The following is a 246,746-nucleotide window of genomic DNA, read 5'->3' on the forward strand; positions in this document are numbered from 1 at the left end:
AAAACTATGTTTATCGAGCGATAAACAGAGTTTTTCGAGGTGATAAACAGAGTTTTTCGATAAACACTGTTTATCAAGTGATAAACATTGTTTATCGAAAAAACAGTGTTTATCGGTCGATAAACACAGTTTTACGACGACGCCAGATGCCCAATAATTCGATAAACAGTGTTTATCGGTTGATAAACACTGTTTATCGAGAAAAACTGTGTTTATCAACTGATAAACACAGTTTCACGCCGACGCCAGATGCCCAATAATTCGATAAATAGTGTTTATCAAGTGATAAACACTGTTTATCGAAAAACTATGTCTATCGACTGATAAACATAGTTTTACGCCGACGCCAGATGCCCAATAATTTGATAAACAGTGTTTATCAAGTGATAAACACAGTTTGGGCGATAAACATAGTTTGGGCGATAAACATAGTTTCACGCCGACGCCAGATGCCCAATAATTTGATAAACAGTGTTTATCAAGTGATAAACACTGTTTATCGAAAAACTATGTTTATCGACTGATAAACACAGTTTTACGCCGACGCCAGATGCCCAACAATTCGATAAACAGTGTTTATCAAGTGATAAACACAGTTTGGGCGATAAACACAGTTTGGGCGATAAACATAGTTTGGGCGATAAACATAGTTTCACGCCGACACCAGATGCCCAATAATTCGATAAACAGTGTTTATCAAGTGATAAACACTGTTTATCGAAAAACTCTGTTTATCAACTGATAAACACTGTTTATCGAAAAACTATGTTTATCGCCCAAACTATGTTTATCGCCCAAACTGTGTTTATCAAGTGATAAACATAGTTTATCGAAAAACTCTTCATCAAGTGATAAACAGAGTTTTAACTGGCGATTTTAACTGCGGACTCTGCTTTTCCATTGGACTTGAAATGATAAGGACTTGAGGTAGTGTGTTGGAAGTCCCACTCATTTGTGAACTGGGTGAACTCACGTGACGCATAGTTTGGTCCATTGTCTGTGAGCAATGTGTGAGGAATGCCATGAGCAGCGAACACAGGTTTTAGTTAATTGATTAGCGATGTGGAAGTCATATTGGCCAGGGTGCGCACGTCGATGTAGTCTGAGTAGAGGTCTACTAGTACGCAGTAGTTTTGTCCATTTACCTCAAAACAGTCACTCGCGACTAACTGCCAAGGTGTCTTGGGTATTGGGTGTGTCATGAGGGGCTCCTTGGGGAGAGCTGGTTGTGACTCCTGAGAGATTGTGCAGCGTTGTACGGCTTCCACAAGTTCTGTATGCATATGTGGCCAATACATAATGTCCCGTGCAGTGTTGGTTGTGTACTGCACGCCCATGTGAGATGCATGTGCTCTTGTTATCATTTCTGTACGAAGAGCTGTTGGGATAACAATACGGCTTTCACGAAAGATGAGACCGTTTTGTGTTGAAAGTTCATCTCTGTATGGCCAGTACTTTCTGATGCACAAGGGAACTTGAGCTTTGTCTCCTGGCCATCCTATTTGGATGATCTGCATCAGTGTTTGCAGGGTTTGGTCAGCGAGCGTTACCTTTTTTTATTGTGAGTAGATGCTCATCTGTGACAAAGATGGTTGGGTCGATATTCTCCAACTCAATGTTAAGCTTTTGCTCCTGGGTGATGGAGAAGATCAGATAGTCTGGTGTCTGATCTTTGACTTGACGCATTGGTAAGGCTGCTTGACAGTGTATCACTCAAGTACATCCGCGAACCCTGCTTGTACTCTACGTGTAGAGAGCACTTCTCTAGGTGCTGCAAGTTGCACCAGAGTCTAACTGAAAGCTGATAGTCTCGGTCCGATCCCTTGTTAGTGTCTCCACTAATAGCTCTACGAAGTATTGCTGTTTGGGCTTGGAATGTACTGTATAAATGCTTTCGTCGCTACCACTTTCGTCTCCTTCCATTACATGGAGCTTCTGTGTATATTTCTGTGGTTGACGTTTGGTACTATCTTTACCCGACGACTGACAAGCTATAGTGGTTACGCTTTTGGCATTTGGAGCAGGTTTCTCTATAGGCTGGACACTTGCCCTTGCTGTGTGATTTGCCACAGTACTTGCAATTATTATTTGGAGGCCTGTTTGGTTTTCCCGATTCAGACTGGACAAAAGTAAAACAACTAAAAATTCACAAAGATCTGGACAATGTGATTAGCTTCAAGACTTCACACACACAAAAAGAGTTTAAAACTCTTACACTGGGAAATTTGCGCAAACTTCGTTCTGCTAATAAGAATACTCCCTGTCTTAAACCAGAACTTCCCAAATCCTTGTACTCCAATAGACCTAAATTGTCAGCAGGGAAGTACAGAGATCTACATGTACTTAGTCTTTGCAAATGGTCCTGCCCAGAAGTTGCCCAACAAGATCTTGTCGACTTCTACAAAAACTTACCCCATGAGGAATTATCAAAATGGTAGACCAATGTATCTCTGACTGAGGTGTCATTCAACCTTTCTCTTGTGGTAACCCAAATGATTTCCTAAACAGGTCATCTCGAAGACTAGCAGTCTGTTTCCATCACTTGTCTTCCCTGTTCGAGTCTTTGATCCATACGTGGCTATTGATATCATGAGTACCCTGTCTATTTTCAGTTTGGTTAATGTTGCTATTTGATAAGAATTCCAAACCGTATTCAGTTTTTGTATCGCTCCCATAGCCAGTCCAACCGATTTTTGATGTCATTTTATTCCTACCAGAAACTGAGATGACTCCCCTAATAAATTGTTGACCTGATCCAGTTGTTTTCCCTTTATGGATACAGAAACTTTTGTTTTTACCTTGATTGTGATTAGGACCTCACAGTTTTGCTGATGTTGATTGTTAGCCCAAACTTTCTACTCTCTCCATCAACTTTTACAACCAAGCACTGAAGATCATTTTCTGAATCATGTTTGTTTTTTTCATTATAAAATAACTGTTTTCTTTGTTTTACTGTCAGGGGATTCCCATGTCCATTCCCGACTCTCTTTGCTCTCCTTAAATAGAGTCAGTTCAGTTGGTCTCAAAGATTCCCATTGCTTCCCAGTCAAAGTCTTCTTGATGGAGTGGATGAGGAAAATGAGATTGATTGTCTGTCTGATGGAGAGTCCGAACATTCCAGGTTCCAATTGCTAAGCTAAATTTAAGTATTATCTAAATATTGTCATTATAATTTATATTGTGACATCACACCTTGCTTAGCGTTTAAAGGGTCTGTATACGTTTAGTAATAACTCTGAAATTTAATGGCAATACAAAATTACTTGGTAAAAAGTACAGATGAAAGTATTATAATGCATTTTGAGAAACTTTTCACTCAAGGTACTACGGTTATGGAAAACCATATCACTTTTTATCCTCAAACATTTAAATCTGATAAGCATTATGGTCTTAATGCTTCTCAGACTGTGTATTCCCTCGTGAAAAATTCCCTTCTGAAGTAGAAGTATTCACTCTTGTTTGTCGGTGATATTTCAAAAAGCAACTACCTTTTTATTGTATAGGATTAACACAATAAACAAGCTCCAATTACCAAACGTACACTGTATACACGGCACCTGTAAGAATTAAAGTTACATGCACACAAGTTGGAAGAGATTTTGTTTAGACAGTATTATTCTAAAAATACGTTTAAAAAAAACCATTAACTCATTCTTATGAATTTTGGGTTACACATAATCGAATGCATCAGGAGGTCAGGAACTAAATTAAATCTTAGCATTGTTGCCTAAAGAATGTTCAAACAAAAATCTCAGCTGTTGGATGATAACACCTGAAATGAATGTCTACTTTGGTGTTCAGGTATTACATGTATGTTTCAATGACTTTTTATTTAATGTTAATGATATTGTTTTAAAATTTATTGCATGAACAGAATAAGTGTTAACGCTTGTTTACAAAATAAAATAAACTGAATCTTGGTTGCAAGTCAAGAATAATTGAAAATGCTTTATATAAACTGCTCACAAAAAGTAAGGAAACTTTTTTCAATCCAGTATATTTGTTATTATTTATTACTCTCTTTGAATATGGTATATATCAATGCAAGGCTGAACTGTTCCTCTTTAAAATGATACCACAGTTGCAATGATTACATGTTGCTGAACTTGGCTACACGAATAACAATGAGGCAAAGTCACAAATCAAATGTGCCAAAATTACCGTTGTCTGTGAATGGTCAATAGGTAATGCTCAATAATCAAACCGATCAAGCTTTTCAGAACTATTATTGGTTTACACAAAGATTTGCACCAGTGAGCTCATCAGACACAATTAACCCTCATCTCTTGAGAATCATCTTGTTTGATGGGTATTTGAAAGACGATATTCTACAGCCGATTGCCGTCCCATACTTGCAGACTCTTGGACCAAAATGCCATCTTTCGAGATGACAACGCTCGCCCCTATCGAGCCCGACTGGTGACTTACTACCTGAACAATGTTGGGGTGAACCGGATGGATTGGCCCGCTAACAGTCCAGACCTGAATCCCATGGAACATCTATGGGACCAGCTTGCCCTCGCTGTCGGCGCCAGAACCACCAACACATCAACTGTGGCTGACCTAACCAGGTTCCTTAATGAAGAATGGAACGTCATCCCTCATCATCAGCGCATCACAAGACTTTTGTGCAGCCAGCATGAGAAGAAGGTGCCAAATGCTTTTATGAACCGAAAAAGTTAATTACTTTTAATTATCTCAATTTAAACTAAAGTACTGATCAAATATTCACATGTACTGCTAAAGGTAAACCCTCTGCAACTGTCCTGGAAATTTTTCCAAGAAATTGTGAGTACTAACCTCTAAAATTTATCGTTTCAATACTCCCGATTCGTAAAACCCGATTTTCTCGTAATCCATTTTGCATCTGAAGTGGCTATTTGTCGGTTCGTAAAAACAGCAACGAAATGAGCATCCTTGACCCAAGTTTTTTAGTTTCAATGTTGATGCTAGTGTTTTTTTTATATTTTTTTTTTTACTGTACAGTGCTTTGAAACAGTGTTAAGGTGCTTTACTAATGCAATTAAGTTAAGTTAAGTTAAATTAAAGGCAGTGGACACTATCGGTAATTACTCAAATAATAATTCGCCTAAAACCTTACTTGGTGAGTAATGAGGAGAGGTTGATAGTATAAAACATTGTGAGAATAGACTCCCTCTGAAGTGACATAGTTTTCGAGAAAGAAGTAATTTTCCACAAATTTGATTTTGAGACCGCAGATTTAGAATTTGAGGTCTCGAAATCAGCCATCTAACTTTTTTTTCATTATTATCCCGCAACTTCGCAACCAAATTTTCACAGGTTTGTTATTTTATGCATATGTTGAGATACACCAAGTGAGAAGACTGGTCTTTAACAATTACCAATAGTGTCCACTGCCTACAAATTATTAAATACAACATTTTAAACTATTTTTCTGTATAAATAGAAAATTAGATTTCAGAAAAAATGTTGTGTTGAGATATTTTTTGTCATTTTCGATTTGTGCAAGACCAGGTTAATCTATATTTAATGAAAGTTCAACCATTTTCACAACACACATAAGGGCAATTAAACTGTACAAGAAAATTTGCATTGTTTAAAATGCAAATACCTCAAAACATTCTGATAACGGTTTTGAATATGCCCAGTCCCCTCATGTAAACAATAATGAATTGCGGTATATTATTCTTTCAGTTTATTGTATAAACTGTTTGACAGGGTCCAAACTGCCCCTCTACCTTTGGCCTTTAACTCAACTTCAAAACCTGGTGTTTAAAGGAAGTGGACACTATTGGTAATTACTCAAAATAATTATTAGCATAAAACCTTTCTTGGTGACAAGTAATGGGGAGAGGTTGATGGTATAAAACATTGTGAGAATAGACTCCCTCTGAAGTGCCATAGTTTTCGAGAAAGAAGTAATTTTCCACAAATTTGATTTCAAGACCTCAGATTTAGAACTTGAGGTCTCGAAACCAACCATCTAAACGCACACAACTTCGTGTGACAAGGGTGTTTTTTTCTTTCCTTATTATCTCGCAACTTCGATGACCGATTGAGCAAAAATTTTCACAGGTTAGTTATTTTATGCATATGTTGAGATACACCAACTGTGAAGGCTAGTCTTTGACAATTACCAATAGTGTCCACTGCCTTCAACACTCCATACCATCCCCTGTTTCCCCTTATTGTATATCCTACATCAGTCTCACAATCTAACAGTTTAATGTGACAACGGATGCTGACACAATCTGGCACTCTTCTCAAAGCCATTCCAACAGGAAGTCATACTGTAAGGGAACATCTAGATTTCCAATGCTGAGATTCTGAAAATGAAAATCAATTAACTTTTATTAGGGGCGAGTAAATGAAACCGTAAACCAATATACACAAGAGAGTGTTTTATGTTCATAGGTTTTTATACAAGAAAAATTATATGGTTATTAGGTGTTCGGGCCAACAGCCCAGAACACCTCTTATTAGGTGTTCGAGCCACAGTACTGAACACCTCTTATTAGGTGTTCGGGCCAACAGCCCAGAACACCTCTTATTAGGTGTTCGAGCCAAAGTCCTGAACACCTCTTATTAGGTGTTCGGGCCAACAGCCCAGAACACCTCTTATTAGGTGTTCGGGCCAACAGCCCAGAACACCTCTTATTAGGTGTTCGAGCCACAGTACTGAACACCTCTTATTAGGTGTCGGGGTGTTCGGTGCTCTTATTAGGTGTTCGGGCCAACAGCCCAGAACACCTCTTATTATAGGTGTTTGAGCCACAGTCCTGAACACCTCTTATTAGGTGTTCGGGCCAACTGCCCAGAACACCTCTTATTAGGTGTTCGGGCCACAGTCCTGAACACCTTTTATTTTTGTTCGTTTAAAAAAAAGTTCATTGACACTTTTCTTCTTCTTCTCTACGTCCCTTGTCTGCTAACAGAAGCATCTTTCAAAAGATTGTATGAACTTGAAACTTCACACATAGTTAGATGTTCAAAAGGAGAGGAAAAATGGTAGTTGCGTTATGATGACGTCATCCATCTTGAGTTATGAAAGCTCAAAGTTTATTATTTTGGTTGAGGAAATATGAACTTATGAAGTATTTCCGACTGAAGAGAAGACTAACTTACAGAATGGGAAATGTATGTTGAACGCCTCGAAACTACACCACGTGCTTTATGGGGCGCTCAAAATGTATTATTTTAAAAAATCATAACTTTTGAGAGATTGTTACAATCAATACATCATCAGAAATCACCATTTTGACCTTGTCTTAGAAGTTGAAAACTTTAACATGCCTAAAGAACTATGTAAATTCCCCACTGGTCGTGCAAAAAACATTTAACATGTACACCACATGTAGTGTAAGCGGTGCAGAGTCACACTCCAGTGCTCATCCCTAGAGTGTGATAAAGCTTTATGTACAATAGTCTTCGTACAAGGCGTTGCAAAATACATTTTCTTTCGATTTAGTTTTAGTCTCTCTTATACAGTCGTCAATATTTCATAAGTTCATATTTCCTCAACCATACATGTACATGTATAAGCTATTTTGACAATCTATACATCATAATATGAAAGGGCTTTACATACTTCACAAAAATAGATACATTGGTGAACTTTGCTTGACCTTTTGACCTGTCTATACCGGCAGTGACTGTTAAATACTTTGAAAAGGTGTTATTGAGTTGCTTTTATGTTGATAGTACACCTTATTGATGCTTTACAAAAAACAAATCTTGCAAAGGTCAGGAAAAGGTCTGGTATAAAAAAAAAATTCCGTTGACATCACCAAATTGCTATCCCACTGTCTTTGGTCAACGCTGGTATTGAGTACTCAGACCTGCAATTGCCCTCGGTTATGAGTGGAGTCCTCCCAAAGTACTTTCTTTCTACTTTTGCAGCCCCTGACCCACATATAGCCGCTACTTTTTGCACTTTGGTTCGTCTTCGGTTAGTTGTATTAATGTTGTATTAACTCATCCAAAAATATCATCCAATTCGTAATCTCCGCTCTAAATCCAGGTCTCTCTTAGGTTGTTCCTCGACTTTTACTAAATTTTATGGGGCCAGAGCTTTTGCAGCAGCAGCAGCAGAATTATGGAATAGTCTTCCGGACACCATAAAACAAGCTCAAACAGTAAATTTATTTAAAGATGTACTATAACGGATTATTGATATAGCCTATATTACTATTTTTGTTCAAGAAATGTAAAATAAGGACTGATATTTTCGTAGTATTCAATAAAACCTTTTCCTTCATGCAAAAAAACAACAAATTTGCGCGGCGTACTCCGACCCAGAAAACTCAGTTTCGGCAAAAGCCGGTGACACACGAACCATTCATACACAGTGTGCGACGTCACACCATGTACCGAAGCTCTGTACACAGTGTGTCAGGTCGATCGTGTGCGTGCATTTTTATATATACTGTACATGTACATTGAATGCGGAATAACATCGGACACTATAGGCTGCATTTTTTCGACACAAAACAACAGCGAAAATGTCCGATGGCAGCGAGTCTTGGGAAAACCACAGTATAGATGAGGAAAAGGCATTTCAGGGAGGCACTTCAGAGGAAAGTGAGGGCTCTAGCGATGAGGGGAGCTCACCGGACGAGAGAGAAGCCGAAGACGTGTTACGAGTACATGTAGTTAACCAGCCCGGGGACGATGATCGTCAGGCCGAAGACGATGAGCCAAACCCTGATGATCGACGGCCAAAGACAGACTGGTAAGGCCACAAAACGTTTCATGAATTATACTGAATGATGCTTCGTTTGATCAGTTTATTTCTGCTGCCAAAAATAGTTGAAGGATATCCTTGACTAAATTAAAACATGAACGAACATGGTGGACAAGGTTTATTGTTTACCTCCATTCACGTTATAATACATGTATGTGAACAACACATGCACTAGTCAGTAGAAATGTGGGGGAGGGGTAATTTTGTCTTGCGTTTTATAACTTATTGCCAAAATTCATACATTATCAAATTAAACTGATATTGTAGATAAGCTATGTTGTTGTTTATCTCCACCAAGTAACTGCGTGGTGGTTGACACATGTGCATCTACACAAATATCTCACAGCATTCATTACATACATGTACATGTACATGTATGTAACTGTTACTTTGGATTATGATTGCCTTCTGGCATGGATATAGTTTTAAAGCATTTCAGGTACACACATACAATATCGACACTTCACCATGCAAACCACAAATCTGTTGTTAATAATTTTGTATGAATTCTTTTGTTAATAATTTTGTATGAATTCTTTTGTTTTGTTTTACAGAAAACACTGCAATGATGATTATCAGCAAGTGGTGAGCTTAGGACTATCTTGTCCGTTCAACCGCTGCCACTGACATCATGTTTGATGGCAGCAACACGAAGGACGTTTCCAAACCCTCGTGTACAGTACAGTGGAAGGATTTTCGTATCCACCAACGGATTAGGCAGCTTTGCTTTGGTTTATTTGTCTTCAGTCGTAACAATTTTCCTAGTTATAATGATCCGGAGGGAGTGACAAATAATTTTATAAGCCATAATAATTTACGCATACATGTACATGTATATTATTTCATTTTGTGTCTTTCAGAGGGGTGGGTGGTTCAAATTGATTAATTTAATTTGAACCACCCACCCCTCTGAAAGACAAACAAATGTAACTTACTATGGCTTATAAAATTAGGTGTGTGGTTCAAATTGATTAATTTAGCACTTATGTGTATTAAACTTGTCCCCTGTTGTCAACAATGATTAACATGGTAACAACATTCAACTTGGTGAGCAGAAATATAAAAACAAAACAAAAAAACTGAAGCCTACAAGTACACTTCCATAATAATGACAACACAAAAAATGTATGTATTTTCAAGCAACAATAGTTTATTTTAAATTCAATATGAAGAAAAAACAATTCAAAATGCATTTTTCTGTTTTGGGAAAAAAAGTATATATTTGAGACAGTACTGTTACATCAGGATACACTTGCCCAAGTTTTTCTTACCAGAAATAAAAATACAAATTTTGCCCCTAATCAAAACCGAAAGGAAAATATTCTGAGACCCCTGAAAAAAATGAAATTTTGAGGGCAAAAAATATGGTAAAAATGTTGATTTTGCAAGTTCGAAAAACATACTCTAATGCACGTTCATCCTAGTTTGATTATTTTTTCCATTCACTATCTTACTAATTCATATTTGGTATATATGTCTCTGAGAACGATCAACAAAAAACATTGTCAAACATTACCTGCTGAATTATTTATCACGTTAAATAAACCAACTCTGTTATTGTTTGCAACAGTACAATTGAAAGGAACTCCACCATGGGTGGGGGAACTGCTTACAGGAGGCTACGACAGGTGAATGGCAATTTAGATACTTTGGAGACAGTATTTGCGCACTTTTAGCGCCTCTTTGTTCTGATGGGGATGAAAATGTTTAGTTTGGTAGCAGGCAGGGGACCAGTTAGACTGTTATAAGGCCATGTATAGACAACTTGTAAAGAATGCTCATCGCACTACTTCTCTTCTTGCAATGTGAATCATACCTGGACAACGGTAAAGTAGTCATGACAAAACAAGAACTCTCAGTGGCAAAGCATGGTTGTGGCTTAAAAATAAAAATGTTGTACTTGTTACTTTAAAGAGCATGGAAACAGTGTTTAACGATCATGCTCGTTTTTGTGTTTTATCAATTCAAACTAAGGGTTATCTTCAAAATGCATTTTTTTTGTTTTAAGAAAAAATTACCATGTTTGATGCAGAAGTGTCACAACAGTTACAATAAACCAAAGTGTTTCGGCCCAGCAGACATGATAACCACAATGATAGCCCAATCACAACCAAATGGGAAATATTCTGAGAACCAATAAAAATTAAGACAGCACAAACTTTCTTGATGTGCAAGGGGAATTAAAAAATGTGACTTTCAAAAAAGAGGCGCTGTTCACAAAACTTTGTTTTATGCAATGTCAAGAAGTATGAGTGGGGCGGGGCCAATGTGGGGTACATTCTAAGATTTCGGTCAACAACAAGTCCTGATCAATGTTGGGTAATGCACTAAGCCTACAGAGTGCTTATATGAAAAGCTGCCAGATTGATGGAATTATTACTTCTTTCTGTTACATGTATAAATTCAAAATGAAACAAATATTTCAAAATGCATTTCTCCATGTTTTGGGGGAAAAGGGTCTACTTTTGAGACAACACTGTTACATCAGGATACAATTGCCCAAGTTTTTTTTGTTTTTTTTTGGGCCCTAATCAAACCGAAAGGAAAATATTCTGAGACCCCTGAAAAAAATGAAATTTTGAGGGCAAAAAATATGGTAAAAATGTTGATTTTGCAAGTTCGAAAAACATACTCTAATGCACGTTCTAAGCATAGCACAAGGGTGACTGTTATAGCAATAATTTTTGGACTTTATGATACTTTGTAGTGATGTAAAAGGTTTTATGAAATATTTGTTTTTTTTGGTGGGGTGGAGTTGTAAATATTAACTAAAAAAAAGTTTTTCAGACCCCCAAATCGGCTTAAAGTGGCCTAAACACAAATGAACTGTTACCATGGCAATTTATTATATAGTGATTTGAAATGTAAATTTTGTTTATTTGGACCCCAGGTCCCTACCATCCACAAAGTATAAGAAAAAATATTCCTTTTTTTTCACCGTGGACACATATGTCAATATTATTTAAAAAGACCCTTAAAAAGCTTTTTTTTTCACGTTTTTGGGAAGAAAGTCTAGTTTTGAGGCAGAACTGTCACAAAGGATACAATTGCCCAAGTTTTTCTCACCAGATATGAGAATACCAATGTTGGCCCTAACCACAGCCGAAAGGAACATTTTCTGAGACCCCTGGCAAGTTGACATTTTGGGGTCCAAAAATAGGGTAAAAATGGCGATTTTGCAAGTTCGAAAAACATACTCTAATGCACGTTCATCCTAGTTTGATTATTTTTTCCATTCACTATCTTACTAATTCATATTTGGTATATATGTCTCTGAGAACGATCAACAAAAAACATTGTCAAACATTACCTGCTGAATTATTTATCACGTTAAATAAACCAACTCTGTTATTGTTTGCAACAGTACAATTGAAAGGAACTCCACCATGGGTGGGGGAACTGCTTACAGGAGGCTACGACAGGTGAATGGCAATTTAGATACTTTGGAGACAGTATTTGCGCACTTTTAGCGCCTCTTTGTTCTGATGGGGATGAAAATGTTTAGTTTGGTAGCAGGCAGGGGACCAGTTAGACTGTTATAAGGCCATGTATAGACAACTTGTAAAGAATGCTCATCGCACTACTTCTCTTCTTGCAATGTGAATCATACCTGGACAACGGTAAAGTAGTCATGACAAAACAAGAACTCTCAGTGGCAAAGCATGGTTGTGGCTTAAAAATAAAAATGTTGTACTTGTTACTTTAAAGAGCATGGAAACAGTGTTTAACGATCATGCTCGTTTTTGTGTTTTATCAATTCAAACTAAGGGTTATCTTCAAAATGCATTTTTTTTGTTTTAAGAAAAAATTACCATGTTTGATGCAGAAGTGTCACAACAGTTACAATAAACCAAAGTGTTTCGGCCCAGCAGACATGATAACCACAATGATAGCCCAATCACAACCAAATGGGAAATATTCTGAGAACCAATAAAAATTAAGACAGCACAAACTTTCTTGATGTGCAAGGGGAATTAAAAAATGTGACTTTCAAAAAAGAGGCGCTGTTCACAAAACTTTGTTTTATGCAATGTCAAGAAGTATGAGTGGGGCGGGGCCAATGTGGGGTACATTCTAAGATTTCGGTCAACAACAAGTCCTGATCAATGTTGGGTAATGCACTAAGCCTACAGAGTGCTTATATGAAAAGCTGCCAGATTGATGGAATTATTACTTCTTTCTGTTACATGTATAAATTCAAAATGAAACAAATATTTCAAAATGCATTTCTCCATGTTTTGGGGGAAAAGGGTCTACTTTTGAGACAACACTGTTACATCAGGATACAATTGCCCAAGTTTTTTTTGTTTTTTTTTGGGCCCTAATCAAAACCGAAAGGAAAATATTCTGAGACCCCTGAAAAAAATGAAATTTTGAGGGCAAAAAATATGGTAAAAATGTTGATTTTGCAAGTTCGAAAAACATACTCTAATGCACGTTCTAAGCATAGCACAAGGGTGACTGTTATAGCAATAATTTTTGGACTTTATGATACTTTGTAGTGATGTAAAAGGTTTTATGAAATATTTGTTTTTTTTGGTGGGGTGGAGTTGTAAATATTAACTAAAAAAAAGTTTTTCAGACCCCCAAATCGGCTTAAAGTGGCCTAAACACAAATGAACTGTTACCATGGCAATTTATTATATAGTGATTTGAAATGTAAATTTTGTTTATTTGGACCCCAGGTCCCTACCATCCACAAAGTATAAGAAAAAATATTCCTTTTTTTTCACCGTGGACACATATGTCAATATTATTTAAAAAGACCCTTAAAAAGCTTTTTTTTTCACGTTTTTGGGAAGAAAGTCTAGTTTTGAGGCAGAACTGTCACAAAGGATACAATTGCCCAAGTTTTTCTCACCAGATATGAGAATACCAATGTTGGCCCTAACCACAGCCGAAAGGAACATTTTCTGAGACCCCTGGCAAGTTGACATTTTGGGGTCCAAAAATAGGGTAAAAATGGCGATTTTGCAAGTTCTAAAAACATACTATAATAAACGATGCAAAAATGGCACAAGGGTGATATTTGGAGCAATAATTTTTTGTTCTCAAGGAAGGCCAAGGATGATCCTTTGTAGTGATATACTAGGTTTTTTGAAATAATTTAGCATTTTGGTGGGGTGGAGTTGTAAAATGAGCTAAAAACCGGTTTTTCAGACCCCAAAATCAGCCCAAAATGGGCAAAAAACAAAATGAGCCGTAACCATGGCAACGGGCTGTATACGGAATTGAAAATGCAATTTTGTTTACTTGCACCCCAAGGCCCTTCCACCCAGAAAGTATTAAACAAATTAATTTTTTGACCGTGAGCAAGTATGTCAATTATTTACCTGAACTGACTCTTAAGATCCTTATTGACTTATCAGAAACATATTGTGGCGAAACAGTTGCATGGGGGCACAACCGACATAGTTTTTGCCAGCGGCGCCGGGCACATGATCGGTGTGTGCACAACGCGTGATCCCCGCGTGGGGATCACATGGACAGCATGTGGCTGACCACACGCCAGGGCAGTAGGCTTTTTTAGGCTGCGTTTTTAGAAGTAATTTGGCGAGGTGGAGGAAGGAGCAGATCCAAAGAACAGGTCAGTACTTTGATTATTGTAAAACAAAAAGAAGGAATAAAATAGAATCATAAAAAGGAGTTAATCGACAAGAGAGAATAAGGAATCAGAATAAATCATTATTTATATCGGAGACTGATTGCTTTAAGGTATTTATTTCTTTATTGTGTCGGTTATTATTATACACATATTGACTGGCAATGAGAAAACTAGTGTACATCTATTCCCCCCGAGAGACTAAGAGTGACCAGAAGAATGACCTATTTCCCAAGGCCGAAGGAAATAGGCCCTTCTTCTGATCACTCACAGGCCTGAGGGGGAATAGACGTACACTTGTTACCGAATTATGCAAGTCAATATGTGTTTTATAACACACCTCTGTCTTAAATGTGAAATAAGAACAGAAATCTGGAAAAGAAAGGAAGTTTTGTAGCATGCTGTTCACGGTTCAAGTCAAGAGAGAGGGTGCTGTAACCGGGCACTATTTTTAAAGACCAGTTCCCGCTCCGAACTATAGTTCCCAAAAAACACGCGCGCGCAATTAGTTCATCCCATGTAACCGTGTCTCAGCCAACCAGAATACAGAACAAGCAAGAGGTGTGTTATAATACTCATTAGCTGCAGCGAGGACTTTAGGCCGCTCGAGTGGACATTACAATGCAAGATGTTTAAAAAAAAAAGTATACATTTACAAAAATGTATCCAAAATGGATTTTTTTTTAAGTTTACAAAAATCTGGCACTAAGTATTGGTGGACCAAGGTCCTAACTTTTAATTTCTACCAAATCAATCCTTAGCTGTCCCACATGAGTGAACACTAGCTAATTACTATTATTCGATTTTAATTGGCCTGCGCACAAAAGTGAAAGGGCAATTTATTGTTAACGTGCCATTTTTTTCACCATTGCTTGTGGATCCCCAATAATATACGACTAGCAGGGTGCCGCGCGCCCGCTAGATGAGGCGGATTCTAGTATATACAAATATTGTGAAAGGTAATGTGATGGGGTAAGGGAGGTATTCTTACAGGAAATAATCGTTTTGTAGGATTGGATTAGAAATTGTATTTATGATCGGTATGCAATATTTGTCATTTGTTATTGTTGACTTTCGATAATGTTGAGCGTGCACAACATAGTTGTGAAACATCGCCCCCCCCCCCTTCACCTTCTCTCTTGTGTTCTCCAACTAAATGAATTGGTGTTTGTTTCTGGAACTGAGCTTTAATATTTGGGATGGGTATACTTGGCAATGATGGTACTTTGGCATGATATATAGGTTTTTTCGTGATATTTTAGTGTTGGTCGAGCGGGCCTACGCATTATCGTTGATTTTTCGCCTCTTTTACTGCTTTTGTCATTGTATTAATTTTATTCACTGCACTAAGTATTTCCCCGCTTAAGATGACAGTAAGGATAATTACTTAGTCGACTAAAACATGTAGCACGTACACTGTGCTATAATGACACACTTATTTTATTGTGTTGAGCACATTGGGTATAGTTCAAATACACGCGGATAATAGTCAAGTGTCGTCACATTGCCGACAAGTCAGGCGGTCTTTGTCAAAGAGCCAATCAGACAATTAACACGATGAATTTGGAATCAGCGGTGGTATTTGGTTCCCTACACAACAAATCCATAGTCACCGATAGCCGCGGATTTACTCGACTGAAGGCTCGCAAGACGGTCTCTGGTCTCCCCCTCAACAATAATCACCGTAGATAATGGGCTACGTGAGGAACAGGCAGGTTTCAGACCGAAACGCTCCTGTGCAGAGCAAATCTTTACTCTCCGTCCCATCATCGAGAAGAGCCAGGAGTTTCAGGTGCCTCTTGCAGTCAGTTTTATTGACTTCAGTAAGGCCTTTGACAGTATTCACAGGCCTTCCTTGTGGGGAATACTCCTTTCATATGGCATTCCGGAGAGGATAGTTAAAGCGATCGGAAACATCTATGACAACTCCCGCTGCCGTGTTCGGACCGAAGACGGTCTCAGTGACTGGTTCCAGGTACTAACTGGTGTGCGCCAAGGCTGTATCCTGTCTCCTATTCTATTCGCTGTGGCCATTGATTGGGTTCTGAAGAAAGCTACGAAGGACCATGGAATCGTTTGGACTAGAGGAGCCAAACTGTCCGACCTTGATTTTGCTGATGATATCGCAGCATTGTCCGACAGTACCCAGGGTCTCCAGACTGTAATGGACTCCATCAGTAATGCCTCAGCTAGACTGGGTCTTATGATCAGCAGAAAGAAAACGAAAATCATGCTTTCAGGTGATCACCAGACAACACCTGACATTCTCGTTGGGGAAGATAAAGTTGATGTAGTGGATGACTTTACCTACCTTGGAAGTTTCATCAACAGCCAGGGATCAATGGATCATGAAATCAGCTGCAGAATAGGTAAAGCCTCCGCAGCCTTCAACCAGCTTAATAAGATCTGGACAAGCAAGAAGTTCTCTCTTCAAACTAAGCTTCGCTTCTACAATTCCAACGTGCTATCTACTTTACTCTATGGCTGCGAAACTTGGTACTTAAAATCAAGTCAAGAGAAGGAACTTGATGCATTCGACTCAAGATGCCTAAGGAAGATCTTGGGCATTAAGTGGAGTGACTTTGTCCGCAATGAGGAGGTCAGAGATCGATCACAACAAACTCCAGTGTCCAATACAATCTGTGGGCGGCGCATGAACTGGCTGGGCCATGTTTCGCGGCTCCCCCCTTCGAGACTTGCCAATCAAGTCCTGTGGTGGAACCCGCCGGGAAGGAGGAGGAGAGGCCGACCTAAAATGAACTGGCACCAGACCATCCAGCAGGACCTTCATAGGGTCAATAGAGGCTGGAGCGACGTCAGGTCACTGACTGCAGACCGATCTGCCTGGAGAGCGTTGACTGCCTCATGCGTCGGACGACGCAGGAGCCCCTAAGTCTAAGTAATAGCAGAGGAGATGTCCGACTAAGGCTTGTATGAAAGTGGTACCCTCCTTTAAAACAAACTCATAGTCACAGCAACTAATTAATAGCCACGGAGTTTATGTGACTGAAAAGAAAGAAGTTCTGGTAAACAGATAAAAAATTGAACGCGCCAGTTTGTAGGGCGGCTCAGTACACTTTAACAAAGTCAATTTTCTGCAAAATTTTATTGAAAATAAATACATTTAATTATTGGTTGCAATAATAGGTTGAATGATTTGTTGCTTTGTTTCCAACATCGTTGACACAATTTTAGAATCTAAGGCCTCATTCATCGTGATTTATTGAGCGTACGTCCAACGACGCATACAAAGTTGTCAGAGCACCAAATAAAGCGAATTTTTTGGAATATGCTGTGCAACAGATATCTAATCTACTGTTTTTACCACTGCTTTTGGGGAGTAACTGAGCGTCGGCCTCATTAATTTTTAGTTTATTCTCATTTCAATTAATTGTCATGTAAACTTTCTGGTCAACATCTGCCCAGCGTGACGAAGTTCCCTGATAAAACATCCAATTTTATATGTTATCATATATCTTGAACTCCATACAAACTAAATAGAAACGGTAATTTTAGTGGTCTTTAATAACTACTCCTACATCCTCTCACTTATTTCACTTTTAGAAAACATTTGCCTTGTTATTTTGAGGGGTTGTACGTCCAATTTGGTTAATTTTGTAAGGAAAAATTCCTAAAAATGAACCCGATTCAGCCGCACGTGAGGGCTCTTTTGTTGACGGCCGATTGCTTTATAGTACAAACAGATTTGGCAAATGTACATCCTGAGTCGACCAAACTGCTTTAAGTTCTAACAATTGTGTTGCTTCAGAACTTTCACCAATGGAATGTTCGTTTACAGCAAAACAGCCGTTGATGTTTCACAAAGTTCGCAACTCTGAAAACATACTATTCTTAAATGGTAATTTCATGTGCTCTTTTAAAGGCTTAACTGGCAAAATTATATTTAAAGAATCAGTAATGTATTCACTTTCTTCTTGTGAACAATTTGTTCTAAGATAGTGTCACATAGTTTACAAAATTAGCAAGATACGTTTTGCATCATTGTTGAAAATGTTGCAATTTCTGCGTGTATACATCACGTTCTGCAGTGTGTGTGGGATGACATGTACATGTACATGTACTGTACCACCAATGGTACAGGGTTAAATGGAACAAACAACGTTATTAGCAACAGTGGGTTGATGTTTGATGCGTTTAAAAATTGTTGGAAAGTATAGGTAGGCCTACATGTACATGAGTGGCTTATTTTTTAATAAACACATCTGTCAGAGACGCATGTATTTTTATTTCTCATAAAGCCTTATTAATAATATTGTTTTTTGATTTGGGTACTTTTTATAACAAGGTCGAACACAATGTCCACAGATTTACATTAAATTTACACCGTTTGAAGATAATAATAGTTGAAAGCTTCCTTTGAAATATTAGTTGCTGAGGTGCTGTAGTTTTCGAGAAATGAGTAAAACAATGTAATAAAAATACGTTTTTACATGCTAAAATAATTTTCATTACATTTTTTTTTCCAAGCACTACCGTACCTCAGGCTCAGCAAGTAATATTTTCCGGGAAGCTTTCTACTATCATTATCTTCAAACTGTGTAAGTTTAATGTAAATCTGTGGACATTGTGTTTTTTTAATGTAATAAGTTTGTGGACATTGTGTTTTTTTAATGTAATAAGTTTGTGGACATTGTGTTTCTTGTCCTACAAAAAGTACCGTTTAGACCCTTTAAAGGCACCTGGAAATAGGATTTTTTTTCTTTTAAACATAAGAGTATATGTTTATTAACAATAAAACAATTTTTTGAGTCATTGTTTGTCACGATTTATATTTTAAAAAAATTAATTAAGTGACTGGGGGGTTGACTCCACCTACCCCTTTTGTGACATAGGAAAAGGAAGACTTTGCCTCGATCAAACATAGACCCCCCTCGATGCGTAGATAAACACACGTGCAAAAGTACATGTAATTCTAAGACGTGACTGAGTTTGTACGCTGCGAAAAAGGTTTTTTTTTCTGGCATTTTTCCGGCAATGCCGACCAGGTGTATTGCTGCTGGATGCAGCAAAACAACTAAAGATGGGGTCAGTCTTCATCTTTTTCCTGCAGATCCCAAGTATAGGCGGTTGTGGGCTGCGAAAGTCAGATTAACTAGAGCAAAGTGGTCCGGTCCGACGTCTTTTTCAGCGCTGCAGCGAACACTTAGAGCCGTCGTCGTGCTTCGAATCCTGGATACACAACTCATTTGACATGACGAGAAGAGCCATTCTTAAACACGACGCCGCCCCAACAATTTTTCTAGCTAGTGGGAAGTCGAAGAAGGTATCTGAAAGACGTGACGAACTCAGAGGAGCATTTGCTAAACGTGAAAAAGTTTGGGTAAGTTTTAACTTTGAGGGTATGCTTTTAGCTTTTGCCAAGTGACACGATTTTTTGTTGGTACCGCATGCGATTCACCGTGCGTGCAGGTCCTATGTGACCGTCCGCCCATTATACAGCAGCCATAGTGCGTGCGTGCAGTCTGCTCCGTGGCCGTATTTCTATAATAATACGTAGGCAGACCCACATCTTACAACCCATTTGGTCACTAAAAAGTCGCATAGTTAAATAAAAATAGCAGCAATACATGTAGCTTTTGTAAAAACCACTAGGCGTTCAACATGTTCAAGTTTCAATGTACGTATGTGTGTAAAATCGTGTCTAAATTTGTTTTGATGTGCCATGTTCCCAGACGTAATGTACGGGGGCCCGACTACAAATTTTCTCTCCAAATATCGCGCCTTGAAATACGTCACGAACAGCGCCCTCTCGGGTTGGGGCCTACTCGTAAATTTGTAAATACAATCAAAACTAAGATTTTTTACCTTAGTTAATTTTGTATTCACATTCCTCTCATAAAAACACATATTTTAGTGACAAAAGCTTTATTTAAAAAAAATACCACTTCCAGGTGACTTTAACACGCGAAATTAAACCCCTGTACAAAATGGTATATATACACCATCTTATAGAGTAAGGACAGATGACCATCTGTACCATTTCGAGGTGCATGCACCCTGCCAATCATCAATGAGTCACTCTCTGGAATGTGAATGGAAATCCGAGGTCGCCACCCCCACTTAAATCCAAAAGAGATGGCTGTGTGTGCAGCCTAAACGGCCTTCCCATTCGACCAACAGGTGGCCCATATCAAAACCAGACAACCACACATGTAAGGAGATATCGCTCATGACCAGCCAATCAGACGACTCATAAGAGGGAGTCCGGGTCAGGGTTTTGTAGACTTGCAACCCCATGTCTGAAACGACACAGTCGTGTTGAATTCCACAAGGATGCCATACCACTGGACCTTCTTATTTCAATCCAAGATGGCGCGAGTTACGGCTTTAATAGTATAATTACATTGTCTGATTAGAGAAGAGGGATTAGAGAAATTCCAAATGTATACACGAAAAAACCTACCCCCTGAATTTTACATCAAATTCACACTAAACTCAAACACACAAATTTGAAAGGAAAAAAAAAAAGAATTCTGGTTTAAACTGAATCATTCTCATGCCTGCAAACTTTCATGCCAATCAGGCCCACTGGATGTTCGATCTTGCGGTGTATGATCGCCCTTTACATTCCCACTAGACATTGATAGCCCTTTCAGGATCAGATCCTGCTTTAATTCTACTACCGAGGAGGTTCAAAATGCGGGGTCTGATCCTGATCGCCCTCGCGTTTCACTGACGCTCGACTGCCTTTTCTCAAAATTGCAGGGTCTGATTGCCCTTTTACTCAAATTGCGAGGTCCTGTGGAAACGGGGTCATAGACATCACTTACTTCAGGATTAACCCTGGGAATGCCCCAGGTCTAACCTCATCAAATCAACAGACCCCAGTACCTATTTACAGATTGACACTAAATATAAGCACTCATTGACATCACATTTACACGAAGAGCCCATATGGTAAACACACTGTTTACAGCAGATACATGTACCGGTATTGTGATGATTTTTGTGAGCACACTTATTAATAATAACCGTATTTATAGAGCGCCTTTTCCAAAGGATACAAAGAGCTAGTGATAATGCAACCAAAAACCCAAAAGAGAAAGAAGGAATAGTAAGCAAAAATACAAAAAGTGACAGAATCAAAACTACATTAGATGGAGCAATTAAACAGATGTGTTTTTAAAAGTCCTTTTGTACAGAACAAGCGTTCTGGATAATTGTTGTGAGTGAGTTCCAGTTGTGGGGACCAGCATTGGAGAATGCACGGTCTCCAAACTTCTTTGAGGATCGAGGTACCACCAGATTGGATTGAGATCAAAGACTTTCACGTTCAGTGCCGTCTTGAATTGATCCGCTGGTCGACTGGAAGCCAATGGAGATCCGTGAGCAAAGGTGTGGCATGGGAATACTTTGGCTTCTTATGGATCAGTCGAGCGGCCTTGTTTTTGAGTTTTTGTAAGCGGCTGAAATCATGTTGCTTCAATCCAGTGAGAAGGGAGTTGCAGTAGTCGAGGCGTGAGAGTACCCTGTGCACAACCAACAGAATGACAGGTGTCGTAGTCCAGGTGTTTGCTGATCATTGTGATGTTGCGTTTGTGATACATGTAGTTAATGGACCTGCACAAACCAGTGACATGTTGACTCATTGACATTGAGATGTCAAAAGTTACTCCCAGGTTTTGAACAGATGAGACAGGATTTATGGTTGCGTTTCCTATGGTTAGTAGCTCAAGACGTTTGTAGTGATATGGGGACGATGCTATGAAAAACTCTGTTTTGTTTTCATTCAGCATCAGTTTGTTTGCAAGCATCCAGGTTTGGACATCCTGGACACAGTTAGATAGCCTGAACAAGCAGCACTCAGCATCACACGGGATGGCAGGATCAAAATCTAGGTAGCTTTGAATGTCATCAGCATACATGTGGTAGTTGACTCCATGCCGATGAAGGCGGCCCCTGTAGGAGTAACGTACATGGTGAATGCACAGGGACCGATAACAGATCCTCGAGGGACACCGAATTCAAGGTGATGGACATCAGAGTTGGCACCTGCAGCATGGACCCAATGTGTTCTTCTTGTGAAGTAGGACGAGAACCACTGATGAGCATATTTTGTGTATTGACTTGCTCTGTGCAGATTATACATGTACATGTATATCTTTGGCTGATATTCATAATAGGTCTACATATAATGCAATGACCACAAAAAAAGTATTTCAATCTAAATATATTTTTGAGTATCAGTTCAGTTCGGAGTATTTCTAACATTTAAGCTTGGTCCTTCCAACCCAGTCATAACCACACACTAACACCAACAAATTTGTCCTAACTCATGTCTTGAGCACAATATAACAAGTACACATATATGAAATTAATTGAATTAAAACTGTTTAAACAGTTTTAAATCAACAGTTTGTATGTAAAATACCATTTAAATTTATTTCAAATTGTTATTAAATGATTTGTATGTCAATGGGACAAATAAAATGCAATATAATAGTTACCTGTATGTTTGTATCATAATGGAACATCACAGAAGTGTCATTAAGTTTGACGCTTGATGGTTTGTTGAGAACACCCATGAGCAGAATACTACCAATGTTCATCTCATTTGATCCTGGATAATTGTTGTGCAGTATTTTGGAGTTCAATGAGCACTTGGATGATGTAAACACAACAGATAAATACTTTTCACTCTCATAAGTTTCTGTGGCAAAATGCATAGGAATATCAAAAAGAACACTCAACTTTATTCCATTAGCAATTGCTCTGTTAGTGGGCGATTGTGTCTTTGAACAGCAAAAAAAAAACAATGGACAGAAAAACTCATCGTGATTGTGGTTAAGAATTTGCCAACGTGAGTGCAGCTGCTACAGCACCTATCGATGATAAATAGGTGTTTGCCTGAAACTAATTGTTATTGTACCAGAATTGTTTTCCTGCCTGTTTTTTTCTTTCCTCCTGCGTCCCCTCCTACCAACGAACCTTGCAAATACCCAAGTTTGTACAGACTTTAAGCTTATCATGTACAGTACTTCTGTGTATAGATGAAACCGCAATTTTGTTTATGACTATTGATGACATCATAACATCAGGACGTCATAACATAATATGTGAAATACATGTAAATGCGGCATGAGGCTGTTCGATCTTGGCTGTGCTCCGTGGTCATAATGGGTTGATGTGGCTGGCAGCCAAAGGCGCCCTTGCATGCCTGCTTCTCAAACACGCTGTAGCCGCATCCTTTCCAATTCAGCTCTTAGCTGCAAGTAAGGATGATTAGCCCCCCAAATTGATTATCCAACAAGAATGTAATCGAAAGACTAAAATTGGGGTCTTCCAAAGCAAAGTATATTACACAATGGCTAGCAACACAATGCAACAATTATATTTTCTGACAGTGAATTGTATCAAGTTTCTTGGTAATCCTGAAAGCTTAAAGGCAGTGGACACTATTAGTAATTACTCAAAATAATTATCAGCATAAAACCTAACTTGGTAACAAGTAATGGGGAGAGGTTGTAAATAGATAGTATAAAACATTGTGTGAGAAATGGCTCCCTCTGAAGTGATGTAGTTTTCGAGAAAGAAGTAATTTTCCACGAATTTGATTTCGGGACCTCAAGTTTAGAATTTGAGGTCTCTAAATCAAGCATGTCAAGCATCTGAAAGCACACAACTTCATGAAACAAGGGTGTTATTTTCTTTCATAGTTATCTTGCAACTCCAACGACCAATCGAGCTCGAGATACACCAAAGTGAGAAGACTAGTCTTTGACAATTACCAATAGTGTCCGGCGTCTTTATTTGAGACAACTTTTACAACCCCTTTGATTGAAATACTGAGGGGTGTCATGGCCGAGCAGATAAGAGCATCCGACTCAAGTTCTGGTGATTAAGTCATTGGGATGTGGGTTCGAATCCTGGTCATGACACTGTGTCCTTGAGCAAGACACTTTACCATAAGCTTCTCTCCACCCGGGGGAAAAATGGGTACCTGTGAGGGCAGAGATAGTTTATGTGAATGATTAGCTTGGAGCGTGGTAACTCCCAGTACCGGCTGGGTACTCCCCAGGGAGCTGAGATGGTTTAAGGAATGACAAATATGGCCAAGTGACCAGGGGTAGTAATGTCAGAAGCGCCTAAAGCACTATATAAAAATTGATATTATTATTATTATTATTATTGTGAATAACTTATCCGGCACATCATCAGAAAGTTCACTACAAAAATTAAACATATATGTGTGTTCAAATAATGTAATGCCACATACCCAGAGAATCACCATCATCCCAGTAAAGCTCGCCTTTACCATTGCCATCATCACTGACTCCAACAACAATTGTAAAGAGTGACTGGCGAAAAGCTGTAGTAGTTGTTTCTGTGCTGTTATACTGCATGGCTAGGATGAATCCCTCACGTAAGTGAACATTAATCTCACTAGGATCTGCCTTCAGTTCAACTATCTCAGTGTTGTTTACCCTAAAATAATTGCCCTGTTAAAAAATTAAAAAATTGTGAAGTGACTACTTTTTCACAATGGATACATAAATTCCTGCTTCTGGTCAGTAACTACACATAACCTCTTTAGAGATGAGTGTCTTTTACAACTCTTGTAATTCAGTCAGAGTTTATTAGCCGTTTGGTAGCGCAGCGCAGCGAAGAAGCTTTGTTGTTTTCAGCTGTTTTGTAGCGCAGCGCAGCGAAAAAGCTATTGTTTTTGTTAAAGTTTTTCTTCTTCTATTATTATTTATTTCTATAGGTGTTTTCTAAACCGGAAATTCCCCGATAATTCAAAAGTGGCCAAAGTTATGAAGTTGGTTTCAAGGATGTAAGTGTCTAGCAAGGGTTGGCAGTTAAAAAAGAACATTGATGACGTCACAAAACGCAACAGCGCCCTCTAGCTGCAGGTTGAAAACTCTTTAAAATGTACTTTTGAAGATGCGTGTGGTGAAGTTTTGTGTAATCACTTCAAATTTACCTACGTTTACTGTCAGGCGGGCATTATGTGTGAAGTTTCACATCAATAACGTCATGGGGGGTCACGTTATGACCTGTCACGTGACGTCATCTTAAAGGTAATTAACTGTAAATATTTGAAAATCTATATCAAATCACCCACAAGAGACCTTAGGTTTCTGTTTGTGGGATTGGGTAGGGATAATGACCTCACATGACCTCTATTTCCGGTCGAAACAGGAAGTGTCCTCTTATTCAAAAGTGGCAAAAAGTATGAAGTTGGTTTCAAGGATGTTAGTGCCTGGAGTGGGAAGTTAAAAAAAAATATCGCTGACGTCACAAAACGCAACAGCGCCCTCTAGCAGCAGGTTGAAAACTCTTTAAAATGGACTTTTTGAAAATGTGTGTGGTGGAAATTTTGTGTAATCACCTAAAAATATACACACATGTTGATCGTCAGGCAGCCATTATATGTGTGTGATCAATGTTTCATATCAATGACGTCATGGGGGGTCCCGTGACGCGGCTTTAGAGGTGAAGTTATAACGCGATCATGGTAGATTGTTCATCTGCATTTTTTCCCCAGCCATTTTTCAGCTTTCTACTTCTGTCTCGAATTGAGACAGGTTTCTTTGTTTCAATTTGTCTTATGCATTCTCTAACCTGTATAGCCTGTATAACCCGATGATCAATTTGGCCGTGTACGAGGATGTAGGTGATAGGGGGTACTATCAATTGGCTACAATAGAATTAGTATACCAGGATTTGCGGGACACGATAAATAATTTAAGCTCATCAGTCACCCATTTATTTTAAAGCTTAAATTTCATGATAGTTTACCTTAAATGGGAAAAAGAGCTATCTACACGAAAATCATAAGTACTTTCACGTCTCCATTTGATGAAAATTTTGTCAGATTGTGATGGTCCAAGTATCGTTAATTTGGCTGCACCATGATAAAGGTCTGATGGACACTGGCTGAAGTACACCTTGCAAATGGCCAACCTGTTGTTAAAGGGTCTATGTAACTTTTGTAGGACAAAAAACACAATAACCACAGATTTACAGTAAACTTATATATTTTGCGTGCTGAGGTGCTGTAGTTTTGGGGAAACGAGTAAAATAATGTCATGAAAATAATTTTCGTCTCATGAGATGAAAATTATTTTAATCATTTACAAATGTATTTCCATGACATTATTACTAATTTCTCAAAAACTACAGCACTCAGTAGGTAATACTTGCAGGGAAGCTTTCTACTAATATTATCTTCAAACCCTGTAAGTTTAATGTAAATCTATGGACATTTTGAAAAGTACCCAAATCCTTTAGGCAATTGTAAGCGTGCAGAAAACAATGTTTTTTTTGCTGGGCAAATTTGTTTTCCATGATCCATTTGTTATCCAGTAAAAGTGCATCTTACAGGTACGGTCATACATTGGTAAATGATGATAATAATGATGACACGAAAAAAAGTGTATTACTAAAACTTTCTATCCAAAATTATTATTGTTGTTTGATAAAATATTTAAAGACACTGGACACTATTGGTAAATGTCAAAGACTAGTCTTCACATCTCAACATATGCATAAAATAAGCAGTTGTCTGTAAGCTGGAACCAGGTGTACCATATTGTGGTCCGAGTCACCAAGAGGAGCTTGCTTTAACGATTTATAAGGGCCTTTCATTTTTGTGTAACAATTGTCTACAGTTCTATCTTGACGAGTTTTACAGTCCACGTGCTGGTAGTACTTTGGTAACCCCTTCTTTAGGTTTTGATTGAAATCCCTGATACAATGAAAACAGCATCTGAGTTCTCGTTATCATGCTTCGTAAAATTGGTGGAAAGTTGGTCAATAGCTGCAGATGCTTTTGCCTCGGGTGGTATGTACACTGCAGCCACTATTGAGGAATTCTCTCGGCAAATAAAATGGCCGACATTTCACGATAAGAGTATCCAATTCCTGTGTACATGAGTGTGAAATAATCCTGGCATCCGTGTACCACAATCTGATCAGTTAGAAACATGAACTACCTCCAGAAGATTTACCCACTTCAGTAAAATTATGATCTAATTGAAAAAGGGTGAATCCCGAGGGTGTAACTGCCGAGTCAGGGACAGTTGAATCCAACCAGGTTTCAGTGAAACAAAACACTGAACAGTCTTTCCGATTATGAATAGTGCAGAAAAGTTTACATTGACGCAATCTGGTTAAGAGTCCACCACTCTTACCCTGCTTTCGTCCACTACCAGATTGTGTATGAGTTGTGCTATACATTCGGGCGAAATTTATTATTGATTTTCGCGAAAAATCTGCAGCTATTGCTTCCATGGTCATTAATGGTTCTGAAATGGAAGTAGTGAAATGTTTTTAATTTCTTGGTGTACATTTACCATCTGATTTGAAATGGGGATGTAATGCAGATTCCATTGTTTAAGAAAGGTCAGCAAAGATTATTTTTCTTGAGACGACTGAGAAGCTTCCATGTCAGTCAGCCACTTCTGTTGAAGTTCTACCGAGCGGTGATTGAGAGTGTCTTGACACAGTCAATGATCATTTGGTGGGGCAATGCAACAGCCGATGACCGGAAGCGTATCAGCCGGATTGTTCGCAACACTAGTAAAATCTTAGGTTGCCAACTTCCATCACTTGATGAACTGTATCTCTCTCAAGTTAAAAAACCAGCCCTCTCTAAGTAGATGACAAGTTTCATCCAGCACATGATTGCTTTCAGCCCATGCGGTCAAAGAATCAAAGAATTCAATCTGGATCTACTCGTACTTTGCAGAGTTTTTACCCCCAGGTGTTTGTGTTCTAAATGACAGATTTTAATCAGTTAATGTCTATTTCTGACTTTAATTCAATTGTGCTGATTTTATCTTTCGTATTTCGCCTGTAATACTTTTCATCAATGTTTAGAATATATATTCGATGTATTTTTGTGTAAATGGTCAATTTTTAGTGTGTATTTTTACATTTCATATATTGTTTTCTCTTTGTATTCTTAAAATAAACACCCATATATATGCAAGGATTTTTTTAGTGGAAGGTCTACAACAGGGACTTAAACTAAGAAGATCTTGCAGTGCACACAGCTTATATCAATCACTGCCAATGGCAAAACAATTTTTTTTAAGCAGTAAAGCCCTGCTTGCATTTGTGTGAGTCCACCTGTTCACTAACCAAACTGAATTGTAAATAAGAAAAACAATAGCCAGGAACTTTAACGGAAAAGTAACAAAGCAACCCAAAGTGTGTAAAACTGTAAATATACAGAAGGAAATAAATGACATTGCATGTGTAATTAACTTCTTTATCCAATACAGAACAAAAAATTTCATGGCAATAAGTTTGGTTGAAGGACGAAGCTTTGTAGCACATCATCTCACAGCGAATGCTAGAGATAAAGAGGAGATTGACTTATGTTCACTACTATAAATGTAGGTTGGGCAATGGACCCGTTGTGGAAATCAGAATCTAGTATGGAAGCATAGGGCTTAAAGAAATAGAGATTTACATGTAACTGCAAAGAAAGTGCATGACTGCCACATTTGTTAACAGAAAGAAAGTTTTGTTTAAGAATAAACCAACTTACTTGGACAATATTGTACCATCTTCCTTTGGGAAATGTTCCATTCACTGCAGTGGCTCCTTCTTCTAAGACAGGAGTGATAACAACAGCTGGGCCTAGCATGAATTGTCTGTCCACATCATACAGCTTTGAATCATCAGGGAATCTAACAGTGCACATACAAAATGAAACAAAATATGCCGACTTAATTGTAAGAAATTCTTTTCTCAGTGATATTTGTACATCTGTGTACACTTACAAAAACTCAATGCTTTTATGAATTTTCTAGAACTGTTTGCTGACCATATTAAGTGCACTATACCTCTTATTATATAACACCCAAGCCGATCCTTGCCATTTGATTGGAGGATTGTCCGTCACGTGATGGCAAAAAAAAGTACCATTGCACGCTGAGTCACTCACCGTGTTTTTTCGTTCCATCCGAAAAGTACCATTGCACGCTGGCAGCGTGCAATGGTATTTTTCGGATGGAACAAAAAAGCTGAGTAAAAACATCACTGCGTCCGCGTGTCTTTGGTAACGCAGCAGTGTTACTGCAAGGCATATTATGTAAAATTACTAGCATTCGGCTTCTACAACTAAAAATTGTAGGCCTACGCTTTGTTTGTTTTGAAAGTTGTATCTTTCAATCAAAATGACAAAGATCTACTTGGATGTTATATAAAACAAATAATGAATGTTTTTCATTCGTGCAATGGTGCGAATATGTTCATTCGTTGAAAGCTGTAATGTTCCATTCAACTCGGCTCTGCCTCGTTGAATAGAACATTCCATCTTTCAACTCATGAAAATATTGGCACCATTGCACTCATAAACATTCATTATGTGTATACTACTGCTATGACATCAAGAACTATTTTTACACCTTGGTTGTGTTTTAAAACTGAATTCATAAATTCCTCTGACAGATTCGCTATTCCTATTGGTGGAGAGTGCGTCACGTTGGGGTGTTTAAACCTTTGATTATGACCAGTGTTTATAACCGGTTGTGAGGGGATACTCCGCACAAGTCTTAATGCAAGACGCTTCTTGTTACGGGCGATGCCGACGCTGTTGGTGAGTTGGTCGCGCTGTGTGTGAAAGGAAAATGAGAACGTGTTGCACCAAGACTATAAGCGCACGAACGGAACCGGAAACTGTCGGAATTAGGCGCCTCAGTCATAAAAATGCACGCACGGACATTGTACATGTACACACAGAACTCAAGCACATCGGAAACAGATAAGTTATACAGACTTTCTTACTTTATTACGCATTTTTACAAAAAAAAGCACTTATGAATGGGAATAAAAGAGTAGTGACTCGTTCTTTAACGGCCGCTTAAAACCTTGCAGGGCCTGCTGTGTGATAAAGGCCCTCGCCTTCGGCTCAGGCCTTTATCACACGGCAAAACCCTGCCTGTTTTAATCAGCCGTGAAAGAACTTGTCGCTACCCTTTTATTCTCAAACAGAACCAATAACTGACAGACAAACAAATAATTTGATCAACTGATGGTCAAAGGGGTAGGGACATTGACAAGTACGAATTAGTGGGCATTTACGGTTTCATCGGTTTAACTAATTCAACCAGTGGAACCAGTGATAAATTCTTTGAATATTATCTTTTTATATTATCCACATGTAAGCAGCCATATTTGATTCAAATTTCAAGTCAGTACATCATTGCAATAAGGAGTTATGACTTTTAAGGTTTTAATTATTTTAGCTCATTCAACTGGAACCAGTGAAATGAAAACAAAACTTTACGATTTTAGTTCCAGAGGTCAATGTTGGAGCCTGAAAAAAATACTTTGTTTGTATTCCAAAACTTTAACATTATTGGAAAACAAAGTTGAAAATTACAAATATGTATGCCAATAACATATAACAATCTCACCTGGGCTTGTACATACCAAAAACAACTCAACTCAAACACTGATACTAAAAACAAAAACATTAACATTTCGGCTGGACGGACAGCAGACAGACACCGGACGGAAATTGGTACTTCATAGGCTCACACTGCTCTGCAGCTCGTCAAACACAAAACAAATCCTAATGAGCTTTGTGCGGATTCAGAATTGGATCTAGAACCGACACTTTTCCATGCTTTATAAAACTGAACTAAAGAAACTTAAATGTCTTTTTTATTTATTTGAGGAGCCCTACTTGTGCATTCTTAACTAAGTGTCTTTTTAATAAGGTTTAATTCCCCAGTGGGATATTTTCCATGTTATTATTAATGTTTCTCACCTTGTTGTTTGAACTGATGACTGTTTTTGCTGTAGCATAATATTGTCTCTTTACATGTAGTGCATCATATTGATGTAGTCACTAACCAAATATTGATGAGTGGGAGCGCTCTTTGTTTTGCTCACTCTTGTGTGAACTCCTGACCTTTTGACCTACTGGTGCCAAGGTCACCACTCCTGCAAAATCTTTGTCAGGTAAACTCCAACCAATTTTTAGTAGGATTTTAATCCCTAAGTATCATTAAAGGAACACGTTGCCTTGGATTGGTTGAGTTGGTCTTTGAAAAGCCTTGTAACTGTTTGTTATAAAATGCATATGGGTAGAAAGATGTTATAAAAGTAGAATATAATGATCCACACAAATTGCCTCAAAATTGCACGGTTGTCCTTTTACCGCGTCGACTAACACAGTCGGCCATTTATGGGAGTCAAATTTTTTACTCCCATAACTGGCCGACCGTGTTGCACCAGGGGTTAGGTATCTCCTAATCTTGGCTATGTTACAATGGAAGATTGTAGCCCGGGAGACTGAGTGATGTATTCCTCCATGGTCATGTGATTGCCAAAATGTACCCCAAGATTGCGGACTTTGGAAGACGGAATGACTAGTGTATCGCCAATACACAGATTCTCAATCTCGACCTTCCGCAGCTGCTGGGCAGATCCAAAAATATTCACCTCAGTCTTTTCATCATTTCATCGAAAATTTGAACACATCCAGACTCTGATCTCAGCAATACAGGATTCAATACAGGTAAGAGGTAGATTTGCAAGTCGTCAGCGTAGGAGTGATGACTCAGCCCATGATTGCGAATGATGTTGGAAACTGGAGCCGTGTAGATGGAGAATAGTTGCGGCCCCAGTACACAGCCCTGTGGAACACCATGAGCCAGAAGACTCTCACCGATGAGCCCTCCTGGATATGGACAGATTGAGATCTAGCATGACAAGGATGACAAGTTGTTGGTTATCCATCGAGAGCAGTATGTCATTCTGAACCTGCACAAATACTGTCTCAACGAATCCCGTCTCAACACTGTGATGGGCTTTGTATGCAGACTGATGGTAAGTGTTTTGAAGGCTATGACTTGACATGTGCTCTGCAATTGCCGCAACAACCCGCTCCATGAGCTTGGATAAGTATGACAAGTTCGACACTTGTAGTTTTTTAATACCTACGTGTCAAGGCCTTGCTTCTTCAATAGAGGTCGAACATGTGCTCTCTTCAGCTGAAATGGTACCGCTGCAGCATTGTGCAGAGTCGAGAGAGAGATTGACTATTTTCTGCCAACACTGGAGACAACTTCACTGGAGATGATCTAATAAGCCTGTTAATCTCATCATCTGTAGCATGCTAAAATGTTGCTAATTGACAATCAACAGGTACTCTCAGCGTGTGGGTGCGGCTATGTGTAACTTGTTCGCCCAAACTCAAGCGGATCCTTTGAATTTTGTCACCAAAAAAGTCAGAGAAACAAGTAGCTAGGTCTGAAATGTAGCCACTTGAGGGTAACGATGCGTTTGTGCCTCTAAACAACAATTTATTGACTATTTTGAACAATTTCTTTTGATCACCCGATGCATCTCTTATTTTAGATGAGTGATAATCAAGTTTAGTATTATGAACAGCCGAAGGCAAAGCTGACGTTGTTGCCGGTATGCTCGCCTGTCAGTTTCCAACCTAGTTTTTTGCCATCTCCGCTCGAATTGTCTCCTCCTGCATTTCAAGGCGCGCATCCCATCACTGTACCAAGGAGTCAAAGGTCGAATGGTCACAACGCGTGTATTGACCGGAGCAAGTCTATCCAGAATGTTCTGCAGTGCAGTGTTGTACATATTGATGGCATCATCTACATCAGCTGGAAGTGATGAAGCAATATCTAACAAAATGAAGCTCATCGCATACCACAGATGAGTTTATTTTCTTGAGGTTTCAACTAGAAACAGTTTTTCGAGTTGGTGGTGGTTTCAGAAGCTGTAGTTTAAAATGAATCACTGAATGATCAGATATAAGAGGAATGTCAACATGGAGCTGGTAATAACTAAATCAAGGATATGTCCAGCCTCGTGTGTTGGCTCTTGCACATGTTGAAGAAGGTCGGCGGCCCTTAGGAGATTTGAGAAACGCTTGACTTCTGGGTTTTCAGGTACGTCCATGTGAAAATTAAAATCAACAACAATGAGCAGATTTGAAGAGTTGAGCAGGGGATGGTGTTAATCATGCTACTAAAATTCCAGGAAAAAATTGGAGGTGGTGAATTGGTGTCTCCAAGGACTCCTGACCATGACAGCAACGGCAACCCGCTCTGTCAACAAGAACTCAGGAATCGGATTTCCAAGGTAATATCCAATGATCCTTCCTTCCTTCAATCAATCATCGATCCTATTGCTTCTCTTTAATCTGACAAGATCATCAATACCAGCTGCAGTCAGATAATTGACAAGTTGGCAGAAAGTCCGTTGAAAAATAAGGCTTTCATAGCATCCGTTGCAGATTCAGTCAAGGGTGCTATGTGTATGAGGCCACTGCCATAGACACAGTCAAGCACAGTGAACAACTGTCCCTATTCTCAGATAAATAAAAGGAAACAGTAACGTCACGGACAATCTTGGCGATCTAACATGAAACCACCCAACATGAAACCACGCTCGGTCATCATTAAGTTACCGTTCCAGATCCGAAGTCTTCAAGAACAATTGCCTCCTCAAAGGTTCAGGGCTAGTCATCACAGATAACCTAACCCGCCAGCGAAATAAACTCCTAAAAGCTGCAAAGGGAAGTCCATCTGTTGAGGCAGGCATGGTCCATGGATAGCAGGAAAATCTTCTCCGAAACCACAAGAAAATCACCATCTCTTCTGTCAAGGAATCTGAAAAGTATTCATCTAAGGGCAGCCTCAGTTTATCTTGTTCATGGTACCGTGATTCTGAATTTGTTCTTAATATATTTTGTTTACTGCAATTTGTTGTTCTCTCATTACGTTTATTCTGGTATGATGTACTCTTGTAGTCCACATTATTATTACTATTGTAGCGGAAATGCTTGTGACGGATTTGTGACTGTCTATTTTTAGTCCATGTATCTATGCAGGTGTTTTCGATGCAAGTGGGCTGAGCGCTTGCAGTGACCCAGACTGGCAGGGTGCGCGTGCGCAGTTAGTGTACTAGGACCGCATGTGTAGAGGCATGGCACCGGGGGCTAGGATGTAGCGTATAGCGGGTCAGTGTGTAGCGGGAGATCTCCGAAGGAAGTGCTGTGTAAATAGTTTGTGGAGCAGGTGAGATCTTAAATTAAGTTCTCTGTACAAAGTGTACATGTATATAATAGTTTGTTCATCCTTGCATATTGTGTGATAGGCCAGGGGTCTACACAAGTTTATCCTTGCATTTTATTGTGATAGGCCAGGGTTCTGCAAACTTTTCTGTGCATAAGTTGATGAATATATCTGGGTATATTTTAGCCTTGATCAAGGCGCTACAGCCAGCCGCAATCTGCAAAATCCCAGTCCCCATCACTGAATTCCGCCAGCGCACCCCCATACATAACACAGTGCATATAATATGTGTACAGCGTACATGTATGTGTACACATACGTACTATACATGTACATGTACCATCTGTATACGGAACTTAAGTAGCGCCTTGATGGTTTTGTATCTGCCAAAATTTAGGGTGGAGCTCATTATGCTAATGTTTACTAACAACCCATTCTCATTGGTTGTTGGTTGACCTATAAACTCTTGCTGCGATGTCAATCACACACAAGCGTTGACGTAATTGTAAACAAGCTTAGGCTGTAGTTGCAATGGCGACGGGCGGGGGAGAAATCCCTACAGTAAAACAAAGTTGTTTTCCAGCGACTTACAGTTAACGTTAAAACTGTAAGTTGCTGGAAATCAGTGGTGTATAATTCGCAACACAACTACAGAAGCTTTCAACAAAATCATGGGTTTAGAAATAGAAGGAAGAAAATTAGATCATACATGTACATGTACAGTTCAGTGTGTGAAATGTGTTTAAAGGAACATAACAGAATTGGTTTTGCTAACAAAACAGTTGCTGGCAGTGTAAGCACTTTATGTAATCCATCATAAACATAAACTGACAAACCTGTGGAGGTTTGAGATGGATTGGCCATCTGGGTCTCGAGAGAATAATGTAAAACCTATTACAAATTTTGCATTGCATTGCAAAACAAAAATGAATAAAACGTTCACTGAGCGATAAACTCCAAACGCGAAATTAGATTATTTATTTCGCATCAAATATGACATTTCAGACAGAAATATTTCAAGGGATGTTTTCACTTATCATCATCATTAGACTGTGTAAGTTTTATGTAAATCTGTGATCTTCACGATTTGGCTCTCTTACCAATTCTGTAACGTTGCTTTAAGAAAGGTTAAACAAGTATCCGGGTGTTATGGGTTTCCGGCAAGATGGCTACTTGGTTAGAATTCTAAGGTGTTGGGCATTAATTTTTATGACAGTACAACCATAGAGCAAAACGAACCCATCCCCTTGAAGCACAAACACAGACCATATGAGATAAGAAACCCAGCTGTTTATTTTGTCTTAATGTAGACATACTATTCATTACGTTTCTAGCGGTAAATCAAAGTTGGGGATCGAAAATATGTTTTGGTCGAAAACATACCAGACAGTATGGCTGAACGACTACTACAACTTACATGTAAAGATCAATTTCATAAACTAACTCTTGCTAAACTACACTACAGTGTTTTTATAGTACATCAGCTTCCAATTCAGGGACAAATCTACCAGCTACATTGTACGATGCTAGTCCTCGTGTTATAATGAAACGCAAGACAACGGCCTAAGGAACCCACCTCTCTTCGAAGTTGTTCAACACCGTACTGACTGAGTGAGGCTTACCGTTCGACACCGTAGACATCATGTCTACCAAACTGAGCAAGAGCTACAAGATCCCCAAGTCAAGCCCGCCTCCGATCAAGCAACAACCCGAGTCTCTGTCACCGACGTCTTCAGACTGTTCAGATATCCCCTGCGGCCAAGTACCCCTCATCGACCGTCTAGTGGATTCGCTTCTGACACCCCTCGAGAACCGGGAGAACAAACCAACCGAGCAAATCACCCTGAGGGAAACTGACTTTAATCTGGTAAAATCTCTAGCAGAACCGGTTACCAAACTGACATCTGCACAGAGACATATTGCCAAACAGCTGTCGGTTTTCCAAAAGGCTATCTCGTCAAAATCTCCCCTACCATACCTCACGACTGCAGTAAAGCTGCCATACCCACACCGGGGCCTATCCTACCAGCAATCCTTCAAGGATTCCTGGGAAAGATTGGGTAAGACGGCTTCACTAGCTTTCGCTCAATTAGCTCACGAGGAGTACAAGACCTTAGAACAAGACAAGGCGGCAAGACTCGAAACAGCAAAGAGGGAGGCAAGACAGCGGATCCAAGAGCATTTCGAAGAACCAGAGTTAAGGACAGCGAACCACCTTTTTGGCTTCTTCACCCGTCCTAAACAATACCCGACCAAGGGGACGAAGAGAAAGCTTGAACAACGCAACTGAGCTCCAACCGGTCCTTTTCAGGACCAACACACCTTCCTAAGAGAGATTTACAATACTTGTGTTTAATAATATAGTAAAGGCATTCCCTTATACTTAGACCCATCTCCCTTAAAATGCGATTGCCCTACCATGTATTTTCTCCCGAAGGTACATAAAACACCACCCCCGGGCACACCATTTGTTGGAAGACCAATTATTAGCGGGTGTTCTAGCCCAACTGCCAAAATCTCAGAATTTGTGGACTACTTCCTTCTCCAAATAGTGACAGCGCAACCAACCTACGTCCGTGACACAATGGACATATTGCGCAAACTAGACGGAATAACTTGCCCGCCACAAGTTCTGATAACAAGCATTGATGTTGTCTCCATGTATACAAACGTTCGCCAAACAGAGGCAATCGACAGCGTTTGTAATGCCTTAAACCGAAACCAAACCCCGTACTCAATCACAAAACCACCCTCCGATTATATCCGTAGACTCTTGGACCTGATTATAGGAAGAAACTGCCTCCAATTTGGTAATAATTACTACCTACAAAAAATCGGCTGTGCCATGGGCTCAACTGCCAGCCCAGAAATTTGTGATATCACACTACACGATCTGGAAAAACAAATCCTTGAAAAAGCTGACCACATCCTCACTTGGTGGCGCTATAGAGATGACATACTTGTCCTCTACGATAGCACTCTTGAAAACATCAAGAGCCTTATTGAATCAAATACACCCAACCCTCAAATTTACATTTGAGGCATCCGATACTTCCATCAACTATCTTGACTTAACAATCTTCAAAGGTACGAGATTCAATGAAACTGGTGTTTTAGACACAGAGGTCTATACCAAACCCACTGAAACCTACTAATACCTACACAAAACATCATCACACCCCCACATGTGTTCAAAGCATTCGTATACGGAGAAACACTTTGTTATGCTCGAAACACAAACAACAAAGATGATTTCTTACTCAAAGTCAACCATTTTTCCGAAAAATTAACCACAAGAGGATACAAAGCTTCGGAAATCGCCACAATTACTGGGAAAGTATCACACAATGAACGGTCAAACCTGATTCATAAACGACCAAATAAACAAAAAAGCAAAACCCCACTTGTCCTAAGTACGACATACAACCCACACATCAACCATGGTGATCTAAACCAAGCCATAAAAAAACACTGGTCTATGATACAACGCAACAAAACACTCTTTCCGGATCCCCCCTTCATTGCATTTAGAAAAGACCAAAACATACGAGAAAAATTGATCAGAGCTAAACTAAACCAGAGTCCAACCGACTCAACTTCCCAACAGCTCAATCATACTTCACATGATTCAGGATTTATTGACGATCCCGATGACACGCTTGACATCCTAGTTTCTCTACTAGAGGAACAATTCACCATTGATCAGGAATTCACTCCCACAATCTCACAACCTTCACCCTGAACCTAACGGCAAACACAACCCACAACCCTCTCTTGAGAATGGAGACCTATAGATTCAATTTGAATCACCCACACTGCAACTGAAGAGTGCACAAAATTGAGGCACGAAAACATGTTATTGCTATAAAGGGGATCTGAAAAAATATCCCCGCGATCTCACCCCAATGCACACAAACCAATGACGCAACCATCAGAACGGCTTCCTCGGTTACCCCAAATATATCCACCCACCACACACTCTACGGTCAACCCAACTGACGGAGATATATTTAAACTGACATGGGCCCCACCCATACACCTTGCAAACATTTATGGTTTGCAAACCTACACATGTATGGTATCAAGTCAACAGTCTCAAAACGTCACTGAATTGGACAGGGCCATCATTTATTTAGCATTACTTATGCTCTCTTGACCACCGCAATACTTATGCTCTCTTGACCACCGCAATACTTATGCTCTCTTGACCACCGCATTACTTATGCTCTCTTGACCACCGCATTACTTATGCTCTCTTGACCACCGCATTACTTATGCTCTCTTGACCACCGCAATACTTATGCTCTCTTGACCACCGCATTACTTATGCTCTCTTGACCACTGCATTACTTATGCTTTCTTGACCACCGCATTACTTATGCTCTCTTGACCACCGCATTACTTATGCTCTCTTGACCACCGCAATACTTATGCTCTCTTGACCACCGCAATACTTATGCTCGCTTGACCACTGCATTACTTATGCTCTCTTGACCACCGCATTACTTATTTCATGCACTTCTGACAACTTATTGCCCTGTCACAGTCAGATACTTCTTTAGAACACACCATGCATTCAGTGGTTTGTGCACTAGATGCACCTTTTGATGCCTGCCGCCGTGTTGTTTACAGCTGTGGGCTGGACGCCGCCATCTTTGGATTTTCCGCGGGTCCCATGTAATTTTTGTACACTCTCATTTTCAGATACAGACTTCTGTTTGGTATTTGTCTTCATAGTGAATGATAGGTATGGGGTCAAATACAAGCAAGGCCTTAATTACTCCCAACAAACTGTAATAGTTCCTCTTCTTTCAGCAATTTTCAACCAGCAAAATCGGCAGCTCAGAAAAACAACACCACCATCTTGAACAGCGCCCTCAATGACCACCGCATTACTTATGCTCTCTTGACCACCGCTTCTTGGTTTAACGCTTTACTGAGACATGGTTCAAAGGCACCACTCCTCCATACATCCACATGGAAAACTATAAACTGGTTCATTCTTCCGTTCCAACAAAATTGGCGGGACGGCAATGTTCATCCACGATACTCTGAAGTTTCGCACTAGCTCTGATCTTTGATTATAAGTGTATCTTCATTGAGATTGACGTAGCCATGCATGTAATGTTTTTGTTGGTAGTGTCTACAGGGCTCATGGGACTTCCTTGGAAACTCTCTCAGCTCTTTGACAGCTGCCTCGTTTTAATAACGGAAGAAACTAAGCTATGTAACATGATGGATGATTTCAACTTTAAACTGCTTGATTCTTCCAATCATCAGCCCATAGAGGATTTTGTTAGTATTGTTTATGCTCATTAATAACAATAATGAACCATTTGTGTAGAGCGCATATCACAATTACAGAGAAGTCCCCATGCCCTTTGAGATGAAAACAAAAGAGAAGTAAAAGCTAATAGAGATGTGAAGTAAATACAAAAGCAAAATTAGTTGATACAGAAAGAAGTACTGAAGGCTATTGCAAAAATAAATTTGTTTTTACTTTTGTCTTAAATAAATTCACTGTTTGAACTTGTTTAATGGTGTCCGGAAGACTATTCCACAATTCTGCTGCTGCTGCTGCTGCAAAAGCTCTTGCCCCATAAAATTTTGTAAAAGTCGAGGGACAAACTAAGAGAGACCTGGATTTAGAGCAGAGATTACGAACTGGATGGTATTTTTGTATGAGTTCCTGGGCCTAAACCTTGCAAACATAAGAAAGTTAGTGAAAGTATCTTATACTGAATACAGTGTTTTATCAGAAGCCAATAAATCATGCAAAATAGGAGAAATGTGTTCACGCTTTTGAGTACCTGTCACCAATTTAGCAGCGGAGTTTTGGACTCTCTGAAGCTTGTTAATATGAACATCAGGAAGACCATACAAAATGCTATTACAAAAATCAATGCGAAACGTTACATGTGCATGGACGACTCTTTCTGTTGATTTCTTGTTTAAGAATGACCGTATTGTACCAATTTTATGAAGTGCAAATGAAGAAGCTCTACAGGTATCATTTACATAAGCATGCATTGTAAGATGGTTATCAAGTTTGACGCCAAGACTTCTGGCAGAATCTGCCACTGTATTGACAGCCGTGTCATCAAGGATGAAAAACTTAAGTTGATGACTCTGTCTGAATTTACTGGTAAAGTGAAGAAACTCAGTTTTATCTACATTAAGTTTGAGATCATACTGAACAGACCAATATTTTATATCGAAAACACAAGCCTGTACTTTTTGAACCGCACCACATTGTTTCTTCTCTTGTCAAAAAAATTCAGCCTGCTAACTTAGCCTGCTAATTCTCATTTCTCTGACTAAAATTTACACAATCTTGATAATCCTACTATCTTCTTGAAACCTACACATTTCTTAGAGATTTACCTGGTAGGTAAGCAACTTAAAACTAGCTAAAGCAGCGATTTTGATGGAATCTGAAGGTAAAAAGCCCATTTCACACAAGAGCTTTCTGTCCATCATATTTTGCGAATTTTCGCAACCAGGAAAAAAGTACATGCAGCAAGGGGCCAGCCCTGTGAAAACTATCCTAGTTATGAAATAGCAAACAATCCTGACTAAATACACGATCGCAGCCTATTTCAAATATCGCAACTGTGTTATAATCGCACCGATCGGACGCATGAAACTACTCAACCAAGGACCATAGTTATATTTTGTGGTTATAAACCATTCCCTCCATCTTATATTCCTTTCCTTCAGTCCCCATGACATCGATCAACTGATCATTTTTGACGATTGTATCATGGTAAATCGAAGTCACTTTTTTGGGACATTTTCCATGGTTTTCTAATTCGTTCTGGGGTTGCGATTAAACGGGCAGTGTGTTCGTCAAAATACTGGCAGAAAAATTCATGGTTAGTCAAAAACTATTTCAATTATGTACTCGCCAAAAAACAAAAGAAAACTACAGGTCCTAATCATGACTATCAAAGAGTGTCACAACACCAAAGCCGTAGCTACACGCAGATGCCTACTCCGTCAACTTCCACATACGTATCTTGTGGGGTATTTTCGTCGCTTCATCACCATTGATGCCTGCCATCATGGCGTTAGATGACTCGTCCTATCCCGCCTGGACTATGCAAATTACTCCCTTCTTAATGGGGCGCGCGAGGCCAATCTTACTCGTCTGCAACGCCTGCAGAAAAAAGCAGCGCGGTTAGTTTTTAGGGCTTGTGGACGGGACGTGCCCTCTATCGACTTACTAAGGGAATTTCATTGGCTCCCTGTCAGACAAAGAATTGCTTTTAAACTCATGCTGTATGTCTACAAGGCTATCAACAAACCTTGCCCCTAGTTATCTTTCTGCCATGACTCAACTCTAGAACACTGGTTCCGCTGAACACAGACCAAGACTGCGCTCCTCCACTGATCGGACCCAGCTTGTTGTCCAAAGATCGTACAAGAAAGCTGGTGACATGACTTTCACATCTACCGTGGCTCATCTTTGGAATGAACTTCCGATCTGTTTTCGTGAAGCGCCGTCTTTGTCTGTTTTCAAGCGGAAATTGAAAACTCATTTGTTTCCGTGATTCACTGTTTTTCTTTGTTCCTCTTCTTTGTTAAGCGCTCCGTTCTTCGTGGGGCGCTATAGAAATGCATGTTTATTATTGTTATCTATATTATAAAAGCACTTAAATCGCATGGGTGCCGCCATGTTGTTTTCATGTTAAGTGGTGCCCGAACCCTGCTAAAATGGTGCATCCTGGGGTCGATTTTAGGGGGTACCCGTGGGTTGAGGATACGTGTTGTTTGTGACGCCACAGTCAAAGCACAAGCGTTTATAACTTTGTAATTGAGTGCAGGCGTCCTTTGTGATGTCACAATCACAGCGCGACCGTCAGTAACTTTGCGCGTGTACAGTAAAGAACAATGCATGGGGGGAGCTAGGCACGACGACAGGACGAAGGCTGGTGTGGGGGTTATTATATTAGAGCACGTTGTGGGATGGGACAGGGAGAAGGAAGGGGCACGCAGTGTGGTACGTCTGTTGGAAGGGGGGGTAACGGCAAAAAATGAAGGGAACATAGTAAAAGGGCTGGGAAAATAATATGGAAAGGGGAAAAAGAAAAAGGGACACATGATGACATTGGACAGGGAAAAATACACGAAACGGAGAACCACCTGACTGGCGGGACCCGTGCGGAACGGGGAAAGTTATGGGCCGGAATGTAGGGAGGGAAGTACTGGTTAGATTTAAGATGTGGACAGGAGGAAGAAACACAAAGTGGCATGTCTGTGTAATGGGGGACGGGCGGGAAACGGCAAAAATAAAATGACGGGGAAAATGAATAGGGCTGGGGTAGGGATTGAAAAAATGAAAAGGGACTATCATGATATGGGACATGGAACAGGAATATATTAAGCTGAATGGGGGGATCAAGCCCATGAAACGGGAAAGAACCACAAACGAGACCCGCGCAAAACTGGAAAATATGAGTTATGGGCAAACAGTGGCAAGCAAAAAACTATGCCAATGCACGGGATCCCGGGGACGGCAGGGGCGGAGGCGTGGGTTAGATATGGGACGGGACAGGGAAGGGGCACACGATGGGACAGGGAGTTGGGGAAAAATGGGGCTGGTGAGGGGAAAAAAGAAAGGGGATTTGAAAACGATACAGGACAGAAAAATAATTAACTGAACGGGAACAAAATAAACGAAACCGGATATAAACCGGACTGGGAAAGAACCAGTATCGGGACCCGCTGGAAACTGGAAAACACTGGATGAGATTGACTAATAATGCCGAAACAGAAAGAAGACCGACAAGGGTTAGTGTACGATTTCCCAAAGCACTAAGATTCGCCTTAACTTTGGATGGGTGGCTTGCAACAGTGATTTGTATTGTGACCCTGCCCAGCCGCTTTAACCCTCCCCTGTACACAACACTACACTTGCAGCATTTTATACAAAGAGCTTTCTAGCGGGGTTGCCACGCGAAGCGCGGCATCCCGCTAGTTATTATAATTACTTGTTGTGCGAGCTAAGAGATTCACGCAGCTTAACAGTGAAGTTACACATAACCTGTAACCAAATTAAACTAAATACATTCTTTTCACTAGATCCACTCAATATCAAAATGTCAACGGCTCTCCTGTCCTCCTTTGAGGACAACCCGACAGTTTTTAGAAGACATCTCATGCCTCATTGAATCAACTAACTCGCTTCAGGTTAGCTGACTATATCCTGGAATGTCAACATCCACATGGATAACTTTGACTGTCAACAAACAAAAACAATGAATGATTTATTGTTTTCAGTGTGTTTAAAACAACATATTCTCGAGCCTCTGCACAAACATGGTCATTAATTGGTTCCACTTGCTGATCATGTGAGTTCCAGGATCCCGTTTCCAACATATCCGTTGCGCCTGATCTTTCATTATATCACTTTGCTATCATGTGTGAGGTCGAGTTGTCTTGCCCTCGTCCTACCAAGCATGTTATTAATTAATTCTGCAAGCTTGGCTCCATCGATCCTGAAGCCTTTCGCAAGGACATTGAAAACTCTCTTACCATGCTTCCAGTAGGCACTGGCTCCGCTTGTGAGATGGTTGATTCATTTAATACCTCTCTCACTACTCTCCTGGATCATCAAGCACCACTTAAGACTCGGTACAAATGATCAGGGCAGAGAAACAGAAAAGGCGCCTACAGCAAAGTGCTTAAAATCTAAGCTCACTGTGGATGAACAGGCCTTCAGTGATCAATGTCGACTGATTACGGAAGAACTTGACCACGCAAAGACCGAGTATCACTGCGCTGAAATGTCTGCTTGTAACACTCAGCAGATGTATAAGCTTGTCAACAAACTGATTGTGTATAAACCTGCTCAGGCACTTCCTGCACATAGCTCAAAGAAAGATATGGCTAATTGCTTCAGCAAATTCTTCGACCAGAAGATTAAAAACATTCGTAATACATTGAACGATGTCTGTTAAATGCAATCCCATGACAGATATTAACACGGATAATGTGTGTCAGACTACCTTGGATCACTTTGAACCTATCAAGAAATCGCCTGTAAAATCCTGGTCCTTTGATCCCTTGCCAGCTTGTATGATCAAGGAGTACTTACCTCAACTGCTTCCAGCAATTGTTGAGAATGTCAATGCATCTCTACAATCAGGATTATTTCCGAACTGTCTAAAAAAAAGCTCTTGTAACGCCAATGCATCAAAAGGCCAATCTTGATGTCGAGGACAAAAAGAGCTTTCGCCCAACATCTAACCGTCCATGCCTTGGAAAGGTTATTAAACGAACTGTACAATAAATGTAAATTTGCCTATCGCAAGCTCCACAGTATTGAGACTACATGTACATTGCTTCGGGGAAACTAATGATCTGTTATGTGCCATGGATAATCAATATGAAGCCATCCTTGTTCTATTAGACTTATCCGCGGCATTCACTACGACGGATCATGACGTTTTGCTCGACAGACTTTGGTTAAGATACAGCGTCTCAGGCTTGGCTCATGACAGGTTTGTCATCATATTTGAAGAACAGAGTGCAGTCCATTATTGTTAACAGTGATTGTGGTATTCCACAGGGTTCCGTTGTTGGCCTTAAAATGTTTATGCTTTACTCTGCGCTGATCAAAGACATCATCAGAAAGCATGGCCTATTACATGTTTCTGACGCAGACGACGCGCAGACGACACACAGCTTTACATGTATGTCGTTATTACGCCATCAAATCCAAGACCAAAGTTGAGAAATGTATCGATGATATTCGCAATTGGATGGCTTGTAACAGACTCAAGTTAAATGACTCAAAAACTGAGTTACTTCTCACGATTTGCCAAAAATGTAACCGATTTTAACATCAACATTGGCAATACCATCATCACTTTATCAAAAAAAGTTTCAACCTCTGTGTCCTCCTGGATAAGCATCTTACCTTGAGCATCCAAGTCAATACTGTAATAATATTAATAATAAACAGCATTTATAAGGCGCATTATGAATCAAAGATTCATCAATGCGATTAACAATAAAACTACAAATGCAAAAAACAAGACCAATTAAAATAGTATAGGCTAAATACCATTTAACCGAAAACTACATTGTAACCGACATAAAAACAACAACAATGCAGACAAAAGTAGATACAAATAAAAAAATTACAAACAACAGACCAACAAGATAGAGGGCCTCAACCCATAAAATGGAAATATTAAAAATACAAGAAATACTGTATGTAGGATTGCATCTTTTTCTATCAGGAGAATTGGCAAACTTGGCTGCTATCTGGATAAAGCAAATACTGAAAAGCTTGTCCATGCTTTTGTTTCATCCTGTTTGGATAATTGGAACAGCCTGCTCTATGGACTTCCTGACAAAGAGCTCAATAAGCTTCAACGCATTCACAATATGGACACAAGGCCATTCACTTTAAGCAGGAAACGAGATCACATCACCCCAATTATACTCAAGCTTCACTGGTTACCAGTCCGTCACAGAATCGCCTACAAACTCCTTTCGACTTTCAAGGCTCTTACTGGTCAAGCTCCTGCATACATCTCATAACTCATTTCATTGTATCAACCATGCCGTCCACTTCAGTCCCCTTCTCCAAGAACAGTCTTCCAACATGGTCCCCTACCACGGTAGTTGAAGTTTCTCAACGGTTTCACCACAGCTCTGGAACTCTCTGCCACTTCAACTCCGCACTCTACACACCACAACTCAATTCATGTTCATGTTTGAAGACTTATCTTTTTCGAACCGCTTATAAACTGTTATTATTTATTCCCATTTCTGCGTGTCACTCATCGTTTTGGTTCTTTTGAAATTTTACTGTTCATCCATTGTTGTTTACATTTTAATGTGAGCTTGTAATAATTTTAAATTGTCTAGCATTGCTAAAGATGGGTATGTGCAGGGGATTGTTTGCAATGTTTGTACGTAAGGTTTGTGGAAAAAAGAAACAATCTCAGAAACGTCTCAAAAAAGAATGTGGTGATCGATAAATGGATCAGGGGTCGATTTCACAAATAGTTAGGACTAGTCCTAACTTAGGACTAGTCCTAGGAGATATACAAATTGCATTGATAGTCCTAAGTTAAGACGAGTAACTGGTCCTAACTCGAGAGAAGACTAGTCCTAACTCTTTGTGAAATCCACCCCAGAGTTAATAACAGCCTTGGGTGCGGAGTTACCTGGATAAAAACATTATCAATATTGCTCGAACTAGCCATATAGAGGCCACAGAACAGCAATGACAGACAGAGACAGCGCGTCACCGTAAAGTACTGTAAACATCCAGTAACTATAAGAGAACTAAAAAGTATGGAGATGCCACGCCTCTACGTGCACCGCTGAGTTGAAAGCTGGAATGTTCCATTCAACTTGGCTCCGCCTCGTTGAATAGAACATTCCATCTTTCAACTCGTGAACATATTCTCACCATTGCACTCATAAACATTCATTATGTGTATAATATGCACACATAAATACAGCTATGCTTCCTATACAAGATTTAATAACACCAGGTTTCTTATTAAAGTGCCCCTGTTCAAGTTCCTTTTTAGTCATGGCGAGATATTATCGGGTCTTTTTTCCTTCTTACTTTACTTCTCACAGTTAAATAGTAAAGAACAATTAAACCCATCCCCCCCCCCCTACAGAAGTGTGGATTGGGTCGAATACTTACCGGTAGAGTCATATTACTAATTTGCATATTCCCTATGCTGCGAGGCAATAATGCTAAGACTTTCACAAGTACACAATAGCGCCCTCCACCGTCCTACCCACAACGCCACGATGAGCCCTACCAAATATAAGCACCCAATACAAAAGTGGCTCTTTGCCTAACGAATTTAATGATCTTTTTACACTGTGTTCATCAATCCATACTTATTCAACTCATGCAGTTTCAAAAGGCAATTTGTGTACAAGATTCAACCGAACCACGTTTTCCAAACACAACATTGTATCTTGTGGCACCCTATTCTGGAACAACCTTAACTTTGATGTTAAAAAGTCTCGTTCACTTAATTCATTCTCAAAGAAATTGAAACAGCACCTCTTAAATATGTATTTGTAACTGTAGTATATATATACTAATTGTACAAAGACTGTGGTGTCGATAATTATTTTACTGATTAGTGTAGTCGGTGTCACTGTTTGTTTTTTGTTTCTCTGTTCTGTTTTTGGTTGCTTTTGTTTTTTTGTCCTTGTCGTCCTAGTCCTTGTCCGTCTCAGGGAAGTATACAATTGCATTATGCTTAAACTTTTTCCCTGCATGTTGACTATTATGTTAATTTTTGTAGTTATTATCTTCAAATTCTATACATTGCATCCGTCCTTTATTATTATATTCATTGATATTTGTTTTCTAGTGTATGCTTAAATTGTTATTGTTATTGTCGACATGAAAATAAATGTTCATTGAATTGGACCGAGTATGTGGGGAAGGAGGGAGGGATACTCTACTGGTAAGTATTCGTTTGTAGACCCCAACCACGGTTCTGTGGGGGAGTCTTCTTCACTCTACTTGCGGGCAGAGTCAAATTACTAATTTGCAAAGACTCACACCGAGGAAAGGCGTCGGGTATACGCATTGCTACTGCATGTCCTAAGGGGGCGTAAGACCCTGGCACGCTCAAAGTTCAGAGAACGCTTCGCGGCCGCTAGGCCCGATAGTGGTCCATGCCCAAACGGGCAGGGGGTGTCGTCCCCACGGGTGAACAAAACATTGCCTGTGATATTTTTCACAGGACTCGGGAAAGTACTGAGTATACAGTGCTAACACACATCGGTGTATGGGTAAAAACCAAAACTAATATTCTTTATCCCCGATGCAAATTTAACATCTATTATATCGTTGCGGTACCCGCTGCCAAAACATAGGATTCGGACTGCCTCTAGCTGCCGGGCAACCTCGGTAGTCTAGTTGGTAAGACACTGCTCTAGAATTGCAAGGGTCGTGGGTTCGAATCCCACCCGAGTAACATGCCTGTGATATTTTTCACAGGACTCGGGAAAGTACTGAGTATACAGTGCTAACACACATCAGTGTATGGGTAAAAACCAAAAATTAATATTAATAAGTATTGTTAGCACGGACTGTAATACCGTGGAAATATCACATAAACACGTGACTGGCTAGGTGGAGCTTGTTCTGGCTTCGCAGCTTCCCTGGCCGCCTGTAACACCGCTCTACCCGCTTTCCCATCCACCTGCAGAATGTCCTTCAGGTAGCAGTCGGAAAACGTGGAAGGGATCGTCCAGGAGGCCGCCCTTGTTATATCACTCATGGAGACACCTTTAAAGAAAGCCTATGAGGCCGACACTCCCGGTACTTCGTGGGCATGACTCAGACCGCCCGATACCGAGCAGATGGCCATAACTATCCACTGTGCAATCGTATCGCGGGCACTGGTCAGAATGGCGGAACCGTGGACAGGAACAGCTGTTCGTGGCCGGTTCGGATTGACTTTGTGCGGTTGATGTACCACTTTAATGCCAATACCGGGCACCACAGTTTGTTGGCCACGACCGCCAAAAAGGCTTTAAGGTCAGGAACAAAGATGTCTGGGGGTTCGAAAGAACTGAATTGGTTGTTGGCCAGAAACCCCGCCGTAGGAATCAGGCGGACTCCTCTTGGTTCCCACTGGATGTGTCCTGCTGCCACTTTAAGAGAGTGGATTTCACTACATTGGCGAGACGTAGTGACCGCCACCAAAAAAGCCATATTGATCGTTAAGTGCAGCAATGTGGCTCCACTCAGCGGTTCGAAAAGGGGTTTGGTTAGCGCTGACAGTACGCTAAAGAGGTCCCAGGATGGGACCAGTTAGCGCACAGGGGGACTGGTGACAAATATCCCCTTAGTCAGCTGCCCGATCACCTGGTCATCCGGAACTGTCGAACCGTCGACAAATCCGACAAGAGCCGCACCGAGAAAGGTACAATTTCTCAGTGTTTACCAGGAACCCCAGGCTGGACGTGAGGCGCCAAGTAATCATCAGCGCCACGTCTGCTGCCTCCTGCAATCAGCCCACGTTAAGCTAATCGTTGAGGTTTTGGAAAATCAGCAGTCCTCGCTTTCGAAGTGCTGCCCCGATCGCCCGCACTACGCGGGTGAAAACCCATGGGGAGGTGGACAGACCAAAGGGGAGCACCACAAACATTCCATTGTAGAGGGAGCGCAGAAATTTGCGGTGTTCGGCCCTGATGGGAACATGTGGGTAAGCGTCCCGAAGGTCAAAGCTCTCCCACCATGCAGGTGTATTGACTGACTCGAGGATTGCCCGCGGTGTTTCTAAACGGAAGCGGTTTTCTTGGCTTTGCCTGGGCGTTTGACCTTCGATTGGGTTGACCCACGCACGCTGATCAAAGAGGGGGAGCGGGCAGCATCCCCTCTTTGATCCGTGGGTCCATCGGCCGACGCAGCCGACTGACAGGGGCCGGTTGAAGGGGTGCGAGCCAGGCGACGGAGTGTCTCCGGCGCAGCCCTCCGAGAGCTCCGACTGTCCCGGGGGAACGGACGTAACCCAAGTATTGACAGTCTAAGCCCTCTCCATTTTCCTAACACTATAATTTAATTCAAAGAAATCAAACTATTTTATTTGTCAAACTCTCTAAACCAACAACTATAACTCTACAACTTCTAGTCTTTATAAAAAGCTCTCAGCAAAGGATAAGGCATTTTTATTTTATCACAAAAAAAAAAAACTGATGGACACAGGTTTATCACGTCCTTACCCATTCGCGGCTAAGAGAAAAGAGGTCGACTCCGTGGCAGGCATGTCTCGGGGCATTGTGGGTAGGACGATGGAGTGCACTATTGTGTGTGTGAAAGTCTTAGCATTATTGCCTCGCGGCATAGGAAATATGCAAATAATTGTAATTCGACTCTACAGGTAAGTAGAGTGAAGTAGACCCTTATATATTTTGGTCATCAAATTTTAACCCCAATTCATGGCAATCATATGAATTACCAGTTTTTATACAAAAAAACTTTGGAATTACTTGATTGTAATGTCTATTTTTTTACATTATGAATATGTAATGAGGCCATGAAGTTCATGAATGTTCATCACTGTTCTTCATTTTACAAAAGTGTTTATGAACCTGTGGCGTTCAAGATCATTGTCTCTTGCTACGGGCAATGCAGGTGCTGTCAGTGAGTTAGCCGCGCTGTGTGTGAAAGGAAAACCAGCCAATATGCACCAAGACTAGACGCGCATGTGTACGAACGGAACCGCAAAACATGCGCGTACGGACACCAGACATGTACACACTGAACATACCATGATTGTGGAAACAGAGCTCAAGCACTCGGAAACGGATATGTTTTACAGAGTTTCTTACTTTGTTACACCTTTCAACCAAAAAGGGCATTTATGAATGGGAATCAAAGTGTGTTGAATCAGTTTTCAACTAGTGGTTTAAACCTGCCGAGGCCTGGTTCTTGATAATTTACCTCGACTTCGTCTCGGTAAAACTATCAAGAACCAGGCCTCGTTGGGAATAAACCACTAGTCATGCTAGTTGAAAACCACACATTGATTCCCTTCTTAATTTGAATGGGTAAACAGTTCATGAGCTTGGTTCAAAAACTCCAGTGATGAACATTTTATGAACTGTTGGTGAATAATCATGGACTGATCATGAAGTTCATAAAAGGTTCATTAATTTAATGGTGAACCGTTCATGAACTTTCTGCTGTTATGACCATTTTTTGAACTGTTGATGAATGTTCCTGAACTGATCATGAAGGTTCTTGAAAGTTCATAAAGTCATGAAGTTCATCTCGCCTGGGGTGTCTCAGACAGACGACGCACACCAGGGAGTTTGGGTGGCCGTGCACTGACTCTGGCACCATGGCATATCAAAGGACTCCATATAGCTGAGAACGCTTGTAAGGTAACAGACAAAAACAAAAATTGTGGACGTTCAAATTCTAATCAAAGATGGTGCAGGCTTCGGCTTTAGGGAGCGTCTCAAAAGTCGGAACGGTAGGAACGTTCTTTTGGATCGCAAGAGTATCCCCGCCGCTTTAGTCCGTTCCACAGGACCGGTCTTTTGGAACGCTCTGCGTATACTTTGTCATGATGTTGCGATCCTGCGGGCATATGCCGCGATCCATTGGATCGCGGGCATATGCCCGCAGGAACGTTCTTTTGCGCTAGGAACGTGCCCGACTTTTGAGACGCTCCCTTAATAGTATAGATGATGATGATGAAATACACATTTCCCTAAAAAGACTAATACTTACTCAAAAAACAAAGGCCTTGCAACTGTGCTCCCCTTAACATGTGCAAAATGGAACAATGTGTAGATGTAAGGTAGAAGAGCATATCTTAAGTTTAATGCTTTTCTTGTAGATGACTGCATATCATCACTAAATGCTGTAGGGTCCTGATCCTGTAAGTGATCATACAAGTTCAGTTTTAGTGATACATTTACAAAATAAATAATTTTCATTCATGCATGTAAATACCTAAGACAGTTTCGCTATTCCTATTGGTGGAGAGTGCGTCGTGGGGGTGTTTAAACCTTTGATAATGACCAGTGATATACCTGTAATCAGTTGTAAGCGGATACTCCGACAGACAGTTTCGCTATTCCTATTGGTGGAGAGCGCATCGTGGGGGTGTTTAAACATTTGATAACGACCAGTGTTTATAATCGGTTGTGTACGGATACTCTGCGCTAGTCTTGATGCAAGACTAATCTTGTAACGGGCGTAAAGGCGCTGTCAGTGAGTTGGCCACGTTTTGTGTGAAAGAAAACCCAGGACGTGTTGCACCAAGACTGTACGCGCATGCACACGGACGAAACCAAAAACTGTCGGAAATAGGCATGCAACACACGGATGTCGAACATGTACTGAACATGTACATGTAACACGTACATACCATAGAGGACAGAGCACGTCGGAAACCATGCGGAAACAAATAAGTTTTACAGAGTTTCTTACTTTATTACGCCTTTTAACCAAAAGGGTATATGAATGGGAATAAAAGGGTAGCTGCTCTTTCACGGTCGTTTAAAAACTTGCCAGATCGAATTGCCCTGTGATAAAGGCCCTCGCCTTTCGACTCGGGCCTCTATCACGCGGCAATTCGACCCTGCTGGTTTTTAAATGGCTGTGAAGGAACTAGTAACTACCCTATTATTCCATGATTCAAAAAATATCACATTGAGGTGTATGAAACATACTTAGGCAGTAAAAATGTGGCAACGAGGTCTTAAATAAGGGAACCAATGTGTGGTGAAGAGGTTTTCAACTAGTGGTTTAATCCCAACGAGGCCTGGTTCTTGATAATTTTACCGAGACAAAGTCGAGGTAAATTATAAAGAACCAGGCCTAGACGGGTTTAAACTAGTCGAAAACCGATTCAACACACTTTGATTCCCATTCATAAATACCTTTTCGGTCAAAAACATCATCACTTTTTAGTCAAATTAAAGTAAAGTAAATGCAAAAATTATAATTGTTAAATGAATTCTTTAAACACAACACCCCTCCAGCTATGAAATGGTAAAGAACGAGTGCAAAGTCGCGTGTCACGCCAATGAATTAACACTTTTACTGGTCATAAACAAAGGTTTTGGGCCTTTATCACATGACAACGACCCTGCCTGTTTTAAACGGCCGTTTAAAACTGAACTCATCGCTACCCTTTTATTCCCCTATTTCAGACCGACTCACTACTTGCTTTTTCACATTTAAATAAATCTGTTTACCTTTTCTTTTTATAAATTTTCAAGGTTCCATTTAGCGAAGAAACAGGTTTGACATTGAGTTTATAGTGACATAATAGACTGTGTTATGCAGAAATAAGCGACTTTGTTTTAAACAGCCGTTAAAGAACGGCCGTAAAAAGCTTGTGCACCAACAAACACATGTTTATCTCTATGTCTCCACACCCGTGATCTCCTCTCAATCCATCAGGATAGACAAAGACCGCGTTTTACAATTTATCCACAGTTGCGAGATTTGATTGGGAACGGAAGTGGATCAGAAGTTCAACAATGAAAGGTAATTTAAGTGTGCAGCTCGCATGTGCAACGTACCCATGGCCACCTTATCACAGCCGGCTCCAGCTCTGCATGTGCAACGTACCCATGGCCACCTTACCACAGCCGGCTCCAGCTCTGCATGTGCAACGTACCCATGGCCACCTTACCACAGCCGGCTCCAGCTCTGCATGTGCAACGTACCCATGGCCACCTTACCACAGCCGGCTCCAGCTCTGCATGATGCTAGCTCTGTTGGTAGCCACCATTTTGTTGTCTGTCGATGTCAGGTTTTCTTATAGTATAATAATTTCTTTGTTATATCATCGCCAAAATTTCGGAAAATACTTCATTTCAAAGTTTTTCTTGCATGTAAAGTAAGGTAAGGATAATTTTATTAGCAACCCTAATTGGGTTGGATTCGTTATAACTACATGAAACTACATCAATAGTTACAAGATGAAGCAAAAACCCAGTGCCTAATATACCAAAGACTGACAGTATAATAGGTTGCTTAAACAACAATTTTAATAATAATAAAACAAATTTATATAGCGCCAAATCTATTTTTAAAAATGCTCCAAGGCACTTCATGTACATTTCACAAGTCCATTTAGTTTTTTTCTACTGCAACACACCGTGATGCTATGTTCCCCATGGCGGTCACTAAAACCCCGGTCACACATATACGCCGCTTCTACTGCGATTGGTCTCGGCCAATCGCGGACCAATCATGGGCCAAACGTACGAGGATCATCATGAGCGGGAAGGGATCTCCTAGGTCGGGAGGCTGCAAGCTCTCCCAAAGCTTATTTTGAACAAGTTCACACATAGACGTCGGTTCTACTACAATGGAAAAGTGGCTGAGAGCATGACAGATCACGGACCAATCATGGGTCAAACGTCGGAGGATCTCTCTGACCATGGTTTGGTCGGGAAGCTACAAGCTCTCCCCACGCTTATTTTGAACATTTTGAACATGTTCAAAATAAGCGTAGCCGGTTCGTGGCCAACAATAAGTGGAGCGTAGTGGAAACGCAATTATCATACAAGCAGCATGGTATCATCACGGTAAGATCTCTGTGGTTGTAATTAAAACGCAGCACTGCCGGCAACCATTTTGAAGTAGAAAACAGCTTGGTCGGCATTGGTCTTGGTGTTTTCGTCAGTAATCGTAGTGGCAGCGTGTCAGAACACTTTTGCCGTTAACACAGTAAGTTGGGCGAAGTCTGACATTTTCCAAATTGTTCGATTTTGACGACGATCATACCCCGACTTGATAATTTTTTTGAGATCGGGTGATTGGCATGATCTTCTCAAGGTCATAGTGCTGTGCGAATGGGGTAATAGACATCGCCACAAGTCTAGAGGCGTACTAGAAGCTTAATATGGTCAGCACCAGTGTAGTGGTATCCTCTTACAGTCTTCTAGGTTTGAGTAACAGCATAGTATGATCCCGTACGTCGCAGCGGCAACGAAGTAGAAAGTACTACTTGGTCAGCATTGGTCTAAGTGTAACCGTAGTGGCATCGAGTCAGCAGCGCTTTTGACACAGACGCATCGCAGTGCAGTCATGATTTAGTCTGTAATTTTCAAAACTGATGGATTTTGACGGTGATTGTGCCCCGATTTGATACTTTTTTCAGATCGGGGTGATCGGCACGATCTTCATAAGGTCGTAGTGTTGTGGGAAGGGGTATAAAAGACCATCACCAACAAGTCAAACAATCGCGCGAGTGTCAACCTTTCATGCCATTGTGGCCTAAACCGGATGTTCTCCCTCAAATACGTGGTTTGATCACTCTTTGCGTTCCCACTTGACGTTGATTGCCCTCAGATCCTGCTTTAATCCTACTCTCGAAGAGGATCACAGTTATAAGGTCTGATCCTGATAGTACTCGCATTCCAACTTTCATTTGATTACCTTTTCCCGTAATTGTTGGGTTTGATCCCCCCTTTCTCGAATTGCAAGATCAATGCAAGATCAATGCAAGATCAATGCGGGGCCCAGTGGTTTAAAGAGTCTGGGGCATTTATGCACATTAATAGCCAACACATTAACACAGCATGTGAATCATTACATAACAGTGTTGTCACCAAGTCATCTTCGCCCAAGTCCAGTCAAGTCACAAGTAAAATTTTTGCAAGTCAAGTCAAGTCACAAGTCACATAATGTCCCAAAATAAGTTCACTCTCATAAACGTGTGACAAACTTAAGTAAAATCTACCTTTGTGTCACCCCCCCCCCCCCCTCATCAGTCAAGTCCAGTCACAAGTCATTTTTGTCCAAGTCAAGTCAAGTCAAGTCGCAAGTCTTTTTTGTCCAAGTCAAGTGCGAGGACCCAGTCTTCACCGCATGGTAATGACTGGGTTGGGTTGGGTTGGTGGCTGGCACTGTTAACGGACCGAGCCGGAGGCAAGGTCCATTAACAGTGCCAGCCACCAACAAAGGTCATTATCACGCGGTGAAGACCGAGTCCGAACACCGTTATTCCCATTAATAAATACCTTCTTAATAAAATAAACAACTAAAAAATTTCCAAATTTAGTGACTTTTCTCTCGAGGATACTTCCAGACATGTTCAGGGGCTATTTTTAAGCGTTTCATGGTTCCCATCTCTTTCGTGCATAAATCACATAACTGATACTTTGAGACCAGTGACTCTTTAAAAGAATCGTTTGTTAAGCGCCTTCACTGGGGTCAAAGGAGGCAAATGAGATTGGACGATCTGTTCTTTGTGTGTTAAAACGCACGCATGAGCTCAGAGTCCATGTACAGTTGTAGCATGTAGCTGTAAACAAGACCATGGACAAATGAGTTTGTACGCTCGACTGTTACATAAAAATTGATATGTTTTCAGCGCCTCAGGCATGTGTGCGAAGTTGCATGAAAATATAAGATAAATAAGCATGTTATACAGTGCAAAGCGCAAACTAGTTGTACAAAATGTATGCTGGTTAAAAAGGGGCCCTTTTTTTGCTATTTTCCAAAGCCGGTCCTTTATCATCCGGTAATACATCCCAAAGTGATCGGGTTTTGACCAATCAGAGACTGGAAACTGTCCAATATCAGCTTGATCAAGAAGGTTGCAATTATTTACTACATATACACAAACATACCTTAGAACCCAAAGTATTATGGTTGCGTGAAAAGGGGTAAAAAGCCCCAAGTTGCATCCACCGTTGACACAACTCCTCTGATGTGTTGAGATTAAAGCCACAAATATCAGCTCCAACAAGAGGTATACCAAACAAACTGAATGACATAATACCTAGCAGGAAACAAATTGTTGTATCATCAATTGCTAATATTGACTGTAAAAAAGTGAAATCGTAAAAGCTCATGGAACATCACTTTCATAGAAACTTTATTCAATTATTTTTACTTTTTTAATAAAAAGGCTATTTCTTATCCAGACATTGAGATAAGTATGTGCAAAATTTAAATCTTGAACATGTTGAACTTGCTACAGGTTTTCAACAAAAGGGTTCATTTTAAACTTGTCATGACAGAGCGCTCTGTTGAAGACTGTAACATCTCCAGCCGCCAACAGATGGCAGTAGTTCTTGCTTGATAGTCAGTTGAACCACGGAGGAAGGAAGAGAAGGAGCTCAAACGACCCACAAAACTGCAGAGTAACAAAAGAATACCCTGACGATGCCACTGTCTGACCAGTGGAAAAAGATAGGAGACCTCCAGCTGGACGGCCGATTAACGAGCGGGATTAGATCTCTTTGTACAGAACCCGTGGTACCGCCACTCAGCACCGTTGCCTTCGTGTAAAGTTTAATCATTGGAGACAAGAATTGTGAATACACACAATTTCATTGACCGTTTGTGGTGTTTACATGGAAATATCATCGCTTATATTTACATTTTTTGCAACTTTCCGGTCACTAGCAGTGGATCAAAATTTGGGTATAAGCACACGAGGGTGGTTGGTATTCAATTGTGTTCATCCGTAAGGTGTCTGGTAGCGTCCAAAATTGTTATCGTGTCTCAAAAAAAGTAGTTTTTCCTTTATTATATCCATACGACATACGACGCCATAGTTTGGTGAAGAACCAAGTGCGCAAGCGCAAACTCACACACGACAGGTCGTACATTGTTTGTGTAAGGTATGTGGGTGATAATGTGTCGTTAACCGACAGCGGTACCACGCGTGTTCGTCTTTTGAAGTCCCTTCGTTCAAACTCCTTCTCTTCCTTCCTCCATGGTTGAACTTAGATTCAAGCATGTGTCAAGTATCCTCATACAATCTCAATCCTTTATTAAAGACCGTGAACACTATTGGTAATTGTCAAAAACCAGTCTTCTCACTTGGTGTATCTCAACATATGCATAAAATAACAAAACTGTAAAAACTTGAGCTCAATTGGTCGTTGAAGTTGCAAGATAATAATGACAGAAAAAAACACCCTTGTCACACGAAGTTGTGTGCTTTCAGATGCTTGATTTCGAGGCCTCAAACCTAATTCTGAGGTCTCAAAATCAAATTCGTGGAAAATTACTTCTTTCTCGAAAAACTACGTCACTTCAGAGGGAGCTGTTTCTCACAATGTTTTATACCATCAACCTCTCCCCATTACTCAATACCAAGTAAGGTGTTATGCTCAAAATTATTTTGAGTAATTACCAATAGTGTTCACTGCCTTTAAGGCCACATGCCAAAAAAGACGGTTAAAGAAATGGGATTTAGTTTAAATTAAACTTCAACCCTCCGGAAGTTAAGGTTCAATGAATATGAGGTAATAACCCCTTTTCAAAGATGTAGAACTGAACAGGGTTTCAGATATATTGTATTATTTATATACCACAAAGTTTTTAAATCCAGTGGACACTATTGGTAATTACTCAAAACAATCATTAGCATAAAACCTTACTTGGTAACAAGTAATGTGGAGAGGTTGATAGTATTAAACATTGTAAGAAACGTCTCCCTTCGAAGTACTGTAGTTTTTGAGAAAGAAGCGATTTTCCACGAATTTGATTTCAAGACCTCAGACTTAGAATTTGAGGTCTCAAAATCAAACATCAGAAGCACACAACTTCGTGTGACAAGGATGTTTTTTTTGTCGTTATTATCTTGCAACTTTTACACCCAATTAAGTTTAAATTTTCACAGGTTTGTTATTTTATGCATGTTGAGATACACCAAGTGAGAAGACCGGTCTTTGACAATTACCAATAGTGTCCACTGCCTTTAAATATGAAAATTGACATAGAAATATGTAGAAATATGTACATAGAAGTACATGTATGTAGCTAATATTGTTGTCACAATATCATTACAATAATTACACCCTCTTGTGGTCACTAGGCAGTTGCAAAGGTGGCAGCCATATTAAGACTGGGTTGCTGTAAAAATCAAAGATATTTTTGAAATGTTGGCAGACTTCAAAAAATGGACTTTGGCAAAACTCCATGTACGAGTAGGTATGGGTACACAAAACACAAAAATCGAAACAAAAGTTATATCAGACATTGGTTGCCATGGTTACGGCCAAAATAAGATTTTCAGCAAATTTTCCAAGTTTTTACCTTTTTTAAGTGTTGAAATATAGGTGAATTGAAAGTACTGGTACGTCTTAAGGGGAAAACATTGAAGTTTTTCTTTCACACATATTGCACAACCATGTTTACAAAATTAACTGTGCGATCAACTTTGGATCGAACCACTATTTCAAATAGGGGTGTTTTTGTCATATTTTCTAATAGCGAAAAATAGGGGTATTGAATAGGGCCATAAGTCCGAAAGTGGCACTTTGTGGATTATGACACTTTTATAGTTGGAAGATAAGGTACCGACCTACATACAAATGCAATAAAATGTTTTGGTATTTTAAGTGCGCGAACACAGTTTTGCTGGAAAGTTAGAACTTTTGCAGGGGGAAAAACGCAATAAATGACCAAAAATTATACATTATTGATAGGAAAATATCAGGTATTTTTTTTCTATTTTTTTTTTTAAATACCTTTTGGGTGGGCGGGCTTTGAGGTGCATTAAAAAAAAAACTTTTGAAATCACCACATAGCCCGTTGCCATGGTAACAGCTCATTTTGCGTTTTGGCAATTTTTGCCGATTTTTTGTCTGAAAAACTGTATTTTAGCATATTGTAGCTCTACCCAGCCAATGCGCATTTTTTTTAAAATTTTTATAAAACCTTTCACATCAATACAACAAGTCGTCCTTTGTTTTACTTGAGACAAACAATAATTGCTTTAACTTTTACCCTTATGCTATTTTTAGAACAGCATTAGCCCATGTCTTTAGAAAATTGCAAAATGACAATTTGCCAGGAGTCTCAAAATGTTGTCCTGTGGGCCAACATTGGTCCTTCCATTTTGAGAACAAATTTTGAGAAATACAATTGTATCCTGTTGTAACAGTACAGCCTCGAAAAAAAAAAGCATTTTGAAGTTGTTTCTTCAGATTGAAATAATAACATTAATAAATTAATACTTTTATTTTTTAAGTTTTCCATCAATCCGGTACCTTTCATTAGCACCCTGTAGCCTTGAAGACTACCCAACATTGACCAAGAATATTTTGAATGACCTAAGTTTTGGATTTTACAGAGCATTATTTTTTCGTATGATTATGAATTTTTCAAAATACATTTTTTTTTTAAAGCATGAAGTTTCTGGCAACACTGCTCCACAGTTCAAAAAATACAAAAACTTTCTTTTTTAATTCTGTGATGCATGTTTATACAACTGAGAGTTAGGTTAGGTTGTCATAAAATGCTTTATTATATTTTGTCAGTCTTCAATCATTGTTAAGCATGTAGAAAGTCATACAAAGAGCACTATTTTATAACTTTAAATCTATACAATTGCCAAAAAGCATGAAGCTCTGGCAACACTGCTCCCCAGTACAACAAATACCAAAACATTTTTTTGAAATTCCTACAGACCAGTATATTATCTTTCAAGCCTGGTAGCAAAACTTTCCTAAATATGCTACTCTCGGACGTCTGACAAACTTAGCAACTCCCTCTATTTCCCAAATTGACCTTTGTTCAAAACACCCCTTTTTGAAATAATGGATTGTTCCATTCACAATTACTGTACCTGTGTCAGATGCATTTTTGGAAAGACCAAGGATGTACATATTTACCATATTCAGTTGAGAGGCAGGTCATTTAATTTGGTATTTACACATTGTAGCTCTCAACTTTGAGTAGTTTTTACTTATGAAAATAGCTATATTAGGTGAAATATGGCAATTTTCTTATTTTTAACCGTTGCCATGGCAACCAAAGTGCGGATGCAAAAACTATGCTTTCTTTTTACACTTTGGTTGAAAGAATTAACATGTGAAAAGAGTAAACAAGATCCTTAAAAAAAAAATCCATATTTTTTTGTTATACAATTTGAAAATAAACACCTTTTTCCCCAAAAAGCACGAAGTTGGAGGCAGCACTGCTTCCCAGTACAACAAATACCAAAACTTTTTTTTGAAATTCTTACAGACCAGTATCTTATCTTTCACGCCTAGAAGCAAAATTTTCCGTAATGTGCTACTTTAGGACTTCTGACAATTTTAGCAACCCCCTATATTTCCCAAGTTGACTTTTCCTCAAAACACCCCTTTTTGAAATAATGGAATCTTCCATTCACAATTAACTGTACTTTTGTAAAATGCATTTTTGGAAAGATTAAGGATCTATAGTTACCATATCCAGCTGAGAGGTAGGTCCACTATTTGGTTTTCACACAGTGAAGCCCTCAACTTTCGGTAATTTTTACTCATGAAAAGTGCTGAATTAGGTGAAAAATGGTAATTTTCTACTTTTGACCGTTGCCATGGCAACGAAGGTGTAAAAGCAAAAATTATGCTTTATTCTTACATTTTGGTTGATGGCCTTCACTTGTGCAAAGTATAAACAAATCCGTTTTTGAAAGTCTGCCACCACTTCTTTGATTTTTACAGCAACCCAGTCTTAAAGTGCTCATAAACTGAAAGCTTTGAACATGATCGATGATCAAAAGCAACTAAGAAGTTTGCTTTACATTATCTCCATTTTAAAACTATAAATAACATGTTGTCAGAAGTAGAGGTTTTCGCCTGATCAACTGGGATCGACTCACAAGCAAAACCAAGTAGGAGATTTTCAGAGACACATTTGTGTTTTCACAGGATTGGGTCACTTGCCAGGAAGAGTGCATCTGCAAATAAAACCATACACACAACTTCTTGCAATACCTCTGCAAGGTGTAAGGAAGAACTTGAAAGACTTGAACAATAAGCGGTCATAAAAGTTGAAGGACCAACAGACTGGGTTTCAAGCTTGGTAAATGTTGTCAAACCAAGTGAAGTACTACAAGTATGTATCAACCCACAACATCTGGCCGCCTGGTAGTACAGGAGTCAAACTCAGTGGTAGGCTGATCTATCAACAGGTGTAAAATGTCTTGGACAAGCATGGAATGGTGGTCCGTGCAGCCACTTTCAGTTGCATTCCTGAGGCCATCATCAGGGTGACATTGTTACGGCAAAGTGTTCACTTGGGTTCATTCGGTTCCCTTGATTGTTTTGGCAGGTCTAAAAACTTAAGACTACACATGTAGCTGAGACTCTTTTTCTACAATAAGTTAACATGAACACACAAACAATGACTAAAGAAACCTACCTGCTTGCATTAATCCACCTGCCTGTGGGCAGCATTCAAAGCCTTTTGGTATTGCCTTTTGCAATATTAGGGGCAGCATTCAAAGCCAATATTAGGGGCTTTTGTTCTCAACAACTCTCCGGAAACTCGTTATACTTACAGTAAAATTAATTGTGAAAGTTTTAGTCACTGACAACAAATTTTAGTGAGTGCACAAATTGAATCTATGTTTATTACTAAGTTGTTAAAAGTTAGTTTGTCTTTTGTGAAAGGAAGGAGTGTTACAATAATTATGACACCGTCTCTTGTGTTGGTCACTAGGCAGTTGCCAAGTCGACAGCCAATGTGCTCTCAACTGGAAGCTTTAAACATGACCGATGATTACAAACAACCAAGAAGTTTGTTTTATCCTCATTTATTAACTATGACACTAGGTCTATAATAAGTACATTAAGAGTCAGTTCAGGTAAATAGTTGACATAGTTGCTCACGGTCAAAAAATGAATTTTTTTTATACTTTGTGGGTGGAAGGGCCTTGGGGTGCAAGTAAACAAAATTGCATTTTCAATTCTATATATAGCCCGTTGCCATGGTTACGGCTCATTTTGTTTTTTGGCCATTTTAGGCCGATTTTGGGGTTTAAAAAACTGGTTTTTAGCTCATATTTACAACTCCACCCAACCCAAATGCAACATTATTTCAAAAAACCTTTTATATCACTACAAAGTATCATCCTTGGCCTTCCTTGAGAAAAAAAATTATTGCTTTAAATAACACCCTTGTGCTATTTTTGCATCATGCATTACAGTATGTTTTTAGAACTTGCAAAATCGACATTTTTACCCTATTTTTGGACCCCAAAATGTCAATTTGCCAGGGGTCTCAGAAAATTTTCCTTTCGTCTGTGATTAGGGCCAACAGTGGTCTTTCCATATCTGGTGTCACAAACTTGGGCAATTGTATCCTGTTGTGACAGTACTGCCTCAAAACTAGACTTTTTTTCCCCAAAACATGAAAAATGCCGTTTTAAGGGTCTTTTCACATAATATCGAAATACGTGTCCACGGTAAACAAAAAAAGGAATATTTTTCTTATACTTTGTGGACGGTAGGATGGTAGGGACTTGGGGTCCAAATAAATAACATTTACATTTCAAATCATAATATAACACGTTGCCATGGTAACAGTTCATGTGTGTTTAGGCCACTTTAGGCCGATCTTGGGGTATGAAAAACTGTTTTTTTTTAGTTAATATTTACAACTCCACCCCACCAAAAAACAAAAATATTTCATAAAACCTTTTACATAACTACAAAGTATCATCCTTGGCTTTACTTGAGACAAAAAAATATTGCTATAAATTTCACCCTTGTGCTATTTTAAGAACGTGCATTAGAGTATGTTTTTAGAACTTGCAAAATCAACATTTTTACCAGATTTGTTGCCCTCAAAATTTCATTTTTTTTCAGGGGTCTCAGAATATTTTCCTTTCGGTTTTGATCAGGGCCAAAATTTGTCTTTTTTATTTCTGGTAAGAAAAACTTGGCAAGTGTATCCTTATGTTAACAGTACTGTCTCAAAAATAGACTTTTTTCCTCAAACAGAAAAATGCATTTTGAATTGTTTTTTTCTTTATACTGAATTTCTAACATTAAAAAGTAATAATTCTATCAATCTCGCAGCTTTTCCTTAGCACTAGTGGATTACCCAACATTTATCAGGAACTGTTGATGACCCTAATTTTAGAATTTGCCCGGCCCAGCCCCAATCATATTTCTTGACATTGCATAAAACAATGTTTTGTGAATAGCGCCTCTTCTTTTGAAAGTGTTCCCATTCGGTTGTTATTGGTGTTTTCATGTCTTCTGGGTAGAAACACTGTGTTTATTGTATCCTGTTGTCACTGATCATGCCTTAAGTATAGTAATTTTTCCAAAAACAATGCATGCTTGTTAAAAATCTGGCACTGTTTCCATGCCCTTTGAGTAAGAATACAAAGTTTTTATTTAAACATAATGGTATCCAACCAAACCATAACCAATGCTTTGCCACTGAGAGTTCTTGATTTGGCTACTTTACCTATTATACAGGTATGATTCTCATTGCAAGTAGAGTGCGATGAGCATTCTTTACAAGTTGTCTTTAATACAGGGCCTACTCTCCTTGGTCCCTGCCTGCTACCAAATGTAAAACTTTTCTTAGAGATAGAGATCATAAACAATGTAGTTTCTGTGCTTGCGGCAGATGGTTTGGAGCATCCAATCATGTCCAACACAAATGTGGGAAATTAAAAAGCCCGCTTAAAAGTGTTGGAAAAGTTTGCCAAGATCTTATTAAAAACAATGATACTAACGATTTGCAAGATGAGCGTAAGAGATTATTTAAAAGGAACACGTTGCCTGGGATCGGTTAAGTTGGTCTTTGAAATGCGTTTGCAACGGTTTGTTTTAAAATGCATGGTTTTTGAGTGATACTTGTGTGGATCATTATATTCTACTTATAAAATGTCTTTCTAATCATAATGCATTTTTTAATAAACGTTTACAAACGCTTTTCAAATACCAACTCGACCGATCCAAGGCAACGTGTTCCTTTAATGAAACAACATTGAAAGAAGTTGTAAAAACTTGCACCTGCTGAACATAAATAAGTAAGATGCATTTGCAGTAACAAAAGTCTATTCAGGCTAGTTTGATTATTTCCATTCAATATCTTACTAATTCAAAATTATTATATATGTCTCTGAGAACGATCAACTAAAAACATTGTCAAACATTACCTGCTGAATTGTTTATCACGTTAAATAAACCAACTCTTTTATTGTTTCCAACAGTACAATTGAAAGGAACCCCACCATAGATGGGGGAACTGCTTACAGAAGGCCAAAGCAGGTGAATAGCCATTTAGATACTTTGGATACAGTACTTGCTCACTTTTAGAGCCTCTTTGTTCTGATTGGGATGAAAATGTTTAGTTTGGTAGCGGGCAGGGGACCAAGAAGACTATTATAAGGCCATGTAAAGACAAGAACAGTAAAGATTGCTCATCGCACTACTTCTCTTCTTGCAATGTGAACCATACCTGTACAACTAGGTAAAGTAGTTATGACAAAACAAGAACTCAGTGGCTTAAAGAGCATGGAAACAGTGCCATATTTTTTTAACAAGCAAGCTCGTTTTTGTTTTTCATCAATTCAAACTAAGGGATAACTTCAAAATGCATTTTTATTGTTTTTGGAAAAATTACCATTTTTGAGGCAGAAGTGTCACAACAGGATACAAAAAAACCCAAAGTGTTTCTCCCCAGTAGACATGCAAACCATAATGATAGCCCAATCAAAACAAAAAGGGAAATATTCTGAGAACCAATAAAACATTAAAATGTGACTTTCAAAAACGAGGCGCTGTTCACAAAACTGTTATTTTATTTTATGCAATGTCAAGAAATATGATTGGGCCAGGGCCGGGGTGGGGCAAATTATAAGATTTAGGTCATCAACAAGTCCTGATCAATGTTTGGTAATGCACTAAACCTACAAAGTGCTTATAAAAAGCTGCCAGAACTTCTTCATGTTATACATTAAAAATGAAGCAAATATTTCAAAATGCATTTCTCTATGTTTTCGGGGAAAAGGGTCTATTTTTGAGACAGTTCTGTTACATCAGGATACAATTGCCTGAGTTTTTCTTACCAGAAATAAAAAGACAAATTATGGCCCTGATCAAAACCGAAAGGAAAATATTCTGAGACCCCTGAAAAAATGGAATTTTGAGGGCAAAAAATATGGTAAAAATGTTGATTTTGCAAGCTCTAAAAACATACTGTAATGCACGTTCTTAAAATAGCACAAGGGTGAAATTTATAGCAATATTGTTTTGTCTCAAGTAAAGCCAAGGATGATACTTTGTAGTGATGTAAAAGGTTTTATGAAATATTTTTGTTTTTTGGTGGGGTGGAGTTGTAAATATTAACTTAAAAAAACAGTTTTTCATACCCCAAAATCGGCCCAAAAGTGGCCTAAACACAAATGAACAGTTACCATGGCAACGTGTTATATTATGATTTGAAATGTTAATGTTGTTTATTGCACCCCAAGTCCCTACCATCCACAAAGTATAAGAAATATATTCCTTTTCTTTTACCATGGACACGTATGTCGATATTATGTGAAAAGACCCTTAAAACGGCATTTTTCATGTTTTGGGGAAAAAAGTCTAGTTTTGAGGCAGTACTGGCCCAACAGGATACAATTGCCCAAGTTTTTGACACCAGATATGGAAAGACCAATGTTGGCCCTAATCACAGACGAAAGGAAAATTTTCTGAGACCCCTGGCAAGTTGACATTTTGGGGTCCAAAAATAGGGTAAAAATGTCGATTTTGCAAGTTCTAAAAACATACTGTAATGCATGATGCAAAAATAGCACAAGGTTGATATTTAAAGCAATAATTTTTTTTCTCAAGGAAGGCCAAGGATGATACTTTGTAGTGATATAAAAGGTTTTTTGAAATAATATTGCATTTTGGTGGGGTGGAGTTGTAAATATGAGCTAAAAACCAGTTTTTCAGACCCCCAAATCGGCCTAAAATGGCCAAAAAACCAAATGAGCCGTAAGCATGGCAACGGGCTATATATAGAATTGAAAATGCAATTTTGTTTACTTGCACCCCAAGGCCCTTCCACCCACAAAGTATAAAAAAAATTCATTTTTTGACCGTGAGCAGCTATGTCAACTATTTACCTGAACTGACTCTTAAGTTTCAACGTATTTTACCTTCACTTTTTGAAGGTTCATCAATGAAAAAAAAAATCATGGAAAAAAACACACACAAAAAACGAATGAAAGAAAGAAAGAAACAATCAAACAAACAAACATAAAAATAGAACAATACACAGAGGCTTTCGGCTGTTGGGCGCAAACCTTTTTGCTGTTTCTGGAATTCAACAACATCACATTTGTTAGATAATGTATGATGGCAGGATACAAACTTACATATTTTAAACCAAACTAATTGTTCAGGCAAAAAGAGGCACAATAAACAATCTTCACCAGTTTGTGTTGTGACAAAGTGGCAGGTGAGGGCACTACAACTGGTGGAAGAAAAAAAAACTAGTTTGAAACGAAAAAATTTGGAAGGTTGTTTAATTCTTATAAACTTTTACAAAATTGTAGGGCAGACAACTTCAATTTATGACAAAATAATAACAAGACATAAAACAAACAAACATAAAGAGTCAAATGAGGTTTAGTGCTTTACCTGCAATAGAGTAAGCCATATCTGGCCACAGGCTGTAGTTATCTCCAAGCCAATGGCCAGCATATTTGCCACTTCCAGGGTACGTTGATCGGGAGATGACAAAACTTCTTTTTTCTCGTACTTTCACCAATGCACTGAAAAAAAGTCAGACCTGATGATTTAATCTGAATAAACTATTTTAAAGAAAGTGTTTGGTGAAGCCTTAATTTGTGTTAGAGTCTGAAGGTAAATTTGTTATATATGTATACGACGACCCCCCCCCCCAAAAAAAAAAAAAAAAAATGGCATGGCACAGGGAGCAGGAACCCAACAAACATACAAACTCTACTCACAACCTTAAGATGGGGATCGAACAAACCGTCGATTTCACCCAACTCTTCTGAACTTTGGATTAATCTTAGGACTTAGGACGAGTCCCATCTGTTTGAACGGTGATATAACACCAGTAAAAAGTGTTGAAACATGGGCGTGACACGCGAGCTTGCACCTGTGCTTATAAGACAGTTTCTTCATTCCAATTGGTCGAGAGCAACGGCTGGAACAGTTGTGCCACATCACGCGACACGCACAGCAATCTCCTCATAAGGAGTTGTTTACTCGGGGGCCTTACCATTTCATAGCTGGAGGGGTGTTGTGTTGAAAGAAATCATTGAACAATATTAAATTTTGCATTTTTGTCAAAAGCACCGATAATTGGACAATGAAAAATAAAGCACCCGCACATTCCCATGCTTTATTAAACCTGAAGAAACTTAAAATGTCTGTTGTCTTAAAAGTGTGTTTTATTTTTCGTTGTCCAATACACTGAAAGTGTTTTTCATGCGTATGAGCGTAGAAAAGTACATGAAACCTAACTGTTTTACAGGAACACCAATGAGCTTACTAGCAAATCTAGTGATTCTGTGGATTTTACTATCGATTACTCACAGACAGACCATTGGCCCATGCAATGCAAGAGAACGCAATGACAGACTGAAATACACTTAGATAAAACAACATGAAAGCATCTCGGTCAATGTTAAAAATCTTTAAAGTCTTAAAAATCTTCAGCGCAAGGGATTGGCAAAAGGAACATAAAATACCTTAAACTTATTATGGTAACAATGCACCCTTAAAGGAACACGTTGCCTTGGATCGGTCAAGTTGGTCTTTGAAAAGCATTTGTTACCATTTTTTATAAAATGCATATGGGTAGAAAGATGTTGTAAAAGTAGAATACAATGATCCACACAAACATGCCTCGAAATTGCGTGGTTTTCCTTTTACCTCGACGACTAACACAACGGCCATTTATGGGGGTCAAAATTTTGACTCCCATAAATGGCTGACCGTGTTAGTTCGCACAGTAGAAGAAAAACCACGCAATTTCGAGGCAAACTTGTGTGGATCATTGTATTCTACTTTTAAAACATCTTTCCAACCATATGCATTATATAAAAAACGGTTACAAACGCTTTTGTTTTGACCAACTCGTCCGATCCAAGGCAACGTGTTCCTTTAATGGTAATTTTACAAATTAAAATTTAAACACTTTTAATATTTTATGATATTCTCATTCAATGTAATTTTAAACAACTGGTGTATTGAAAATCCAAATGATAAAATTTGCAAAAGAAGAAGTGTATACCCAGCCCCATCTATCGATAGACAACACCAGCTTTCCAGAAGGAATATCCCAAGTCAGAGTCCCCTTGTAGGTCACACAGTCATAGTTATATTTACTTTTTCAAAGTGAGGGACGGACATTCAGCAAAAACAGATAACACAAATCTTGTAGTCTATCTTGTTGCCTTCATCCAATTATTTTCATGAAATAATTAAAATGATTAAGGACGAATTTACTTTCGTCCTCGGATGGGACGTAAAGCCACAGGGTCCCTCACCTATACATCTCAAATAAACCTCTTACCGCATTACTTTTGAAGAGTTTGCTCCCTTTCCTCGAGTGAAACAAGGTGGAGTTTTTGACAATTCATGAACTGTTGCTGTTCATTGTTAATAATTTAATTTACATGAGAATAGTTAATCCAAATTTCAATAAAATATTTGAAAATGTGTAGTGGTTGTCTAAGCCTGTCCCTCACGTATCAGAATGACCCAGCTCAAAGTCTGATTTTTTTCTAAATAATACATTGCTGAGATTGTGTTTTTGGTATCTAGGTCTAGATTTTATGCACACTATAAGCCTGTTGTCTGTAGTAAAATCGTGATACTGAATTAACAAAACAAAATGAATGTATTCACTCAAAATAATAAATAATGGAATCCAGTTGTGTGTATGTGTATAATACGTGCATGTACATGTATGCGGTATGTGCAGTAATAACAGCGTATCAAAACCAGTACATTAATCTGCCAGGTGTGTAATACCAAAGATTATAGAGCGCCGCAAGGCGCAAGATGCGGAACTCGGGCTGAAATGTGAAATCCCACTGGATGCCATTTCGGCCAGTAACTCTTTTGCTACAACAATAGATCAGTGCAGTTCAGTGCAGACAATGACCATTCCTATCAATGGGAAACAAAACATTCACTTGCTGAAATGGCGCCCATGCGTATTTCACGTTCCAACAATAGATAAAGCTTCAGTTCCGCATCTTGCGCCTTGCGGCGCTCTATAATCTTTGGTAAGTGGTTAAGAGCATCAAATTAAAGTTCTGGTGCAGTCACCGGAGTGTGGAATAGAATCCCAGTTGTGACACCTGTGTCCTTGAGCAAGATACTTTACTAAAATTGCTTCTGTTCACCCAGGGGTATATTCTTATTATTATTATTTATTCGGCCATTTCATTTAGAACAATAACCATACATGTAATTGCAAATAAGATTATGGTAAAAGGAAAACAAAAATTAAAAAATATGTTGAACAGAACTATATAGGCATACATGCTAAATAATGACAACTAGAGCACTGGTCCTGAATAATGATGACTGACATAAGGTTTGGATACAACAAGAAACATGTGAAGAATAGATGAGAGTAGGGTAGATTGGGAAAGGACAGGAAAACAGGGTGGGGGAGGGAAGAGCAGGGAACTAGGGACAAAGACAACCTATTTCAAGCTGGCCAGGATTAACAAAAGGTTTAAAAACCCTGTGACCCAAAAGTCTGTCAATCCAAACTTAAGATGGGAACCGGCGAGGGTAGAGGTTGATATTGTGTATGAAAAGCCACAAGCGCCTTACATGTATAGGCAGGTCAGGGCTGTAGGCCTATACTCCCAAGGGAGCTAAGAAACATTAAATGGATGTTATTGGCCCTATGACCAGGGCACTAACGTAAAGCGCATTGTTATGGTTATTGTGAAATGCGCGGCATTTGTATGTAAGATTTTATTTTAATCAGAATGCCAGCGAGTGAACTCTGGGCCCAATTTCATCAAGAAACTACTGCTTGACAAATTTCTTTGCTAAGCAATAATTTAGTGGGCACCAGTCACAACAATGTCAACTATGCAATTTAATTCTGGCTGGTTAATTTTTCTGTGAAGCAGTACTTTTCTGTGCTTAGCAGGCAACATGATAGATATGATTATAGGCTTTATAGGCCCAATTTAATTGCTGTAAGCAGAAAATATTACTTAGCAAATGTATTTACTAAGCAATACAATACAATACAATACAATACAATGGGTTTTTATATAGCGCCATTTCATTTAGACCACAGCGCTTTAAACGAACAATAGCAATGCAGATAATACAACAAATGAACAATAAAGCAATAAACAGACACTAAGGAAAAAGATGTTTTTTAAGTGCTTTCTTGAAAATAGGCAGTGAAATTGAGGTGCGTATTGTGATGGGAAGATGGTTCCACAGTCCTGGAGCGGCTAAGGAAAATGATTTAGATGCAGCGGATTGAAGAGATTTGCTGCTCGGTTTATTTTCAGCAAGACGGGTTTTATCTGATGCTGAGCGAAGCCCAGCCCTAGTTTGAATGTGAAAAGAAAAACAAGATGAAAGATATGCTGGTGCAAGTCCATTTAAGCATTTATACACATGCACCAATATTTTGAATTGAATGCGACCTTTCACCGGGAGCCATGTAGCTTTTTGAGAAAAGGAGTTGCATGATCATGTTTAGAAGCACAAAATATTAGTTTGGCAGCCCAATTCTGAAGATGTTGAAGTCTATTAATTTGAGTTGTGTTCGCTCCAAGTAAAAGTTCGTTGCCATAGTCCAATCGTGAAAGAACAAGAGACCTTGTAACACTGCTACATGTGTCAACGTCTAGAAACCTTCTTATACGTGTAATGTTACGCAGATGGTATGACACAGACCTAGACAATGATGTTATTTGTGAAGACATAGACATAAGATTGTCAAAGACAATGCCAAGGTTCCAAACAGTTTTAGTGGGTTTTGTTGGCATGTGGCCTAAATAAGGATTGAGGAACGAGGAGACTTCTGAGCTGTTACAACTGTTTAATCAGCCATGTTGAATAACATCGCCCTCTGTTGGCGGGTGGATATGTGACATCCCCCTTTTAAACAAAAAATTTGAATCCAAGAACAGTGTAAAATCACAGATTTAAAATACAACAAGTTATAATGTTGAACACAGGTTTTTGTGCTCTTTGATCAAATTAATGATGAATCAACTGCATTCATCTGTAGAAAAATGGTTGGTTAATGATCCTGTATTTTAGGATTCCACTGGAGGTTTTTTCCAGTCTATCACATGAGGTTTAGAAATAAAATAAAAAGTTTTCTGTGAATGAACTCAAAAGTTTGAAGCATTGTGGTCTTTGGTTGCTAGAGGAGTCTGGTGTGGTTTAAATAAAAGAAACTTTGGTTTTGTCAAAAAGAAGAATTTTTTGTAAGAAACTGAGTATCAGTTTTTGCAAGAAAACAATTTTTAGTAAAAGTTTGAGTATATCATGTGTGGCATCATGATGGAGTCATCATCATGTTCAATGTTCAATGTTCACAATGAGAGTTTCTCAGGTTTCCGCACAAGTCTTCCAGAGCAAGTTTTGTACTCTGGATGTTGAACCGTTGGTTGATGGAGAGGTGGTGGGGTTGGTGTGTTGACACGTGGGGGAGTGGTGACTGGAGGTTGGGGCGATGACTGTGAGGGTGTTTGAGGGTCAATGTCAAAGGTCACTCGCTTCTTGACTGGTTCCAAGTCACGAATGTGTCTGCGGTTGCGACGGAGGATACGTCCATTGGGGATGCGGACTATGTATGACCTCGGTTCATGACATTTCTCTGCTACAGTGGCTGGTGTCCAACGGCCACTGTTGGGGTCAAGAATGGAGATGGTTTGACCGGACCGTAGGGGAGGGAGATCTCTGGCTTGTCTGTCATGGTATTGTTTCTGGGTACTCTGACGCTCATACAAACGCTCTTGGATCTTGTCACGAGCTGCGAGGGAGTTGCGGATTTTCGCAGGTAAGTTGCCTCTGAGTTTTCTGTTGTAGAGGATTTGAGCTGGGCTGGGAATAGTATGGTCAACTGGGGTCGTTCGAAGACAGAGGAGTGCCATATTTACATCACTGTCACTGGATCGAGCCTTTCGTATGGTTTTCTTGACTGTTTGAATTGTGCGCTCGATGAAACCGTTGGATCTGGGGTAGTGGGGTGAAGAAGTGATATGGTCAAAACACCATGAGACGGAGAAATCTTTGTACTGTTTTGAGTCGTAGTGTCTGGCATTGTCACTGACAACTCTTTCAGGGATACCTTGTTCGGCGAAGCTTTGTTTGGTGGCGTTTACAACTGCTTGGCTTGTGCATGGCACTGGTAGCGTCCGGATGAATGGAAACTTTGAGTAGTAGTCGGCCACGATGAGAAAATTATCACCTTCGAAGAAGAACAGGTCAGTACCGACAACTTGCCATGGGCGAGTGGGGACAGTGTGTTGAAGAAGAGTTTCTCGTGGTTGTGCTGTCTGGAACCGCTGGCAAGTTGGGCAATTTTTCACAAGTGTGTCGATGTCTTTGGTTATGCCTACCCAAAAAACACACTCTTTGGCTCTCAGCTTGGTTTTTTCGCTACCCTGGTGGCCTTCATGGAGCTGGAGGAGGACATGTTGTTGCTGTGAAGCGGGGATGATAATGCACTCACCCTTAACAATAAGTCCATCTTCGACTGCAAGCTCGTCACGAAAGGACCAGTACTGATGGAGAGCTTTGGGGACGTCATGACGTCGCTCTGGCCATCCTTTGATGATTACATCTTTGAGTGTCATGAGGGTGGTATCCAAGGCTGTTTCATGTTGGAGAGAGCGAATGCGCGGTTGTGTGAACTGGACAAAGGTCACATGCAGGTCAAGGTCTATGTGATTGGCGTCTGGTACAGCGAGACGAGATAAGCCATCAGGCAGGAGCATTTCATTCCCTGGTCTGTAGGTTACTGTGACATCGTAGGGTTGGAGACGGAGAAGCATTCGCTGCAGTCTCGGAGGAGCGGCTTTTAGTGATTTGCGCTGAATCATCTCCAGGGGCTTGTGGTCACTTTCTACAGTGAAATGATCGCCATATATGTATGTGTGAAAACGTTCACATCCAAAGACAACTGCAAGGAGTTCACGCTCTATGTTGGCATACCGTTGTTCTGCCGGACTGAGGGATTTTGAAGCAAAGGCGACCGGTTTGCCGTCTTGGGTTAGAGCTGCACCCAGGCCTTTCATGGAGGCATCTACTTGGATGGTCGTCTTTTTGGAGGGGTCAAAGTAAGTGAGGATCGTCTCAGCACAGATGAGGTCTTTGACTTTCTCGAAAGCCCTCTGATGTGAAGGAGACCAGATGAAGTCAATGTCTTTCTTTAGGAGGGCCCTTAGGTCAGATGTATGGTCGGACAGGTTCGGGATGAAGGGACTGAGATAGGTCACCATGCCAAGGAATTCTTGGAGTCCTGTCTTATCCTGGGGTGGATTGATCTGTTTGATGGCTGTAACCTTCGCTGGGTCGGGGTGTACACCATGCTTATCGTAGATCATACCAAAGAACTTTATCTGTGGGGTTTTGATCGCACACTTTGAGCTATTGAACATCATTCCGTACTGGTTGGCGGCTTTCATCAGATGATGAAGATTTTTGTCATGTTCTGCCTCAGTCGCGCCAAAAACTACAATGTCATCTGCAATGCCAACTGCACCAGGACAGCTCTCGAGAAATTGGTCCATGCGTAGCTGGAACACGTCTTGGCTCATCACTAGGCCAAAGGGTAGTCTCAAGTAGCAATAGCGACCGAAGGGGCTGTTGGAATGTTGTGAGTAGAGCGCTTTCGTCATCCAGTTTCACCGACCAGTAGCCATTCTTGGCATCTAGCTTGCTGAAGAATTTGGCACCTGAGAACTTATGGGTGATTTCTTCTATGGTCGGAGTTTTGTGGTGACATCTTTTGATTGCGTTGTTAAGATCTTTCGGATCGAGGCAGACACGCAGTTTCCCATTCTCTCGTCTGGAGACTGTCAAACTGCTTACCCAATCAGTCGGCTCAGTGACGCGTCTGATCACTCCTTGTTGCTCCATGTTCTCAAGCTCAGACTTCAATTCATCTTTGATCTTTATGGGGCATTTGCGGGGAGCACTGATTGTAGGGTGGGCATTTTCATCCAGGACGATGTGGTATTTGCCAGGGAAGTTACCAATCCTGTCAAACTGGTCAGGGTATTGGCGTTGTAGATCCTGAGTGCAGCTGATAGAGGGGCACTGTGGTGTCGTTATTGCACAGTGCAGAGTCACAAGCTGCAGTTTGCGAGAAGTGAGCAAACCAAGGATTGCTGGGCCGTCAGAGTCCACGACGAAGAAATCTGCTGTCACCCAGGCACTTCCATCATACCGGCAGGGAAGGGAAGTAGAACCATAGTGCTTTATTCTTGTGTTGTTGTAAGCAGTCAGTATGGCTTTATGGTTGGATGTAGTGTCAGAACTTGGAAATCCACCAGAGTCAAGTCTGTCTGGGAACATGCGGCGGTACATTCTCAGGGGTATTGTGTTGCCCTGGGCTCCTGTATCGACTTTGACGCGGAGCTTCACCTCGATGAAAGTGAAAACCTCATCTCGTGTGTCAGGGCTGTCGTGCTGCTCAGCATTGTGTATGGCACTGATGTTTGAGACAAGGATTGGGCTTATGACCATCTCATTAAAGTCATCTTCAAACTCACTCTTGTAATCTTGCTCAGAGATGTAGTGTACTTTTGGATGAGGCCTCTTGCGCCCTCTAGAGGGAGTACGGGGCTTACGACGAGAGAGTGGTCTATCACGTGTTCTGGGCTGCTTATCATTGGAACCAGTGGAACGGCAGACGTTTTGCCAGTGGTTCTTCTTGCCACACTTATGGCAAGTTGAGTTGTATGCTGGGCAGCAGTCTCTCGGGCGGAAGGGGTGTGTGCCTCCACAGTTACGGCATGTTCGCTTGGAGCGGATGGCATCAACTGTTGCAGCATCAGGTGGTGCTGTCGGCTGGACTTGGGCAAGCTGACGCATGTGTTCGTCCTAGGTCAAGGGTTTGCTGTATTGTAAGCGTTTTGTCCTTGCCGAGGAGATCTTTCTGGACTTCAGTGTACTTCACACCCGCTATGAACTGTTCAATGACCCGGTCCTGGAACTCAGCATCATCCTTGAACTCACACTTTTGGGCATGAAGTTTGAGTCGAGAGAGAAAATCATCTATTGTTTCACTATCACGTTGAGCAAACTTCTGTAGGTACAGCCTAGCCACACGAAAATTCTCTTTGGGCTGTATTTGTGCCATGAATTTGGACCACACAACTGTAGGGTCTTTTTTCTTGGGCTCTGTGAGGCTCCATGAGTTGTAGATCTTTATGCCTGTGGCTCCCATGAACAATAGAATGTGATCAACTTGCTTGTCAACAGGTATATCTTTGACAGAAAAATATAAGGCACACTGCTGCTGAAATAACTGTATTGAGTTGGCTTGGTCAGCATCTTCCCAGTTCATTCTGGGGCTTAATCCTGCGTTCTCTGACATGGCGGTACTTTAGTTGAGACACTGTGGTTAAAATATGAAGGAGATTGCACGGCTTACCAAGTTGGCAGGAGCTCGGGATCGGGTTGAGGTCGCCACTGAACGGGTGATGCACGTTGTCTGTGACTGTGTGTGTACGTGTAATGATGTACACAAAACGCTGTGTTGGCTCCGTATGATTTGGTGCACAAAAACGATGTCAAACTTCATTTTCCTGACAGAGAATTTCGCCAGAAAGTGTCTAAAAGTACTGTCTTTACTATGTATTTTCATGTATAGTAGTTTACCACTGCCACCTTGTTGGCATGTGACCTAAATAAGGATTGAGGAATGAGGAGACTTCTGAGCTGTTACAACTGTTTAATCAGCCATGTTGAATAACACCGCCCTCTGTTGGCGGGTGGATATGTGACAGGTGTGATAATTTCATCTCCAATTTGCAGTTGAACACTGGGCATGAGGCGATTGAAATGAGGTGAGGTTGCAGCAAAGAACTCGGTTTTATTGTTGTTCAGTTTCAACATATTTTCAGTCATCCAGGATTTTAATTCTACAATGCACTTTGTGAGCGCCTGTAAGGCAGACTGAATAGACCGAAGGTGTGAAACTGGTATAGATCTGAATATCATCAGCATAGATGTGATAGAGTAGATTGTTCCCCTTGATGATTCTACCAATGGGAATGGTGTAAATGGTAAAGGATTTCGGTCCAACAATTGATCCTTGTGGCAATCCATAAAGCATATCGTGTGAGGCTGAATAAGTATTGTCTATCAAAACCTGTGTTGTTCTACCACTGAAGTAAGACTTAAACCACTCAAGAGCTGTCCCTGTAATGCCAATCTCACATTCTAATCTGTTGAAAAGGACATTGTGATTAACAGTGTCGAATGCGGCACTTATAGGTCTAAAAGCACCAGGAACACGCCCTTCTGATTGTGGATCATGCCCATGATATCACTTTTGACTTTCAGTAGTGCGGTTTCAGTACTATGAGACACACAATAAGCTGACTGAAATTCCTCACCCAAACCGTTTTTAACAATGTGATCATTGATGTTGTTGACCACATGTTTCTCTATCAGCTTAGATAAGAACTTGATGTTAGCGATAGGACGATAGTTCTTGAGTTCGTCTGGATTCAGTGACCGCATCTTAATGAGAGGGTTGAGTACAGTATGCTTTAGAATACTTGGGAAAATGCCTGTAGTGAGAGACTTATTTATGATGCGTGTTAAAACCGGTAGAAATATGGAAACATTATCTTTAAGAAACCAAGTGGGTACAGGATCCAATATACAACTTTTTGTGGCAGCTTTGTTAACAAGCTTAATAACATCTTCTTCAGACACTTGACTGAATTCAGGTAGTTTACATGCTACACAAACATTGTGGGAATTACCACCAGTTACACTTAATTGAACATGTTTCATACTAGAATAAATGTTAGGAACCTTCTCTTGGAAATACACTGCTAAGTCATTACTTAAATCTTGTGCACACTCATATGCGGGTAACACTTTACTTGTATTATTCAAGAGCCCATTAACAATTTTAAACACAGTCTTTGTATCAGAAGCAGATTGCAGCTTTTCCAAAATATGCTGCTGTTTAGCTTCCTCTATCCTGCAATTGACTGTTCTGTTTTGTTCAATATAAAGCTGGTGATGAACTTCTAGACGAGTCTTGCGCCACTTCTTTTCACACTTTCGTCGAATTCTGCGAGCTTCGTGTATGTTTGAGTTATACCAGGGTTGTCTAATTCTTGTTTTACGAGTTTTCATAGAGACAGGGGCAAAATGGTCCAAGGAATTGATTGTGCACTCTTCAAATGCCTCCGTCAGACAATCGATATTATCAACTCCAGCTATAATGTTGTTAAACTTCAATTTCAACTCTTTCTGAAAGTTGGCTGTATCAATTGTGCGAAAGTTCCGATTAGTAGTAACTTGTTTTGGGTTTTCTGCTTTGTCCAGCATGAGCTGAAAATCAACAACATGGTGATCTGGAAACCTAACACCAACTGTACAGTCCATGATGAGATTGTCTTCAGGTTGAGACAGGACCTAGCCCTGGCGGCCTTACACTTTCGTTTTGTACTACAGTGACGTCCTGGACATCAGGGTAAATTTCTGGGGCGGAAAAATTTTCACAGCTTCATAACTCAAATCTTACCTCCAAGAAAGCACCAATTTCAACAGATTCACATTCCATGGCAGCATATGTTTTTCTGCGGTGGGTTTTGATCGTCATATATTCTTCACAAATCCGTCATTTTCATGAAATAATGCAGCTCCCAACGTTAAGGAATTCCCATTTTTGTCCGTACTCTCACAGTCTGCCGTGTGTACGCAAGACGCGCGACGCGCACATTTTGAATTGTGTTGTTAACGCTGTGTGCAGTCAAGATACGGTGACCAAGAATTCATGCGTCTACGCTTGCATCATGCGTCTTGCACGCGAATGTATACGCGTACGCACGACAACAGACAACACTGTGAGAAAACGATCGAAACGGGAATTTTTTAACGTTGGAAGCTGCATTATTTCACGAGAATGACGGATTTGTGAGGAAAATATGAGGACCAAAACCCACCGCAGAAAAATGTATGCCCTCATGGAATGTGAATCTGTTGAAATTAGTGGCTTGTTGCAGGTAAGATTTAAGTTATGAAGCTGTGAAATTTTTCCGCCCCAGAAACGGGCCTCAATACTTAGGACTCTGTTTCTGTGTACAGAGAAAGAGTCCTATATAGGGCTAAGACAGGACCAAGTCCAGTGTATGGCCACATATATGGGTTGCCCCATGAACAAATTGTTGAAAACCAGCACTCTCAGCAGTTTCCAGAAAACGGGTGACGTCTGATTTCTCCGGGCAATCGACATGAATGTTGAAGTCTCCCAACAGGACGATTTTGCCGGCTAGCGAGTTCACGCATATTAGAAAGTTCGCAAAGTCATCAAGAAACTGTGAAGTCTTCAAACCATTATTTCTGGATGGGGGAGGTCTGTAGAAAAGTGGGGCTACAGTTGCAAACAATGCAAAATTTACGGAACTTTGGCTGGTTCCAAATTTCTGTTATCTTGCGAGAATTTGATGCTAACAGGCTTCTTGAATTTATTTCATACGCAGTGTTTTCCGCTTTAAGGACTTGGGTCTTCCATGCCACATTTCATGGCTCTGCTTACCGCCAGCCAAATTCTGCCCTTGCCTCACCATTCTCTGCCTTTGAGCGCCGCATTTCTGTTTAAAAAGATATTGTAAAAGTAGAATACGATGATCTACATGTACACAAATATGCCTCGAAACTGTATGGTTTTCTTATAACCTCGTCGCCTAACACGGTCGGCCATTTATGGGAGTCAAAGTTTGACTCCCATAATTGGCCGCCCGTGTTAGTTCGCAACGTTAAATGAAAACCCAGTCCGTGCGCAGAGTGCGAGATAATTAGCATATTTTCCAGGTTTCATTTGCAGCCGCGCGGCGCACTCGGACCCTTCGAGATTTCGCGTGACAGCGCGAGAACTCGGAGACGATGTGCAAAATTGGCTATAGGTCCCAGCAAGAGGGCAGTGTTGGGTCAAGCATGGAGTGGTAAGTTCTTGAACATTTTCCTCGTAAAACAAACCCATTTTTACCGGATTTTCGAGGCCAAATACATGTGAATCTTTGTCTGAAATGTGGTTAAAGTTTTACACTTTTTGTTGATAAGCCTTACACTTAGGGTGCCCCCGACTGTTTCGAGCACGATTGAGACAAACGGAGTCCATATTCTGATAGACGAAGGATCGTTCTTTCTTTTGGTACCACATAAACTTCTGCAGGTTTGGCCCTTGATATTTTTTTTCAGTGCCAAAAATTTGCAAAAATCACTGTTTGTGCCGCTGCGTTTTAGCTTACGTGACGTCATCATGTAAGAAAAAGGCCTTGTGTTGTGTACTGTTGTACGACGATCTTTTTTTGACGATCGTTGTGAAAAAATAAAACAAAACTAAATAATGAAGAAACAAAAAAAAAATCATGAAAAAAAATGAATAATATCAAAACATGGTAGTTTGACGCAGGATTGGAATATGGAATTGTTATGGGTTTTCTTCGTGGTGGTACTGTATTGTTGAGACTCTGTGTAATGTGTAGAGTAAGAGTAGGTCTTCTATTTCTATGATTCGAATCTAAGTTCTATTTTACATGTATATTACTAATAATTCAAAATATAATACTTTTTTAATTACCTGAAAGTATATTCAATATTTGTTGACACTTATTGAGAAAATATTTCACATGGGGATTGCAATTTATTGGTAATAACTGTAGTCCATGTCAGTTTTCTGCTCTGTGTAAAGTGTTTCTGAAACATTTTGGTCTTCTTGGGCATGTTTTTAACTCTACCTGCTTTCTTTGTATTCCTTTTACAGTCCCAGCTCTATGAAAATCTTCCACGGTTTAAAGTGACGGGGAGACTCAAGCCTAGACGACTACATAGGGCGACTACTGTTGAAGTCGGGACTGTTGATTGCTTAGTCGAGTTGCAACTAACATTTTTCAACTACTAGGTTATCGTGCCACCGCATAGTCGTAACTACATGTACCTGCTTGTAAACCAATAGCACTCCGCACTAAATGCTAAAACCAAGTTTAGTACATGGATCTCAGACAAACGTACAAAATTTTACTAACAACATATGCACACGTACTTGTCCACATTATGATTACTCGCAGTACTACAATAAAGAGGTGCCATATGGCACGTTTGGCGTGATCGCTAAATTAGTGGAATGTTTGTCTGACATCGGGCTATTTTAAGCAAAAGTGATGTCATAAGTGCTGAGTGCTATTGTATCGCTTGCGACCATTCACAACAGCGAAAGGCCCTTTGCGAGACCACGGCTTCGACTTTGGATTCGGCTAAGGCTAGCTTGGCCCCGTGGTTGCGCATGCTTTGCATATGCCCGTGGGGTGTCATCAGACACTGAAGCCGAATCCAATGCCGAAGCCGCAATTTTGAAAAGGGTCTCAATTTACGAAACACAATCTGATTGTTTTTCACCAGTTACACAATTTTTCAATCCAATGTTTTGTAAAATTAACAAAGTTAAAAGAAGATTTGTCATCTGGTTTATTATTATGTGTTGTATATTGAAAATATTTACCAAACTTTCCAGTTTTTAGTTGAGATTTCACAGTTAATAAATAGGGAGAAGGCCAGGATCAGGAATTGAACATTTCATTGGTTAAAAGAAAACAACAAACTAGTTTTGAAAGACTTTTTAATTTTAGTTTAATAAATATAATACAAAGAAGGATTTCTTTTTAAAACTCAAATATACTTGGATTCATAGGATTGGATTGGAAGGCCATCATATTTTGGCACAGAATAGCAATTTAATTATCCGTTGCGTTTATGCCAGTTTTGGTTTCGTAGAGGTGAAGATACAGATCAGATAATAACTGTAAGCTAAACCCGGCCAAACGCCATAGTAACGAATAATAGTCGGGCACCGCTTTGTTGTCGAAACAAGCCCCCGTGATTGCATGACATGAGCAAGGAATCGTGCCAAACCAAAGGTGCCTTGCGTTTTTGTTACGTAGAAGCTGATTAGTCGGTTTGCACGCTTGATGCACATTCTGACCAATCACGTTCGGGCTCACATTATACCATTGAGTAATGGCGGATTTTTTTACCGAGAAAGTTCGCGCTGACGGCGAAGGATACTTAGGGTGCCCCCGACTGTTTCGAATGGATTCAGAAACACCGACAGTAGTGGTTGAGTAGATGAATAATGTACCTGAACACACATGATTAAGATTTGCCTGCACGATTTCGTTAAATGCTACAAAAGGGACTTTTTCGGAGACCGTTTTTTTTGTACAACGATGGTCATTTTTATAGTCCGAAATTTCTTATTTCTGAACAATTAAAAATTCACCTATGGTTTTTGTCATTACAATTAAGCATTCCTCGTTCATACTGTCACGTTGTTATATTTTTATATGGCTGGGTTTTCACGATATGATTTTTTGAAAATGTGCCCTCCAAGCTCATTATATATGCAAAACTGCGACTGTCTTGCATACGCCGCAAATGAAAGAAAGGACTTTTCCGAACGGTGCGCACGGACTGAACCGTGCAATTTTGAGTGATACTTGTGTGCATCATTATATTCTACTTTTATAACATCTATCTAGCCATATGCATTTCATAACAAATGTTTTCAAACGCTTTTTATAGACCAACTCGTCCAATCCAAGGCAACGTGATCTTTTAAGTGTCCATCGGACTTTCTACAATATATTAGTATATTTTGTTATTTAAAAAGAGTGCCTTTTAAGAAACTTTTCTTTCTTATCTGATCTGGTTTCCCCAAAGTAGACCCAAAGCTGTTTTTACCTACACTTGTATCCCTTAAAAACATCCCTGTCTATTTAAGTCCCGATGCTAGATTTTCCTGAAGTGATTGACACTTCGAACCACGTTTAAAGGGGGGGGGGGGGGGTAACGAGGTTCATCTTCAAAGAAATATGATTCCTCGGTGATACCGCTGTAGTTCCGGGTTTCTTTATTGCAAAGCCTTCAGATTCAGGTTTCAGTATATTATTTTTATCTACTTATAATAATGTTTTTAACAATATTGTGTAATTTTTTAGTGTTATATATAGTTTTATTTAACATCCTTGCCATTTGTTCGGAGGATTGTCCGTCACGTGATAGCAAATAAAAGTACCATTGCACGCTGAGTCATTCACCGTGCTTTTTTGTTCCATCGGAAAAGTACCATTGCACGCTGCCAGCTATTATTTAAAGGTTTGAACAAAACGTAAAAACATTCACTCAATTTTATCAAGGTTAGAATAAAACGTAAAAACAATCACTCCAAGTGCCACTGAACGCCGGGCAAACTTTTGATCACACACTCAGCGCAAAATCTCATCATGTAACGCACGGACTTAATAATAATAATAATAATAATATTGACGTCTTATACAGCTTACGTATCTACCAAACAAGGTACTTGTAGAGTTGTTATACCGCCCTCTTTTGACTGTAGTCAATCCAAGATGTCTGACCAATAATATCGTATCATCATGAATCAGTCTAATCTAACATGTCTAATAAGTGTCTCAGTGGTTAAAGCCTAAACACCACATTTCGGCGACGAGGATGGAATAACAGTCAAGCAAGCTCGGTTGAGTTGCCGAAAATTTATTGGCATTTTCTACTTCTATAAATCCAGAAAAAAGTAGCACCGAATCAGAACATTATTTTGTCAAGTCAGCCACGCTCGGTACAACATGTCAATCCTACCAGTTTTTCAGAGGTTTGACGTCCATGCCGATAGTAACGCAGGCCCCAGATGGAAAAATGGCTGCAACGGTTCGAAAGGTTGATGGTAGCTATGGACATCACCAGTGAAAAACGAAAGAGGGCATTACTTCTTCATTATGCTGGTAGTAGACGAGATTTTCGATACACAAGATCAAACGGGGGATGAAGAAGAATATAAACCAGCAGTCGATGCATTAACCAAATATTTCAACCCTCGGAGAAACAAAGCGTATGAGGTGTACAAATTCAGACAAGCCAAGCAAGAAAGTAATGAAACACTCGATACATTCCACACCAGATTGCGACAGCTATCTCAGACCTGCGAGTTTGACAATATGGACAATGAAATAGTTGCACAGATAATCTTAAGCTGTCAATCTCAACGTCTTCGCAGAAGAGCCCTGCGAGAGACAATGACCCTCGACCAACTACTAACCATTGGCTGTTCTTTTGAGACAAGTGAGCGTGAAGCTGATTTAGTTGAAGCCAGTCGTCAAGAAGCCACTTATGCAGTCAGTGATAGAGGTAGGTGGGATAATTGTAAGCAGTCAAATCCCAATCACCATGATCACCGCCGCCCAACCAAGCAGCACCCATCTCCAGGTCAAAAATCACAGCCTCAATGTCGACAACCAACCTCTCATCGCAGAACCACCACCTACCCAGGAGGACACTACCTTGCCAACACTTGATGCTGATCTACCTCTCTGACTACACCACAGAGCCCCAGCTCAATGGAATCTTGTCTACGTCAATCTACTAGAGTCCATAAGACTCCAGTCAGATTCAAAGACTATGTCAAATAACTTGTGAAAAAAAAAAAAAATCAAATCAACCAGTTTTTCAAAGTTATGGAAAACACAAAACATTTTTGTCGTGAAAAAAAAAAGGAAAACAAAGTTCATTTCACTCTTAAAGGCAGTGGACACTATTGGTAATTGTCAAAGACTAGCCTTCACAGTGTGTGTATTTCAACAAGTGCATAAAATAACAAACCTGTGAAAATTTGAGCTCAATCGGTCATCGAACTTGCGAGATAATAATGAAAGAAAAAAAACACCCTTGTCACTCGAAGTTGTGTGCGTTTATTTAGATGGTTGATTTCGAGACCTCAAGTTCTAAATCTGAGGTCTCGAAATCAAATTCATGGAAAATTACTTCTTTCTCAAAAACTATGGCACTTCAGAGGGTGCCATTTCTCACAATGTTTTATACCATCAACCTCTCCCTATTACTCGTCACCAAGAAAGGTTTTATGCTAATAATTATTTTGAGTAATTACCAATAGTGTCCCGGTCTGGCCCCAATGCGTGAGAAAATGGTTGCTGTGCGTGTGAGCGTGAGACAGAGCCCAAATGCGTGAGTCTCACGACTAATGCGTGAGACTTGGTAGGTCTGATAATATCTATATTATTAAAGCGCTTAAATCGCATGGGCGCCGCCGTGTTGTTTTCACGTTAAGTGTTGCTCGCACCCTGCTAAAATGATGCGTCCTGGGGTCAATTTCGGGGTACCCTAGGGTTGGGGATATGTGTTGTTTGTGACTTCACAGTCAAAGCGTGAGCGTGTATAACTTTGGGATTGAGTGCAAGCGTCCTTTGTGATGTCACAGTCACAGCGCGAGCATCCAGTAACTTTGCGCGTACAGTAAAGAACAATGCATGGGATCGAGGCACGACGACAGGACGAAAGCTGGTGGTGGGGGGGGGGGGGCTTATTAGAGCACGCTGTGGGACAGGGAGAAGGAAGGTGCACACAGTGTGGTACGTAAGGGGCGGGGGAACGGCCAAAAAAGAAGGGAACATATTAAAAAGGGCTGGGAAAATTGTACGGAAAGGGGAAAAAGAACAAGGGACTACCGTATTTTCCTGCGGATAAGACGCTCGGCAGACAAGGCGCAGGACGCTAAAATGACCCCAAAAAATTCAAACGTCAGCAGACAAGGCGCACTGCCGCACAAGGCGCATGTTTAATTGCACACAAAAGAACACCTGGCGCCACCCCGTGTCGGTACATTGACACAAAGACGTAATTTGTTGCCTTTGAGAACCTACATATACCGACCTTCATCCAATCAGCCAACGCTGTATATTGTTAATAACATAAAGTCCGGCCTAATCAGCGGGCAGAAACCATGGTCCACGCACTGTCTGAAGTTAATTTTATTTGCAACATGAACACAATGCCTCCCTGGACATCCGACGCCCCACACAAAGAGGATCCTTGCTGATACAGATACATTGCAACGACAGATGGACATAGCGTGTGTGTGTAGTAATGTATCAGCCGGCCGGGATGTCGCTGCATGCACATTAGTATGTACATGTACACTGTGAATTGCGCTGCTCAATCTCGAGATTGCACAACAGATGTTGGGGACATGTGGGCACCATATTGAGCGATGTTCACCGACGGGTTGCGCTATGCCCTCGCATTTGCACTGCCTGGAAATGCACTAAAATTCCCACGTGACTGTGCGGATCCCAAGCATGCCCAGACACGTTGAGTCTTGTCTCTATACGTTTATTGCTAGTTTGCGTAATTTTTACCAATAGAGGGCGTTTAGTCTCAAGCGTTCAATGTTTCTTGTATTTATTGTCACACGCACAGTAACAACGCTTATAGGCGTGATATCTGCTTTTGTGTTGCGTGATTAAATTTACAGACCTCGAAACGGTTGCGTTTTGGGGCTAATTTTCTGTGTAATTTTGAGAGACGTTCGAGTCTGAACTTGGACATCGTTGATTTAACAGGTAAGTTTCATGCAAGGGCAAACATGATTTTAACAACTGTTCCTACCCAAAGTTCTGAAGCAATAAAATAATTCAATAAAATAAAATGTGTTTTCGTCCCTAATTTTTTTGGCTAGTGTTGTATTATTTTAGTTGGCCTTACAAACAAATACAAATCATATCCTAGTAAGACAATGCTACGTTCTCATAATATTAATACTTTTTAAAGCAAACGTCTAAAAAGAGGCAATAAATATTAATACGATTTGAACGTTTGTTGTAACATTAATATAAAACTCTTGTCCTACCAAAGATGACAGTTAAGTTCCCAAAGCACTTATCAATCACAAAAGTCTAAACAGAGGCAAATAAATTATTACCCTATCCTCTTAAAATACGTTCAGCCTAAAGCACACTTCAGAGATCATTGTTCTCTACAATAAAAACCCTCAAAGTTTACCACACAATAGCGGTTGGGTGAATGACGTTTGTATGAAGTTACTGACTGTCAATCGTTTTCAGAACGAATACCCGGCCACACAGAAAAATGTTTGTACACCGCCAACGTCTGTTAGACCGAAAGCTAGACGCATTGCGGCATTGGTGGAATGAAAGCGCGGTCATGGGGAATAAACACGAATAATTGGACCGTCTGGGGGATTGCGGCATTGTTCGAACGAAAATACGGTCTCAGTGTCTGAATAGCCTTGTTTGACCGCATTATTGAGTAAGGATTCTTCACACAAAGATCGTTGATTTGAACTGGACATGAAGGTATTTATTATTTCACGCCGTGATCATAAAAAAAAAAAAAATCGTCAGCAGACAAGGCGCACCGAAAGATAAGACGCATCAATGTTTTTGGGGTCTAAAAAGTCAGATAAGACACGTCTTATCCCCAGGAAAATATGGTATCGATGACATTGGACAGGGAAAAATAAACTGGACAGAGGAAAATACACGAAACGGAGAACCACCTGACTGGCGGGACCCGCGCGGAAGGGGGAAAGGCTGGGTGGTTTGCCACAGTAATTTTTATTGTGACCCTGCCCAGCGACTTTAACCCTCCCCTGTACACAGCGCTACACTTGCAGCATTTTATACGTAGAGCTTTCTAACGGGGTTGCCGCGCGAAGCGCGGCACCCAACCCCGCTAGTAATAATAATAATTGGGAAGAGGTTTCCTTGTGGGTGGTTAACCCAAAGATACAGGTTTTGTATAAAAAATATATTGATAAATCACATCTTAAAGATATTAATAAATCATATCTTATACATTTAGAAACCCTTAGTAAATTTCATTTTGTCAAAAGAAGACAAGTAAAAAACAAAATTAATTTAATTTCAATGAAGAAGACAACAAATCATCCAAAAAAGTTTTGTTTCTTGCACTTGGGGGCATAGTTCTTAAATTCATCTTGTATATCCTAGGAGGTCCTGTTTTCGAGGTGTCCCTAAAATCGTGGCAAATCTTTTACCTCTCTGTGCGCGATGTAAACAGTCCCTACATAAAAATTGTGTGGTTTTATTTGCCAAGCAAAGAGTCTCTTCTCCCTTGACCAAAACTTAGAAACACATAAGGCTCCACTGGTCATTTGCACTTGTAAATGCAAAAAGTTTGGTATGTTAGGCATTTCTACAGGTACAAAAATATGTAATAATGTTGAGGCCATATAAAAATATTTGCCCTCCGAAAAAGTTTCATCAAACACTATTTCAATTCACTAATTCATAATGATCAAATCATGTGAATGAATATTTTGCTGAGCATTCTGGAAAAAAATACAGAGGCTTAAAGAAGCCATGTGCCTTATATCATTTTCTAATATTTTTGGAGATTTTTATTTGTTAACCCTCATATCAATATTATTAGTAATATTAAAATTTAAACATCAGCTTGTTGATTCAATTATCACTGTTTATTTACACGCTTTATTGTAAATATTAAGACAAAAAATAAAGATCTTTCAGATTTGAAAGCCAGCAATTATTCACACTTTCCATTATCATCATCATCATCATCATCATCATCATCATCATCATCATCATCATCATCATCATCATCATCATCATCATCATCATCATCATCATCATCATCATCATCATCATCATCATTATCATTATTATTATTATTATTATTATTATTATTATTATTATTATTATTATTATTATTATTATTTTTTTTTTTAATAAAAAAATATTTTGAATAAAATGAAGACAACTGCTGGCTATAGAGTCATACACAGAGTATCAAAGAACACTTATAGTCACTGCAGATGTTTCTTCCATGTATGGCTTCACCGTGAAACCATACTTTCTCGTTTGCCATGAAAACAGGAAAAACTCAAAACATATGGGGCCAGTTGAAGTCATCGAAGATAGGTGTGTAGTGTGAACATTTCAATGTCCATCAAGTTTTAATATATTATGTTTGCATAATTCATATTAACAAATGAAGATATTAGGGCATCGGTTGAAATATGGCATCATTATTTTTTTTCCAATTCAAAGAAAAAGGCATAATACCGTGAAAACTGGTAAGCTAGGAGAATACATGTACATCTTGCTTCAGGCGCTCTTTTGCGTCTTTATTTTGGCAAATTCTTTTACAAACTCGATTCATTCACCATGTTTTTCGTCCGTTCACTAAACGACAAATACCATATAAGGGCATTTCTGACAACAGCGCCCTCTGTTGTTCAATGAATGTGTTCGACGGGTCCCTGTGAAATTTGGACGTCAGATAAACTGTCGTGAAGGTTATGCAATGCAGGTTTGTGCTAGCGTGCGTGCAATGACTATGGATCACCGCTGTTCAGAGCTCTACATGCACATCGAGTGCCAAATAGTTTTGCGCATGCGCAAGATTTTCAGAAAGTTCAACATGAGATAAATTATTCATAGCAGTGACCCCGTCGCTGTTTTGTGCATGTTTCTATGACTTAAAACCGAGACCAAAAGGACGTCAACCGTGAGTTTTGTTGGCGTTTGTTAGTAAAATTGAATTTCCCTGATATTCAAACAATGTTTGTTGTAGAGGAAAGTTATAATTCTATCAAATTATTCCGTTTATTTAGCAGCAAACCCTCTGGATTAATCAAAATCAGTGGGACTCCCCTGACGTTTTTCTGACGCGGCCGACTATTTCGCTTCCACAGTGCCCACATGTTTCACATTCAAACAAAACAAACGCATACTTGAATGCACAATGTTTGTTGCAATGCACACGTCACAAAAAGCGACAATTTCCCATTGCTTGTGTGCATTACTCTTGATAAAAATGCTTCACCAGAGCGTCGTCATGTGTTACAAAAATAAACAGGGAATTGTTTTCAAAGGGTTTGCTCTCTAAATTTTGAGTGGAAAACATTAGTTGTTATATATTGCTTACGTGTGAGGTCTATTTCTCATCAAGAAAATTCACATTATGTAGGTTTTGAAAGATCAATTTGACTCAAAATCCCACCATCGCAACTAACTTCATTGCATATTCATGTTTATAGTTTTCCATCTTGGCTTTTAATTGGTCGAAGATCGCGATGACCCTGAATCGTTTTCAATAGTTGAAAGGCTACATTTTGTTTACGATTTCGACACAAGAGGGCGCTCATCATCAGTTTCGCACATGCGCAAAACTAACTGTCAGCGAGTAAACAGCGGTGGGATGCGAGGGAATCTCAGTTGCGCTTGATTTATGTGTGTGGGTGAACGTTGAAGGAACACCATGAATAGAGTTCGCTGGATAATCATTGTCGGCCGTAAAGTAGTCGGCCGAAAACTTATTTGTGTCAATAAATATTGGGAGTAATTGCAGAATGCCCCGCCACTCGGAATTACATCGCCACTATAGGAGTAGTAGTTGGATGTCTAACCATACACGATCAAAATAGAACTAATTTTCATGAGAAACTACGGCTTTTAATACTGCCAACAGGTCAGGAATAATCGTTAACTTATACAGAGAAGTCATAACATGAAGTGAACCAAGAGCGACCTCAAGAGGGCGCTAGACTGAACTGGCATGACTCCTTCTATTTACCATTTGTCCATTGTTCAAAAGAGGAGTAAGGAGAGCCATCTAACAAACTAAATGTAAGAGTTAGTAATGACCGCGTTATAGTAAAACAGTCTGGAGCGTCTGGGTTGAGTGTAAGACACGTCGGGCAAATCCAGTGAAGCACTTGTGCTGTTGTCAGGCTTGCCTGCCAAAGAGTCATTAGCCAAGTGTAAGTCGGGACCAAAATCTGTAGCTGGATGGGCACTGCCGGGAACAGCGTTGGACGTTCGGCTGGCGTGGAAAGTTCGTGAGGAATGTCCGGCGGAACGGGGGCTGAGGCACGGGTTCAAAGTCAGCATCGTCATTGTTGGCGTTATCGCGAGAGTATGGGAGGGGACGACTCAAATTGCAGGGAACTTTGTAGCAGAGTTTTGCGGATATGCACCACAGGCCCTCGACAGATGAGACTAGATAGCGATTTCGTGCACAAGACTTGTTGCGGTCGCTGTAGAGGTATACCAAGTCGCCGACTTCAACCGGTGTCTCGGATGGAAGAGACTTCAGAGGGGCTTTGCATTTTTCGCTGTACTACGGGCAAAGACTCCAAGCTTTCAAGTTCATCAAACTTGTGCTGGAGTTCTTGGAGCTTGTCTTGAGCGTACTGGGAGAATCGGCCTTTGCGCTGTGGGGGTTGAACTGGACCCATGTTTACGACTGCTTGAAAGGGGCCTGCAGAGCCGTTGTAGCCAGGGAAAGCGGGGTCAAATACCTCGTCATACTCTTCGAGCAGAGAGAGGAACTGTGACTAAATAGTGTTATCTGGGTCGATAGAGACGGAGGCGGAGAAGCGAGGGGCCACGTTTGGTGTGCGTGGAGGCTGGCGGGGAAGCGGTTTGGTCTCTGTTGGGTTGACAGGGTTTTCGTCGGGCGTTTGAGGAATGAACGAACACCGGACTTGGCAGAATTGTTCCTGTCGTCGTAGCACGCGGGGCTCAGAATTGAGATTTGGGATGCGCACTTTGCCAGCGACACTATGTACGAGGCTCGGAGGGGGCCATGGTCTCGACAGTGATTTGGCGCTTGTGTCGGTGCTTGTGAGGGATAGTTTGGTCTCGCCGATGACGTTCAGGGGGGATGAGCCGTCTGCCTGGTGTGCCGACTGGGAACTCTTTGAGATCTTGACCCCAAGTTTTATGGCTGTGGAGTTGCGAATCAGATTTCCGGTCGCTCCGCTGTCAATTATGATGCGTATGGAGATTGATGAATTTGGACACGGAGTGTGGAAGGTTCATGGGACTCGGTGACTGGTGTGCATGCTAGCTCAAAGGTTTCAGCACTGGAGTCATCCTCCTCGAAAATGCTGGCAACTTGGCGAGCTCTCGCGATGTATTTGCGGTCTCCCTCAGGTAAGTGTGGGCACTCGCTCAGGAAGTGGAGAGAGTCTGATCGGCCAACTTGCTTACACAGCAGACATGACTTGAATGGTTTGTTGCTTTGGGGTCGAGGTGTCGTCTGTCGAGGTTTCGGCTTTGTGAACGAGGTTGGCCGAAAGGTGGAAGTGTGCATTGATCGGCGTCTTCAGAAGTGTGGAGTTCATCCAGGAGGGAGTCGAGGGCCTGTGAGATTTCGGGTTTGATTGATGCCAATGTCCGTGAGCGGAGTTCGGTGCCATAGCGTTGTTTGATTAGCCTAGGTAGGGTAGGATGGTTGAGCCGAAGCCATGAGAGGACAATAAAGTTTTCAAGTGTGGGGGTGAGCTCCACGTCTTTCTGGATAGGTATGCCGTGGTGACATATGCCGGAGTCGCGAAGAAGGAGGCTGTCCTCAACGAACGCAACGAGGCACTGATACAGATCCTCTGGGCGCTCATCTGGTTTGAGTTGAATTGAGGCAAAGTCAATGAAATGACCCCCTGTTGACTGAAACCCAAAATGTAGGCGTACTGCCTGCCAAATGTTCAAAATTGAGGATGAGTTTCGAACAATGGTGTTACGGGATATGACAGGGCAGTAGTTTGCGATTTGGCCAAGCATGAGTTCCAACATGGTGACCTTTTGTTGAGCGGTGCGGCGATTTGCGGCCTCAATGTCTGGACCATTGTCAGTAAATCCACGTAGTGGGGAAGACTTTGTCGTCTGTCTCGGTAGACTGTGTCGTCTACCGAGAGATGACTTCACTAACTGAAAGTACAGAGCTACAGAAAGACATACACAGATTACAGAACTGGGCATCTAAATGGCAAATGGAATTCAATGTCTCCAAATGCTACTGTATGCACATAACGCATAAATAGACACCACTAACAACAAGCTACTCTCTCAACGGTCATGACTTGGACAACGTTATATCCCATACCTCTGTAGGGGTACATATAAACAGTAACTTGACTTGGGCACAGCACATCGGCAAGGTAGCTACAAAGGGAAACCAAATTTTAGGCCTCATAGCGTAAAAATCTCCACAGCTGTTCCCCTGTTCTTCCGAGTAAAGGAAGCAGTGTACAAGACCTTAGTCCTCCCACGCCTGGAGTGTTGTGCTAGTATCTGGGATCCATTTTACACAAAAAAATAATCCAACTTGAGGCAGTCCAACGCAGAGCCGCAAGATTCGTTTCAAATAGATACACTAAGACCGATAGTGTCTCTTCAATCATCTCAACTCTGGGCTGGAAACCTCTTGGGGAGCGCAGAATGGCTGCATACCTATCCTTACTTTACAAGTCCATACATCATAGAGCTGCAATAAATTCTGACCATCTAAATCAAAACCCAAACAAAATGACTGGAGTACAAACTCGTTCAACAAAATCAATATCCTTCATCAGAGTACCCGCAAACAAGGATTGCTACAAACACTCGTTCCTACCGAAAACTACAGCAGAATGGAACCTCAAAATAGAACTAATTTTCATGAGAAACTACGGCTTTTAATACTGCCAACGGGTCAGGAATAATCGTAAACTTATACAGAGAAGTCATAACATGAACTGAACCAAGAGCGACCTCAAGAGGGCGCTAGACTGAACTGGCATGACTCCTATTTACCATTTGTCCATTGTTCAAAAGAGGAGTAAGGAGAGCCATCTAACAAACTAAATGTAAGAGTTAGTAATGACCGCGTTATAGTAAAACAGTCTGGAGCGTCTGGGTTGAGCGTAAGACACGTCGGGCAAATCCAGTGAAGCACTTGTGCCGTTGTCAGGCTTGCCTGCCAAAGAGTCATTAGCCAAGTGTAGGGGATGGTTGTAAAATGTTCAAGTCCAAAGGGTTTACCGATTTGCTGCTACAGCGGCTACATGGGCTACAAAAATGAGGCTCCATTGAAGCATGCAGTAAAGTATGGAGGTTTACTTAAGTATAAGGGGATGCTTGTAAAATCTATGGCCGAGTTCGGGTGGCGTGTTCTTGGATGCTCGAGAACAAGACGGAGCGCTGTTCTTGTTTCATCTGCTCAAACGACGATGTGATAAAAGCGCCACGAAAAGAGGTTCGGTACTTGTCATGTGACAACGTGGTTCGTCACTTAAATAGGATGTTTTTTTAACAATTGGAAACCCGACAGTAGAAAAGAGACCACAATTTCACTATTTTCTTTGGAACGACTATCAACTTTCAACTTATCAATATTAACTTTAACAGTCTATTTAAGAGTCATTTTGCATCTAATTTAGTTATTCTCTTGATGTTGTGCTGCCATTTTGTAAAGTGTTGTTCTCGAAACCCCCGATGAAAGGTGGTGTGTGATCTTGTTCCGAGTGAATCATTCTCGGGTCATGTTCTCATCGTTCGGGCGTGAGAACAGCGCACTCGGGCCAAGAACACACCGCCCGAACTCAGCCACCAATTTGCGGATACAGCGGCTACACGGGCTACAAGAACGAGGCTCCATTGAAGCATGCAGTAAAGTATGGAGGTGTACTTAAGTATAGGGGATGGTTGTAAAATGTGGGGGTCAACAATGAATAGGGGGACAAAAAGGGGGGGGGGGGGTGAAGCAAGAAGATGGAAACACCACAAGCAAGAAGATGGAAACACAAAGGACAACATCAAGGGTGGGGAGGTGGGGTAAAAAAGTAATTAGTTAGTGAATGAGGCTGAGGCTAAAAGGCTATGGGGAAAAAGGAGACGGCAAGACGGTTTATTAGTCGTTTCCTTCTTGGATGTTCAGACCGTGGGGTTGAATGGTCTGGAGGTGTCTAATCCAGAGTTTCTCCCTACTCAAACGAACAGTCTCTCTGTGGTTGCCTAGTGCCTCTATGCCCTGTAAGATCATGTCAGAAATGGAGTGATTAGGAAGATTGAAGTGATGACCTACAGGTGTATCTAGCTTTTGGGTCTTGACTGTAGATCTGTGGCCGTAGAAACGCCTCTTGAGTGTAGTTCTTGTTTCACCTATATATTGAACACCACAGACTCTGCAAGATATGAGATAAATGAGATTAGTGGTGGTGCAGGTGACATGACCCCTTGTCTTATGGGTGGTACCGCCGGTGTTACTGGTGAAGGAGTCCGATTCCCTGATGTGTTGTCTACAGACGATGCATTTGGAGATGTTGGAACACCTAAAATGACCGTTTTGAGCAAGGGTATCTGAAAGGGTACATAATGAGAGGTTAATGAATGTGGATTGAGGGGCCGACGGTTCAGCTTCAGTGGGTACATTGCGTTTGAATCGTCTCCGTCTGTGATGCTGCTGTTTGAAGACAAGACGACCAATCTTGCCATTTCTCCTAGAAATCAGAACAGATTCAAGTTTAGTTAAACCAGCATCGATCTCACTGGTGAATTGCTCACACGGGCACTTGAGCAGATGGACCTAAGTTCCGCTTCAAGATAGCATATATAGATGCAGAAAATGACCTTCTCTCCAAGGGACTCAACTTCTGCCCCACTCCTCCCACAGTCAATCAGGTTGAGCTTAGTCAGGACCTTACTGACTACTACCGTAGAATTTGACTCCGTGAATTCTTCCTCGACTCACCACCCATGGATCCTGAGCCATTTTATTGTAAGAGTAAATGGGTACCACCTAAGAACTGTGTTCCTTCCCTTGAAACTTACTTGCAGGTTGTTAGTTCACAAATTAACTTGATTGATCATTCTACCCACAGGACTCATGACAACCTCCCTAGAGAAGAGCGTGAGGCTCTTCAGACTCTGCGAGCACGGAAAGACATCATCATCAAGCCAGCCGACAAGGGCTCTGCTGTTGTTGTCATGGGTCGTCAGCAATACATCGATGAAGCCATGAGACAACTGAACAACAAAACTAATTATAAACCACTTGACACTGATCCAACAGGCACCTTCTCAAAGGAGATTCAACAAACACTGGACGAAATGCATGACTGTGACAACCTCTCCAAGAAAGCTCACAAGTTTCTCTCCGCGGTCGACTGTAGAACAGCCAGGTTTTACCTCCTTCCAAAGGTACACAAACCAGACAACCCAGGAAGACCCATCATATCTGGCAATGGTTCCCCCACTGAGAACATTTTTTTTTTTGACAGTTTTCTCAAGCCATTAATGCCGCAGATTCCATCATTAATTCATGACACTCCAGGTTTCCTCCGCAAAATCGCAGGTATTCAGAAGCATGTCCCAAACACAGCCATCATCGGTACTTTTGATGTAACCTCTCTATACACCAACATTCCCCAAGATGAAGGGATTGCTGCCTGCTCCTCAGCTCTGGCTAAGAGTGGTCACACATCACCGCCCATTTCAGACATTGTATCCCTCATGCAACATGTTCTAACAAAAAACAACTTTTCTTTCATGGGTAAGAATTTCCTACAGGTACAGGGCACTGCAATGGGCACACGTATGGCACCATCAATGGCGTGCCTTTTCATGAGCCATCTTGAACAGCGCATGTTGGCGTCTGGTGTCTGGTGTCTGGTGGTGCTAGATCGATGACATCTTTTCATCTCGACAAGCGATGAAGCAAGCCTCAAAGCTTTCATTAATCACATAAATTCCTTCCACAGGACCATCAAATTCACGAGCGAATACTCAACCAAGGATACACACTTTCTGGATGTCAAGGTTCTCAAGACGGATGAAGGCTTAATCACAGATCTCTTCGTTAAACCCACAGACGAACACCAATACCTACATTCCACTAGCTGTCACCCCCCGACACTGCAAAACCAGCATAGCCTACAGTCAGGCCCTCAGACTCCGTCGAATCTGTTCTAATGATTCTGATTTTATCCACCACTCACAGGAACTTAAGAAACACCTTGTTTCCAGGGGTCATAGATCTCTAGCAGTCCATCGAGCTATCCAGAGAGTCAAGGCTCGTTCTAGGGAGTCAGTACTTTCCAAAGGACCCAAGAAACAACAGAGTCCTACGGGGAAAGTTCCTTTTGTTGTCACTTGCCACCCCTCACTTCCTCCCATTCGTAAAATAACTAGTTCTAACCATCATATTCTTCACACATCAGATCGACTTCAACGTGCTGTGCAGGAAGAACCCATAGTTGCCTACAGACGCCCACAAAGTCTCAGGGATCTCATTGTCCAAGCAGAAGTCCCTCCCATTAATGATGATGTTAATCCCCCTCTACCACAGGGAACTTTTAGGTGTTCCAACATCTCCAAATGCATCGTCTGTAGACAACACATCAGGGAATCGGACTCCTTCACCAGTAACACCGGCGGTACCACCCATAAGACAAGGGGTCATGTCACCTGCACCACCACTAATCTCATTTATCTCATATCTTGCAGAGTCTGTGGTGTTCAATATATAGGTGAAACAAGAACTACACTCAAGAGGCGTTTCTACGGCCACAGATCTACAGTCAAGACCCAAAAGCTAGATACACCTGTAGGTCATCACTTCAATCTTCCTAATCACTCCATTTCTGACATGATTTTACAGGGCATAGAGGCACTAGGCAACCACAGAGAGACTGTGCGTTTGAGTAGGGAGAAACTCTGGATTAGACGCCTCCAGACCATTCAACCCCATGGTCTGATCATCCAAGAAGGAATCGACTAATAAACCTGTAGTTTTGCCGTCTCCTTTTTCCCCATAGCCTTTTAGCCTCAGCCTCATTCACTAACTAATTACTTTTTTACCCCACCTCCCCACACTTGATGTTGTCCTTTGTGTTTCCATTTTCTTGCTTGTGGTCAAGCCACTCCCTTCCCTTCACCCCCTCCTTTTTCTCCCCCTATTCATTGTTTACCCACTGCCTTTTTCTGTATGCTTTCTAACCCCATTCATAGTTTCACTTATGTTACCTGTTCATGTTTGTTGTGTTGTCATTTAGCCTTCGAGAAAGACTCTGCTAGGTTAGAAACTCTCGGTCCATTTGGTTGGTAAGTTGTTTGTAACACCTAATTCTATTTTCTCAAAATACAATATTAATGACAATTTTCCTTACCAATTATAAATACAATTTCTAATCCAATACGAAGCGATTATTACCTGTATAATTACCTCCCTTACCCCACATTACCTTTCACAACATTTGTATATACTAGAATCCTCCTCATTTAGCGGGTTCTAGCGGGGTGCCGCGCGAAGCACAGCATCCCGCTAGTATTATAACAAAACCATAGCATAACTGGTTAATATGTTTTTACATACTTAAACTGAGACGAAAATTATTACTTTTACTCATTTCTCAAAAACTACGGCACCTCAGTAAGTAACATTTCAAGGGAGGCTTGTAAATCTGTGGACATTGTGTTTTTTGTTAGGAAAAAGTACATATAACCTTTAAGTATAGGGGATGGTTGTAAAATGTTTAAGTCCAAAGGGTGTACCGATTTGCTGCTACAGCGGCTACACGGGCTACATGACAAGGCTCCATTGAAGCATGCAGTAAAATATGGACGCATGGAGTTCAAAAGTTGTCGTAGCTAACGCCGGCTACAAGAAGGGAATTTGCAATTGTGCCAAATAAATATTGAACTTGAGTTTAAAAAAGGGCACGATGGCCAAGGGGGAGAAAATTTTATTTTTTGCGGTGGCGATGCTCAAAACTGTATTTTTTGTGTGCAAAACCTGTACACCCGTATTTTTTACAAAAACCCGTACAAAATACAGCAAAAACGTACTAGTTGGCATGTCTGATAGTCTCTTCTACAGTCAAAATACAGCAAAAACGTACTAGTTGGCATGTCTGATAGTCTCTTCTACAGTCAAAATACAGCAAAAACGTACTAGTTGGCATGTCTGATAGTCTCTTCTACAGTCAAAATACAGGAAAAACGTACTAGTTGGCATGTCTGATAGTCTCTTCTACAGTCAAAATACAGGAAAAACGTACTAGTTGGCATGTCTGATAGTCTCTTCTACAGTCAAAATACAGCAAAAACGTACTAGTTGGCATGTCTGATAGTCTCTTCTACAGTCAAAATACAGCAAAAACGTACTAGTTGGCATGTCTGATAGTCTCTTCTACAGTCAAAATACAGCAAAAACGTACTAGTTGGCATGTCTGATAGTCTCTTCTACAGTCAAAATACAGCAAAAACGTACTAGTTGGCATGTCTGATAGTCTCTTCTACAGTCGTAGAACCACATAAGCTATTTTGACAATCTATACATCATATGAAAGGAAACAGGAACAGGGCTTACTCCAACATAGCACCAAGACTCTGGCACTTCCGTAATACCTCAGACAAATCCATAACAACACTCTCTTCCAGCAGAAACTCAAAACACACCTGTTCTTGCTGCTTTCCAACATCTTGACAAAACTTGACCGGCGCCTTTGAATGTTTTTCTTATTTAGTAAAGTTCGCATTATAAATGCTGTAGTTTATGTATTATTATTTAAAAATGTACATGTACTTGTAAGGCATCTAAGTTTACAATTATTATGCTTAGTTAGTAATATTACTGGCAAACAGTGTCATTTTTAACCACATGTATACAAGCAGTGGGTCTTTTTTTGTTTCAAGTCAAATAACATTATTGTGGTTCATTATCACAAGTGCTTTTAACTGAATTTGGATTGCATGGGTTGCCTAAAGTCTTTATGGCTTTTAGCAACTGAATTAGGATTGCATGGGTTGCCTAAAGTCTTTATGGCTTTTAGCAACTGAATTTGGATTGCATGGGTTGCCTAAAGTCTTTATGGCTTCTAGCAACTGAATTAGGATTGCATGGGTTGCCAAAAGTCTTTATGGCTTTTAGCAACTGAATTTGGATTGCATGGGTTGCCTTAAGTCTTTATGGCTTCTAGCAACTGAATTAGGATTGCATGGGTTGCCAAAAGTCTTTATGGCTTCTAGCAACTGAATTAGGATTGCATGGGTTGCCTAAAGTCTTTATGGCTTTTAGCAACTGAATTTGGATTGCTCAGCTTGTTCATTTACAGAAGTTTCCTCATGTGTGTTTGAATGAATCACTGGGGTCCAAAACTCTTCCTAGTTTAATTTGTTTTACCTCAGCGCTGCAACAAAGCGGCTATACAAATTGAAGCTCCCAATTATGACGTAACATGAGTGATCACGTAACAGAGCTATTTGCGAATTTTTCAGAAAAGCGCTAGATAAAGGGTATGCAAAGTTACTGACTTGACATTTTCGTTCAAGCAGGTCTTTAACTAACAGTTATAAAAAATGTCAAGATGTAAATTACAGTTGAGCTTACCTGTTGGTTGCAACAGCTTCTGAATATCCATAAAGATTATGTAGATCATAATGTCTACCAATGCAGTGAGTGGCCGAAGCACAAATTGTCTTCGCAGAAAGTTTTCCATCAAGTATTGCTGCAATTTAATGTTTTTCAAACAAATTAAAAAGTTATTATTCAGACAAATGTTAAATCCCCCCCTCACAGAAGTGTAATTTGGGTCTACGAGGGAATACTTACCTGTAGAGCACAATACCAGCAGGTAAATGTAATATCGCTAAGATTCAATAGTGCCTCTATTGGCCGACCCATAGCGCCCCGCGGTGTATTGCGCGATCTTCCTCTTTTCTCGAGAACCCCCAAGACATCGAGGCCAGTGGGGACGAAGGGAGGGATGCTCTACAGGTAAGTATTCCCTTGTCCCCAACCACACTTATGTGGGGGGGGGGGGGAGTCTACTTTACTCATACTTACCTGTAGAGCACAATACTGTTTTTGCATAGACTCGCACTGAGTACTGGTGTTGGGTATGCAAGATTTCAGGGGTATACGTGACCCGCTACGTGAAAATGAGTCAGATGTCGCACAATGCATTATGAGTCAGATGTCGCACAATGCATTATGCTCCTCTTAAATTCGTTCCTTTTTTTTTGTTCATCTTGTTGCCCTCCTGTCATGTTCTGTTCTGGGTTTTTATTTTTATATACATGTATATATATATATATATATATATATATATTTTTTTTTTTTAATATATATTGTGTGCTTTTTGCTGGTTTATTTATTGTATTCATTATTATTTTGTGTGGTTCGTTGCTTTTCGTTTAATTTTTGATGTGCTTTCTGACGTACTTGTATTGTTGAGGTCAAATAAATAATAATAATAATAATAATTAAGTTATGGACAGTTTTATGTGAAAAAAAAAGAAGTTTTTTTTTTACTTTTTAAGATCTTTAGTTGCATGGTTAACCTTGAGAACACTTACATTTAGGCAATAAAGCGATGAATACAACAATTTAGTGATCATACTTATGTCTAATTTGTATCCTTTTGCGCGAAATTGTAGTTTAAAACATCACTTTACTTGAAATTCGTTTTTCAGAAAAAATGATGTATTGGCTAATTTAAAACGGGAGTAACTCAGCAACGCAACACACCCCAAAGCTTAGACATATACAAAATTAGTGCTGCTGGTGTGTTCTTACCAGCCACGCATACATGTACATGTACAACTCAATTCTTGAAATTGTCAACATCTGACTCATTTTCACGTAGGGGGTCACATATGGTCTCCCTGGACGCCCAACTTCGAAATCAAACCCGGAGGCGCGTAGGTGCCAACGCTGGGAGAGTGACATCTAAAATGTATTACATGTATACGTGTATATAGATGATATAAATGTTGTTCACATTAAAAACAAAGAGTCAATAAGGGAACAATGAAAAAGTGGGAACTGACTTATTGCTGTAAAGTCCCTGGCTGGGTCAAAGTCACTTATTGCTGTAAGGTCCCTGGCTGGGTCAAAGTCACTTATTGCTGTAAGGTCCCTGGCTGGGTCAAAGTCACTTATTGCTGTAAAGTCCCTGGCTGGGTCAAAGTCACTTATTGCTGTAAAGTCCCTGGCTGGGTCAAAGTCACTTATTGCTGTAAGGTCCCTGGCTGGGTCAAAGTCACTTATTGCTGTAGGTCCCTGGCTGGGTCAAAGTCACTTATTGCTGTAAGGTCCCTGGCTGGGTCAAAGTCACTTATTGCTGTAAGGTCCCTGGCTGGGTCAAAGTCACTTAATGCTGTAAAGTCCCTGGCTGGATCAAAGTCACTTATTGCTGTAAGGTCCCTGGCTGGATCAAAGTCACTTATTGCTGTAAGGTCCCTGGCTGGGTCAAAGCGTCGCTGGCTGCAGCTCTGCCCTCTGTCTGGAAAACATCCCTCAATAACAAAATGTGTTTGGGGTCTTCCAGCAGGCTGCCAGTGTGACATCACTTAAAGAAACACCTTTAAAATATGCCCATCATGTCATTGCGCTAGCCATTTGTCATATATCCACCTGCTAATACAGGGTGGTAGTCTTTTCCATCATGGCTGACTAAACAGTTGAGCCAAAGCTCAGAAGTCTCCTCATCCTCAATCCTCTTAAGGCCAAATGCCAACATGGTGGCAGCGGTAAATTACAGTACTTTTATATACATAAACTAATACAGTATAGACAGTACTTTCAGACACTTTCTGGCAAAATAATCCGTCAATTTTTTCATTGTGGCCGACTACTACTCAAAGTTTCCATTCATCCAGAAGCTACCAGTACCATGCACATAAGCCAAGTAGTTGTAAACGAACGCCACAAAACGAAAGACTCGATCCAGTGGCAGTGGTGTGAACATGGCACTCCTGTGTATTCGAACAACCCCTGTTGACCACAGTAGTCCAAGCCTCGATCAACTCCTCTACAACAGGAAAGTCAGAGGAAACTTACCTGCCAAAATCCGCAACTCCCTAAGAGCTCCTGACGAGATGCAAAAACGTCTACATAAGTGTCAGAGTACACAGAAACAATATCATGACTGACAAGCAAAAAATTTGCTACCTCCTCTACATCAAGGGGATGTATAGCCCGTTGCTTGCACCATCGATAACTACATGCTGCAATCTCCGCAGCTCGTTGCGAAAGGCCTGAGCTGGGTTGGAACATGATGTCTACCCTTTGGGGAGAACTGCGGGGCGATGAACCAGCAGCTTGATCAGTCGTGTGAATCACGGCTGGCGGGGCCAAAAAGGGACTATAAGGAGGATTTTGTAGTCGATCCTGCTACAGTTTGGTGATGACCCGGGCGAGAAGCGAGATTGGGGGAAAAGTGTAAGCTAAGAGCCTGTCCCACTGAAAAGTCACAGTGTCCCTCGTTCATGCATTGGGGTCATCAGGACCCCTCGTGCAGTACGTCGGGAACTGATGGTTGTTGCCTGAGTGAACAGATAGACGTGTGAAGGATCAATCAGTCGGAACAACAACTGCAGATTTATGTGGGCCGAGCTGTTATCGGGACCTCAGCAACCAGCCACCTAGCGCTGGCCCAGGGTTGCCCCCTAGTCAGCCACGCTGAGGTAGACACCAGATGGCTGATGTTGTGACGACTGGACTAGTGGCTAGGTTGCAAAAGGCACTGTGTGCTGGCTTAACAGGCTTTTAATGAGGGATGACAAAATGTGTTTTAACCTTGGTCTGAGGCAACTTGACGGACGGACCCAGTGGTTTCATAAGGTTGATCTTCTTTGTTGCCTTAAGACGTTTGGCCTCTGCCTGCATGAATTCTTCAAACTTCCCCGCAAAAAAGTCTGCTGGTCAAAGGAAGGGCCTCGAACCTCTTGCTGGCGCCCGGAGAAGGAAGGAAAAGTGCATTGAGGACATTACATCGACTAGCAGAGGTAGCCAGAGATGTAATCTGCAAGAATTGGTCCAAAGCAGTAGCAGGACTGGTAGCAGGTGTGTTTGCCCCCAGTTTCGACAGACTGAGCCCTCCCAAAATGCTTCATATACAGTACTGCCGAGAATTATTTGGCCCACAAACACGATGACCGTGTCCGTGTTATTATAGTGTTTTGTGCACAAGGTGTTTCATAGGGTATGTTCAGACAGCGTACTAACTTAGACCCGAACCGGTCTAACTTTTACGAGCAGCGGGGGGTGGTCGTAAAAATAAAAACCCATTGCGTTCAGACAGCACAGATTTAAACCCAATCCGGTTTATCTTCGGTTTTAAGAGGTCAAAGTAGACGTGACCCCGTTGCTCTAACATCCGGTTTTATTCATCAGATTCACGCACCGAGTATGCCGAGATACTGAGTGCCCCATGCCCTGGATGATCAGACAGGGCATAATTATTGGATACAAATGGCTCAAACGAACGCGGTAACAGTTTTACCGTTGGGAGGATATGGGCACTTAAAACAAACATGAACACGACTCGAAATTATTTTTTTAAACAAACAAAATATTGATACAAACCGCCGAGAAAACTCACCAAAATATTGTCCATATTCCATGAAACAGAACACGTTTCATTTTTGTGTTTAGTTTTATACCACTGTTTCCAATTTAATAAATACTTTTAGTTTGTACTTCAATCGATTGGAAGTTGCGATCTCTCAAAAGCTGGTGCCGCGATTTTTATTTCGATTCGTTCATAAACACAACTACACACGTGCAAGTTACGTAAATACAGGTACTTTGCAGTATTTTCCCAACTTCCCAACAACGTGGTGATATTGCTGGCGTAGGGAATTTCCCCTACACACAGCCTCGCGCCCACTGCAGTTCATTCTCCTAGATTGAAAGTACAACACGCTAGTAACGGTGACGGCAATAGAAAGGCACATCCACAGGATCGGTGATGGTAACTATGGGATATCAGAGAGTGATCCATATGGGATGGCAGCGCTCTACATGTGAGAAGCATTACAATTAAAATATGCTTCTTCGCTGCGCTCGTAGTATACGCATGGAAAACAGTTTCAATTTATTGTAGGACACTCAACAAAAAAAGCTTGGAAAATATAATTTTGTTTCAGAATTTAATAAATCATTGGCGTAGGCCTGTGTTAAACTGCATACACTGATCGAGAGGGTTTCGCCAACTCGGTAAGCGGCAAGAACGTAATATAAATACTCGGTGCTTTTCAGCATCAGAGGCAACAGAAACCGTATACAAGCACCCTGGGTCCCGGGCGTGTGCATTGAACCACACAATGGGTCGTCCGTTGTGAGTTAAAACCGGATGTCATTCTGTCCACACGCAGTGTTAAAAGATAAACCCGAACCGGTTTAGACTTAGACCGCCTCGCTGGACGGTTTAAGTTTTGGGGTTTAAACCCGATCCGGTCTAACTTTTTTTGCGTTCACACGCACAAAAGTTGAACCCGAACCGGTCTAAGTGGACTTAGACCAACTTTAGTACGGCGTGTGAACGACCTCATACAAACCACCAAAGGAACACCCGCTTTATCTTTGATTGTTGTGGTTAAGTCATGAGGCATCCAGGCCCTCTGGGAGTTGGGGGATTAAGATTGTTATCAGCGCTTATCCTACTACCATTTGACAAAGGTGTGAAAGCCATCCTGCATTCGAGTAATGAGGAATTTCTGTTTTACAAGTTGACAGTGCCCCACCTCCCCACTTTGTTATATTATTGCCGTTATGGAACAAACTTTTTTTTTAATGGTAAAATGTCGTATTCCGTCCGCAACACAAGTTATAGAAATGGTAGAATGTCAGTAGCAGTTTTTTACAAATTAGTTAACAATGTCCGAACTCCCCTCTTTGTTATATTTTTGCCGTTTCGGAACAAATGCATTTAAACAATGTTTTTTTAAGTGGTAGAATGTCTGTATTCCGTCTTTTACTATTGCCAGCATTTGAGTATTGGGAAACCTTTAAAAGTTAAGAATGTCAGATCTCCGTCCCCTTTTTTCTTCAGTTTCGGGACAAACCTTTGTTTAATGGTAGAATGTCAGTATTCCGTCTTTTAAAATTGCTGGCATTCGATTATTGGGGAACATATTTTTTTACAAATTAAGAATGTCGGACCTCCCCTCTCCTTTTTTTTTCAGTTTCGGGACAAACCTTCTTTTTTTTTAATGCTAGAATGTCCGTAATCCGTCTTTCAATATTGCCGGCATTCGAGTATTGGGGAACATTTTTATTTTTTTTATTTTCCACATTAAGAATGTTGGATTTCCCTCCCCTTTTTTCTTCAGTTTTGTGTTTAGTTTAGGAGTGCTTCTCATAAGTGCTTCCAAAACAGCGAAGTTTTTATAAAATATACAAATATTGTATAAAAAATACAAATTAAAAACAATAATCCCATGAACTATAGGCAAAGTATTAGTTAACATATTTAAGTTTTATATTCAGTTTTTTCCTTTTTAAATTTGCTTCCTTCTTTAGGTCCGATTTACAGTGAATACAACGAAGCATAACCCTGTAATGTTTGTGTTATTCAAAAATGTCTTTGTAAAATGTTTTCCACATCGTCATGTTTACCCGCCATTTAAAAAAAAAAGTCAAAATGGACGTTACATGGACATGATAATCGCAGCCTGGTAACCCAACCTCCAACCAGATTTTTTTGACCAATTATTTTCCGACAAACTGTACCTTTTTTTTTTTTGCAGTTCTTCTTGTCTTTTTTTTTAATGGACCGAATTTAATAACGCCTTCAGATAAAAATATAATAGTGGAAGGTTTTAAGGAGATTTTTAACGTCTTTGTGGAAAGGGAATATCTGATGTGGATAGGGAGTTTATCATAAATGTAAAATCCTCTTAAGTAATGGATCACTCACACAACATAACATACATATTTTACAACCACAGTTCCAAAATGTAAAATGCTAGAAATCCTGCTCCCTACAAAGCAAACATAACATAGATCCACTGGCGGCAAACAACTGGACACTATTTTTTATAAACAAACAAAAAACGTATTTGAGCAAGGCCCACAACACATTGCTCCACAAACGACTATTACAAGACCATCTACCAATAGAAAAACCAGAATGCCCCCAAAGCCAGTACAGTCACTCCTGGCGTCACTCCTGGCCTCACAGCCAGTGGCAAAATTCCCTTAGATGTGCCTAGCTACAATCACAAAAGATACAAAATTGTTATACTACATTGTAATTTGATACAAAGTATAACAATTCTTCTACATTTTTGTTTTGTAAGCCACTGCTGACCCTGTTGACCTAGTTCTGAGTTCCCACCATAGTGCTATGCTTCCTACCCAGCCCACAGATGGGAACAACTTGGGCAAATAAGATATACTGAATCATGACCAAAAAAACGTGGAGATACCAGTGAAAACACAAGGGAAAATAACATGCAAAATTGCCCTGTTCAAATGGGGAAACGATTGTGCCATTTTAGTTGCCAGTAGAGGATGACTCAACGAGGACTCGACCAAAACGGCACTTGGGGACGATCGACGGCAATAGTAAAAATTATCAGTGTTGAAACCAAAGGCAAAAAAATATGTTATGTGTAACTGGTCGGACGTTCTTCCTCTTTAAAAAGTTCCCAAATGCTGGAAAGTCTCAAAACGGCATATTATTAAAAAGATGAGCACGAACATTTACCAACTAATTGTTTTTGTGTGTAATACTGTCCAACGGCAAATTATTAAAAAGGTCACGTCTTCAACATCAGTGCGAGACCTGGGTGTCATCATTGACAAGAATCTGAACATGCGTCGTCACATCAACATAGTCTGCCGAAACGCCTCTCTGGCTCTGAGAAGGATTGGAAAGATTCGCTCCTTCTTAAACAAAACTACTACTGAAACCTTGATTCACGCCTTTGTCTCATCTCTTCTAGATAACTGCAACAGTCTCCTGTACGGCATTCCTGATAAAGACCTCTCTAAACTCCAAAGAATTCAGAATTCAGCAGCACGGCTCATTGCTAGATCAAATAAGCAGAACCACATGACCCCCATTCTACAAGAACTCCATTGGCTTCCTGTCAATGCTCGCATACAGTACAAAGTCCTGCTCCTCACGTTCAACGCTGTCCATGGTCTCTCCCCTCATTACATTTCTGAACTGATAACGCCATACACCTCGACAAGGTCACATAGATCCGCTTCACAGCTTCTCCTACAAGTTCCCCCATACAGAACAAAAACGTACGGTAAAAGAGCCTTTGCATTCAGCGCACCCACCCTTTAGAACTCTCTTCCTGCTGCTCTCCGTTCCCAGATAAACCCGGACCTCTTCAAATCCCATCTCAAAGTTCACTTGTTCACTCAATCTTGTATTGTTTAGTTTATTTGTTGCTTTCTATTGTATAAATGTGTTTATTTGTTTTGTAAAGCGCATTGTGAGTACTTGCAGTACTGAAATGCGCTATATAAGCATTTCTTCTTCTTCTTCTTCTTATTATTATTATTAAGGAATCCAAAATCAAAGGCATAACCTATAGGTAAACGTTGGGAACGAGTGTGGGCTTACTTACTTACTTACTTACGATTGATGGGAGAAATTGTTTAGGCTTATGCCTTTGTGACCCCATATCCTATCATTGATTCCTTCCAATAGGCATCAAGCTCTTTCTTGAATGTTGACACTGTTTTGGCATTTACTACTTTGTGTGGGAGACTGTTCCAATCATTAATTATTCGCTGTGAAAAGAAGTTCCTTCTGCACGCAATGTTTTTGTTGAGAGTCGGCTTGTACAATTTAAGAGAGTGGCCCCCTCGTACTGGTGTTTCTAGCTGTATTAAAGAATTTCTTGCAGTCGACTTTCTCCAGTCCCTTGAGCAGCTTAAATGATTCAATAAGGTCACCTCTTAGTCGTCTTTGTTCTAGTGTGTATAAGTTCAGGGCTTGAAGCCTTTCTGTGTAAGGGAGGCTTTTCAACTGTGGCACCAACTTGGTAGCTCTCCTCTGTACCTTTTCTAAAACTAGCTTGTCTTTCTTTAATCCAGGGTTCCAGGCTTGAACACAATACTCCAAATGTGGCCTTATGTAGGTCTTGTACAGAATTGAAAAGCTGTCGACATCTATGTACTTAAAGGATCTTCTCATGACTCGAAGACTGTTCACACCCTTTAGTGCAGCTTTCGTACATTGTGTGCTCTGCTTGAAGTCATTGGATATAAACACTCCAAGGTCTTTCTCTATGTCAGTTGTGCCCAAGGTTGTCTCGCCCATGTGATAGTTGCAGTGTGGATTGCCTGATCCAATATGCATAGATTTGCATTTATCAGCATTAAAACGGAGCAGCCATTTTCCTGACCATTTCTGGAGGTTGTCTAAGTCGCACTGAATCTTTGCTGCATCTTCTACTTTATTTACAGTGCTGTATAATTTGGTATCATCGGCAAACATTTTGATGTTACTTTTCACGTGGTCTGATAGGTCGTTGACGTACAAAATGAATAAGATGGGTCCCAGTACCGACCCCTGGGGGACGCCGCTCATTACATCAGTTGAGTTTGACGACGCTCCTCCTACAGACACTTTTTGAGTTCTCCCGGTCAAGAAGGATTTGATCCAATTGGAAACTTTTCCCATCATAACCATATGCTCGTAGTTTTTCTAACAGCCTTTTATGTGGGACCGAATCAAACGCCTTCTGGTAATCCAGGAATATGATGTCAACAGCCTCGCCTTCGTCCAGACTGTTTGTGATGTCTTCAAAAGTCTCCAGTAGATTGGTAAGGCATGACTTGCCTTGCATAAAACCATGCTGGCACTCTTCAAAAATATTTTGATTCTTTGCGTGCTCTAACATTCTTTCACGTATTATAGTTTCCAAAATCTTACAGGGAATGCAGGTGAGACTAACAGGTCTATAATTGCCAGCCTTGGTTTTAGAGCCCTTCTTGAAGATCAGGGTTACTCTTGCTATCTTCCAGTCAATCGGTAGTTCACCGCTTTCAAGAGATTTCCTAAATAGCAAGAAGAAAGGCCTTGCTAGTTCTTGGCTGCACTCCTTTAGTATCTGGGGGTGAATGTTGTCAGGTCCTGGGCATTTGTCTGGGTTTAAGGCGTCGAGCCTCTTCTTTACTTCATCCTCTGTTAAAACAATGTCACTTAGGAAGCAGTTAATCCCAACTTGCTGATCCATCTGTGGCACTCCTCCATCCGGTTCATTGGTGTAGACAGAATGGAAGAACTCACTTAGAAATTCTGCTGCATCCTGGTCTGTATCAGTTAAGTCTCCGTTCGGTTTCTCGAGTTGTGATACTCCCACTCTAACTTTTTGCTTGTTCCTAATGTAGCTGTAAAATGCCTTGGGTTTCTGCTTAAACTGTTTCATCAATTTATGCTCGAATTCAGCTTGTGCCTTTCTCACTAACTTCCTTGTCTTGTTGTTTTGCTTTTTGTACTCAACATAGTCACGACAGTTTTCAGTCCTTCTGTATTTCTGGTACAGTGCATATTTCTTCTTGATAGATTTCTTGACGCTTGATTTCAACCATTGAGGTTTAAACTTCTTCTTATCTTTCTTGAGTGGAACGCTATCGTTTACTGCTTGATCGTAGTTGTCTTTCAATAATTGCCATGCTTCTTCACATGTTAAGTCTTCCATCTCATCTTCCCAGTCGATACTTCTAAAATGATTCTTCATTTGGTTGTAGTTGGTCTTATTAAAGTTACGCCTCGGAAGGTTCCTGTCTGTCGATGTGATGCCAGAGTTGCAAACATAAGTCCAAACAAGACCTACGTGATCACTTTTACCCAGTGGAGCTAGCTCTTTCAGATTCTCGACCATGAATTGTTCATTCGTAAAGACCAAATCCAATAATGACGATCGTTGTCCCTCTCTGTGACGGGTAGGCATTCTCACATGTTGAATGAGGTACAGATCTTGGAAAATGTCAAAAAATTTGGTGGCTGGGTGATTGTCGCTGGCGTTGACACTTTGGTTATCCCAGTCAATTTCTTTAAAATTGAAATCCCTCATTATCAGGACATGCGAGACTTTTATGGTATCGGTCAACATCAGTTGTTCCATTAGCACATTGTTAATGTCTGTACTGCTGGGACTTCTATAGCAGACCCCAACTAACAGTGTGTCTTTCCTGTTCAGTTTTACTTGGCACCAGATAGAACTTTCCAATGTAGGGTTAATTAGTTCATTACATCTCACTGCTTTTAGCTCATTGTGAATATACAGTAATACTCCTCCACCTATTGCAGATTTCTTGTCCTCTCTAAACAGTGTATACCCATCAAGTGTGATTTCGCTATCCAGTACACTCTCGTCGCACCATGATTCGGAAATGCCAATAATTTTTGGTTTCCAAATGTCAACTACCGCTTGTAGCTCATTGAACTTGTTTAGCAAACTATTAGCATTAGTGTAGTAGCAGTTCATGAAGAACCGTGCTTCTGTACAGTTTTTTGACTCTGGGTCACTGTGCTCTGTGTAGGGTGCAGCTGTGTAGGTGCGTGTGCTTCTATTTACATGTGCATCTGTGAAACCTTTACTTGGTTCCTGTTTCTCCTGACGCAGTGCATTCTCTGTCATGGGCTCGAAAATTGGAGTTTGGTCTCCTTATGCCTTTGACCACCTTTCCACCTCTAATTATAAGGCTCTCTTCTCCCATAGAACGCCTGGTTCTTAGCTCCTCTCGCAGCTTCCTGTTCACCTCCCTTTCTTTTGGTGTCAGGTCTGGAGTGATGTATATTCTTCCAAACATCTCATGCCCCTTCAGTTGCTTTGCTTTGGCTAGTGTATTCTGTTTTACTGATGTACTGTCTATTGTTACTCTCAAAAGTCTTGGTTTACTTGACTCTGCGTCTCTTCGGCCTAGTCTCACCGGTTGATCTACTTGCACTTTTTCGTCAACCTGTAGGTAGTTAAGTACTTCTTTTACTTCATGAATGTCATGCATTTTCTTGTCTTCAACATTTTCACTCTCTGCTTCTGCGATGTTATGGAAAATAAGATTGAACTCTCTCTTCTCTTTTTCCTTCCTCTCATCCATGTAGTTGCCGACTTTTTCTTCAATTACAATGTCTAAGTTTTCCTCCTTCTTGGCTAGTACTTCTACCATTTTTAGCATGGTTTCAGAAACTTTATCTAGTTTGCGAGTCACCTCCGTGAGTTTGTCGTCGTAGGCTTGGTTTGATCTTTCTATCCCATCTGGTTTTGTACCTTGTCCCTGCAGCATTTTCGCAACTTCTCCAGTACACATGTTACAGAACCACATCAAGTTCTGACCCGCTTTCTCAAGTACTTTATATTCTTGGTTGCTTATATTAGCACATGCCTGGTGTATCCATTTCATGCACTTCTGACAACTTATCGCCCTGTCACAGTCTGATACTTCTTCAGAACACACCATGCATTCAGTGGTTTGTGCACTAGATGCACCTTTGGATGTTACGCCTGCCGCCGTGTTGTTTACAGCTGTGGGCTGGACGCCGCCATCTTTGGATTTTCCACGGGTCCCATGTAATTTTTTTACACTCTCATTTTCAGATACAGACTTCTGTTTGGTATTTGTCTTCATAGTGAATGATAGGTATGGGGTCAAATACAAGCAAGGCCTTAATTACTCCCAACAAACCGTAATAGTTCCTCTTCTTTTCAGCAATTTTCAACCAGCAGAATCGGCAGCTCAGAAAAACACCACACCATCTTGAACAGCGCCCTCTTGGTAGGGGACATCCCAGGCTGAGCAATATTTGGAGAAACACGTGCACGACGCCAGATGCCACGGACCCTCAAGTAGAATGCCAGCAAAATTAAAAGGAGGGATACGGACATTCTTAGCATAAACACAAAAATTGTTCAACTGCATTTGTTCCGAAACAACAACAAAATAACAAAGAGTGGAGGTCGGACAGTGTTAACTTGTAAAAAAATGTTTCCCATTACTCAAATGCGGCAATATTAAAAGACTGAATACGGACATTCTAACATTTAAAATTATGGTTTGTCCCAAAACTGCAAAAAATACAAGAGGTCCGACATTCTTAACTAAAAAAAAATAAAAAAAAAAAAAAATTGCCGGCAATATTTAAAGACAGAATACTGACATTCTACCATTTAAAAAAAAACTCTTTAATGCATTTGTTGCAAAACAGCAAAAACATAACAAAGAGGGGAGGTCCGAAATTCTTAACTAAAATTGTAAAAGAACTCCCCTATACTCGATTGCCGGCAATATTGAAAGACGGGATACGGACATTCTATGATCTAAATTTGTTTTGTCCCAAACTGCACAAATGTAATGGGGAGGGGACGTCCGACATTCTTGATTTGTAAAAAAAATGTTCCCAAATACTTGAACTCAGCATTATTAAAAGATGGAATAGGCCTACGGACATTCTACCACTAAAAAAAAATATAACATAACGGCGGGAACAAATAACGGGAGATCGGCAATCGGGAATGCCGACAATATTAAAAGACGGAACACGGACATTCTACCATTTAAAAAAACTAGAAGGTTGTCCCGGAGCTGAAGAAAAAAAGGGGGGGGGTCCGACAGTGTTAACCTGTAAAAAAAATTCCAAATACTCGAATGCCGACAATATTAAAAGACGGAATACGAACATTCTACCATTTAAAAATATTGTTTGTCCCAAAACTGCAAAAATATAAGAGGGGAGGTCTGACATTCTTCACTAAAATTAATTAAAACTGTAAAAGAACTTCCCCAATACTTGATTGCCGGCAATATTAAAAGACGGAATACAGACATTCTACCATTTAAAAAAAAATCTTTAGTGCATTTGTTACAAAACGGCAAAAACATAACAAAGAGGGGAGGTCCGACATTCTTAACTAAAACTGTAAAAGAACTTCCCCTACTCGATTGCCGGCAATACATGTATTAAAAGACCGAATTCGGACATTCCATGATCTGAATTCGTTTTGTCCCAAACTGCACAAATGTAACAAAGAAGGGATAAAGACATTCTACCATTTAAAAAAAGTTTGTCCCGAAACTGAAGAAAAAAAGAGGGGCGGGTAAAATTGTAAAAGAAATCTTCCCAAATACTCCATTGCCGGCAATAAGACGGAATACGGACACCATTTAAAAATATTGTTTGTCCCAAAACTGCAAAAGTATATGAAAGAGGGGAGGTCCGATATTCCTAACTAAAATTGTAAAAAAATCTTCCAGAATACTTTATTGCCGGCATTATTAAAAAAACCAAACATTCTACATTCTGCATTTGTTCCAAAACAGCAAAAACGTAAGAGGGGAGGTCGGACATTGTTAACTTGTAAAAAGAATTTATCCAATGCTCGAATGCCGACAATATTAAAAGACTGAATATGGACATTCTACCATTACAAAAAATTGTTTTCATGCATTTGTTCCAGAACGGCAAAAATATAGAAAGAGGGGAGGTCGGACTTTCGTAGTTAAAAAATAGTTCCCCAATACTCAAATGCTGGCAATAAAAAAGAATGATGGCAATAATAAAAGAATGATGGCAATACTAAAAAACGAAATGGGCATTTTTACACTTCACATTTTATTAACTGCATCTGTCCCACAACGATGTTCATGATAAGCCTTGCAAGGTCGTGTAAATTTCTTGTAATCGCCGCATGCTTTTAACAAAAATATTACGCAATATTATGCATAATAACGACACTCAAAAGTATTATAATTGTCCAGTATACAATCATTGCACGCTGTAACGGGGCCCATGGTGTTTTGTACACCTGAGGGTGAACAAAACCCATTGATCCCAAATCACAGAGTGCAACAATTGTTTTGTTATACCTTGGTAACATGATTACACCTCTTCTTAAATCTATGTTGTCATCTTCAGACATTATAACGACGGAGTATGCATAGTTTAACAAGCAGACAAACAGTTGTTCAAAAAGAAACCATTCTTCACTGTTTCCTCAAACCCATGACAGTTTCGTACTAAGCGCTGGAAATCGACCAACGGTTGGAACGATCACGGTAATGTTCACCGGTTAACATCACTCATGTTACCCGCCGAGCTGTTAAGTCATGGTACACGTGACGTGTATTTGTTGCACCGCACATGATTGGTTCTTGATTGGTTCTCAAACTGCACAATTTGTTACCGAGGTATAACAATCATACTTGTGGGCTGACTAATAAAATTGAGTTTGTACTGTACAACTGTCATACATACATGGTGTGTAGGGTGGATTGTCAAATAAGGTGTCAGCACATCCATCCACAGAGCCATCTACAAAACTGGAGGGTTCATTCATGTCCTGTTAATAAAACATTACAATTTTTTAAAAATCTTCATTCATAAATACCTCAGACAAGTAGGATTTGAAACTTTGCATGGTGGAAATACGATATAGTAAGGATTGCAGCAACACCATGTAATGACTATCTCTAATGAGTTGGGGGTGGTTCTGAAAAGAACCGTTGGTTTCAACTCGACTTTTCGATCAGTATGCTCTGATCGTCTTCAGGAAAAAGCTGGACTCTGATGCTGCATGCTGCTTGAGTACTGTGGAGGCGAATTAGATTGGTGATGCACGAAGGTGAGAAATACATGTAGAGGCGGGAAATGGAGCTCGGTGATGCGTGGTGAAACTGGATCCTACTCTGGAGCCTTTGGGTGGTGTGTGGGGGGTGTGTGCACACAGAATTTTGTCAGTAGGATCAAGCATGGAGGAAGAAAATAGAAGCAGTGGGATATACACGGTCACTCCCTAGGCCCAAACCCCTCAACTTAGTATTACATGTAAGCCCCCCACTACTTAGACTGCTTTGGGACTTCTACATGTATACCCTCAGTCCCCTAGGCCCCACACCCTCACTATCCCCTGTGCTTGATCCTACTTTCTTCCTCCATGATCCTACTGACAAAGTTCAGTGAGCACACACCCCCCACCCACCACCCAAAGGCTCCAAAGCAGGATCCAGTTTCACCACGCATCACTGAGCTCCATTTCCCGCCTTTGTGTGTAACCAAGCTAATCCGCCTCCACAGTACTCAAGCAGCATGCAGCATCAGAGTCCAGCTTTCTCCAGAAGACGCTCAGAGCATACTGATCAAAACGTTGAGTTGAAACCAACGGTTCTTTTCAGAACCACCCCCAACTCATTAGAGATAAACATTACATGATGTTACTGCAAACCATTCTATACCTCAGACAGTTTTGCTATTCCTATTGGTGGAGAGCGCGTCACGTGGTTGGTGTTTAAACCTTTGATAATGACCAGTGTTTATAAATGGTTGTGAGCAGATACTCCCAGCTAGTCTTGGTGCAAGACGTTTCTTGCAAGACTGTGTTGCACCAAGACTATATACGCGCATGCACACAAACGGAACCGGAAACTGTCGGAAAAAGGCGTCTCCGTCAAAACAATGCAACACATGGACGTCGTACATGTACATACCATGGAGGTAGAAACATACAGAGCTCAAGCACGTCGGAAACGGATAAGTTTGACAGAGTTTCTAACTTAACTACGCCTTTTAACCAAAAAGGCATTTATGAATGGGAATAAAAGGGTAGCGACTAGCGGCAATTCAACCCTGCCTATTTTAAACGGCTGTAAAAGAACTAGTCACTACCCTTTTATTCCCTTTATCATTTTAGCATTGTTACATGTACATTGGACATTGTATTTTGTTGTAGAAATGTGTTGTATGGTATCAACAGAGATGCCAAACTGAAGGATTCAGAATGTATATAAGGCAAGAGAGCACAAACAGGTATCTTATCACCAGGTAAGAAAAATTAAAAAAGTAAGTGTGTAGGTACATTAGTGAAGAGGAGGGAGGATTGAGGGTAAACTCTAGCAAAAGTGCTTAGCCTAAAAAGGTTCTAAATTAATATTGAAAAAAACCAAAACTCTGTGACAAGGATGTTATTTGATAAATGACATTTTATATTAGAAACCCCTTAAGAAGAAATTTGATCTATCTTTATTGAGACTTAGGAGCTTTAGTTTTGGTGAATGAACAAATATCAAAAATCCTAGTAGTGCATAGATAGGTGCTGTTTATAGGCCAGCTTTGCATGAGTTTTCAAAAGCTCAGCCCCCCCCCCTTCCCCTTAAAAAATATGTATTCATTTTGGAAGGCCTATTCACTAACGCTTAACTGAATCGCCGCCCGAAAAAAACAATGTATTAAAAAAAAAAAATTAACATGCAGAATGTTAATTGTGGACAACAAAGTGTTACAAAATGCATCCAAAACCTCTTCAGTATACTTCAACTTACATGAGGCACACGCAGGAGATAATGCAGGTTTTAATTTGGAGGTACGATTGTGTCAGAATTTTTTCCCCCAAAAAGATAATTTTCCGGCTAAAAATGATGTCCAAAATCCTCCGCTATGTTTGTACGGCAGCTCAAGTTGATGATTCTGATAAACTGCGTGCAATCTGGAGATTGTGCAAACTTTGTAGATTGTGTTTTTGTACACACGTGCACGTTTGTAGTCAAAGACAATCACCCCCAACACTCGTATTCAACCACAATGAAATTAAGCTCACACAGCCTGAGGTAATTTCTGCTGCATTTAATGATTATAATTTTTCTTAAGTTTTTAGCCCTCCTGGCTTTGTACCTGAGAATCAACCACCATGTTCACTGCCCATTCCACAACTATCTGAGCTATCTGTGTCATTTAGTACTATTACATCCATCATACGCAGTCTCCATAGCAACAAGTCTCCCGGTCCTGACAGTATCCTTCCCAGGGTTCTAAGTAAGATTGCTCAGCAGGTCTCCTTACCACTTTATCTGCTGTTCAATTCTTCCCTTTCGCCTGGGTAACAAGCCAACATTACTCCCGTGTTCAAAAAGGGCGAGCAAGTCTTTTGTTACAAATTATCGGCAAGTTGCGCTCACCTCAGTATTATGCAAAGTTTTGGAAAAGGTTGTCTCTTCAGCCATCATTGAACACATGAGTATGTTTGGCTTGCTGAACAACAATCAACACGACTTCACCAAAAGTAGAAGTTGTGTTACTCAACTTGTTAATATTTTGCACGAGTGGGCTTCCACCCTTGATCGCCCGAGTCCTCCTCGAATTGATGCTGTTTTCTTAGACTGGTCAAAGGCGTTTGACAAGATGCCACAGGGAATCCTGCTTGAGAAACTGGCTATAAAATTCCCCCCCCCCCCACAGAAGTGTTGATGGGGTCTACTTCACTCTACTTACCGGTAGAGTCGAATTACTAATTTGCATATTCCCTATGCCACGAGGCAATAATGCCAAGACTTTCACACACACACAATAGCGCCCTCCACCGTCCTACCCACAACGCCCCGCGACATGCCTGCCACGGAGTCATCCTCTTTTGAGCCCAACCAAATGTAAGCACCCAAGGGCGGAGTATGTGGGGAAGGAGGGAGGGATACTCTACCGGTAAGTATTCGTTTGTAGACCCCATCCACACTCCTGTGGGGGGGGGGGGGAGTCTACTTCACTCTACTTACCGGTAGAGTCGAATTACTAATTTGCATAGACTCGCACCGGACTCGCACCGGCGGTGCTACTGCACGTCTTAGGACCCCGGCGCGCTCAAAAGTTCAGAGAACGCTTCGCGACTGCTAGGCCCGATAGTGGTCCATGCCCAAACGGACAGGGGGTGTCAATCCTCCCCAAGGGTGAACAAAACATTAACAAGTATTGTTAGCACTGTTATACCGTGAAAAACTCACCTAAACACGTGACTGACGAATTGGAGCTTGTTCTGGCTTCGCAGTTTGGCTGGCCGCCTGTAACACCGCTCTACCCGCTCTCCCATCCACCTGCAGAATGTCCTTCAGGTAGCAGTCAGAGAACATGGACTGGCTCTTCCAGGAGGCCGCCCTTGTTAATATGTCACTCATGGAGACACCTTTAAAGAAAGCCCATGAGGCCGACACTCCCCGTACTTCGTGGGCATGAACCGGACCACCGGATGGCTCTAACTATCTAACGCGCGATCGTATCGCGGGATGCTGGTCGGAATGGCAGAACTGAGACACCAACAGCTGTTTGTGGCTGGTTCGGATTGACTTTGTGCGGTCGATGTACCACTTTAATGCCCGTACTGGGCACCAAAGTTTGTCGGCCACAACTGCCAAAAAGGCTTTAAGGTCAGAAACAAAGATGTCCGGGGGTTCAAAAGAACCGGATTGGTTTTGGCCAGAAACCCCGCCGTAGGAATCCGGCAGACTCCTACGGGTTCCCACCGGATGTGTCCTGCCGCCACTGTAAGGGAGTGGAGTTCAATTTGTCGGCAAGACGTAGCGACCGCCACCAAAAAGGCCACTTTGACCGTTAAGTGCAGCAATGTGGCTCCACTCAGCGGTTCGAAAGGGGGTTTGGTTAGCGCTGACAGTACGCTAAAGAGGTCCCAGGATGGGACCAGTTAGTGACAGGGGGACTGGTGACAAACATCCCCTTAGTCAGCTGCCCGATCACCCGGTTATCCGAAACCGTCGACCCGTCGGCAAATCCCCCCTGGACCGCTGCGATGGCCGATCGGTAATTCTTTACCGTGGCCGTCGCCAGCCCGCTATCAAAAAGATACAGGAGGAAATCCTGGACTTCCTCTACAGAAGTATCGGCGGGATATACAGCTCAACGCCTACACCATTTAAGGAAATGGCGTAGTCAGCAGTCATAAACTCTTTGAGTTGAGGCCCTCCGGGACTGGGGGGCAACTTCCACAGCCCGTCTTGAAAGGCCCGCTGCATGCTCTGAGGGATCTCGTGACAGCGCCCAGCATGTCAGGTGCAGATCCCCTGAAGCCGAATGAACCAGTCCAGATCTGGGTTGGTATATGAGGTCTGGTCGTTGTGGGAGAACCACCGGCCTGTGCACCAAGAGCCTGATCAGCCGAGGGAACCAGGGCTGTTGGGGTCAAAACGGGACGATCAAGAGAACTTTGCAGTGATCCTGCTCGATCTTTGTCAGCACCTGTGGAATGAGGGAGATGGGTGGGTAGGCGTATGCCAACAGCCCCTCCCATCGCATAGTCAGAGCGTTGATCCGCCATGCCCCGGGGTCGGGACCCCTGACGCAGTAGATTGGTAGTTGATTGCTCGTCCGAGAGGCAAACAAATCCACATGAGGCCGGTCGATTAGCAGGAAGAGTGACTGGGCCACACAGGGGCGGAGGGACCACTCTGTCGGGACGATCCAGCCCCAGGACAGAGTGACGGCCGTGACATTCTCCTTCCCTGGTATGTACACCACCGACAGGGCGATCCCCTGCCTGCTGCATGCACCAGTGGATTAGGTCCCAGGCTAGTGCACACAGCCAGGCCGACCGGGTGGCCCCCTGGTTATTGACATACGCTACCCCTGTAGCGTTGTCGGAGCGCAACAGAACGGCCTGCCCCACTAACTGTGCCCGGAAGTGCTGGAGGGCATTTCGGACCGCCAGCATTTCCAGGACGTTGATGTGGGTTGAGTGGTGTTCCAGGCCCTACACCCCCGCTATCTGGCGGGGGTCAAGGGTCGCCCCCCAACCGTACAGAGACGCATCAATGTAATGGCTTTTGGGTTGATACGTACACCTTTTGATGCTTTACCATTACAGAATACAACTCTGGTAAAGGTCTCATTTAAAAAACCAACACCGATTATGTCACCAAATGTAAGAACGCCCTCTAGCGGCAGATTAAAAACATCTCAAAATACACTTTTACTATAGGTTTTCTCGGTCAATTTTGGAAAATGAGCAGCCAATTTAACCACCAGCCTATTCTATTTCGCATGAATTCGAATGCTATTGAAAAAGGGTCATGCAATTTCGTTTTATGATTAGTCAAATGTAATGTTGTGTCATTCGATTTAACAAAATAATCATTCAATTTAACAATTCATCAAAGCAGCTTTCAAATTCGCAGACGCTTCTTTGGGCGTATGTGTCACGAAAAAGAATGACGGTATGCTAAATTGAACAGAGTGCTAAAGGAATTTGACTCGACTCAAAACGAAATTGAATGGCTGAATTCTGAATTTGAAACACAGTAAAAACCGGAGAGGCAAACTAGTTTTAATTCGAACGCATGAAAATGAAATTGGCTGTCCATTTGTTGAATTTGACTGAGAAAACCTATATAATATGTGACCCGCTCTGTCGTAATGAGGAATATCGAGTAAATTTCAATTTTGCGTTTATCATCCTGATCAAAACAAGCAAATCTTAACATTTTAAATGAAATCAAAATCAAGATCATTAGACCTTCCTGTCCGAAATAGTTTGGGATTTTCGATGACCTTGACGCTTAATTTTACAACCCGTTTTGAAAAACATAAACACCAGAAAAATTAATTTTTAAGAACCCGACGTCTCACACACACTAATTAAAATAATATTATTTACGAAATGAAAACATTGTATTTTTACCCTGGCGTAGTCGGACCAACAGTAGGACCACAGCATGACAATGGTGTGGCATTTTTACGTGTTCCCAGTACTGTACCTCAACGGTCAACGGGATATGTTTTCGTTTTGATTTTTAGGAGTATGGCAGGTACCTACAAAATACTCAAAACGCACACTTTGGGGAGTATTTTTCACCATTTCACAAAATCAATCCAGAGGAAACGAGAGAGACGGCTAACGAAGGGTGTACCCTTCGGTGGGTATGTCATGGACGCCGGCTTAAAAGAAGAAAAAAATGGCATGCGTGTAGATAGATTAAAGAATTTCCATCTGGCAATGTCTAGGGTGTAGGCAAGATCTGTGGCTTGCAATGGGTCACCTACACAGATTGTGGTCTTCTAGAATGGAGGCAGACTTCTAGTGCTGTTGGAGTTTCGGAGTACAATCGGACGCAAACTCACCCAAGGAAGTTATCGAGAAAAGTCACATTGTTCTAAGGGAAATTGGACAGACCGGTTGGCTTTGCTTTTGACTCTGTGGCCCTCCTATCAAGCGTGTCAAAAGGGGCTAGACGAAAAGCCGCTCATGTTTCTTTCTAAAGATACTTAGGCAGCCTTCAGATCCCTATGAGTGGTGACCAAATCTAATGTTGTTAGATAGAAGCTGAATGTTTTGTTATTTGATACTTTCCAGTATATACATGTATAGAAAAGGCTTTCCTTGGGTTTCGGGCATTAGCACATTTTTCGTAACAAGTGCATGTATATGAGATGGGCAGAACATCATGCAATGCGTGCAAAAGTTGTCTTCTTGATCCTATTCCCACATGGTATCTCAAACAGAACAGTTATGTTTTTGTTCCTGTAATTACTCGCTTAATTAACATGTCTCTGACCACAGGAGTTTTCCCTGATTCACTCAAACAGACTGTGATCAACCCAATCATTAAGAAGCAATCTTTGAATCCAAACGATTTGAAAAATTATCGTCCCGTTGCTAATATTCTCTTCCTCTCCAAGTTGATCGAGAAACATGTTTTCACCTGTATAAACGAACACATGACAAATTACAACCTACAGTCTGCATACTCCACTGCACACAGTACCGAGAGCGCCCTACTTATCGTGAAGGATGATATAATGAAGTGTCTCCACAATCAGCAAGCCGTGTTCCTTGTCTTACTAGACCTCTCAGCCGCGTTCGATACGTTGGACCACAAGATTCTGACAAAGAGGACTGCCAATGAGATCGGCCTGACAGGAAATGCTCTTAAGTGGTACGAGACTTACTTCACCAGGAGAACCACTAAAGTATGCATCAACAGCATTGTTTCTGAGCCTCAGAGGATGGATTTCGGACTCCCACAAGGCTCCATCGTTGGTCCTGGTTCCTTTAAGATCTACATCCTCCCCATAGGTCGCATCATCCGTAAGCATGGAATCTGCTACCACATGTACGCAGACGACATCCAACTCTATCTCAAATTTGACCCTTCTGATCACGCTTCGATCCAATCTGCATTATCCAGACTCGGAACATGTATCACTGAAGTTAAACAGTGGATGACAAACAACCTGCTCAAATTAAACGACAATAAGACTGAATTCTTTGTAGCCATCTCTGCTCACAACAAACGCAACATGTCCTCTGATGTCAACCTGCAAATCGGTACTGAAATTGTCCATCCTTCTGAAACTGTCCGCAATCTAGGTGTTATCTTTGACAGCCAAATGTCTATGTCCCAACAGATCACAAGCTTGTGCAGCAGCGTAACCTTTCATCTTAGTAACATCACCCGTATACGTCGGTTTCTTGACAAAGACACATGTCACCACATAGTAAGATCTCTGGTGTTATCACGACTGGACTAGGGAAATGCACTGCTTCTGGGATCAACTACATCTGACACACTTAAACTTCAGCGTCTTCAAAACTGGGCTTCTAAACTCATTCACTGCGCTAACAAATACGACCATGCAACGCCATTTCTGAAGCAACTCCACTGGCTGCCTGTCGAGCAACGTATCAAATATAAAACCCTGTGCTCCGTCTACAAATGCCTTAATGATCTGGGCCCAGCATATTTAAAATCGTGCTTGGTTTTGTACACACCGGGAAGAGTGGGCTTGCGGTCATCAAACGACACTACCCGTCTTGTCGAACACAAAATAAACCACAGATCTCTTGCTTCAGCTGCTGACAAATCCTTCTCTTTTGCCGCTCCTAAACTTTGGAATAGTCTCCCCCCATCTCTGCGCTCTGCTGATTCACTTCATATATTCAAGAAGCATCTGAAATCACACCTGTTCCCACAATGATTGTTTTGCGGTTTGGTTTAACTTGCATTTTGTCTCATCGTATTTTGTTTCTCTGTTTCATCACAAACCGCTGTGGTCTTGATGGAATGGCGGTATATAAAACATTTTTGTATGTATGTATGTATGGTAGTGTAGTGACTTATATTGCTATTTATATTTGTCAGGCAACAGCCGTTTATTTTAGTACAGAAAACATGTACATTGTATATATTTGCTACATGCAACAGCAGTTGACTTTTTCCATGTGCTTCAGCTTTTTGCATGGGCAACGCCATCTTGTTTTTTGAAGTCAACTTAAAGCCTCGCTTAAAGCGCACAACAACCAACGCTGGACCGAAACACTCCCAATAGTTTTGCTAGGTATTCGTACCGCAGTTAAAGCAGACATTGGCTGTTCTGCAGCAGAACTTGTCTTTGGAACGACCGTTACATTACCAGGACAGTTTGTAGCACCCAGTATGAGCCCTACTGACTGGGACCCTAGCGACTACGTTCAACGCCTTCGCCGACACATGACACATGTTCAACCTACTCCACCTCGACCGCAACACAAAACCACGCATATTTCGCCAGCACTGTCAACATGTACTCATGTTTTCGTTCGAGTGGATGCTGTAAAGAAGCCTCTTCAGCCTCCTTACAATGGACCATATCGTGTCATCAAGAGAACTGCAAAGTTTTTCTTCCTTGAGATCAATGGTAAACAGGACAGCGTCAGCATCGATCGGTTAAAGGCAGCTTTCTTAGAAGAGTTGGTTGTCATTCCAAAAGATGCCCCACCTCCGCGACCTACACCATTACAACCACCTGAACCTACAGCAACACTACCAACAGTGGATGAACGACCACAGCCCCGCACAACACGCTCTGGGAGACATGTTCACTGGCCGTCACGCTATGTCCAGTTTTTAGATTTTGGCTGAACTTCACCTTATATTCTTTGTTTAGCATCATCGACCTCTGATACCATCATCGATCTAGGAGGGGGCTAATGTAGTGACTTATATTGCTATTTATATTTGTCAGGCAACAGCCGTTTATTTTAGTACAGAAAACATGTACATTGTATATATTTGCTACATGCAACAGCAGTTGACTTTTTCCATGTGCTTCAGCTTTTTGCATGGGCAACGCCATCTTGTTTTTTGAAGTCAACAGATGAACATGCATCATTTTATTGCTCCACCTTCGGTTTTATAACTTCAGTTAAGTTTCATTCAAAGGGTATTCAGGAAAACCCTATTTGGCCATTGCTAACACTGTATACTACATATCTTCGCTCCAAGTATTTTGAGGACGGATTCCAGCACCTTTTTCTGTGGAAAAGCGGAACAATTCTAAGTTGCAATTTGTGCGATTTGACTCTTAATCTTTGGAGTACGTGCGCTACATTCGTACATGTTTTGACCATCGCTGTGATTCACCATTGGAAGAGCGGATGGTCATCTTATCAGTACTTTTACGTAAGTAAATTGACAGTGTTTTACATTTACTTCAGTAGTGTCGGATTTTTTGGCCAAAGAATGACGGGCTTTAGTTGGCTAGCCTCACAGGATGTTCAATTAGGGAATAACAGTGCGAGTACCCGGTCTTCACTGCGTGGTAATGACCGGGTTGGTGGCTGGCGCTGTTAACGGACCGAGCTGGAGGCGAGGTCCTCTAACAGCGCCAGCCACCAACCAAGGTCATTACCACGCAGTGCAGACCGGGTACGAACACTGTTATTCCCATTAATAAATACCTTTTTTAGCGAATTAAACGGCTAAAATTGTCCAAATTTTGTGACTTTTCTCTGGGTGGTACTTCCAGACATATTCAGGGGCCATATTTGAGCTTTTGATGGTTCCCATCTCTTTCGTGCGTTAATCACATTACTGATCTTTGAGACCAGTGACTCTTTTAAATATTGATCTGTTTAGCGCCTTCACTAGGGTCAAAGGAGGCAAGTGATTGGACGATAGCTGTTCTTTGTGCATTAAAACGTGCGCATGAGCTCAGCATCAGTTTATATGCGCGCACCGTTTACACGTGCGCACTCAAAATTGATACATTTTCAGCGCGTACACGCGCAAATGCGCGAAGTGCGCGAAGTTGCAATGAAACTAACATGAATATAATTCATGCGATACAGCAACGCGCAAGGTTTACACAATGTATGCTGATTCAGTGGCCACTTATTCACTATTTTCCTAAGCCGGTCTTTATACCACCGTTAACACTCCCACACGTGACCGGGTTTGACCAATTAGAGACTTGAAACCGTCCAAGGTATTTATTAATGGAGCGAGGAAGGAAGGCGAAGATGGGTGCGTTGGACTGATTGATACCATCTTGTTGTCAAGTAGCCTAACGCGGAGGTTTCGCATGATGGGTATATAACAACTAAAAAATAAAAATAAAATTACATGTCTGTGGAAATATTTTCATCATGGGCTGCGGAACTTAGTCGGTCTATTTGGTTTCGTGGTATGCAGTCTGTCCTACACGGTGCCGTTGAAATACCGTTGCGTTGGTCATCGCCAAATTGAGGAAGTTGTGTCAGGACAGAATCTAAGCGTTATGGCAATTAATGCTTTCCTTTCCCGTAGCTCTCACGAAACAGTCAGGCTGAGATTAACGGCAGACTTGACGTTTTTGTACAACTTCCAGCGTTAAAGAGCCCAGAAGGTAGTTTGGAGGGTTTTTCTGTTTAAATGCCGGTTGCTGTCCATCATATGGTTGGGGTTTACCATCTAGACGAAACAACTCTACCCGGATGGTGTAGTCAAGTTTGATTGATAGGAGACACATGTAGCCTCATACGGAGGGTGGTGACCTTACACGGCAACCTTACATGGACACGGAGGTTACAATTAGAGCTCCATGCTATGGATGATTTCAGTTTTAATCGGCTGGGTTTGCAGGTAGAGCTACTCTTCCTAATGACATGGGTCCAACATGAGAAAAGCTTGGCTTGCTTGGGTGCGGGCGTATGTTACATATCGGATGGGACGTCCACCTGTATATTTGGCAGAGATGAGGTCGTGCTTGATTGGCAGGTCACAATCAGTGTGGGCGTAATAACACTCAAGTAGTGTAGTTTATAGGCAGATATTTTGCAACGGGTACATTAAACCTTTGGAGCAGTCAAAGGCCCACATCAAGAGGAAGGAGGTGACAATTACGTTCTAGACGAGACCAGATCATTTGTAGACGAGGTGGGGAGCCCCATCAGGTCCTAAAGAGGGAAAAAAAGAAGAACAAAAAATCTTATGGAGGTGAGGAGCGGGAGACCGAGCAAGCTCTTAGGTCGCACCATAACAAGAAGACTTTTGAGGTGACGAGGTCTGATGGCAGTGATCCTTTGTCTCTATAATCACACCTTGGCAAACTCTGCGGGGATGGGTCCTCCCTTGGTTGTCGCCCCTAAGCTGGACACAGTTTGCTATTTCATCAAACAAATGAGTTGGTGGATGGGTTTTGTTGTTTTGTCCATTTCCTTGCTTCATCCGACGATATCCTACCACAGGCCCTTGGCCAATAAACCCTAGCGGGAGGCAGTAGATTCTGATTGCATCTCGCAGCATCAGCGGGTCGAGATGACTGCACATTGTGTGCCCACAATAGTCGATTTTGGGGGTTTCCGAGTTTGGGCAACTCAAAGATGTGAGAATTCAGCAGACGGTCAAAGGCCAGAGAGGACGAATGAGAAGCATTGCAGGGGTCTTCCTCAAGCTCGACATCACATGTTATCGAGCGTAGAGCTCAAACCTCAGAACCAAAAGGCTTTTACAAGTTGGCTATCTAGCTGTGTTGACAGTTGATGTAGCCGCTTTGACCAAATGGCGTCGGGCGTTTCGACCCTTGGGCTGTCATTTAGGTTTGGGTTGAGAAATGGGGCGTTTTGGTAAGAAATGGGGGGCGTGAGGCGGACTGAGGTTTGGTGAGAAATTGGAGATTTAGGGTTTCCCTTGCTTTGTCGGCGTGAGAAAGCAGGCTACAGGGTTAGAAGCGAACAATCGTTTACACCTATATCTAAACCAAAATGTAGAGTCTTGAGCCCGCGAGTGAGCAGTGGTGCAAATAGCTTACTATTTGCACCACTGTGAACAAAGAGGGCGCATGATTCAAATCATTCGCGCTTCTGGCGGGCTCAAGGTTGAGAGGGGGTACGGGGTCAGTGATGCAGCAAGTGGTTTGTAGGTAAAGGGGGAAAATGTACCCACCCTCCCTCCCCCATTTTCCCGGATCAGTATAAGAACTGTCAACCCTCCCACCTGGTGTACCCCTCCTTAAAAGTCCGTCTGATTGTTTAGTGAGGGGCACAATACATTCACAAATGGTCCAAACAGTTGGATATGGTCCCCCTCGGCCAAAGTAAATAGCCAAAATCAGTATTAATTCAAATTTAGACGTAATCAGAGAAGTTTGTAATGGCTAAATTTGCGTACAGTGAGGTTTGGCCACTGGGCCGGTTTTACAGTACGTATGAGTAGGGTACAACACTTTGTAGACCTGTGAACCATTGTTCCTTTTCTTTGAATCCCACTTATCCACTCCACAGGGACAGTTGTAACAGAAGAAAAACTCCAGACTCAGGATTCTACACCCCAATCGTTTACACCCATATCTAAACCTAAATGTAGAGTCTTGAGCCCGCGAGTGAGCAGTGGTGCAAATAGGATACTATGGCACCTTTAATATGGTCTTACTGTTCCTCCCCCTGCGTGAGGATTTACTCTCGTGCGCATCGAGCGCCTTTGTCAACATCAATCTGAGGAGGCTACATCTATACACTCTGGTGGTACTACAAAGACCAACAGTGTTGCTCTCTTTGTATGTCCCCCGTTCCACGGGGTCAATTCCAATTGGCAAGCAATCTCCGAATGTTTACTCTATGTGAGATTACAATACCGCCATGGTCAACTCTACATCATTGTGGCTTACGCTCACACAAACGTATCAGACCGCAGCTCACGGAAATATATTCTACGACCAACTAACAGCTGTGGCTGAGAGTACCCCCCCCCCTACAATGAGCTCGTCGTCTTTAGCGACATGAATGTCTCCTTCCCCTGCTGCTCAAGGAACGGCTTTGGATCCATCCTAGGCCCCTTTAATTCCAGCCGCACCAACGACAACCCAGTGAGGCTCCTCTCCTTCTGCGCCTCAAAGAACATACATGTACATTGTTACACTACATTTTTCTTTTTAATGAGAATGTTATATTATCCAAAAAATTTTTAAGGATAAAAAGTGTTTCTGCTTTAGAAAGAAGTTCTTTCTGTTTCTACAAACCTAATCAGGATGGTAATTTAAAGAAAATTCAATTTTCAGCATCCCCTTTCTGAATGCACAGCTGTAAAATTTCAGAACAATAGCAACAGATCGATTCAATAGAGACAAACAGGACCACTAATCTTCTGAACTAGGCTAGACTCTGCCAATAACAACTTTTTAAGTTTTGTGTTGAAAATGTGTTTTGTTACAAGGGATTTAACTTGGGAAAGCTTGAAGCATTCAGGATGTCCTGGGGGAAGGCAAGCTCACTGCTCTCAGGAAAAGCGATATGGAAGACAGAAAGCTTATAGCCTTATAGCACAATGTTGTGTGCTCATACTGCTCATTGCAACCATAGCATTCTGCTGGGAATGCATGTTAAAAATCTGCACAGTGTATCGCCTGTCAAGGACATTTAACTACTATTTCCAAGAGACACTGAAATGATGCTTCGGACAGGATGGACTGGCCTTCTCAAATACCCAGGATGCCTCTCAGAATGTAAGGTTGAACAGTCCATGAAAGACTATATTTATGAACAGTTTGAATTGGCGAAGAAGCATTCTTCTGAATTACTATGATCAACGTTTTAATACTGTTCAGCACCTCTGCTATGACAACTGTTCTTCTACATGTGATTGTCAGTTGAGCACAGTCAGATCATAAATGAGGCCTGGGGTTTTCAGAACACGTCGCAGCACTGACAGTTCAAGTTGTGATGTTGAGGATGTCTAAAAAATGAGTTATTATTTTTTAAATCAATTGTTTTTTTTTAAATGCTTCTTTTGTAGCAATAGTAAGGTGTACATGTAATATTGGGGTCAATTTGGTGATGGATGCTGGAATTTTGTGAGTTTGAATTACATTGTATTCTTTTTGTCAACTAGGCTTAAAGTCAATTACTATAAATGTTTATTTTAAATTAATAAATACCATGGACAGTTTACACAATCTTGATTGGTCAAAACCCGATCATGTAGGGAGGTACATGTATAAACAAGTGATAAAGGACCAGGGGTCGATTTCACTAACGCGTTTTGGTCATCGCAAACGCCGAAATCGATCGCTAAATCTAAAATCCATCGCAACTTAGCGATGGATTTTTAGCCGACGATTTCACTAAAACTGAACGATGAATATACTCGTCGCAAAGTTTTATTTAGCGATGACAATGTTGCGATGACATGTTAGTGGTCGCAAAGTAAAAGTTCATCGCAAACTTATGATACATTGCGCCATTATGTGCTTATACATGTAGTTATAGCGGTGTACGTTTTGACGTATAAATTGTCCGTGATTTAGAGTAAAATGAGTGGCGCTACATTATTTTAGTCTTGCGGTCTTTTACCTGGTAGACTCAGACTGCCGATGACAACTATCAGCGACGCAACTGCAGCAAAGAGCCCCTTAGTATCGGTAAAAAGGAGATACTATAATGGGTTTGATTATTTTAACCATCATTTTTAGAAAAAATGTGTAATGTATTGGCAAATTTACAGTGTGAAGCTTAGTATTATTAGACAGATATGTCAGAATTTTCATCAATCCCACCGTTACAACAGATTTACGAAAACTGTTTATTATAATCTAAAATTATAATAGAGGCCATAGGCCTATAAATGCTTTAACCCTTTGTAAATGAATGCCTAAACATCGTCCACCAACATCGTATGCACCAACATGACAACGATTTACATATAAACTGCACAATGCCATTTCATTTCGAGCGACGACCGACAATTTTTTTGCGGGATGTCAAAGGTCACTACTTTTAGCCTCGTACAAAAACTTTATTTCCCTTTTAACGTCATCGCAATTGCGATGACTTTAGTGAAACGCAGAATCGGGGTGGATTTGAGGTTTGCGATCTCATCGCAAGAGTGTTAGCGATGATCGCAGACATAGACGTTAGTGAAATCGGCCCCAGCTCTGGAAACTAGAGAATAAATGGCCCCTAAACCCGCAACCATTGTGTACAACTAGTTTGAGCTTTGCGCTGAATCACATGAATGCTTATTCATCTTAGTTTCATTAGCACGTAACGCACATGCGCATAAGCGCTGAAAATGTATAAAAAGACCCCATGCATAACGTGACATGCCAGGTCTCGAAATCAAGCATCTGAAAGCACACAACTTGTGGGACAAGAGGTGGTTTTCTTTCATTATTATTTTGCAACTTCGTTGATCAATTGAGCTCAAACTTTCAAAGGTTTGTTATTTTATGCATACATGTATGTTGAGATACACCAAGTGGGAAGACTGGTCTTTGACAATTACCATTAGTGTCCAGAAAACATTGGTTCAACTGAGAACACTTACATTAATTCCTGTCTGTATTCAACTACAGGTACACTGCATTTGTTAAAATTGGACTGTGGTGCAAATACTTAGTGGTACTTGTAATTTAACCTAACAATGCTTTTTTTAATGTCAAACTACTTTTGGCACTGTTTTGGAATGTCTACTCTAGCGCTGCTGCTATTTCTCTGATGTCCTTAGAAAGATTTTCTTTCTTCGTCTTCGTCTACGGGACAAAAACATTGATTTCACAAAGCACTCAGATTCGTTTTAACTTAAGATGGTTGCTTGCCACAGTTATTTGTATTGTACTCTTTTTGCGTCCCTCGACTTACCCCTTCACCCCCTTACACCATGCTACAGCAAACCTATAGCATGCAGCAAACCTAGCCTGAACATCTAACGTCACACTTCAAGGCGGGCGTGATAGAGTGTACAAATTGGGCTTCTATGGAAAGCCGCGCTTTCATACCTTGCATTTTTCATTCTCTTTCAAAAAAAAGACGTGAAATAAATCAAATTTTGAAATACAAAGAAAACAAAATAAATCGTACCCCACTAGTATGATTACCGGACTGAAAAAATGACGTACGAAAATTTATAGACAGAACTATGCACCTGGGAGTTTTTCTAACACATTATTTGCATTAGTATTTAGAGGGAATTGTTCTGCTATATGGAAAAAGGCTTTTATTGTCCCAATACCCAAGACCAATCCCCCAACAATGGATTATATGTCCGATAGCACTTACATGTATTTTTGCTAAAGTGTTTGAAAGTTTTGTTGCGGACTGGATAATGAAAGACATTGGAACTTCTTTAGATAAAAACCAATTTGGTTCACTTAAAGGTTCATCAACATCACTTTGCCCGGTTAAGCTTTTGAAAACCATTTATAGTGCCACTGATAATCCTCAAACTTCTGCTGTCTTAGTTGTTACGGACTTCAGCAAAGCGTTCGATAGAGTAGATCATCAGATGGTTATTCAAAAGTTTATCCAACTTGGTGTAAGATCATCTATTTTGCCATGGATTACAATTTTGTTGTCATCTCGTTTACAATCTGTTCGTTATAATGGTGTCTTATCATCCTGGGAAACTGTTGATGCAGGAGTTGCACAGGGCACCAAAATTGGGCGAATTGCTTTCTTAGTTATGATTAACGATTTTGTCACTAAATTGCCTGAGGTTTTGCATTTTAAATATGTTTATGACATGACACTTACTCAACCTTTTAAGAACTCTGATCACACTAGTAGCATGCAGAACGAAATAGATCATCCCCAACAATGGACTGCTGTTAATAATATGAGACTTAATCCTTCAAAGTGTCTATCAATGAATTTTTGTTTTCAGCGTTCTCCACCTGTAGTACCTTCTTTTATTATTGATGGCTCATTCATTAATCAAACTGACTGTCTGAAATTTTTAGGCGTACATGTTCAAAGTAACCTTAAATGGGACACCCAAATTGATCAGATGTGCAAGTCTTTTAACCGCAAGCTTTTTTTCCTTCGTCAACTGAAGCGGTGTTGTACTCGTATAAAAGACCTTTTGTTGATATATACCAAGTATGTAAGGCCTACAATTGATTACGCCTGCCCAGTTTGGTTTTCCAGTCTTAGTAAAACACAATTTGATTGTCTAGAGAAATTACAGAGAAAGGCCCTTCGCATTATTCTAACAAAGGTTTTTTATAGTGACAAGTCTTTCAGTGAAATTTCACCCTCGTTGGCTTGTCACCCGTCTCTGTCAGACTCCAACAACTGTTTTCTAAATTTGGTAAATCACTTTTAAGTTCTAACAACTATAGACATTTGCTCCCACCCAATAGAAATAATAATCTTAGAAATACTAACAAACTTTGCCCAATCAGGTGTAGAACCAACAGGTACAAAAACAGCCCAATTCCTTCCCTAACCACCCTTTTCAACAGTTGAATTTTTAACTTCTTGGTGGGGTTTTTTTTGGAGCTGGAATCCAAGTCGTAGTATTTTGTTAACTGTATTTTATATTGTTTTTCTGTGAACACTTCCCTTTCTAATGTTTTTATAATGTTTTAATATTCTTGTTGTGTATCTTTTAAACTCAACGGGCTGCGATGTTTGAATTTTTAATAAACCAGTAATAACAATAATAATGATAGACTGTTACTGGTCTTGTTGAACATTAAAATCAACTTCATATTTAGTGGGGAGGAAATGTGATATATTTGCTTTAGCCCACATGGCTACACCCAGCTCATAAATATTCAGTATTGCATAATAATTGGCATACAGCTCCTGTCAAACATCACGACCTCCATTCCAAGGGATAGCAAATAAAACGTTTTCTAGTATGGCAGCTCCTTTGCACAGTGTGTGTGATTATTGTCTACAATCCCATGCGAAATACACCACACTTCCATGTAAGTGTGTGTTGTATTGTCATTTTGCCTTCTAGAACAGCAAGATGTCAGGCCATAAACTATTTTGGGCATTTATATCATAATATAGGTAATAACAATAATAATATGAAACATTTATATAGCAGCGCTCTACGGAGAACAGAGCGCTTTACATGAGACTATGACAACAAAACAAAAGAAAAACAAACAAACTAGGATGGGTGGGGAAAAAGAAATGTCTTGAGGAGGCTTTTGAATACAGGCAACGAGATCGGGATAGGTTCTTTTGGTTGGTAAACAGTTTGTAACTGCTAGTTCTATTTTCTCAATAGTATACAATTCATGTACTTACTATCCATATTCCATCAAAATGTATTTGAGCATGAAAATCCTTGATTTGGTCGAACCACCAGCTCTTTGTTTTCTCATTGAAGAAATCTGGAAACACAGTCTCACCTGGCCAAACCTAATGTACATCAAGAACAAAACCATTAGATACTGATTGGGTACACAAAGTATCACTTCACCTACTGTTGAAATAAATTAAAATAAAACAAAAAGAAGGGAAATTGTCAATGTTATGGTCTTTTACAGGCAGTGGACACTATTGGTAATTACTCAAAATAATTATTAGCATAAAACCTTAAAACCCTCTGAAGTGACGTACTTTTCAAGAAAGAAGTAATTTTTCACGAATTTGATTTCGAGACCTCAAGTTTGAGGTGTCAAAATCAAGCATCTGATAGCACACAACTTCAGTAACCAGGGTGTTTTTTCTTTCATTGTTATCTCGCAACTTCCATGACCAATTGAGCTCAAATTTTCACAGGTTTTTCATTTTATGCATATGTTGAGATACACCAAGTGAGAAGACTGGTCTTTGACAATTACCAATAGTGTCCATTGTCTTTAAGTATTGCGATCGAATGCCCATAAAAATAGACATCAAAAATAAACTTGCAAAGACAAGAGTAACTATAAATATAAATATAAATATAAATAGGAAACTTGCGGGTACAACCATGAGTAAATCTCTTTTGAAGGAGTGGTGGCTCTGAAAAGACCGAACACCAGCAAACACGAAAATGCCGCCATCCGACCTCTACACCAAGACAAATCGATCCACATCATGTCAGCAGACAAGGGCAACGCTTCTGTAGTCATTTCCACTGCTGATTACAACCAGAATGTGACAGATATTCTGTCGACTGACAGGTACAGACACCTGCCAAAAAACCCAACCGCTGCCATCGAACGTCACATCAACAACCAGCTCCGTGCTCTCCATCAACATCAAGTCATCGACACCCACGTACCGTCACCTCAAGTCCTCTGCACCCACCTGCCCACGCTTCTTTGATTAACCAAAAATACACAAGCCCGATGTTCCACTCTGCCCAATCATGGCATCCACCTACATACAACACAGCCAGATACTCACCAAGATCCTGCAACCACTAGTTGGCCGCACCCAACACCACATCACCAATTTAAGCCAGTTCGTCAACATCATCAAAGACAGCCACCTCAACCAATCTGACATTCTTGTCAGTTTTGACATAGTTTCACTCTTCACAAACGTACCAACTATAGATGCATGCCACATCCCCAAAGAATGACTAGCAGCAGATCCATCCTTGACCGACCGCACAAGCCTGACTTCTGAACAAATACAAGAACTGCTTGTCACCTGCGTCTCTTTATCCAGTTTCTGGTGGAGGGACCAGTTCTATGAACAAGCCTCTGGGGATGCCATGGGATCTCCTCTATCCCCGGTCCTTGCTGATTTGTTAATGGAAGAGTTTGAACTGGGCACCATCGAGAATGCTGATCTCCGCCCCAACCTCTGGCTCCGCTATGTTGATGACACCTTCGTGGTTTGGCCCCACCGCATGACAGCACTTCACCAGTTCCTGCAACGCCTCAACTCTCAGCATCCACTCATCAAATTCACCATGAAGCATATTCGTATTCATAGTTACTCTTATTCTCCACACAATGCAAAGCTTCAAACACCATTTGCAAAGACAACTTTAACAGCTTGCACTGGAAGATTGTAAGTATCTTTACCCCTTCCCTAAATGAAACACTTCAGCATTCCATGGCTTATTATTAACCACAGTGGCTTCAAAAACTGATGGATCACCCTTTGTGTTCCAATATAGATCATGCAGCTGTTCAACCACAATTAAACTAGGAATATCACCCAACTCTATTTTTCGGAATGTGAATACGCTTTGGCATTATTTGGCGTCTAGGGAATATTTCACATTTCAGCCAGTATCCCAATAGCGGCCTTTCGTGCGACTGTCTAATGATAATAATGTAGGTTAGTCCACTCAATCCACTCACAACAAATCTGTACAATATAGGATTTCAGGCATTGCATGGTGAGGTATCAATGTATATTTGGTTTGCGGTAACACCATAGTAGTAGTCCAGTCTATTTTCTATACCATCCGCCCTGGTAATAGTTAAAAAGCAGGACAGTTCTTTTCAGAACTGAGAAGTCTCCCAACCTCCGATTATCTACTCCGCGACAGTAGAATAAAGCAAGACAGTTCCCTAAGAACAAACTCTACCTGGCAAGTAGATACACACATGGTGTTATCGCAAACCAAATCTGTACAAGTTGACATGTCATTGCACAGACAAGTACAGAACTGAAATGAGAATCTATGATTGTTTTATGTTTGTTCCCCAGATTATTCTTAAATTTGGCTAACTACACTATTAGCCAACATTGCAAAAGATTAACTTATATGGTGGTGTACGCATCAGGAAAATAAGCCACGGAGGACAGTGGAGGCTTGAAAATCATTTCAAAAAGCCACAGTTAATGGTCCAAAAATTAAAGAAATAAAAAAGTTGAGCCATGTATTTCAATAAAAAAAAATTGAAATATTTATTTTTAATATAATTTTTGTTTACCACTAATTCATTACCTTTCCAACCAAAGGTTTTCCAGAAGAATTTTTAACAAAGACGTCCCCTACTATACCAGCATCATAGGGTGAATAGGTACCAGGAGCCTGGGTGCTGCTTATAGCTGGATCCTAGGACAAGAAAGTTTTGTAAACAACAGCTTTGGATTCACAAGTAACAACAAGTTGGGGTGTGCATTAGATATGCGAGCATGTGACAAACTTTACATAGACATGAGGGACTTGGAATGTGATTCAAACTCGGATGTGGACTTGGATGTGGACTTTGACAACAGGGACTTGACTACAGCATTGACCATGTAGTATTGGAGTACCTTACAGGACCTACGTGTAGTGGTATAATGCAGGATTCAAACCAATTACCTCAAGATTAATTGTACCAGCGGTCTACCAAACTGAGATATCTAGCCCCATGTGGACACAACGGTTGAATGGTTCTATGCCAGATACTATTATTATTATCACACCCAATTTTACGATATAACCTGGGAAGCAGCAGCCATGCAGGGGATCGCCTTAAGGGGATGCAACTTTCCTAATATTATATAAACCAACAAAAATCAGAATCCACTAGAAAATTAGAGTTTTATGTTTGAAATTGATTATGGTATTCATCCAGTTTGGCTTTGGTAAGTACGAGGATTGAACAAAAGAGTTTTACAATCGGCCAAGCCCACTGTCTGGGATATCTTGCTTTGCTGTAAACGCCAACCCTTCCCATCATCAGATAGTTTGGGGTTGATTTGCAACAGAAATCCTCCGACAAACGACATGGAAAAAAGGAGAACACTGTTCAGTGGTCGCAAATGTGTACATCTGTTCTTAAAGATCAACTTGAACAAAATTACTTAAACAAATATGACTTTTTAAATTTGTTTTTATTGTGTTTAGTTATTTTTTCCCATGAGTTTGAAGTTATCTGCCCTACATTTCTGGTGAAAATCAATTAAAAAAATGAGCCTCCTATTGTGCACGGTTGCTGTCTATTAACATGCACCATGACCTACATGTAACACTGCTCATAATAGGTTATCGTCTGATATCATACTTCGGTTTGAGCATCGAGCATCTGACTGGAGGATTAGTGCGACTGGAAGATAATACCTACATGTATCATGAGTATGGTAAAGAAAATCCGCAGTATGGCTCTTTTGACTCCTTTTTGCCCAGTGTAACACTAATGTATATTTTTGTTTTAACAAAATTAAATTGAATTTTTAGTGAGTCCCTGTAAAGAACAGTAATCATTTCCTGCTTTAAAAAAAAATGATAATGTTAATTTTGTTCAAGTTGATTTTAATTACATGTAATCCATGGTTCCTAGTAACTTTGAGAGCAAAAACATTGGGTAAGAACATATATACATGTATTCTGAATACTCAAAACAAGAAGATTAAGATTTGTAAGCCTCAAAAAAAAGAAAATTGAAGTGAAGTTGAACGTACAACAATAGGAATGAAGTGCATGCCGTTTGCATGGCAATACTGGATTAAATCTGGCAATTCTGCATAGGTGTTGTTGTTGAAAGTAAAATCTTTTCGGCCAACTGCATACTCAATGTCACTCCACTGTGTGTCCTATTTAAGAGAAAACAGCAGATAAGCATTTTAAAATAAAGATACAGACAAAGTTTTCCCTTCAAATACGTACAATAATCATGACGTAGTGTTGATCGTTACTGTGTAGATACTTGACAACCTCTGGTAGACCTTGAAAGGAAGTCCGATCTAATGTGAAATCCCGGTGACCTTCCATATAATCTATGTCATTCCATTGTGTATCCTGTGAAATAAAGAATCATTTCTCATGTATTCAACAAACCTCAGTTAACATTTGTCATTAGACAAACATACTTTTAAAAATTTGAATAATTCTATTTCTATTTAAAATTGAACTAATGCTGCGATTATATGGGTAATTATGTTTTGGAAGGCAATTTGTTAACATCGCTTTAGTTCACAGTTGCAAAAATGTTGTAAAAACGTTCAGTAAGTTGTGTTAGCACTCTGAGGTACAGGGGCTAATTCCCACCCTATGTGACAGATGGAGTTTCACTACTTAATTGATTGATGGGTGGGTTCATTTTCAGGTATGACTAAAGTTTCAATAGTTGTTTTTTTGTATTTATAATTCTGCCTGTGTGTCCACAATGTTGAGTTAAGGTGTGTCCACAATGTTGAGTTAAGGTGTGTCCACAATGTTGAGTTAAGGTGTGTACACAGATAAATCACTCGCATCGGAATCCTGGTTTGGCATTTGTTTGCTATTTGTTTGTCTATTTTTCAAACTTAAATCTATACAAAAAAAAAGGAAATTATGTTATGATTTCTTTCTTAATGAGAAATGTAAAACTTTTGATTTTGAATGACCAGATACCTGCGGAATGCCTGCTGCTTTCATTTTTTTAACTACAGCCAAGGTTTTATTTGCAGATCCATAACCCCAACGACACAGATGAAAACCAAGACCCCAATATGGTGGCATAAAAGGATGACCTATCACTTCTGTGTACTGCTGGATCACTTCATCAGGTCCAGGCCCCAAGAAAATGTAGAAGTCCAGTATTCCACCAATGGAACGGTATGTAAGAGCAGGAGCTGGTTGGATGGCAACTTCTAGAAAATACAAATTTTAAAAGTAATTATAAACTAGAAATCGAGTGTTTATAAAAGTGGACACAGAGGGATTGGGTTGGTGAAACACAAATATCATCATTTCATACTGAAAATTATATATCATATCAAATTCTAAGTTTGGTCATACATGTAAACCCTTTGAATTTGCTGTATGGGCAGAAGGAAACGCCAAAGTTGGATATGTTGTGGAGTAACATGGCAATTGTGTAGATTATAAGTGTTTGACACGGGATCACAGAATTTCTCGTTGAACTGGAAATGAAGATGAAAGTGGGTCATGTTTTAAAAATAATATTAGTAGTGTCATAAAGTCTTTTTTCTTGTAGATCACAATCTACAAAAACAACAACTTTGTGAGATCAGGTAATATGAATTTTTAACTTGAACTCCTGTTTGAACCGGGAACAAATTATCTAATAATATGTCAAATGAGTCATGAGCTACAAGACGGCACAAAGATTACAACTTTGCTTGTTTGACTGAGCGCCTGACAGCGGCCACTCAAATCAGCTCTGTGTTTGTTTGCTAATTTCTTAGTATATTGCTCAATTTGTGTTCTTATTCTTATACAACTGGATTTGTTACTACACCTGGAATCTACAGGACTTTTTCTGTGTATCCTAGAGTCATCTGAATTGTGAAAATAGTGTTTTTCTGTTAAAAATTTTCACTGTCTCAGCTGAGAATTCTGGTGTATAAAGCTTACACACACTTAGGTGGCTGCATCCTGTGCAGTCATCCACCTAGTCCATGGACATTGTTCTCCCATCTGGGGACAATGGAGGTAAGTATCCTTTTCATTCTCTCCCTGCTTGCTAGACCATTGTACTGTACTGACTCATCTGTGGTCAGCTTTGTTCCATCAGCATCAATTGTGTCTGGTGCTTGCATTCTGCCAAAGACACATCTAGGCCTCATCCACCATCGAAGATATCTGAAGTGCCCTGTTTCTTACTATGACAACTCCCCAGCCACTTTTCATTTGGAAATTGTGATTTTTGGTGACATTGCTGTAAATCCCGGCCCTGAAGGTGTAAATAACTCAAACTCAGCAGAAGCTAGTCCAAACTCTGCAAATTCCTACTCACGGAACAAGCTTCTCAGTCTCCGCTATGCCCCATCCACACGTGCTACAACTCTGCTGCCTTCCTGTATATTATCATTACAGAACCTTGGCCTTTTTGTAAATCCCAGCACTGTTTATCGACCTACACATCGTGGTAAAAAAGCTGGTCGCCGTAGAACTGTTCATAATCCCCCTGTACCCGAAGTTACACCCCCTTCTGTTCCAGTACCAGTGACTACTGCCAAATCTCAACTCAGCCTTTGTGTTCTAAACACACAGTCCATCTGTAACAAGTATGACGATTTTGCTGATTTTGTTCTGCAAAAAGATCTGGACCTTGTTGCCGTTTCAGAAACATGGCTGAGACCAGATGACAACTTAACATGTCGTCAGTGTACCCCTGCTGGCTACTGCTTTCATCACATCCCAAGACCTCACAAGACTGGTGGAGGAGTTGCAATACTGTACAGATCTACTTTATCTGTCTCTGTGAAAAATAATGACGTCCAGTACACAACTTTTGAATCTCTTCATGCTGAAGTTTCCGGAAACTCTAAATCTGTTCGCCTTGTCATTGTATACAGACCTGAGAGGGATTCAAACGGCCAACATGTGACTTTCTCAAGTTTTCTAAGGGAGTTTGAGAATTTGATTTTGGAATATCTGCTTCATCCATCGGAAATCATCATCACCGGCGACTTTAACATTCATGTTGATGACATCCATAACACCAATGCAAACCAGTTTAAGCATCTACTTCAAGCTTTTGGTCTCACCCAGCATATCCAGGAGCGGACTCATCGTCTCGGTCATTGCCTGGACCTTGTCATAACTCGTGAAATCTCCCCACCAATTGTCTCAAACTTTGTTATTCTACCTGGATTATCTGACCATTATGCAGTCATGTGTAATTTGAGTCTGTGCAAGCCCAAAGTCCCAACCGTCACTATAAAGAGCCGACAATGGAAACATGTGAATCCTCCCGAAGTGTTCCGCGACATAGGCACTCATTTAGCAAATCTAGAAGTTGATCATGACTGCTTGGATTCCTATGTCAGCCAATATGAGAGTACAGTCAGTGACATCTTGGATAAATACGCACCTTGGAAAACGAGATCAGTCAAGGTCCGAACTGAAGTCTCCTGGTTCAATGATGATATTCGTACAGCGAGAAAGATCTGTCGTCAACTGGAGCGGAAGTGGCGGAAAAATGGCAAATTGGCAATACAACGACAAGAATATCGCAACCAATGTAAAGTAGTTAGGAATTTGATCAACCAGGCAAAGATCATCCATTATTCATCTCAAGTACAAGAATCCTCAGGAGATCAAAAGAAGCTCTTCAAGATAATTGGTAAGTTGCTGCTCAAACCCAAAACCCCTGTCCTTCCATCCACCTACAATGACCAGGACTTAGCAAATGAGTTCCAGAAATTCTTTGTCACCAAGATTTCAGACATCCGCTCATCATTTTCATCAGTCCCTTACAACGTGCCGCAGACATTGCCACAACTTCAACCAGAGTGTAGACTATCTGTGTTTGAGCCTGCCACTGTTGATGAGATTCAAAGGGTTATTATGAAATCTCCTTCAAAATCCTGTGAGCTGGATCCAGTATCAACATCCATGATAAAGCAAAACATTGATATATTTGTACCCTACATCACTAAGCTTGTAAATGAATCTCTCAGTTCCGGTTGTTTCCCCGATAGCCTCAAAGTTTCCTACATCAGGCCGCTCATCAAGAAACCAAACCTGGACAAGGAGATATTCAAAAACTACAGACCGGTTGCAAACTTAAAATATCTTGGAAAAGTCATCGAACGAGTAGTGTCATCACGTATTTCTGATCACATTCATACTTTCAACCTGTCCGACGTGTTCCAGTCAGCATACAAACCTTTCCATGGGACCGAGGCTGCACTAGTCCGTGTGAGCAACGATATTCTCTCTTCTATGGACAATGGTAACCTTACAGCACTAGTCCTGCTAGACTTGAGTGCTGCTTTTGACACTGTTGATCATAACATCCTTCTCTCTCGGCTCCAGAATCACCTTGGCATAGAGGACACAGCCCTAGCATGGTGCAAATCGTATCTCCACAACAGAACTCAGCATGTATGTATTGGCACTGCGATATCCGACCCTGTTGTTTTGAACTACTCTGTGCCACAGGGGTCGGTACTCGGCCCGCAGTGGTTTACGCTGTACACTTTACCGATTCGTGACATCATCCTCAAATTTAATCTGAATTACCATGTGTACGCAGACGACACTCAGCTATACATCACGTTTAAATCTTCTCAAGAAAACGCCAATGCATCTATTGCAAGACTTGAGAAATGCATCCAAGAGATTCGACGTTGGACACAACAAAACTTCCTGAAGTTAAATGATGATAAGACAGAGTTCCTTTTATTTGGGTCACGTCAACAGTTAACTAAGGTTTCAGTGCCATACATCTCCATCGGTGATGCTCGGATAGCTCCCTCGCTGAAAGCTCGGAACTTAGGGGTTATTTTTGATTCATCGATGACACTTCAGCCACACATCAACAACATTGTTCGTTTATCATCATATCACATCAGGAATATAGGTAAGATTCGCAAGTACTTGGACAAAAGTGCCACTGAAAAGGTCATTCACGCATTTGTTACTTCTCGTCTTGACAACGGCAATGCTCTTCTCTACAGTCTTCCTAACAACCAGATTTCCCGACTTCAACGGCTCCAAAATACTGCTGCCCGCATTGTGACACTGTCTAAAAAATCCTGTTCTATCACCCCCATTCTGAAACAACTACACTGGCTCCCTATCTCTCAACGAATCATCTTCAAGCTGATGCTCATTGTCCACAAAGCTCTAAATGGCAAGGCTCCCCACTATATTTCTGAACTGCTTCAAGTTTACACTCCATCAAGGAATCTTCGATCAAGTTCCATGCTTCTCCTCATTGAACCCAAGTCTCGACACTCATGGGGTGACAGGTCTTTTTCTGTAGCCGCGCCACGCATCTGGAACTCTCTACCACTTAATCTTCGATCTTGTCTTTGTACCGCAAAATTCAAGTCTCTTCTCAAAACTTATCTTATGTCACAGGTTTTCAATGACTAATTTTGTTGTGTCTGTTTTTCTTTGTGTTGTGTTTTTGTTTTGTTTTGTTTTGGTTTACTGCGCCTTGAACACCCAGCAGGGTGGATATGTGCGCATTACAAGTCTTATTATTATTATTATATTTAACTTTATGACATATGAGATTTGAGAAAAGGGAGTTTTGGAATATGAACCCTATGATATGTTGTTCAGAAGTAAACAACTTTGAATTTATCCCATTTGACATCTGATGACATCTAATGGAAAAAAACAATTACTTCATACTTAAGTTTTTTTTCATAAGCTACAATATGGAAGAAAACTTGTCTTTCTTATATTACATTTCGGCTTTCTGTATATCTTTAATAGCTGTTCCGTAAACAGAAATCTAGGGGTCTATTGTGGTTGATTGGATATAGAATTTTAAACATTTAAATAAAACACCTTTAAGATGACGTTACGTGACCGATGATGACGTCATCATGACAAATTTCTTTTAGGACTCTCCTTGCACCAATGCCCTTCATCACTGAAAATTTCGTTGCGGCAGGTTGAAAACTCTTCAAAATGGACTTTTTGACGATGTCTGTGGTGAAGGTTTTGTAATTACTTTAAATTACCCACATGTTTACTGTCAGGCAGGCATCATATGTGTGAAATTTCAGATCAATGACGTCATCGGGGGTCACGTGATGCGGCATTCAAGGTGGAAATTTTTTAAGTCATATATAACTGTCGAAGCAATGCTGCGATTTTTTTTAAAACTTTGTAGGTTGTTAGATATTGGCAAGTTCTTGTGAATTGTGAAATGACGTCATGATGACGTCATCACATGATTCTTTTCATTTTTGCACCTTTAACACATAAATTGCTATCTGAACATGGTATAATCCAGATTATTCTTTTATTTATGCCACACTGGGCAAATTGCTTTGCGAATTTCTTTTTTACGAAACAGCTTTGCATTTGTGCACAAATGCGATCATGTCTAGTTATTGGTATTTTTTATTTTTTTGGTCATCTTCAGTACTCGCAAATTTTGTGCATAGTTCCTAAAGAGCAATTGCAATGAAACTTACAGGGATGGAAGGTAATGATGTAATAATGATCCTAAAGCAATGATGTCATGATGACGTCATCACCGGTCACGTGACGTCATCTTAAAGGTGTTTTTCAGTTAAATGTTTGAAAATCTATATCAAATCAGCTAAAAGAGACCGTAGGTTTCTGTGTGCGGGATTGGGTAGGGATAAATTAGGTCTTCATTTTGTTTCGTGTGCGTGGCCTCACATGACCTCTACTTCCGGTCGTAACCAGAAGTGCCCTTTAATTCAAATCTGGCAATTGCTTTGAAGTTGCTTTCAACGATGTTAGTGTCTTGCAAGGGTGGGCAGTTCAAGAGAAGTATCGATGACGTCACAAAATGCAACAGCCCCCTCTAGCGGCAGGTTGAATACTCTTACAAACGGACTTTTTGGAGATTTGTGTGGTGAAGTTTTTTGTAATCACTTCAAATTTTACACACACATTTACTGTCAGGCAGGCATCATATGTGTGAAGTTTCAGATCAATGACGTCATCGTACATTGGGGGTCACGTGATGCGACCTTACAGGTGCACTTTTTGAACTAATATACATGTAACTCCCGAAGTAATAATGCGATCATGTTGAAACTATAGGTTGTTGGATATTTGCAAGTTCTTGTAAATTGTGAAATGACGTCATGATGACGTCATCGCATGATTTGTTATGATTTTTTTATACTTTTGCACCTTTAAGTCATAAATTGCTCATCCATGTATGAACATGGTATAACCTGATTTTTTATTTATGCTGGATTTGGCTAACTGCTTTGATGACAAGAGAATTTCAAATTCAGTTGAGAAATTTGAAAATGTTATTAACGAAACAGCTCTACATTTGTGCACAAGTGCAATCATGGCTGTTTTTTCTGCATTTCTGTGTTTTCTGACTTGTTCATTTTTGTCTTGTTGTTTCTTGGTTTGTTGATATCTTTGGCTAGTTTTGTTATTTCCTTAATGTTTAGTGTAATCTGCCCCGTATTATTGTTTATTTTGATATTCGACCCCATGATCAAAGTCCAACAATTATTGTTAGTTGGGAAAACAGCTTCAAGATTGTGAGATGCATTTGTACTTTTCTCACGTTGGAAAGGAGGATCAATTACTAACAAATTAATTCATTTCTATTTGTCAATAAACAGGCAATCAGCAAATACATCTAGGGCTAGAGAAGACGGAGGGAAAAAGAGCGATGGGGGCTGCATATATCAGGGCACATCAGGGCTTTCCAGAACCATGGCATTGAGAAAACTTGAGCTACTGTTTTGTTCGGGGAAAAGTAAATATGGTAGTTGTGTTTTGAACTTCCCATTATGTGTGTTCTTTAAAGTGTGGGGCTTCAAAATTTTCTGAAAGAGGGTCTTTATTCAAGTTAAACTACAAATAAAATTTATTTTTGGAAAGGAAAGGTGAAATCATACATGCAGAGTAACTTTGTGAATAGGGAAGACAGTGTAGCCACAAAGACAGTTCTGATTGGTTTTTTCCCCAGGACATGGGTGCATCAAACAACTTTGTTAGTGTATGTATAGAGGCCTTAAAGTCACCTGGAAGTGGTATTTTGTCAAAATAATGCTTTTATCACTAGAATATGTGTTTTGATGAGTGGAATATGAATAAACAGTTAAAAGACCTTGGCAACAGTTACCAACCAACATTAAACTAACACCATTTGTAAAAACAAGTCCAGCCTATCTCTTGACCAAAATTCGTTTTGGAGACCTACATGTATCCCCTTCATGGTTTGCCAATATTTTGAAATTGGGGGATATTTCTCACTTTCGGTTGCCACAGCAATGCATAAGTATAGGCATGTATTGTGAACTTTTGATCTGTAATATTTGTTAGCGCCACTCAAATCCCATTTGGTTTTTGCTTTTTATGTGTTGCTGAGAATCTATATAATCATAAAATGCAGACAACTTAATGGGATCATATTGGCACGTGGATTTCTAGACAACGCAAAATCGCCCAAAATTGGCAGTAGCGTAGTTTTATATGACCTTTGACCTTTGTTATATTGGTGGGCCAACATGATCTCAATTATTTGTCAATTGAATTCTGTTAAGGAACACTCAACTTAACCAAATACAAAAAAAAATTGATGGGATCTTGTTTGGCGCAGATACTTACAGTAATGAGAAAAGTGAATGTTGTCCCAATTTAGGCAAAAATGTGTGAAATGGCAATACTTTAGAAAATTTTCAAAAAATCTTTTGACATGCAAGTTGCAGAGATCCCAAGATTCTTTTTCCATTTGTCATTAGATGAAAACTGTTCCAACACCCGGTTGTCATTAACATATTTTTTTGATGTTGGCGTGCAAAGTTACGGAGGTGCGAAAATGCAATATATTGGTAAAATTTGAACTTTGACCTCTATTATCTCTCTGCGCCAACGAGATCCCACGCACTTTGCACTTAAATTTGTTTTAGGGATGCAAGCTCTTTCATTTGAACTTGTTCAATTCATGGGATCCTATAGGCGCGTTGAGTTATGAGGCGTTGAAAATGGCACGAGGGCACTGTTCGTCAAAGGTTCAGGTGCGCGTAACATGACGCGCCAACGAGATCCCAATTTTTTTTTTTACTTTTGTTATAATCCCAACTGGAGGTTTCAAAAAATGTTTTACTTTTGTTGGGACGAGCTTGGCGCACATTTTTGTGTTTACAAGGAATGTACTATTCGTTTCTCGAGGGCTTTTTGGCCCAAACTTTGATAACTGGTAACTCCAAAACCGAAAGCGTCAGCAAACTAAAATTTTGGATTTATTTGTTTGGTATGATGGTGTATCACTCTAATTTTTTGGAAGAAGACCTGCGAACCCATGAATCACACCCCCCCCCCCCCCCACCTAATTTGGTACATTCTTACAGGCAGGGACTCTTAAATAAGGTTCTAAAAAATTAGTTTCCATGTTACAACCATTTTATCTACCAAGAGAATTCCCTCAGATCTTTGTGACTGTTGTTTACATTCCACCTCAAGCTGATGCTAACAATGCTGCGGCCACAATCACAAGGATTATACTCGAACTGGAAAAGAGATCACCCGATGCAGTTAACATAATAACAGGTGATTTCAACCATTGTGATCTTCAACTAGTGATGCCCCACTATTTCCAATATGTGGACATTCCCACCAGTCAACGTACTCTTGAAAAGTGTTATGGAAACATTCCTGCTGCATATCGGGCATATGGAAAGGCACCTCTCGGCATGTTTGATCATGACATGGTTCACCTGCTTCCAAAATATAAACAGAAACTTAAGCAAACAAAACCAGTCATCAAAAAAGTCAAGAAATGGGACCAACAGAACATCAAAACCTTTCCGATGCTGTTTCGAAACCATGGACTGGAACATCTTTGAAGATCATGCTTCAATTGATCAAACTACTGATGTCATCACTGACTACATAAAGTTCTGCAAAAACCTAGTCGTCCCAGAAATTACAGTTAAAATTTACCCCAACAATAAATACTGGCAAAATAAAGAAGTACGTCATCTCATAAAACAAAAGCACCGAGCACATTCCAATAATGAGGATCAAGTGAAACGTGTGTTACTTTCGGAAATCAAAGAAAAAATCGTTCTCTGCAAGAAACAGTATGGCAAGAAACTTGGAAAGAAAGTTTAATCACAGGTTATGAAACAATTGGGCTGGTCCTCAAGGAGATCCAAAAGAATACCTGAACGACTTGAACCAATTCTACCGGCGGTTTGATAACAAAAGCCCTCTCCATGACCTAGCTAAAGATCAACTGTGTGCTACATTTGCTTCAAACTCTCCCCCAACAGAAGTGTGGATGGGGTCTATGAATGAATACTTACCGGTAGAGTCATATTACTAATTTGCATATTCCCTATGCCGCGAAGCAATAATGCTAAGACTTTCACACACACACAATAGCGCCCTCCACCGTCCTACCCACAACGCCCCGCAACATGCCTGCCACGGAGTCATCCTCTTTTCGATGAGCCCTACTAAATGTAAGCACCCAAGGACCGAGTATGTGGGGAAGGAGGGAGGGATACTCTACCGGTAAGTATTCGTTTGTAGACCCCATCCACACTTCTGTGGGGGAGTCTTCTTCACTCTACTTAGGCACCTTGTCAAAACTATCCCCGGGAAAACACAGGGATATTCTAACCCGGGGACGTTTTTCCTCGCGGTCGAATTTGTATAGCTTTTAAATTCATAACGGGATTATTCCGGGACACTTCACTGACAGCTGAGCTGTATGTTTACATTCTTTAAGATTAGACCCCAAGTAATAGATCGTTATCTACTGGAAGCCTTGTTTGCGGTCACCACTGAGCGAGGTCACCTGCTAGTGGTTTTCTCAACCAGATAAAGCCAACACTGGGGTATGAACTGGGATCTACACAACAAGTACACTAGTTTTTATGCAAGATCCTGGTTGACATCATGAAAACAATTCTCTCAAAATATTGTAAAAGAACTATAATATGCGTGATGAAAACACTTCAATAATTTGCAGAGTTGGTTTGTTTTATACTTTGTTGTTACTGATTTGTTACGTGTAAAAATTGACTAACTTGGATTTAACTTTGAGTTTTATTTGCAGTGTTTTTGTTTTGTTTATAATCCTACACACTTCGGACACCATTCACAAATACAAATTCCCACATAAGTACAACACATTTTTACCTCACAGTACTTCAAACATCATTACATTATTTCTTTTGCGGCACTGTACCTTTTAATATCCATTGTACTTGATTTTACAGTGGTTTTCTTTCACGTTTATTTTGAAAAGTCGGCCGCCCCTAAAAGCGAACGCAGCCTCCCCACCCTGCCACCCCGTCAATGATTCAGCCGCCCTGTCAATGAGCATGCAACTATTTCAGACCGGTCTGCAGAACTAGTATTTTTCAAAACCAAATCTGGCGTATTCCAAGCAGGGAGCGATTATATTTCCCGCAAGAAAAACAACGCTAAATTAATAAAAAATCACCGGCGACGACTTACGCTTTCTTCCGCGATTTTAAATCAGGTGCGAATCCCCCGGAGCTGGATGAACCACTCCGAATCTGGGCTGGTATATGAGGTCCGGTCGTTGTGGGAGAACCACCGGCCTGTGCACCAGGAGCCTGATCAGCCGAGGGAACCAGGGCTGTCGGGGCCAAAACGGGGCGATCAAGAGAACTTTTCAGTGATCCTGCTCGATCTTTGTCAGCACCCGTGGAATTAGGGAGATGGGCGGGTAGGCGTATGCCAACAGCCCCTCCCATTGCATAGTCAGAGCGACGATCCGACTTGCCCCGGGGTCAAGACCCCTGGCGCAGTAGATCGGCAGTTGATTGCTCGTCCGAGAGGCAAACAAATCCACATGAGGCCGGTCGATTAGCAGGAAGAGCGACTGGGCCACACAGGGGCGGAGGGACCACTTTGTTGGGACGATCCAGCCCCGGAAAGAGTGCGGCCGTGACATTCTCCTTCCCTGGGATGTACACCGCCGACTGGGCAATCCCCTGCTGCATGCACCAGTGGATTAGGTCCCAGGCTAGTGCACACAGCCGGGCCGACCGGCTAACTGTGCCCGGAAGTGCTGGTGGGCATTTCGGACCGCCAGCAAATCCAGGACGCTGATGTGGTTGAGTGGTGTTCCGGGCCCAACACCCCCGCTATCTGGCGGGGGTTGAGGGTCGCCCCCAACTGTACAGAGCTGCGTCGGTGACGACGGTTGCTGACGGTCTGGGCGGGTGGAACACTCGACCACGTGTGAGTTTGGCGTCCTCCACCCACAATTGGAGGTGAGGGTCAGCCAAGGGGTGATAGGCACCGGGAGGTTTACTGAATGATGGCTGGGCCGGAAGTAGGAGAGGAGATGGAGCTGGATAGGCCTCATCCTCAGCCTGCAAAAATCGATCAGATCTACTATGCTGGCCATAAGGCCTAGTAATCTGAGCCAAGCCACCGCCGGCGCCACCGTAGCCCAAAGGAAAAGGGTCACGCACTGACGCAGGTTCTGAACCCGTTCCGCCGAAGGACGGGCAAGCCCCCTTTGAAGGTCGAGAGCCGCACTGAGAAAGATGGGCACCTGAGTGGGGATCGGTTGCGATTTCTCGGTGTTTACCAGGAACCCCAGGCTGGACGTGAGGCGTCAAGTAATCCCCAGCGCCGCGTCTGTTGCCTCCCATGATTGGCCCACAATTAGCCAATCGTCGAGGTATTGGAAAATCAGCAGTGCTGCCCCGATCGCCCACACCACGCGGGTGAAATCCCAAGGGGAGGTGGACAGAACAAAGGGGAGCACCACGAATTCGTAAAGCCTTCCAGTGTAAAGGAAGCGCAGAAGTTTGCGGTGTTCGTCCCTGATGGGAACGTGTAGGTAAGCGTCCCAAAGGTCCAAGCTCGCCCCCACGCAGGTGTATCGTTTGATTCGAGGATTGCCCCAAGTGTTTCAATACAGAAGCGCTTTGGGCGGATAAATCGGTTTAGGGGCTTTAAATTTAGGATCAGCCGCCAAGTGTATGCCTCCTTCTTGGGCACTAAGAAGATAGTGGACATGAACCCCATCCGTGTCCCCTGGTCGGGGACAACGTGCACCGCCCGCTTAAGGAGAAGGGAACTGATCTCCCCTGCGAGGGCATGGCGCTTGAGGGGGTCGAACGGGATGGGCGTTGGCCGAGTCAGTATGTCCGACGGGGGGTCCTCATGACGTCGAGTGCGTAGCCGCACTCGATTGTCTCGAGGACCCACCTGTTGGACGTGATCTGAGCCCAGGACCCCAAAAATTTGCCTGGAGACAGGGAAGTCACTTCCGCCACGCCCCGGGATACCGGGGGGCAGACGCACGAAAGCCACGGGTGGGTCTCTGTGGACGTCGGCGGGGAATAACAAACGAGGCTTGTTTGTGTTTCTTCGCCGCTGGAGCGGAGGACTGTGGTTTCTTGAGGTTCATCTTGTCAGTGGCCTTAAGGCGTCTGGCCTCGGCCTCAATAGATTCTTGGAACTGCCCCGGAAAAAGGTCCCGTCCCGTTAGGGGGAGCGCATCAAGCCGCTTGCATGCCCCTACGAACGGAAGGAACAATGCATCTAGGACATTCACCCTACGGGCCGAAGTCGCTAGGGTGGAGACTCTTGTAAATTGATCCAGGACTGTCCGCAGCCTGTTATCCAGACAATGGAGGGCCGCCACTATCATATCAGCCGGGATCGCCGAGTCGTCATCGCCAGCCGGCGTGAGGTATTGGACAAGAGAAGCAAGAAGGACGATGTGCGCATGCTAAAGCGAGACGCTGGGTAAATTTTCCTGATTACCTCCTCCCTTTCCCCCCGCGCTTTGTCGTTAAAGAGAAGTTTGGAGGAGGTTGACCCCCTGTCCGCGACCAGTTTGTCTGACGCGGAGTCCGGCAGGACCGGGTCGAAAAATATTTATCAAAGTCCCTGGCAGGCCGGGTACTCTGAGCCGTGTGGAGGGGGGATGCCCTCCGGCTTCAGAGACCCCGAGGCAGTGCTGGGAGAGCGGGCGGTGCGCTCCGGAATGGAGCCACCCTTGGCCCTGTCTCTCTTGGTCGTTGCCCCGGCACCGGTTTTCTTGGCCTTGCCGGGGCATTTGACCTTCGACTGGGTTGACCCACACTGACCGAAGAGGGGGAGCGGGAAGCATCCCCTCTTAGATCGGTGGGTTCACCGGTCGACGCAGCCGACTGATAGTCTAGGCGCATTTCTGGAAAAAGTGACTGATTGAGGCGATTTGGGGTAAAAGTGCGGAACCAGACTTTTTAACACATTTTTGGTGTGCTGAATCCGAAAAAAATGGTTCCCAAGCGAATTTTTGAGTTTTTGACCATCTAATTTGCATAATCATATTTTTGACCTTTTTGAACCATTTTATAAGCAAATCTCTGTAACATGACAATCAAAAATGACAAGTGATGAGTCTGTACCTAGATGTTAAAGGTCACAGAATAGGATTAAAACATTTCCAAAGTAATAAGTGGTAATTAATAATCATAAATATGCAAATTAGTGCCGCCATTAAAGAAAAATAATTTTTCTTCAATATCTCTGTAACTTGGAAAGCAAAGATGACAAATGAAGTGCTATACCCATGTTTGGAAGGTCTCATAAAACGATTACAAATTTTATGAAGTTATTATTAGTGGTAAGTAATTTTAACAAAATATATTTAAATTAGTGGCAGCCATAGCAGAAAAATGAGTTTTCTCCAATATCTCTGAAACTAGGCAAATAACCATGAAAAAGAAATGTTTTTACCTATGTTCTGAGGGTCAGGCAATGCATGTAGTGTGTTCACTGGCAAGCCAGATGCTTATGCAAATGAGTTGGTATAGCTATACGTGCTTATTTATGCAAATCAGCTAGTCTGACTACCAATAAATTTCATCATTCATCACTTTTTGCTCAATCGATGCATCCCTACAATAGAGTTTATGCAAAACATTTAAATCTGTGATGCAGTTTTTGCTCAATCGATGCATCCCTACAATAGAGTTTTAATAAACAGACTCCTACTGCTTGGTTTGATGCGCCAAACCCTGTTTAATACTGATTAGCAGAAGTGTAAAAGGCAATTTTAAATGGTGCCGAAAAACCAGATCATTCCAAGCAGGTTAGGCTCGTCAGCTATAGTAGACAGGCCACCTAGGAGAAGAAAAACTCTGATCACACTTCCGGGTAGGTAGAACTCCTAAGCCTAGATTGGTTGTATACCTAGGAGAAGGACCTCTCTGATCACCATTCCGGGTAGGTAGAACTCGTTAGCCTAGATTGGTAGTATACCTAGGAGAAAGACCTCTTTGACCACCGTTCCGGGTAGGTAGAATTCCTAAGCCTACAGTAGATTGGTAATCTACCTAGGAGAAGGACCTCTCTGATCACCATCCAGGGTAGGTAGAACACGTAAGCCTAGATTGCTACCTAGGAGAAGGACCACTCTGACCACCATCCTGGGCAGGTAGAACTCCTAAGCCTAGATTGGTAGTATACCTAGGAGAAGGACCACTCTGATCACCATTCCGGGTAGGTAGAACTCGTTAGGGAGGCCGTCTTTAACTAACCCCCATTTCCCGCCGGAAACCGCCGGATCCCGGCGGCTTATATAACTCGGTGAACACTTACAAAAGGATTGCTTAAATCATGAATATGCCAGTGCGGAGGAGGTCATGCTCTGGTCAAAGGGCTCATTAAAACCCCAGTCCTGTGCCAGAGGGATTAACGTCTGAATGAGCAATGCGACAACAAAAGAAGTCTGGGAGGTGTTGGGGTATTAGGTCTGCCATTGTTAATGGATTATCCCAGGCCTAGTAGTAGACTCACTGAAAGTCAGTAAGCATTTTTTGGAAAGTTACAAGATGTAAATATTTTGTGTTATTCATGCTAAATGTTTTTTTGTTGTCAAACTCTCCAGATTTGAATGATCAAACTGTTGCACATTCAGCATAAGATTCCTTGGGCGGCATGGTCATCATGAGTTAAAGAGCTAATTCCGGAGTAATTTTGAGTCGTGACCAACAACAATGCTAACCCTGCCATCTCTACGGTTTAGATCGGGGCGTCGAGGAGGAGTATCCCCACGGGGAAGAGGTTGAAGATTTGGTTGGCGCTCATTTTGCCTTGTTTCTTCTTGTAATCTTTGCCGACGTTCAGCTTTCCTGTCAACCTTGCCGTTCATGACATGCTGAATGTTATTTACCAACGACAGAATGTTCTCCATCATTTCGGTTGTCTGCGTAAATTGCCTCTGAAAGATCACCGTTAGTTGTTCCTGTTGATCTCAAATTTCCTGCATCTGTCTTTCCTGTCTTTCCAGCATTTCTTTCAGCTGCCTGATGTCTGACTCCTGTTTAGTATTAAGTCGTTTGGCTACTTCATCTTGACCATCCGCCCGGACTTGTTCAGTCTGCTGACGGCTTCCTCTCACAATCGTTGCAAGAGGGGCATCATCATCGTCACTGCTGTCACTAGGCTGATTGACGTGCGTTTTCTGCCGCTTTGCTGAAGATAAATAGCAAAAGCAAAACATTAAAAAAAAACGCACTTTTCCCCCTCTATCGGTCAAAAGAAACCTGTAATAATGAATAATATAAAACTAAGATCTACCGCAAGAAGCCACAATCATTCAGGGAGAATAAATACAGGTCAAGTGCACATAACAGTTTTACAAAGTCACACATGTTGTACTTACCTAACTGGATGATGGTATCCATCCCCGGTTTAGATGTTTACTCGGCGAGTTTTCCGAATACTCAAACTTTACAAATGAATATTATGTAGTTTTGCTCACTGCTTACAATTCGTTATGCTTTACAGAAACATAAAGATGTGTGGTGTCTTGTGATATAAAACCAATTGATTACATTTTGGCTCATGAGACTAGTGCAAGCTGATATGGATGAATGAATATTAAAGGTTCAACCAAAGAACATTTTAAACAATGGGGCCGCTTTCTACGTACAGGTCTGGGGTAGGGCTAAATGCGTTTTTTAATCAAAATCGATTGAACGGCGAGTTGGAAAACTTATTGAACTCTGACCAAGGTGGCTTTGAGATTTCGACCCAAGCAGTTCAAAACACACCGATTTCTAAAGAAGGGGGGTCCAAGGATCCCCTGTAGAATAGTCCAGGGGTTGTGATTGAAGCGAAAGGTTTCACTTTCCCTGAAAGATACACACGAGTCAACACGAAAAATTATTTCAGTACAGATTATATTTAAGTATTAATAGTGTCTATTTGTAAGCATTTCGAGCGTTGCTTGGCTTACATTTTGATTGATATGGACGGCAGTGACACAGATTTGTGGCTAGATTCGTCATATTTTGACGTTGCTATGGCTCCTCTACAGACTCATGGTTGATGTCGAGTGATGACACTGAGAATAGAGCTCCTCTGCAGGTATGTGAATAACTTTGTTTCCCCACATTCAATTTGGTTGGTTATACCATGTTTATAATACGTTGTAAAGAACTTTTTATTGAACAAACTTTTTTATAAACATACATTGACCATTGAACATTAATGTCAGCCGTTCAACATTTAATAGAGTCAATGGCACCTAAACCACATTCAAAAGGTTTATTTTAATGGTAAAAAAGGGTGTTTTTCACCCCGAATTTTAGAAACGACTGGCAGTCTATTTGTCATTTCTTTGGGTCATCGGCACTAAATACCGAAACTCACGACTCCTCACGATAACTCACGAATTTTTTTTTTAAATGCACTTTAACAGAACATTTGAACATAAGTCAATCGGTAAATATATGCACAAGAGTCATATGTACCCAAATCACTTTCAAACTGTTGAAAAAATTGTATTTTAAGTGTAAAAAAGTGTTTTTTTACCCCGACTTTAGTAACGAACGGAAATATCCGCCATGTTGTCTTTCAACGTACTTGGACGATTCCATTACACCGCAGGGGTGAAACAATATGCAAGATGATTATTTACCATTTTATGTGCCTCTCATAGTCCCCATAGAGTTTTAAAAAATATTATATTTAAATCTTCCCTTTTATTGAATTCGAGAGTGTCGGCTTAGTTACTAACATGAGAAGAAGAAAAAAACAGCAGCTCAAACCAAAAAGAAAAAAATACAACTCGTCCCTCAGAAATTACCCATGCCCCCTCCGGTGTAATAGAATCGTCCAAGTACGTCAAAAGACAACATGGCGGATACTCGAAATTGCGCGGTTACCTTCTGGGTCATTACTTTCGACTGTTACAAAACCAAAAACCATTTAATTTAAAAACGATGAATCAGATTTCATAACCATCGATTTAACCAAATATTTTTGTTTTGTGTTTTTAGGTTCCTTCTCCAATCCGCAAAGGAAAAGACCACAGGCGGAAAAACAACTTCGCAGGAAAAAGCGGTGGCCGTCGACCATTGCAGCAGATTTTCACAAATCTGGTTGAAGTAGCCACCGATTTTGTGACCCAGAATAGCTACGCTGCAGATTCCCGACGTCGTTCAAGCGTCGGACGTGCGTGTGGTACATCGACCCCGGCATTGAAGGAGCATCTCGAGGCAGAAATTCCCAACTTGTCGCTAAGCAACTCCACCTGCGCCCGACTGATGGTCGCCCCACACAAGCAACGACTATCCAGCAAAGTCTACAAAGGGCTCATCCAAGCTAAGGTGCCTCCAAAGCAAAACAATGAAAAGACATCACACGTGGATTCGCACTATTGTAGCTGTGCTGTCAAGTACCGGATGGAGTTTGCGGCGCAGTTTGAGAAGGAGGTCGCAATTTTCTCATGCGACTGTATGAACAAAGTTCATGTGGGCGGCATGGCGGTCAGTAGGTACCACCAGGTGAACCGGATCCACATGGTAAACGACGCTCCAAACTACCCGGATCACGATTTCCCACAAGGCAGTGGGTATCTCATCACCCCATGTGGATACATGCGATTGGAGAAGGTGGATGATGATCCAAATTTTTCCCACGACGACTTGGGGCGTGCCCACATAAACACACCAAGAACTGGCCCCATACACCTCGTTAATCGGTCACAGAAGTTTAACAAGATGACCATTCAAGAACATGTTAATGACCTTATCCCCATCATTGAAGCTACCTGCACCACCAACAACAAAACCGGGATCGTTCTTCTTGTTGACGGTGGACCAGACTGGAACGATGCTTCGTGGACTGTCCTCCTGTATCTGACCCGGATGTTCCGTCGTCTCAACCTTGACTTTTTGTGCATGAGCAAGTATGCACCAAAAAACTCGGCACTCAATCCGATTGAGCACGGTTGGGCACCACTGAGTAAAATGCTCACTTCCGTTAGACTTCGGAGCAGCCTGGACGGAGAAAGTTTGACCCCTGCCGCACAATCTCAACTGACCCAGACGGAACGAAAGCAGAAAGAAGCCTTAGTGTTTGACACCGCCATGAAAGATCTCAACTCATACTGGGATGGTCAAGTGTACAACGGACACACTGTGAGTTCTACCCACCACCCATGCCTTTCCGAGGGTTCACCCTACACAGACTACGAACACGTTCACCCCCTTGTTTCAACAGGGACCAAACTGTCAAGCAAGCCCGAACTGCTAGCCGAGATAGACTTTGCAGTCAAGCACACATACAGGCGCCCTCGAGAACTTTCGCTCGTCAAGTGCACCCTCAAAAGTTGCACTTTCTGCTCAAGAAACCCAGTTCGTGCCGTCAAGTCCATGGAGGAGATTCGGGCAGGTAGAGGGCTACTTCTGCTGCCCACACCTTCGACTGACTTTCCAGGTCATTACCAAACATACCTGGAACTCCAATCTTCACCAGTGGAACACGAGAACGAACATATGCCTTCGTTTGTCCAAAAAGATGTGGGAAGTTGTCCTCACTGCCAATGCTATATGTTTTCATCGAAGGCGGACAAGAGACGGCACCTGGCCATTATTCACCCTACCACATGAACTGTTTTATTTTCATTTTTCAAATAAAGAATTAGTTCAAGTCTCAAACTGGGCCTATTTCATAGAGCTTCTATACGCTAAACAAATTGTGTTTACTGTAGCAAAACAAATTGCTAAGGTTTGCTTACGGTGAGCAGCGCTCAAGTTTTTATATTTTCAGAACTTTATTGTCACCTGCCATTTTTTAAAACTTTTTTTGTACTGCTCAGACTATTTTGCATTTTAATTCATTCAGTTGTTACTTTTAGCGTCAACATAATATTTGTATAAAATTAATGTAAATAAATATAGATGTTTAATTGGTCAGATATATTGGAGTCCAAAGCCTACGGGCTACAGTTAATCGGTACACATTTTTATTTAACTTTTGTTTTGTTAATGTTTGTATTTTTAGAGGGGGTTTAAATGCCAAATGAATATGAGTTGGACCATGTGATGAAACAAACTAGTTGAAACTAATTACCCCACTTCAATGCTGTAATATTTGAGAATATTTTGTAAAATTTTTATATTTTCAGAACTTAATTGTCACCTGCCATTTAAACTATTAATAATGCTTGGTTTTACCAATCGATTTCGTTTGAATTAAAAATGTATATGCTGCCTACGTAATGGTTAAAGCAAACTTGTTTCCGCCTGACTATTTTTCTTATACTTTGACCTTTTTTTCCCCGTCTCGTTTATATCTTTTCCGCCGCTAAGGCCTATACTTCTCAACCCAATGCCTGTTTTCATTTCTTGGTTATTTGTCAGATGAAAATAATAGTTTTTACCGTTCTGTTTTATTCATTTGCTTTGACAAAACGGAGACAACATTCAAATAATTGATTCAAAACAACATTGATTGCCAAAACGCGACAATTGCTAAAACCTTTTCGAAATGATATCCCAATGTTTCGTCACCGGATTAAGGCTTGCCTGGCAGAGCGTGTAGCCAAACGAGAGGAACAATGAATTTCTGAAATCTAAAGTGTTATACATTTATAGTCAAAGATAACAACTTGGCTTTTACTTACTCATTTTTGGTGGTTGAAAATGCAATTACAATAAACGAAGATAAAACGAAGACAATATTCAAGTAATTTGAAACATTATTTTTGTCCCTCAGTTAGTAATGTCGTTCAGTTCCCTCAGCTAGTCCTTGCTGAAACCTTTTGAAAGATTAGTTACAATGTATACAGCAGATTAGTGCTTGTCCGGCGAAGCGAGCAGTCATAACAAAGCAGAGCTATCAAAGTGTTGCCTCTCAATTTCTAAAGATCTCTGCAGAGAGGTGCCGGTAATTGGTTCCTTTGTTGAAGCCACTGCCCCAGCCTGTTTGAGTACAGCTCATGCATATTCGTGTGACGTAGTGTAGCTTTGTGAATTGACCTGTAGATAATGAGCTCATTAAAGTGGTGAAAGAAAAACCGCCGGGATCCGGGGGTTTCCGGCGGGAAATGGGGGTTAGTTAAAGACGGCCTCCCTTAGCCTAGACTGGTAGTATACATTGTACCTAGGAGAAAGACCTCTTTGACCACCGTTCCGGGTAGGTAGAATTCCTAAGCCTAGATTGGTAATCTACCTAGGAGAAGGACCTCTCTGATCACCATCCAGGGTAGGTAGAACACGTAAGACTAGATTGCTACCTAGGAGAAGGACCACTCTGACCACCATCCTGGGCAGGTACTACTCCTAAGCCTAGATTGGTAGTCTACCTAGGAGAAGGACAACTCTGACCACCATTCTGGGTAGGTAGAACTCCTCAGCCTTGGTAGTCTACCTAGGAGAAGGACCTCTCTGATGACCATTCCGGGTAGGTAGAACTCCTCAGCCTTGGTAGTATACCTAGGAGAAGGACCTCTCTGATTACCATTCCGGGTAGGTAGAACACGTAAGCCTAGATTGGTAATAATATACCTAGGAGAAGGATCTCTCTGACTGCAAACTCCGGTTTGCAGGTAGAGCACGTTACGTAACTAACGTACGTTCACATCCTAGTGCGGACGAAGGTAGCAACCAGGGTAGTCCTGAGAGGAGTGGTGCCCCCCCAAGTCTTATTATACCCTTCAAAGGAAGCTAATGGTAAATCTTATGGCAAAGCATTTACTTCAAGTCCCGAGAGTGGACAGGATCGATGCTGCGGACAGGTGTGCTGGCCAGGTCTTGGCCTGACAGAATGGCATTGCCCCCCCCCCCTCCCTTCCCGGAGGAGTTCATCCGACGACAGCCAAAAGTCCAATGCGATCTGCGATACAGGAGGCCGCTCATTATGGCTACCTTAATCAAACACAGTGAGGAAGGATGCGAGGGTCAGAGAGATGGACCATTGTAGTGATCTTGGCAGGAGTCATGAAGGGGATACCCTCCCCTCAATTCATTTTGATCAGTGACTTCGCCCTCAGACGTGCTATCGGCAGACACAAGGTGGATCTTGGAATCACATTGATGCCAAGGAGATCGAGCCTCTATCCCGAAGTAGCCATGCCCGACCTTGACTTTGCTGATGACATCAGTCTCTTCTTTAACACCACAGCCCGGGCACAAGAACTTCCACTCAATGCTAGAAAGACAGGTGATTACATACAACCTCTTAGACCATGCACCCCTGACCACATTAGAGGTTGAGCTTTGTCATTGTCCTGATGAGACAGGCATGCAACTGCCCGTTGAAAAAAAGAGAGGACAATTTTCAAAGGCACAAGGCAAGTGCGGAGCGAGGCAGCCGAAACGCCACGGGACATGATACCCACAATGGTACATCAGAAAATGTTGAGGTTTAGTATGCTCTCAGGTGCATTTTTAGCATGTACTAGGCTTATTTTACATGATTGTAGTTGTACACTGTTAATGCCAGGCATATATTAGGCTAAATAAAAAAAATAAAAAAGGCATTGGAGTTTCCCTACAAGAGCTCCGACTGTCCTAGGGGAATGGACGCACCAGTGGGCCAGAATTGAATCAAAGTGCGCCAAAATTATATCTCAACATAATTTTGATGAAAATTATATTTAAACATACTTATGATGGAAAGTTGGTTGTAAGGGGTTTTCTGATACGTAGAGTTTGATGGTCATGGTTTTAAAGGTCTATGACGTCATCATAGTCTTGAATTGTGATTGGTCGGCAAGACTATAATAACTACTAATATGCGTTTTGTTCATTTCTTTTTCTTCAATTAAACCTAGGCATATCAAAGAAACATTTTGTGCACAAATTTTTGCGATGCAAAGTGTGTTTTCATAAGGGTTTCTAAAAGCGGTACTCATAAATGGTGGTGTTTCTGTGGTGCTGAACAGAGCAATATGACCGCTGACACACGCACGAGTCGTTACAGGTGGTTGAGTCAAAACAGGCGTTTCTCATAGGGGTACACAACTTAAAAATTGAATAATTTCCAAAGTCGCAAAAAGTCGCAACCAAATTTGTTTTAGACTGTTCCTGAAGATTCAGGCTACTGAAAAAAGTTAGAATTAAAGCGGGAATCGGCGGCATTTTGTATTTCCTATGTCTCTGATTGAAATGAATGAAAATTAGAAGGCATTTTATGGGATTTATCAGACCTTTTCAAACAGTAAACAGAAATTAAACTGATTTTTAATTTAATTTTCATGAAATATAGACTATAAACAGCCATCGACACGGTTTTCATGGCATTTTCTTTTATGAGTCGTTCAGGGCAGCAAGTTAAAATACCCATTAATTTTGGCGCAGTTTGACCTTGAACTGGCCCACTGTGGGACGTACATGTAACCCCAGTACTGACAGACGAAGCCGTCCCCAATGTCTTTACACTACTCATTTGAACTAAAGAAATCAAACTATTTTATTTCACAACAACAACAATCTAAAACTACACAACTTTTGCTAGTCTTTATAAAAACTCTCAGCAAGGATAAGGGTTTTATTTTACAAAAAAAACGGTGAACTGTTGGACACAGATTTACCACGTCCTTACCCACTCGGGGCTAAGAGAAAAGAGGACGACTCCGTGACAGGCATGTTGCGGGGCGTTGTGGGTAGGACAGTGGAGGGCGCTATTGTGTACTTGTGAAAGTCTTTGCATTATTGCCTCGCGGCATAGGGAATATGCAAATTAGTAATTCGACTCTACCGGTAAGTAGAGTACACATTAATGATAACAACAGAACTGTGCTGACAACTGCCCAACTAAAAAGTCTTTCAAGAATATCTAACCCAATAAAGCTGCAGGACCAGACGGGATCTCTGGAAGGATCCTTAAAACTTGCTGTAAAGAACGGACTGAAATTTTCAGACCACTTTTCCAATGGTCCCTTGACTGCCACACCGTCCCAAGGATTTGGAAAGCAGAAGATGTCAAAGCCAAATGAGTTTAATGACTTTAGACCAATCGCCCTCACAACCACTGTGGTGAGATGTTTCAAACATATTATCAAAGATGTACTTTTACATGAAATTAATAACTTGTTGGACCCATCTTGACAAGCCTAAAACCTATGTGCGTACTTTATTTATTGAGTCATCGGCTTTCAACACCATTAAACCGCATATTCTTCTAAGTAAATTGCTTAATACTAGCGGGATGCCGCGCTTCGCACGGCAACCCCGCTAGAAATCATAGTGTATAAAATGCCGCAAATGTAGCGTTGTGTACAGGAGGGGGGGTGAGTGGAGGGCAGGGTCACAACACAAATCACCACGTTTTTGTGAAATCGTATACACTTGCCCGTTTTTGTTTGTTTGTTTTTTTCATTATTTGCGATCTCCCCATCAATATTTTTCATTTCGTTTCGTCGCGCAGGTCCCGCTTTTTCTTTCCCATTCCCATTTTCCCATTTTTTTTTTTCCATGTTCAGTTTATTGAAGTGGAGGGACACCCTGAGTCACGACAAACCTTTTAGTTTTAGTGCATTAATTATAGACCCTAGACTTGCCCGTCTTTTTGCTTGTTTCTTTTTACTTGTCGGTCCCATCTAGTATGTTTTCTAGTTTCGCGCGGGTCCCGCTCATGGTTCTTCCCAGTCCTGTTATAACCTTTTCGCTTATTTTGTTCTCGTTCAATTTATTTTGACTTTCCTCCACTCCCTGTCCCACCATGTGCCCGTTCCCTCTTCGCTCCCCGTCCAATAATCCCGTGCCTCCTTGCCTCCCAGCCCCGCTATCTTGGCGTTAGCATTGTTCGTTGCTTGCCACGGGTTGCCCATAACTCATGATTTCCAGTTTTGCGCAGGTCCCGTAGTGATTCTTTCCTAGTCTCGCTTATACCCCGTTCTAATGTTTTCCAGTTTTGGCCGGGTCCCGCTTATATACAGTGGCTCTATCCCCTGTTCTTACGGTTTGATTTTCCCCAGTTCGTTTTAATATTTTCCTTTCCCATATCCCATATCTTCATAGTCCCTTTCCACTTTTTTATTTCCATGCCCAGCCCAGTTCACTTTATCCGTCACTTTGTTTGCTGTTCCCCGTACCCTGTTCCAAAGACGTACCACTGTGTGGCCCTACCCTTTCCCTGTGCTCTAATAACCCACACCTCCGTCGTGCCTATGTTTTGATCCCGTGCATTGTTCGTTGCTTCCACTGTACGCGCGAAGTTACATGGACGCTCGCGCTATGACTGTGACATTACAAAGGGCGCCTGACGGGTATATGAAACAACGAGGGTAGCCCCCAACCCCAAAGTTACTACACGCTTGCACTTTGAGTGTAACGTCACAAACAATACAAACATGTTTTCTGAAATCACTCACATTAGCACAGGTTTTCCCAAGGTTGTGTTTTGTCACCATCGCTATTTTCTATGTATACCAGTGACTTCCAGTTAGATAATAATAAGTGTGTCCTTACCAAATATGCAGACGACACAGCCCTAACAGGGCTCATTACAAATAATGATGAAGTTGGGTACAGAAATGAAATAACTAAATTTCTTCTTTGGTGCGAATACAACTATCTAGTTCTGAATGTCAAAAAAAAACAAAGAAATTGTGTTTGATTTCTGTAAAACTGCAAACACTGTTGAACCTGTAGAAATCGAGGAAGAATCTGTTCAGATTGTCAATGAGTTAAAGTATTTAGTTACATTTATTGATAGAAAACTAAACTGGAATGCAAATACTACCCATGTGTATAAAAGGTCTAATCAAAGGCTTTACTTTTTAAGGAAACTGAAATCGTTTAAAGTTAACACGAATATTCTTTAAAGCTTTTTTATCAAAGTACAATTCAATCTATTTTAAGCTTTTGTTGTATGAGTTGGTTTAATTCCCTCCCAATCTAACTCTAAGAAGCTCCAACGTATTACTAAACGAGCTAGCAGGATTTCTGGAGCTGACGTTAAAGGCATGCGAAAGATTATGAAGGATTGTATCATTACTCCAATCAAAAAGATTATTTGCGACCCCAGCCACCCTCTGCACCCTCACATTATCCAAAACCAAGTGTGGTGAGGAACAACATACATCTTCCATGAAGTTTACCATATTCCAAGTTAAGATGTTGTATTTTCTCATTTCCTCATTATATGTGATATGTCAAATCTGTGAAAATAACTGCGTAAAATTTAATGCTGGCATGTTTTATGTATGAGAAGTGCAGGGCATTGTAAAAGGATTTGTTTGTATGGGAGATTGGGGCGGGCAGCCGACAGGGTAAATTACTGCCCAGCTACAGGTTTGCTCAAGCAGTCTCCGGCCAATTATCATTGTGTAAACTTGTGTGCGGGAAATTTGTGATTCCGGTGGGCTGCCAATAAAGCAGGCTTGGAAGCAAAAAGTGTATGTAGTCGATGGCCAAAGGGCATAAGGTATTTAACCATGCCTGGACCACTTCTAATTGTTTTATAATGAGATTACAAAATCTCTGTGTGGGAAGTGGGGTGTCCATAGGCAACGGTCAGACATGTATAGCTACTTTTTGATACAAGAAAAAACAAATAAGTTGCTTTTTGCTAAAGGAGGGGTTAGTCCAAGTTCAAGTTTTGTTAAGCCGGTGATAATATGCTGAACCCATCTAACCTTTTATGGAGCATATTTCCTGTGCGTTTATATGCACTCCGTCAGTCACCTTTTTATTTGTTTGTTTGTTTTTTGTCAACTGTAGGATTTTTCATCTTGGTGCAAACCAGTGTGATCCCATTTTCATTCTTCAAAAGTGAAAGTTGATGAACTTATTGCACAAATGCTTAGCACTAGGGTAAGGATATACAATTAGCAATTACACCACTATGCTTTGCTGAATAATGATAAAACTTGTTGTTGGTTTGATATAGGTTTTTAAAATGATGTCATGTTTAAATACATAGCCTCCAGAAGGCGCTGTGCGCATGTAATGTGCTAATATATCACACAAACTTTTTAGATGGCTAAATATTCTTTCAAACATTAAACTTTTGTGTGTGTTCCCTGCGAACAAACCAAACTTAAAGGGAAGGTACACGTTTGGTGATTACTCAAAGCAAACATGAACTTAAAAACTTACTTGGTAACAAGCATTTGACATTTGAGAGTTGTTGATAGTATAAAACATTGTGGGAAACGACTCCCTCTGAAGTAGCATAGGTTTTGAGAAAGAGGTAGTTTCTCACTAAAATAATAAAAGACTTCTAGCAAGAGGTTTATTATTCCTAATCTGAACGCACACTTATTTGTCCAACAAGGGTGTTTTTTCTGTCATATTCTCGCAACTCCGATGACTAATTTAGCTCAAATTTTCACAGGCTTGTTATTTTATGCTTATATTAGGAAACACCAAAAGAGAAGACTGGTATTTGACAATTACCAAACGTGTACCTACCCTTTAATTGATAATTTGAAAGTGTTGCCTTAGATCTGTTTACAGTTGAGTCTTCCACATTCTCTCTGGGTATTATCTTTGATCATAAATCACAACGACTTAATATACTGAAAATACAGTAATTAGGTATCAGGAAAACACACAATGAGCACCTCATGGTTCCCGAAATGAACATCACTGGTGAAAACAGTAATTTCAAACAATAACTAAATTGTTAAATACGATGGGAGTTTGCGAGAGGTACAGTGTGGAATCGGTATGGCATTACCTACCCCCTCCAACCTACCGTCACGGTTCTTTTCCCCAAATGTGCCCTGAATAAGGAACCTCTTTCTGTGGGCAGTTTGTGTACATTGAAACGATATCCAAGGTGATTAGGAGATAGTCTTGGTCCAATGTCAAAGTGTCAAGATTAAGGAGAACCTGTGAAGAGTCTTGTGTGTGCTTTGTTGCTTGACAATTGGAAGCAAGAAAAAATCCACGTTTTTTTTATTTACATTTCAGAGTTCCAATGAGGTAAGCAAGTTCAAAGAGTTCCGTTAGGTATTAAAGACAGTGGACACTATTGGTAATTTTCAAAGACCAGTCTTCTAACTTAATACATACATGTAAAAAAACAAACCTGTGAAAGTTTGAGCTCAATCGGTCGTCCAAGTTTAAAGTTAATAATGAGTGAGGTTTTATGCTAATAGTTATTTTGAGTAATTACCAATAGTGTCCACTACCTTTAAGACCAAACTGAGCATAATTATTGAGTTTAACAACAAACACATGTCAGGGTGCGCCATTGAGGAAAGGCTTCATTTGGAAGGATATTATACACAATATAACATAAAAATAAACAAAATGTTCAAGTTGTACTTGAAAGGAACCTTTTTGAATGTATTTCTTACCCATTGCATTACTGTTAAGAAGGAATACTCCATGAGATCTACCAGAGCTGCCCTCTAGGTTCAGGTAAAATGGATGACTTCCATACAAATTGGCACCAACCTGTAAGAAGGAAAATAAAACTAGTTTTAAAAAAAGTCTTGAATTAATAACGGCTCAATCAAATAAGATTCAAACATTGGGACTCACATAGAAAGACGTTAATTTTGATCTGATTTTCAATTTTAACAAAAATGTGGGTTAGAAACAAAGGCAATACAGCGTGTGCAAAATTGAGAAATACAAGAGTTTGGCTTATACACTAACAAAATGAACTCGACATAATTTTTTGGACGAAACAAAAAAGTGGTGTATTTTGTTTTTTTTAACCATTCCCCGATGTGTGTTAGCACTGTATACTCAGTTCTTTCCAGAATCCTTTAAAAAAAACAAGAGTAGTGTGTTGACAACACAAATGCCCCACTGAGAAAGGAGTTGCTACACCAAGTCCTTTTTGAGTTATTGTTTTAGCCAAAATCAGCTTAATATTTATCTGAGGGGGTCCAAAAACACTAGGCGTCTAGGGGATCCCATGACCAAGTTTGGAGTTGATACGCCAAGTCATTCTTGAGATATCGCTCAGAAAACGTTTCTTTTGTTTTAGCCATAATGAGCTTAATATTTATCTGAGGGCATCCCAAAACAATAGGCTTCTGAGATATCCCATGACCAATCCACAAACCAAGTTAGGAGTTGATACGCTAAGTCCTTCTTGAGATATCGCTCGGACAAAGATGATGATGTGCACACACACACACACGCCCACACAGCTGTGTTTATGGTGTAAACCGAGGACTTCTCTTTGTTCTCCCATTGTTTATTTTCCAGACGTCCCCACTATATGCCCCTTCGGCTGGCTTCGCCGGCGGGGCATAAAAACACGCGCATAATTACTCAGGTGGGATTCGAACCCTTGCAATTCTAGAGCAGTGTCTTACCAAGCAGACTACTGAGGTTGCCCAGTGCTTTATCCGATGCAAATTTAACATCTCTTATAAAAAAGTGGTGTTCGATGTAGATATTTTGAGATGTTTTTCATTTGCCGCTAGAGAGCGCACTTGAATTTTTTGATGTAATTGGTATTATTTTTTTAAACCAGTCATTTGCCAAACTTGTATTATGTTATGGTAAAGCATCAAAAGGTGTACATTTCACCCTAAAAGCAATTAAATAGCGCCTTTACAGTTACTTCCGGTAAAAACAGGTCAAAATGTCCAAAGAAGGCCACCAACATATCCATTTTTGGAAAGTACGTAAAGCCCTTTCATATTATGTATAGATTGTCAAAATAGCTTATGTGGTTGAGGAAATATGAACTTATGAAATATTGACGACTCACTAACCGAAAGGGAAATGTACGTTGAAATGCCTCGAACACAGACTATACACGAAACTTAACGCGTGTGCGCTCCAGGGATTAGTACTGGACCGTGACTCTCTGCATAGACTAGCTTTAAGTTCTGCTCATGTGTGAGAGGTCCCTAGGCATATCACGCCAACAAGCAAACAATTCGTACGGCGCGCGCTCGCCGTCAAAATGTGGTCCCGAGAATGGGACTTGACACGGTCATTTTTTACGAAACCCCAAAACTCCAAGAGTAAATGAGAACTTCTAAGATTAGAGAGAACTGGGAGGGAAAGGTGGGCACGTAATCTCTCGCTCGCCCTTTCTCATAAAATCAGGATTAAACATCAAACAGGTAAGTTCTCATTTAATCCTTTCATTTTATTTCAAAATCTCGCGAGAGATTCCGTGAGACTTGAAAGACATCTGACCTCAATCGAAATCAATGTGACCACCAAGGTAAAATACATAAAAAGGAAAACCCACAAAGAGGTCAATTAAGTTCAGGAGTATAACTTTACTCTTCATGTAACATTTATTTAATGTATAACATTATAACAGTTTAACATTGAACCAGGGGTAAAAACCAAACAGTCAACAAACTTGTTTTCTTTTTTTCTTTTTCTTTAGTAACTTCAGTTGAACTTCTCATATTTTGAGGGAAGAATACTTTGATTAAAACAAATTTGGCAAGGCAAAGTACTATCATACTGCAGAGCCCCACATGTTAGCAACTTGTTTATCAACAAAAAACACAGATAGTGGCAAGTAAACTCTTACAAAAGTTTTATAGCTTTGTGAGTGTTGGGACACAATTCACACTTTTTTGAAATCCAGTGCTTGAAAATAGACAATATTAAAGTTTAATTACAAAGGTCAACAGTTCACTGTTAAACGCTTGAGGCAGCAATTAGAGCCATCCACTCCGGCCCGACAACACTGATCCATCGAGCAATTGTGTCCTTATTGACCACAGAATGTGGGAGTTTGTAACTGATCAAAAGCTGATGTTCCTTTGAAGTCCCATATTTTCTGAAGATTTCAGTCCTGGTTATGTAGTGTTTTAAGTATGTGTACACACAGAGTCTTCTATCCGCTGGATAAGCTTTAAGCTGAACAGTCAGTCCTGTGTTTTCTGGGCGACTTTGCTTCACATGGTCCATGATAATGAAAATTGCTGTGCTGACTTTAAGCTGTAAACTGTCCAAGCGAAGTTTATGTAGGGTTTGTGTTCGTTGTGCTGTTACCAGTGCGAGTAGCATCACCAATTTTAATGTTAAATCTTTCAATGAAAGTGTAACAGCTAGAGACAATTTGCGTAAGTAGTCAAAAACTGTTTTTACGTCCCATACCAAGCTGTATCTGGGAGCTGGTGGTCGTAGAGTATAAACACCTTTCAGAAATCGTGTGATTAAGGGGTGTGTTCCCACGGTTGCACCCCCCTCCAGCACAACAAACGAAGATAACACACTTCGTGCAACATTAAGTGAACTGTAGCTCAGTCCATGCTCATAAAGTTCAGTTAAAAAGGTTACGATTTGAACTGCATTTGCTTGCAATGTATTACATTGCCTGCTACTGCAAAAGTTGAACCATCGTTCGATGTACCCATTTTACTGTTTTCTAGTTGAAGGCCGCCATGATGATAGGATGATGTCTGTAGCTTTCTGTGTAACTCCGATATTCTCAATGGATCTCCTGACAGCCTGCAACAAATAAGTTCCAATTTGCATATTTAGCAGTTTCGGAAACCAAGACTGTGTTGGCCACTTAGGAACTACTAGGATTCCTTCTGCTTTGTCTACCGTTTGTTTCTATAAGCATCTTCCAATCATACAAAATGGAGGGAAAGCTTAAAAATTTAATGATTCCCAGTTCATGGACAAAGCATCAACAGCCTCTGCATTGGGGTCTGGTTTCCATGATACATATCGGGGGAGCTGGTTATTTAATCGTGATGCAAAGAGATCAATCTCTGGTCTATCAAAATCTTTCCATAACTTGCTAAAGATTTCTTGATTTAGCATCCACTCTGTTTCGTCCTGGAAATTTCTGGATTTGTTATCAGCCACCGTGTTTTGGACACCAGGTAGGTGAGCAGCTGAGACCCAAATGGATCTCTCTATACACTAACTCCACAGCTGCATTGCTAGTGAATTGCAATCTTTAGATTTAATACCACCCATGTGTGATATGTAAAGCTACTGCAGCGGTATTGTCCATGTTTAATTTGACATGAACATTCTTCATGTTCCCGCAGAAAGATTTCAGAGCAAAGAAAGCTGCTAAGAGTTCTAGATAATTGATCTGGTTTTCCCTTGCTCTTTCATTTTCACTGGAATTCCAGCGCCCTCCAATGCGGGTGGAGCCATTGGTTGCCCCCATCCTTTTCCTGATGCATCTGACTCGAGAACAACATCAGGTTTTCCATGACAAATGCAAGAGAACGATATGCAAACATTATCAATCCACCAACGAAGCTCTATTTGGGCAATGACAGACAATTGCATATGTCTGTCAAAGTGGCCGCAATTAGCACTCAAAGCCATTGTTTTGTCTTTTTCCAACTGCCTGTAATGTAATGGTCCATACTGTACAGCTGGGAAAGAGGCAACGTGTTTGCATATCACCATTGCCGCATGCTTGATTGTAGGCTTGTTTGTGTCCAACAAGGACTTGCACGCCCCTTTAAGATCCATCTTTTTAGCCTCTGGCAGATCAATTTTCATTTGTACCGAATCAATAATAAATCCCAAGTACTCAATGCTTTGTCGTGGTACATGTATAACCACTGACTTGGTGGGATGGATGATAAACCCCAATTGTGCTAAGGTTTGAGCTGTAAGTTGAACAGAGCGTTCAGCTTGTTCTTTAGAGGGTGCCACAATTAATGTGTCGTCAATATATCCTGTTATGGCATGTCCCATGCTACGTAGGCATAAAAATGGTGGCTTCAAAATCTTCGTAAAAATACGTGGTCCTGAACTCAACCCATTTGGTAGAGCCTTGTATTGGCATAGCACATTATTCCATTTAAACTTGAGTAATTTCCTACATTCTACTGCTATAGGAACAGAATAGTAGGCATCTTTGAGGTCAAGTGAGGTCATGTAACAATTGTTCTGCACTTAATTCTTTGCAGTTTCAAAAGTGTCCATTTTGAAGCGTTTGTAATCAATAAATTGATTAAGCAATGAGAGATCCAAGATCATTCTGAAACCTCCATCTTTCTTCCCATGAGTAAATATATTTGAGATAAATTGACCATTCTCATAATGTGAAAGTTCAATGACCTGTTTCTCAATGAGTTTTCCAATTTCCTCAGTGACGCATATATTACATTCATCCTGCGTAAGTTTATAAGGAAAAGAAGCAAAGAACTGATGTTGAGGTCGACCCAGTTCCCCAAATTCTAGTTTGTATCCTGAACAAGTGTGAATATTTCTGGTTCAGGTCTAGCTTTATGAGTTCCTTTCGGAGAAAATTCATTTCAAAATTAGCCGACGCTAACAGTGCAAGGCCATCCTCCTGCTCAGTTGTCAAACTGGCTGATCCACACGCTTGTGCTAAAGCTGTGATGCCTTTAACAAGGGGCTTTTGAATTCTCTGTAACTTCAAGTCCCTTAACCGTTATATTGTCCCAGATTTGTGGGTTGACTTTAGGTATCACCAGAACCTCACAGTTGCTTGGGCACTGGTACTTGCAGTGTTGGAGATTTGCTTATCTTCAAGTTTCTCCTTCATTAGAAAGGCCAAACTGTTTGGAATATCGTCATTGATTGGGCTTCCAACGCCCGACGGGACGGTGAATCTTGAAGCAAATCCTTGCTCTTTTTCCCCGGTGGTCGTTGCACCACCGTCTGGGGTTTCGGTATTGGTCACAATGGATGTGAGCCGAAATGATCACCCCCGGAGGTATCGGTGTCCTGCTGGGACTCCACGCTAGTATGAGCGTAGTTCGACGTAAAACTACCGTCATCATTTGGGCCGCCAATGCCTGAGCTTATAATAGTTCCCATTATCATTTCCTGGAATTGCAAGGCGTTTGACGCCTGTTGATGCATAAACTGCTCCAATTTGTCAATTTTTGAAGCAAGGCCTTTGTCATCTTTGCCTATAGATGGAGGTTTTTTCGTAGGGGTAGCGGAGGATGATTTCTTCGAAATCCCCTGATGAGTTTCAATGAATTCATCATTGCCCACGGCCATGGCGGTTTCGTCTGACACTGCATTGGGCTTAGTACATGCAAGAATGGATGATGCGATCGTTTTCGATCTTGTATTTTTACCACTTTTTGACTTATTTTCAACACCGTCGACTGTTACAGCCGTATCCATGGTTTTCAAGTAATCGTTCTTAGACAATTAAACAAATTTATGGGTGAAATTCACCTCGTTGTCGGTTGATGTAAAAACCGTAAAAATGTGCGAAGCAATTACCGCTTTACATGCTGTAGCGAATATGAATGCACCTGCGCGTGGCCGGACTCTCACGGAATCTCTCGCGAGATTTCGAAATAAAAGTAGCTTTTTCTTGCGCTCCCACATCCAATGGTACCAAGCAGTGAAGTTACCTATCAAGTGATTGTACCCAAAAAACCTCAACTCAAGTCTTTACACTTTATGATTTTGTGTAATGGGAGCAGCATGGGATACGTCCTACATGCCAAGCCAGTCATTCAAAATTTATTTTGTTTTGCGTGGATGACTGGATTACAAGGTGTGGTCTTTTACGTAACGCCTTGATCAATACCATTGAATTCTTCAGTGCAGAATCACTGAGCTGAGTCGTGTCAATTTATAGAGTGTATGTTCCGATCCATCAAATCAGTTCAGGCCAATGCATTACTGCTGTGTGCTCATACGTTTTCAGATAGGCTTACCCCCATCCCCCCCCACCCCGAAATTCATTTTTCCCGGGGACTGTTTTCTGTTAGAGAATTGTCACTTGTACTTTTAGAATTCTTATATGTACAATGTATGTAACCTTGATCTGCCTTGGCTACAGCCAGCCGCGACCTGCAAAATCCCAGTCCCCATCACTGAACTCTGCCAGCACACCCCTCATACATTGCAATTCCATGGTTAGTTTCGTTACACTTTTAGCTGCTTAGCACAGCTCTGTGGTCTCCAATATTAACATGAAAGCCTATCAAGTCTCCATTTTTGTACCATGGCTACATCTTGGCTAGACCTAATATACAAAACAATTACAAACTTCTAGACACATTTATTTGGTTGTTATGATCAGTTTAATTTTGGTTAGTTACGTTACAAAAAAGGGACATGGAAAAAAATTGCATGTCTTTGAGCAAAAAGTTTCCTCAAACAGGGTACAGCTGAAACAAACTTTACTATTTCTATAACTACAAGGGTACTAGCAAGTGTTTTGGTAGGGACAAAAATAAAATAACTCTTATCAGTTCCAGGCATTACCCCAAAATCATGGTTAGTTATGTTACAGTTAGTTACGTTACACTTTGTCCGTGACTAATATTATTTGTGATACACCCTTTGTACTTCACTCACAGCTCTAATCTGGTCTATGTTAGTAACTAGTATGCAAAACTACACTATATACAAATCAATTAAGCAAAAAACAATGGAATAAAGTAATATTTGGTAATATAATTGCAAAAAAGGTATACAAAGCCATTACCTCGCCATATCATTAACCCGTGTCACATATATTACAAAATGTTTATGTCTGTAACATATAAACTTGTTCCTTTACATTCGTAAGCCATGCAGTATTTTAAAGTCACAATAAACCAAGTGAATTTCTCTCTTACATAGATACAAAAGAAAACAAAACAATAAAAAGGATGTTGAATGAGTTCCTTGTCTTGTCTCTTGGTCATGGACACTAATCTTAAAGTTCAACAGATATTTTGAAATGCTCGCGATTGTTGACATTTTCTAGCACATCTAGCTTGAAAATCGTTTTGTCCCTTGTATAGAAGATACAAACATTTTGAGTGGGCCATTTTACATAAGATATTTCACTGCCCCTCCCATGCCATCCACATGACCTTTGCTATGGGAGGTGCAGAAGAAAGTCCAGTGAATTTCAATCTTGTGCTGCTGTTAAGTACAGCTATCCCGCTCCACAATGCTTTTCAGCTTAATGCTTAAATGGGCAGTCTCTCTCTCTTCATCACACCCTCCCTCCTTTCCAAACCCCTACCTGACCTACCAACACCAGTTCCTCTTTGCCCTTCTACTATATACATGTACCCCCCTCCCTAATTAAGAACTAAATCCTTTGATTCTCCATGTACAAAGGATAGACTTATTATAATATTCAACCTTTTGAACATGTTCCGGTCCTACTATTTTTTGTGCTTTGTCCTAAAAAAATCTCTATGAGATGTACATCAAAATCGTTTTGTTTTTTTGGTCACACTATTCACATCCCATGGTCTGTTTGCACAGGGCAACAAGCTTATAGATATATGAGTTTGCTTCCCCCTAACACACTAGCTGATATTGTTGACGATTAGACAGCAAACTCTCTTGCTGTTTCTTATGTCACAAAATGTCTTGACGGCCACTGCCTTTTTCTCCTTTTTTACGTATTACTCGTAGTGACTAGCTGCCTTTATCTTTTCTTAGTGTTGCTGTTGCTTTTCCTTGTTTAATTGACAATGGCCTGTTTGATCTATGGACATTAAAATAAGGAACAAAGTCAATAAACTTTTTGGAAAATTGCCATTTCTATAACTACACAATGTACCTGATGAACAGTGTTAGAATTATACATGCAGCACTTGTACACAAACTCTCATTAATTAAGTATAGAAGAGAAATACAACTTTAATATAACCCTTTAAAATAAAATTCATATGGATTACACCATGTAACTTTATTGTCATCAAACTTACCCCAAAAAGTTCACCACAAAAGTTGAAGAAGATGAACTTGTAGGACAGGTGTGTTGCGCATGGATCTTGCATACATAATATGCATACAGACAAAATGAGGCACATGGCAAACAAAACATATATGCTAGAAGTTGAATTGTGGGTCAAAGAATAGTATCACACTGCCCTAACTTGTTTAAATTTTACAACATGGCTGAAAACTTATGCTTGTGTCAACTTAGCAGCATCTTAATAGTCTTTATGTCGGTTAGTTACGTTACACTCCGGTTAGTTACGTTACATACATGTAGTTAGTTACGTTACAGTTTTTGACTGCTTCTATTTTCCACATGGTACAATTTTTATGATTTTTCTTTCCTTATTTTAATTAAGGATTGCACCAAGTAGGAAAATTCAAGATATAAACATTTTAATCGATTGCCTTCTCTAGAGGCGGAAACAATCGGAAGTTTTGGTTAGTTACGTTGCATAGGCTTTAATGGGGTACAAGCTTCACAGATTGATGGTCTGAATCTATCACAAACACAAATTTTGACGATTGCAGCCAATGTGTAGGTCCAATCAATGAATAAATATGACTAGATCGATTTGATACCTTGTAATCTTCCCCATTCAGTAGTAAATTGAATTTGCACAACTTTTTCTACACATAATTTCATGATAAAACATTGTTGGCACAAAAATTATTTTTTTGTATCTTTCTTGCAAAGACATGACATTGAAACCATTTTTTCCTGAATATTTGATGTATATGCTACCATATTAGCCCAATTTTTACTTAAAAAACACAATTCTAAATTTTGAGGTCATGTCCACTTCTTCACGGAATTGCCCAATTGAGGAGTTCAAACACAGCACTCAAGTCGGTTTAACTCATGGTTCAACCCGATCGAGTTCAACTCTGTGTGTCTGAACGGTTCTAAAGTTAGTCCAAATCAAGTTCAACCCACAACAGATAAAACGTCCAGAGAGGGGGTTTATCCTTTGACCGCCTGGGTTTATCTTTTACACTGTGTGTGGACAGAATAAAAAAGACTACGGTTTAACTCACAACAGACGACCCATTGACCTCCGTAATCATTAATAAAACACACAGTGACCAATGAACAGGCTAATAAACAGGATGTTAGAGTAACGGGGTCGCGTTTGCTTTAAAACCAAAGATAAACCGTATCAGGTTTAACTCAGTGCTGTCTGAACGCACGGGGCAGTTTTTTTTATGAACACCCCCTGATGCTCATAAAAGTTAAACTTGTTTGGGTCTAACTTAGTACGCTGTCTGAACATACCCTAATACGTGTACAGCATATGTACATGTACACATACATACTGTGCATCATGTACATTTGTACATGTACCATACTGTACGGTACACGTACAGCACGCTCCCGACACTGCGAACGAGTAGTTTCATCACGTATTTCTGATCACATTCATACTTTCAACCTGTCCGACGTGTTCCAGTCAGCATACAAGCTTTCCATGGGAACGATATTCTCTCTGCAATGGACAATGGTAAACTGACAGCACTAGTCCTGCTAGACTTGAGTGCTGCTTTTGACACTGTTGATCACAACATCCTTCTCTCTCGGCTCCAGAATCACCTTGGCATAGAGGACACAGCCCTAGCTTGGTGCAAATCGTATCTCTACAATAGAACTCAGCATGTACGTATTCGCACCGCGATATCCGACCCTGTTGTTTTGAACTACTCTGTGCCACAGGGGTCGGTAGTCAGCCCGCAGTGGTTTACGCTATACACTTAACCGATTCGTGACATCATCCTGAAATTTAATCTAAATTACCATGTGTACGCAGACGACACTCAGCTATACATTACGTTTAAATCTTCTCAAGAAAACGCCAATGCATCTATTGCAAGACTTGAGAAATGCATCCAAGAGATTCGACGTTGGACACAACAAAACTTTCTGAAGTTAAATGATGATAAGACAGAGTTCCTTCTATTTGGGTCACGACAACAGTTAACTAAGGTTTCAGTGCCAAACATCTCCATCGGTGATGCTCGGATAGCTCCCTCGCTGAAAGCTCGGAACTTAAGGGTTATTTTTTATTCATCGATGACACTTCAGCCACACATCAACAACATTGTTCGTTTATCATCATATCACATCAGGAATATCGGTAAGATTGGCATCTACTTGGACAAAAGTGCCACTGAAAAGGTCATTCACGCATTTGTTACTTCTCGTCTTGACAACGGCAATGCTCTTCTCTACAGTCTTCCTAACAACCAGATTTCCCGACTTCAACGGCTCCAAAATACTGCTGCCCGCATTGTGACACTGTCTAGAAAATCCTGTTCTATCACCCCCATTCTGAAACAACTACACTGGCTCCCTATCTCTCAACGAATCATCTTCAAGCTCATTGTCCACAAAGCTCTTAATGGCAAGGCTCCCCACTATATTTCTGAACTGCTTCAAGTTTACACTCCATCAAGGAATCTTCAATCAAGTTCTATGCTTCTTCTCATTGAACCCAAGTCTCGACACTCATGGGGTGACAGGTCTTTTTCTTCAGCCGCGCCACGCATCTGGAACTCTCTACTAAGCTTGGGCGATATCGATTTATTTTATTCACGATATATCGCCGACAATATATCGCGATATTCGATATAATCGCGATTAATTAAATTTGACATCATCAGTCTTCAAATGACCTGTTCTTCTGGTTTAACTCCAAACCTATGGGGTGCAAGATGTCTCAGCTAAGAAATACATTGTGATATTGCGATACTTAATGGATATTGCGATATATCGCGATATATCAATATTTCGATTAAAACCAAATCGATCCGATATCGAAATCGTTTCCAAATTAGTATCGCGATATTCGATAATATCGTGATATCGCCCAAGCTTACTCTCTACCACTTTGATCTTGTCTTTGTACTGCAAAATTCAAGTCTCTTCTCAAAACTTATCTTATGTCACAGGTTTTCAATGACTAATTTTGTTGTGTCTGTTTTTCTTTGTGTTGTGTTTTGTTTTTGTTTTTGTTTTTACTGCACATTGAACACCCAGCAGGGTGGATATGTGCGCATTACAAGTCTTATTATTATTATTTATTATTACTGATTTAAAAAGCACGTGTACAGTACATGTCCATACAGCTAGCATACAGCGTACACGCATACACACATGGACGTGGCATGATTGCTAACAGTAATACGTCATTCTCAATTGCACCTGTGATTGGCCAATGTTTAGAATGACACGCACACATCATGCTGCCCTTTTATCGGATTCCCGATAAAATGTTACAAACCCATCAAGGCTGTTGTTTGAGCCACGTGTACGAGGTTGAAAGTTGAAGGTTGTATACACTGCGTGCAGTTTTTGTTGCCGTATCATGCCGCACACACACCGGGCCGGGGCACACTACGCAACAGCCTTGAATCAAGGCTACCATGTATGCAGCGTTTTACTCACGGCATCATAAAATGATCAAGTCCCATTTCAGTGTGGGATAGGCGTCTACAGCGATTGTGCGTTTGCTGATCCCCTATTGTAAATATCGTTATTTTCTACAACCTAACTGCTTGGCTGTTTGAAACCTGTTTTTTCTCTGCACACAGGCCTCTCAAATACTGACACATGCTTCAGCTGTGGAATGGTCAGCCACTGAGCGAGACAGCGCACATCCCAGGCATGCCCAGTGATGTCTTGGAGAGTCCGAGCAAAAGCAAGAGCTATAGTCCAGCTATTGGGTTCGGCAATGTGTACACAGGAAACGTTCAGATTTAGAATGACATTGGAGCCTCACCGTGGGTGAGGGCTGTTGTAAATGAGGGGAGAATACCATTTGTAATCGAGCATCCCCAAGGTACTTAAAAACAATCAAAACAAAATCATTGAAACAGAATCGCCATTTGTAATCGAGCATCCCCAAGGTACTTAAAAACAATCAAAACAAAATCATTAAAACAGAATCGCCATTTTTTGTATCTAGTCCATTGTCTGTAGCCTACCAATCCTCTTGGAAGAAGAGACTGATCATGATCTAAGTAAACTTAACAAATTCATAAACAAAGTATGTTTCAAATGGACGACTGGTAAAGAGGTCTCCATACTGTTCCCAAGATGCCCTTTTGTTTTCCTTTGAATTGAAATCAGGTTATCATCATATTAATATTGCCCCTTACTATCAATAATATATAGGTTTCTCACAGATAATCGTTTGGAGTCCCTAGATATTTCAAATTTACTGATATGATCACCCTTTGTTCTCGCATTAATTAGCCCCATTGCTTTTCACGAAGATGCTGAAGCCTCTCGTCAAACATTCACTCTAATATAAGTTGCATTTGTATTTAGATGATGGTCTCATTGTTCCAAAGTTAACAAGCAACACAAAGTCAAACCTTGTAATCTGCCTGTTGTAATTTGGATGTTTGTGGTGCTTTTTATAACTCGTGCGTGCAATGCCTTTTCTTCTTTTTGGAGACGTGGAGATCATTGAAGTTTTTCTTATGTCTTATTTCTTTAATGTGTAGCTCATACTATAGCCAAACAAGTCAGAATCGTCTTAGTGCTGGGCTGGTTTATAACTTACAAAAAGAGCAAATTGGGCCCTACAACTTGTGTGTAGAGTGGCTATATACATGTAGGTTTGTCCTTCTGTGCAGTGGAAATCTTCCAACCCCCTTGCACAGAACAATGCACTAGCAACAGTCAAGTATTGCTATGGCAGCCCTGTGTGTTATTACGCCAACTCAACCGCTACCTTTAACCTGCTGAGCCTGTTAAGATCGGGAGACATTTGTCCCAACCCTGGTCCTGCATCTTATGAACCTGACAGTCATGGAAACATTTCAATGACACTGAATGATAAGGTTACTTATGGGCAAAGCTTTCTCCATAGCCTTAATCCGTCCAATCTACATACTGTACACGTACATTACCCATAGACTGGAGAAAGATGTATGGGAAAGAATGTTATCTCTTGGTATTTCTAGGAAGGGAAAGACACATCGCGGGCGGAGATCCCCTAGATAACAGGAGGAAATTGCTATGAGAAAGAATCTCTTCCACCGAACCAGTATTTATTCTACACCAGAACTGAATAATAACCAGTTATTGCTCTGCACGATAAATGCATTCACTCCGGAACAAATCCATTGAATTTCAGGACTATGTTAACATGGTTAATGACAATGGATTTGATATATTGTGCATTTGCGAAACATGGCAGACCCCATTGGATGACGCAGTAATTGCTGATCTGACCCCCACTGGCTACATCTTTAAACGCCAGCCCCTGGCCGACGAGGAGGTGGAGTCTGCATTTTATTTCGTGATGTACTGAATGTCAATAAAAAATCTTCATCGGATTATCAATCTTTCGAAACAATGGCTGCTACCATAACCACTACCGGTAGAAGTGTGGACCTTATTGTTGTCTACAGACCTCCTGGGCACCAATATCGTTGTGGATGATAACACCCCTTCTGAAAGAGTCTACCTTGAAGCGTACTCCGCTTGTAATAACTGGTGATCTGAACATACATTTTGATAATGTATCGGCTCCTTACACCAAACGTTTCAATGACTTGCTTGTCGGTTATGGACTCGGGGAGAGAATCTTGTCGCCGACCCAAGACCATGGTCACATTCTTGACGTTTTCATTGTACGCATTGCTGATGGCAATTTCTTCTCTGACCTTGATGTTGTTCCTGGCATTTCTGACAACTCTGCCATCGTAGGCCAGTTACACTTGGAAAAGCCACGCCCGGTCTGTCGAACAAAAGTCCTGAGAAACATCAAAGCCATTGATAGACTTTACTTCGATGCGGATGTTCAACAGAGTAACATTATAGCGAGCTGTTCTGATGGGATTGCCAATGTGATCCATCGCTATAATTCCACCCTTAAAACTTTACTGGATGTCCATGCTCCTGCTAAATCTCGTCTCGTAAAGTTCCGCCCTCATGCCCCATGGTACAACCCCACTATTACCGTAGAGAAAAGCAAACAGAGACAACTGGAAAAAAGGTGGCGATCCTCTGGATTGGAGGTATATCCTGACCTTTACCGCAAGCAACGTCAGCACGTCAGTTCCCTCAACTGCAAGCATAAACATGCTTATTATAATGAAGTTGTTGATGACTGTGGAAATGACACAAAACATCTGTTTCGTGTGGCAAATCAACTTCTTAATCACAAGCAAGCTTCTCCACTTCCCACTCACAGTTGCAGTACATCTCTTGCTAGGCTCTTTGGCGAGTTCTTCACAAACAAGATTGATTCTCCAGCCTATCTCCTGACGTCTCACAACGACCTTCTAGAACAATTACAGTTTTTGATTCATTTGAGCCTACTTCTACAGAGGAAATTGAGTCTCTCATTCGCCACACTCCTGCAAAATCTTGTGACTTGGACCCCATCTTCACTATGTTGTTGAAAGATTGTTCTCATATATTTGCACCCATTGTTGCGGAGATTGTTAATTTGAGTATGAACAATGGTGTTGTTCCTGCAGCTCTTAAGCTAGCCCACGTTCATCCTACACTAAAAAACCGTCTTGAAATCCAGAATTGTTTAAAACTACCGTCTTATCTCGAATCTTCCATACATATCCAAGGTCCTAGAACGAGTGGTCTTCTCAAGACTGTCAGGAGACTACCTCCGTCAAAATAATCTTCTCGATAGTCGACATTCTGTGTATCGGGCACACCACAGTGTTGAGACACGAAATTCTGCGTATCGGGCACACCACAGTGTTGAGACACTCCTCGTGAACTTACGTATCTAATGACATTCTCATGGAGATGGACCTTGGGCGGATAACTGTCTTAGTTTCTTTAGACCTTTCATCCGCTTTCGACACTGTTCATCATGACATTCTCTTAAATATTCTCTTATCCCTTGGTATTCAAGACGTTGTGCTAGATTGGTTTAAATCCTACCTGACTGATCGCCAGCAAGTCATGTACATAAATGGGACTCAATCTGATCCTGTCTCCTTGAACTGTGGCGTCCCACAAGGTTCAGTTTGTGGGCAAATGTTATTTTCTATATATTTGAGTGAACTCGGGGATGTTTTTGATTGCATCACATTAGATACCATTGCTATGCCAATAGTGTTCAAATCTATGTTTCATTTGTTCCTAATCAACAGATTGCTTCTAGTGCCATCCACACACTAGAATCATGCTTAGTTGATGTCATACAATGGATGGGATCCCATTCACTCAAGTTAAACAATGACAAATCTGAAATGATTTTACTTGGTTCTGTAGCTCATCTGGCTAAGGTCAAAGTCTCTCAATCAACGTTGATAATTGTTAAATTAAGCCTTCTGTAGTCTGTAAAGTCTAGGTATTACATTTGACTCTGCTATGTCCATGTCTAACCAGGTTTCTAATATATGTGAATCAGTTTGGTATCAATTAAGAAATCTTGGCTTCATCCGTAAATATTTCACTCGTTCTACCACAGAAAAGATTGCTCATGCTCTGATTGTTTCTCGGTTTGATTATTGTAATTCTCTCTTCTGTCTTCTACAACAGAATCAAATCTCTCGTTTGCAACGACTGCAAAACACTGCAGCTCGGCTGGTCACTTTGTCATCCAGGAGAACCCATATCACTCCGGTTTTGAATGCTCTTCACTGGCTCCCTGTTCAATATTGCATTCAATACAAATTACTTCTGCTTGTTTTTCATTCTTTACATGGTTCTGCTCCTCAGTATAATTGTCAATTAATTACCCGTTACAATCCTTCCAGATGTCTTAGATCATCCACTTCTTCGTTACTGGTTGTTCCCCAAACCCACAACAATTGGGGTGACAGGGCTTTTTCTCATGCTGGTCCTTTACTTTGGAATGATCTGCCTCTTAATATCCGCAACATGTCTTCTATTCATAAGTTCAAAGAGGCCCTCAAAACCCAGGTGCTTTTCATTAATTTGTGTGTTTCTTCCTTGCGCCATGAGCATCACTTGTGGTGGATACCGGCGCACTCTAAGTGTTCTTCTTATTATTATTAATTCAACTTGCGACTTTCAGGATGTTGCCCTGATTCGTAGGTCAAATAATCTCTCTCCCCGTTATATAACTAGACTAATGACCAGGTAGTGCCAGATTAGAATTGCTGAATCAGTCGATGAAGATGATGCAATAGAACTAGATGATCAATGTAAATCTGAATTAATATTTTCCTCGTAAATTCAAAACCAAACCCGGTAGACTCGCTCATTGTTTAACAGAAAGTGTTAAGTGGCAGCAAAAATCTTCACAAACCCTTAACAGAGAGAGAGAGCCAAAATGGATCAAGTAAAATCTGTAGTTGATAGGTGTGACAGTCCCGACAGTACACTTATTGATCTTAATTAGAACAGCTTGTTATGTATCTCTCAAATAACTGCACAATGTAGGTGTTCGGGCCAACAGCCCGAAACACCTCTTTTTAGGTTATTGTTCGTTTTTTTTTTTTTTTTTTTTTTTTTTCGTCTTCTTTTCAGAGTCGATTGTCTGCAAGATAAAGCATAGTTGCGAAAGTTGCATAGAGTTGAAACTTTGCACGCAGGTAGACAATGACCAGGGCCCAATTTCATAGAGCTGCTTAACGGTAGATTTTGTGTTTAACGGGTGTACCTAGCAAGTTTTTCATTTCATTACCTTGCTTAAGCAAGGTTTTTTGCTTAAAACGGCGAGGCAAGCAAGCAAAAAGGGTCCTTAAAGCCCCATTGCTTAAGCACCCTGTTTAAGCGCCGGGCCCAGTTTCAAAGAGCTGCATCCCGTTTTGTGCTTAACGGGCGCACCTAGCAAATTTTTAATTTCATACCCTTGCTTAAGCAAGGTTTTTTGCTTACATAGGTAAGCAAACAAAAAGGGTCCTTAAAGCCTCTATTTTGCTTAAGCACCCTATTCACACAGCGCATAGTGCAACACTCATTGCAAACGATGTGATTGTGCCGGCACAGCGGTGATTGTACGTGCGTTTGTATGGTAGGTGTAGCGAATAAACGAGTGTCTAAAATGCTTCAGAATCATGCTGTTCAATGTATTATCTTCTTGTTTATTTTCAAGTTAGTGTGTAAACCTTTCGAGGGGCACTTTGAACCATTACAAATAATACATATCAGACACAGAAGGTGATGAATTTTTTTTATCGCCACTCGAGTGCACTCCGCATTTATTTCGCCCGCCATTTTGTCAGCACCTTCTTCTTTTTCGCTTAAGCAAACGATCTAAAATTTTGCGTGCGCAGTTTGTTTACGTGCTAGCAACCGCTGGTGAAATAGGTTTACGCTAAAGCAATTTTTTGTTGCTACATGTACGTTAAGCCAACATATTTGCTTACCGTTAAGCAGCCCTAGGCCATGTACACAGTGCAAAATACACTGCCTTCTTCTGTTTTGCTTAAGCAAACGATCTAAAATCTCCGCGCGCAGATTGTTTATGTGCTTAAGCTCGTGTACGTTTAGCATGGAATCCGAATGGTTTTAAGCAATTATTTTTGCTACGTTAAGCGAAAAAATTTGCTTACCGTTAAGCAGCTCTATGAAATTGGGCCCTGTAGATGATACAAAAGTTGACGAGATACACTAATTCAAAGTTTATTATTTCAAAAAATCATAACTTTTGATCATGAGGGATTTTTACAATCAATACATCATCGGACAGGTCATTAAAAACTCCATAAACGCCTCACAGACATGACCCCTTTTTTGTTTTGTTTTTCTGGTTCAAATCAAATTTTTTGTATACTTTCTTCAAACATACAAAATTGCAGTTTTATCAACGACCTTACTGCGTTGATAACACCGGTTCCCGTCCGATCACTGAAGATACGCAATATCGGGCCTGGTTAGTACTTGGATGGGAGACCAACTGGCGACCAAATTTTGTATTATTTATTTTTTTGTTTATCTTTTTTCTTCTCCTATAAATAGCTTTGTTTTTAGTCTGTTTTCAAGGCGTTTTCAACCAACATTTCTTTTCCGGTTAGTTAGTCTCTTCTTCAGTCGTCATTATACATAAGGTCCTCAACCACAAAAGCTATTTTGACAATCTATACATCATATGAAAGGGCTTTACAGACGCAGTCTGTTTTCAAGGCGTTTTAAAAAAAAAATCCCTTCCGGTTAGTTAGTCTCTTCTCCAGTCGTCATTATTCATCAGTTCACATTTCCTCAACTACAAAAACTATTTTGACAATCTATACATCATATGAAAGGGCCTCACGAACTTCACAATAATGGGTATGTTGGTGACCTTCACTTGACCTTTTGACCTTTTTAAACCAGAATTGCCTGTAAAATGCTTTGAAAGGGCATTTTTTAAAGGCAGTGGACACTATTGGTTATAGTCAAAGACTAGCCTTCACAGTTGGTGTATCTCAATATAAGCATAAAATAACGAACCTGTGAAAATTTGAGCTTAATCGATCATCGAACTTGTGATATATGAATGAAAGAAAAAAACCACCCTTGTCACACGAAGGTGTGTCACTGTTTGCGTTTAGATGGTTGATTATCGAGACCTCAGGTTCTAAATCTGAGGTCTCAAAATCAAATTGTGGAAAATTACTTCTTTCTCGAAAACTATGGCACTTAGGAGGGTGCCTATTCTCACAATGTTTTATATCATCAACCTCTCCCAATTACTCGTCACCAAGAAAAGTTTTATGCTAATAATTATTTTGAGTAATTACCAATAGTGTCCACTGCCTTTAAAGGCTTTTAGGTTGAAATGTACAGTTGTTGATGCTTTACCATAAAATTATTACACATCGAGAAAACTGTTTGGTTTTAATTTCTTTGCAATTTGACGAGCGAAAGGTCAATAAAAACTCCGTAAACACCTCACAGACATGACCCCTTTTTGACCTTGTCTTCTGGTTCAAATCAAATTTATTGTATATTTTCTTCAAACGTACATTTTGTGGTTTTATCTACGACCATACTGCGTTGATAACACCGGTTCCCCTCCGATCACTGAAGATACGCAATATTGGGCCCGGTCACTACTTGGATGGGAGACCACTTGGCGACAAACAAAATAATTTTTTTTTTTGTATTAATTTTTTTCTTCTCCTATAAATAGCTCCGTTTTTAGTCTGTTTTCAAGGCGTTTTCAACAAACATTTACTTTCCGGTTACTTAGTCTTTTCTTCAGTCGTCATTATGCATAAGTTCTTATGTCCTCAACCACAAAAGCTTTTTTGACAATCTATACATCATATGAAAGGGCTTTACGTACGTAGTCTGTTTTTAAGGCGTTTTTAACAAACATTTTCCTTCCGGTTAGTTAGTCTCTTCTCCAGTCGTCATTATGCGTAAGTTCCTATGTCCTCAACCACAAAAGCTATTTTGACAATCTACATCATATGAAAGGGCTTTACGTAGGTATGTAGTGCCTTTAGAATGCTTTGAATGCTTTGAAAAAGGCGTTAACTAATGGCTTTTAGGCTGAAATGTTCATATTAATGCTTGTGTATAGTCGTTTTCAAAAATACATTTCCCTCTTTCAATAAGTTAGTCTCCTCTACAGTCGTCAGTATTTAATAAGTTCATATTTCCTCAACCACATAAGCTATTTTGTCAATCTTTACATCATACGAAAGAGCTTTACGTACTTCATATAAATGGAGATGTTGGTGACCTTCTCTAATAAAAACTTAATAAGTTTTTTTTAATGACTTTTATATTTATGAAAACAGATGTAAACAGTTAAATGGGGAGCTAATAGTTGCTAGCTCATAAATGACAATAAAAAAACGTCCACACCGGCTGTTGGAACCTTAACAACGCTCCAAACATGAGTTATTCACAAATACAAACTAAGGTGAAATTTTAATAATATTATCTTCGCAATCATACCAATCTGAAAAGTACAAATCAGTATACTTGCAGTAAGTGGAATAATTATGTCAAACAGCAGTGCAAGATGAAATTCAAATTAACTCCAGTTTGTAGAACGGAGACCTAATTATAATTTTCGTTAATTTTTTTTAGCATGACATCATTAAATGTCAGGTCACGCGAATTCAATGCTTATAGTTAACCAAAGATATATCTCCTGAACCACGTGTTATCGAGTCGTAATGTTTGCTCTTTCTTGTAGCTCTTTGGTCGGACACTTCCCCTGCATGTGCAAAAGTTGCTGTTTTAGTAAAAACAAATTCCTACGATATGGGCCAAGAGCTAAGCTATTTCTTTATTCCTTACGTTTTCTGACATTTTGTCCAAAGATCATTTCGACAAGCGTAATTACACCGACCGATGTCAAAAGATAAGGAGTCTCGAAATGGCCTGAATTCTGCACCACTGCATGAAAACGGCTTTTATCTGTACCCATCATTTTTCATCTTTTGGAATCGGCTCGGAAATGCGCCCAACGTTTCCCTTACTTTTTGGAAGCGTCTGGGATAAGCACGGACCGTACCGCTTCTCCATGCTAACTTACAATGCCTGGAAAATTGCTGGAATCATTTTTCCGATATGCATCCACTTTGTTGTTCAGTGTGTTGAAAATCGCTGGAAATGTGCGCCGGCCGTTTCATACAATGCTTGAGCAGCACTAAAAACAAGAAATCAATTGTTCTTTGCGCTGATGACATGTCCCCTATACAGCTTGTCAATATTACAATGGTCGCTAAGAAACGCAACATGTTTTTGTTCTTTATATGTCTTTGTTGAAAGAACCATAAACCCGAAGATACTTTTGTGGAAAAGGAGTAAATAAATGTTAGTTTAAGATGTGGTGCGCAACCCTGGTAGAGGGAAGCCCCAAACAATCACGTAGGGTCTGAACAACCAATCTACACGATGCAGGGCTTCGTCCCTAGATTTTAACTGGAGTCCACATCAGTAAAGGTCACATGGTAAAATTTGCACTTTAGTTTGTACTTGTGATTTATTCATGTTTGGAACGTTATTAATTAATCCAGGGTTCCAACAGCCGGTGTAAATGTTTTGTTATTGTCATTTATGAGCTAGCAACTATTAGTGCAACTTTTGACATTACGAAAAAAAATGTTAGCTCTCCATTGAAAGGAACACGTTGCCTTGGATCGGTTGAGTTGGTCGCTGAATAGCGTTTGTAACCGTTTGTTATAAAACGCATATGATTAAAAAGATATTTTAAAAGTAAAATATAATGATCCACACAAGTATCACTCGAAATTGCGTGGTTTTCCTTTTACCTCGTCGACTAACACGGTTGGCCAATATCCGTCTACATTACTTATAAATAATGAAATTGTGTATATTAGGATTATTTATATAGTGAAAGATTTCATACGATTATATATAAATAATTGTGTTGTGAAAAACTGTTTATTTGTAAACAAAGATTAAATAATGGTTAAATAATGAATTATATATTAAACAATGAATTATTTGTAAATAGTTGCGTTAAATAATGTTTACACTTGGCACCTCAAAAGGGAACGTGTTCCTTTAATTGTTAGTTGTTCGAGCAACAACCTTTTTGATGCTAAATTACCATAATACACATCGAGAAAAAAACTTTGCATTTTGACGAGCTATTTGACGAGCTTATTTCATTGACTCAAACACTGACCCTGACAATATCCGAACACCTTGTTTTTGTTTCTACAAACACTAAATTCTATTTAGGCAACAGCCCGAACAACTCTTTGTTAGGTGTTCAGGCAACAGCCCGAACAACTCTTTGATTTTGTTCGTTTTTTTTTTTAGGTGTTCCGAACAACTCTTTGATTTTTTTTGTGATTTTTTTTTAGGTGTTCGGGTAACAGCCCAAACAACTCTTTGTTATTGTTCGTGTTTTTTTTAGGTGTTCGGGCAACAGCCCGAACAACTCTTTGTTATTGTTCGGGTTTTTTAGGTGTTCGGGCCAACAGCCCGGAACACCTCTTATTTTTTTTTTTTTTTTTTTTCTTTTTCTTCATACTTCTTTTTCTTCATACTTCTTCTTCTTCTTCTCAGCGTCCCTTGTCCGCTAACAAAAGCGCCTTTCTAAAACTCGTATGAACTTGAAACTTCACACATAGTTAGCGATTTATTAGGAGAGGAAACTGTGTGAATTACGTCATGATGACGTCATCAATTCTTGAGTTTTGAATATTCAAAGTTTATTAATTCAAAAAATCATAACTTTTGATCTACATGAGGGATTTTTACAATCGAAACATCATCGGAATCGTCATTGAAAACTCCGTAAACGCCCCACAGACATGACCCCATTTTGATGTTGTCTTCCGGCTCAAAAGAGAGGTTGAAAATTTCAAAATTCACGCCTAAAGAACAACGTAAATCCCCATTGGTATGTGCATAAACATTGCATACACACAACGTGTAGTGTATTAGCGGTGCAGCAGAGTCACGCTTCAGTGATCATCCATAGAGCGCGAAAAAGCTTCATGAAGAATAGTCTTCGTTCCAGGCGGTTAAAACTTTAGTTGCCCCTTACAGTCTTTTCTACAGTCGTCAATATTTCCTAAGTTCATACATTGTATAACCTAAACTACATAAGCTATTTTGACAATCTATACATCATATGAAAGGACTTTACGTACTTAACAGAAATGGATATGTTGGTGAACTTTCGTTGACCTTTTGACCTGTTTAAACCGGAAGTGACTGTGAAATGATTTGAAAGGGCGTTGTTTATTGCCTTTTAGGTTGAAATATACATCCTTTGATGCTTTACCATCACAGCATACAAGTCTGGCAAAGGTCTGGTTTAAAACAAATATTACCGATGACGTCACCAAACATACACTTTTACTAGATGACGTAATCATGTTGTTTTGACAGTTTTTGCAATTTGAATCATTTATTACAAATCTTGAGAAAAAAGCAAGGTGTAATATTTGTTTTTTAATCCAGGCTTTTACTCCCGGAAACCAAACACCTTGAGTTTGTTCACAAACTCTCAATCTCTAGTTAGGTGTTCGGCCAACAGCCGAACAACTATTGTTATTGTTCTGTTTTTTTGTTTGTGTTTTTTTGTGTTTTTTTTCCTCGTGTTCTTCTTTCCCTGCGAACCTTCTCCAGCAATTTTAAACAAAAGTAAAGCTTGTACAAACTTAAAACTTACTATGTACATAGGCAATAGTGAGTAGATGAAACCGCCACTTTTTGGGAATGATGACGTCATTGATGACGGCATGGCAAGGTTTTTAAAGTTGAAAAACGACATTTGCTTTTCGCTGTATCTCAACGAATATGAATGCTATGATGTTCATACTTGGGCATCGGATAGATAAAGACTTGGACAACATTTGAAAAGTTAACGCAAAAATCGTATGACCTTAACTTCCGGTCAAAGTTCGCCTTCGCAATTTTTTTTATCAAAAAACAACTTTTGAGCTTTAAAACAAAAGTAAAGCTTGTACAAACTTAAAACTTACTATGTACATATAATAGTGATTAGATGAAACCGCCACTTTTTTGGACATGACAGGGTTTTTAATGTTCAAAAATGATCATTTGCTTGTTGCTGTATCTCAACGATTACAACAGCTATGATGTTCATACTTAGGCATCAGATAGTTTAAGACTTAAGCAACATTTGAAAAGTTAACGCCAAAATCGTACGACCTTAACTTCCGGGTCGCTACCCTGGGTCAAAGTTCGCCTTCGTGTTTTTTTATTCGTGTTTTTTCATCAAAAAACAACTTTTGAGCTTTTAAACAAAAGTTAAGCTTGTATAAACTTTAAACTTACATGTACTACGTACATAGGCACCAGTAAGTTGATGAAACCGCCACTTTTTTGGAATGATGACGTCATGACAGGGTTTTTAATGTTAAAAAAATGACCATTTGCTTGTTGCTGTATCTCAACGAATATAATAGGGTTTAATGCGTAACGCAGTAAACCGATTTAACACCAGGAAATATGCATAATTATAGTCAGGTTGCACAGTCGGGGCTATAAGCGATTGGGATTGTCAGGGCGCATTCAGACGTGGTTCCATTGTTCTTTTCAACCAACCAAAGCAAGGCATTTTGGGGAAAGGGTGCTTGTCTTTCTGGGAACCGTCATTGAATATTCTGCCACCGAGGAGTTAAGATAGATTGTATAGTTTCGCAAAGTTCGGTACTTTCTTGGCAACTCGCTGGAAGTGGGAACCGCATTGAAGAAATCCAAGTGATACCTGATGAGGAGGGCGAAGATGGGCGGCTACAGAGAGTGGTGAAGCCGATGGCTTACTAGCCGGGCCAATCGGGTGAGTCGCTACATTTTCATACCTAATGCTGGGGCAAGTACAGCCCCAACAGTAACGCTAGTAGGTAACACGAGTACCGTGAATACGGAAAGGTTTCAAACATCTAGTATGTATAAAGGGTCAATAATTGCGAACATCCCACAGATTAATAGTCAGGATATTTCACGGCCTTTACACGTAACTCGGGGTATAACGGGCCAACATTTTCAAAGCATGAGTACAGGTACACAAGGACAAGAAAGGGCGGACAATCAAAATTTTCTGGCAGCTTGCCGTTTAATATGAAAGTTAGTCAGAGCTTGTGTCAGTCAGGCCAATCAGGAATAAGTAAGCCTAGTAGTTTAGTGTACAACTTGGCAAACTCTAGTCAATATTCAGGGTATTCCATACATAACAGGGATGGGGCATGTAGTAGGTTAGGAGGGACATCATCTTCAATAGAACTGGGCGGTGCCCAACTTTCAAATGCAGGGTGCAAAATAAGTACAGTAGGGAGCAGTTGCATGTGGGGGTCCATTGATTGCACAGCGGGCTCTTGAAGCATACCGATGGCGGATAACATGCAGCATATGAATTAACCATCAACTCCCTTTAATCCATTGATATCGGTTCGTAGCGAATTGGGCGAGGGCCAACCGCTAACCTTAAAATTTTTAAGATTATTCATAGCGAGTTTGTTAATTTTCTTTTCGTTATTGCACGACAGGTGCAGCACGCTCGTTAGAGCGTGCCATGATTACGTAAGGTTTCCTTTCACATTCTCCCTTAAAACGGGGCGTTTTCAGCTTAGCAATCACTCTCGGTAGAGCAACTTACCTCGCTACACACTCAATCGTCCGTTCTCTATGCTCTAATCTTATAATACCGTACACAACAAATTAGAAGATGAATCCTGAGGCTTCGAATGAAGACATACTTTTGGCAATACAAACCTTGTCAAGCAGTATAGACACCAAAGTGGAGTCTGCAATCAAGAAACAACGGACATCAGCTGAAATTGAGTATGAATTTAAGAGCATCGGAAACAAAGACCAGTTTCGACATACTGAAAAACTCAATGCTCTGGTAGAATCGGCCATTGCATCAATAAAAGTTGGAGACCTTAACTCCGGATTGGGTCTACTTAGTTCAGTTATAGAGCTGAATAAACAACGCCAGAAGCTTATCAAGGTTGCAGATAGATCTACACAAGGCTGGGCAACCGTTAAAGAATACATCACGGACGAGTTGGCAGATGACTCCGGAGACGAAAAAAGACTGAAAAAGGCCGAAAAGTCTGCTGCATCCAAAAAGGCCGAGCTCAAGAAATCTAAGGCGAAGCCCACTCGTCCTTCCCAGTTCAGCCATGGAGCCCCATCTCGTGCTCCTTATTCTTTTCGTCCTTTCGCCCCCAGTCATTTCAGCAGCCCATACCGACCAGAGAGTCGCACCTGCTTCCAGTGCGGCATTACTGGACACGTCCGGACCAGTTGCCCTTCCCTACGTGCACTACGACAACCACGAAGACTGCAAACTCCAGCCACCGGACTCTCAGACACATCCGGCCATTAGAAACTGGGAATCGGCTGAAGGCGATTTACCCGGTCACATGCCCACAGGCGTAAAAGGTAAACTTAAACCTTGTATTTCATTCTGGAGAAATGTTCTCAAAGCAAGCCCCTTTGTATTAGATGTTATAGAAACAGGTTATAAGATTCCGTTTTATTTAGAACCACCACCCATTGTTTTGAAAAACAATAAGTCCAGCCTAAACCACGCCCAGTTTGTTGAGACCGCCATTTCCGAATTGATCACAAAAAGATGCATTGTAGAATTAGACTCGCCGCCATATTGCTGTAACCCTTTAACCGTTGCAGAAGGTAAAAAGCTGCGCTTGGTTTTAGATTTGCGGCATCCGAACCATTTCATTTGGAAATCAAAGTTCAAGTACGAAGACCTCGCCCATATCGCTCCAGCACTTGACAGTAACCAGGTGTATTTTTCTTTCGACCTTGAATCTGGATATCACCACGTAGAAATATTTCCGCCACATCAAAAATACTTGGGTTTTTCCTGGCATCATTGCGATAACCATGTTAGATATTACATGTTTACTGCCCTTCCATTTGGATTAAGCAGCGCATGCCACCTTTTTACTAAGCTAACAAGGCCGCTAGTGTATTTTTGGCGCTCTCAGGGTATTATTTCTTTCATGTACATTGACGACGGTCTTATAATTTCATCAGACCATGCTTCAGCGCAAAGTAGCAAAATATAGTGCGAAATACCATCAACAATAGCGGCTTTGTTCCTAGTAAAACAAAATGCATATGGGAACCCACCGAAGAAATACAATACTTGGGTCTCATCATTGATTCCAGGAATTTGCTGTTTCGCTTACCACAGAAGAAACTGTACAAACTTCTGTCAACGATCTCTGCAATTTTTACGGCACACAAAGCCAACAATTGTGTACCAGTTAAACAGCTGGCATGTTTCACGGGTCAAGTGATCTCGATGTCCCTAGCATTGAGCCCCATTGCTAGATTAATGACTCGTGACTCATATAGATCAATCGAATCAAGTGATTCCTGGAATCAATCGATAAAGCTACGCAACGACACTGTAGCTGAACTCGAATTCTGGGCCCAAAACATCGTTTCTCTTAACGGCTTTTCCATCAGACTCAGGCTTGTCCCATCTATGACCATTTATTCAGATGCCAGTGATGTAGGTTACGGCGGATATGTTGAAAACCAACCAAATCTCAAGATTCAAGGAAACTGGTCACAATCAGAAAAACGTAGAAGCTCAACTTGGCGCGAACTAGCAGCGGTCCTTAACTTACTCTTAGAACTTCAACACGTGGTTTCCCACAAAACTATCAAATGGTGTACTGACAATTCAAACGTGCCAAAGATAATCACGTGTGGTAGTGTCAAACCCGATCTACATAACATTGCATTGTCAATATATACTTTGTCTAAGAAACACGATTTCATCCTAATTCCTGAGTGGTTACCTAGAAATGAGAACAAACTCGCTGATAAGATAAGCAAATTTAAAGATTTTGATGATTGGGCAATTGATTCTGTGTCATTCAATCTCATAGACAATCTTTGGGGACCCCACTCAATAGATCGCTTTGCCTCACCTCACAACGCAAAACTCCCCAGGTTCAACGCTAGATTTTGGTGCAAAGCGGTATGCGGCGTAGATGCCTTTTGCCAAAGCTGGACATCTGAAAACAACTATTTCTGTCCCCCCGTGTCCCTTATTATACAAGTCATTAAACGCATTGTTGCGGTCAAAGCAACAGGCACTCTAGTAATCCCAAAATGGACAACATCAGCATTTTGGCCCTTCGTCTGCCCAGACGGCATACACCTAGACTATTCAATTGTAGATTGGAAAGTATTGCAAACGTCATTCAGCCCTTCATCATTGGGTAAGAGCACAGTTTTCCGAAATAATCCCAATTTTTCATGCTTAGCTTTGAGATACGATTTTTCACAATCGTTCAGATCTTCGAACATGGGGTTTTGTCTTTCTCCTCTCGGCATCTGCCCTGAATGTGCCGTTCACGCATAAAAAACTTATATTTTCTTATAAACAGTCGGTCAAAAATTGTTGACGAAGCGACGATTGCGTATGATTGAAAGATATGATTGTATATAACAATGCAGTTGATTGCAATTGGGCTAATTGTAGCCGATGCCGATTTGTGTGCATCACCGTAATGGATGGTTTTTTATAACCAGTATGGGAATCACCTTCGATTTTCCCTCAGATGATATTATTGCATGCATGCCTTTTTGCTTTACCCTTTCTTTGGCGTTCTCTAAATACTATGCGAGGCGAGCAGCTCCGCCATTACAATGTTCACCAAAACATTACGTTTGTGTTGTTTTTTTCTTGTCTATTCTTTAACTTTACATGAGGTAAATTTAGAAAAGAAAATAATTTTCTAACGTAAGAATGGAGTAAGAAAGTTAATTTTCTTTTCGTTATTGCACGACAGGTGCAGCACGCTCGTTAGAGCGTGCCATGATTACGTAAGGTTTCCTTTCACATTCTCCCTTAAAACGGGGCGTTTTCAGCTTAGCAATCACTCTCGGTAGAGCAACTTACCTCGCTTCCCATCGCAACCCGCCCTATCAAAAAAAAAAAAAAAAAAAAAAAAATGCTCGGAGAAAGGATAGCGCGACCTACGTCCAACATCCTGGTCGCGTCCACGGTCCCTCCACAAGTTGGGGGTTTTACGTGGCCACTGAGCGCTGATAACTCAGCCTGGTGTTGGACGCCGAGCTTTTGTTGCACGTTTTTTTTTTTTTTTCAGTAGCAACACCAAATTAAGTGCATATTACACGCACTTGCTTCTATATATTCTGAAACGACAGATAATTTTCCTTATCTCTGAATTTTTGCAGACCGGCTAATTTAGCCATGAATTAGCAATTATTGCATATACATATATATAGCTTTTAGGCTATGGTATGGAGCACAACTTTTGCTGCTCTCTTTTTACTTTGTCTGTTTCAGATAGATGGTTGGCACTCTCTCATTCAGCAACTGACCCGGAACTAAAGCAACTTGCCCTTGGAGCCCTACCAAAACTATTAATGTCATCAAGAGCACACTCAACAACGATAAAATACAGCAATAGTTGGAAACGATGGGAATCATGGGCTTCATCCAAGACCGGCGTCAAATCATTTCCCGTCAACCCAACAGATTTCGCCCTATATTTGTCTTCATTTTATTCATCCGGTCATAAAACGGCAGCAGATTCTGCAGCAGCTGCTGTTGCCTGGGCACATAGCTTGGCTGGATTACCGTCACCTACAAACGATCCATTGGTCAAAACAACCATACAAGGCTACAAGAGACTCACAGCCTCTACCCCAAATCGGAAGGAACCGGTAACACCTGAAATCATGGCAAAACTTTATAATGCTCACGGTCAACCTAGTGCAGCATTAGGCGATTTACGCATCCTATTCGTATGCTTTGTCTGTTACGCAGGTTTCCTTCGTTTCAACGACATCAGTAATGTAAGACGAACGGACTGTAGTATACTCAGTGACAGTCTCGTCATACATTTATGCAAGTCAAAAACTGATCAATACCGCCAGGGCAATAATATAACAATTGCAAGAACATTTCAGCCAACCTGTCCAGTTGTAATCACAGAACGATATTTCCAAGCAATGGGCGATCCTGACACTTCTCCTCTACCGGTACTTCGCAGAATGACACGTTCCAAAACCGGTCTCGTTCCTACTACTCATGGGTTAAGCTACACCAGAACCAGAGAGATTGTACTAGAAGCCCTCCGACCATTCGTTCCAGATATTCACAAGTTCGGACTCCATAGCCTGAGGTCAGGCGGTGCATCCGCAGCTTCAAAGGCCCTACTCCCATCTCACTTAATATCCATGCACGGAAGATGGAAAACCGAAAAGGCCAGAAATGCATACATAAAAACTGATCCGCAAACACGTTTGCTCCCCTCATCTGTACTTGGAATTTGAAATTGAATTTAATGAGATTATGTGAATAATTGGCTAGTTAAGCCGACGAGAATAATGATGAAATTTAAATTAAATGAGTTGAATTAAGTATGTGAATGTCATGAATAAATACTATGCGAGGCGAGCAGCTCCGCCATTACAATGTTCACCAAAACATTACGTTTGTGTTGTTTTTTTTCTTGTCTATTCTTTAACTTTACATGAGGTAAATTTAGAAAAGAAAATAATTTTCTAACGTAAGAATGGAGTAAGAAAGTGGATTTTGCTGTGATCTTATAAAGAAGAGTGACCCTATAGTAGTACAAATAGCCTACCGCAAACCTTAAAATTTTTAAGATTATTCATAGCGAGTTTGTGGATTTCGCTGTGATCTTATAAAGCAGAGTGACCCTATATTAGTACAAATAGCGGTCAAGACACAATATTTCTTGCTGGCTGTAAACGAGGGGGATTTTATAATATGGAAAGATAATAAACACAGGCGTCCAATTACTTCTATACATTACATGGACCTCTGCATTTTTTGACTTATGTAGCAGTGTATTTGCGAGCTCATCTCCATAGAACACATAGAATTATTGAAATAGTGTCAGATCGTACGCACAGAGAGCAGCAGCTCGTCCAATAAGGGGGGGATGGCGCACTTTTAGAATGAGGCAGCAATTAACACCAGTTAGATCATGGGCATAATTGACGATGAATTATGGGCATTGCACGTCACAGCACTATGTGTTAATCAAGCTCTAGAACAAAGTGTACATAAAGAATAGAAGGGCAATACCAAGTTTCATTGTGACCTTTCGGAATGATTGATCATTATTAGACACTAAATGGCCAGCTTCCATAAATCAAGGGGTAGCCTATTGCATAATATTAAAATTAAAGACCTTTGCATCTTCTTCCATTTGTACATACGTATCTGGTATTTCATATGTTTAATGAATAGGGTGGTATAGATGGCCTTAGCTTTCGATCCAACCGGACCTAGTTCAGAGGCATAAAACAAGTACAAACAAATACATATCCATGCACAGAAAAAGAGAGGGGAAATGGATTAAATGAAGAAAGAAGCGGGAAAATAACAGCCAATCAAAGTTTCTATTTCAGAAACAATTGGTGGCTATGAACCAATACGAGTAGAGTGGCGAGGACAAAGGAGGTTTCATATGAAAGGATGGATTACTGGACCATAAAAGTGGTAAATGCATTGTTCGTTAACAATGCAGGGAAACATGAAAGGGTAGAATTAGAGAACAAGTTGCATCATGATGCAGTTAACAATGGTCAATTAATAGAGAAATGCAAGATCAAAAGTACGATGGTATTAAAAATAGGTATGAGGGACCTGTGGAAAAAAGAAGGGGGGTTACTTACATGAGATAGTTATAGTAACAAATATATAGGACAACTTAAAAAAATTAATTTATACTTGAGTTACAGAATATAAACAACATTATAGTTCTCACGCAGAAGTGAAGTGGGGGTAACGGGAAGTTATTTAACACCAGTGTTTATGTTTGGTCCAAAGGGCTTGACTGTCTTGAGTTGGTGAATCCAGTGTGATTCTCTATGCTTGCAGTTATATTTCATATGTTCATAAATTGCACAAATGGGAGGATCCCACGGGTAGTTTCATTGTTTCTAAGATGAATGAGGATTGTAGACGCTTGGACCCTCGGCAAGATTCAAGATGTTCCATTACATTTCCAGTGCTGAGCAGTCTGGTTAGTTTTTACCGCCAGTCTGCAAAATATTGAATTATTCGGTTGGGTCCTGAGGCGAATTAGAATAAATCTGCTTTATACTTGTTAAGTATAAAGAGTTACACGGTTCAATGGTTTGGCGGGAACATTGAATAGGACTGGGTGCGGTACCCAGGGTAAGGCTTATCTGGCTATGCTATCATTACACACATTAAAGCTTTGTTAATTTAGTCTTTTTTTAGTCGTTATATAGTTTAAGTATCATCGGTAACAGTAGCAGCTACCATAGCTTAGCAGGGAGGTCAGTACTAGCTTGAACCTGAAAGCGCTGATTTGCATAGATCAGGTGTACGTTTCCAATATCGGTTGGTTTTTCGTATCTGGCGGTCAACACAGCACTGATGTTCCATGGCAATGACACGTTGTGTCGTAAAAATGTCGGTCCAAAATGTAACGAACAATGGAGGCGGGCTAAACCGTAAAGCTTACGTATATGAACAACAAAGGCGCATGATTAAAAATTATCAGTTGATCCGGTTATTCAAGTTACAGGGTGTAATTATTGTCAGTGAAGACGAAAATTCGGTCGTTACAAAAAGTAACAAACATTATAATGTGGGACTAAACGTACAGAGTATGTACATGAGATGAGAAGACGCATGATTAAAAATGATCGAGTGATCCACTTATTCAAGTTACAGGGTGTAATTATTGGCAGTGAAGATAACAATTCGTAAAGTGGTTACAAAAAGTAACCCATTATAATGTTGGATTAAAATGTAACATAGCATACACATGAAATGACAAGATGCATGATTAAAAATAGGTTCAATTACAGGGTGTAATTTTTACAGTGAAGACAAAAATGTTCGATGCAAACGTAGAAGAGTGTGAAGATGAAAAGAGAAGATGAATGATTAAAAAGGAATCAGTTGCTCCGGTTGCAGCATAGCTTGCAGACATCTTCATCCGGTTGCAGCATAGCTTGCAGACATACCATATTTGACCTATATGACCTTTATTAAAGTAGCATAGTTAATGTTTAAAGTATAATCAGCACATGAAGCTCTGCTGTTAAAAGCAGCATTCTTGGTTGCCCTTTTCGGTTATTCTGAGGGTGAGTGAGTTTACAACTCACGATGGCAAATTCCCGGGCGTTGCGTATTGGTGATATTTCCTTTAATCAGGAAGGGAATTTGCAAGTAGTTCTAAGATATTCAAAAACGGATCAAGTGGGTAAAGTTCAATCATTTCTATTGACAGGAATGCCAATACTTCACCGTTTGTACATTGAGGGGGACCCTATGTCAGCCAGACAAGTTAATCACATCTTAAAGTAGGGATTAAGGCCATCAGGTAAACCCCACACCCTTTTCAGTTCATAGTTGCAGGATATATTTGGGGTTCGGGAGGAACAAATCAAAAGTATGGGGAGATGGAAGTCTGGAGCACGTGAATCCTACATTAGGCCAGACTTAATGTTTTCAATTGTCTAAAAAGGGGTAGCTTGTAGCAAGGTCATAAATAAGCAGTGTAGACAACCGCTTCTTTAATTAACATATTGCTGTTTAAGATAAATAATCATTTACAAGATTGGTGAATGTTGAGTTGGTTGTTAACAAATTGTGTACAACATTTTCAACTACATACAAGACTTTGACAAGATAAAATATTGGTCAGAACAGATTACCCAGGCTGTTTTTCTTTGAATTTGTTTTTATACAGTAGTTTATCGGGGACAGTATCATTCGCCACAGCAGCGGCACAGTGGTGGTACAGTGACATGGAAAGGCGTGTCTGGGGCACGCCTGGACGGCTGGGACTAGGCTCAGGAGATACGGCAAAAGGCGAGGTCCCGACGACAATAGTGTTACATCTAAGGACCAAAGATATCTTGAAGGAAAATTCGGGACAGATAAGACATAGGGTAAAAGGGAGCCTAAAGATGTTCATCAATCCGATGCAAGAACGTGGGTACCGGGACAGTATCATTCGCCACAGCAGCGACACAGTGGTGGGACAGTGACATGGAAAGACGTGTCTGGGGCACGCCTGGACGGCTGGCACTAGGCTCAGGAGATACCTGGCAAAAGGCGAGGTCCCGACGACAATAGTGTTATATCTAGGGACCAAAGATATCTTGAAGGAAAATTCGGGACAGAGTAGACATAGGGTAAAGAGAGCCTAAAGGTAATTAGGAACATCCTACCCAACACACGGTTAATTTGGTCAGACATTTTGTTAAGGGTGAAGTATCAAGGTAAAGTTAAAGGAGGGCAGAAAAACGCTGCACTTGGGATTTAAATATGTATGCAAAGAAGATACTTCGGGAGATGCAAAACGCACCTGTTATAAAACAACCCCATCTCATTAACCCTTCCCGGAAGGTGCGTACTGGCGAGACATGATTCATTTGGTTCCATCAAAATTTATCAGACGGGTTGAGGTTCTCCACTTCACACTCGGAGAAAGTTTTGTTACAAAAAAAAAAAAAAAAAAAAAAGGGGGGGATGTTTGGGCAAATTTTTATATCAAAATTTGCTTTGGCGGTAAGTTTAGGTTGTTCCTATAAACAAGAAGCTAATAGGCATTGTAGCCTGTGAGGAAGTGGTAAATTAATTTATGTGAATTGATATGGATAAATATGGTGGTAATAAAATGATGTGATTGTATATAAAGAAGTAGATTAATTTGGTACCTTCTTGGCAACTCGCTGGAAGTGGGAACCTCATTGACCCGGAGTTTTCTCCAGTCAATGAGTGCATTTATAATTATAATAATTTATAATAATAATTTAATTATAATAATTGTAATTAGTCTGGTACCTTCTTTGGCAAATCGCCGAGAAGTGGGAACCTTTGCGGATTGGAAATTTACCGTTCGCAAAGTGAGGAATTGGGACCCTTTGCGAATTGGTCTCAAAGTGTATTATAATGGGAACTGGTATACTTCTTTATGAGTGTGGATATCACTGGATGGAATTAAATAAAGGGAAATCCCTTATATTATTATGAATTGACGTTTTACCACCGAATTCAGAGTACGGAATAAATTAACTCTTGGCAGAGTTCACTACAACAACAAATCCTTGTGTCTGTGTATATTTATCAGGTGGTAATAGGGTTTAATGCGTAACGCAGTAAACCGATTTAACACCAGGAAATATGCATAATTATAGTCAGGTTGCACAGTCGGGGCTATAAGCGATTGGGATTGTCAGGGCGCATTCAGACGTGGTTCCATTGTTCTTTTCAACCAACCAAAGCAAGGCATTTTGGGGAAAGGGTGCTTGTCTTTCTGGGAACCGTCATTGAATATTCTGCCACCGAGGAGTTAAGATAGACTGTATAGTTTCGCAAAATTCCCTCCCTCCCTCCCTGGGGTTAGTGGAAGGGTCAGGGTATTACGGAATACGTGGTACAGATTGATATGACTGATAATCTTACAACTTACACTTAAAGCGGTAAGTTTAGGTTGTTCCTATAAACAAGAAGCTAATAGGCATTGTAGCCTGTGAGGAAGTGGTAAATTAATTTATGTGAATTGATATGGATAAATATGGTGGTAATAAAATGATGTGATTGTATATAAAGAAGTAGATTAATTTGGTACCTTCTTGGCAACTCGCTGGAAGTGGGAACCTCATTGACCCGGAGTTTTCTCCAGTCAATGAGTGCATTTATAATTATAATAATTTATAATAATAATTTAATTATAATAATTGTAATTAGTCTGGTACCTTCTTTGGCAAATCACCGAGAAGTGGGAACCTTTGCGGATTGGAAATTTACCGTTCGCAAAGTGAGGAATTGGGACCCTTTGCGAATTGGTCTCAAAGTGTATTATAATGGGAACTGGTATACTTCTTTATGAGTGTGGATATCACTGGATGGAATTAAATAAAGGGAAATCCCTTATATTATTATGAATTGACGTTTTACCACCGAATTCAGAGTACGGAATAAATTAACTCTTGGCAGAGTTCACTACAACAACAAATCCTTGTGTCTGTGTATATTTATCAGGTGGTAAAAGCTATTATGTTCATACCTGGGCATCGGATAGATAAAGACTTGGACAACATTTGAAAAGTGAACGCTAAAATCGTACGACCTTAACTTCCGGGTCGTTACCCTAGGTCAAAGTTCGCCTTTGTGTTTTTTTCATCAAAAAAACTACTTTTGAGCTTATCTACGGCATAACTCAAGATTGAGATCGATTTGAACCTTGAAACTCAATAGATAGTTGAACCTTAGTATTTTTAAGACAACACATGCCTAATTACGTCATAATGACGTCATCAGGTATTAAATAACAATAAAACATTGTTTAAAATGTGTAAAAATCATATGGCGCGAACGTTTTTGGGGGCATCCCAAAAGCGCTCTTGTTTGTCCTACAAAAGAGGGCACTGTTGATTATCAAATCTGTGTACATCATCCCGTGCAGGGGTAGCTAAATTTTTAAAGGGTTTCCATAAATTGCAAATTAAAACCTAAAGCCAATCTCACACAAACATGTTGCATTTGTGAAGAAAAAAGGAGTTGTTAAAAACTGTGATAAGTTTAACTATAAAAATTAACGACACGTTGTAGAAAAAGTCATCTTTATGGTTCAATGTTTTCGAACTACGTCATCACAAAACGTCCAACCGAACACCGTGTTTTTGTAATTAACAACAATTCTATGTCTAGTAAGGTGTTCGGACTCAAGTCCGAAGACCTCTTTTTTTTTCTTTTCTTTTTTTTTTTTTCTGCGTGGTTTTTGTCCGCTAACAAAGACATACTTGCTAAGCTCACATAAACTTGAAACTTCACACATAGTTAGATATTCATTAGTAGATAAAACCGTTTTAGTTTCGTCATGATGACGTCATCAGGTGTCGAATTACAAGGTTTTTAGGTTCAAAAAGTGACCATTTGCTTTTCGCTATATGTCTTCGAATTTTACAGTTATGATATTCATAATTACGCATCTGATAGATCAAGACTGGGACTACATTTGAAAAGTTAACGTCAAAATCGTATGACCCCTCCTTCTGTTCGTACCGGAAGGTCAAAGTTTGCAATTGTATATTTTTCTTCAAAAATACATCTCCGTCCCTTGCCCTCTAACAAAAGCACACTTCCCAAACCTGTATTAACTTCACACACAGTTAGATATTTATTAGGAGAAGAAACCGTTTGAGTTACGTCACGATGACGTCATCAATTCTTGAGTTATGAATTTTCAAAGTTTATTATTTCAAAAAATCATAACTTTTGATCTACATGATGGGTTGTTACAATCGACACATCATCGGAAAGTTTGTTAAAAACTCCGTAAATGCCTCGCAGACATGATCCCATTTTGATCTCGTCTTCTGGTTAAAAATCGAGTTTGAAAATTCATAATTTCATGTATTATGAAAGTTACATAGTTAGATATTAAGTTACGTCATAATGACGTCAACCGTTCTTGAATTATGGTCATTCAAAGTTTATTATTTAAAAAAAATCATAACTTCTGATCTACACAGGGGATTCTTACAATCAATACATCATCTGAATCATCATTAAAAACTCTGTAAACGCCTCGCAGACATAATCCCATTTTGACATTGTCTTATGGTTCAAAAGTAAGCATTTGTATATTTTCTTGGCCTAAGTGTTTATGCCTAACGCAGCATACCCCTCGCGACTATAGCTTCGGGCCAACAGCCGGAACACCTCTTATTTTTGTTCATTTTTTTAATTTTTTTTTATTGATACTTCTTCTTCTTCTTTTTCTGTCTGTCCCTTGTCTGCTAACAGAAACATCTTTCCAAAGATGGTATGAACTTGAAACTTCACACATAGTTAGATATTTATTAGGACAAGAAACCGTTGAAGTTACGTCATGATGACGTCATCCGTTCTTGAGTTATGAAAATTCAAGAACTCTTGATCTACATGATGGATTCTTACAATCAATACATCATCGGAAAGGTCATTAAAAACTCCGTAACTGCCTCACAGACATGACCCCATTTTGACCTTGTCTTCCGGTTCAAAATTGAGGTTGAAATATTCCACCATTGGTCGTGTGTAAAGTAAAGATTTTACACGTACAACACGTGTTGAGTCACGCTTCAGTGCTTATCCATAGAGCGCAATGCTTCGCGTATAATAGTCTTCGTTCAAGGCGTTTTCAACATACAGTTCTCTTACGATTACTTAGTCTGTTCTGTACAGTTGTCAATATTTCATAAGTTCATATTTCCTCAACCACAGAAGCTATTTTGACAATCTATACATCATATTGAAGGGCTTTACGTACTTTACAAAAACGCATATGTTGGTGACCTTCTCGTGACCTTTTGACCTGTCTAAACCGGCAGTACCTGTAATATACTTTGAAAAGGCGTCATGTAATGGTTTTTGGGTTGATACATACACCTTTTGATGCTTTACCATTACAGAATACAACTCTGGCAAAGCTCTGGTTTAAAAAATAATACCGAATATGTCACTAAATGTAAGAGCGTCCTCTAGCGGCAGATTAAAAACATCTCAAAATATACTTCTACTATGTCTGTGGTAGAGTTTTTGATAATTGTTTCAAAATTGATATACATAATCTCCCTCATAATAGCAACTTATATGTGGAGTCTAAGCTTGATGACGTCATCATTGCTTTAAAGGTGCACTTTTCAAAGTGTATGCCAAACCAAAAGTTCGACTGAGGTGACACTTGGTGTATTGTTAGTCAAGGACATTAACTTCTTAAACTCGAAAAGACGTCATGATGACGTCATCATGTTGTTTCGACATTTGTTGTTTGTTACAAATCTTGAGACGAAGCAAGTTGCAATATTTGTTTTTTACACCAGGCTTTTTACTCCCGGAAACCGAACACCTAGAGTTTGTTCACAAACTCTCAATGTTTAGTTTTCATTTAGGTGTTCGGGTAACAGCCCGAACAACTCTTTGTTATTGTTCGGGTTTTGTTTTTTGTTTTTTTTTTTTGGGGGGGGGGGTTTTCTTCTTCCTCTCGCTGTCGATTGTCCGCAAGAAAAAGCATAGTTGCGAAGCTTGCATTAAGTTGAAACTTTGCACACATGTAGACAATAACCAGTAGATGATGCAAAAGTTGTTACGTCACGATGACGTCATCAGTTGACGAGATACACTAATTCAAAGTTTATTATTTCAAAAAATCATAACTTTTGATCTACATGAGGGATTCTTACAATCAATACAACATCAGAAAGGTCAATAAAAACTCCGTAAACGCCTCGCAGACATGACCCCTTTTTGATCTTGTCGTCTGGTTCAAAATCGAGGTTGAAAATTCTAAAATTCATGTATAAAGAACTACAAAATTCCCCCATTGATTGCGCGTAAAGATTTTACAATTACATGTACATGTACTTTGTCACCACGTGTAAGCATGCGGTGCATTGCGGTCACCACGTGTAAGTATGCGGTGCATTGAGGAGCATAGTCACGCTCTGCACCACGTGTTGATCGTTTTAGTCTGCGTTCGAGGCGTTCTCAACATAATGTCAGTTTTCTTCAAAAGTAACTCATTGGTTTTATCTATGACCATACTGCGTTGATAACACCGGTTCTCAAGACATTATTGATAATTTTCCAGGTTTGTTTAATATTACCTTTTCCTTATCAAAGGAAGCAGTGAAATAAATCTTTTTCGCTTGTCTTATTACAGTTGTTAACTTGTTTCTGTATTTATCATATTTTCTTTTGTTAGATTCATTTGGGCTGCGGAGATAGCATTTATACAACTTGTGTTTTCATCTGATTGATTTCAACAGACCCTTGGTCATCCAGGGATTGCACACTGATTTCTTACATTTGAATCATTTATATGGAACATGTCTATCAAACACTTCATTTAATTTTGTAACAAACTGAGAGTAACATTCATTTACATTTTCAGCATTAACAATATCATCCCACTGGATTGTGTCAAGTTCACGTTTCATTAAAGAGACGTTTCGATCTCTGGTATCCAGTTCCAATAAAACAAATTATTTGAGTTTTTAGCTTTAACAAAACTTGGACCAAACAATACAATTGGCAAATGATCACTAAGACCTGAAGTAATAATTTCTGCCTGTTGAGAGTCTATGCTGTTGGTGAAAATGTTGTCAATAAGAGTAGCTGTATTACACGTAATTCTTGTTGGTTTGTCTACAGTTGGGCGAAAGGAGTGTGAATATAAGGTGTCCAAAAACTCGCAAGTTGGGTTATGGGAATCACTTTTAAGTAAGTTTATATTGAGATCCCCTAAAATGTAGCACAATTTGTTTTCAGTCGTTAATTTTCTTTGTTCAACCCCAAAAAGCATTTCAAAATTTACCCAGTCAGTTTCCCTTGTGGTTTATATTGATATCTGAAACAAAAAGTTGCATCCCCTTAAGGTGATCCCCTGGCTGCCGCTTCCCAGGTTGTATCGTAATTTGGGTGTGATCCCTGGCTACACGGCAGTTAACGGTTGTATGGCTTCTGACTGGCACCCCCGAACAAAGATATTGACAAAATAGGGACACCGCCAATATAGGGCTAGATAGCTCAGTTGGTAGAGCGTCGGCACGTTAATCCGGAGGTTGTTGGTTCGAATCCTACTCTAGTCAATTCTTTGTTCAACAAGCAGTCGTTAATTTGTTAAGAATTTCATCCATTTCTTTGGAAAAGTTAGAAACAGCATGACCAGGAGGTCTGTCAATTAAACCTGTGATGATATTTTTCTTTGTATTTGAACCGATTTCTAAAAACAATGGATTCAACATGTTCAAAACATCCTGAAGCACTCATAATGTCGGGCCGAATGGTGTATTGCAATGAGTCTTTTACATATAACATGAAACCACCACCATTTTGCATAGGTCTATTTTTGTACTCACAATTATATCCAGGAATGGATAACATAGAATGCGGGGTGCTTTTGAGCCAGTAAGACCGATAATGTGGAACTTATGTTGTATTTCGTTTAGAGTAAGAGTGAGATCTTCAAAATTTTTGTTTACACTTCTGATATTGGCGTGGAAGATTGAAAATGAGTCATTTTCTAATTCATTTGATTTGTCTCTGAGTTGTCTTTCTGAAAGGTATTGAGCACCACAAGAATTAAATCAAAGCTGACTAAGATCCGTTGAATTTAGAACTGTCGGGTTAAAAACACAATCATTGAAAGGAAGAGTAGTGTCATTCAATGGTTCAGAGCTACTGTCGTCACTAGTGCTATCGTTATCACTCATTGTGTGAAAGGAATTCAAATTGGTGATGATGGACAAGCAGACTGATTAAGTACAATGGGGTAATTATCAAGCTAAGAATAAGAAGATGCACTGTGTACATACTGATGAATGCAAAGGGAACAAAATGGCACCACAATATAAAGCAACATGGGGTAACTTGATTTACAAGAAAATAACACAAGTACATTCCAATAAGATTGATTTGTGAAATATACAACTAAATTTAAAGAAATCTTATGATAACACTCAGAAGAAAAAAACACTCAGCTGACGCTAGTAGCAATATGTAGATAACAAGCTAGGAGATTGGGGTTGCTTCCCCAAGCCGAAAGGTCTTGAATGGACCGCTTTTAAGTTTGTATGAGATTACCGCTGGAACGGACATGGGGATGTAGGCAAACTGGACCCTTGAGTCATCACGAATGGATTTGAGATGATCCTCTCTGAGACATTTTCTGCCTGCCCGGATCCTTGAGGTGACGTCATCGGTGATGTAAATGTTAGCTCCTCTGTAGGGATTGTTCTTCAGGGTTCGGGCGACGTTTTTGAGAATGAACTTTCTGTCCGTATATCTGAGTAGCTTGACGTGAATGAGACGTGGGTGAGTCTGACCACCGGACCCGGGGCGAGGTGGTTGGTTTCCCGGAGTGTGGTGGGCCCGTTCAATTTCAACATCTTCACCTCCCTCCAGCTTCATGTGGAAAGCTAGAAAGCCCGCCACAAACTCCTCACAGGACTTTTGATCTTTCTCAGAGCCTTCTGGGACACCATGGATGACGATGTTATTTCTCCTGTTCCGGTTTTGAAGATCATCTAGCTGGTTACTAAGCTTGTGCGTATCACTATGGTGACCGTCGAACCTGCTGTTTGTGGCTGCTAGGAGATTCATATGTTGCTTCTCAAGCATTTCCAGAGATGTTTTTAGGTCGTTAATGTCCTTGATGTTTGTACTAACACGATGATCCGTATCCTGGAGGTTGATTTCAAGGGTGGACAGTCTATATAGCTCCCATGGTTTCCAGAGTAGCGAGAATTTTGTCCAGCTTGGTGTTCACAATGGCCAATGAACCATGACCAGACTGGCAGCCATTTTGCACCCCAATAGGCTCCTTGGGAGATTTGGTCGGAGACGGGTCCCGTTTCCCTCGTTTTTTGCTACCTCTTGATTTTACTCTTATCAGGTGAATCGGCCATGGTCAGCAAGGTTATCAGGTTAGAAGTTGGCAAACAACTAGTGAAATTTTTACGGTAATAGGCTTAATAATGACTATTTTTACACAAATATTTCGAAATGTAATGTGGGTCATAGGGTGTTATACGCCTCTCTCAATATTTATGCATGGCGTCATAATTCTAACCCAAAATGGAGCTATTTCGCACGTCCGCCACTACTTGCAGTGGCTGCGCCCACCTCGTTTTGGGTTAGACGACGTACCTTATGCAAACTTCTAGAAACTATAAGGCTCCCCCGTGAGCCTTATAGGGGTCTAATATTGTGGGCCTCCTTAACGCTACACGTTTTTCAAATCAGCGTTGATAGGTGAAACTGACCGTTAGCCAACAATAACTAAAATTTCTTTTGTACTACACTACCAAAACTTTCCCCACACATTCAATACATTCATAATGCTTGCATTTCCTTTTTAAAAAACATCGTCAAAAAATGACATTTTCACGTCCCACGATACATAGCGTTGCTACAGCACTAAGTAAAGCGAGTTTTCGGAACATGCTGTGTGCCATAAATCTAATTTATCTACTGTTTTGGGTTTTTTTTCGGGGGGGGGGGGGGCGGTAAGAGTGTAGGCCTCTTTTTAGTTTATTCTCATCTGAATTGGTCTTGTAAACTTTCTGGTCAATAGGCTGCACGTTACGGGAGCACTAAACGTGAACGTCAAAAAAGTGTTTTGTTTATTGTCACTTTGGGCTTATTGCATCTCGCGAAATTTTAACGACAAACGACACAATTTCTGACCGCGTTCATGTTCACCCTGCTCTAGGAACAAACCTCCATACATCCCATATCTCTGGAACCCTATAAAACGATAAATTCATCCTTATTTCACTTATTAACTTATTTCACTTTCAGAAAGCATGTCAAGTTATTTTTAGGGTTTGTTACGTCCAGTTTGGGTCAATAGACAAACTCCTAAAAATGTACCCCATTCAGCCGCATGAGGTATCTTTTGTTAATATTATCTCCAGTAACCAACCCGACGGGCCGTACACTGCTCTAACCAATTTTGTGAATGAACTTATTCAAAAGGAAACTTAATGTCGTTTTGCTTAACAACTTTGACCAAATGCAAAGTTCTTTTTTACAGCTTCAAAACAGCCTTTGACGTACGTGTATAAGTTTCACAAACTTCTGTGATGGGTTAAACTTTGAAACTACAACACTATACCTCCATGAACAGACCGTATTCTAAAACAGTATTCATGTACTCATTTGAGTTTACTGGCAAAAGATAGTGTCCATAGATTAAAAACAACAAGATACGTTTTGCATCAATAGTGCAATTTCTGTATGGAGATTTTTGTAAGTCCGAGGTCGCCACCCACTTTCAACCTAAAGTGGTCCCACGGCGACCTCCTTCACCAAGCAACAGGTGGCCTGTCTCAAAACCAGACAACACACCACTCACAATACACTGACCAGAATGTAAGGAGCGGTTGGCTCTTTGTGTAAGGCCCCCCCCCCCCAACCCCAAAATGTTATTTAAAATTTTAAAGTTCCTTAGACACCTTCCAACCTATAGCCGGCCCTACCCAATGTTTCCAAATTATAAAGCTTCCGTTTGATCTCATCCTTGTCCATCATGATAATTCTCATGCCGTTTGGAAGTGAATGCTTTTTTTATAAATATTCTCAATTTAATCTTTTCAACAAATGAGTCACCTGTCAGAAGGATTTCTAGGAAGTCTGATAACAACATCGACCAGTGGTTGACACACGGTCGCTGCCCAAACTTTCTCCAATCAGATGACTTGTAAGTGGGAGTTTGGGTCAGGGTTTTGTAGAGTTGCAACCCGACGTCTGAAACCACACAAACGTATTGAATTCCACACACTTAACCGTGTTGATTTCCACAAGGATGCCATGCCACTGGACCTTCTAATTTCCAATCCAAGATGGCGCGGGTTACGCTTTTAATAGTATAGATGACTTTTGGGGAGCGCAGAAGGGCCCGTGCGTCACTGTTGAATGCACATGTAGTGTACAGCAAAAAAAAAAAAAAAATATGAAGGTCTTGTCTGAATGCCATGACCAAACTGTTTCATTAAAGGAACACATTGCCTTGGATCGGACGAGTTGGTCTTTGAAAAGTGTTTGTAACCGTTTGTTATAAGATGCATATGGGTAGAAAGTAGTGCTGGGCGAATAGTGAAATTTTGTTATTCGGATACCGCTGGCCAACTATCCGAAATTAACCGGATATTCGAATAGTTTTTTCGCCGCTAGAGGGTGCTATTAAAAAAAAATTAAAAATTAAAAAAAAATGATTTTTTTTTTCTTGCCGCTAGAGGGCGCTGTTCGTTTGTGAATGAGATCTTATGGGCGGATTGATATTAGTTTTAGACAGTGTCACTCGGTTCATTCATAAAAATGACCAGATCTAATTTAAAGATGGCGATTTGCTTTTTCTTTTGATCGTGATTGACTCTACGTGAAGGAAAACTTTTGTAATCTTTGAACAAATTACGTCAGAAATGTCATTGTTTTAACTCTTCACGGAGGTGAGCATAGTTTAATACTTAATTTATGCTGTTCGATGCTGTCTTAATAGAAGTTTCATAAGGATTCAGACAAATCATTCATATCAGTTGTCGCCCGACGTCCGCGGATATTCAGATATTAAAGAATATCCGGTTACTCGGTTGTAATTACAAAACTATCCAGTTTATAAATAGCTATTCGCGCCCTATGCGGATATCCGGTTAAGAAAAAAAAGGCATTCGCGGTTACGGATAGGAAAACCTATTCGCCATTAACCGGATATTCAAATAATTCGCCCAGGCCTAGTAGAAAAAAAATACAGGATTGAAATTGTGGGTGTTTAATAATCACATTTTAGTTATGAAACGATATTTAAAATAGGCCTACCTCTCAATTGCACCGCTTGCTTCAAAGGAGAAGAAATGGTCTAAGCAACCTTTTTCGCTGGCCATTTTGCTGTAGTAAATTTCTCTGTAGTGCATCTGACCATGGAGGTAGAAATTTCTACCTCCATGATCTGACTAAGTTGTGTTAACAGAGCTAATGGTCTGCGTTCAGACCATCAAGTATTTAACAGAACTTTGTCACTTTCTGCACTCTCTGTAACCGCAAAACCACAACAAACATTTACCGCCAATACGATCGCGCGCGCGCGTTTCCATGCATTTTTCATGTAATAGTCCACATACTGATATGAATAAAAGTTTTCCTTTTTAAGGCAGCATTTTATGCAGCCTTAAACGATTTATATATTAGGCCTATAAGAATATACTTTTCTCTGATTTCATATGGTGGGGCAAGGGTTCTGAGCGGGGGGGGGGGGGGGTGGTACCGCCCCCCCCTCTGGTTACGCCACTGTGGTGACGTCATCCGTTTTTGAGTTATGAACATTCAAAGTTTATTATTTCAAAAAATCATTACTTTTGATCTACATGAGGGATTCTTACAATCAATACATCATCGGAATTGTCATTCAAAACTCCCTCAGCGTCTCACAGACATGACCCCATTTTGACCTTTTCTTCTGGTTCAAAAGAGAGGTTGAAAATTTCAAAATTCATGTGTATAAAGAACTACGTAAATCCCCCATGGTATGTGCATAAACATTTTACACGTAGGCCTACACAGAGCAGTGCAGCAGAGTCACGCTTCAGTGATCATCCCAAGAGCGCGAAAAAGCTTTGTGTACAATAGTCTTCGTTCAAGGCATTTTCAACATACCTTTTTGGTTAGTCTCTTCTACAGTCATCAATCTTTCATAAGTTAGTGTTTCCTCAACCACACAAGCTATTTTGACAATCTATACATCATATGAAAGGGCTTTACGCACTTGTTTTATATCATCAACCTCTCCCCATTACTTGTACCAAGAAAGGTTTTATGCTAATAATTGTTTTGAGTAATTACCAATAGTGCCACTGCCTTTAAAACATCTAAAAAATATACTTTTAGTAGATGTCTGTGTCAGAGTTTATGATAAATGTTTCATTATGGTATACATAGTTTCCTTCTTAATTAGCAACATATCTGTGGACGCTTAGATTGATGAAGTCATCAAGTGTCACTAGGTATGCTTTAAAGGTGCACTTTTCAAAGTTGTGCGTCTGCCAAACCGAAAGCTTGACCGAGGTGAAACTTGGTGCATTGTTAGTCAAGTACAATACCTGCTTGAGATTGTAGTGACGTCATAATGACGTCATCTTGTTGTTTTTGTTGAAAATTGTTGTAAATTTGGCCATATCTTGAGAACATAATAATAAAATAACAATAATAACCGTATTTATAACGCGCCTTTTGCCAAAGGATACACAGCGCCAGGTATTATTACTGCAAGGAGTGGGGCGAATTTTGAGATACAAGACCTAATCCTTAAAGGAACACGCTGCCTGGGATTGGACCAGTTGGTCTATAAAAAGCGTTTGTAACCGTTTGTTATAAAATGCATTGATTGGAAAGATGTTTTAAAAGTAGAAAACAATAATCCACACAAATTTGCCTCGAAATGGCGTGGTTTTCCTTTTACTTTGAGAACTAACATGGTCGGCCATTTATGGCCATAAATGGCCGACCGTACCAGTCGACGAGGTAAAAGGAAAACCGTGCAATTTCAAGGCATGTTTGTGTGAATCATTGTATCCTACTTTTACAACGTCTTTCTAACCATATGAATTTTATAACAAACGGTTGCAAACGCTTTTCAAAGACCAACTCGACCGATCCAAGGCAACATGTTCTTTTAAGCACCATGTAATGGTTTACAAGGTGCTGTGGCGCAAGATGCTGCCAATCCAGCCAGGAACACCGGGGCGACCCCTTCTCTTTTCGATAAGTGCACTGGGTTCTTTTACGCGTTTACACAACACATGGGACCAACGGCTTTACGTCCCATCCAAAGGACGAAGCAATGGTTATGTGTCTTGCTTAAGGACACAAGTGTCACTGCTGGGGATTCGAACCCACACTCTGCTGATCAGAAACACCAGAGTTTGAATTCGGTGCTCTTAACCGCTCGGCTACGACACTTCCAAAGCAACTACAACACATACAATTGTTACTTTTTCACCATGCTTGTACTCCCGGAAGCCGAACACCTGGTTTTTGTAGTTGACAAAAACTCAATGTCTAGTTATGCTCTACTCTTACACGAGATGTAGAGAAATCTTTCTGAACGTACTAAAAAAGTGAGGGGTCAAGGAAAGTGTACAGTCTCCATAGTCTGAGATCCGGCGGGGATCTCACCTTGCCAAAAATGGCGTTCCAGAAAATTTAATCATGAAACATTGAAGATGGAAGACCACAGCCGCAAAAAAATAGATTAAAATGTGAAATATGATCTAGAGCAACGACTTTCAGTATCCAAAACAATGCTGTCCTAATTTAGAAACGACTTGGACAATACTGTTTACCGAAAGTGTATATTGGCTTTAAACGCTGAGCAAAACATCCTTTCAAAAGTCACACGTAAACACACAAACGATCTCAACATATTTGAGGTTTCAAGTTTGATTATAATTGAGTTACTGAACATAAAGTCAAAACATGCCCAGCACCATTCAGAGACATGCAAGTATTTACAATTTAAATTAAATGGTTCTCTATGCAATTTATATGGCTCACCTTTGGAGGTTGGTCCCTGGCCCACATTGAATATGTTTTCCAATCGGATGACAATCTAAAACGACCTCTGTGTTCTCCAAGACCATAGATGAATTGTGTTGAAAGGCTGGTTGATATCTGGAGGAACTGATCCGAAAAGATGAGTGTACTTACAGAACTGTTAAATCTGTGAGGTTAAAGCAAACATTGCAATCATGAATCTTTCAAAAGTGTAAAATTAGTCATTCTTTCAGAGCAAGGGGTAAAAATATGTTTTATTTTCTCTATAACTTGATATTGATTCATTTTAGTAAAATGTGTTCATTGTAAAATGCAATGAAAGTTGCACAATAGACACATTTAATCTATAACAAGAGAGTGGGTTGTAATAATAATAATAATAATAATAACAACGAGGTCTTATAGAGCGCCAAATCCGCAAAAGTATTCAGGGCGCTATTACAGAGAAAATTCTAACAAAAATAACAAAGTACAGATTAAATACAAAAGAATGGATCTATTGACATGAGGTGTGTTTTGAGTAAGTGAATGGAGAGTATTTTGTTGTTAAGGTGACCACACAAGCAGCAGTGTTTTGTATGCGTTGAAGGCGGGATAGCTGAAAAACTGGAAGCCCAAACAAAAGAGAATTTCCCATATCAAGGCGAGATGTAACAAAGGAGTGGACAATCTTTTCTGTGGAAGCACAATCAAGATGTTTTCGGATCCTTCCTATGTTGCGGATGTGAAATGAAGCAGAACGAACTGTGTTAGAAATGTGGTTCTTGAACGTCATCGATGAATCAAAGATGACACCCAGATTGCAAACTTGGCTGACTGGTTTGATGTGAGAATCCCCAACAGTACATGTAATAAAGGGAATAGAGATCTTTGAAAGTTGCTGTGGAGAACCAATCAACATGAACTCGGTCTTACTGTCATTAATTTTCAGGAAGTTGACGTTCATTCAGTGACGAATTTCACGAACACAAGCCTCAATGCGATTGATGCAGGACTGGGTATGTTGTTGTGAGGGATTAAAAGACACATATTTGTGTGTCATCAGCGTAAGTGTGATATTGAAGGTTGTGACGCTGAATGATTTCTTGAAGAGGGAATGTGTATATTAGAGAACAACTGCGGGCTGAGAACAGAACCCTGAGGAACAAAGAAATCAAGTTGGACAGATTCTGAGGCAGACAAGAGCAAAGGATAGAGTGGTCTACGGTGTCAAAAGCTGCGCTCAAATCAAGGAAAATGAGAGCTGTAATTTTTTGTTGATCAAGACCAGAAAGAATGTCTTTGTGAACTCGTATTAAGGCAGTTTCGGTGCTGTGATTTGGTCTGTAGGCAGATTGAAATGAATCAGTGAGATTATTGACCCGCATAAATACCTGTAATCTAGATGACACTATTCGTTCAATACTTTTACCTAGAAAACTCAGATTGGAAATGGATCTGTAAATGCTGAAAACTTCCTTATCTAAGCTACTTTTCTTAAAGAGAGGGCGAATGTAAGAGGTTTTAAGGCAAGTGGGGAAAACACCGGTATTGAGAAATTTGTTGACAATATGAGTAATTAAAGGAACTAGAACATCACAGCAATCCTTAATAAGAAAGTGGGAACTGGGTCAAGCTCACAGGATTTGGATGGAGATTTGGCAAGCAATTTCTTGATTTCTGTCAGTTGATTGTCTTGCAGGAACTCAACTGCTGTTTTTTGCCTTGGACCATGTGATCTACTCACGGAGGTTGCCTGCTGTCTGCATCAGAGATGAACTCCTTGCTCTATCAATGATGAGTTTGAGAAGTTTTTTACTTTGTCCTTTCCAAGACCACTAACAATTAATTCTCTGTGATCCCTATGATCAAGCTCATGAGTAGAAGAACAAGATTGTGAAAGATTCAGGTGGAGCGTTTGGGCTCCTAGAAAACCTGTTGTTTTTATGAGTGATAGATGCTTTCATGACGAGACACTTGCTGCTGAAGCAACTTCAAAAAAATGTTGTGCCTTCTCGAAAATGTGAGAGATATCCCAGTGATAGAAAGTTGAATATCTAAGAAATTACATTTTCAAAAACAAAATCACGTTTGGTACTATTAATATGTCCAACTACTTTTAAGTCACATATGGCAACCACCCTGAGCTTTTAATGACTCCCAGGACTCAAGAAAAATGAAATTTTTTCATATTTGGCAGCCATTCTAAAATTTTCTGATTTACATTAAAAAAATTAAAAATTACGGAGGGCACCTCAGCTAATATTAATTGATAGACCCTCAGGAAGCCCTGTGCCGAAATGGTGCTTTTGTCCGCCGTGTAACGGTAATTTGGCTAAGACACCTGACTATTTACAGACAACCAAGCACACAAACAAACAAACAAACAAGTGACAAAAAAACAAAAACAAAAACACAAACAAACTAGACATTATTACAAACATGAAGCTGTTCCGTGTTGTTTCGCTTGGATTTTGTGCTTCATTGCCCAAGGAATCTGTAACTGAAAAAAAGGTTTCAAAAAAGTTGTGTAGCTCCTGATATAAGGTCACACTTCCCGGTTGACCCGTAAGTAAAGGTCAACATGGGCCCACAGCTACCAAAGACTAATCTGCAATGCCAAGGAGTCTATAACTGAACAAGTAAAAAAATCGGTTGTGTAGATCTTAATATATAGTCCCACTTCCGGTTGGCGTATTTTTTTTTTTCTAGGACGAACGTGGGCAATTAACATCAAATGGGCGTGTTTTTGCCCGAAAAACACTCTCGCGCATGCACGACTTTAGTGATGACCGCAAGGGACTTTGGGCCACTGGTGGTGGTATGTGGAATGAAAATAGTTGTGGTAAATAAATGGGGACCACACAACCTGCCTATCTTCTACTATCACTTCACACAATGGTGTACGGGTTGTGATGAACCAGTCTACCTCCTATTTTTTCCTCCATGGTCTAACCATGGAGATATACCATCCATGGTCTATTTTTAAACTGGGCACATTTGGTAATTATTGTCGAACACCAGTATTTTCACTTGATTTTGTAATTATTGTCAAAGACCAGTATTTTCACTTGATGTATCTCAACATGCATAAGATAACAAACCTCTGGAAAATAAAAACATTATTTTTGTTGCACAAGTTTGTGTGCTCCAGATGCATAAGTGATGTTTGTAATGCAGTGTACTATTAAATTTCATCAAAAAACATTAGGGACCACAACCGTTCATTATGTCCGTCAGTCTATTTTTATAATTGCCCTCCCTCCCCCTCCCAACCATATATCCAAACATATTTTATCGGGCAATCAAGACTTGGCAATGAAAGCAAGCGCGACGCATTTTATGGACAAAAGGTGAGTTGTACAAAATACGCAGTTTTACATGGTACATGGTATTAAATATACATGTACATTGTACATGTAACATGTGTACGTGTATCGTGTATGTGTACATGTTTAATATGCGTGAGTGTATTAATTTTCCACAACTATTATTACGTCAAAGTACGCATGTGCATAGGAAAATGTATACTTAACTACGCCCATTTATGTAAATTGCCCACGTTCGTCCTAGGAAAAAAAAATACGCTTCCAGTTGACCCAGAAGTAGAGATCAACATGGGGTCACAGTTTTCCAAAGCTAATATTTATTGCCTAAGAGTCTATAACTGAAGTTTGAACATTGGCTTTGTACTTTTTGAGATATGGGCTCACTTCCGGTTGACCCGGAAATAAAGGTCCACATGGGGTCAAGTTGTTTCAAACTAATCTTGAATGCTCAAGGAGTCTATAACTGAACAAAAATTGATAATCTGTTGTATAGTACTTGAGATATGGTCCCACTTCCAGTTGATCAGGAAGTAGGGGTCAACTTGAGGTCACAGTTTGTTCAAATTAATCTCCAACCCCCAAGGAGTCTTTAACAACAAACAGTTGAAAAATCGGCCGTGAAGTTCTTGAGATATGGTGCTGCAATGATTTTCTAATTTAATATGCTAATGAGGGTCACGTGGTTAGTTAATTGCGAATTAAATCATTTTTTTTTAAACAATGAAAAAAACATGACATCGTCTTAGAATCTCCTCAATAAAGTCCTCAGTCCATACATGTACACAATGTATCGCAATAACCACAGAGAAGATTTAACATTGTAATAAAAGTGACTGCACCTAGTTTATGAAGTACTACGTTGTACCCATGACGTCAAGCAAGATTTTAATTTATTAATTAATTTTAGACGTACATGTACCTTGATTGCTTTTATGGACTGAAACAAATCTTATTAGAATCAGTATATTTTTCAACACATAATATGATATTTAGGAAACTAACAGACAAATTATGTTGAGTTATTATGTTTTTGACCAGTTAAAAGCTTATATTTGAAGAGCCATTGTGTTTGTGCACAGACACAAAACGTGCAATACATGCATTATGGTGACCTTGTCCAGAATTTTATGTCAGAAATCACATTAACAGGACCTGACTAGATAGCTGAAACAATTTTCAAGATCGGCGGTGTACTTTTTGAGTTATGGTGTTAACAAGGTTTGCTCATTAAGTATTCATGCTTAATTCAGGCTTATTAATTAAAAAAATTAACTTTTTTATGATAGGAATTAAGCTTATGTTCTAAGCTTCAATTCGGTACAATAATCTCACTCTTTCGTATTATGGTTTAGGAGATTAAGCTGCTACAAAAAACGTGTACAAACGCTATGGTATGTATGGGATTAAGGGAGAAACAAAGAATAATAATAATAATAAAAATAATTAGACATTAGGTGTTTGTGAACAAACACAAATCTGTTCCGTGTTCTTTTGCTTTGAATAAGTGCTAAAAAGACCAAGGAGTCTGTAACTGAAAAAAAAAATTGAAAATCGGTTGTGTAGTACATGTAGATATGGTCCCACTTCCGGTTGACCCGGAAGTAAAGGTCAACATGGGGTCACGGCTAGCCAATGCGAATGTCCAATGTCAAAGGAGTTAATAACCCAAAATTGAAAATCGGTTGTGTAGTTCTTGAAATAAGGTCCCACTTCCGGTTGACCCGTAAGAAGAGGTCAAAATGGGGTCACGGTTTTTCCCCAACAAAATTTAATGCCTAAGAGGTTCATAACTGAAGAAAAAATTTAAATCGGTTGTGTAACTCTTGAGATATGGTCCCACTTCCGGTTGACCCGAAAGTAGAGGTCAAATCGGGGTCACGGTTACCCAATGCAAATCTATCATGCCTAAGGAGTCTATTACTGAAAAAAACTTTGAATTCGGCCGTTCACTTCTTGAGATATAGTGCTGCAATGAAAAACTCATTAAAGCTTCTAATTACCATAAATTATCACGTGATGACGTCACAGTTTTAAAATTGTGTTTTTCGTACTAACAAATTTCATAAGGTACACGATGGTATGTAACTTACCCCAATCCAATGCCTTTTACAACAACAAAAAACATTAGAACGTGCATTCGTTTTAACGAAAATCCTGAACCATCGTAGGATTTTCAAGGAAGAAGAAGAATCCAATTTTAAAGGAAGAAGAAGAATCCAATGTAGGCCTATTGGTTGTGTACAAATCCAATGGAGTATGTACAAAGTAATGGACCCAGAACGCAGTTAGAAAACACATAAAAAAGATGCCAACATCAGGACAGCGTCATAGACTCCCCTCAAGTAAGTCCTCAACTCAAACAGGTCCACACGGTATTGCAACACACATAAAGAAAGTGTACAGCCCCATGAAATCGACTGCACCCAGTTAAGTGACTACGTACATCCAAAAGTACTACGTTGTACCCATGACGCCAAGATTTTGACCATTTAAAATGTGGACATTTGAAGAGCCGTTGTGTGTTTGTCCACAGACAAAAAAATCGGCCTTAAAGTTCTTGAGATATGATGCTGCAAAGATTTCCTAATTAAATATGCAAATGGGGGTCAAGTGGTTAATTGATACAGAGTTTTAATATGTTTTACGATAGGAATTAAGCTTTCGCTTTATTAAGCTTCCATTTGATATGTTATACGTGTTTAAAAACACATAATTTTGTCTGATATTCCTTTCCTACTCGTGCCGATAGGGGGCGCTCTTATGAGCCATTTAAATTTGCACAATTCCTGCACAATGTGTGTATCTGACTCTGTACATGCATTTGTATAGTGTACGTCGTGTACTGGCATACAATGTCAAGCTACTTCCCCTCATATAGGCCCCCGATAGAACACGGCCCAGTTTTATGGCTCTGTTTCAACCAAACACTGCCCATACAATTTTAACCACCATTCTCCGCTTTCTGGCAAGCTCTGAAATATCTGTGCAAGTTCGAAGCAAAAATTACGATGAGTTTACCCGCGCACAAGCAAAAGTATCCCAGCTGCCAATCTGTGAAATATGCTTTATGTAAGCGCATCCACGCTTCTGAAGTGTCTCATTTCTTTGCTTACGCAGTGAAGCAGAGTCAAATTGGACCAGTCTCACAAGATTTGCCCTCATGTACATGTAGTTACGATTTTTTTTACTTTTTAAGTGTTGGCCTTACCAAACCTACAGGGCAAAATTTCATGGTTCTGATAACCACCAAACTCTGCGCTTACGATCACCATTTTCCGCCTACTGTGCATGCGCGTAATATAATGTGCGCGCTTGGAAGCACACAAACAAAAGAAATCCCTGCTAAGCAGTCTTTTTTCCGCTTGACGTAAGCGCAGAATTCACTGCTTCTGCTAAGCACTGAATCTTTGCTTCCAGAGCAGAGCATGACATTGGGCCTATTCGCACAAGATTTTTCATTAAGCTTGCAAGTTCCCATAATGATAGGCCTAGGTGACTAGTGAAATTATCTACTCGACTAGTCGCACCTCAAACCCAACTACGATGTCGAGGTAAATTACGGATTCTCAAGGTTTGTGCCGCAATGTGCCGCAAGCGCAATATTAATTATGTTGTGAATAGTAGTAAGCAACACAGCTGGTTCACCAAACAGGTAGTCGGGACAATTTTTTGTAGTCAGTGTGTGGGCACATTTATTAAAGAAAAAACAGTAGTCGCGACTCGAATAATAGTTAGTAGTCGCGACTTTACTATAAAGCACACTAGTCGCCCCAGCCTCTTTTTGCACAAGTAAAGCATGGTTCGGGTTATCCTGCGAATGCAAATCAAATTTGAAGTCACTGTTTTCGCAGTGAAAGTTTCGCAGGAGTTGAACACAATTAGTCAACTGTAGCAAATTATTTGTTGCGAATTGTTAAGCACAAGAACACATTCCCCTCTAAGCTGTTAAATACGCTTAGCGTAAGCACAATTCCCTGATTATGTAAGCACTGCAATTCTTTCCTTTAAAGCCATTGGCCTAGGACCAAACTACATAAAGCTTCTAAAACACAAAAAGCAGTAACACAGCAAATTATGCCTAAGGTAACCAGACACAATACCATGGCTCATGTACAAGTTGAGAATTATCCAGGTATTCTTTTCAATATTGCAATTTTTTAAAGGTTCCCCTCTAAGCATAAATACGCTTAGCGTTAGCACAACTCCTTGATTATGTAAGTGCTGCGATTCTTTCCTTTAAAAGCCATTGACCCAGGACCAAACTACATATAGCTTTTTAAACACAGAAAGCAGCTTTACACAGCAAATACCATGCCTCATACAAGTTGTGAATCCAGGTATTCTGCTAAATTTCTGCAATTATTTATAGCAAAATGTACGCCTATTTATTATAAGCAGCTCTATAAAATTGAGCCACTCAACCACTAGAGAAATGCAGCATAATAAAATCTCTGCTTTTGTATTCCTGTCAAAGAGTTTTTATTTGTCATGGTCTAATTTCCGAAAGTCAAGCGAATTTATGGAATTAGTTTAGGCAAATGGTCCCCGAGCAAACAAGGTGACTTTACCCGTAAATCATCCAAAATCGCCTGAAATCATCCAAAATCGCCTGAAACGAAACCGCGTAGTGGAAATCACGGAAGAAACTCTATCATCGTCGGCAGTGATTTCTTACTAATTTAGCATTGGACATGTTGGATTTCTTGCGGAAAAATATATTAACTTGAAAGGTTTAAAAAAAATTGTAAACATTTTGGTGTCAAGCATAAATGCTGCAAAGTATGTAATGCAAATTGGACAGCAAAATTGCAATCCACTTTATAAAAACTTTATAGCGAATCATCCAAATTGCATCGCAAATTGCGATGTGATCTAGGCCTGGGCGAATTATTCGAATATCCGGTTAATGGCAAATAGGTTTTCCTATCCGTAACCGCGAATGCCTTTTTTTTCTTAACCGGATATCCGCATAGGGCGCGAATAAACCGGATAGTTCTGCAACTTCGTAAGACAAGGGTGTTTTTTCTTCTATTATTACCTCGCAACTTCGATGACTAATTGAGCTCAAATCTTCACAGGTTTTTGTTATTTTGTGCAAATGTTGAGACACCAAGTTTAAAGATTGGTCTTGGATAGTTATCAAAAGGTGTCAAGTGTCTTTAAAGGAAGAGAAAGGGAGTTGTCCAGGAAGCAATTGAAGAGTTCTTACACATTCAGCTGTGTCGGAGATGTTCTCCCAACCCAAGTAGAAAGATACCCTGCCATGCTCTGCCCCAAAAGTGCAACAGACAAATCAGCTACCAATCAGGCGGTAGCTCTCCACCCAAACGAGCCTGCATCTTTGGCCCGGGACTGCTCGTACATTGTAGTATTCCTCGGGTCGGAGGTACAACTTGGGTTCGGGATAAGGGAAACCTTCACCCCAGCGGTTGGACTTCTCCTTGGACTTCCAAACTTGAACGAGTCTCGCATGAAACCAACCACACTATCAACAGCTCTCTATCGCTCGTTACCAAGTACATTTTTTTGCAATTATTTTGAGTAATTATCAATAGTGTCCAGTGCCTTTAAGTTAGTTTATAGTAGGAATAGCTTCGTCTTCATCATCCGTGGAATTTTTTGTTGAATTTAGGAACATTACAACTTAATCTAGAAAGTCTTGACAACTAATTTTACTCACAAAACTGTGCTATCTTTTGCACGTGTAACCAGTATTCCCAGGGGAGACTTGGAGAACTGCACATTATACTCTGTCAAAGGAGCTCTCTTTGCAACTTTAGGTGTAGTGATTGGCACCTCATACCGCTTGACCTTGGGATCATAAATCTGAAAAGATCAAAAAATTGTATGTTACTATAGTTACACTCGCAAAAATGTCACCTTCTGCAGCCTTTCGGGAGGCTGTTAGGTGAATGATCGAAGTTATCGGTTGATTGATTCATAAAATTAAATTCATAAATACATCTGACAGTTTCGCTATTCCTATTGGTGGAGAGCGCGTCACGTGGGTTTTTATAAACCTTTATGTATGACCAGTAAAAAGTGTTCAAACATGGGCGTGACATGCGAGCTTGCACCTATGCTTATAAGACAGCTTCTTCATTTCTATTGGTCGAGAGCAACAGTTGTGCCATATCCCGTGGTACGCACGAAGCGCACAGCATTCCCTTATATGGAGTTGTTTACCCGAGGGCGGCGGGGGGCTTTACCATTTCATAACTGGAGGGGTGTTGTGTTGAAAGAAATCATTTAACAATTACAATTTGTGCATTTATTTTACTTTTTTACCAAAAAGTTTTGATTTTTTTTTTTTTTCGACCGAAAAGGTATTTATGAATGGGAATCAAAGTGTGTTGAATCGGTTTTCAACTAGTGGTTTAAACCCGCCGAGGCCTGGTTCTTGATAATTTACCTCACATTGATTCCCTTAATAATAATGGAAGTGTTGTATTTTCTATAGGACATAAAGAAACACACGCAAGACATGTTGGTAGGAAATAATGTTGATCATAAAGTTAGTTATGTATATTTTTTTAGCTGTGAGAAATCGGTTGTAATCTTTGGTAGACATTTTCACAATCACTGTCAATTTCCTGAAAACAAAACATTTAAGGCAAAAAATGTGGAATATGCGGGCCAAGTTTGCACATCGACCAATTGCCGCTTGCTGAAGGGCGACATAACGTGGTACCCTACCACTGATCTGTTGTGCCATTTAATATTGACGTTAAATCCATAATGAACGGGCCATGTGCGTATTTGACCCAAGTGGGAGTTTCTCCAACACGAACAATACTTACATGTAGGATATCCATTCATAAACCTGAATGGCAAGCCGATATTTTTGTATTTTTTGTATTTGCACACATTTATTTCATTGCTGCCCTACATGTACACTTACACACTTTACAAAGTTTGATAATTATACTCAAATTACCAGAGTAGTTTACAGTATGACTTAGTGTCTGTTTTCCACGCATAGCGTGCCTTGACAAACATTAAACCAAAATTATCCTAATTATAATAATTTTCACAATTTTACACCAAAATTGAGTTGAGCCTGCCGAACTGGCTGCTGGGCTAGTTTATTCAACTGATTTTTACATTTTTCAGTACTTTTACTCATTACATTGTATTACATCCTTTTTGTCATTCTCTGATACTCAGTATACCACACATACATTTACAATGCAAATGACATTCTTATTGTCTGCGTGCCATTGCACACATGGCCCTTCAGGCTGCTCCATGTGGAACTTTTCCCACTTACTGTGCCCAGGGTTAAAAACCAGAGATAAAACTCTTTGAGCTAAAAGACTCTGGAAAACCTTGTGGCCTACTATCTGTCACAAATTTAGCGAAACAAATAAATAAATCTACACTTCACGTTATTTTCCGAAAGCTTAAAACTTAGGCTTAATTTTGTTACAAATTTAGCTAAATGGAAATAATTTTAATGCAAATAATTCTAGAAGTAATTAAATATATCCCTGTTAAAGTAACTCTAATTGCATTATGGTAATGACATTCAGATCCTTTGTCTTTTTTCTCTTGTCACCGAATATAAACGTTTTCGTCTTTCAACTTTAAGGGCCATGAATAATTTTGTCCCCTAAAATTAAGCTATAAAACAACTTAGATTTAGGGTTTGTAATAACTTATGAAAACCGTTCCAATCTTTGTGTGGTTTGTATCACCTTATTAAATTTCTTATAATACAAACATGTATTCCCTCAATTTAAAATTAACCCGTCCCAGCAGAACGGTGTTCGCGGGCTAGAATGATCCCAAACCCATTCTCTTTGTTGTGGCGCCTTCAGGAATGCGCCACACCTTGGGCTACTTTCTTAGCCCAACTTGGGCTTTGCATACCAAATTCTTTGCAAGCGTACGCGCTTGCTAGTGACCAACAGACAATATTTTCCTGCTATACGCTGTAACGCAGGAAAATACATATCTTAGGATATGAAAGTTTACAATGATTTTTAGGAAGCTTAAAGCATGCTTAAAGGCAGTGGACACTATTGGTAATTGTCAAAGACTAGCCTTCACAGTTGGTGTATCTCAACATATGCATAAAATAACAAACCTGTGAAAATTTGAGCTCAATCGGTCATCAAAGTTGCGAGATAATAATGAAAGAAGAAAACACCCTTGTCACACGAAGTTCTAAACTTGAGGTCTCAAAATCAAATTCATGGAAAACTATTTCTTTCTCCAAAACTATGGCACTTCAGAGGGAGCTGTTTCTCACAATGTTTTATACCACTAACCTCTCCCCATTACTTGTCACCAAGAAAGGTTGTATGCTAATAATTATTTTGAGTAATTACCAATAGTGTCCACTGCCTTTAAAGTAGGACAACAATTAGGTTAGGGTGAAGCAGAGGCTTTTGTGCCTTAACCTATGGACAGACAAACAACATAAAATACTATACAGAAGAAAGAAAACACAAGACAGACTAGACAAACAGAATACATGACAGAGGCTAATATACGATGGTGAGTAAGTTAACAATTATATACTTCAAATCTACGAATAAGCATCAAGAAGTTTTTTTTTCTTTTTTTTCTTGTGAAGGCAGAAAGAGTAATTGAACATTTAATTGAGTAACTCAAGTTATTCCACAACATAATGCCACGTTGAACAAGACTATTTTGGTATAATGTTGTTCTCTGGCGGGAAACGAACAGGTATTTCTTGGCAGTGCTACAAGTATAGTGAGAATGGATGTTTGAAGTTAGTGTGAAAAGTGAATTAATGCAACTTGGCACTGCGTTATTCATAGCTTTATACATAAATTTACCCCAATGTAGTTGATAAAGGTCAATAATTTGTAGTAATCTAAGATTACAAAATAATGGAGCCGTATGTACAATGTACATGTTCTGTACTGTACCTTTTAGTACAGTAAGCAGGGGAACAGAAGCTACGTTTTGTATCATGTAGAACTTTGGTACAAAGTTTTAAAACATCACTTGATTATCGTGTCAGACCCTGTTGCAGTCGTCCTCCGTGCGCGTTACGTCCGGCGCTCACACAGTATGCAGGGTTCGAATTTAGCAGAAACCCGGACGCCAAATGCAAAACCAAAGTCAAGACAAGCAATGACGATACAACATTTCCAGATCAACTGAATTACTTGTCTACATGTACACGCTTTAATCGTCCAAAGGATCATTAACAAGATATGAGTGAAATGCACCTCCCCATTTGAAATAACACTCAAAGCCACTCGTCGCGTGCTACATGTACGTCAGCTAAAAATAAACAAGGCATCTGGACCAGACGTGCCACCCCACGACTTCTCAGATCTTGAAATGACTTTTATGCAAAATTTGATGTAAATTATTCATTGGTCATTGAAAACTTGCCATGTGAGACCCTTTCCAGTTTGCTTACAAGGCAGTTGACGATGCAGTATCATGGTCTTTATTCAAAGCATCTCAGATCCTTGATAAGGACGTCCCTAATTATTGCAGGGTTTTATATAATGGGTTATACATACATGTAGTTCAGCGTTAAACAACATATCTCCTTTTAAGTTGCATAACAAACTTATAACTTTGAATTTTAATCAATCTTTGTGTCGTTAGATTTTAGATGTTTTATCACAGAGGAATAGATTTGGACAATTTTTTTAAGTCCTAAGAACAGGAGGGCCACAAGGATGTATTTTATCACCGTTGCTGTACTCATTGCTTACACATGATTGTGAAGTAAATTCTGTTTATAATTTTATGGTAAAATATGCTGACGACACTACATTAGGTGGAAGATTCCATGCATCGTGATGAAATAATAATTTAGTTCAATGGTGACAAGACAACAACTTAGAATTAAATGTTCAAAAGACTAATATTGTAGACTTTAGAAGAAATGCAGACAAAGTTAAGCCGTTGAATATTAATGGATTTGAAGTGGAAATTGATGATTCTTTTAAGTATCTAGGAGTGAACATATCAAAGGGTGACTCATGTTGATTCCGTTGTTAGGAAGGCCTAGCAACGGTTGTTCTTTCTTAGAAGATTAAGGCATTTTCGTGTCAGCTAAGACTTCAGGCAGTTGTAGAGAGTGTTTTGACACTCTCCATCACTGTCTGGTTTGGCAACATCACGACAGATGACCAAAAACGCCTCAATCGTTTAGTCAGCACTGCTAGTTTTATTATTGGTTGTTAGCTTCCTGCTTTGGATAAGCGTTTTGCCGTACAGGTTTGAGATCTATTATTTCGGATGAATTTCACCCTGTGAATAGTTTGTTTGAATTAATGAGATCAGGTAAGCGATATAGAGTGATCAGAGCCTACTCCAACCGTACTCGCAATAGTTTTTATCCCAGTGCAATAAGATTACTTAATTATTAATAATTTTTATTGTTTACCAGGTTTTCAATTTGTTACTGTTGTCTTTTTGAATAATGTCATATATCGTTAATTTGTTATTGTATGCCTTTGTTTTTTGTGGTTTAAGGTTTTTCTGTACTTTTTAGGTAATTAAAAATATTTTTAGACTCGCAAGCCTAAATTTCACTGTGCATGTGTGACAATAAAACAACTGAATTTAATTGAATATAGTCTTCTTTGCAGTACACGTTCACGGATGGAGTAAATAATTGCTGCACATTAAGCATTACACCTGCAGATTCTGTACAACACACAGCCTTGGAGAAAATCTATTAACATGGACAACTTTTGCCGACAGAGGGCGTTACGTGGCAAAGCTCATTGAGTTATTCCTAAATAGTCAAAACATGTTCAAATAACAGATTCTCAAACCACAAATTCATTAAAATGGTTGTACATGGAAAGGGGAAATTTAGGGCAGAAATTAAAAGATAAAATTGTTAAAAATGCAAAAAAAAAGGGTCACATACATGTAGTTTTTGGGGGCTATTTACATTTTTAAAATGTTACGTATCAATACATGCAGACTAGTGAGTATCCAAAGAAGCCAATAGAGAAGCTCTGCTTGACATTATAGAGAAGCTCTGCTTGACATTATGCACAATCGTTAAAAATATTAAACAATTTGTTAAAAAGCTTTACAATAGAAAATACATAGTGAACATTATGATAACAAATCTCAAAAACAAAGGCCTGGCAGAGATGTACAAACAAATTGACTACATGTCATACAATGAAGACCAGAAAATTTAGCAATACATTAAAATGGTTTTAGGTGTTCAGGAGCTTGGTGAGGTAGGGCAAAGGGCTATTTTGGAAACTGTTAGAATCGCAGTTGAACAAACCAAACTTGGCTCGTTGGCGCAGTTGCATCAAGGTTCTCCACATGCGTTTTTTTCCGGGTGCTGCGCCCGGACAACAAAATTCTCAAAATACCAAATGCGCCCGGACAAAAAATGCCGCGCCCGGACAAAATTGTCGTGCGCCCAGAAAAAAAATATTGCGCGCGGACAAAACATTTCGAAAAACACTTCACTACAAACACAAACCAACGTTCAATGCACTGTATCACCTACCTTTTTGTGTGCAGTGACTGGTACCCTGAAGTCGGCTATTTTGTAATGGCATTTCGCGTGCATTTTTCTCTGTGTTGCAGGGCATCCTGACTACATTTTTGACAACAGCATGGTATTTAGACTTGGTTCCAAGTCTGTGATCGTGCGGTCCTATTATACTATTGGATGAAACCATCCGTCATTAGAGCGAGTTAGAGCGTGGTAGCAAATCTAAGGGGGAATTCTGCGGTTGGTGGCTAGACTGTTAACGGACCTCGCTTCCGGCTCGGTCCGTTAACAGCGCCAGCCACCAACCCAGTCATTACCACGCAGTGAAGACCGGGTCCTCGCACTGTTATTCCCTAATTTCATGGGTATGAAGTGGTACATTCACACATTCCCAGTCAATCCTGGTGCTGGTGTTACCGCAAACGAAATATATAATGATATCTAGTTATCATCATTAATGCGGGCAGCATCATGGCAGTGACTTAGTTCTTCGGTCGGTACACAAGTATGTACATTATGCAAGTTTGTTCCTATTTTTACATTGGGTCAATGTTAATTAAGTACATTAACTAAAAACATTTTGGAAAAACATTGTGGTTATCTTGTTTTAAGAGCAAGGGTCCCAAGGGGCAAGCATGTCATAAAACTCCCATCCCGATACATGTAAATGTCTATCTGTCTAGTGGCTGCTTACCTTGAAGTGTAACCTTTGTGCAGTTTCATAATATACATCCATCTGGAGCTGCATCACATCCTTTTCATAGTAGCTTTTCGTTGTGCGCGTTAGATTCAAACTGTAACCGAAGTCTGTCTGCTTAAGAGAATCCATTCGATAAGAAGGGAAGTCTCTTGGATAAAAACAAAATGGCACACCTTCAAGAACTCTGTCATTTCTGGGGGGTGGTAACCAGCAGCAGCCACGTTTGTTGCAATTCTGTTGATTACTTCCCGTTTCTGGGTAACAATCAAAGCGGAAAGATGGTCTGATTCCAGAACACTGCATCCCAAGAGTCATCACAAGATTTGACAAGAAGAATATGTAAAGGAGACATATTCTCCTACTGCTGGTGCTCATAGTGTTCACAAGTACCTGAAATGTATACAAAGTATTTTAATTCATAATGAGTAGAGTAGATGGCCTTCAGAGGCATACAACAAGTACAAACAAACACATACTCCATTTATAGAAATTATAGAAAAAGAGAGGGGAAACGGATTAAGGGAGGGATCCAGAGAGAAGTGGGAAAATTATAGCAAATCAAAGTTTCTATTTTAGAAACAATGGGTGGCTATGAACCAATTATACGCCTCTCTTAATATTTATGCAAGATGTCATAATTCTTACCCCAAATTAGGCTATGGGCGCACGTTCCCCATCACCTGCAGTGGCTGCGCCCATCGCCTCATTTTGGGTTAGCACTGTGACGTACCTCATGCATAGAGGCATATATAGGAGTAAAGTGGTGAGGACAATGGATTTACAGTATGAAAGATAGGCTCCTGGACAATAAAAGTTGTAAATGTATTTTTCAAAAACAATGCATGCAGGGAAACAAGGGTATGATAAGAGAGTAATTGCATCATGATGCAACTAACAATGGACAATTAGAGAAAAACAAGATCAAAGATAGGATGTTGTTAAAAAAAGGTGAGAGGGACCTGTAGAAAAATACTACAATGTACACGAGATAGTTATAGTAAAAATATACAATAATAAAAACTTATTGACAAAAAAAGAGAGTTTATTTACACTTTAGTTACACAATATAGGCCTAGATACAACACATAAATTCTTAGGCAGAAGTGAAGTGGAGGGTAATTGGAAGTTATTGAACACTAGTGTTCAGTCCAAACATGCCAAAGGGTTGGACTGTCTTTAGTTGGTGGATCCAGTGTGATTCTCTTTGCTTGAGGTGTGTGTCATCACCATTGCTAGCTGTTTAGATTGTACCTGGGGAAACTTGTCCCTGAATAGGATGTCACCCAGGCTCTTAGGGCTGCAGAATGAAACCATGGGGACCTCAGGTATTGCTGTGTGTAACCTGTTGGAGGAGTGAAAGATGGTCATGTTTGGGGTGTAAGGTTGTGACCAACGCAACTCTATTGGTAGGAGCTTTTTTAGCTCCTGTGGTCAATAGAGTAATGTATGACGAGGTACGCTGAGAGCCCTGTTGATTGCAAGTTGGACCCTGCGTTCGCTGTGACCCCTAGATACAAGGTGTTTCCTTAGCTCTGATGAGCGCCTCTTATACAGGGTATCTGTTGAACAGATACGTCTAATACGTAAGCCTGACTGTAAGCAATGGCCTTCTTACAGTGACTAGGGTGACAGCTGTTGGAGAGAAGGTACTGGTGGGTGTCGGTGGGTTTATTGTAAACATCCGTGAAAATGTCATTAGGGGATTTGGTTATGGTAACATCTCAGATAATATTTTACTTTACAATACATGCAATATATGATAACTGGATTTGGGTAATAGGCTATCATTTTGGTTTTACCCATACATCGATGTGTGATCGGTTACACACCTATATTCCGACACCCCTATGTTCCAACACCCCTATGTTCCATCACCCATATGTTCCGACAACTCGGCCTATATTCAGACATTTCTATGTTCCGACACCCCTATATTCTGACACCCCTATATTCCGACACCCCTATGTTCCGACAGCTGAACCTATATTCCGACACCCCTATGTTCTGACACCCCTACATGTATGTTCTGACATCCCTATGTTCCAACATGTTATTTTCGCACATTGCTACTCTGTTGACCTAGACAAAAACACAACTTGTATGTAACAGGTTTCCCTGCTAATTTCAACCGGCATAAGTTTAAACATTCACAAGTTGAATTTGTACTATTTATTAAAAGTTAAGTAGACTGAAGAGGTAAGAGAAGAGTGGGCTTATTTATACCTGGGTTCAGTGGATCCACTGCAGGTCAATCAATGCTCTGATTGGGTGTGTGGTTGGCGGGCTCAGGGCTATTGTTAGGGTTGCCCATTGTGTGAGAAACCTCTCGGGTGTAGTGAGACATGTCAGTAGGTTGGGGGTTGTTAGAGGAGGAGGGTGGTAGGATAGTATGCCAAATGCTGCTGATGAAATAACCGATATCTTGTTCTTTGTTAGTTGCGTGTCAGTGCTGACAACATTTCATGAGCCTTCAATTTATAACAATTCCACCTCTCCCCTGTGTATATTGCGCCGATGTTTAATTTCTTTCATTAAGTCCTACCACCCACCCCTCCCCCTATTACTCAGCCTTCTTCTTAACAACCCAAAGTTGCTAATAGAAGAATAACACTTTTCATGTCAATTGAACTCCTCTGGGGAACTACATAAAGAAAGGTTACCAGTACGTCTATGGATGAAGTTGCTGCCATGTGTCATTCGCACACTTTTTCTTGAAAAATGGCTAACACAAAATGTTCGTGGAGTTTCTCCCGAGCATAAGGGTGTCCAGAATATCTATAGGGGTGTCAGAATATAGGGGTGTCAGAATATAGGCTGAGTTGTCGGAACATAGGGGTGTCGGAACATCTATGGGATGTCAGAATATAGAGCAGTCACCATGTGATCAGCATGTGACATACTATTTTTTTATAAGGACCATTTGTAAATCTGATATCGGACCCTTAGCTGGGCTGTATATTTTGATAAGTGAAAGCTATTTTGTTTATTAAGGCCTACATTGTAATAAGAGGTACCTGGCATGATATCATACACAACTTTGACGGCCCATGCCTTTCAACTATAAAATCAAGGTAGAAGATTTTGAGTATCGATATCAGCATCCTTAATGGACCTTGCACAACCACAGTTAGAAAAATGTCAAATATGATAAAAACGAGTTTAAAAGATTATTTCCGTTGTTTATCACCTCAGATACATTTGGTTTTCCATCTGGAGCCGTCCGATGGACTCTCCAACGTCAGTAAATAGCCGATGTCATTTACTTGACGGTTTATTTTGCACAGTATAACTTCACGCGGACAGACAAAAATGGCGATCCCAAAGTCGCAATTTTTTCTTTTTCTCAATTGTCGAATTTTGATTTTCTTCGCTGTTAAAGCATTTGTCAACATTCCCCACTACCTGCGCATTCAACAGGGATAAATAAATACTCCTGCAAATATGAAAACTTGATCATTAAAATACCTCTATTGGTGGTTGAGGTCCCTGCACAATACTGACGTTTGATACTCCAATCAAATCTGAAGCAACCTCGACTTAGGCCAAATAAAAAAAATACGAGTTGATCGTACCCGCCCGCATCCTATTTTGGGGCCTTATCCTTTTTAGTACTATTTGTTATTATTATTATAATTTTTTAATCCATCTGTGTTGAGTTGAGGACTTAGACAAAGTTAATAGCGCCCTCAAGCGACCTTGTTTACTACTTGTGTATAAGAGACCATGTTTGATGTTACATGTACTTGTTGTTTCTCTCTAATAAAAGTTACTCTTACTCTGATAAAAGTCACACTCTGACTCAGTTTGCTCGTCTACGCAACAATCTGCAAATCTTTTTAGTGTTATCCGACCCTGTTAGTGTTAGCACAAGTCCTCATGGAACTAATAAAATAAGTTTGCGGTTGATTCAAACTGAAGAATTGGTGGCCTGTTTGATTTGAAATACTAAGCGACCATTTCGAAAAAAAATAGTAAATAATCAATAATAAGGCTGTCAAAATTGTGTAAAATCATGCAAATACCTCTTGGTTTTTAACAATAGGTATCTTTAAAAACAAAATAGCTTTCATTTTGAAAATTTCAGGGTCCGAATTGCAGACGTTCACATGGTCCATATAGAAAAGTTGAGTTTCTTAGGGGCCTTTATGGAATTTTTAGTAGACCCTCATCGATAATTTGAGGCTTGCTTGATTGAGGCCTACATGGAATTCCATAGCGCCTACAAACAAGATCTTTGCTATCACACACACATTATTTAGCTATTATGGCGAAACAGTCGCATCTGGACGCAATTACTGACAGTTCACGCCAGGTAATGGGCATTTTTTGGCTGCGTTTTTAAAAGTGATTTGGCGGGCTTGGAGTAAGGAGCGTATCCAAAAAACAGGTCAGTAATTGCAAACCCAAGGCTTGATTTAAGTTTAATGGGATTGTTTAATGTTAATAAAAGGAAAGAATCTCAGACATAATCATCAAAGGCAGTGGACACTATTAGTAATTACTCAAAATAATTATTAGCATAAAACCTTTCTTTGTGATGAGTAAAAGGGAAAGGTTGATAGTAGAAACGGCTCCCTCTGAAGAGATGTAGTTTTCGAGAAAGAAGTAATTTTCCACGAACTTGATTTCCAGACCTCAGATTTAGTCTTTGAGGTCTTGAAATCAGCATCTGAAAGCACACAACTTTGTGTGACAAGGGTGTTTTTTCTTTCATTACTATCTCGCAACTTCAATGACCAATTGAGCTCAAATTTTCAAAGGTTGGTTATTTTTTGAATATGTTCAGATACACCAAGTGAGAAGACTGGTCTTTGACAATTACCGTTAGTATCATTTGTCTTTAAAAGGAGCTGAATCTGCAAACGAGAGAAATAATCAAAATGGAAAAGTTTTCGTATGGCACCACCACTTTTTTATTCTAAATGAAATAATTAGTATCTAATTTACCTCAATTGATAAAATAAGGATGAGCAGGTTGTAATGTAATGGCCGGTTGTAATACTAAATAGGCCCTAGGCTATAGTAGTCTTATGATCTCTCCTAGGTTCATAATTATAAACCGAAACTTTGTGCCAAGAAATTAGCCCCATCATACATAGTGCCAATGTTGCCAATAATACGCTTGACTCCCTCCGCTCAGTCCCGCAGCGCCATCGAGGTAGAAAAAAACTAGTGGAAGAATGGTCCAGCGTATTGGCGCATGATGTCGGGCTACAACATGTATCGTAAGGAGGTCCTGTTTTCGAGGTGTCCCTAAACTGGTAAGAGGAGGATCCTCCTCTTACCAGTTTTCACGGTATTATGCCTTTTTCTTTGAATTGGGGAAAAAATAATGATGCCATATATCAACCGATGCCCTAATTATCTTCATTTGTTTATATTAAGTATGCAAAAGCATATTAAAACTTGATGGACATTGAAATGTTGACACCACACACTGATCTTCGATGACTTCAACTGGCCCCATTTGTTTTGAGTTTTTCCTGTTTTCACGGCACGCAAGAAAGCATGCCGGGTTTCCCGGTGAAGCCATACATGGAAGAAACATCTGCAGTGACTACAAGTGTTCTTTCAGACTCTGTGTATGACTCTATAGCCAGCAGTTGTCTTCATTTTATTCAAAATATCTTTTAATGAAATTTTAAAAATTACCATGGTAATTTGCAAAAAATAACAAAAATAAAAAATTTGATAAAATGTGTGTGAATAATTATTGGCTTTCAAATCTGTTTTTTATTTAGTTTTTTCCCCTTTTTTTTCAAAATGTTTATAAACAATAATAAATCGTATAAAGAGTGAGATCAAGGAGCGCCGGTTGCGCCTTGCTCATGTTGCTGGTCACTGTCTACGGCACCCAGAGCTACCAGCCAATAAAGTCATTGTGTGGGAGCCCACTCACGGCAGGCGTGGCCCCGGAAGACCCACCAAGACCATGCTCAAGACCCTGATCGAGGATGCAGGAGTAGTCAACAAGGAGCTTATCAGCTGTATGCAGGATAGAGTTGTGTGGCGTGTAGACATACATTGAGCCTGACTCAAACATGCGGCAACGCGGCAACTTGGGTCGACTGAGTGCGTGAGTGAGTGAGTGAGTGAGTGAGTGAGTGAGTGAGTGAGTGAGTGAGTGAGTGAGTGAGTGTGATACATGTTTCTAAGTTTTGGTCAACTCCGTCAAGGGAGAGGAGACTCTTTGCTTGGCAAATAAAACCAGGGACTGTTTATATCACGCACAGAGACTAAGGTAAATAGGGACACACAAAGTCGAAAACAAGACCTCCTACTACCTACGATATGCGGTTTCGCTCCGCTATCGTTACCCGTAACTTACGGGAGACGAAAGCGGAACGAAACCGCATAGCTCTAGTTCTGTAGGAGTAGTTTTTTTCTTATTAAATAAAATCCGCCCACTCACCTGATCATTAAAACTTGCCAAAATGGAATTCCAACGTATTTAACGCACAGACTGAAGCGAACACCATTCACATTGGTTGGTGCTTCCTTGGAGGTAGTAAGTTACTAGTTAATGGTGTGTTGATGATGAGCATCAAAATTACCAATTTAGAATCAAGTCAAAGACCGTCACTGTCTAGCCGGGCGAACAGCACTGCGACAGGGAACGTCAGACAACTCGTCCGTCGGACAACTCGACGGTTCAGACAACTCGTCCGTTCGGACAACTCGAAGGTTCAGACAACTCGACGGTTCAGACAACTCGACGGATGGCCTAGACAAGTGTCGACGGTTGAGCGACCCGAAACAGGTTAACTCGTACCCAAGTCAACTCGTACCCAAGTCAACTCGACCTCCGTTACTGTCATGTTTACACGAACTTTCCTGTACAATTTCTGCGATTCTATAATTATTTATCAATTATCATTTATCACCAGAAAGTGTTGTGCCCCAGTGAAGCCATACTTGCATAAACATATATGTTAGTGACTATCTCGAGACTTTGTGAAAAAAAACTATGATCTCTAGTGTACATGTATCCTGGTGTCATGTGTTTTCAGTAGGATAACAGGAAAACTTTTCACAATCAAAAACTATTTTTTTTTTTTCAAATCATCTATCCAATTTTTTAACATGAACACTTACACTTCATGGTGTGTTAAAATTTTTCAAATTTTGGTTTTACGTTGCGAGAGACAGTCCGCCATTAACGTTGCTTGTGCATGCATGACATTGGAGCAACATCACATGTTTTCACACCTTTCATTGGTTGGTATTTTATTGAATATTCAGAAGCCAGTATGGCGTGCAAAATAAATCAAAAATATTATTCAATTACTACTTAACAAATTTAATTACATTTTTGTCCAAAGGCATTTTGGCTACTATATTAGAACTTAGAGATATCATAAGGCATGAAAGTAAAACACCCCACCCCCCTTGAAACACACACACTTCATAACAATCCGTTTTCCACCATTTCAGACCAGTAATGTTTGGTTTCAGGAGATAAGAAACCAATCTATGATGTTTTCTCTTTAATGTAGACTTAATATTTATTACGCTTATCGGAATTTATTACAGTATTCAGTAAATCCAAACAAAAAATTTGGGGCCATTTTCACTTAAAATATTTTAATATTTTCCCCATATTGGCACACCATAGAATCCCAAATAGTAACCACCTCACGTGATCCATCTAGTGACCAAAGCAGAATGAAACTCAATCTAGCAGATAGTAATTTTGTTTTGAACATTTGAGGTTGGATGATGTTTCTTTGACTCATTTGAATGTTGGCATAATAATGTACTAGTGATTAGTACCAAAAATCAATCATTTTATAAATGTTTGAGCATAACCAACGACAGGAAACTTTATTCTCAGCATAATTAAGCCTGATGAAAATACAGACCGTGAGTAAACTGCATAGCTTCTGTCACAGGTGCAGCTTGCACAATCTTGCGGTAATCGGGAATCAAAGTTTGGGACCGAAAACATATGAGTGCCGATAACGTATGACGCTACGATATAGCCAGCTAGAAGTTGTCTGTTTAATTTATTCAAAATAACAGGTAAAAAAAAATTAAACATTAAATAATTAAAACATTATACAGCTCTATTTAGAAGATTTACTTTAATTTACTTAACAATAACACCTCGACCATGTATGGTACAAAAATAATAAAAATGTGGGGTCACTGGTAAAAAAAAGAGTATCAATTATCGGTTTGCCCGGATATTAAACATAATTATTATCCTGTTATCCTTATTATATCCTTATCCTTAATATTATCCTTATCCCACCATGATATACCCCCACCCCCAGGGAACACCCGTGCATCCTTTTCAAGTCACTAGTCATCTCAGTACATCCCACCACCCCCATGCCGCTATTTACCCCTCCCGCGCCATCCGTCGACTTGTCTTGACCCCAAGACGAGTTGTCTGACGGTTGATTAAATCATCCGTCGAGTTGTCAGAAACGTCGAGTTGTCTGAACCGTCGAGTTGTCCGGACGGGCGAGTTGTCCAACGGACGAGTTGTCTGGTCTCCGCGACAGGGTGGCGGTCACTTCGGCACCTCGCAACCTCTCAACCTCTGCACCCCGCAACCTCGGCACCCCGCAACCTTGGCACCCCGTAACCTCGACACCCCGCAACCTCGGCACCCCGCAACCTCGGCACCCCGCAACCTCGGCACCCCGCAACCTCGGCACCCCGCAACCTCGGCACCCCGCAACCTCGGCACCCCGCAACCTCGGCACCCCGCAACCTCGGCACCCCGCAACCTCGGCACCCCGCAAACTCGGCACATGCACAACTACAAACTCGGCAGCCAGTTGAAAACGCTTAAGAGTCAGTTCAGGTAAATAGTTGACATACTTGCTCACGGTCAAAAAATGATTTTTTTTTATACTTTGTGGGTGGAAGGGCCTTGGGGTGCAAGTTAACAAAATTGCATTTTCAATTCTCTATATAGCCCGTTGCCATGGTTACGGCTCATTTTGTTTTTTGGCCATTTTAGGCCGATTTTGGGGTCTGAAAAACTGGTTTTTAGCTCATATTTACAACTCCACCCAACCCAAACGCAACATTATTTCAAAAAACCTTTTATATCACTACAAAGTATCATCCTTGGCCTTCCTTGAGAAAAAAAATTATTGCTTTAAATAACACCCTTGTGCTATTTTTGCATTATGCATTACAGTATGTTTTTAGAACTTGCAAAATCAAAATTTTTACCCTATTTTTGGACCCCAAAATGTCTATTTGCCAGGGGTCTCAGAAAATTTCCCTTTCGGCTGTGATTAGGGCCAACAGTGGTCTTTCAATATCTGGTGTCAAAAACTTGGGCAATTGTATCCTGTTGTGACAGTACTGCCTCAAAACTAGACTTTTTTCCCCAAAACATGAAAAATGCCTTCTTAAGGGTCTTTTCACATAATATCGAAATACGTGTCACCGGTAAAAAAAACAGAAGAATATTTTTCATTTTTGTGTAGATGGTAGGATGGTAGGGACTTGGGGTCCAAATAAACAACATTTACATTTCAAATCATAATATAACACGTTGCCATGGTAACAGTTCATGTGTGTTTAGGACACTTTAGGCTGATCTTGAACTCCACCCCACCAAAAAACAAAATTATTTCATAAAACCTTTTACATCACTACAAAGTATCATCCTTGGCTTTACTTGAGACAAACAAATATTGCTATAAATTTCACCCTTGTGCTATGTTTAGAACGTGCATTAGAGTATGTTTTTAGAACTTGCAAAATCAACATTTTTACCATATTTTTTGCCCTCAAAATTTCATTTTTTTTCAGGGGTCTCAGAATATTTTCCTTTCGGTTTTGATCAGGGCCAAAATTTTTCTTTTTTATTTCTGGTAAGAAAAACTTGGCAAGTGTATCCTGATGTTAACAGTACTGTCTCAAAAATATACTTTTTTCCTCAAACAAAAAAATGCATTTTGAATTGTTTTTTTCTTCATATTGAAGTTCTAACATTAAAAAGTAATAATTCTATCAATCTTGCAGCTTTTCCTTAGCACTTAGTGGATTACCCAACATTGATCAGGAACTGTTGATGACCTTAATTTTACAATTTGCCCGGCCCAGCCCCAATCATATTTCTTGACATTGCATAAAACAATGTTTTGTGAATAGCGCCTCTTTTTGTGAAAGTGTTCCCTTTCGGTTGTTATTGGTGTTTTCATGTCTTCTGGTTAGAAAAAACTGTGTTTATTGTATCCTGTTGTGACTGATCATGCCTTAAGTATAGTAATTTTTCCAAAAACAATGCATGCTTGTTAAAAATCTGGCACTGTTTCCATGCCCTTTGAGTAATGAATACAAAGTTTTTATTTAAACATAATAGTATCCAACCATAACCATAACCAATGCTTTGCCACTGAGAGTTCTTGATTTGGCTACTTTACCTATTGTACAGGTATGATTCCCATTGCAAGTAGAGTGCGATGAGCATTCTTTACAAGTTGTCTTCAATACAGGGCCTACTCTCCTTGGTCCCTGCCTGCTACCAAATGTAAAACTTTTCTTAGAGATAGAGATCATAAACAATGTAGTTTCTGTGCTTGCGGCAGATGGTTTGGAGCATCCAATCATGTCCAACACAAACGTGGGAAATTAAAAAGCCCGCTTAAAAGTGTTGGAAAAGTTTGCCAAGATCTTATTAAAAACAATGATACTAACATTTGCAAGATGAGCGTAAGAGATTATTTAAAAGAAACACGTTGCCTGGGATCGGTCAAGTTGGTCTTTGAAATGCGTTTGTAACGGTTTGTTTTAAAATGCATGGTTAGAAAGATGTTTTTGAGTGATACTTGTGTGGATCATTATATTCTACTTTTAAAATATCTTTCTAATCATATGCATTTTTTAATAAACGTTTACAAACGCTTTTCAAATACCAACTCAACCGATCCAAGGCAACGTGTTCCTTAATGAAACAACATTGAAAGAAGTTGTAAAAACTTGCACCTGCTGAACATAAATAAATAAGATGCATTTGCAGTGACAAAAGTCTATTCAGGCTAGTTTGATAGTTTTTCCATTCACTATCTTACTAATTAATAATTATTATATATGTCTCTGAGAACGATCAACAAAAAACATTGAATTGTTTATCACGTTAAATAAACCAACTCTTTTATTGTTTGCAACAGTACAATTGAAAGGAACCCCACCATAGATGGGGAACTGCTTACAGAAGGCCAAAGCAGGTGAATGGCCATTTAGCCCTTTAGTCCCTGCACCGCCCGAGTTTGCTGAAATCCAATTTCTCAAGAGTCTTGCAGTAAATTACTGGAATCATAGTTCAAATTTTAAAAGATAGCCATGGCTTAATGTGTATGCACAATTTTTAACCCTTTCGGTAATATTTGTATAAAAGTTCTCATGGGACCAATAAATGCCTCTCGTTAAACGGCTACGGTAATTTTTATGGCGAATATTTTTGTGCACGGATAAAATGAACACAATAGCTTTTCAAGGCTTTTTTCTGGCTCAATGCTCATACTGATTAAATGCGAAGGCGTTAGTTTTTGACAATATCATAAATGATAAACAGTTTCCTGTTTACTAATGAGCGTTTTATTTTTCGTAAGAGCTAAATTATTTCATCATCATTAGCTTCGACAAGTCAACTGTGAAGGAAGAATTAATAACGATCTATAACAACTAGATATATTAACAAATGCGTAGACCTACTAATGACTATCGAGTTTTCTTTTGATGTTCCTTTTTTTCTACAAACACAAGCTAGCGAGGTTTCCTCGTACCGCATACAGTGTATCGCTATAATGCGGCTGGGCGGTACAGCGGCCAAATGGTTAGATACTTTGGATACAGTACTTACTCACTTTTAGAGCCTCTTTGTTCTGATTGGGATGAAAATGTTTAGTTTGGTAGCGGGCAGGGGACCAAGAAGACTGTTATAAGGCCATGTAAAGACAAGAACAGTAAAGCTTGCTCATCGCACTACTTCTCTTCTTGCAATGTGAATCATACCTGTACAACTAGGTAAAGTAGTTATGACAAAACAAGAACTCAGTGGCTTAAAGAGCATGGAAACAGTGCCATATTCTTTTGAACAAGCATGCTCGTTTTTGTTTTTTATCAATTTAAACTAAGGGATAACTTCAAAATGCATTTTTATGGTTTTTGGAAAAATTACCATTTTTGAGGCAGAAGTGTCACAACAGGATACAATAAACCAAAGTGTTTCTCCCCAGTAGACATGCAAACCATAATGATAGCCCAATCAAAACAAAAAGGGAAATATTCCGAGAACCAATAAAACATTAAAGACAGTACAAACTTTCTTGATGTGCAAGGGGAATTAAAAAATGTGACTTTCAAAGAAGAGGCGCTGTTCACAAAACTGTTATTTTATTTTATGCAATGTCAAGAAATATGATTGGGCCAGGGCCGGGGTGGGGCAAATTATAAGATTTAGGTCATCAACAAGTCCTGATCAATGTTTGGTAATGCACTAAACCTACAAAGTGCTTATAAAAAGCTGCCAGATTGATGGAATTATAGCTAACTTCTTCATGTTATAAATTCAAAATGAAGCAAATATTTCAAAATGCATTTCTCTATGTTTTCGGGGAAAAGGGTCTATTTTTTGAGACAGTTCTGTTACATCAGGATACAATTGCCCGAGTTTTTCTTACCAGAAATAAAAAGACAAATTATGGCCCTGATCAAAACCGAAAGGAAAATATTCTGAGACCCCTGAAAAAAATGAAATTTTGAGGGCAAAAAATATGGTAAAAATGTTGATTTTGCAAGCTCTAAAAACATACTGTAATGCACGTTCTAAAAATAGCACAAGGGGGAAATTTATAGCAATATTTTTTTGTCTCAAGTAAAGCCAAGGATGATACTTTGTAGTGATGTAAAAGGTTTTATGAAATATTTTTGTTTTTTGGTGGGGTGGAGTTGTAAATATTAACTTAAAAAAACAGTTTTTCATTCCCCAATATCGGCCCAAAGTGGACTAAACACAAATGAACTGTTACCATGGCAACGTGTTATATCATGATTTGAAATGTTAATGTTGTTTATTTGCACCCCAAGTCCCTACCATCCACAAAGTATAAAAAAAATATTCCTTTTCTTTTACCATGGACACGTATGTCGATATTATGTGAAAAGACCCTTAAAAAGGCATTTTTCATGTTTTGGGGAAAAAAGTCTAGTTTTGAGGCAGTACTGGCCCAACAGGATACAATTGCCCAAGTTTTTGACACCAGATATGGAAAGACCAATGTTGGTCCTAATCACAGACGAAAGGAAAATTTTCTGAGACCCCTGGCAAGTTTACATTTTGGGGTCCAAAAATAGGGTAAAAATGTCGATTTTGCAAGTTCTAAAAACATACTGTAATGCATGATGCAAAAATAGCACAAGGGTAATATTTAAAGCAATAATTTTTTTTCTCAAGGAAGGCCAAGGATGATACTTTGTAGTGATATAAAAGGTTTTTTGAATTAATGTTGCATTTTGGTGGGGTGGAGTTGTAAATATGAGCTAAAAACCAGTTTTTCAGACCCCAAAATCGACTTAAAATGGCAAAAAAAATTAAAATGAGCCGTAACCATGGCAACGGGCTATATATAGAATTGAAAATGCAATTTTGTTTACTTGCACCCCAAGGCCCTTCCACCCACAAAGTATAAAAAAAAATCATTTTTTGACCGTGAGCAAGTATGTCAACTATTTACCTGAACTGACTCTTAATCTGCCACGGTTGCAAACTCGACACCCAGTTAGAAACTTGTGTGATAAGGGTGTTTTTTCTTTTATCTTTATCTCGCAACTTTGACGACCAATTGAGCTCAAATTTTCAAAGGTTTGTTATTTTTTACATATGTTGGGATACACCAAGTGAGAAGACTGGTCTTTGACAATTACCAATAGTGTCCACTTTCTATAAGACCGGCTTCGGCTTGTGGCTCAAAGATTTCACCCAATCGTGTACGTGTAGCGTGTTCTTCTGTAAAACTGTAACGACACCCACTCCAAAAAATGGGGCTACAGCCAATTACGAAATGCCAGTAAATAATTATAGTTGTCTTAAAAATAATGCACACAGAGAGTTTAAAGCCTTTCCTGATAATTTAAATGAATTTAATAGTATGTTTGCACATCATTGTGTTCGCCCGGGTGAGGCAAATAACTTTGAATTCTCTACAAATAGACGATACGATGAAATAAAATACAATGCAATTAGCCGAACCAGCAAGCGCTAAAATATAATAAGTGGGGGTTTCATTGGTTCATTGGTGCTTCAGCACCAAAGTAACAGAAAACTCAGGAGCCGTGAGCACTGCATTCACATGATAGTCAAATATTACTAACCAAAGTAGGGGATGAGCATTGTGAAATGGCACAAGGTAGATTAGAAAATAAATTGTAATTACCGCACAGTACAGGTATATGGAGGTTACAGCAACAATTCAAAGAAAATGAGGCAAAACTCCACTAAATAAATGATAAAAATGGGCCACTGGGCCTGCGGCAAACTTCAGCCGTTTTACTAATGAAAAGATGTATCCATCACAACCGCTCTCAATCAGAAAGTCTGGGCCATGCTGCCAGTAGTTTTTAAATCTGACAAAAATCTGAGTGGAAATTTCCACTTTGGGGACTAAAAATCTCAGGCCATGCTAACTTACAAAAGGACTTAAAGTCACCTGGAACTGATATTTTTTTCAAAATAAAGCTGTTGTCACCAAGATATGTCTTTTGATGAGTGGAATGTGAATAAACAGTTAACTAAGGTTCTAAAAAATTAGTTTTAATTTTATTTACAAACTAAAGAGTAGGCCCGACCCGAGAGGGCGCTGTTTGTGACGTCAATCAAGGCGAGATATTTGAAGAGAAAATGTGTTGTCTGGCTCCGTACACTACGTCTGGGTACTTTATCGGTATGATGCCCACATACAGAACTACGGTCCTGGAGCAGACTGCACACACGTCACTATGGCTGCTGTGCGGATGGTCTACTCGGATTACCCTGCACGGTGCATCGCATGCAGTGCCCCCAAAAATCATGACGCTTGGCGCAAGCTAAAAACATGCCCTCAAAGTTGAAATTTACCCCCAAAAATTCACGTTAGGCAAATGATCCTCTAGGTTTGTCAGGTCTTTCAGGTACCTTCTTCGACTTCTGGCAAAATTGTTGGGCTGGCGTCATGTTTAAGAATAAATTTTCTCTTCATGTCAAATGTGTGGTGTATTCTGGTTTCAAAGCACGACGGCTCAAAGTGTTTGCTGCACAGCGCTCAAAAGACGTCGGACCGCACCACTTTGCAAACTGACCCCATCTTTAGTTGTTTTTCAAAACGTACAAACTCACGACTTGGACTTGCATGTACTTGCACGTGTGTTTACTCTACGCATTGCAGGCAAATCTGAGGGGGGTCGATGTTCGATCGAGGCAAAGTCTGCCTCGATTGCATCACAAAAGGGGATAGGCGGAGACACCCCTAAACAACTTTAATCTATTATTCATAAATACCTCAGACAGTTTGGCTATTCCTATTGATGGAGAGCGCGCCACGTGGGTGTGTATAAACCTTTGTTTATGACCAGTAAAAAGTGTTGAAACATTGCACCTGTTCTTATATGACAGTTTCTTCATTCCTATTGGTCGAGAGCAACGGCTGAAACAGTTGTGCCATATCACGCGATACGCGCACAGCATTCCCTTGTAAGGAGTTGTTTACCTGAGGGCAGCAGAGGGCTTTACCATTTCATAGCTGGAGGGGTGTTGTGTTGAAAGAAATCATTGAACAATTATAATTTTTGCATTTATTTTACTTTTTGACCAAAAAATGTTGATGTTTTTGACCGAAAAGGTATTTATGAATGGGTATCAAAGTGTGTTGAAATCGGTTTTCAACTATAGTGGTTTAAACCCGCCAAGACTTGGTTCTTGATAATTTACTTTGTCTCAGTAAAATTATCAAGAACCAGGCCTCATTGGGGTTAAACCACTAGTTTAAAACCTCTTCACCACACATCGATTCCCTTATTTAAACATATAACTCGTGACAAACAATTAAATAGAAAGGTTTGCGGTAACCCCATGTAATGACTATCTCTAAAGAGTTGGAGTGGTTCTGAAATAAACCGTTGGTTTCAACTTGACATTTCGATCAGTATGCTCTGATCGTTTTCTGGAGAAAGAGCTTTCTTCCTCCATTCTTACGTCAGAAAGTCTATTTCTATTCTATTTCTACCTCAAGTGGACAAATAAAAAACAAACACAATAATCACAAATTCAAACATTTGGTTTTGGTGAACTTTTGGTGCAGTTGCTAGTCAACCTTGCTAACGAAAACGCCAAAGAAAGGGTAAAGTAATGTTGTGACGGTGCGTTGCTAAATGAACGAAAACAGCATACATCAAATAGCACACTGATTAGTCAATAATATACTTGGCCGGCGACAAATTGCCGCTTGAGTGGCAAATAGCCATTCACAAGCCTCAAATCAGCCATATCCTTTGCTAAAAAACATTCCAAATTGTGCATATTAATTATATACACTTCTGGCAATAGCCGAGTTCTGAGCAGCAAAAACCTTTCAAGACTTGTCTGGGGTTACGGCTACACTGTATGATCAATGCGCAGAGCTAAGCACAGGAATGTTGGGGTGCTGTTAAATATTGAATTGGGGTAATCAAGGGTGGAGTGAATGAGATATTCAACAAATGCCAGTCATGAATAGAGCTGAGTATTAAGTGGTTGCCAAAAGTATGCGGAGGTCCATTTGGGAACAATAAGAGTACCGCTACCGAGACAGTTGGTTAGGTGTTTCAGAGTATGGACTATGAGGGAAACGGGTGGGCACAAATAGTTGTTGTCTGTTGACCATGACAGAAAGCGTCGACCCCTGATGTATTTTTGCACCAGAATCTGTAATTAAATTGCCGTACTTTGTTATTGGCAGGGGAAGCAAAACGATCGAATGTATGTGGTCCCCAGAGATTATCAATGAAAGTGAAGGTGGGAATATCTATTGACCAGTCGTCGTAATCGCTTACTCTACTGATGCTGTCAGCAATACTGTTCTGGAAGAATTACCAGATTGTGCTTAAGGGACAATAAAAAGATGGCCAAGGCAAGTTCCTGTAAGTCGGGTTTGGTGCTACCGTGAGCAAGGATGCGGGGAACATTAGCATAATCTGTATACCATCTCACTTTTTCATGTGTGAATTCTACGCATAGGTCTTGGAGCATCTTGTATTCGGCTTCTAGTTCGCGCCATGTTGAACTGCGGGACTGTTCGGTTTTTGACCATGAGCCAGAAAGGTGTAGGGCAGGGCAACCTGTTGCGTAGCCGCCATAGCCGGTGTCGCTTGCGTCTGAATACACGGCTCGGGATGGGGTATGCTGGTGTTTGATAGAAGAGCCATTGTTTTAGTTTTATTAAACTTTAGTTTTATTAAACTTTACACTGGCATAAAAATATAAATATACAAGACGATACTTAGAGAAACAATGAACCAAAAAAGCTTAAAAATACCAAGCCAGTGAGTGGCGAGGAGGAACAAGTGACCAGCACCTCTACAAAGCCGTCCTGCCACAAAGGATGAAACCCACCCCATAGTTAAAAACCACCCATCCCACTACATAAAAAAAAAAACGACAACAAGAGCAATGGCAATGTGACACCCAAGTGCAAACATCATCCGCTGAAAAGTCAGATACAAACTTGTCCCTGTAAAATTGGAGCAGAAGAGTCTTAAATGCTGACAAG

At 40.2% G+C, this 246,746-nt stretch overlaps 3 protein-coding genes and 2 pseudogenes across 4 annotated transcripts; 3 read left to right on the forward strand and 2 right to left on the reverse strand.

Moving 5' to 3' along the window:
• Window positions 1–3,349: 3,349 nt before the first annotated feature.
• LOC139951715 (lysosomal alpha-glucosidase-like) lies at window positions 3,350–235,823 on the reverse strand. 2 transcript variants are annotated; one of them, XM_071950765.1, is made up of 18 exons: window positions 235,409–235,823; window positions 228,991–229,386; window positions 222,507–222,652; window positions 213,519–213,684; window positions 165,771–165,870; window positions 138,209–138,447; window positions 137,278–137,409; window positions 135,833–135,943; window positions 133,240–133,353; window positions 114,453–114,537; window positions 99,833–99,950; window positions 67,223–67,356; window positions 56,468–56,619; window positions 51,600–51,748; window positions 28,849–28,990; window positions 24,565–24,787; window positions 22,796–22,998; window positions 3,350–6,308 (listed from the first exon to the last, which is right to left on the reverse strand). In XM_071950765.1, the coding sequence occupies exons 2-18, from the start codon at window positions 229,369–229,371 to the stop codon at window positions 6,246–6,248; spliced, it is 2,658 nt and encodes an 885-aa protein (XP_071806866.1). In that variant the 5' UTR covers window positions 229,372–229,386; window positions 235,409–235,823; the 3' UTR covers window positions 3,350–6,245. The 2 variants fall into 2 exon arrangements, with proteins under 2 accessions (XP_071806866.1, XP_071806864.1); XM_071950763.1 differs by lacking the exon at window positions 137,278–137,409 and adding an exon at window positions 137,483–137,614 and having other exon boundaries at window positions 3,351–6,308; window positions 235,409–235,821.
• Window positions 95,431–96,564, forward strand: LOC139951717 (uncharacterized; annotated as a pseudogene).
• LOC139951716 (integrase/recombinase xerD homolog) lies at window positions 191,553–195,980 on the forward strand. The gene is made up of 2 exons (XM_071950766.1): window positions 191,553–191,833; window positions 194,748–195,980. The coding sequence occupies exons 1-2, from the start codon at window positions 191,572–191,574 to the stop codon at window positions 195,737–195,739; spliced, it is 1,254 nt and encodes a 417-aa protein (XP_071806867.1). The 5' UTR covers window positions 191,553–191,571; the 3' UTR covers window positions 195,740–195,980.
• On the forward strand, window positions 195,881–198,938 carry LOC139951398 (uncharacterized). Its single transcript, XM_071950283.1, has 3 exons — window positions 195,881–195,899; window positions 197,285–197,487; window positions 198,864–198,938. The coding sequence occupies exons 1-3, from the start codon at window positions 195,881–195,883 to the stop codon at window positions 198,936–198,938; spliced, it is 297 nt and encodes a 98-aa protein (XP_071806384.1).
• Window positions 206,982–207,877, reverse strand: LOC139951718 (uncharacterized; annotated as a pseudogene).
• Window positions 235,824–246,746: the final 10,923 nt, after the last annotated feature.

Source organism: Asterias amurensis, chromosome 19 (genome assembly GCF_032118995.1).
Source record: "Asterias amurensis chromosome 19, ASM3211899v1".
NCBI lineage: Eukaryota > Metazoa > Echinodermata > Asteroidea > Forcipulatida > Asteriidae > Asterias > Asterias amurensis.

Coding starts and splice junctions, on each gene's coding strand:
- LOC139951715 (XM_071950765.1), bottom strand. CDS start 229,371: ATGAGCACCAGCAGTAGGAGAATATGTCTCCTTTACATATTCTTCTTG. Junction 114,538..133,239: donor ATTTTGATGGAATATGGATA/GTAAGTACATGA, acceptor TTTTATTAACAG/GACATGAATGAACCCTCCAG. Junction 99,951..114,452: donor CAATCCACCCTACACACCAT/GTATGTATGACA, acceptor ATTAAATTGCAG/CAATACTTGATGGAAAACTT.
- LOC139951398 (XM_071950283.1), top strand. Junction 197,488..198,863: donor GTTTTTACCGCCAGTCTGCA/AAATATTGAATT, acceptor GAGGAACAAATC/AAAAGTATGGGGAGATGGAA.
- LOC139951716 (XM_071950766.1), top strand. CDS start 191,572: ATGGAGCCCCATCTCGTGCTCCTTATTCTTTTCGTCCTTTCGCCCCCA. Junction 191,834..194,747: donor CATGCCCACAGGCGTAAAAG/GTAAACTTAAAC, acceptor TGTCTGTTTCAG/ATAGATGGTTGGCACTCTCT.